The sequence below is a fragment of the Lichenostomus cassidix genome, chromosome 2, assembly GCF_008360975.1.
Source record: "Lichenostomus cassidix isolate B80296 chromosome 2, HeHo_3.0, whole genome shotgun sequence".
Classification (NCBI taxonomy): Eukaryota; Metazoa; Chordata; class Aves; order Passeriformes; family Meliphagidae; genus Lichenostomus; species Lichenostomus cassidix.
This window is the reverse complement of record NC_139482.1, coordinates 42411603-42699960: the sequence shown is the minus strand read 5'-3', so window position 1 is coordinate 42699960 and position 288358 is coordinate 42411603. Positions and strand designations below refer to the sequence as shown.

General features: G+C 39.9%; 6 protein-coding genes across 13 annotated transcripts; 3 read left to right on the top strand and 3 right to left on the bottom strand.

The window, feature by feature from the left end:
- Nucleotides 1–17486: 17486 nt before the first annotated feature.
- On the top strand, nt 17487–39795 carry PIK3R4 (phosphoinositide-3-kinase regulatory subunit 4). Of its 2 annotated transcripts, XM_085051247.1 has the most exons (20): nt 17487–17643; nt 17804–18583; nt 19831–19964; nt 20140–20722; nt 22090–22224; nt 24125–24346; nt 25720–25893; nt 27050–27195; nt 28314–28517; nt 29306–29507; nt 31063–31262; nt 32200–32410; nt 32759–32924; nt 33377–33541; nt 34630–34841; nt 35113–35244; nt 36464–36564; nt 37602–37690; nt 38124–38232; nt 39182–39795. In XM_085051247.1, exons 2-20 carry the CDS (start codon nt 17854–17856, stop codon nt 39350–39352), a joined length of 4086 nt encoding a protein of 1361 aa, XP_084907373.1. In that variant the 5' UTR covers nt 17487–17643; nt 17804–17853; the 3' UTR covers nt 39353–39795. The 2 variants fall into 2 exon arrangements, with proteins under 2 accessions (XP_084907373.1, XP_084907372.1); XM_085051246.1 differs by having other exon boundaries at nt 17489–18583.
- A 30320-nt stretch (nt 39796–70115) lies between these two features.
- Nucleotides 70116–134560, bottom strand: COL6A6 (collagen type VI alpha 6 chain). The gene is made up of 32 exons (XM_085051244.1): nt 134009–134560; nt 125782–125881; nt 115178–115260; nt 111926–112005; nt 106548–106891; nt 103439–103517; nt 102712–102857; nt 102527–102619; nt 101125–101178; nt 100571–100642; nt 100063–100089; nt 97600–97644; nt 97303–97356; nt 97011–97073; nt 95809–95874; nt 94639–94692; nt 93616–93651; nt 89495–89557; nt 88667–88729; nt 87915–87977; nt 86377–86439; nt 85876–85926; nt 84027–84062; nt 83841–83903; nt 83493–83555; nt 79684–79720; nt 78524–79011; nt 76270–76360; nt 73584–74255; nt 72664–72757; nt 72189–72460; nt 70116–70463 (listed from the first exon to the last, which is right to left on the bottom strand). Exons 4-32 carry the CDS (start codon nt 111990–111992, stop codon nt 70294–70296), a joined length of 3489 nt encoding a protein of 1162 aa, XP_084907370.1. The 5' UTR covers nt 111993–112005; nt 115178–115260; nt 125782–125881; nt 134009–134560; the 3' UTR covers nt 70116–70293.
- A 269-nt stretch (nt 134561–134829) lies between these two features.
- On the top strand, nt 134830–168264 carry CAPN7 (calpain 7). 2 transcript variants are annotated; one of them, XM_085051241.1, is made up of 21 exons: nt 134830–135018; nt 139005–139113; nt 140763–140920; nt 143724–143791; nt 144875–145075; nt 145480–145566; nt 146252–146378; nt 146702–146787; nt 148471–148564; nt 150140–150286; nt 151921–152027; nt 153507–153627; nt 153885–154029; nt 155539–155638; nt 157271–157406; nt 157837–157912; nt 160187–160332; nt 161033–161095; nt 163486–163616; nt 164468–164560; nt 164641–168264. In XM_085051241.1, the coding sequence occupies exons 1-21, from the start codon at nt 134917–134919 to the stop codon at nt 164783–164785; spliced, it is 2442 nt and encodes an 813-aa protein (XP_084907367.1). In that variant the 5' UTR covers nt 134830–134916; the 3' UTR covers nt 164786–168264. The 2 variants fall into 2 exon arrangements, with proteins under 2 accessions (XP_084907367.1, XP_084907368.1); XM_085051242.1 differs by lacking the exons at nt 134830–135018; nt 139005–139113 and having other exon boundaries at nt 140786–140961.
- Nucleotides 168265–169363: 1099 nt separating this feature from the next.
- SH3BP5 (SH3 domain binding protein 5) lies at nt 169364–221402 on the bottom strand. The gene is made up of 9 exons (XM_085051243.1): nt 221231–221402; nt 219016–219078; nt 208787–208915; nt 189307–189471; nt 181110–181240; nt 177202–177244; nt 175034–175253; nt 171554–171814; nt 169364–170826 (listed from the first exon to the last, which is right to left on the bottom strand). Exons 1-9 carry the CDS (start codon nt 221309–221311, stop codon nt 170645–170647), a joined length of 1275 nt encoding a protein of 424 aa, XP_084907369.1. The 5' UTR covers nt 221312–221402; the 3' UTR covers nt 169364–170644.
- Nucleotides 221403–231413: 10011 nt separating this feature from the next.
- METTL6 (methyltransferase 6, tRNA N3-cytidine) lies at nt 231414–261928 on the bottom strand. Of its 6 annotated transcripts, XR_014849825.1 has the most exons (8): nt 261793–261928; nt 259715–260098; nt 258877–259011; nt 257505–257675; nt 255456–255597; nt 252418–252813; nt 240935–241138; nt 231414–240030 (listed from the first exon to the last, which is right to left on the bottom strand). XR_014849825.1 is itself a non-coding variant. In XM_085051235.1 (6 exons), the coding sequence occupies exons 2-6, from the start codon at nt 259994–259996 to the stop codon at nt 252665–252667; spliced, it is 879 nt and encodes a 292-aa protein (XP_084907361.1). In that variant the 5' UTR covers nt 259997–260098; nt 261793–261928; the 3' UTR covers nt 252320–252664. The 6 variants fall into 6 exon arrangements, 4 of the variants coding, with proteins under 4 accessions (XP_084907361.1, XP_084907365.1, XP_084907364.1 ...); XR_014849824.1 differs by having other exon boundaries at nt 231414–241138; XM_085051235.1 differs by lacking the exons at nt 231414–240030; nt 240935–241138 and having other exon boundaries at nt 252320–252813.
- EAF1 (ELL associated factor 1) lies at nt 261876–281270 on the top strand. Its single transcript, XM_085051240.1, has 6 exons — nt 261876–262010; nt 265089–265183; nt 268584–268720; nt 271239–271405; nt 277841–278071; nt 279617–281270. Exons 1-6 carry the CDS (start codon nt 261908–261910, stop codon nt 279661–279663), a joined length of 780 nt encoding a protein of 259 aa, XP_084907366.1. The 5' UTR covers nt 261876–261907; the 3' UTR covers nt 279664–281270.
- The last annotated feature ends 7088 nt before the right edge of the window (nt 281271–288358 follow it).

The following is a 288358-nucleotide window of genomic DNA, read 5'->3' as shown; positions in this document are numbered from 1 at the left end:
TGTCAATTAACCACCTAGGAAGCCTGCATATAGGAAACATCTGCATTTATTTTTACTGTATCAGAATTTCATTCAACAGTAAGGGGTTATTTCATTCCCTTGATGAAATGAGTGCACAGAGTGCCTATTAATGGAAATAAAATAAATGTACTGTGTGAGATAGGAGAAGATTGTGTGGATAGAAACAAGCACTTTTGGGGAAAAGGAAAGCAGCATTTGTATCTGGGGTTTTTTTGCCTAAGATAAAGTATTTGTGCATAATTTATCTGATGCATTTGCCAGGAGCTGTCTACTCATGAGATATAAATCTCAGGCAGCTGGAAATACAGGCCAAATCTCACTCAAGGGTAAGAGATTCTTTAAGTCCCAGTACCCAGTCGGTCTCATCATGGCCACTGTGATGAAATGAACATTGGTGCTCTGTAAAGTAGATTTTGTCACCACTGATTCATTGCATAGTGATGATGGAACAGTCATATATAAAATCTCTTTCTGCCCACTGCCCTAGATTCCAGATTTTAACTATTAAAGGTAACTGAGCTGCAAAATTACCGCATGTATTTTGTCCAGTGATGGTCATGTACATACAGGTCACATATAAGTGGCATAGAAATAGAAATACCGGCAACATAAGAAGTGTTTACCACATGTGTTTTCTGAAAAAAGCTTGAAAACCCAGCCTTACTTCCATTATTAGATTTAGCTGTGATCCTCTCTACCAAATGCTGAAGGGATGCTAGAAGGCAAAACAGGTATTTTACAAGAGCACAGCACATGTTACATCTTGGCTGCGAATAAAAGGCTTGACTTTCTACAGCTCCTGCACACAGCACAACAGAAACCTCCCAACCTCACAAGCTCGCCCGCACACCTCTCCTGCAAGCTCAGCAAATTGTTTGTGCAGCATACCTTGGATAAGGAGGACTCCCTGCAGCAGACCCAGCCTTTCCCTGAGGCAGGAGGAAAGCTCACTTACTGTGGCATGCAGAGTCACCACCTCCAGCACACCCCGCTGGGAGGTATTTGGTAAGCAGGATAACAAAGAGGCACGGAAAGACAGATATGCCCATGGTACCAGTTTGCCTTCTCCTCGCCATGCCACCCTGCTCCAGTCCTCTCCTCGGCAAGAGACGTCAGCTGCTGTGGGCACCTACAGCCTCTCCTGGGGCAGTGGGAAGGGAGCAGCTGGCCCAGGGCAAAGCCTTCAGCTCCTGAGATAACTGCCTGGCTGGAAAAAGCGGTTCTCACTTCACCTGCAACCCCACTGGTTGTGAGTCGGGATTTCCATGTGGAGCAGCTGAGCCATTGATATAAATTAGCAAATCACAAAAATCATCCCAGCATTAGAAGAGGGGTCTCGTTTCCAATGAAATGAGTTGCCTTCTAATTTCATACCAGATGGTGGGACAAGGTCAGATCTCATACCTTAGTCCATCTTCTCAAACTCTCTGACTAATTTAAAGCATTAACCTTCCAGTAGGCAAGAGAATGGATAGGTTGGGCAAACCAATTTCAGCATGTGTCATGAATTCCCCTGAGGGCTTTATCAGCTTTTTGTTAATGGTTGAGGAAAAGGTTGATAAAAACAGCTGTGCAGAAAGATTAAATATATTTCCCATGTTGACATTTATACTGACTCCCGAGTTCACAAACACCTCATAAAGTATTAGTTGTAAGGCAGAATGTATCAAGGCAGTTTTTAAAAACAATTAAACTGAATTTGTCAATCAGAACCTTTCATCAGAAATAAAACAGGAAGAAGCAAATGAGAATTTATAGACAAACCCCTTGCCTCAAAATTTGCTTTTACAAACATTACACACAGCTACTACAAGAAAGGTCACTGAAATAATGAAATTTGGATGAACAGGCTGCAGACAGCAGCAGTAAACATTTCTGTTTGCCCTGGTAGCTTAACACTGTAAACAGAGCAAGGAAATGCAGGGGAAGGTTTTGCATCCTCACTCTTATTGCTCAGAAGTGAATGGTGAAAGTCAGGTGCCAAGGAACAATTACTTGCGACTGACTACATATCGAAGAGTTGTAGAGCAAATGGATAAGAAGGATCTGTAGAAGTTTCCGAGTTGAGTGCTTTTCAACAGTTTTTCACCAGTGTCTCATCATATCTTAGATGGCACACTTTCCAAACAATTTAAAATCCCATAGCATTTGTGAAATATACAGCTAAATATAACCAAACAAATGAAAAAAAAATGACAATATAAAAAATGAAAGCATGAATGGTCCCATTTCAATGCACTTGTTGTTTTGTTATACAAGAAAACAATTACGACGAAACCAAGTAAGATAAATCTTCACTTAAATTTTGCCTTGTTCTTCAACTAGTGAAGGCTGAGAAACATAGACATAGACTATCACTCAGTCCTAAATTTTGTGTGTATTCTTCATTGTGCTTGTTTGCTCTGTAACCGAAGACTTTCAGGGATGGAAATTATACTGATTCCCTGTGATTCATTCATCCTGCAATTTCTTAAGAAAATGAAAATAAGAATGTTGTCAAAATGAGCTGTGAAGTTCTTGGCTGCAGGTATCTGGGTTTGAACAGAGGCTGGGGAGAGGCATGATCAGAGAAGATTCCTCCTTCTGGAATTCATTCTTCCTTCCCTTCTAACACAGTCCTGGTGCTTTGATTGAAGCATAAGTTAAAGATAGATGGTATCAGGATAGTTTTGAAATACGTTTGTTCAATCTGTGTACATGAATATGTATTAATAATAATTTAACATGCTTCAGATTAAACTAATGCAATCTTCAGATTTTTTTACTCAAAGTTTCTCTGTATGTAGGTAAGGACCAACTCTTACTCTTCCTTTTGTATAAAAAAGGAAGATAATTTTCCTCAGTTTAGCTTACATGATAAGGAATATAATCAAATAGCTATTAATTAGGATAATCAAGAGGCAAATTATTAGATGTGAAAAACCTTTTTTCAAATAATCCTCTGGAACACCCTTCAGTGCAACTCTTCAAGGCCTAACTAAAAGTTGATCTACATCCTATATAACCTTAGCTAGTGAACCTCAATTAACCAAATATCCTTCTTAAACAAACAGTTTAATGTCTCTAGATGCTGATTAATTATATTGGAAATTCCCTCAAGGTTCAAAGCACTTGGTTATCTGAAATTGTTCTTTGCCATTTTCTGCATACAGGTTATCAAGAGTATGATACAGTACAGATGTCAGCTTGTTATTTTACCTAGTAATTCCAGAAATGAGCACTAAATTGGAAGGAATACTGTAGCACAGTTATCTAACATTATAAAGTGAACAGAATTTCTATTTTCAAGACCTTGCAGCTCCTAATGATGGTTTTAAATTATTTCTTACTCCTCATGAGAAACGTCTGGCCTACAGAGTTATCATGTTAGACTTGACACCATGGGATAATTAGATGTTAAGCATAACAGCTCAAAAAGGAAAAAGCCTTCTCCCAACATTAATTCTTAAGAGGATCATTTGAAGAATTTGTATGGCAAACTGTTCCTATGCAGGGTGCACAGAAGAAGCCAGAGAAACACCAGTACTGCAGATAATTTCCATTCAGCAAGAGAGCCAAGCATGGTGGAAATCAGGACTCTGCCAAAGCCTGGACTGCAATGATCATGTGTCTCTTTTAGAGAAACACCTGTGTCAAACAGCAGTCCTCAGGGACCATGACCACTCTGTTGATTTAACTGAGAAATGTAATCTTCCATGTCCCAGCAGATGCTGGTGTGAAGCCACTTCCCTGCTTGCTTTTCTGAAAAGCAACTACAAATTCCTTCTCTTAGCTACTGCTCAGGTTTCTTTTTCTTTTTTTAAATCAGGGTTATGTTATTTGTATACAATCACTGGTATAGAAAAAGACCTTTCAACGAGAACATCTCCATGGATGCTAATTTAGCACAATTATACTTAATGACAGTGAAACTGCTTAACAGGGATATATTCATTCAGTGATACAGCAAAGAAGTATTACAAGCTCTTAAACCAGTGTGAAATGCCAAACTTCCATCACAAACAGAGATCCCAGTCATAATAAGGAAATAAATACCAAAGACAAATGAAATGCTGCGAGTAATCTTGTTATTGCTGTAGTTTCACTTTGATGGCTACTTTGTGTCATGGCAAGACTTTTCAGAAGCATTTTTGTGTCTCTTTATCAGGATAACTGTTTAATTGAGCTGGCTGTCTACCAGTTCAGAGGATCCTACTGAATTAACACTCAGATTTGTTTAGTTTGAGCTAATCAGATGTGCAGGTGTGATGTTCTGCAGGTCTTTCAGTAAGTTTATGCATTGAAGAGTACAGGTTAGAGCAATGAAGATGTGTTGCAGATATTATATGTTCCCTAGGGTACCAGACTGCTTTTCTTCCTTTTATATTTTATATAATTATTACAAAACACTGTTGGAATAAATCAATGTTTTGTTTACAGTAAATAACTATGTATTTATAAACTGTGTGTTTAGATTAAGAACACAAAAACATGAAATTAAGAAGTCCAAAATAAATAAGATAAAAGTGGCTAAATCACTATTAAAATTGCCTAGTAGCTAGGATGGCTGTTCTTTCCAGTGATCCACTACCACTCCAAATCACTCTAGAAATAAGGGCACAAACTCAGTTTCCATCTAGCCCTGCAGGTTATCTGCCAAAAAAACCAGAGGAAGATATGTCTATTGAAAGTAAGAAGAATACATTACTTCTAGAAAGGAATTAATGAATATTTAATGATAGCTTTACTTTCAGCAGCCCACGTCTAATTTCAAGACCTAAAGCCAAACTTGGTTGTTCCTGTGAAGATTGGGGTGTGCAAGAACAAGATGGTCTTCATCTTTCTTGAAACACCTACATCTGCCCCAGGGCACTCAGAACCCTAGATCTTGTACTGGAAGGTTGAGGACAGTTTCTGCTCTTACAGCCAAAGGTTAAGTGGCCATTGTGCAAGAGAACCCTGACTGTGTCATTGTCCCCTGCTTCCATGTCTACCCTCTCCATGCTCACTACAGCACCAAGAAAAAGGCATGGACGCGAACCCTCTCCTGCCAAGTTTTCTCCCCTGCCTCAGCAATGCTCTGTTTTCTCCACTGCTCCATTCAGCAGGGATCTGTGCTATGTACTCTACCATGCACACTCTTGGCCAGCCCAGGACAACAAATAACAAATAGAACACATTAGCAGTAGGGTTTTATGCAGGAAAAGAAACATCACTAGCAAAGCTTCCAATTTGTGAAGGTATATTTCAGATAACAAAAAGGATTGGGAGAAAGGAGTACACCATCTGTTTTGTGCTTCTTGAACTTTAGAATTCTTCTCTTCCTTCATTATAGATTTTTTGGTTTCCTCTTTTTGTCCATGAAACTCTTGCAGTGAGAATATGGAATTTCCTTCCTACACAGGAACATTTGGCATTTTTGGGAGTAAACATACAGGCCCAGCTCCGCATCACTAAGTGAGGCTTCTAAGGTACCACTGTCTTCATCAGATAACAGCCTGTTATTGTTGGCTACATCATAGAAATAATTTTTTGAAGCATGTCAAGGCTAGAAAGTAACCAGCTTTAGCTACAAAGACATATTTCTGTGTGTTACTGTCTTCAGGGGAGGAATAGGATTATTTTGTGGTTTAGGAGTTGTCTGTATGCTCTTTGCACCTTTTGTCTTTCTTCCCTTGTTTTGTCATGGCTTCTTTAGGACCCATGTTGAGCAAGACTGCTTCTGAGAAGAAATTTGCTCCTTGGCACATCATCTCCAGAAGCTGTAAAAATGTAACAGCACTGCTGGTAATTTCTCACTTTCTGAAGTACACAGCAAACGGTAGGCAATACTTGAGTAAAAAAGATTCCAGCTTTCCTGTAGAGGTAGGACATGGGGCAACGGTTTTAAACTGAGAGAGGGCAGATTTAGATTGCATATAAGGAAGGCATCTTTAATGATGAGGACGGCGAGGCACTGAAAAATTTCTGAGAAACTCTCACTTTCTGAGAGAAGTTGTGGATGCCTCATCATTGGAAATGCTCAAGGCCATGTTGGATGGGCTCTGAACAACCTGGTTTGATTAAAGGTGTCCTTGTCTATGGCAGAGGGTTGGACTAGATGATCTTTAAATGTCTCTTCCAACAAGACAATCACAACAAGTGATTCTTGTCACTCAAACCATATTTCAGAATACTTGAAGTGTGGAAATATCCCAAGAAGCAGAAGACCATAACTTTCCTGTCTAATACAAAATCAAGTAAATTCGCTAGTAAAATAGGAAGGCTATGTACAAAAGATCAGCCTGGAATCTTTATGTAAACTATATAGGATCTCCTGAATATTTTGTTTGCTGAGTTTCTGAACTCTGCCAAGCTGTTAATAATGTAAGGGATCTCAAATGATGAACACGGTTCATGCTGTTTGCAGAAAGAAAAAGTGATTTATTATTTACAAGAAGATCTATCAAATAAGATGTCAAATCACAGGTGGCTTTGTCCATACTGGCAGGCTGCTGAGTGTATATACATCAGTTTCATACTTCATTTTATCCTGATTCAATTCCATTCATAATTGACAACTGCATTTGCCTTTTTATATTTGCAATAAAATACCGTGCAAACAAAATTTGTGAGTATACGTGCAGCAAATCTTGTATCAACACTGACTGGCTGACAGATTTGGAATCAATTCACTGATTAGTTTGAGAATGATTAATGTGAGTGCTTAATTTAAACTACTGATTTAAAAACATTTATGGAAAGAGAATTGACAGCCTAAATAGCACTTCTAAGTGCTACAACTGTTCCTTCCATGGATTCTGCTTTTGTGAAGTGTGGGGGTAATGTTTTGCTCAGGTAAAACATGCTATAAGGTGATGATGTTCAGACGCCAAATTTTTCAGCCCTTCTTGCAATAAGAAATGATAATTGCTAACAGGTTTTCTGAAGAAAAACTGGAAGAAAATCCACTTTTTTCTTTCAACTGAAAGGAACACTAAGCAATGGCTGAATAGGGTACTAGGGTTAAATATTTCATGATACCCACACTTGGAATTTCAGCCTGTTTCATGTACTCCCAGCTAGGACATGACAAGTATAATTGAATTTTGGGTTTAGATAATAAAGCAAGTCTCTGTAGAGTACAACGGTTTCCTGGTGTAAATATTAATTCATCTAGAAGCTTTTCTCAGCACTGTCATGTCAGACCTGGTGCTTTCCTTCTCTGCATAGTTCTGTCCTATGTGGATGGGAAACCCACAGTTTAGGTCCAGCCATGGTTTTCCTGGCTGGTCTGCTGTCCTGACTGCTGTGCAGTTCTCCAGGAGCAGTGCTGAAAGGATCTGATGTAATGAACATGCCAATAGCCAGTTGTCAGGGCTGACACTGGGAAAGAGGGATTCTTGACACTAGCCCTAGTTTTGAAAGACATTATGTGAAAAAGAAGACTTAACATCAAAAAATGCTCTCTTGGATAGATTATGAAGAAACGACCCTGGAAGATCAAATAAATTCAAGTATTTCTTTTACTAGGACACAGCTGCATGCTCCCTGTTGAACAAACCAAATACATTTCCTCTTGCATCTTTGAACTCTTCCAGTTTTGGTTGTTTGCCATGAGATACTGCCTTCCAATCCTTCTAAGTCTCTTCCTTTCTCGAAGTCAAAATCACAGCAACATTTTAATAGCTAAAATAAATTACTAAACACTCTCATAACTTAATTTATGTACATATACAATCATTGTTTAGTTGATCCTTTCATCTGTTTAAATCTGCCTGGACATGGTGGAAACAGAAGATTTCAATGGGAAATGAGAAATGTGCCCAACTGCATTATAGATATTTCCCTTCTCCAGCTCCTTTTGGGAATATTTATTAGTTAAACCCAACATGTGTGTAACATTATCTATTAAGACCCAACACTACTGTTTTGCCCAGGCAGAATTCCCAGATATTTGGAAGGTACACAGTTCAGAACTGATGTTTTCCTTGGCAACATTATTTTTGTGAATTACTTTTGCAGCTTATAATAAATTCCCTTCTATTTTTTATGGGCATATGCAACATGAATAAAGTACAAATTTGTTGTTCTGCTCTGCCTATACCTGTCTAGGTAAGAAAATAAAATTGCCTCTTTTTCCTATTCACTACTTCAGGCTGCCAATAAAAATGAAAAATGAGAGTAATCACCCACCATGATTAGAAGAGATTTTCATTGTTTTATTGCAGTTAAGCAACACAAAGCTGACCTAAAGTGGTCAACACTGACATGGATTATATTCAAATTAAAAACTGATGGGAGAAATCCTCCAGACCTCATCAGTTCCTCCAAAGCAGCTCCACTTTATTTTTGAGTAAATTGAACCCTATGGAGTTGGTATGTAGAATCAGGGGGAATGGATTCTGGCCCTTTATTGCCTTCTGCCAAAGGGACAGATTAATATTATAATATTATAATTAATATTATAATATTAATACTTGACTAGTACACACACACACAATAGTGCAATTTTGTTGGACTTATTCAGAGTTCTTCAAGATCACATAAAGCACAGGTTCTTTTTCCAAGAGGACAAAAAAAGGAAAAAAGAGAGAAATTGCTCTGCAAAAACTTTTTCTTCATCTTTTGAAATAAGCTCATGGCAATCTATCTTCATTTAAACTGTAAGGGATCTGGCTTGGGTCCTGGAATAGACTCTGCTTCCTTTTAAAACAGGGAAATAGCTTCTAAATACATTGAGCTGCTTTTTAGAATTTATGAAGTAGAACACAAATCTAAGAGCTGGCAGCATTTAGTGGTAATGAGGCAATTCTTACATTAGAGAGTTCATTACAGGATCAGCTCATGTTATTTTCCAGCAGCTGGAAAACAGAATCTTTTGCAGGCTCAGAATGAAAAATCTCACTTTAAAATTATCTTGTGGATACCCTAATACACAATTAGTATAAGATGGAAGCATAGCAGAATTCATCCTGCTGCTCTAATGCAATGGGCTTTTTACTGAAGGAAGAATGGGTGTAATACTGAAGGAAGAAAAGATGTTTCCCTTGCACTGGGCTGTTGTACCAGCTGACCAGCAGCACGTGGTGGAGAGTGGGTCTTGGCTGTGCTTTGCTCCTCTGCAAATGTTTTGAGAGGATCAATGTTGCTCTTGTATGAGGCAGAACCTATCCCTGTAGTCAAAAAGCAGAAAGACAAGGAGAGTGTCTGGCTCTGTGGTGCAAAGAGGCATTTCCTTTCACAGGCACATTTCTTAATAATCTGCCACAACCCTCCAAGTGGTCTTTCCTACTGTATTTTTGTCATCAGATGGCTTAACAGCAGAAGAATGTCCCAAAAAGAGCTGGAGGTCTCTTCCAAGTCTCAGAGCTGGAGCAAATTTGCCAGCACTTAGCCATGTAATCGCAATTCTTACCCACCAACTCACTCTTACTGCTCTTTCACTACTCAGATTTTAACCAGGATGTGTTGCAATAACGCTGTTTTCTGAAATGACTGTATTGGTCAGCTAGTGGATGCTACTACAGTAAAACAACCCAGCTGTTTAGCTCCTTATTCTGCTTTCTCTTCTTTTTTTCTGGTGGTCTGCAGTGTGCACGCTGAGAGATTCTCTAAATGACCAAGGGCTGCAAACACAATCACCACAAAATAGGAAATATTTTCCCTCTAAATTGCACTCTGCTCCTCTTCAGAGTATTTTCAAAAGATGTTAAGATGATTATTTCACTTCACTTGCTATCCCCAAGTGTTCCCAAGTTTAAAAGATACTTAAATCTGTTGAGAACAACAGGACAAGAAAATATCCCACTCATCTTTTTGAAAGGCTGCAGAAGCCCAGAGAACAGCTGGAACTTAAGAGGAATCCAGTCATCCCAAGTCAACTGCAGTTCCTCACCAGTTACTGAGCTGGCTCCCACATCAGCGCTGGTGCAGAAGGGGATGATGGAGACCAAGGACAAAAACTGCTTCCCCAGTGCTCAGTTCCCCAGTCAGCTGAGGCAGCTGGCTGTCATCACTATTTCCCTCCTCCCCAGTCAGGCATTATGCAAGGCACAAACATGCCTTAGGAATGAGGCCACAGAAAACACAGTTAGGGAACTGGGAGGGGCTGGGGAAAGGATGAAGATGGACTGAAACCTATGAGGATTTTTAAAAGAAGGGCATCTATAAGAAGCTTATTTTCTTGCAGAGGCTTGCAAACCTTACATTAGCAGCCTGACTGAAGTCAACAGATAGGCAGGCTGGGCATAAACAGCAGTGTGAGTCAACACCAGCAGTTATCACAGTAGTTCTTTGTCTAGGAAAAAAAATGAATTATAGAGAACTACACAAGTTAGGTAATAAGCAGTATTTTTAAAAAACGTATGGATTGCAGTGGCAAAAGTCAAGCAAGCTTGAAAACTCTTGACTGGAGTGCTGAGAAATCACAAAGTGCAATGTTAGACTGCTGAACCAAGATAATTTTTTGCTTCAGACAGAAGATGCAAAAACAGAAAACAAAAACAACAGAAAAAACATAACACTAAAAAAAAACCCAAACCCTGGCAGAAAAAGAACCAGGTATCTCAGCTGCAAATAAGGCCAAACTGTGAGCTAGAAACAGATTGCTAAAGGAAGATACCCAAGCAAGTCAGCCAACTATTTACTTTGATTTATACCAATGCTTGGCCCAAAGCCCCAAACACTTTAAAATATACTACTAGAACAGTAAGAGCATGAGTGAAATTGCAACTTCAGCTTCAGATTAATTTTACAGCAACTTAAAATTATTGTCGACCTTTAAAGAGCAACTACTAATGGTTTGAATTTCTGAGACAAGTGAATAAGCTCTAAATGAAACATGAGAGAGAGAGACAGAGATAAAATACACTCCAATAAACCAATACCAGTAGCTTTCCTGTTAAGAGTTTTTTGTTATTGAGGCAAAGAGGCTGAAATTCTTGGCCTACAGCTCACCCAGGATCTATAGATTTGCAGCAAGTTTCTGACTGAATTTTTGCCTTTCTCTACAAGAATTCAAACTAGCTGGTAGTAGTCATTTCTGTCCTGAAATCCAATCTCTAGCTCTAAGAGACTATCATGTTGTCATGGCTCAGTGAGACCCAAAAAGAATTTCACTGTTGTTTGCAAACAGATTGATATGGCTGAAAGTCAGGGTATGCTCTTCTGTTCTGGAGAAGACATAATTTAACACTCTTGGACACAATTTTACCCTAATTGTAAGCAACTGGGAACTTTGCAGTGAAGTCAGTGGGCAGAAATCAGACCTCTTACTGCAGGCTGACAGAAAAATAATAATCTGCTACATAGGAGAATGTGATTTACCCTGCATGCTAAAAAATTATTTTTAAATAACTCTATAATATCAGGGATTCTTTGAAAATAGAGGACCAGTGGATTAAGATGCATAAATGACAGTGCACTGACATGAAAAGAGCCAAGATCATTTGGTGAACACCCTCCTACTTCTGGATGCATAAGAAATGCATTTCTTGAAGCAGTGAACAGAACAGCATGAAGGAGTAAAGCCTGAAAATGGGGAAAAAGAAGCAGGAGAAGGAAGTTCTCCAAAGATTAATCTGCTATTATATTTTTGAGACCCCTTTGTTATCATCATCTTAATTATAACTGGATTTGCCTTGCTTTTTTTTACTCTCTTGCTGTAGCCAGAACTGGCAGCAACACTGCAATCCTTGAAGTAAGTGCTGATAAAAGGAAAATCCACAGGGAAGCCCAGTGCATTGCTTTCCAGGCGCTTTGCGTGCAAGGAGTGAAGCCGTGGTTAATTACCTGCCTCCAGCCACTCCTTAAAAGCTGAAGAGCTTTTCTTTGTGTGGCTACAGTAGCCATGGCAGCTGCTCATTTATCAGTTGCCGCGCATATTAGAGCAGGCTGGGTAACAAGACTGTGTGCAAGGTGAAGATGGCATGCAATCTTCTATTAAAAAAGAGGTCAACAATCTGTTTACTGAGAGCAGGTAATGGAGGTGCCAATCAAAACCCAAAACTGTCATGCATTTCACCATTAGGGAAGAATGACTAACAACTGAATATTGAATTGATGTATGTAATTATGTTCTGATCTGTCTAACTACCCCTGGCATCTGATAATAGATTCTTCACTAAAGATGAGCCTGAGTCCATCATTCTTCTCTCAAATTTGAAAAACAAAAAATCTTAGACAATATTAGTTGTATTCAGATGAAGATTTAGAGCTAAACAGAATCTGACTGCAGCAAGACAGAGACTCTAGCAGTGAAATTCCCTGATATTTTACTGTTTCAGTGGGGAAGGGTAAGAGTGAAGAAAAAGGGCACTGTTTGATATCATAATATAAACATTACTGCTTCTGTCTCTGCCAGAAAGTTGTCACTGAAAGAAAAAGATGCAACTATTTTTAATGCTGTAAGTCCACATGAGGAGATCATGAAGAGCAATGATTCTGTTCTCAGTCCTTTCCCCTGGGGCCAAACCCAGTATCACAGTGGTTGCTCTCACACATGGGCCTGGAGGGCAATAATACTCAGTCATGGGACTGACCATAATTATTTCACTGTCCTCTCTCTGGACACCACTGGCCAGCCAGATATTCCCAGCCCTGCATCACCTCCCCAGATGTAGCAATTCCAATTCTTTTGTCAGTTGTGTGCCAGGCAGGCTTAACACCTGAGTTTTCTCAGTAGGCTTTCTCCAAAGTGTACCTGTTTCCAAAGAGCTCACTCTCACATCATTTCCCTTGCAAGGGAGGAATGACTTTTAATTTCATCCAGATTACACAGCAATTAGCACCTGCTTGCTGTTTTTTGCTGGGAAATTTTATGTTCAACCCCAGTTCTGTGCTATCTTCTGCCTCTACAATTCCAGCAAATGAGGACATGCATTTGCAACATGATACTCAGCCTTTTGTCAGCAGATGCTTTGAACAGTCTCCTCCATGTCTTGGTAAAATTACTTCCTACTGAGACAAGAACAAGTGGGGCATGGGAAACCAAAGCCCTGGAAATGGTGAGCTATAATCATTTCAGGAAAGCATTCGCTTTCCATAAAACCTGTCTATCTAAAACATGTTTCCAAAATGTGCTGGCCACTCAGTTAGACCCTCCCAAACTCTCATCAGCATACAATATAAACAGTAGAAACACACAAACCTCTCAGCTTCCAGCAGAGGCCTGCTTCCTTGGAAACACTTGGCATTTCTGAGGGCTTACAGCCAAGACCAAATCTGGATCTGGCGGAGAGCAGCTCATTTAGCACGGGGCTGGTACCTTTATTGAAGAACATGTTAAATCTGTGCCTAAGAGCACAGTTTGGGATTTGTATCCAGATTTCAAAGGAAGACTAAATAGCCACTGTGTGACTAGCACAGGTCCTTCTCGTGAGAACATTTTGCTGTGCTTTATAAACAAAGATAAAGTTTGAATGTTTTTGCAAACAGGGTCTCAAGACTTGGGCAGTTCAGGCCTGGCCAGTTAGGCCTAGGGGGAGGTTTTTGACTGACCAATCTGGGTGACCTGTGAGAAGTCTATATATATGGAAATCAAAATAATAAATTCTTTTCTTGCCTGAGAACCTGGGTTTCTACTTCTCTGCTAGCAGCTCAACAGCGACATCACTGTATTAAATAATATTAAATTAAATAAAATTAAATAATCAAATAAAATTAACCAAACAAAATAATAATAAACAAAAGAAAATAAAATATAATAAATTTAAAATTAAATTAAATTAATTCAATATATAAAGTGTTTGGCATTGGAGCTTAGGCTAAACTAAACTAAAATACAAGACAATAAAAAGCATGAAGTGTTTGGCACTAGAGCTGACTTAGTCCAATAAAAGATGACCATTAGCTGACTTGTGGCTAATACAGAAGAGCCATTTCTGAGTCTCAGGCAGAGGAATCAAATGCAGGAGAGGGGAAATTTACTCAGTCTAGTTCCTGAGATTAAAGGGTTACCCAAATTTCATTTGAAGCTCAAAACAGAGAAATATTGAATTTCTCAGTGGATTTCCATACCTCTGTAAAAGAAAAAAAGCAAAGCATTCTTCCTGCTCCATTCTCCCTGCAAGGGAGTGATTATAAGAACTATCCACAGCTTGCAGGTATGTTTAAGGCTTAGGTTTTTAAGGTATGCAATAGAACTTGCATCTACAATCTCCAGGTTTTTCTTTTCAATTCCCAAACTTAAAAGTAGCTGCAGACACAGAAGAAAACTGCACCAGTATAACCTAATAATGGGCATATGTGCTAGTGCAATTTAACTTACTGTGTGGCAGAAATACTAAACTTAGTCTGAATGAAACATTAATAGAAGATTGTGTATGAAAGTATCACACATGACTGGATGCTTCTGAGTGCATGGTGTGGGAGTGCAAGGGACTGACATCTACAACACAATGTGATAGTGACTGAAATCAATTTTGTTTAAAATAAATACCATTTTCCCCTTCCATATGGTCTCTTGCTGAGTTTCATGAAATTAATTTTGTACATGCTGCTTTGGTAGCAGGATCCTAGAGCAAGTGATTCTCATTCCAAAACAATTAGCACATGACTAGGGAACAAATCTGTCAATACATCAGTCTTGAAACTAAACTTGAGGCAGTTCTCCTGCCTTAGGTACTTTTAAAGAAAGAATTCTATAAACCATTTCTCTCACCCATTTAAGTCCCTGGGATCACTGCCATATTGCATGCAGTGAAGTCTTGCTAAATCAGCAGGACAGACTGTCACAAGATGTGATAGCACAGAATGGTGCTGCAGAATGTTTTAAAATGTACACACATACTAATCAGGGGTGATAAGGACAGATCTTGAATCCTGTTGCAAATTAGTAATTAAAAAAGCATCATTCCTAGAAAGCCAACTGACATATTAATGAGCCATTTTTAAAGCAAAAACTTGCCCAAAATGCTGGCATAGAGAATCACAAGAAATTAAAACCTTCCAAGCTCTTTTCAGTAAAACATACAAATTTGAGAATTTCAGAAGCTTTGTTCTTATTCCGAGATGCTTTAGATTGAAGATTCATTAAATCTCCTCTCTTCTTTCAAAGCAGTTTTGGTTTCACATAACACAAATATTTCCATAAGCCCTGGAATGAGTGAATAGGGATAAATTCTTCTTACTGGGAAAGAAGCATTAGAGATCCATAGGACACACCACTGAGCACAGTTTCCAGGCTATTTTCAGTCCTCATCCATGATTTAAAGGCAACTTCTGATATGACAATGCTCTTTGCTTTTCTGTTTCTAAGCTCAGCTCTACAGAAGCAGCAGAGTTCTGACATTTTCAAGAAATGATGAAAGGCAAAGCATTTGCATAGATACCCGAGGATGTTTGATTTAGAAGGGAAACAGATTTGTGAGACAAATAAAAAGATGACAACATATTCAGCAGCTTATATAATTTCTGTTAACTTCAGCATGGTCAACAGCCACCACTAAGTGTCTCTTCATACTTCTGGTATACTTCTGACTAAATGCTGACCAAAGATGCCACAGTGAAATGGTAAGTTTTCCTTTCTATTTTTGATTTGGAGGAGCATCTAAACAGTATATGACCTAGGAAGAGGAGTTGAAGAAGGAGAGCATATACATGATTCACTCTTTTTTTCCATTCTATTGCTCTGAAGCCACAAATGCACCTTCTCCATTTGTTGTGGTCAGTTTAGCTTAACTCCAATTACAGAGCATGAAAATATGCTGCTGTATCTCTCTCAGCACCTGTGCCCACTCACACTGTATGCCTGGCAGTACTGTGGAGGCTGTCACCCTGACACATGTGGCTGAAAAACTGGCTTGAAGTATGATTCTAGCCCAGCCTAACTGTGTGCACAGACAATAAACGTCTTAGCTCAGACAGCAGCTAACAGCTCAGCTCAGAGCAAAGTCTGCCTGCGGCAACTACAAAGAGTCCTGGCTAGGAAAAAGCCCTACCCTCTTTTGGAAACAGAACCTGCCTCCTATGACCAAAGGCAGAAGAGCACAGCTAAGCTGCAGGGGTTGACAAATGCAACTGAGGAAATCTTTCTCTTTTAAATCCATTTACTTTTTCCATTAGAGAGAGCAACACCTATGTAACTGTTTTGCAGACAAGTCCATAGAGATTTTCTGATTATCCTTTTAGTAACTTACAAGGCAATCAACATCCAACTTAGCCACAGACTTTTAGCAGCCACTCAGTGTTCTCCTTACACAGCCTTCTTCACCCATGTTATACCCTAAAGAGAGGGAATGAAGTTTTAGGTGATTAGGAGCAACCAGAACAGAGTATCATTACTTTACTGTTGGTTTCAAAGTCAAAAAGGGAGCACTAGAGTCACCACTCCACATCCCCTTCCCTACCCACTATGACAGGAGCTAAACAGTGCTGTTTACAGTGTTACAGCACGCAGCCAACCTGCCAAGCTTCTAGCAGAGCAGAAAATGGACTTAATTGCCTTCTCTTCTAAATTCATCTGGGCAGCACTTGATGTCTACCCTGCCTGCCATCCAGGTAAATGTCTTGTGAGTGGAAGTTATGTCCAGATCATGGGATCAAAAGGGAAAAAACAGCACGACAATTATGACCATAGAAGGAACTGTGCCTAGGCACCAAACTACTGCCTGAAGGTTCCCTACTTCTCACTCTCTTCACCTGATCCTAGCCCGAATCATAATGCTAGGCCTGGGCTAAAACTTCTGCCCTGGGACAGCCTGACTCTCCAGGTGTCCACTGCTGGTGGGAGAGTCCTGGTGGCAAGAAGCCCTCACTAGCACAACCCAAACCACTTTGAAGACTGCATGAGTAAGTGACCTCACACATGGCTGGTGGCAATCTTGTTTTAAGGAAAGTTTTGAGTATACAAGCACTGGTCTATGATCCGACTATCACATCTTTAGTAATCTGTCACAGGTAGCAAATAAAGTACATGGCAAAAGGGAAAAAGCAAAGGGAAGGATGAACAAACTCTGCCCAGGGCTCCTTCTTGCTCTCAAACACTTTCAGATTAAACCGTGAGAAAGAATGATTTTTCTTTGCCATAAAAAGCCTTTTCCTTGTATTTGCGATGTACCAAACCCCGTCAGGACAAACCTAGTCGTGAAGCCACCTGAAAATGCCTTCCCCCTACAGGCACCCAGCGCTAAGCACCAGAAGGAAGCATGGCAGCTATTCTGTTTGCTGAGAGAAGGTCCTGACTGACGCTCCTGAGGCTCGTTCCACCAGCACCCCCACCTTCCGACCCGCACTGCCTGAGCTGGCTCACACCAGGCTCACACGAGACGCTGCTCTTCCCACGGCTCTGCCCTGACATGGCTAAACAAACAGACGAAAACAACTTAAAGATGGCCCGTATCATCACTTAAACGCTACCGCCCTATCCTCTTTTCACTGCAGAAGAAGAAACCCTTCCAGGAAAGGCAGCCGGGGAAAAGAAAACAACCTATAGTTGATCAGGAGCCACGAGGGCAGGTGGCGGCGCGAGCCGGCACGGTGTCACGGCGCAGCACCACCGCGGGCTGCCGGGGACAGCCCCGTCCCGCCGGCCGGGCGCAGGATGTGAGCTCACGGCGCCGCCCCTTCCCCGCCCGCCCCGCCGTGCCGGTTCCGCCGCCCCGAGTCCCGCCTCGCTCCCTCTCGCCGCCTCCGGGGCCGGGGGTCCCGGCTCCGCCTGGGCTGGTGAGTGCTGGGGGGGACCCGCTCCCTTGGGGCCGGCCCGGGCGGCGGGGCCTGGGCGGCGGCGGCGGTCGGGCCCGCTCGGGGCGGGCAGCGCGGCCCGCGGCCCGGACAGCGGGGCGGACCCGGGGCTGCGTGACATCCGCGCCGTGTTTGTCCGCAGGCAGACGCGGGAGAGCCCCGGCGCCGTGCCCGCGGCCGGAGGAGGGAGCCATGGGGAACCAGCTGGCCGGCATCGCCCCCTCGCAGATCCTCTCGGTGGACAGCTACTTCTCGGACATCCACGACTTCGAGTACGACAAGAGTTTGGGCAGCACCCGCTTCTTCAAGGTGGCCCGAGCCAAGCACCGGGAGGGCCTGGTGGTCGTGAAGGTGTTTGCCATTCAGGATCCCACCTTACCCCTGACGAGCTACAAGCAGGAGCTGGAGGAGCTGAAGATAAGGTTACACTCGGCACAGAACTGCCTCCCCTTCCAGAAAGCCACCCTGTCCGAGAAGGCCGCCATGCTCTTCAGACAGTACGTACGGGACAACCTTTATGACCGAATTAGCACCAGGCCATTCCTGAACAACATCGAGAAAAGGTGGATCGCTTTCCAGATCCTCACTGCGGTGGACCAAGCGCACAAATCTGGAGTCCGCCATGGGGATATTAAAACAGAGAATATCATGGTGACCAGCTGGAACTGGGTTCTTCTCACTGACTTTGCCAGTTTTAAACCAACTTACCTCCCTGAAGACAATCCCGCTGACTTCAATTATTTCTTTGACACATCCCGGAGGAGAACATGTTACATCGCTCCCGAGCGCTTTGTCGATGGCAGCATGTTTGCCACGGAGCTGGAAAACATGCGGGACCCTTCGACTCCTTTGGTGGACTTGGCAAATAGCAATCAGCGAACGAGAGGGGAGTTAAAACGTGCAATGGATATCTTTTCTGCAGGTACTTGGAGCTATCAGGAGAGACCAGTATGTTTTTTCTGACTGCAATGCAGTGCAGAAATGCTTGATTGGGTTTTTTGGTTCCCTTTTTATCTTTTTACAGCAGGCTTGTAGAACAGCATATTAAAAAACTTGCTTATTTTAAGCATAAGACCCAAACCTTTTTCATTCACAGAAAAATACAGACACAGCACAGTAGGCTACAGAAGTTAAATGTATCACTGTTATCTGAGGAGGGAAATCAAAAGCTCTTCTGTTATGGCTCAACTATGCTCTGGGAAAGAGGTGGTTCTGCAAGGCACAGATCATCATCTTCTTATGGCAGAGAGGCATGTGCCTCATGGAGCCTGAGAGGAGGAACCAGTCAGTGGTCCAGTTCTGAGGGGACTGAGATGGCTTTCAGGGTAATTTGGCAATATTGGCTCTAGAAGCCCCATCTCATTTCATTTTCCCCACAGGCAGGAAGTGGGAGCAAATTCCTGTCATGGTCCCACTCACAAAAACTTGAATTTGACTGTGGGAGGCTGTCTTGAGTCTTGGCCTTGTTTTGGGCACTTTGAAAGCCACAAGTTTAGCCCTTGCTTTTTTGGTCTTTTTTCCCCTTAAAGTGATTGAAAATATGAATTTAAAGGAAATGGTTACTTCATTTTACAAGTTGCTCTAATGGCCAAACTTCCAGGACACTCCACAGATAAAGCAAACTAGTGGGAACAAACTGCAGAAGCAGGTTCTTTGAAGAGGGCTTGTCACGTACACAACACAGGGGTCTGTGTTTGGCAGTCATGTGTGAGTGAATATATGCTGTCTCCCAGCATCATATGTGGGAGCAGAAGTTGTTTCTATACCTTCTGTAACAGGGCTGCTTAATTTTGACCTACTGCCCGATGCGTGCAGACTTACCACACTTTTATTCCACATGACCGTGATGTGGCTTCCTTTTCTAGTGATGGATTTTCCAGCTGACAGGTGGCTGAAGTCTCTGCCTCCTGTTTCCTAGTTGCAGACTCCTCTGCTGTTAACATGCTTGAAATAAATTACTTGGGACATATTTCGGGGATCAAGTATAAAAGCCAGATTTTGGAGCTTGAGATGTTATCTCCTTCCTGTGAATTAATTTGGCAACTCATTTGCCTTATTTTTAATCGAGCGAAGAGTTGTTTAGGGTTTGTTCTTGTTTGCATATAGAAAACAAAGTTTCTGTTTATAATCCTCTGACATCTTTGACCCCTTTTTTTCTTTTTGTCCCAGGCTGTGTAATAGCAGAGCTCTTCACAGAAGGTGTACCCTTGTTTGATTTATCTCAGCTTTTGGCTTACAGAAATGGCCTCTTTTCCCCTGATCAAGTTCTAAACAAAATTGAAGACCGCAGTATCAGAGAACTGGTAAGGATGGACTACAGAATTAGAACCATCTGTGTGTTTTGTTTGTAGTTTATTTCACCTACTTCGGTGACAGATTGCTTATTGTTTGGGTTTGGGTTTTGGGTTTTTTTGTACTGCAAATGTCTAAACCTTTAACCTTTCTCTCCCACTCCCTCCTACTTCTGCCTTTCTCAAGGTCACTCAGATGATCCATCGAGAGCCAGATAAACGTTTAGCAGCTGAAGATTATTTGAAACAGCAACGTAACAATGCATTTCCCGAAATATTTTACACTTTCCTTCAGCCTTACATGGCCCAGTTTGCCAAGGAAACGTTTGTGTCAGCAGATGAGCGTATATTGGTCATACGTAAAGACCTGGACAACATCATTCACAATCTCTGTGGGCACGATCGCACAGAGAAGGCCGAGGGAGAGACAAAAGAGAATGGGCTGGTTATTCTAGTGTCTATGATAACTTCCTGTTTACAGACTCTCAAATACTGTGATTCGAAACTGGCTGCTTTGGAGCTGATTCTTCATTTAGCACCAAGATTAAGTGTAGAGATTCTTCTGGATCGTATTACTCCTTATCTGTTACATTTCAGCAACGACTCTGTGCCCAGGGTGAGGGCAGAATCTGTGAGGACACTAACTAAAGTTCTTGCTCTCGTCAAAGAGGTGCCACGCAATGATATTAACATTTACCCAGAATACATTCTGCCAGGCATTGCACACTTGGCCCAGGATGAAGCCACCATCGTTAGACTTGCATACGCTGGTAAGAGAGCATCCAGTTAAAACTCCAAATCTTGAGCTTTTCTGTATTTCCTTAACTGTTTCTGTCAGTAAAACTCACCAGAAGTCTCAGATGTGACTGCGGGTGAAGACACCTGTATTCACACTTCATCAGCTCTGATTGTTTACCTAAAATGTCCTGGTGAAACTGAATAAATACAAAACTAACTTAAAATACCAGTGTGTTGCTGGGCTGCAGAGTTGTTTTCCCACAAAATGAAATTTGATATTCAGGGGCTGAAATTAGATTATTTGCTGTGTAATAGACTGACTTCTACCACAACAGATGTATTCTTTATATGTTATTCAGATATATGAGTTCTGCCTGGTTCAGGAAGAAGCTTTGTAGTCATGCACATTTGCTGTTTACTATGCACCCTTATTTGCTATGACTAGCACATTTTCAGGTGTGTTGTTTTACTTTTGGGTTTTGGGTTTTTTTAGTTATATAGATTTCAGTTGGAAATGTCTCAGGTGATGCTTTTCTTTTGTTTACTAAGTAAACTGATAAAACTAGTTATTGAAGACTTTGTATACTTAATGAATAGAACCAATTGCTCACGGTCACCGTGATCAATTTAAATTTCAAATACATTGATGTATTTAAAGGTAGTCTGAGTTAACTTCTGTTACTACAGTATACTTTTGGAAGTGGTCAGACTGATGACTTTAAGAGGATTTGGTCTGGGCTGTGGACAGGCTCCATTGGCATGTTGCTGTTGTTTTGGATGACACTCAGAAAAGCTGCTTAAGTGGGACTTCTCTGCCTTGCTGTTATTGTTCCTGTGCCAGCAGTGGCCTGACCCATATAACGCAGCCTGAGTTGCTTCAGCAGCTTCCAAATGGCGCAGAACAGTGCCAAATCGTCTGGATAGATAGTGTGACAGACGTTCTAAAAGTGGATTCCAGGGTAACAAGTTGTTATTCCCTAGGATACATGTCCTGGTCTGGTGCTTTGTTGTTATTTTGTTGCAGTCTACCATGTGACAATGTTAGTTCATTCAGTCTGTTTGGCCTTTAAATTCTATCAAGTTATTTAGTAACTAAACTGAGATTAAGTGACATTTAGGGCTAGTTCTAGTAGAATTAAATTAGTCTTTGTTATGCCTAATATCATTAGGATTTTTCCACTTGTTTATATGACAAAAGTACTGTGTGATTTGATGTACTTGGTAGCTTTACTGGAGGTCAAGAGAAGTGGGTTGACCAGAGCATGCTGTGTAATTTCAGTCCTGTTTGCCCATCATGACTGATGTTGTTTGTGGCTATAACCTCACTTCAGGGGGATCATCAGACTGATGTAAGTTGGCAAAGTAAAACAACTCTTAACCAAAGTGTTCTCCTTTGCAGAAAACATAGCATTGTTGGCAGAAACAGCTCTGAGATTTCTGGAGTTAGTACAGCTGAAAAATCTGAATATGGAAAATGAGCCAAATGGTGAAGAAACGGATGAAACATCTCACCCTAGTGATAACTATGACACAGGTAATGTCACTTTCTGCCTGCTTGTAATAGCAGATCATGGGCCAAAGCTCCTAGGTATTACTGATATATCTCATTTCTCAAAGCTTAGCTTTCCTATTAAATGGGAAGAATCTTTTGCCTTGACTAGTATCCAAGTGTGTGTTACAACTTCATGCAAAGACAGGCACCTCTGTTCTGAATGTTGTGAGAGACAAAAAAGTGTATAAATGAGCATATTTTTCTTCCCCAGAGGTCTTCAAGGTGTTTGACTGCGATGGTGACTGCCTGGTTGCATATCCAGCTTCACTTCCAGCTTGTCTCATAAACAAGTCAGCTGCAAAAACATGCCTGTGTTCCAAATACTGCTTCTGTTGGAGTGGGAAGCAGCTTTAGCTTTGGAAAACCTGTCAAATTCTAGCATAGTCATAATACTGTATTTTTCAGGCATTCTTCCTTTTCTGTCCCTATGCCTCACAATTTTTGCCTGGCAAAACTAAATGTGTGGCTGCCACTTGGTAGTAACATTGCTTTAACTTTGTATTATAACTAGCGAAGAGAATGAGTTAAAATCTTAAGGATGGATTTCCTTTTTCTTTCCCTACAGAAGGACAGATGGTAATAAGTGACCTGTGTGTCATCTCCAGAGCCTTTTACTGTTGCATAAATTCCCAGAAGAATGCTGGGCAAGTCTTCCAAGCTGGGAAGAGTTTGTGGTTAAAAACTGTCATTTCTCTTCTGGGCTAAGTAGATCAATCTGTTACTAATCAGAGCTGGTAAACATCCTGCACATACTCCATTTGGGGAAAAGCCAATTATTTCTTAACTGGTTGCAGGATGATACTTTAAAATAAAACAGCAATGAACCTACTAAAACCAAATATGAAAGATCCTCTTCAGGTTCCTTCGAGGCATGGAGTGTTCAGAATTGCTGAGGAGTGAGAGAGAAAGCTCCATCATATGGGCTGTATTTCTAAGAAATGCTGTCCCTTATCCCTTGAGATAGCTTGGAGATGAAGGAAATACACAAGGAAGAAAGAAGCTTGAGTAGTTCTGGTTTTTTCACCCTTTTAGAAACCAAGCAGGAGAAATTTTAACCCAGGAGGCAGATTTTTCATGTGACTGATTGACAGTATCATGATAGAAAGCAAATTAGCTGGATTTCTGACTGCAGGCGATAATCACCCGTCAAAACTGGTGCAGCCGTAGCTGAAATTTTGTGTTATGTGTTTGAGATCCTGCCTTGTACAGTTTTCAATAATAGCCAGTGCATTAACAATCTGTTATTTCCATTTAATATAATTTTTTTTAATTGTGTCATGGAGTAGAAGCCATAGGCAAGGTCATTTTCAAAATTTTCACCACTATTGTTAGGATAACTGCAGAAATTTAATGAAATTGGAGGCACTCACTTTTTCAAGTGTTCTTATATTTTTCTCTGTATGCTTAATGAAGTGAATCTCTCTATCTAACTAATAACATACTCTTGATCTGTTGTCAGTTCAAAAATTTTGAAACTCCTAGTCAAATAAACATATCAAACCAAAATTGCCTCAAATCATTGTGCTTACTGTTGTAACATTTCTGCTGACTCACTCTGATGCTTCTTCACATGTGCATATCACCTATATACATAAAATGAGCAGAATTATCTTAGTGGAACTTGCAACAAGTTTAGAATAAATTGATCTGGGTAAAAATGCCTCACATTTCTCTGCTCTTTGGTTTTGTCATTACCTCATGCTTAGCCTGAAGTCTTTGGTAAGCCCTTGTTGGAGCTGTTGAGGTTCTGTTCTGTTGCCCATCTTACCAAGTTGGGTGTTCTTCAGGATGACCGGTCACTGTAATTCCTTTAGCAGCAGGTGGTACACATGCACACGCTGTTTCTCATCAGCCAAAATGTTCATCCTGTTGTCCCTTGCAGAGCTGCAAGCCTTGCATGAAATGGTCCAGCAGAAAGTTGTGACTTTGCTAAGTGACCCAGAGAATATTGTGAAACAAACACTGATGGAAAATGGAATAACACGTCTGTGTGTCTTTTTTGGACGTCAAAAAGCCAATGATGTTCTTCTGTCTCATATGATCACTTTCTTAAATGACAAGAATGACTGGCATCTTCGAGGAGCTTTCTTTGACAGCATTGTTGGTAAGTGTTTGGTTTCAGCCGAACAGAGTAGAAAGAAAATAATGTAAATAAATTAACAATTTCCAAGATACGGAAAACATAAGTCATATAAAAGTCCTTTCTTATCAAGATTTCTAGAATTTGTAAGAAAAGACTTTTCTGAATTATTGGGTGGAAATGTTTCTTTAGTGAGTGAAGATGAAACAATATAAATACAAATGTATACTTCTTTTAGTCCAAATATTTAATAGAAATGAGGTTGAAGCATTTAAGTCTGGGGTAGGTTAACATTAAAAAATTGGGATTTAAATGCTTTTTTTTTTCTTTGAGTCTCTGCTATAGCCACTAACTTAAATAGCTAAATTACAGCAAGTGAATACCAGGATTTCTGCAAGCTCTCTATTAGATGCATCACTTCACATGTGTTCATGGTGCCATTAACTTCAGTAGATCTGTTCGTATGATGAAAACTGTGCATTGGTATATGCTGAAGTTATAACTGAAAATGTTATTTTAGTGCCTCAAAACCTCACCTAAAAGTTCCTGTCACTTCAGAAAACTTAATAACAATTTAAAAAATCTTACCAATAATGACATCAGCTGTTACATATATCTGAAGCTCCATGTATGTTGAGAATTATTCCACATAACTTGCTGGAGTCAGTGCTGAGGATTTGTGGGTCAAGAAAACTTGAGCAGTTGCAGTACCTGAGGGCAAAAATGGTACTTCAGGTTCGTAGTGGCAAGAAAAACAATGACATTCTAGCAGAGCCAATATGGTGGGTACACATTCAGTTATGACTGGACCCACAAAATGCTGGCAAACCTTGCCAAGTGGTGATATTGATAATTTCTCAGAAATTGTTTAGAAGGAGCAATGGAGTAGCCAAAGCACAGGTCAGAGTGTCCTGGCTTCTTGCAAAAGACATAGAGAGAGATGAGAGGAAATTAAGTGTAAAAGTGAAGGCATGTAACCTGTGTTTTTAACCCCTCTCCCACTGTCTGTTCAAAACATCCACAGAAGAATTCAGATGACATTCTAAACTTATATTTTTGTTTTACTTAAAGCTTTTGCACATCTTTAAAACTGAGCTCTCTGATTCGTATTTAAGTAGGTGCAGGCGCTGCTGCCTGTGGCTGTGAGCAGCTGCCTTTCTGTAACAGTGGCACTGAGGGGATTTCTCTTACCTGTGTTATTTCTCTCTTCTTCCTCCCTTCCTTTTAGCAACTGTCTGCAAAGTCCAGTATTAAGACATGAACAAGTATATTGATTATTACCTTATTAGATTAGGAGTGATAAAGTTCTTTTATGTTTACTCTCAATTCTGATGGGAAGAGTTTTCTGGTGTTTATCAATCTGCTTTGGGTTTTTATGTGTTCTTTTTATGTTTCAGGTGTTGCTGCTTACGTTGGCTGGCAAAGCTCATCAATACTCAAACCTCTGCTTCAGCAAGGTCTCAGTGATGCTGAAGAATTTGTCATTTATAAAGCCCTCAATGCTCTTACTTGTATGTGCCAGCTGGGGCTCTTGCAAAAGCCCCATATTTATGAGTTTGCTTGTGACATCGGTAAGCTGGAATACTGGAGAATACCCTGTCTTCCTAGTAAAGAAAACAAATCTCAGTACTACATAAAGCTACACTGTCAGCTTAGCTGTCCAGAACACAAACTTGTAGTACTCTTTTAGAATCTAAACAAAATTGTGGTAAGGAACTACTGCTAGTTGAACCATGTTGGTGCTCAGAACTCTAAAATAATAATTTTGGTAGAACAAATTTGAAGCATCTTCTCTGATTTTATATAGAGCAGCAGCAAAAAAAAACTCAGTTGAAAAACTTTCTGCCTTAAGATCTTTCCTTGTTCTGCATGCCAGCCTGCTATAAAGAAAAAATTCTGGTTGCTTCTGGTAGTCCATCAGGCACATAACTTGCTAACTCTTACACATCAGCCTTTGAAGATAAGAGAATTCAGACAATCATGATCATTTCTTATCCTGTTTCTAGCACCATAAAGACCCATTCACTCAGTACACCCTTGGCTGCAGAGTTGGTCTCTCCTCCCTTATCAGGCTCTTCAATTTAATTTACATGAGCCCAAGATTTAGCAGCTATTTATGGGGAAAAAAACCCAAATGAATGATCTTTTGCGATGTAGTCTGCTTCTTCTTAATATTACAGTTTTTCAAATGCACTCAGAATTTGGGCCAGATGATCTGAGATTTTATCTCATGACTAGATACAGTGCCTTGACAACAACTTCTTAAAGCCCACATAATTGAGAGGGACTTCTGAGTCTCATAATTTTAGAATATCAGTAGTGACTCTTCAAGGAAGAGAGGGAAAGCAGGAAGGAATAAAGTATTTACTTAAAAAGAAAAAAATAAATCACTGGTGTTAGGATTCTCTGTAATTGTCTAGAATATGGTTGAGATTTATTTTTGGATTAGTCTCCACTGCAAATCTGTAGTTGACAATTAGAGATTGAAATAAACCAATAGGGAAAATATGCTTTTTGGCAAGAGCAAGGAAGTTGAGCAGCATGAGCACAGTGAAATCCATGAAATAATTTCCTCTGTATAAATGTTTTAACCTTGGTACTCTGGAGGAGAGAAGGCTCAGTGTGGGAGTAATTCGAGCTGAAGGAAATTACATCACAGGCTGCCACATGCAGGATGATCTCTCTCCTATAGAAATGATGTATTTTAACAGCCTGTTTTTCTTTCAGCACCATTCCTGTGTCACCCTAATCTTTGGATATGTTATGGTGCAGTTGGATTTATCACTGTGGTAGCACAGTATTTGAATATTGCTGATGTCTACTGCAAGCTAATGCCATACCTCCATCCTTTTATCACACAACCAATAATACAGGTAATACTTCCAATAATATTAATGGAAATATGTCTTGACTAGCCATGATTCTCAAGTTTGTCTTGGCCATGGTCCTGGCTATAAGAATATTAGATTACTTTTTTTTCAATTAGGTTATAGGCAATTATAGATTTTTGATCTCTGCTGACAGATTGATAGAATGGCCATTGCGTTCCATGTTTTAAAGACTGTTGTCTCAAATTTGTTACAAAATGCAAAACATTTTACAAAGCCTAAAATCTACAGGTATGGTTTTGGTGCAAGCCTATTCTGCCTTGTTTACAATAAACTCTTGGAATATTGTCCTAGTTTATAAGAGTCTAAAAGGCATGAAAAGTTGGCTGTGAAACAAGTGAGTTTATGTTCTATCTTTATCTTCTATGTTTATGCCTTCAACTACAAGACCAGTCTTAGGTAGTGATTACTGTGTTTGTGATATTCCTAGCACCACTCCTGTGTTTCAGTGCTTTGCCAGGGGTCAGGGCATAATGCTCAGCATGAATGAATGAAGTCATTTCATATCAGTGCATGTCCGGGCCTGACCTGCATGATGCTGGTAATATGATCATATAGGCATCTTTGCATACAACTTCAGGACCTGAAGACTGCACCTGTCAGGTGTTTAAATAGATAAGAAGTATTTGCAGTACATACATTGAGAAATGCATCCTCTGTTTAACGTCTTGTTGTAAACCTTGCAGATGGGAACTTCACTATAATAACATTTTTCCTTGTTTACACGTTCTTTAGCTGTGTTTTAGGCATTGATTGATAAAATTGTCTTGTTCACTTCCTGTGTCATTTTAGTATATAAATCTTTTCTGCTTCATCTTAGTATATAAATCTTTTCTTTGCTATGCAACACTATATTTAGCAAGCAAGTAATGGGTAACATTAAGTTAATAAAGTCCTTGTTTTGGACTCATTTTGGAGTTATTTTTCATGTAAACAGTAAGCTGTGAGAAGCACATTATAGGAAAGAGAGAAGGAGAATGGAGAAAGTGTGATATGACCAACATAGATCTTCTTTTCAAGAAAGGAGACAAGTTGAATCTAGATGATTTGTACAGTTTATATGGATATCATCATGTTGACTGGTCTGTTGTTTTGAATTGCAGGTAGACAAAGAAATAGTCCTATTAAGTGTACTTAAGGAGCCTGTCAGCCGTTCCATATTTGATTATGTCTTAAGATCAAAGGATATCACGAGTCTCTTCCGACACCTTCACTTGCGTCAAAAGAAGAGAAGTGGAGCTCTCTCTGAGTGCCCACCCCCAGAGGACCCTGCCATTGCTCAGCTGTTGAAGAAGCTTCTTTCACAAGTAATTGGTTTTTATTTGTACTTTAAAAGTCAGGCTTGAGATTCCTGGGCTCTGTACACTTCCACAAACCATGACCTTGCAGTTGCTGCTGTAAGGGACTCCTAGTCTGAGGTTCTGATCCTGCAAGCCATTAACTTCATGGATTTCAGTATATGCTTGTGGGACAAGTTGTTCAGAACTTAAGGATTTTTAAAAGATCTGCCAGATATGGGGCAAATACAACCTAAGTATTTAAAAAATGGCTGTAAATCTCAAACTTCTGATGCATCTGTGATGTGGCAGCATTACAGAGCATTGCTGGGTATTGTGCTGGATAAAGGAGTATGTATTTGTCAAAGTGCTCACTAGACATGTGGTGCCAAAAGCAAATGGATGTGGAAGGTCTTGGGGCTTGTGTGTGAAGAGGGGAACATAAAGAATCACCCACCCAAAGAAGTGAGAACTGGGAAGAGAAGGACTGTAGCTGCATTGGGGCTTTTTTCCCCTATGGCTGGTGAGCTGTAAGCATGGTCTACGTGTCAGCTAAGGAGATTGCACCAGGTAGTGATCCAGCAGTAAATTCTCTTCTGCCCTTTCACTATTCCTAGCCCCATTCCTTAGGAGGAAAGATATTCTTACACTGCAGCAGCTTACCTTATGTTTTGTATGAGCAATGAGTTGAATTCTGGGGATGTGCTCCCTCCTACCACTTCTGAGCCAGTCATTAATTTTCCTGCTTCTTAAATCTTCATGCCTTGATGCATGTTATTGTTAAAATGAGTAATATTACATTTTCTTTTCTTCTGTAGGGGATGACTGAGGAGGAAGAAGACAAACTGTTAGCATTGAAGGACTTTATGTTAAAATCTAATAAAGCTAAAGCCAATATTGTGGATCAGAGCCACCTGCATGACAGCAGTCAGAAAGGGGTGATTGACTTGTCAGCTCTGGGAATAACTGGGAGACAAGTGGATCTTGTTAAAACAAAGCAGGAGTCTGATGACAAACGTGGTTAGTATATCTTGTGATCTATGTAGATGAAGTATAGCCTTTCTCTCAGGGTGTTCTCAGTAAATCAGCCTACATGACTATCACCGTCCTCACTGAGTTTGCAATAGGAAAATTACTGCTTCTGTTTGAAATGTGAGGTGGTGGAATGTTCTCTGATCATTGAAAGATGGGATTATTTTTTCCCCCAAGAATGTTTTAAATTATTTTGACTGCATGTGCAGTTGTTCAGCTGGTGTGACAAACAGGACTCCAGTGATTCACGGCAACAGTGTAAATGTTGAAGGCTATATTTCTGCTCTCTCTGTTTGCTCTCGACAAGTGCTGAGCTCTTTAACTGTGAAAATCCTGGCTGTTTTCTTGAGGTAGCCTGGAAAAAGCTGAAAACTCTTCAGGCTGGCATTGAGAAGTTGCCAACTGTTGCTCACCAAGTACACATGTTTCAGTCTTAGGGTTCTTCAGCTTCTCATCCACTCCTGTTTTACTTTTTTCCTGCTCCTCCTTCAGCTCAAAAAAACCTCTTATGTTTCCCTGTTCAGAGTTGAAATCCATGCACTGCTAACTATTCCAGTTCTCTGAGTCCTCAAAATTCTTCTTTACCAGACAGTTTCAGCTTCCTCTTTACTCTCTTAAGCTTGTAATTCCCTCCTCTATTACATCACTGGTAGATTCTGTGTTTTTACATGTGAAAATACATCAATATCTGTAAAGCCTATGGCTATTACCATCTTATTTCCAGAATTAGGGTGTTTTGCATATAATTTTAAAGGAAAGTACAGTAGTATAGGATTTTTCTTTTACCGGCATCCTTGAATCAGGAGTCAACATGATTTAAAACTTAGTGTATATGAAGTCTATATTTGGACTAATTTGTTTCACCCAAAACTGTTACCCTCAAAGTCTTCATGCCTTTAACTTTTCTTCACTGAGTTTGTCCAACTTTAATTTGTCCAATATTTTTATTTTTCTGTCTGTATTTTACTGTTCTAAGTGACTCTAAAGGAATGCTGAAAATAAATAAATTTCCTATTTAAAGAGATAACATACTTGAATATATAGCAGATGTTTCAATTGTGATGGAAAGCTGATGGTATTTGACACTAGCAATGATTTGCATACTGTGCTGTTACAGATTTATTCTTGATGTCCCTGCTTATTGCAGGGTGGTTGGGCTAAACAGCCTTTGGAGGTCCCTTCCAACCCAAACCCTTCTATGATTCTATAAGAAAAAATTATATGGTGGAGTCTAATCCTGCAGCTTTCTAGATGTAAGCTTTCCCTCTAGTGAAATGATTTATCGCATGAGTCAGGTGTAGGATTAAGATGCAAACACACATGGCAGGTGCTTTGTTTTGTTTCCCTCATAAATGCCTGTAAGCTGACCTCAACAACATAGCAGTAGGGTTTTCTCTGTACATGAATAACAGTCTGGCATGTAAATGTTAGACTTCCATGTAGTCTTAAAATAATGACAATCCCGAGTGAATGTTGTCATGATAATGTTGGGGAGTATTTTTTTTTCTTCTCCTCTCACCTCCTCCCTCTAAACTACTTATAGCTAGAAAGCATGTAAAGCAAGATTCAAATGTAAATGAAGAATGGAAAAGCATGTTTGGGTCTCTGGAACCAACGAACATCTCCCAGCCAATATCCAAAGGACATGGGCAAACTACTGATCCTGAAGCCATCCAAGCTGTGAAACCACTTCGTTCAGAGTCCTCAGCTGGCATTTGTGCCACTTTGTCATCCTCTCCACAGGTATACCTGAAAAATACTGTTTTCCTCTTAAACTGAAATGATTCAATTGTTTTAAAGTCAAGTGGGACTATAGGGATGTGATGTTCTTATTTTGCTTTGAGGTTATTTGACACTTGCCATACTATTGCCTGGTGTCTTCTTCAGCAGAGTTGCTGACTTCAAGTTCTTATTTCTAAAATAGAAACTGAGAGAGGATTGAAGGAAATTTAGTCCCTTGAACAGAAGAGCTTCACTAACAAATAGATACTTTGCACATTGAGATGGGTCTTTGTGGATTAGACATTTATTAGATAAGCTTTTCTGGCAGGGAAGTCTTTTCCTCAAATTGCATGCCCTGATACATGTTCTGAGGAAGAGATACCATTATTTTAACTTGGCAATCAGAGCTACATTTAGACATCCTTAATGTATCTTTAATACTTAGTACTGGCTAGAGAAGGATGGACTGGGAGCTCTGCAGGCCATGGAGGCATCTCTTGACACTGAACACTGTTTTCTGTTTGGGTTCTAGTTGGAGATTAACTTCTGCTACCTTTAAATGAGTGTGTCTACTCTGAACTATGAGGGAAACACTTGACACTTTTGTTTTTAAAGCCCAATGTAAATGAATTCAAGAGCTTACCTTTAATTCTGTCAGTCTTGAGAGCAATAACTGCCTGTGTAATAATCACATTAAGAGCACATTACAGTTCCTTCTGATAGAATACAGAAAACAGGGTAGAATAAGAGAATGGTTAATCTTTTATATAAATAATAATTTTCACTATTTTTGTCTTCATGCAAGCATGAATTTTTTAATGCTAATTCATTGCTAATTGACTCAATAAAAAAGATTTTTCCATTTTTATTCAGTGTGTGTGACCCTGAAATCTTAAGATCCAGATTTATCTGTGTGTAAAATGTAAGGCATATGTTTTTAAGTGCTGATCTCTTGCAGGCATCTGATGGAGCAGTTGTCCAGCCCAGGAAACCGACGCTGCAGGCCCTGGGCAGCACAGCATCCCCATCTGCACACCAACTACGCATCACCACCTGCAAAACTGAGCTGCAGCAGCTCATCCAGCAGAAGAGAGAGCAGTGTAATGCAGAGAGACTTGCCAAACAGATGATGGAGAATGCTGAGTGGGAGAGCAAGCCCCCACCTCCAGGTACATCACAGGCCACTGAGGTTATTAGATAAAAAATTACATATATATTACATATATAATTTGAGTCAAGATATCATCCTTTCATGGAAAAAATGCAAGGGATGCAGAAAAGAGGAAATTCCTAGTTTAGGAAATGTGTTTACTATGCAGAAGACCTATAACCTATTGTCTAATTTAGAATTGAGCAAGTAAGCTTTTGCCTTTAATATTTAAAATGCCTTAACACTATTTTCAGCGCTGTCTGTGCTTTGCAGCTGTAATGACTGTATCCTGATATAGCTGTTAGTGGATGGATCTAGGGGGACTTGCATATTCCTAATTAGGTTGTGGTTTTTCTTTTCCCTGTAGGATGGCGTCCCAAAGGGTTGTTGGTAGCCCACCTTCATGAACACAAGTCTGCAGTGAATCGCATTCGGGTCTCTGATGAACACTCCATTTTTGCCACTTGCTCAAATGATGGCACAGTGAAGGTCTGGAACAGCCAAAAAATGGAAGGAAAAACCACTACAACAAGGTAGCTTTAAAATCTGTGGTATTTGGAGCTGTGGTTTTAGAGAGAAAAATAAAGTAGAGCAGGGAGCAAAATATGAATCACTTGTGGGTGTGCTGGAAATACCAATAAGGAAATATATTGGTGTTCCTCTTGGCTTGCATCTATAATATTAGATTGCTGTTTCAATTAGTTAATAAAAGAAAAAATGGAAAGGGACTGCTTTGTAGCCATAATAATTACAGGCTTTTTGATTTCATTTCTGTACATATATAAATATATTCTGGTGTTGTTGTTTAAAGCCAGTACTGACTTGGTTGCTTTCTGATCTTAGAACAACTAGGAAATACTATTTTCAGAGCTCTCTCAAGAGCCATTGGTTTTAAGTAGGTGTTTTAGAGAAGTATTTTTTTCTTAAGTGCCACCAAAAATAACCTCTTTTTTTCTCTCCTCCTATTTCTGTCTGTACTGTTTAGATCAATTTTGACATATTCTCGGATTGGAGGACATGTAAAGACACTTACATTTTGCCAAGGCTCACATTACTTGGCTATAGCTTCTGATAATGGTGCCATCCAGCTTCTTGGTATTGAAGCCTCAAAGCTTCCTAAATCTCCTAAAATTCACCCAATACAAAGCAGGTATGTACTTAGAGCAGTTAAATCTCACCACACACAGAGCTCAAGCTGTTAGTATATTCCTTAGATAGATCCTTTAATTTTCTCTAGGCTTCCTGCTGGCTGAGCCCAGGCTCTACTGGAAGGCTGTAATCTGTGTTCTTATACTGCTTCATAAAGAAGGGTTTAAAGGCAACTGTGCAGAGCTGACCATTCTTAGCTGTAGGATATTTGTACCTCTTGTGTCACTGAAGTCATTGTGAGCTTGAAACAGCCATTCTGAATAGTTCTCAATTGTTTTATTGATGTACTGGGATTGGTTAGTTCCTTTGTTACAATCTTAATACTTACAAAGTAATTTTGAAAGTTCTTTGGCAGATCATTAGATAAATGTTTGCAGATGTACAGCATGTGATTTGGCCTCAGACCTGCAATTTTTCCTCCCAGGCTCTTCATGGTGGTAGAGATATGGGTAATGGGATACTATTTAGGGGAGTCTTTAGGATTGGTTTAGCTATTCCTTACCTCCATATGAGTGGTGTTTGAGTATTTGGCACTGATGCTACAGCTTAATCTTCCAGTTTAAGTGAGAGATTTGTCCAGGCTTCAGAACATACTCACAGTACTGCAGATGGGGTCTCACAGGAGTGGAGCAGAGGGGTAGAATCACCTCCCACAACCTGCTGCCCAAACTTTTGATTCTTCTATTGTGGGTGGCTTTTTTCGGCTGTGAGCACACTTTGCTGGATCATGCTGAGCTTCTCGTCAACCAACACCCTCAAGTCTTTCTGCTCAGGGCTGTGCTCATTGTATTCTCAACCCGCCTGTATCTGTGCCTGGGACTGCCCTGACCCAGGTGCAGGACTGAGAGGCCCAGAGCACAGACCTGTGTTTATGTTTGCAAAGAGTTGCTGACAGCCTTGCAGGTCCTATCAGCAGAGATTGGAGAGAGCATAAGCATCCATTGTACTAAAATCAGAAAGTTGTTTCTGGCAGATGCCTTGAGAAGTGACATGAAGAGGAAAAAGCTGCTCAGCATAAGCTATTGCAAGGAGCCTTAAACTTGAGGGGAGTCATACCTGTTTCTAAATTAGTTTATTCTTTTAACCCAGGTCACTAGATCTGAAGGATGATGGCTGTGTGGTAGATATGCATCACTTCAATTCAGGAGCCCAGTCAGTACTGGCTTATGGTACAGTTAATGGATCTCTGGTTGGATGGGATTTGCGATCTAGCAGCAATGCCTGGACACTGAAACACGATTTGAAGTTAGGCCTCATAACTTCATTTGCTGTGGACATACACCAATGCTGGCTGTGTATTGGTAAGCCTGTATTGCATCTCTTCCCTGCCCCCCTCTTCCTTATGGTTTTCTCTTACAGTAACTATAGCTCAAGCTTTTGCTTGATCTGATTTTAGTAGCATATGTTCTTCTCAAACAAGAGGAGAAAAATACCTTCTCATCTATTTTTGGGAAGCATTTTGCCTGCTAAGTACTTGAGGCTGAAGGCCATCTCCCTAGGAACAGAGCACAAAGTTATGGGCACAAACTCGTATATTTATCCCTCTGACTAAGGACAGCTTTTTCTTACCAGGAACAAGCAATGGTACCATGGCGTGCTGGGACATGAGGTTTCAGTTACCTATCTCCAGCCACTCTCATCCTTCCAAGGCCCGAATCAGACGCCTGCTCATGCATCCTGTCTATCAGTCCTGGGTAATTGCAGGTAAAAGATGTCTTAAACTTATCTCACAATTGCCAGAGGTTGTGATTAAAGAAGCTTTTGTTTCAGCTTCTGCTTCAAGCCCTGGTAGGGAGTTGAAAAGGAAAAAAATAGCATTTAGCCCTTGTGTAAATGACAGACAGCTTTTACAATTCTCATCTGCTGAGCATTGCAACTCTCATGAGGGGCCCTCCCTGTGTGCTGTCTACCCCATCTCTTTTTAAGGACAAAATGTTGTAAAGAATAAAACTCATGACATACATTGAAGTCATGACAGACATTGAAGTTGATGGGAAATCTGCCACCACCTTTTGTAGAGCAGAGATTGAAAGTTATCTCATTTCAATTCCCTCTTGAATCTAACCCAGCTGTGTCATGGGTTAGAACTTTTGGAAATCTCCAAGATTCCTCATCTGATATGCTCACAGCTGCTGTATCCTCACTGCATGTGGCACTGTCACAGACTTTTATATGTTTGTGTCAGGAGCACATTCTGAAATGGATGGGTAGCTTAAACTAATCATAGAATAACAAAATTTATTAAGTTGCTGTAAAATGAGACTAATTTGAGACTTGCTTATTAGGTTTCACTTCCTATATTGAGTTATTAACCACCTTGGGAGATAAAACAAATTTCTTGAAAAAACATACAAATAAAGCCAGCTTCACTGTGCTTTCCAGTTTGTTTCCTCCCTGCTAAAGACAAAATGAGTGACAAAGTTCATAATTTTGGACTATTATTAAAAAGTCCTCATCTGCTAGGTTGCTGCCAGGCTTGTAAACAATCCCTTAAACAGAATTTTTTATCTGTCCACATGAGTGTGGAACTTCATTGTAGCTACTGAACTCTATAACTTTGGATTGTTTTCTTACCTGCATGTAAGTATTCTCCAAAGTCCCTAATGACTATGCTGATACAAACCATCTATGCTTCTCAAAGAAGGATGAGAAGTTATCTAGGGAGGAAAGTGAGTGTTTTATACATTTTAAAAAGGGTTGGGGGTTAAATCAGGTTTCCTTTAAACTCTTTTAAGTTAGGCATTTTTAATTACAGTGAAGCTGCTTCCAAGCAGTAAAACCAAACTGCTAAACCAAGACTAACACGATGGAGGGAGCAAACAGAGTCTCTATGTCATATCCTCTATGTGATGTCAGTAGAGCAAATAATAAGAGCCAACCAACCTGTTTTGTACTTTTTGCATGGGCTTGATCTTTCCTGCAGCTGTTCAAGGCAATAATGAAGTCTCCATGTGGGATATGGAAACTGGTGATCGACGCTTCACTCTGTGGGCCAGCAGTGCACCACCTCTTTCAGAACTGCAGGTCTGGTCTTTTTCTTTTCCAGTTTCTGTTGTGTAACCAGGGTTAGAACAACCTTAGACCCTATGCTATGCATCAGTATAGTTACCTGCCTCTATGGCTGGGCCACTTCGGCAAAAGGAACTTGCCCTGGGATTTATTTTGGCACCATAATTGTTTTACTTGTCAGAATTAAATCCCCTTTATAAAACAGCAGTATAGCCTGAATCTTCTTTGGTACCTTCCACTGTCAATGGAATGTACTTGTAACACTCACTTTTATACCCACTCGTGTTCTTAGAAAACTGGTGAGCTGGTCAAGCCTGTAAAGATTATAACAAAGCCAAAATTCATGGTGTGGCATCTTGTACTTAATTTTACTTGCTGTTCCTAGGACTATGCGTACTTCTGTAAGCATCTGGTCTTTTACACATTCTTTCTGTAATGTAATGCCACTACTACACTTAACTGCTAGTTTAAAGCATGAACTGGCTCTTCTTCAAGAGTTAATTGAGAAAGGAGCAGTCTGGAATATCATTCTTAAATCACAGATACAGAGACAAAAATATCCACAGCTGTTCCTGTAAATGTTGTACATGCGTACCTGGAATCTATGTAAACTTGAGTTTGTGCATGCTACAAAAATTGCAGGTTGACTTCATTTCAGTCATGCTCTTTTCACACAGGAAGCTCTGTGATCTAAGCTAGTTTTCTGTTGTGTATCTGTCCCTCAATGCCTTTATAGCCTAAAAATTTAAGCATCCATTTGCTTTTCAGTTGGATTTGACTGCCTGATTCTTTTAGAAATAATCTCTCTCATTTGACATCACTGAGAATGTAATTTCCAAGATGCAAAAAAAGGCATTATGGAGAGTTAAATCAATTGCATTGCAAAATTTAAGGAAACAATTTACATTAATATATTAAGATGTAGCCCATTAAAGTGACTTGGCATTTGCCAGAAAGATTTGGAAATTGGGTAGATGAATGTGGCAAGGAATGCATTCCTTTCTGAAGCTCTTGGTGATAAATTGATTTTATATATCCCTTTTTCCTGCTAGCCTTCTCCTCATAGCATACATGGAATATACTGTAGTCCAGCTTCTGGTAACCCCATATTACTGACAGCAGGCTCAGACATGAAAATAAGGTAACAAAAAACTTTCTTGTTTGTCATCCTCCCCTCCACTGCTACTGGTGTAGTAAATTTTGCCAAACGTTGCCTAAGTAATCTCTAAGAAGCCAAAACAGTAATGCTGAACACGTGTTCATTAGTAAACATCAGTGAGCTGAGGAAATTCTTCTCAGCAAAAGTACTGCAGAGCTTGGTTCTTCTCTGAAACACAATGTGTATTCTTCTGTAAAATTCTTGATGGGCTGCTTGACAAAATACAACACAGTAACTCAAGTGTGAGCTTGATATGAGTGCAGATTTTTCTGTATCACTCTCTTCCACTAAGTGTAGGAAGCAGATAGTATTTGTGTCCACTCATTTTAATCATAAAAGCAAGACCACTTTTAAGCAGCTGTTTTATGCTGATAAAATTGAACATCTCACCTTGATTTTGTTTCTTCATGTTTAGGTTTTGGGATCTAGCCTACCCTGAGAGATCATATGTTGTTGCTGGAAGTTCTAATTGCCCGTCTGTTTCCTACTACAGGAAGATAATCGAGGGCACAGAGGTGGTTCAGGTATTCTGCTTTGTTTGATAGACACCTATTCTGCTTTCCTTTTGGATGCCCCTATGGATTATATTCATTGCATGATGTCTTTGATTATAACTCCCTCACTCTTACTTTTTGTGGATGGTGTCAGCATTGCATTTTCAGGCAGTTGGGAAGAAGTTACTTTAAAAGAAAAACATCATTTGTTTTTGACAGAATCAGACTCACCAAACACTACTTACATGCAGAAGCCCGAGTCATATGTTTCTTTTGGGATATTGAAATCCAGAGTTCACTTTTGGCATTGATCAGTGTTTGGAATGTCTTTTGAGTAGGATCTTAGCAAGGCAATGTGAGATGTACTGGCACCAGGATAATACAGTAGCTGAGTGCTGCATTTTATTACATCCTTCAGAGTGACTGTTGGAACTAGCAATGTTGCTAGTTGTGAAATAGCTCAATGGTTTGTTTCGGTTCGACAAATTGAGTGCTACTTTAGTCACCTTCAAAGGTGACTAAAAAAAGTCAGTAGGGGTCTACCTAATGCACTGTGGTATTTAGTGTTTCTTCTGAAAGTTCTTAAACAGTTACATTTGTGCTATTGAACCAGTTTTTATAAAGTCCTTGGGGAGCCAAGATGTGTGTGTTCCTTTAACTTTTTTTCCTCTGTATTGGAATATCAAATCTTAGTGTCATTGAAAGAAATATCAGAAAAAAAACCCCATTGTTTCCTTAATCAAAGAGCTGTAATGTCTGTTCTGATTGATTTTGGTTGTGTTGATGAAAAGAAATGAATCAAGGAGTGATCCTGAGTTGTCAAAGGGTTTGAGGTTGTATGGTTGGGTATTTTTGATTGTTTGCTTGTTTGAAGAGGTTTTGTGGTCTTCTTACACTGACAGCCTAATATGGGTGACAGTTTCTCTTTGCTAATGCTCACTGTTCTGTAAATAGTATTTCTCACTTTGTTTTTATGCAGGAAATTCAGAACAAGCAAAAGCTGGGGCCCACTGATGAGACCCCTCGGAAGGGTCCAGAGTCTCTCCCAGTTGGACATCACGATATTATCACAGACATTGCAACTTTCCAGACAACACAAGGGTTTATAGTAACTGCATCAAGGGATGGGATTGTTAAAGTATGGAAATAAAAGTTGTACTAATATATAGTATGTAAATATTTGTAATAAAGAAATAGTGTTATTATGAAGTTTTCAAGGACTGTTTCCAGTTAATGGAATGGAATGAACTTTAAAAATTATAAAAGTGATGATAAAATCAGTTACCTGTATCCTACCACCCTGTCAGCACTTCCTAATCACTTCTTATATTAAAGCTTTTTGGTATCCAGAGCACTTCCTTGAGATACCAAGGAATCCATGAAGAAATCACTTGGCCTGGGGTTGACTATATTGTTCTTCAAGAATCTTTCAGAAAATTATTAAGAACGTCCCACATGACACATTCTAAATGTGCACAAAGCAAAGAGCTGGTGTCTAACTGCTCCTGTGTTGAATCTGAGAAACAAAATAAGAACCAGTGCGCTAATGTCCCTGTACATTCTAATAACTATAATAAAGTCAACTTGAGCTTCCCTCTTTGGTACTTGGGTTTCTTTACATCCTTGGTTCCTCTGCAGTGATTCTGTAGTCTCAGCTGCCAGAGCCCATGGGCTGTTAATTGTCATTTGAGATCAGCTTAGCCTTGTGTCAAATCCTCAACTGTCTTTTGACAGTTGTGCCCTCGATTCTCAGCTGTGCCTTGCATCCAGCTTGCTTTAAACTTGAGTCTAAGGCTGAGATCTGCTGTCCTGGGAACCTAAAGCAGCACCACTGGGATGGTGTTTCCTGTCATTCAGTATGGATGTCAAAAATAGCCAAAACATGGCTTTCAGCAGGAAGTATTTTTTTGTTATGCAATGTTCATGTGAGAGGCAGTTCTAAATGTCAGACAGAGGAAGTAAACATTCTCACCACTCTTCCATTGTCTGATCCAGTTTTTCAGAGTTCCAAATCCTTTTCAGTCTTAAGCTTTACTAACTTGTTCCTTACTGGCAGTTCCAGATTCTGCTTTTCCCCCTAAAACAAGTGATCCACCCATTCATTCCCTCTCCAGGACTGAGGTCACTGATAACAAGCAGCATTAATTTGACATGTGTTTCTTGGGTATAGCTGGAAAAAAATGGAAGCCTACTTCTCTGCAGAGTATCTGATGGGAGGAGGGAATGCTCTTAACTGTGAACGGAGTTTTCTCATGAGACAACACATGAAATAATGACTTGTTTACAAAGTCTCAGAATTCACTGGAAAAAGAGTCTGCCTGCTTTTCATTAGAGTTCATTACTTGGATAATTTAGTGTAGTAGGTAGACATTGCCTCAAGTGTAACAAGTTCAAAAGAAGAAGTGAGCTCAAGAACAGTGTGACATTTCTTTGTAGACCTTACCACTTCTGCTCCCTGTTATGCTGGAAAGTTGGGTTTTTTTTGCTTTGCATAGAGGAGCTGGTGCTGTCCCTTTATATATTGTATGAATTCAGGAATAAGGTAGGTTTTCTCAGTCCACTTGTATCACAGAGCAGCAAGGAAGAGGGTGGTAAAATGAGCTTGTTCTGCTGTTGTATCCATTTGGTGTGCAGCTCTAAACAGGTCCTTATACACCTGGTGAAGGAAATCACCTCTTTGGCTGCATTGCTTGGTTAATGGTTTTGCCCATCGACAAAACAGTTTGATGGAAGAAGCATAACAGGTTTCATTTTCAGGCATTGTAATCCACTGACACCATATGAAGCTTTATAAGACATTTTAAGTAGTATGAAACACACAGGACTCGAATGGTGTGTATAGTATTTAAAAGCATCTGCAATATAATCATAACTCCACAATGTTAAAGTAATTTCTAGTGATCATTAAAAGGTCATAAACCAGCGTAAGCAATGAACCATCATAACCCTTTAAGAATTGGTAGGAAGTTGTTAAAGGCATGACTTGCAAAAATGCAAAAAAAAAAGACCTTATAAATGTCTTGATTTGCTGCACGTTAGGACTGCAGTATTTAATGTGATATTCATGGTGGGATCTGGCTGAAATACACACCTCTTTCTTCTGTTAAGACCTTGCATGATTCACTTGAAAAAGTTTCTGGCAGCATGCTCACTGCATTGCCAATATTATGTCCACTTGAGGATCTCTGGTAGTTCAGGTTTTTATGACCTCTGAAGTGTTTATTGCTGTTGCAGAAGTCTGAGAACCAGATCAGACTGTGGACAGCCAAGGTGGAGGAGTCAACAATGAATGGCTCCTACCGGGAAGTAATTGTGTCTGATCTTGGTGACCTTGCTTATTACAATTATAATTTCTTTCACTATTTCAAATATTTGAGGTGTATCTTCTGAGTGAAAGTCCAAGGCAAACACCATATCAGTGGGAGGCACAGGGCATGCTGGCACACCCGAACTGAGAGCAGAGAGTCACAAACCACAAGGATTAATAAAAGTAGGCATTTTTCTCACAAGCTTCATACCATTTTGGTCCACAGACCTACATTAAACTGCACTGAGACCAATCCCATGGAAAAATGTTGTTGGGTCACAGTCCAGGAAGAGAGTAAGGTCTTCTCTTGTGTTGCCTATAGTCCCAAACTTTTAAAATCAGAGCTGGATAATTTGAGCTCAGGAGCACTTTTCAGATAAGGGTAAGGAAAAGACAACCATGCTGTGCTGCTGCACTGTAGACAGAGGCAAAAGGCAGGAGGAAAGAAAACAAAATTACATTCAATAATATTTATCAAAACTCTTACATCTTATAGAATACTACTCTATTAGTAACATGGATTTTTCACCTACTAACTCTCTGTTCCCTGTAACAAGGAAGGCTTCCAGGCTAAAGTGGAAATGCTGATTTACCCAGTAATTCAGGACCTGTCTTTAATTTTAATCTTTCTGAGAGTAGCAACATTGGTTCAGTCCTTGTTGTCCCTCTCAAACCTAGAGAAATAGCAGATAAAACTCAGCAGATTTCATCCATATTTCATCAAAAGCATCTGAGAGCTCAGGAGCTTGGTGTTTCACTCACAGTTCAAAACACTTTTCAAGCAGCTGGCTAAACCAGTCCCAAAGCCTGAAGTGCAAAACTGTCTTAGGAATTTTGCTCAAAGACATAGAACATTCTGACAGCAAAATAACCATGCTTAACTTAATAGAAGCAGTTCATGGCTTATTGAGGAAAGCAGCCTTGTTAGGTTATCATTGGTTTAGGAGTCTTGCCACATAGGCAAATATGTGAGCCAGAAAATTCCCATGGTCTAGATAAAGCAGAGATAGCCAGGTAAAACCTTTAAGCAGGTAAAGGGCAGTTTAACTGCAAGGGCAATGAGCTGGTGTCACCATCCTTAGGAGCAGAGTTAAATCAAAACAAAAAAACTCAGACAGGTCTGGAAAACAAAAAGACAAACCAATTGAAATGAAGCAGGATTGAAGCAGGAAATGATGTAGGGAATGGTGATCCCTGCTGATAGCATTTGACAGGTGATAGCCAGGTTTGTAATGCCATGAAATAATAGAGGGTGGCTTGCCTAGTCACAGTGCAAACACAGAACCAGGTATCCAGATGGAGTCTTGGGAAATCTGGAGAAGGTCCAGTTGTTGAACCATTGTGTGGACAGGTATCACAGACAAAACAATGGGCAACATGTTATAGAGTAAAAAATTGAGCTTTTAACAAGGAAGTAAAGGGCCAGTACTGTCACAATATTATTTTCCAAAATAGTTTTCCAGAATCACATACACTTGCAGAAAGAGACAATAACTGGCTGGGGCAATAGTGTACAGAGACAGAACTGAGATTCAGTGAGTACAGGGGAATCATTTGTAGCTCTTTCAGGAAATGTAGTCTTAAACTAAAATTATACCACGCCACTGACAGTTACAATTAGACAAGTTTTGGTGAAATATTTAAAGAAAAAACAAGGAGAGTGGAGAATGGGTGTAAAAGGACATGATATTTGCAGTGATGTTTACTCTGGGCTCATGTCAATAGAAGCTTTGTATCCTCAGATTGGGCCTGGAGCAGAGCTTGGCAAAACTCAAAAGGGAGGCTGAAACAGCAGAATTTCATCAAAAGAAGGCATACATTTTCTTACCAGAAAGGCAATTCCATCTGTGCTAGAGGAAATTACAGAGGTTGCAAAGGTGGAAAGCACAATCATGAAAGGCTCCATTTAACTGCTGTGATGATGATGACATCCTACTGCTGTGTGACATTTAAATAAGGATAATATTTTCAGATAACACATTCATAGTAGCATGTTGAAGACTATTACGAGGCAAAGGAAACCTTTCAAAAGTCATAAGTTACATTAAAATGGAAAACACAGAAAAATAAACTTTGGAAACCATACATAAAGTACAATATAGAAAGGCAAAATATATTCTCAGGAAAACAGCCTGCAAGACATAAAAACAAGTCATTAACTTCTTTCCAAATAAATCAGCAATCAGAATCTGACAGTTTCTGTGGGGCAAATAATTGAGGAAGGTGTAAAAGAAGATTTCAAAAAAATCAAGGCCATGGCAGATAATTAGATGAGTACTTTGCCCCTGAGTTCATCATAGAGGAGTTTGGGGGAAGTTCCTGTGCTGGAATCTGGTCCCTTTCCTGCACATGTACATGATGTACCATGGGATCTCTCTGCCTGAAACATCTGCCAGGCTAGTAAGAGGGGTTTCAATTAGTAGTAAATTGCCAAGAGCAGAAAGTTCTCATCTAAAAGTTGATCTGTTTCAAAGGGCATCAGGGATGAAATAGCCAAAGTGCTAACTATGGTTTGGAGCCTCTTGCTTAAAACTGCTCTAGTATTAAAAAGGTTGAAAATGGCAGAATTCACAACAGATCTTAAAGAAAAATCCTGAGAGGTTTCAAAACCAGCCTGATGTATGCCATAGGCAAACTATTATGAATTATAAACAAAAGCAGACTTGGTAAAGACATCAATAATTGTGCTTTGTTAAGGAAGAGCAAATGTTTAAGGTGGAGTCTCTTACAATTAAGCTTATCTTTGAAAAAAATTGCTAGCCATGTGAACAATATATGTCTGGCTGATTGTCTTGCTTTTCCAGAAGGCTTTTTACAATTTCTCTAATGAAAGCCCTCCAAAAATAATTAATGCTGTTATCTGATACAAAATATTCCCACCAATTAACATTATTGAATATGGTTGTTAGATTAAATACTATTTAATACTAGTTAAAACACAGTATGTGGTGTCATGAATTGATCAATTTTCTCAGTGGAATAAAGCCATCAGTAGAGATGGATGATCTGTGTTCTCATAATGTTTATCAATGACTTAAAAAAGAGAAAGGAACAGCAATATGTATGAAGTGGCTGCAGACAGTAAGTTACTTGGGGCAGTAGGAATGAAAACTGTCTGCAAAAATTTTACATAAGGATTTCATTATGGTGGATGGCTGAATGATCCCATGTAAAATTAAATTACTTGTAGATAAAAATGGTGTACATGGGAAACATAGCCCTGCCTTAACTTTGTGTTTATACTGAGCAGTCCTGTATGAGTCTTAGATATATAGTCCTATTCAGGGAAAAAACTCTTGGAGTTGGACAGTCCTAAAAAAAAAAGGTGGGGGGGGGGAACTCAGTACTTGGTATTGATCCAGAAGTTAAAACAAATGTTAGACATTATAAGGGAATGAATAGGGTAATACACCAGTGAACAAATCCATGGTGCCCTGTTACTGTGAATAATGTGTGCAGCCCTTCCCCTTAATAATGAAAATATGTATCATACAGCTATGGGAGGCAGAGAGAGGCCTATTGCGGGTAAAGAATGGTTCCCATATCAAGAACAGTTAACTAGACTCAGAGTCAGCATCTGGAAAACAGAAGCCTGAAGAAAGAGATAACAGATCTCTAAATAAGCAATGGCAGGAAACAGTGAACAGGCAATAACTGTTTGCTCATGCTTGTAATGCAAGAACTACAGAGTATCGCATAAAAGATGAGATAAACATGTACAAAAGAAGGTACTATTTAATAAAGCATGTAATTAAGAGATGAAACTCATTGTTTTGGGCTGTTGTGAGCACCAAGGTTTGCCTGTGTTCAAATAATACTTAAGTAAATGCAGAGAAAAAAAAAATCTATGAAGGGCTACTAAACACAAAACTACTATATATAAAAATGACATGTTGAAAATTAAAGTTGTGGTTTTGTAATAACTCTGGTATGAAGTTTCTTACAGGGTGGCCTGCAAAAAAAATTCTATTTGTGTGCACAAAGGTTTCTGTAAAATGGGAGAGGAAACTGTATTTTTATTTAAACAACTTCCTGAATGGAATTCAGTTTCCATTAAAAAGAAATGGTTTGATGTTAGCAAGACTGCTATTAATTACTTGATTATTCTGATATTTTAAAAATCCAGCCAGGATCACGAATCTACTTTCCTTCCAGCTTCAAAATCTCATGGGGCAGTATATCCTTGACCACTGAAAAAGCAAAGGCTTAGGTAATTTACTTGTCAAAATTAGACCAGCTGCTATAAGGCAGCAAGGTGCTATGGATTCTGGGAGGCAGAAAACTGTTAGCACTACCAGTAAAGTAAAGCTGGCAACTGCTCTGAAGGTAGAAGGAAAAGTTCTGTTTTTACCTGCGGAAATAACAGTCTAGGTTTTCTTCTTCAATAAGGAGTGGAGAAAGTAACGAGTTAAAAATCACTGGTTTTCATCTTGCACTGTAATGAGTTTGTGCTGTGCTGGTTGGATCCTCCAAGAGACTCTTCTATTCCAGCTGACACCACTTTGGCAGTCATCCTTCAGAATGCAGGGTAGGGACAGCAACTGAAATGAGGCCAGTTTTCTCACCTTGTTATATCCATAGCTCAATGATTTCTTCAAAGTGTTGGCTTCAAAGAAGATAATTACACACAAAATCATCATCTACATATATCTGTAAAAACTGGGTTTTGAACAAGTGAATCAGAGACTAAAAGAAACTGAAATAGAATATTATCACAATACATTACATTGGTATTACATAGAAGTGATTTGACAAGAAATACCAGGTATAGTCTCTTGGGAAAAGGCTACATCACAAGAGACCTAGCTAGCATAATTAAGGAGAAAGTTAATATTCTTAGATGCTCAGAAAACAAAGGGACTGTCAAAGGAAGTGGTCTTTCAAGGATTTATGTAAAGCAAGGACAAGAGTATGTCTGAAAATCACAGGGGAGACAAAGACCTGAGAATTATGCAAGCAAGATGAGTATCAGCCACAACTTGTTCTCAAATCCCAAATCAATGATGTTACTGTTGCAGATGATCAGAAGGAGAATATCACATCTTTGAAGACACCAGGGTCAGATGGACTAATTTGCAAACGAAATTGACTTCATCCATGTACACAGCATATGAAAAGGTGACATTGCAAGAAGAAAACCTCTTTTTATTATATACCTTATTAAAATAATCACCACTGAATCTGAAATGAATTGATAAATACACAAATTAACATGAGTTACAGTAAATGGTAGAATTTGCTATATCCAGGAATGGTGATGGCAAGGACAAAACCACCTTCTGTTGTTTTCAGAATGTCAAAATTTTTCATTAAAAATCGGAGCTTGGGCCTCGCACTAATCTCTTCAAACTGAGATTTTACTTTGGCAGTTCAGTGTAAATATCACATCTGCCTGTGAGATGCAGTTTAGAGGGTCCACTTCTGGCACAATTTACATTTTCTCAGTGGAATCTCTTCTTGAGCCAAAGAAGGCAGAATGCTGGGGAAAAGTTTGGAAATGAAAGTCAAGCCATAACCACCTGCTAGCAGCAGCCACCAGAATGCAGTTTATTCTTCTCTGCTTCACTCCCCTGACTATATTACTAACCAGGTTTGGACATACCCTTTGTTATTACTTCTTGCAATTTTGGGGTACATGAGCAAAGGCATCTATTTCAAGGATTTTTTAAATCCTTCTTTTTGATGTCTTCTTTGTGCATGGTTTTAAAGGAATGACTTCTCAAATTAAAATTGCAAGAGTGCCCTAGTATCTGAAAAGGAAATAAAACCAAGAAAAAAAGAATGGCAAAAGTGAAAGCAGAAATAAAGATAATGTGTAAAGTCAGAAAATTCTCCTGGATGCAAAACAAATTTTAAAAAGAATTTATTTCTAAATGCCAGCTGAGTTAACTATGCAGGGCAGAATGAAAAGGGTATTGCCAAGGGAGACAGAACACTTGAGTTTTAAAATTCATCAATCCTCATCTTGCAATAAAAATGTAGCATGCATAAATGTATAGCTTTGTATTAACCAGCACAAGCCAGAATTTTAATCTCAGACTGAGGCTGGAAAAGGCCATAATATCTTAAGCCATAAAAAGACTGAGTGAAAGAAAAAGCCCCTGGCATTCAATGACAATTTTCCATCGCACACAAGCCCAGTTCACTCCTCATACTGAAAAATAACACGTGCTTTGGAAGTCCATGTATATCAGTGTTTCATACTACAAGACAGGCTGTGCTGGAACACTTCTAGTTTTTTCTGTTTTGTTTGGAGAAAATGAGAATTTTCTGCCGTGTTATATTTTGTGAAAGTTTTCTCCAAAAAAGGAGAAAAAAGAATCAAAAAGCCAGAGTGAGTTAGTACAAACCAGCCACAGGAAATCATACAGTCATGAGTAGTGCTGGGGTTACCTTCACAGCAAGCACAAAGGACTCAGGATCCAGAACCACAGGTTTAATCATGCATGGCAGGAATGATGAAATAAATTTCTGGACCAGCTTTTATTGGACAGTTTGGTTGGAAAAGATTGCTGGAAATCTGCTTCTTGCTTCAACCCAGGTTTCATTTTCAGTTTAAAAATACAAGATCCTGTAAAATTCTTCACAATCTGATAACCTGGACTAGTTTTAAAAAGAAAGTTTTTAAAAGCAAGTTTTCCATGTGTACAATGAAAATCTGGCCATTTAGAGAAGGAAGGGTGGAGTGTACCAACCCTGTTTTTCTACAGTTCTTTTCTAGCCACTTTTCCAATGAAAATGAGGCTGATATTGTTAGAGTGGCTGTCTGTTTATCTTGCCACAGGAGGATTGTGAACACATTGGCCAATTTCAACCAAATGTGATAGAAACGTAGGGATCTCAAATTCGTGTAGTTCCTGCAGACTTTACAGAGATGACCAGGAATACAAAAGTTAGAGACAAATTTTATGGTCTATTAAGAGGAAAAGCAGGGTGTGAGCTCAGAAGCAACCTGAGCTGTCCAGGAGAAACATCATGTACACCCAGCCATGGCAATAGATGATTCTATGTATTCACTTCATTTCAGAGCTTCCTTACATTTTACAGTGCAATCATTACCAAGAAAGTCCAAGTACTTCTGTGCTAGACATGTTAAGACATGTGAAGCAAGAATCAATGGTAAACTTCATAAAGATAGGAGCAGAGAGATTAAACAACTTCAGCTGTGTCACAGAATTAAGATGTCTCCAAGCAGTTTGATGGCTTTTTGTTTGGTTTTCGGTTTTGTGAAATAGTGAAAATATATGTGAATTTCTTACTATAAATTATATTTTTTTAAAAATACTTTGACTGTGGGAGAGACAAAAAAGGGATTTGAAAGAACAAGAATTGGTAGAACTATGAATGGATTTCAATGTTTAACTATGTTGAGAAAGAGCAAGGAGAGAGAAGAGGAAAGGCTGCTGAGAATACCCTTAAAAGCAGAATCAGGACAGCTGGAATGATGGCAGAGAGCAGAGTAGGAGAGCCCCACTTCTAATCCTTTTCCTCCTTACTTGCCCAGCCTGGTCCAAGGACACAACTGTTCCAATCAGAGTATTAGCTGTTTCCCTCCGCCCCATTTCAATGAACAAATAACAAATACTTTAGAAAAGACTTCTTGAACTACAAAATGGAGAATGTGTAGTTTCCTTATTCCCCCAAACTCACCTTATAGCTTAATGAAGGAAACAGTAACCAATCCTCTATGAATATCCAGATCCAATTATTTTTTTACATTAATGATATGAAAAAGAATCTCTTCTATAAAGTTCATGTTAGTCTCCTTCTGTAAAATAAGTTCAGTAGCTTATATTTAAGAGAAGTTTAGACCAGCAAGAAACCCAATGTTATATGATATAACTAAAACAATTTTACTGGCAATTCTGATAGTTAAAATATTTTTTGTTTTGTAACACAATTCTTCCATGTCATATTGGATACATCAAAATTCCAAATTAAACAGTTTAATATGTGAAGTGGTTGGTAATTTCAATGACATCAGAATTGGTTCATCTATAAAAAGAAACTGATATTCTCTGTTGAATGTATCATAATTAGCAAGTTATGAAGAGTTATAGCACATGCTCATTTCTTGCTGTTAATTTATTAAAATAACTATCTGAGGCTTCATGAAATGTGCAACCTTTGAGCAGACAACATGTTTTTCATTTTTATGATGACTGGAAATTACATAACCAAAATGAAACCACAGTGTTTCACTCTGTTTTTCTGTATCAGAACTCCATTATGGCCCTGCCCTTCACAAGGTTTCTTGGAAGATAAAGAAAACTCTGTTTTTCCTTTCACTCTGTCCTTACATTTCCGAGATTCCTGTACTTTGGGGGTACAATTCCATGTTGTGAGGTATAAATGAGGCTGTAAATGTCAAGGGGGATATACACATGCTATCTCAGAAATATGCCAAATTTAATTTTTACTTTGAAATTCTCTTTCATCTGAAAGAAATTGTCCTACGGATGATTTTTTTGCAGAATATTTTAATAAGGAAGGATATACATACTATAGCAGAGCCATCAGGACAAATGGAAATCCTGCAATGTAGTTTAATAACAACAGCAGCAAATCAAAATGTATAACATGAAGCTCATGGCACCTTGCAAATCAATTAACACCACTAAAGAACCCAGATGGATGAACACTGTGGTAGGATGTAGCTTCTCAATAGTTTCATCTGTGCAATACAGAGGCTACATATTAACATAAAAGCTCAAGTATATTTCCAGGTTTCTGAAAGCAATGGAGACATTTTATCTCTCTGAGTCATGAGGAACAGATACTATAATTTTGAAACACAGTATATCTTTCTAGTGACCTTGGTCTTTGTAACTCTTGGAAACACTGAAGAGAAACAGACATCTCTCTGGAATGTAGTGTACTTCCAAAGTAAAATCATGAACTGCTTCTGCTTATCTTCAGGTTACTGTGTACCTTTTAAGGAGAGCACATTCCTTCTCTCCTTCCCAGGAATCTGATAAGCAAAACAAACAAAACCATTTGCTTATGAAGACAGAAATTTATTTCTTTGGCTATTTCTCCCCATCTTCTGCACCCTCTTAATTTTCAAGATACCAAATATTTTGTTGAGGGAATCTCTTCCCAATTCACATGCTTGATTGAGCTTACAGATTTAGAGTGCTCCTGTAGGAGCCTGTGATGGAAATAGATGGGAATAAAACATCCCTTATCACTATGGAGCACTGTAGTCCTGTCTTGGGGTGATGTTATGATAATCCTGTATTCCCTATCGTTTGCTTGTATGCTTAGAGATGTGGTCCTGTAGCCTAGAGAAATTTGTCTGCAATCCGAGACAAGTCCCTAACAGCAAGACATAACCCGCTTTCTCCTCTTAAAGATGCATGAGAAAAGGAAAAATGCAAACATGAAAGATATGGAACCTGGAGAATCCAGGTACTCTATGTGTAATTAATTAAATATACTCTCTCTAAATCTCCATCTGAAGGACCTTGAAATCCCTGCCTTCTGGTGTCATTTTTCTTAGTAGAACTGCTAAAAATGACTTCTCATCTACAAATTTTTAAAAGAGCCATCATCAGATCATGATTTCAGCAAACATTGCTGATGCATTCTGAAGGGACAACAGATAGCAGAAAATTGCAAGAAAAAGCCATTTCATCTATTTATGGTACTGGCAATTTTCTTCTGATAACTTAGTATCTATGGCTGGAATTCACACTTTGGGAAAGGCATGAAAACTAGAAAGAATTCAGAATAAAAGTTACAAAGAATGTTTTAACATTTGATTGCAAACCCCAAAACCCATTCCCAGGAAATGCAATTCAAGAAAAAGCTAAGAATGATTTGTAGGACTTTTTCTTGAAGAAGATCCACTCCTTTTAGTTAAGCAGCTATTGACTATTTTGATACCTACTCTGCAGTTCAGTTTTTATTCACCTAAGTCTTGGAAACAGCATGGAGCTGAGAGAAACCAAAACACAACCTTGTACTTTAAAATGTTAGCTCACAGCAGGGGAGTGGAAAAGCATCAGGCTTTTTGTCCCCCTTAGAGAGGATTCAATCAGAAAAGGGATGGAGGTTTATATGAATCATTCACTTGCAAATAGAGAAAGAGAAAAGTAATGAAAAGAACAGCTTGAAGCAGGGGCAAAACCAAAGCTGATTGATACAAATCAATAATAGTGCTATTATTAGCCATGATCCATTGTAATGTGAACTGCTGCTAGAGAAAACTCAAACCAGTGTAACTAAAAATAGAGACGGTGTTTCCAAACATAAGAAAACTGGAACAAGAATGCTCAACCAGCTGTTCTAGCTATTCTCCCTCCAAGAGCAGGCTTTCAAAATCTTTGGGTTTGCTCATTATTATCATCATTTTTTTCTTATGAAAGAATTCAAATTCTTTTCTAGGTTCATGCTGAAGCTGCTTTAACAAGTAGCTGTAAGATGGCAGTCTTACTCTGCCTGCATAACAGAGATCCTTCTATGCAGTAGTAATGGGAACCAGGAAAATGTTTGAAACTTTCTTAGTTGTGCTTCAGGGAAATAACCCCAAAGACAATGGCTTGGAGACTTCATGTTTCATAATGCTTTCATCTTTTTTTTTTTACTGATCAGAACTCTGGCTTTGCCGTCACTTTGCAGCACTTTCCAGTGTGTGTCCTAATGGGCAGTTCCCTAGTGAATGTCTGCATTGAAAGTGAGCCCTTTGCACTTTGATTCAGTTTCAGAATCAACCAATGCCTTTGGCAAAAGAAATCACAAAACTGGCTCCCACCAGTGACTGATTTGCTCAGTTTTGACTTCTCTTTTTTCCTTGTGTTTATGCCTTCATGGAAGGCATAATCTCACAACAACAACAAAAAAAGTAGCATTTTAATATTAAAATGTTATGGCACTAGGAAATTTTCAGAAGGGTACAATGACTACTTTAACGTGCCTGTAAAGGCGTATTTAAAACACAGAAATAACACAAGGGATGTCATTAATTCTGCACAACAATTTTAGACCTTTTAAAACATGGTATGATATCAATTTCTAATGTGTTTCTTATAGTCCAGTTCCACTCTTTCTCTTTGCAAATCAAGCAGAATTTTACCAATCAAACAAAAAACTTGTTGAAAATATCCTATGAGGAGAGTGCTCTGAAAGCAAATCTCATCCACTATTAACCCCCAATGTCCAAATAATTATTTAATGGACTTACACAGCTCTTTTATTCTAGAAGTGTAGTCTATTACACTTTTCCTTGGGCTCTTCCAGTGTGTAGCTGTCCTCACCTGCTCAGAAAACAGTAACAAAATTCATTAGTTTTGTGGGATTTAGAAGATTCTGGCAAAGTTTTGCCTTTTATCCAAAAGGGCAAAAAGCAGCAAATTAAATTACTTCATTGATTGTATACACTTATAACAAACACCATATGGATATAAATGCTAGGGTGGTCAGACTGTGCACTCATCAACAGGAGAACTTGAATGAAAAAATAAGGGGCCTAAATAAATTTAGATGAATGTGAAGATTATATTTACACCTCACTTACTTATTTCCTTAGTAAGGTGTTCCAACTTTTAATTCAATGTCTTTTAATATGGTCTATATACACAATTTAACACACTTTGTAAAGGATACAGACAATCACTAAACTGTTCTCATTCTCATTTGACAGACAGTTTATATTTTTACAGTAGCAAAAAAATTACGTTAGAATGAATTCTGAACTCAGTCCCATTTGCATTCTCTGTACATAAACAACCCTGATGATGGGTGTATTTCCTCTCTAGCTATATGATGAATATATGATGAATATACAACACATGATCAACAAAATATATTATCACAAATATCTGACAGGACAACTTTCAGGAGTTGCTACAACAACTCTTCAGAATAAACAAAAGTGGGATTTTTGAGTTCACTGTCATATATACAGGGAATGTAATGACCAGACTATCACCTGTCTGGGCCAGAACCCCTGTGAGGCTACCAGGTCATTTCTTAGAAGCCTTAGAAGCCTGGATCACTTTCACCCTTGCTTATGAACTTTGTCTCCAGACAACTGCTGTTTATCCTTATGGAAAGAACTGAAACAACACAACTAGTTCTGCTGTGCCCTGTCTGCCCTCACACCATTGCCTCTGCCCTAACAGACACAGCTTGAAATGAACTTCCTCACATTTTTATAAAAGAAAGACAGTAAACTCCCTATCTGCCCAGGATGTGACACAGAGAAAGCAGCAGCAGTGATCACCAGACCCTTGTGGTGATTTTGCAGGGTGAAAAAAGTTTAAAACTGTGCTGGATGCCAGAATACACAAAATTTAAACAAACTACATAATCTTTTATTGTGGCATTTTAAAGCTTTTTTAAAAATTCATTGGTTTTAGAAACAAGTCATACCTTTTTGGATGAAGACAAAAAAGTGCTTTAGGAAATAAGTAAAACCTAGTGAATATGAAAGAAGTGGCAGGTCAGATCCTGCTGGACTTGCTCTCGTGAGGAGGCCTGAGGCATATGAACAAGAACAGAGATATTCAGTGAGCTTCAGTCTCTCATCTGTTAACCTCTAAGCTGAGCATGACACTGGAGGAAAAGGAAGAGGTTTCCAGTTCAAAGAACTCATCTGCAATAGAAACCACCAGAATGGGGCTAAATAATTCAGTCTTAATGAGAAACACAGTACCCCTTTGGGGTTTTTCACCTGAGCTCCACTGCACTTAATATGGTCTTTTCATAGACTATGTGTGACTTGGAAGTCTTTCTCCCAGATAACATTATTTAATTATGCTGGTCAGAATGAAAACCTAATAGGCTAAAATAATCTTGGACATTGCTCCATGAGTTTCAATTGCATACTAGAGAAACACTACCTAATAAATTTTAAAACAAGAGTTTTTCTTTATAATATAGGGCAAAAAGGAAGAATACATCCTTCAAATTCATAAAATCCTCTCCTATGTAGCAGTATTACTATAATTTCTGCAAGGTCACATATTATTTTGGGTGAACATTAACAGAATCTAAATAAATAACTATATTTTCTTAACTATCTTCATTTTTTCTTAAAAATCTTCCATGTCCTTCTTACAATTATTTTTTCATATATTCTTTTATTCATTCTTAATCAGACGGAATAATAATTTACTCTCAACATGAAATTTATAGTTACTGTACATTCTTTCTTATATTTTTTTTTACAGAAACACACCCTCATTCCACAACATGCTCTTTAATGCCAAGATATATGTTATTATATTTGGTCTTTTTGATCCAAAATGAAATTACATTATTTCCTAGGTTTTATAATATACAAATCACATTTTCCTGTGGGGCCACTTGGCAGTATTAAATGAACCACCACAGTTATGAACTCCTAACATTTTTTTTTTACAGCATGTGACAAAAGTATAACATCCTTTCAGAAAATAACCAGCAAAATATTAAAAAATAATCCATACTTTAGTGAATTTACAGCATGTAGCAATTTATTTTAGTAGTTGAGTCTACTTAAAGTAATTCTTCAAAATGCCCTATTAAGAGCAACATGACTACTAATAATTTTGAGCTTTATTGCTTAAAATATAAGAAAAAAGTAGAAAATACCTCAGAAGATGTTTTCTATTTTCATTAGCTACTCTATGGGCACTATTGCTTCACCTCAAACTTTGCAAGAGAAACAGTTTGTTGGCTTGAGGATTTTGAAGTCATCATTGATAAGGGCCATCTACCTTAACAACATAACTAATTGAGTTTTTGCAACAATGGATGGGAGAGATTTGCAATGTGGATGATAACATCCAACTGAGTAGCCAGGCTGTCCAGCTGGACCACATCTTCCAGCTCCAAAGACTTGCAATGCTCATGCTGTTTCACAGTTTCTCTTTTGTGAAAACAGAGCACGAGCTGTGTCAGTCTCACCGCCTCACAGGGTGCCTTTTCCTGGTGTAACTTCCCTGCACTGTGCCCCTAGAGCAACATGGAAGAAACCCAGTTTTCAGTCTTCATCCATTTTCTTTAAAAAGATGACAGAGAATGAGAAATAAAATCACAAGAGGAAAGCACATCAGGTGGCAAAGTGCTTCTCACATTTCTGAGAACTCATTTTGTAAAGTGAGTCTGCATCCACTCATAGGTAAAAGTAGGTCAGACACATCTACATATGAGAAGATTGCTCTGCACCAGAACAGACAAGTAAGAGGCATTTTGCAGTTTTTCTCATGAAGCAGAAGCTCCACAGCTATTCCTTCTTCATGCAGTCCCTCAAAACAAAAAACCTCATAATAACTACTGGAATGACTTCTACTGCACTCATCTCCACAACAGCTCTCCATAACAGCTTGTTTAACAGAAGATGCATCTGTGGCTGGTCCATGACTGTAAACCATAACTATTTTGCTTACTCTAGTGCCTTGTAGAGTTCTCCTGAAAACATTCATGAATATAAATCTCATCACACATCCAGTCTCCTGTTCACTGGAGGATCTCTGGTGAGAAATATTTTGTAGTGCATTGAGTAGCTTATTATTTTTGTGAAACACTGAGAAACAGATGAGGTGGTGGTGAACAGAGTTGCAGGAGACAAGAAACACCTCAAATTATTTTGCTCTCTTGCATCTCAGACACAGAGAGTAATGCACATCAAAACCATATAACATAACACTATATGACATCCCATACTGGATACAAGCACAAAGAAAAATGGGGAGCTAGAAAAAAATCTGCCCAATGCACACTGAAGTGAAGCACAGAAGAGTAAAAATTGCTTGCTTTTATGAAAAGGTTTAACCAAGCTATTTGAAAAATAATGCTAAATTATATTAGCACTATTTACAGATTGATACGCTGCAGCAGAGAAAAAAATTGTTTTTCCAGCACCACCTAAGCACAGGACAAAAATGGAGGTAGAAATGATCATGGGTTTTGTCCAGACTCTGGTGAACTCACGTTCACCTGCACTCTGAACCTGTGGTATGCAAACCTGCTGTAGCCTGTACCCCCTTGCTGTGTGCCTGCAGAGGAAGAACCTGTACTTCTGACCTCAGAGTGAGCTTGCATCGGTCTGCCTCAGTGAGCATTGCTGTACCCTGAAGTTTCAGCACACAATATTCCCTTTTAAAACTCCTCTGTAGCACAGTGTGGGTCTACACTAATTCAAGTACTGCTGTGTGGCTCAGATACTGATTTGATGCTATTATTACTGCTTTATTAGTAAGAGAACTGTTCAGGTTTTAAAATGAATGTGACATTTCTGTAGTAAAACACATTTCATCTTGTAATTACTCCAGCCATTACATTACATATAAAAGTAGAAATTGTGTTGAAGAAAATAATCTGCAGTGTCATGAGGAAAAATGTAATTTAAAAAAATCACAGACTACAGCAGGCAGCATAACTACAGTAACAATAAGATCATTTATCTAGCACTCATGAAGGAAGGAGATTACTGACTCACCATTCCAGCCAAATTTAGTGTAGGACACGTGTTCCATTATCATTTCCTGTATGTAACTGGTACAGACACATTTGGGCATGGAACACACCAAGTACTGAGGATAGTTAGGGAAAAAAAAACCCCACAAAGCAAACCAAAGGAGAGCAGCATTGAAATCAGAATAAATAAAGAGGAGAAAGTTTTAAATTAATAGGTGTGATAAAATTATCTGGCAGCTCAGTGTGAAGCAGTGGAGGAACTGGTGGGAGTGAAGTTAAAACAGAAAAGAAGGTCAGAGAAGGGACAAGGAAGACAATCTGCAGTGCTGAAGCTGCAAGACAATTAGAATTATGAAAGGTCAGAGAAGGATAATGCAAGCTGTATATCTCAGGGACAAGTAGAAAGAAATAATAAAAAATAATAAGCACAGGAACACAGAGAATAGGGGGAAATGACAAAGGAGGAACTCATACTATTTTGGTATTGCCGGCAGTACTCTTACCAATGGGGTTAAATCAAATATCACCGAAACAAAGGATGCAAGGCTGTAAGAAGACCTGTAAACATTTATTGTAAAGAGAAATTTTTGATATATAAAAGATTTGAAGAAACTACATGAAGTTTTAAATGTTCTTTTTCAGTTCATTTTCTCCTACCTACAAATGGATGAGCAAACTGAAGCTGAAGTTCAGTAAACACCTGACTCAATGAAGGATTTAAACCCTGTGAAGTAAAAACACAACTCGAAATGTTTGGTTAAGTGGAGCCTAACTTTACATAGTCAAAGTAGTTCACAGCTTATCAGATCTCTGTTAGGTCAATTTGACAAATTAACACCAAAAGTACCATAAGTATCAGTAACATAGGAGTAAGAAGTACTCACCATCCTAGAAAACTAAAGAAAGAGAAAAAGTTTAATCGAAAAATCTTTCATCTAAAGAGTTTTTAAAACAAAAGCTGAAATCACTGTTGGAACATACACAGAATTTATTTTCCATAGTTCCACAGATTTTAAGGCCTTCAGTGACTTAAGATGCATTATTGTCTTCCACTACTATGTATGCTTGCTAAACACCTTTTAGTTTTATTGGAGAATGGAGTAAAAGGACAAGCAGGACCTGGGCCTGCTCCACACCAAACATTTTCATTGAGAGGTTTCTCTCAGGGTTTTGAAATATAAGTATACTTCTTGTTGTAGAAACTCACAGTATTTGGCACAGCCACCTCCTAAGGAATTAGGATAGATAGACTAGGAAAAATAATGCAAACTTACCTCATGGTAATTGGAACAACTGAATACCAAGACACTTAACATTTCTAATAAATTATGCTACAGTAATGTCGGTAAAATAAAGTCATCTAAACAAGCAAAAAATATTTTTGCATTCTCAGCCCTGACATCATTTTTCAAGCACCTACCTGCTAAGACTATAAATTCACAGGCATGCTGAACACAGAACCAATGTGATATTAATAAATCAGGGAAGGAAGCAAGTGACTACTCAGGTTTACAATGTGAAAACAGGATTGAATGGATATAGCCATGTTTGCAGATGTAGGTAATGAGTTCACATGGCTATGGACAAGAACAAAAGAGACATACATGAGCACATGACTACTTAGTGAGGTGGTGCATTGTGTGTTTTTGTAACATGGACTTTGCTTGAGATATGTACAGAAAATCAGGCTTGCCCATCCAGTCATTTAGTCCGTTAAAAAAAAAGAAACAGAAAAAATTTATACTAATGTTCTTTTCACCTCACTTAATTACTCAGATACATTACTAATCACAGGAGAAAAGAATCAACCAAACCCAAGGGCTAATTACATTACACAATTTTGTATATTTTATTTAATGTGTACTATGATTTGGGGATAATGAAATTCTACAGTAGAACTAAAGTTTCACCACCTGTTATCTGTTATTTTAATTATATATATTTATAGATATATACATGCACACACATGCATATACACATATATGTGTGTGTGTGTATATGTATGTGTGCATATATGTTATTTTTGTTCCATTTAGGATGAAGAAATATATGAGGCTTTGTTTGCAAGGACAGACCTCTAGTATTTACAGGAGTTTTTGAACATAACTCTTGCTATTCATTTCATCTTTAATCCTATTTTGAAGTTGTAAGAAATTCACAGTATATCATCTGTACAAAGATGTACACGGAAAATACCACCTTAGCAAGAGCTGCAGACTTCTTAGGAATGGTGACAATTAATGAGAGAAAAATTAACCCAATCTGTCTTTTATAATGTGTTGAACTGGCAAAGCTGAAAGTCAAAGAGGAAATAAATATTTCTAAAGTGAACCTCTTTCATTTGACACTAAAGATACATACTGCTGAATTCCCACAATGGTACTTCTAAAGAGTTGGTTAGAAACACGTAATTGCAAAATTTACTGTGCTACTGACAACCAAAAATTACAGTAATCATTCTCCTTTGCATTAGTTAAAAGGAGAGGCTCAAAGTAGGAATCAGGTACACTTTCTCAACGTGCACAAATCATGCACTTAGATGGTGACTTCTGAAAATTAGATTTATAGGTATATAATTAGCCACTTGCATTCTGAAGTACCTGATTTGTGCTTACATACACATGGATTCACAATCTTCTTTATTTAATAAAATTTTGAAGCTCACAGCATAACACAATCATACAATTTGCAATACATGGGCAACGCATCATTGGAAGTCATCAGAATATTGCACATATAACCCCTCCAGACCACCAGAATAGGAAGAAAATGTTTTTCTATTCCTTATTTCCCCTTAAAAATTAAAAAAAACCAAAGACAGTTTCCAGTAACATCCAAATATTTGGAGTCTAGGTCTTGCCCTGCATCCTGGAGATCCCTTGTCACTTCAACTGTCTTCCAGACCAGTTGGAATAGCCATATGAATAGTAGCATGTTACATATGTGGCATTCAAACAACGTACAGAGGCAATACAAATTTTTTATTTTCTATTGGAAATGAACAGATTTCTTTCCCTCTTCCCTTATTTGTTACATGCTTAAATTCCACTGAATTAATTGTAAATGAGAAGTAAGAAAGTCAGGTCTGACACCATTTTCACATTTTCATTTTCTGACACCATAAGAGATTAACAACCTGGATGGATAACAAAATCACCAATCAAAGCACCAATTTTCTTCTGTAAGTTCAGCTCATTTTTGTTAACTGAGTTATTCATCCAATATGTTCAAAGTCCATTTAAAAATATAGTCCTTAAAATAAAATTAGCACATGCTTCAGCAGGAAGCAGCCAGCCCTTGTCAGCCCCTGTCATAGCACAGAACATCTGAAGTTACTATTCAGCTGTGGAAAAGCTTGTGAAGAAAAAGGAGAAAAAAAACACACAAGAAGCCAGAAAAATCAGGACAAAGAAGTAAATGAATAAAAGTGATCACCACACTGCTCTTAAACCAGCTAATTTCTTCTAAAGCCTAAAAGTCAAAAAAGGCAAGTGAACTGGAAGACATACAGGAAGATAGTTAGAGATGGTCATTGCTTCTGTTTAGGGTGACTTACACAGACAGAGCATTAATAGCTTTTGCAAATGAAAGACATAACATTTAGAAACCAATACAAGTGTGCAATCAGCACACATATAGGAGGAACCTATTAAAAAAATTCATTAAAGAATATAAATGATGATGTACTTGCCGTTCTGCCTCTATATCTTTTTAGCCCATGTTCTCCTGCATGTCCCTTGTCTTCAGCTTTACCCTAGTTAGTTGGAAAAAATGCAATTAAACTGTGACAATTTCTTCTGATAAAAATGAAAGCTTCTCAAGAAATTATGACAGCATTTTCCCTCTGAAGTACAAGGATATGAAACACAAGAAATTAGTCATAGATTCGTGTAAAAAACTCAAACCAAACTTGCACAATGACCAGTCAATGATTTCTTACTTGAGAAAAGGAAAATGAGATGCAGCTGTTGCTTTACTGCAGCATCATAAGATAACAAAAAACTTGTAGCATCTTGTTTCACACAACTGAAAGTACTCCTCCTTTTAATCTGCCACAACTATCCTGTTGACTGTGGTGTATTTTCTCCAAGTAATGCTCTCTGTGGCAGAAGTGGGCTGCTTCCAAAATGTGATTTATCTACTTGTTTACTGAAGCATGCGCTGATTTCCCATGAGAACCGTGAAGAGCTGTCAGTTCCATTTATTTAACAAAACTTCTAATTGCTCCCTAATTGCTGTGTAAGTAAAAATATCGGAGAAAATATTAACAGGCAATTTCTGTACATAGAACATTGAAAATGCCAAGTGATATCAACAAGAGCAAGCCTCTGGCAGATTTTCTACATGTGTGGGGGAATGTGTATCAGTCAGAAAACTGTGAGAACATGAGGTACTCCTCACTCTTCCTTATTCCGTACACAAATGACAACTTACCAGAAAGCTTTGGGTCAGGGATCTGCCCACAATGTCCCCAAGCCATGGTGCTCAGCAGAGTGACCCTGCTTTTACTATGGAGATAGCTCTGTATCCATGGAGAGTATAGATGTTAGCAGCCTTATTAGCTGAAGCCTAAGTGTAAAACCAATTTCACAGCTCAGACTTGTTTATGCAATTTTCATGGTTTTGAGAACTGATTGAGGTTTCGTACTTCCCATTCAGCCTGAAAAATAGTTTCAATCTTTTGTCTGGCTAAATTATTCCTCTGGATTGTGAAAATCAGTCTATTAACTCTGCTTTAGAATTAGTATTAAACTACAATTATACAGAATATTTGAGAATGCAATGAAGGCTGTAGGAAGTGTGAGCAAGAACAAAAAGGTAAATACACACCTACAAGATATCCAACTGCTCTTGAAAGCAAGTCCTTACAATAGCCCCCATGCAACACCACTTGGAACAAGAGGTACACACAGAAAGGAGACTAAGGGGCAAAGGTAGAAAACCTCTCTAAGAAGGGTTTTCACTAATGAAAAAACTTAAAATTCCTAGGAACTAAAATTATGAAAATTATTAGATTAATAGCATCAATTCATGTGGGAGTCCCGTCCGTGGGTGCCGAAACCACCCCGGAGTTCGGGGAAGGGAGAGACTGCGGGAGAGGGCGGAGCCCCGAGGGAGCGCAGGTGCTGTCAGCAGGTCGGCGAAGCAAAACAGGAGATGCAGTCCAGATTGTCGGTGCTCCAAGAAGGGTTTATTAGGGTAAGGGGTGAGGGGAGTTGGAGGGGTCTCGGGGCATCGACAAAATGGCCCCGAGCCCTCTTGTACAGTAACTTTTATAGGGGTAGGGGAAAGGGAAGGAGGAGATTTGGGGAACAAATGGGGAAAGGGGGATTTCTGAGAGACAAATCATATAACCAAACAAATAACTGCTTAAATATGAACAAAGAAGAACATTCTTGAATCATAACCATATAAGGAACCAGGGGAGGGGGAGAGAAGTGGCTGTCACCTTGTCAAGCCTGGGTGCCTTCCAACTGGCCTGGAGAGCAGGGGGTCCTGGGAGTGTACCAAGCCCAGGATCCATCCCCATCTCTCTCCCAGGGGCTTGGGGCACCCAGGTGAGCCATGAACACTGCAGCAAATTCATGCTTGATAGTTTCTGCATGACAAACTCTGTGACCTTTCTTCTTGTTTTCTGTCTTAGCTTACTGTAATAAAACTGTCAAGTCCTCTGTTAATAGCTTGTTAGAGATAACTACAGCAATGTATTAGGTATAATTGCAGAATTTATCACAGCTTGAAAAAAATACTGGTGCAAGAGAAGTGCCTTACACTATCACTTTTTTTCTGCATTATTTCCAGGAAGGTGGCATTATTAGAAATCTAATATTTAATTGGTAATAATTAAGTTTTATGGATTTTTTAATTGCTTTTTTCTCTTAGCAATATATATCTCATTTTCTGGTTAAAACCATGTACTGATAAGAAATTGAAAAATTTGTGTTATAAAAACCACTCAGACTTCAATTCTTAGCTGGTTACACATTCAGTACCTTACAATTAAACAACATGCCATGCTTTCAGTATATTAATTACTGGAAGACTCTTACTCCTTGTTTTTCTGTACTTTTTCACCGTAAAAGTCAACTAGTACAAAAGAGTTCAGTCAACACACACAAACCATTAATTCTGCATTTTTTTCCCTCTTCTGAATATTAAAAATGTTTTCCTTAGGTCGTTTGTATCCTTGTTTTCATTGCAAGCCATCATGACCTGGCTGTTCACAATTGATCTGTTTCTAAATGACAACAAATCTTTGCCTTGTTAAGGCTTTTTTATGTGACCTCGCAGTAACATGCTGGTATGCATTGTATCAAAGAGGATTAATTTTATTTTACATCTTCCTCGTATGTATAAAATACTTTACTGCATTTACAGATGTGAATGAAGACTCCAGACAATCTATCTAACCAGTCTGATTTCAACAGTTAACACTGCAGACACAGAAAGAACTAGCAATCAACACAGCAAAAACAATTCAAAGACAGTGCTCCCGAAAATGTGCAGTGGTAATGTTCTTGAAATAAAATCTTGTGTATGTATACTAAAAAATCATTTTATACTGTAATCAGTGGGAAAGACTTGATGAGCACAAGGCCTGGTGGTGGAAGCTGATACAAATACATGAAAAAAGAAATTTTATGTACCTAACAATACTTACATGCAAGCTATAAATTCCCAAAACCTGCAGTTTTATCTGTGCAATATTTGGGACACATATAGTTCTGTGTGTCCTTGAACACCTCTATAAGAACAGAAAAGGTAAAAATTTTTTATCTGGAAGTGAGGTACCGAGCAGTTATTTTAGAGCACTGCACATATGTTAAAAATCACCTTCTGATAAAGACTACTATGACAATCTTGTCTGTTTATTGCCCTGTCCTAGACTGGACCCATTTACTGAATATATTGCCTGTTTTCAAAACCATTGGCTATTCATCAGTAGTTTGCTCCTTTTCAGAAAAGCAAAAAGTATTTTAAGTCCTATAATATCTCTTCTGATAGAAATTCAAACAAAAAGAAGTGCAAATAACTTTGTGGTAGAAAGTTGTGCCTTGTGCTTGAGAGTTTATTAAAGACATTTCTCACAGGGACAGTTTCATGAAATAGCCATACTATTGTTCTTAAATCCAAACCCTGACCAATAAAAGATAACTAAGTGTTACTGATATCCAAAGTCACCCGTTTCTCCTTTCTTTCCAGGAACCCCAAGAGATCTCTTAGAGACAAAATATGGTATATTATTCCATTTTTACCACTCAGTAACTTTGAGGTCAAGAAGGCAAAAGAAAGAAAATAATGTATCTCTTCTCCTCTAATTCCATCACTCCTATCTTTCTCATTGTTCCTGAAATAATGAAAATGTACATGAATTTTTTTACATAAACAAACTACTGACCAATCAGGAAAAAATAAAAAAAAAGGAAGAAAAAACCCTAAACACAGGAATTAATGCTTGCACTTAGATTTCCCATGTGTTTCCTAGGCAAAACCACAAACTGGGCACTCTAGCAGATATCTGCATCCAGCTTACAAAAAAGCAACATTGACTTAACACTCACTGACATCTCAGCAAAACTCTCAAAATCTTCAATTGCTGCAAGAGAGAACCTGAAAGAATACTGCATTCACCTATTCAGATTGTCTGGAGTAATAAACAACAACAAAATACACAAGTTTTCCCAACAAATCCTCACACCTATGAAAAGAAAAATTATGGCAAAAGTTAGAAAAATATGTAGTAAAAACACTGATGAATTATTCTAAATCACACTTAAGTAGTGTTTTCAGAATTTTTGTTTAATCTTCAAACCTCTTTTACCTGGATATCCTATGTTACCTTGTCTTCCTTTTGGTCCTGGTGGTTCTCCCTGAGCATCCTCTCTGAGGGAAGTGAAAAGAATGGTCACAGTCAGAAAGCTGAAGACCATGCATGTGTACCAGGAAGAGCCAGCTCTGTTGAAGTCCAGATGCATCCTGCTTCTCTTTTTCCAATTTAAAGGAAAGTGGAAAACACTTAACTAGTTGCCTATTAATCAAATTGTAACTATTAAAAAAAAAAGTGTTTTGAACAGTTATTAACCCTTAATAAATGGGTATGTGATTTCAGGAATGTTGGGTATCTTATGTTGATATACCACTATTTTCCATAAAAAGTTTTCATCTTTTTTTTTTTTTAAGTGATATACAGTGAAAATCTTTTTACAAAATATTGAATGGTGATTTTAGTTCCACTGATTTTAGTGGGAGCAACACTGCACTCTGAGGTTTGATTTATGTGAACTTGTTTTAGTTGAGAAGAATTCATTCCTATGAGTCCTCTGATGACATAACACTTGCTGCAACAATACATTTATTTTGCAGGATTATTAGCATACTATTTGCTAAATATATGTGTATAAAAACACATATATGTGTATTCAAGCAATTAGGAAACAATTGTCAGTGCAAATTATTGTAATGCAATATTTCTGGACATAAAGCCACTAGCTCTTTTAAAACCTCATCAAGGCTACATCCAAGCACTTAATTTTCTCATGAGCTCAGTCTCTGCTGATCTAAGGACTCTGGAAGAGTCTACTTCACTCCATTACAGATACTGGGGGTAATTTAGGCACAGCTGAGATAGGGAAGCAGGACCAGAACAGGGATAAGATAACTGTAACATGGTCTTCCATTACTAGAATATCTTTTTTTTTTTTTTTTTTGCCAGTGCTGGCAGTTCTAAAACTTCAATTTTAGTAATTATGGAGTTGGCTCTTGATGGCCCTCCAGACATGCCCTTTCTTGGGGCTGTGGCTGCTAGTACTGCCTTGCCTTGGGAGTTCTGTGACAACTCAGAAATTTCTTGTCACAGAAAGTGTAAAGATAAGACAATCTCAGAAAACTAATTAAAGAAGAGAAACTATGGTATTTCCCCCTTAGATCCTGCAAGAGAACACTTGATGTTTTCCTTCACATCTGTGTTACAGTAAACCCTTGACCTCCCTTGCTGTAGATTGCAGTTAATTGATTTTTCCTGTTCTTTTTTTCTCAGCTATTTCCACAGGTTAACAATAAATATCTGGAAAGGTGTAATACACAGCTTTGTCCTAACAAATGTTTTAATTTGAAGAACATATCAGGCAGTCCCTGGTTTTCACAATCAAATATCATATTTCTCAAATGAAACTGATATGATCTTCCATTAGAAATACTTGAGAGTAAACAATAAGATTTTTATTTTTCTTATTTATTTACTTGTTTTTTTCAATAAGTGGGAATGGGATTCGGAAGTAAACAGATTTTCCTTAATGTCTTAAAAACTGCTGACAGCTGTCCCTGGAACATGAAACACGCACTCATCCAGAAAGAAAGCAATCTGGGCAGAAATGGGTCATACAAAATGCTTCACTACACTACGTGACTCCAGGAGACAGTGGATGTACATGGCAAAGGTGACTATTTCCAGAAGGTGCATTCAGGTTTGATGTGAGTTGGACTCATGCCAGCTGCCTCCAAAAGAATTTGTATCTTTTTTCTTTGCTTCACATGAGAGACACAGCGATGCACACCTGCTAACAGGCTGTCCTGCAGAATTGTTGGAGAAGAGCACTGCTATGCAAAAAAACTTGCCCCAGAGGTTCAGAGACTGGACACTTCTCCCTTCTTTCATCTCATGAGAAGGAGCAGGTCCCAAGAGCAGAAGATGCACCATGTAGGAAAGAGCACAAAAATAGTGTGGGAAGGTAAAACAGTTAGGAAACATTGACCTTGACAAAACAAAGGTGATATTCATGAGCAGAAGGCGTCACCTAGATGAACTTGTGTCTGCAGAGAAACCTCCTTTGACTAAAGATCCCAGAGTGGTGTTACTCTGTCAAATCAGTTTCTCAGCTCATTAAAATTTTTGGATTTGTCATTGATGGACACCCTGACACAACATTAAAACCACCTTCAGTGCTTGGACAGTGCCTTCACCCACCAGGCCTGACAGAGATCTGGACTATGACTATCCAAGTATGAAATTATCAGCCTTTACAAAACTCTGTCAAAGACTGCTACCAGATTTCCACAGTAACTCAAGCTTTGCTCAGAGATTAGGCCTGGTCAAAGGGAAGAGGTGAGACAAGCAAGAATGGCTGATAAGAAATATAACATAATCCATCTACAGAATGGCAGTTTTATGTAGGGCTATAAAAAGGACACAGAGAATCTGTGTCTAGAAATAGACCAAAAATATTCTGTCTAGAAATAGACCAAAAATTTGAACATCTAGAAATTTTGTCCCTTGGAGAGAGGAGTCCATATTGGCAAGACTGGTGACTCTGTAGGGGTCCCATGCTGGAGCAGACTCTTCCCAAAGGACTGCAATCTGTGGGAGGGACCCAATTCTGGAGCAGGAAAGAGTATGCGGAGTGGCTTTGGTGGGCAACTGGCATCCAGCCACAGTCAACCCACCACCTGGCGGGGTGTAGAATGTGCTGGTGCTTGTCGGCTGGGGCAAAGTTAATTTTCTTCACAGTAGCTGGTATGGAGGTCTGTTTTGGGTTTATGATGAAAACAGTGTTGATAATTTAGGGATGTATTCATTATTGCAGAGTAGTGGTTGCACAGAGACAAGGCCTTTTCTGTTTCTAACCCCACACTGCCATCAAAAAGACTGGATAAGCTGGGAGGAGACACGGCTGTGACAGCTGACACCCACTGACCTAAGGCATATTTCATGCCACATGGTGTCATGTTCAGCATATAAGCTGGAGGAAGAACAAAGCAGGAGATGTTCAGAGTGGTGTTTAATCTTCCCAAGTAACAGTTACACATGTGGTAGCTCTGCTTTACTGGGCATGGCTGCCTGCCCATGGGAAACAGTGAATGAATTCTTTGTTTTGCTTTCCTTGCATGCATGGCTTTTGCTTTGCATATTAAACTGGTTTTGCCTCAACCCTTGATTTTTTTCCCTCGTACTTTTCTGACTCTCTTCCCCAGCTATGTGGGACTTAGTTGTCTACTGGGTTCAAAACACAACAGTCCTTTCTAGCTGCTGGGACCAGCAAAGAATGGGTTTGCCTTTGCCCGAGGTAGGAATAACCCACACAGTTTTCCTTAACATATTTTTAGTATTCACTACAGGAATTTTACCCTCTTCTAATGTAAAATTTGTAAAATTTACATTATGTAAAATGTACATTTTACAAAATTTACAAATGTAAAATGTAAGATTTTGATTGGTCAGGGCCAGTCCAACTGGTAGATTCCTCAGTGTTCACCAACCAAGTGTCCTTCATAAAATGCTAAACGCCGATGTTTGAAGGTTCCACCACCCATTGTTCTCAGTGTAGTCTTCAACAGTCCATTACATTGTTCAATCTTTCCAGAGAATCTATGAGGTGGTTTTGGAAATGAGTTTCAGTGATTCAATTCTTTCTGGAATGCTGTCTCACACTAAGATTTGCTTTTCAAGGCCCAGGATAGTGTTCTGGGCAGTGGCACAGAGCAGAGGACATGTTTTCAGCCATCTGGTGGTTGCTTCTACTGTTGTAAGCACACGGCTCTTGCTGTCACGGGTTTGGGGGAGTGTGACATAGTCAATCTGCCATGGCTCCCTATACTTATATTTCAGTCATTGTCCTTCATACCAAAGGTATTTTAACAGCCTGGCTTCCTCAATTGCTTAATTAAAATTTTACATCCATGGATAACTTGTGCAATAGTGTCTATGGCGAAGTCCACACCTCAGTCACAAGCCCACCTATCTGTTACATCTCTTCCTTGATGACATGAGGTGTCATGGGCCCACTGAGATAGAAATAATTCATGCTTACATCGCCAATCTAAGTCCACCTGAGCCACTTCAGTCTTGGCAGCTGCTGGTTATTCTGGTGTTCTTCAGTGGCCTGAGATTCTTGGGTACATGAGCATCTACATGACATATCTGTACAACCAGATTCTCCACTCAGGCAGCAATATCTTGCCACAATGCAGCAGCCCAGATGGGCTTAGCCCTGTGGTGACAGGGGTCTGCTTCCATTGCTGCAGCCAGGCCCACAGGGCATTTCCCAGCATCCAGAAATCAGTACAAAATATTGAACATTTTTCTTATTCAACCGTATCTAGAGCCAGCTAGATGGCTTTGACCTCTGCAAATTGACTCAATTCACCTTCTCCTTCAGAAGTTTCTGTGATTTGTAGTTGGGGGCTGCATACAGTGGCTTTCCATACCTGATGCCTTCCCACAGGATGGCAGGATCCATCAGTAAACAAGGCAAATTTCTTCTGGCATTTGGCCAATTTATTATATAGTGGGGCCTTTTCCGCATGTGTTACCTCCTCCTCAGGTGACATTACAAAATCTTTGCTTTCCGGCCAGTCCATGATCACTTCCAAGATTCCTGGATGACTGAGGTTTCTTATTTGAACTCATTATGTGATCAGTGTGACCCACTTACTCCATGTCACACCAGTTGCATGATGTGCAGAGGAAAGCCTCCCTTAGAACATCCAATCCAAGATGGGTAACCAGGATGCCAGGAGGAACACCTAAAAATCTGAGTCTCCTGTGCAGGTCCCTTCACTCCACTTAGTTTTATGGCAAAACTGGCTTTTAAAAGGATTTGGACTATTTTCTTCCCTTTCTCAAAAACCTTTTCTGTTGTATTGCCCCACACTATGATGTCATCAATGTACTGCAGGTGTTCAGCAGTACTTCACCCTGTTCCAGTGCATTCTGGATCAGTCCATGGCAGTAGAGCTTTGTTTCCACCCCTGAGGCAGTTGATTTCATTCCTCCAAGTGAAATCAAAGTGTGGTCTGCACTCCACAGCCAAAGGGATTGAGAAAGATGCATGAGTAGCATCATTTGTGGCACAGCACTTGGCTGCCTTTGACTGCAGCTCGTATGGAAGTTCCAGCACGCCCAGTCCAGCAGCACTGAGCAGTGGCAAGACTTCGTTCAGGCCACAACATACTGCTGTCAGCCTCCATCCTCCATTAAGCTTTCTCACTGGCAACATGGGGCTGTTAAGTGTGAGCAGGTCCTGCTGATGTTAGCATCTTGCATGCGATGTTATTTCATGAAAATCTCTGACATGCTGTTTTGTTTTATGCGGTTTATTCGGAAAGTGCACATTTTGGTATAAATGGAAGAAAGTTAATGCCTTTTAAACAATACACTGTTGGCTAACAGAAGTTTCTCAATACTCAACATGTTTGCTCAATGGAGAAGTAGCCTAAATTTTATTTTCGCAATTAAGTTACCAGATAATGACTTTATAATCAACTATTTCTTTCAACTGAAATATGGGAGCCGAGTGGTTATGCAAAGCCTCCTCTTTGAAAGCCTTTTCTACATCAACCTAATAGTCTAACTGAAGAATGAAAGTAGTTTAAGTGTCTCTGCACTAGGAAGACTCTATACACAAGAAACCACATTCTTGTGTTTCAAATCTATTTTTATTGCCTCCACAGCTTCCATACCAGAACTGATTACATATTTTCTGGTCTTTGTTGTAGTACCACTGCAAAATATAATTCTGATATTCTCTGCTATCTTGGACAAGGTAACATGCATCTGGAAAAACAAAATAAGAGACAGATTCAATGAAAGAAAGGTCCGCCCATCTCAGCATTGGAAATTCAGGGAAAAGTAACATTCAATGCAAACTGTCAGACAAAAGAAGCAGCCAGTGTTCAAGGTCTTACAAGGATTCATTAAGATTCATCTATAACCCCACAGTGCCAGCGTGGTCTGAAGACCCTCTTTTCATGATTGCTTTACCCAGAAAGAATGTCTGAAAAAGGATTTGCAGTGCCATAAATAGAAGGAGTGCTAAAAGGTGTTTAGTTTTCTCGCATAAAATTTTAATTAGAATTTCTAACATAAAACTTCTATTAAAATTATTCTAAAACTACTATACCTGGTCCATAGGAACTAGGAGAATAAACCTTTTAATAATTCCCCTCTTCTTTATTCCAACTTCTTATACCGGTAACCATCAATAAAATTTCATATATGAATATACATAGGTTGTTAAACCATCCATGGTAGTCTCTCAGAAAAATCCAAGAGTATTACCAATTCAAATTGCATAAATTAGCAAAGTAGGTGAGAGAAGCATACTTTGCAGCAATCTGGTATTCAGTAAGAACAGATCTAATCATCTTTCACCAATGTAAATTCAGAGTTACCCAAAAGAAGAAAGAAAGGCATCTATAGACTTTGGTGTTGGTACAACATTAAAGGGGAAGAACTGAGAAATAAAGAAATATACAGATACAACTACCCAACTTAAAGATTTAAAACGACATAACCTTCTCCTAATCAACTGAAAAGCAAAAATCTCAAGCAAGAGATGAGCGCAAAGTACATCTCTCAAAAGGCAATTTCTGGAACCGGGCTACATGTTTTTAGAAGTAAACTGTTGGGTCACTAATTACAACACTGGATTGGGGAAGGCACTTCTTACATCTCTCATAAGTGACTTAGATCACTCCTCACTTAAGAGCAGTGACCATAACTACTTCTTCAAAGGAAATACTTTATTTTGTTTTATTTATATAGTATAAACAGTAACATATCTTCATGTTACTGATCCTCTCTAATGATCAATGAGGCTACCACACATTTCCAGAATCATTCTTGAGTGGAGAGGGATGAAAACAAAACTGTAGAAATGAGCTGTCACACCCAAAACTATGCAGACACCTTTTCATTTATTTTCCCATAAATTCTCTGTAACTGTAGTTTAAACAATAAAAACACTCAGTAGTGTTTAAAGAACATTAGTGACAAATAACCTCACAATTACCTTTCCATACCTATATCTAATGGCAAACCTGCAATAAAAAATGAATCATTAGGAAGCAAAGCTAAAAACACAAAGAATATATATTTTGATACCTCTGCTGATGGATCCTGTTCTTCCTGCAGGAACAGACTGTAGCAGAGCTATATTTAGTTCCTCCATGTTGAGCTAAATTAGCAGCAGGAGTAACTCACTAATTACAGTGCAACTTTGGGATTTTAAAATAATCAACTATTTTAGTAAGGGGGATTAGAACTTTATATGATATTATTACAAAAAGTTATAAATCAAAACTGAAGTTATAATGACACTTGTAGCTCAGTCTTTAACTACTATATATATTTGGACTGAATACAAACATATGGTGACTAAAAGCTTTGGAAAAATGCAATTATTGGAAATTCTTCATCTTGTATAAGTATTCAACTGAGTCCTTCACAATTTAGTCTTTTCACTGAATTAAAAAGTATTTTCATATTCTAGAATCATACCATAATCATTACAGGCACCTCTAGTTTCTACTGTTCCCTCCAAGTTTTTCTTGTTCTTCTCCAGAGCTTTTCCACACTCTTGAGGCTTTTCCCTTTTAGCATCGTCCTCTGTGAAAAACTCATTCCCCTCATAATCATCTCTCATTTCTGGCATTGTGTATGCAGGTTCTTTGGCGTTCTCTTTCATACTCTTCATGACACTACTTTCATTTTTTGCCATGTCTTCTAAAACTTGACTGGAACCAGTCTCAGCCATTCCAGGAAAAGGTATCCTTCCAAGGAGAGGAAAAAAAAATTAAGCATCAATATGACCTTAAAAAATGTGGCTGGTTCATTCCATGTGAATAACATGAAAAAAATTTTTGACCCTGATCCCATTTCTATTATAGTTACTTTGAATGTAACTACTAACCCAAAGGGAGAAATCTTATGTTCAGAGGTACACACTCAAAAAGTTAAATAGGCAATTCCCAACCTTTCAGTCATAGATGCTTCCTGTTGTATATCTCCCCGATCTAAGTTTTCACACTCTTCTTGAAGTTCAGGTGAAGGATAACTGTTCATTTCCTCTGCGAGAAGGCAAAGATAACATGGGTGAGTTTTAATGTCCTCCAAATCCCACTATGGTTAACAAAAAATACTGCATGACTTTTTTTGTGAACTGGAGTTTGCATATTTCAATAATCAAATAATCAAACTATATCCACAGTGACTGACACTATGTCCAGAAAAATGGAAATTATTATACAGATCAGCTAGATGAGAACGATTTCTAAATCAATCTTTTATACTTTTGCATTGCTCTGTAATATAATACACTATCGTTCTATAGGAAATTTGACACCTCCAAGCATATTGTTCTGATGAGGATTTTAAATGTGACAATTTCCTTTTTGATATTCTCTTGTTTCCATCTAAGACAGGCTAACCTGCATGAAGGTGTCTTGAAAAGTGAGTCCTCTCTCTGCTCTGTTGAGAGGTTAAGGTCAAATGTGCTAAATATTTATCTTCTACCTGTCCCAAAGCTTAAATAGGCATAAAAAGCTCAGTAAATCTGGACTTGACAATGGTCTGAAGAGAAATGTGGGCCTAAATCGGAATATGACTGTGTTCTCTTAGCTGAAAAATGGTCTATCTTTAGTGAAATTGGAGTCCACAAAGCCATACTTTAAATAAGAACTTAAGGGAAAAAGACTACTTAAGAATAAAATGCTGTTCTATCATTACTGGCACTTTCATTAATGTCCAGCATCTGATGTAAACCAATCATGAAAGATCAGCAGCTAAGTTATGACCAGGAACTGAATGATAGTACATATATACTGACTACCTTTTTCTACACAGCATTTATCTTTCTTTCCATAACTTAAGCAAATGCCACTGTGTGATACTTACGTTGCACAAGATTTAGGAAAGCCCGGCTAAACCTCTGAGCATACATCATCTCTGGTGTGGAAACCCTGCCCAGTGTCAGTAAGTGCTGATCTGTAGGGGAGCTTGACAGCTCCATCAGCTGATTGTCACTCACATCGCTGCCAAGTGCAAGAGTGAACAAGGTGAATCCTTGGCATTTGGCTCCGAGTGAAATCTCTCTCAGCCTTTCTCTGTCCCATGTGCTTGTTTTGCTTCCGACTATTGTAAATATCACCCTGTGTTTTCTTGGTCTGGGGGCTTTAAAGAATACATTTTCAACCGTCCATTGCAGAGCAGAAGCAATGGCTGATGGCCCTTCCAGCTGGTGAATAGACTCTTGGATGTGTTCCTTCATCAAATCTTTATTGCTGTATGTGACTAGATCAAACTCCAAGGCCACTGGGGTCTGGTTTCTGTCAGGCAGGAAGCCCCTGGGAGCCTGTTGGACCACTGCCACTCTGATGCCTCCATATGATTCGTTTGGCTGTGAGGAAATGACAAACTGATCCAGCATGTTGCTCACAAAGTCTTTGGCTCTCTGAAACTCTTCACTGCTGATGCCACGAGAGCTGTCCATGATGTAAGTGATATCCATATCCATCAGAACCGGGGGAAAAAAGGGCACCTCACAGTTGGTTCTTGGATTGCATTTATCTGGAGAGGAAGAGCCAATAGGCAGTGAACCATTTAGCAATACAACAAAAGCAATGATTTATAAAAAATTCACACAGTCCTGTAGATCTGTATTAGGTTTGTATGGCCAGGGTTTGGTAGCGGGAGGGGTTTTACAGGAGTGGCTTCTATAAGAAGTTGATGGAAGCTTCCTCCATGTCCAGCAGAGCCAATACCAGCCAGCTCCAAGAGAGAAGTGCCACTGACCAAGGCCAATTAGAAATGCTGAAAAAACCCCTGTGATAACATATTCAGGAAGAAGAAGAAAAGTTATTGAGCAGGTTTAATTGTAGCCAGAGAAAAGCAGAGTGAAAATATGTGAGAGGAACAACTCTGCAGACACCAGGGTCAGTGGAGAAGGAGGGGGAGGAGCTGTTTCAGGCAGCAGAGCTGAGATTCCTCCGCAGTCCGTGTTGAAGACCATGGTGGAGCAGCTGTGCCCCTGCAGCCCATGGAGACACATGGGGATGCAGAGATTCACCTGCAGCCTGTGGATGAACCCCACACCAGATGTCTGAGAGGAGGCTGCTGGAATAGGCTCCTGGCAGGGACCTGCAAACCCGTGGAGAGAGGAGCCCATGCTGAGCAGGTTTTCTGACAAGACCCGGTGGGGGACCCACATTGGAGCAAGCTGTGCCTGAAGGACTGCTCCCCATGGAAGAGAGACCCATGCTGCAGCAGTTTGGAGAGGACTGTTGCCCATGGGATGGACTCACATTACAGCAGTTTGTGGAGAGCTGTTATTTGTGGGATGGATTCACATTGGAGAAGTTCATTAAGAACTATCTCCTATGGGAGGGACTCCACGCTCTCCCTGAGCAGTGGCAGAAACACTGTGTGATGAAATGACCATAACCCCCATTCCCAGTCTCCCTGTGCCATTGGTGGGGAGGAGGTAAAGCTGGGAAGGAGGGAGTGGTGGGGGCAAGGTGGTTGGTTTTAAGGTTTTATTTTACTTCTCATTATCCTGTTCTGATTTTTTTAGTAATAAATTCAATCAACCAACCAAAAAAACCCCAACAATTTTGGAGCTTGAAATCTTTTTCTTCCAGTGAGGAATAACAGATGAGTCTTGCTGAAGAAGGTTTTGAGATACCATGGGAAATTATTCATGCATAAGAGCAAAAAAATGCTCATAAGGTAAAATTTCACAGATAACAGTTCCCTTGAGAAATTTTCTTCTGTTGAAATCTAAACATTGTAAAGGACACAGAAACAAGCTCTATTTTTTCATCTCTGATCATTGTTCAACATTCTGAAATATTATCATTTAGCAGCTTCTCCCCCTCTCACAGTGTAGAATTTACAGCAAATGAGCCTGGTTTCCTAAAATCATATTGCTATTTTAAGTGTGTTTCTGTTAAAAAGGAAATGCTAAACACAGTAATTCATTTCACATGGTTGAGACAGAAATTAATTGAACAGCTTTTGTGGTTCTGAGATTCTAATTCTTACCATCCACTGAAGAGGAAGTTAAAATTGTAACTCCTTAGCCATGGTATTCTGCAACCATGAAAATATCTGTCACAGAGGGCAAGAAGGCCCTGTTGCAGAAGGGGTTCAACAGGCTGCAAGCAGGAATGTCAGAGACAGAAAAGCTCGCTGTAAGGAAATGAAGTTTCTCTTGGAGATGACAAGAATCAGTGACAGCACTGTCTTGTAGCCATCCTGAAATGGGAACACTCAGAGACACCTATGGGCAGCAGAGCTGGGCTGAGCTCCATGCACACATCCATGGGATTGGTGATGGTGCAAGTGTATATAAGGAATTGACTCTTAACTCATCTCTACAAACTCCTTGTAGAACCATTTATGGCAGTAGGATTCTGACCAATGCCTTTTTCATTAATATTTTTCTTTTAGATTTTAGCACAGATGTTTCTAAGATGCACCATAAAAATTCCCCAACATCACATTGCAAAATAAAAGTTATAGAATTTGGTACTGAAATGGTAAATAGATCAATACAACAGATGCAATTTGTAAAATATCTTACCAAAGCAAAGTGTGCAATATGTGATGCCCTCCAAATTTTCATCCTGTTGTCTTTCCCAAACAAATAATTGAAATCTTCTAGTGTCATCAATCTATGGTTTAAAGCAGACACAAAAGTAACATTAAGACAGGCAAAATATATTAAGACTTTTTTTTTTCTTCTTCTGACAGTGAAGGATTATCACTTTCCCTTTTCTTAACAGGGTGCTATTTTTCTACAGAGAAAAGGGCAAGACATCTCAGCTCTTTCTGGGACAAAGAGTGAAGATGATTTCTTGGGAGACAAAATTCTAGCTTTAGAAAGTTCTAGCATGAGAACAGCCTGTGTGTTTCCTGTGATCATCTGAAGAAAGATAATCTTTCACAGTAGAAGGTTTGACCACAGAAATGTCTGAGGAACTCTGAAGAAGCTCCAACATTCTACAATTTCACTGACCACCACCCAACCCATTCAAATGTGATCCAATGGAAAAGCATTCCTTTGTGGACTAAGATAAATAAAAATGGCTCTAAAATATCACACTACTACAGGAAATGAACATATATGGGTAAGCTATAATGGTGAGCAAATAATTAATTCTTTGCATTAAACTTTGGCTTTGTGTGTTATACACAACAGAATTAAATTAAAGAGTTCTATCTGTAAAGAATGTTACAGATAGAACTCTTCAAAAGAATTAAAATTGGCAATGACTGTGTGAGTTCTCTCAAAACAGAAGCTCCTAAAGCAAAGTAAAGCCACTAAGTATCTGTAGCTACAGACTGATAGGATTATAAAGATCACACCATCTCTCAACTGCAAGGGCAGAAGTCCATCTGAAAGGAAAAGGGAAGTTGTATTTATCTGGGGGGTGGTGGTGAGGTTGGTTGCCTTGCCATCATTGTAAACTTAAAGGAGTACTGGGTAGTGAATTTTTTTTCCTTTCCCCCTACTAAGCAGGTCTTTTAAACTTTTCTTCTCTGAAAACTGATTTATGTAAAGTCACCAGATGTTGTCACACACATTCAGAGTTGTAATCTGCTTATACTAAGTAAAGAAAATACTGATTCTTGCTCATGTTTATCCTGTGGAGCAACCCAGGCAATAAACTGTAAGCTTCCTTCTTATATGTCAGCAGTAATGTTTTATTCTGCTAAATTACCATTCAGCCAGAAAAATACATTAATCAACCGACAAATATGAGGCTGCATGAGAATAAATATAATATGAATAATAAAGGGCTGACTTAGATGTTGCTAGATCAGAACTTAGACTCCAAGTTTTGCACTTTTTATCGTGCACAAGTAAACATATTTCCTTTTAGAAGGACAATTTTGAGGAAATAACAGTTGGAAAGAATTTTGTTTTGAAAAAGTTAAAGTTGAGCACAAATTATATTAAAACAAATTCAAAAGACAGAGAACATAAAATCTATATTAAGAAACCTTAAATAAATTTAGAATTGCTTTCCTTTTGTACCTTGTAAAATGGACTGTTTATTTTTGTCACTGTTGAGCCACTAGCAGAGAAGAAAACCCGGATTCTCAGCATAGCATAGAAAAGAGAGCTTTATTATTTTGAATCCAACCTATATAGACTTTTCAGAGGTCACCCAGATTGGTCAGTCAGAAACCTCCCCCTAGGCCTGATTGGCCAGGCCTGAACTGTCCAAATCTCGAGATACTGTTCTAACAACACCCAAACTTTATCTTTGTTTATAAAACACAGAAGAAGTTCTCGTGGGAAAGACCTGTGCTAGCCACATATTTTTGTTTGCTATCTTTTAAATGAAGCAATATTTTAAAACAAAATTTCATCATTTTTTCCTGTACGAATGGCAATAAAGATATGAAAAGGGGCTTTGCTAATTTGATTTTCTTTTGAAAAAACTAGTGTGCTTGAAGCCTTCTACTAATTTTTCTACAAACTAGGCCACAGTTTGTTAGTTAAAGAGTTATTACATGTCACAACTTCAGAAGTATAATGGCATAGGTAAATAGGTGAAATTAACACAACTTTAGGGAAATTCTCTGATTTGCCCGAAAAGCACAAGTGATTAATAATTCATGTGCCGAAAGAGGTCAGATGGTGATCATTATGGTCAAGTGAATCACTGTTTCTTTTTTAAAATAATAACCTTTAATGTACCCATTTCTAATAAGGGATTGGACAGTTCCTGTAGAACTTACTGGCTTGAGAGCAGGATTCACTCAAATGCTAGCAGATACTCAGCAAATGGGTGACTGACTTAGTTTTCTATAGGCTGTCTACTTACAGAGAAGGCACGTCTGACATTTGGCACTTCACTGAAGGCAATAACCACTGGAGTGATATCCAAGGCACTCAACTCAAGCACAGCTGTGCTGATGGCAACTTCATCCTGCGATGGACCATTGGCAAAAAATAGAGCAACTTTTCTTGTGAGGATGCCCTGACGAACACGTTTGAAGACATTTCTTGCAACAAATCTCATGGCTGCCCCAATATTTCGTTTTCCGGTGGATCTCTCTAGTGGGATTCTCTGGATTGCTTGCAGTAGCAAGTTGCTTTTTTGGAATTCTGAAAATCGGATGAGGTAGCGCATATTGGTGTTGAAAGAAACAACAGAGACACGAGCGCCTGTCGGGCAATTGCTTTCACTGATCTTAATGGTTTTCAGCAATGATATAACAATGTTCCTCATTCTTTCAAATGCAGCTGGTGTAACATCGACAGACATATCCAAGGCAAATACCACTTCAGTTGGATAAGCTGGACATGTGTCTGTATATCAAAGCAGAAAAGTTGTGTGAGAACCTTTCTGCAACTCAAACATTGTTAATTTTTTCTTCAAATCTATAAAAGAATGGATGTGCAGAAACCAGATGGGCTTACCTGATGAGCATGCTGGAAGGAAGAGAGGAAAAGCAATTAAATTATTTTGGACTCACATGCATTAAAATAGTGACATATTCACTTGCTTTCGATAAAGAGCCTGACTCAAAGTTCAGACAATCATCAGTGCAAGACCACATTCCTTTCTTACAATAAAACACTCGAAATAGTGCCATTTTACTGGATAAGAATTAAAAAAATTGTCCTGGGCTCTGCTGAGCCTGCATGTCTGAGCAAGAACTCATTTAATCTGCAGGACACCTGATAAACAAATGCTGTCTTCTGTCAGAGAACTCCCCAAAGGGTGTTGGCACAATACCAAAGATTCATTTAATCTTTAATGAGGAAAAGAGGTATTTATTGTAGTTTTTGTAATAAACAGGAAAATGAGCAAAAAGCTTAAGTCTGCTTCATACACCTGCTGAAACCTCCTCAAAATTAATAACTACTGGTCAAACTGAACCCAGATACAAACTACCAGTTTATATTTAACTTCTTAAATTACATTTAAGAAGAGTGACTAGGTGAAATCAGAGGTAAGAGAAGATGTTCCCCACTTACGGCAGTTTTTTCGGGTAAAATTCACAAGTTCACAAGGCTGCAGGTTCAAAATATAAAAGGAATTAATGGCAAATCCCAGACAATCCCAGACTGGGAATCCTACTATTGATTTGAGCTGAAGGACATATCCCAGCTCCTAAAATAACTCTCATTACAGTAAATCCAGAATCACACAATCCAGTTCATCCTTATTTCAAATAGCATGGGGACTCCCTCCTCTTGCTGCAAGAACTAGGCACATTTTTTAGACCTTGTCTGTTGGCATTTAACAGTGTTCTGGAGTATCAAGCAATCATTCATCCATTATTTATTTTGTGTAGTAAACTGATCTAGGACATCACCAGTCAAAGGCACTTCCATAAAAGAATGGGCATTTCAATGGCAACTCACTTAGGGGAGAGGTCCATGAGGGAGGAGAGGACACACCTCCAATAATATTGCCTGCAGGGAGTCATCCATACAAGGATTGATAGAGCCTTTACTCAGAAGTGTTCATTTTACATGGGATTAGGATTCTGAATCCTGCACTTCTATTCCCAGTGAAAACAACTGTTGCTGAAGAAATGCCTTCCTTTACAAGAGGGGAAAAATTAACACTAACATGAGCTGGTGGGTAAACTGATATGAGTGATGAAACAGATAAATGAATATTAACAGTCCAACAGTCGGTAAAAGTTTGGACATGGTGTTAATCCACATGCGTAATTATTTCTCATTCCTTGGTTGCTTGCAGAATGGAAGAACCCACTGCACACTCTGACAAGTATATGGAAAGGATACAGTTTCATACCAGTGAGTTGTGCTCATTGCTGCCAGTGCTTATAAATGGAAGACTAAGACAGATAATTCCATGTAGTATACAGTTAGCTGTAAGGTGATTACTTACTTCCATTAAAATGGTGCCCATTGGTCCCTTGGCACCCTGAAACCAATTAAACACAGGTTCAAAAATCAGACCTTGATAATTTATTTCCATCTATCACAATGTAATCCAAAGAAAATGCAGGCACTCAGTGTTTCCCAACAAGCATTTTATGAATTTGAAATATGAGGAGACATCATTTCCCAGCATAGATTTCTGTGAACCTGTTCAGAGTTGCAGGCTACTTTCTCTGTCTTATTTCTCAGTCCATTTTCCTTAATGGTTTTTAAATGTTCAGTACTTGTTGCCCTTGAGAACCAGTATAATTCAGAATTGGAGTTCCTTTATAAACAGCAATTTCTGTGCTATGGTTCAGTTATTTGCACTTTACATACTTTCCAGCATCTGGAAATGTATCCAGTATGTGACATGCTTGCCCTCTCCTCTTGCATGGTACAATCTCCACAGTTCTACCTTGAAAGATCCTGTAGACCATAAACACATCATGACTGCTCAACCAATCTAGATAGCTCTGCCTATTCTGCAACCTTCTCCTTGGGAGCTCTGGTAAAATGACAGGTCTCCAAGAAACTTTTTTTCAAAACAAAAGTGCTGTGAAATCTTCATAACAGGAATTAAACACACAGAAAATAACTAATTTTCAAGGGAGCTTGAGAGTATTCATCCTACGCGCATTTCAGACGCATAATAAGACTACTGAAAATTTTCACTTACTCCCAGGGAGCTGCAGTGATATACACTGGAAGATTTTGAACTCCACATCCCAACTTTTCCTTACCCTCTTGTGGGAGGTCCAGCCTCGGTAGCAGCTGCCCTTCAGGAGGACTCTGCCTCCGATGAGTGGAACTCCTCCCAAGAGGAGGGAACCGAAGGTGGTACCGAGGTCTGAGGCCTGCCCCCTGTTCCAGAACCTTCGGTTATGTTCAGATGTTAATTGGTTATTGTTAGTTATACCCTCCCCTTAAAAAATTTTACTGGTTCTATGTTATATGTATACGCCCCTCAGTTGTATTATGATTGGTTTATGTCTAATGCTCCACCCCATTTTCCCTCCCCTCTTAAACCCGTGTCACCCCTGATCTATCGAGTGTTCTCTTCCCCCTATGTCTCACTGAGATCGACGTTACCCTTCCTAATAAAGGAGATCACAGGGGAGACCCCGTCCTGCAACTTTTCACCTTTTTCCTGTTTTCACCGCGCCATGCTAGCTGCTCACCAGGGGCCGGCTCCCCTCTGCACGAGTCATCCGCATCTGCAGAGGTGTCAGCAGGGGACAGCCGAGGCTGACCGCTAGCAGCTGCACCTTGAGCCTCAGAGCAGGCGCTCTAGGCTGAGAGCTAGGCGGACGTCCAGGCGGATGACCAAGTAGTCGAACGACTACTACACCCTCTCTCTACCATAACACTATAATTTACCAAAATTATGTATTTACTTATATCTCCAAATTACAGCCCTGTGTCCATATTTGTTCTTTTCCCGTCCAATTAAACTTCTATTCCTCCATCTGCCTGAGCTACCTTCCTGACCTCCTCTGCTGTCTTGCTGCTAGCACCATCACAGCCATTCCATGCTTTTTTCTTCTTATGCTTCCCAGCAGGTCCATGGTCTTCTTTGGTACTGTTCAGCAAGAGTTAATTGTGAATTGCCTGAGTCCTAATGAATGCTGCTTGCAGCAACTCTGTGGTAGTGACAGAGCTGTGCAGAGTTGATATATATGGATAATCAAATCACCAAGCTAGGAAGGATGGGTAAAACAAGCTTGTCTTGGCTGGCCCTGACTATTACCTGTACCTCTTCTTGCATTCCTATCTCTTCCACTTCCCACAGTTTCCACTTTCTCATTTCACAGATGCACTGCTACTGCAATAATGCCACCAGGACCATAAATCCTAAGGTCTCCTCTCATTTCTACATCTGAAGAGGAGATTTAGAACATGAAATATCTCTGCTTGGACCATGGACTGGCAAGGCTTACAGCTGCAGCTCATCAACTCACAAGATCTATCTGTAACTTTTCTGAGTAGCCAAGCAGCAGAGAAGGCAATGTACTCCAGCTGGCACTCTTAGCCATTCTTGTGCCCAGCATCATTGAATAAATTGGGACAAGTACATTCATTAACCAACACAGCGTAATGAGAAAGGAAAAAAATGTTTTCAAAGCTGCATGCATCCTGTGGGCCATGTTATACAGGTAAAGATATTGTTATCAATAATGTTTTACATTTAGACTGAAAGAATAAGCTGAAGAAAGTTTAACAAGAAAACTGTTAACAGTAGTGAATGGGGTTGCTATGGAGCTGATTTTCAGAATTGCCATAGAATAAACACAGATACATACAGGGATTTTCCTAACTGCCTAAAGGGTTAGTCCTAAATCCTATTGAAATCCACAATCCTTTCACCTGCTTAAGTAGAGAATAAAACATTTTGTTGTGTAAAATGCAGAACACAGACACTGGAAAATTATATCTAGACATCTACTTGTATATATGGATTAACAGGTGACAGCAAATTTAAGCTTTAAATAAGCGTCTGCAACTGCAAGTTCTATTTTAAACAGCTCTTTCTTTTTAAATGAAAAAAGAAATTATCTGCTTTTAAATGATCTGCTTCCAGCAGATCAATTCAGTTCTATATTTCAGTACTCCCGGCTCTTTTAGTTAGATATTTAACCAGCCTAAAGACAATACCAAATACTGTGGAAGATGTTCTGGCCAGTATTGTATTGCTTCCATTCCATTTCCAACAACAGGTGCACACACATCCACAGGCAAGACATAACTCTGTGCAACTGCCAGACTGATTAAGCACAGTTTACCATGTGAAATGCTATTAGATATTCCATTAATTGAATAGTAAGTATAAGAGTAATTAAAGGGTGATTTTTTTGAAATTATTTTTTTAAACAAATAAAAAATAAAATTACCATAGGTCCTGATGGTCCTTGGTCACCTGGATCTCCCAGGGAACCTGGTGTGCCAGCATTACCCTAAAATAGAAATACAAGTTTTATTTTTTTATAATTGCATGCACTGGTACCAAATTTCATCAGGGAAAAGAACTCTGTAATGATATTGTGAGATAGATCTTGCATTTTCATAAAGATACTCCTAAGAATTATAGCATTTCTGAAGAATTAGACCTGCACTCTCTCAAGACCACTTGCCCAAGATATGCCAATAAAAGATCAGAGTGGGAACCAATTTTAAAATACTGGCTGTAAATGTTTTACTTTTAGAACTCTTCACACATTTAGCAGACTTATTATTCTTACTCTTCTACCCCTAATTCCTTTGGGTCCTTCAGCTCCTGGAATGCCCTGATCTCCTTCTTCTCCCTGAAAATGAATGAAATCCAAAATTTATTGGAAAGGAGAAGACAGTAACACAGCTAACCTCTTCCAAATAAGAATAATGTAAAACAAGACAAAAAGAATGCAAACATGCCCATTTAATCATACCTCTGGACCAGGATATCCTATGAATCCAGATTCTCCCTATGAAAAGAAAGGACAAAGACTTCATGAGAATCTAGAACTTTGTGATCTGCTTAGTGTTTTATGTCTTTAAACCAAAAACCATTTCAAAATTATTCTCAGCTTTACAACTCATTTGAATAATAGTGGCAGCTACTGTGGTCTCAAATGCTACCATTGTAGATAAATATCTTACTCATCTAAGGAAGAGCATTTTAAGAATTTCCAACAGTTTCTAGATTTTCAAAAATGTTCCATTTCTCAATTAAGTGTTTTATCAAAACTTATTTATGCCTCCTAATAACAAGCACTGGAACTCATGTAGCAATGACGAGTAAAGTAGAACATTCAGAACTCAGTGTTTAAACGCAGTTTCAAAATTTTATACCATCCAGACTAAACAATAATACCATAATGTCGCTGTTGAGCAGCTAGCAGAGTAAGGAAGTCAGTTCTCAGTGGCAAGAAGGAAAAGGTCTTTATTGTTTTGATTTCATCATATATATAGAGTTTTCGAAAGTCACCCAGATTGGTCAGTCAAAAACCTCCCCCTAGGCCTGATTGGCCAGGTCTGCACCGTCCAAGTCTTGGGACACTGTTTTTAATAACATCCAAACCTTATCTTTATTTATAAAACACAAAAGGATTTCTCATGGGAAAGACCTGTGCTAGCCACACCATAATATTTTCTTGCCTTATTAAAAATTCATCCATTTTTTTCAGTTACTTCAGTTTCTGTTGTGTTCTTTGTTCATACTCAATATGGAATATGGAAACTCTCACAGAAAACAATCAGAAGTGTATCTTTCCTAAACATCAGAATTCATACTACTTATATATGTCCTTGTCCTCTTGCATATAAAATACGTATAACCTATGAAACTCTCCCATCAAAGGAAATTGTTAGAGCTATGAAGGTAAGAAAAGAGATTGGAAAATAAGAAGTATCAAGAACCATTTTACCAAAAAGCCATTTTAGAAAAAGGAGTTCATCTATTGGAGAGGCTCCTGGAATGCCTTTCATATCTTTTCTGTGGCTTTTCGCAATATTCTGGTTCTCCCACAAAAAGGGAGAGTGAAACAGATAGGCCTACCAGTGAGATTCACTGGGCCTTTTCTGTTTCTCAAGCAACAAGAAAGGACTAGTGTTGCAATACTGCACAAACTCTTTGAAAGGAGAACTGCAGCTGTTTCCAACATCCTAACCACTTTGCTCATGGACTGATCCACTGATGCCATGATTTTGACCTCCTCATTTCTGAATACTTTTTATTTTAGCTGGATTCTTGTATAATTTTAGAGATGTAGGCATTTCATTCTTTTTTTCAGCACTGTGAAGGGAATGATAAGAATTTCTTAGCAATCCAGAGGTTAATCCTCAGATCTTACTGTGACTGTAGAAGCACAAGGAAGAATATTTCACATTAGAACAGAGAGGATGTTTGGAGGGTATCACCCTCACCTTGGTAGTTAAGGAATCCCTCCTCTGAAAGAAGAAAAATTAAAAGAGTACGTAGTGGCTGGCCCATCAGTACTTGCCAATAACAGTGTCCAGTCAGGCAGGCTGAAGTGAGAAGAAAGCACTATGTAATCCAAGAAGTACAATCCTCCACATATATATACACACATCAGGGAAAGAGTAAGAGTGAGTGGTCCTCAAAAGAATATCCTGTGGAAAAATGTCTCACAAGCATGGTGGTAATCCTGAGCCTCTCACTGAACCTTAGAAATGTACTTGGCATGTTTTACATTTCTTTTTAATCAAATATGGATGGGCATGTTTGATTTGACACAGTAGAATGGAGACTGAGAGACTCTGACTTGAAGCACTTACCTTTGCTCCTTTGCTTCCTTCAGGACCATAGGCATCTCTGCCATCCATGCCCTGTGTATGTTAAATATGCTATGAGTTAGGTTTTAATAGAGGATTAGGTTTATAACCAATTTCATTTTGGAATAAAGATGTTCCATTACAATGAGTTTCCCAAGCTGTTAAGACTGGTGAAGTAGAACCAGCTATCAAAACACAATCTGAAAACACTAGTAAATGATGGCAAAAACGGTAGAGGGAAAACAAGGATAGCAGTCATAGTTCCTTTCCACTGTGTGCCCTACCTTTATTATACTTTCTCTCTTCTAGAGAATTTGAGGAGAAAGGTATTCACTCTAGCCCACAAGAAATCTGGTGTCCATAAGGAAACTGAGAACCAAAGGTGAAATGATTTTAATTGTATCAAATAGAGAAAAGAGAAATGGAATAGAGAAATGAAATGTACCCATTCAGAAGGATAGTCTTAAAATAACAGGGGTCCCAAATTAAGGCAGAAAGACTCACAGGAATGCCTCTCTGTCCAGGTGGTCCAACTAGGCCCTTCTCTCCAGGGTCACCAGGTTCACCCTGTTATAATTGAAACACAAAAGCCATTAGTTTGGCTCTTTCAGGAGAATTCTTCTTTCTGAAATGCAAACTTATCTGTTAAACTGAAGCATGCCTATATGTTTTATAGACTACTTGATGCTGGGAAAAAGCATTCCATTATAGACACATTTCATGGACTGTTCTTGGTGGTGGTACTGGAAAAATTTATATTAATGATAGTAGGACATATTCTGGAATTCTACCAGCCTGAAGCACCTGTTGATAGCAAATGATATTTCTCAGGCAGGCTGTCTGTATTGTGCTCTTAGTCCTCTTGCAGAGTTTTTTTTCTTCAGTTCCATTTTTGTTTTCACTTTCCAATTGAACATTCTTCTAACAAAGAATCTAATATTAAACAGCATGAAACCAGACTGAGAAAATGGAATGTATGATGGAAATTTCTATATATCTTCCCAATTTTTGTCACTGTTTTAATATATGTTTTCACACAGTGACTCTTTTCATAGCACATTGACCTTCTGATACCTCTTTGTTGCTGAATGTTACAACCCTTCAAAGAGACTGAAAGTCTTAGCTAACCGATATTATTTGTCATTTTCAGATTCAGAGATGCAACAACACCTAAACTGAGTTATTTTTAATAAATAAAATCTCACACATCAACACCCATAAATGAAAGAAAAGTAAGGGACAACATGTATTACCAGTAAGTGAACACTAATGTGAACAACCTGTTAGTATAAGCCTTTCTGTTCAACTTCATATTTATTCAGTTTTTCTCAACATGTGCATTCCTCTAAAATAGACATCATAACATACAAGGTCCCTTGAACTCGTTTGGAATCCTTAGAAAAACACAGTTAAAATAAGCAGCTATGCTTTTTTGAACTGAGAAGGTCAGATTGGATGTTAGGAAAAAGTTTTCCATCCAAGGGTGAAGTCAATGATCCAGTGCTGGTCATTGGAACAGGCTCCCCAGAAAAGTGGTCAGAGCACAAAACCTGTCAGAGTTCAAGCAGCATCTGAATGATGCTCTTTTTGGTTTAGTTTTAGTTCGTCCGGCAAGAAGTAGGGAGTTGGACTTAATGATTCTCATGGATCCCTTCCAACCTGAGATATTCTATGATTCACTGGTATTTTCAATGGATTGGACAGATTCTAGGAATCATAAAACAAGCTCAAGGGTCAGCACTGCCTTATTCCTGATCCATTTTGTGAGAATGAGCCCATTCAGAACCATTATCACAAGAGAAATTACAGCAGTGGTGATGGCAACATTAAAAATTTCTTAGGATAGCTCTGACACCTGTAAGATTACCTTGCACAAGATATCACTTATCTTGCCAAGCAATCTAAAAATATCTATAAAATGTAACATTCTACACATTTCACAGCATGGAACTAACCCCTTGTCAGTTCACGCTTCTTCGGTCAGATCCTTGAATGAATGATACTGTTAAATTGCTGCAATTAGAGGATTAAAAAATCTTTACCTTTCCTCCTCTTGCACCTAACTTTCCAACAGAGCCGGGTGAACCTGGAGTCCCCAGACTACCCTGTAATAAGAGGCATCAGTTAAAAGGTGCACAGTGAAAAAATCAAGGGCTCACTGCACTCAAGGATTCATTGCCACTTGAACTCACTACAGAATCAGTAAAAATACTAGGCTTTTGAGGACCACAGGTAAGAGTTACTGGTCAAGCTATCATTCCACTTATTTCCTTTTATCTGTAAAATTGCATAAGATTCTCAAAATGCTATCAAATGTGACATAAATGTTATTTTTTATCTACATAGATACCATAGATAGTAAATACATGCATATGTGTACAAAAATATCAAGGCACACATATAGTTGGGTATGTAAGCATGAGCATCATTACTTGGCTGAAACAGATGACCAAGGCTGACAGCATAAGACATTCCAGTCATGAGTTACAATGGTATAATTCCAGAACAAGGATCCCCCAAATCAACAGCACCACACAAGTGATAAGTTCAGCAGACAGTGCTCCACAGTTACATCATCATCATTCCCTAGCAGCTGCTATTCACCCACCTAAATTTATTTTCAAGGCTGTTATTTTATCATGAGACTGCAAATCAATTTACTTAAGTACTACACCAAAAAGTCCTCAGTTTCTACTTTTTATAAACTTTTTGAAAACTCTTTATTAAAACAATTTCAACACTGGGAATGAAAAGCCATAATGCATACAGCTGGAATATATTACTTAATGCTAACCAGAGGGCCTGGCATGCCTTGTGGTCCTGGAGGTCCTCTGATCCCTTGTGGTCCTCTTGGGCCCTGATACAAAGAACCATTGAAACAAAAAGTCAGTTCAATGTTACCAACCTTTCAATGACAATCAGATTGCTGCAATGACCAGAATCCTAGTGCCTGTTTTACAATCTTTATCTTACAGGTGAAACTTCTGGCTGTTTGGTTGTAAGGATTTGCCTGTGTGAAGCAGCTGAGATAGTCACTGCCTGCCAGCCTGATTGAGACTCACTGGGGTGTCTAAGATACCAAGGGAGCCATAAGCAACCTACTACCAACCAGGCGTGCTTTCTCCATCCAAAAATGTAAAGTTAAAAGCATCTTTAGAGCACCTAAGAGCATCTTTAAACTAGAAGCTACTGTAAGAAATCTACCATTATAATTCTCTTCAAAATTACTCCACCTAGCAAATTTTTTAAACACAAAGCTTTTCTCATTGGTTTTGTCAATGCAATAGATTTTATGTATTTATTGCTACCAATTTCTAATGAATTCATTTCGAAGATATCTGCTTAATAATGTCATTAAAGTTGGTGATGTACTGGCTAAATTACTTATTTTTGTGACTCATGTTCCTGTTTTAAATTCACTAGAAGTTGCACCCATGCACCTTGCCACATTTAATTCCTCAGGATTACAGAAAATATTTACCTCCTCAAGGAGGATTCTTACTCATAAATATTCATTAGTTGAAGTCAACAAAGCTTTCCAAAATACAAACAAAAGATCAAGGCTGACAATTTATTTTGTCCATAACTAACACAAACCCCACTCTGAAGTACTATTAGTTACCTGTGTGCCTGGAAGGCCAGTTTCACCTGAGTAACCTGTTTGCCCCAGATCTCCTTGTTCACCCTGCCAGAACAAAACCCAAGAAAACAACAGACCCAGACAAATTAGTATTTGTCATTTTACATCAAAAGATAATAATTTCATATCTGTACAGAGTATCAGTTGATAGAATATTTTTCAATGCTCTCAAACAGCTTTCAAACAGCTTCAAATTTCTGTTGAAGAAAACTCAAATAAAAAGCAGAAAAGCAGCTTTTCTTTGTTTTTTTAAGGGGCATGATGAATATAAAACCTGCAGCAGAGGAGGTCCATTTTATTTTGCTGAATAAATTTCACACTATGTCTCAGCAATATTTGTTCATTACCCTTGTACACTGCTAAGACCAGAAGTCATAAATGCAGGCCACAAGAGCAGATCCTCTTTCCCCTTATCCATGGAGAATGGCTCTGAAGGGGAATCATGATTTCACAACCATGCTAGAATTATACCCCTTTTTACTCCCCATCTTTCACTCTGGTTATTTAGTGAGGCAAATCAAATCTGCTTTGATGATGGAAAAAACTTTTCCAGCTCCCATCTCCACAAAGCTGAGGATGAGTCAGTTTAGCTGACATCCATAAGAAATACTCACTGTCTTCTGGATTGAGTAAAATGGTGGCAATTAGCACCAAGAAACTCCAGGCCTTGCAGACCCCCTTTCACTGGAGAAATCATAAACATATGTCTGAATATTCTTGGGAAAGAGATGGTTCTGGAAAGAATCTTCTAAGGAAAAATGAATTTAAAAGGCTGAACTTTCATTCTTCACCATGTGAATAAAACAAAACATAACAACAGAAAAAAAGCGCCAAAATCTAAAAAGAAAGTTAATTTATAGCCAGAGTAAGAACACTGCAAAATGGAACATCAGTTAGTATATGTTATTGCCAGATGTAAAAAAATAAAGTAGAAATGGATTTCCACAAAAATCATTTTTACTATAGTGAAAATGGATAAATTTCTTAGGCACATTCTACTAGAAGCCAAAACCAATATAAAGGTTTCAGCTACTTAAATTTACTTTGAATCAAAACCCAGAAAAGTGGTTGTCCTTTCTTCTCCCCTCCTTCTTCCTTTCTCTCTTGCCTTCCTTTAATTTATTCTCCTTTCCCTCTTCACTATTTTGCTTTGTTTCCAGCATAAAGACTGCTGTGTTGTTCTTGTCTGTGAGAAAGACCTCTGGGATTCCACACCACACCTTCTGTTCCTTCTGCCTGCTGACTACTTCTGACTGATCGGAATGGCTAGCTGTGCTTCTTTATGTTCTTTTAACTATTTGAAAACGTTAGCCTCCTTTTATTACAAAAAGGTGCAGACAATTGGAACTAGAATTCCTGGGAAGAGACCTTAGGATATGGTGAACAGGGTGGTCATGCTGCCTGCAAGGGAAGTTAATGACTTTGTTGCTGAGGGTGTTATTTCAGTGCCTTTTATTAACAGCTAAACCCAGCACAAGTCTTTAGGTGTTAGGTGGGTGAATTCTGGCTCACCGTCTCTAATTTGATTATTTGCCCCTGAATACGTCACCATCAATATCAATCCTATCTATCTGAAAGAGAGGTTCTTCTTTAGTCCATTTCAGCACAAAATCTTCCTTTTCCAGAGGTAATGGCCATTTCATAAGTCCTTACAAAGCAGGATTTTAGGGTCCACAAAGGGCCCTTGAAGACCCCACAAACATCAGGACTAAATAGTTCGCTTCCCGGCCCAGGGACACCAGGAAAGCTTCACAGTGAAGCTCTCATAACTTCTGCTGATAGACCTATGCCCTTTGCCAGCTTTGTAACATCCTGCCATGCAAGTGATCCCAGTGGGAAGACACAACACCCAAAATCTCACCCAAGGATGGATGCCACTGCCATATTGCACGGTTTACTGTTCCATCTTGCTTCTCCAGGGGATGTGGAAGATAGAAGTGTGTAATTCCCTTTGCCATTCACTTTTTACGCCTTTTCAGTGAAGGATATTTACAATATCTGCATTTGATCACTGATTGGTATTTACTTTTCAATGCTTACTGACCCAGACAAATGGTCTTTTATTAGGCTTTTAGAAGTCAAAGCTGATTATCAATTACTTGAATGAAAACAGTTTAAAAGTTCTCTGTTGCTGTGAGTTTCATTCATTTCTCTTATTTCCTGCCATTTTACAAAAGGGTGGCCTCATCACTGGCTGAGGGGGCTTCCATGAAGATGAAGAGAGTTGTCTCAACTAAGGTTCAATTAGTTGAAAAGGTTCAACTAATTCTATACTCTGTGAATTTACTAAGCAAGTTGAATATTCTTATTTTCTAACCACACCAGAGTTCTTGTGCTTGTTAGTACAAACAAGATTTGGTATAGATCCATTTCCACTGACTTCTGTTTCAGTCCTGTTAAAATATCCCATATCTCATAGCTTACTTGGATTATTTCTTTTTGTTGGTACATGACAGAATAATGCAAATATCATCAGAGTTCAGCTGTAATCCAAGGGGGAAAAGAAAAAAAAAGCACAAAGTTTCATAATAACCTAAGAAATTGATTTCTGAGTGATCAAGCAAGGACTGGAATAATGAAGAGGCAGGCTTGATGAATATCCTTCAATATTTTAACCTAAAATGTCTTCATAAACTCTATAAATAATTTCTGAGATACAAATAGGAAAGAACTATAAAATGCTCTTACTCTTTCAAGTTATACTGATCCCTTGCAATAGCCAAAGCAGATAGTATCAAAATCTTTCAGTCTATTCCTATCTGCAGTACCTCAGTGAAAATTCTGGATTCTCAAAGTGAAATCCAAACTGGGGATACTACCCCCTCCCAGTAGTATTTTTCCTTTGCTGAAATTGATGTTTTATATTGCATCACTGCGGTTATTCTTGCTATTATTTATTAACATTTTACATTTGGCCTAATCAAAATGCTGGTTTGCACATTTATTCAGAAACTACAACTCTTCCCCTTTCCCATAATCCAACAGAGGACAGGACTTCAAGACACTCCATCCTGCTGGTACTGACAGTGTTGTACACAAAATTGCAATGTTTCCTTGGGTTTTTAAGCACTAAGATAAAGGGCATATACCGTGACATATACCATGACATATACCATCTTCTTTATTTGTGTTAGCAGCTTGGTAGAGAGATTGAGTCAAATGTGAACCACTTGTGTGAAGTAAGGTTTTCTAGAACGATCATATAACCTATATTTGAGAATACCTAGAATCTAATTTTACTTGCACTAACCCATCCTTGAATATAGCTGCTTTTGGACTTGTTTTCATAACTGTATTTTGTAGTTCACACTCTGGCACAAACAAGCTTTCTTTTCCAAGAACATTATCTGAATTATCATATAAGAGAATTGCAGTGATGTCTTTACTAAGTACATCTCAGGAAACTTTTCTTTCATTGTGACTCTACGGGGTATAAATCTAAGAAAACCAGGGCTACCACCCAACAATGAGAGAGAGATTGTCAACTCTCAGTGACACGAGAGATTTTTCCACCAGAGGATCTTCTTGGAATGATCAGTCAGCATGCAGTGGGTTTGACGTATTCTCTACATCCTATCTTCCTTTAGATATTGACTTGGGAAATTATTTTCAAAATCTTGATTGTGTTATATGCTTTGAGCCAATTTTCAGATCTGCAGTTAACACTGTTATGTTTATTTTTAGCAAAGCATCCTGTAAAACTTGCCCAAATTTTATCTGTGCTGCATGTGTGCATCATGCATATCTCTGTGTGCGTGCAGCAAAGGAGGAATAAACTGTCAGACTTTGCAGCCTGACTACTCATTCCTGTTAGCTTTAGTGACAGTCATTGTTCTAACTACTTTTCCATACTTGCCCTTATAATAAAAGTAACTGTCTTTTTATTTTGATGAAAACTCTTTTCCAGTTCCAAATTCTTCAATTCTTCAAGGGCCTCTGCTATATCCACCTGAGATTCAAAGGCTGCCTCGGCTTGAAATAGACTTTTGATTGTTAAACAGTTGTGTTTCGGCTCACAATGAAGTTTTTCCCTTAAGAGGAGCAAACACTCAGGCTGGCCATGCAGCTGCATATAAATAGGTAGAGCAGTGTCAGCCACTCACCTTTATACCTGGAGGGCCTCTTCGACCTGCTACACCCTAGGAAGGAGAAGAATGAGAAATTACATCCAAAACACTGAGCAATATGTGAAACAGCAGCTTATCATAAAACACATTATATATACGACAAAATCAAATACAGCTTAAAGAAAGCAGAGATAATTTCCACAGAAACATTTAAGGTAAAAAATGAGAAAAGTGTGGATTTGGGACAGAAATTCTTACACAAGTAAGCCTTTCCAAAAAGAAAAAAGGTTTTAGACCCTTAATGAGTGCAGAGGGAAGACATTTCAACAAAATTCTGGATAACATCTTCCCAGTCAGCTGCCCTTTGGCTAAAATAAAGAGAACAAAAGCCGTCTTCTCTCCGTGTGAGCCCAGAGGTTTGTAACACGTCCTGCTGCACACTGCTCAGCAGCTCTAGTGAATGTTACTGCTGAACCTCATATCACCGGAGGCCTTCTGGATGTTTTTGCAGCCTGACTGAGGAGTGATCGTGCCAGACTTTGGCATTAGGCACCATTCTGACAGACTAGAAGAGATGCCTTCACAATTTCCAGTCTCCAGTGAACTAAAAAAGAGCAGCTCAGCTGCCAGTGAGCTCATCTATATGCTTGAACAGACACAGAAAACTTGTAGTCATGGGCAAAAAGTAGAGACAGATTTATCTACTGTGGAACCATTGAGCAATTACAGCTCATTGAAAAAGAAATTGAGTTTAAAGCTTGTGACATCACATGAATCAGAGCTGAAATTAATAGGAAAGCAAATTCCTGATTTTAAACAAAAGAAAACACACACACACACCCGTGTATATGTATATATATATATATATATATATATAAGCTACTCAATTTGAAGTCAAATACATTTCACTATGAAAAGTCTGGAAGATTTTTGTTCCCTCTCCTTGCAGGAGTTTGAAGGGTGGGATAACAGGAAGAAGACAAAAATAGGTTTTCTCAGTGGAAACCACACTGTATCTATTATCAGTTATTTCCACCCCATATTGATTACTATCCTTACATTGAGGCCGACATCACCCTGCTCTCCTTGGAGTCCATGGGGGCCTGGGTCTCCCTGCAAAACAAAGTAATGATCCAACCTCTTTAAACACTCCTTCCTTTTTCTTTTACATGCACATTCTTCTTTACACATTCCTTCTTTGTTTCTTCTTCTAAGTATTTTCATTGCAATCAGTTGTGTCATACTAAAGTTGATTCTTGCTTTCTGCAAATCATTTATATTCAAAAATTATAAACCAGACAGATCACATCTGCTTTGGATTTCCAGTTACTAAAAGCCAATACTAAATCAAGGCTTCTGTGAAATCATTTCTGTTGACTTCAGCCTTTCAGCTGGACTACTTAAGATGAGACTTGCTTCCAAAGCATCATCAAAACCCAATTATTCTCCAAAAAGTAACCTTCAGAATTTTTCTGCTGCTTTCACTACACTCTACACAGACATACACATATGCATACAACCCTACTTGTTCGGAGAGAATCAAACTTCTAAAATAGCGGATTTTTCTCACAGTCTTGCCACCCTCTTAAGCTTTCATTCAGCATCATTTATATACTACTGTCCAACTCATTAGCATCATTTATATACTACTGTCCAACTCATTATCAGCCTTGCTTATTCTTTCCAAAGTGTAATGGTAACACAAGCCATGCTTTTCTGTTATGCTTCTCTTCCTGCAGTTTTGCTCAAATACCTGTTAAAAACTCAAACATCACTATATAAGCACATATCCCAGCTCCTATATTCTATTTATAGATCAAAAGGGAGTTCACCCACCACCCTGAGGCAATAGCAGTTCCATAACAAAATGAGTACGGCCTGTTGATAGCCTGTGCATTTTTCCCAGCATGATTTTTAACAGTATCCTTGCAACTCACTACTGGAAGCCTTTTAGGTTTCTGATGTAAATTTGCAGTAGAATACTATATTTATACTAAATCCATATTTTCCCTTGGCTCAATATTATGAGGGCATTTCCATTGTCTTTGTAAACATTTTTTAACTTTTTTTTTCCTTTTTTAACTGTATCAAGCAGTTCCTAAAGTTTTTTGTGTTGTAGACAAACATTAAAGGCAAAAAGCAAACAAAAACCTCCTCAGTCACTGGGCAGCCAATAGCAATTAGCAATTATATAAATCCGCTCTCCACGAAGTAGAACTACTTGCTTACCTGCAGTGCTGGGTTTCCCTTTTCACCCTTAGGACCAGTAACGTTATTGTTAGCCCCTGGATCTCCCTGAAAAAGACCAATGGAAAGCCCAGCGTTTTGAATGACCACACCTTTATTACTTTGACTGCAGAGGCAGGATACAGAAATAGAACGAATTAGATTTGTAATAGCAGACAACAAGAAATAAAAAGGCTATTCTAAATGAAGATGCTTGTAAGAACACTATATAGGAAAGTCTGCAAAATCCACAAAGTTCTTTTCCATAAACATTAAAGGCAAAATTATTAATGGGCAACAAATTAAACTGAAAACGTGAAAATGTTCTGGTTGATTTGATATAGTTAATTGAGTCAAGATAATAACTCATGAGTTTCAGATGGGGAGTTACACTAGAATGGAGTTCCATTTAGCCACTTAGTGCTAGATCAGGTGAAACCCTGATCTCCCAAAGAGGCAAATTACCATGACACTTGAACAGTTTTTTTTCAATATAAGCATTAAAGAGAGGAGTCAGCACAATATATGACTCTTTGGAACAAAGTCTTTGAAATATATGTGAAAAGACAAAGTTGTGATATAAGAATTGTGGTGTCTGCACTGGAATTTTAGTCCTCAGCGAGTGCATTTATGTAGATCTCTAGAGCATTCAAGTTAAAAATGTGAACATGAATAAGTAACTTGCCTTTGCATCATTATAAATTGCTAACCAAGAGTCAGTGCACAGGGTTTTCAAGTGATCTAAAATTCCTCTGTAGGGCAGAAACCAACAGGGAAGACTGCCCTACTCTACCTGATCTTTTCACCAGACCACCTGGTCTAGTGGGAGGTGTCGCCGCCCATGGCAGGGGTCTGGAACTAGCTGATATTTAAGGTCCCTTTCAGACCAAACCTTTCTATGATTCTATGATAAGTAGTTCCAAAAGGAGTCATATTGCCTGTGGTAAAAACAAACTATCAAACCAAAAATTCAAGAAACAAGCAGGAGACCTGAGGTTTAAACACCTGTTTCCAAGCAACATATCAAAACACACCAGTCCACCTACATCTAAAGAGTTCAGGACTCCTAGAATATGCCATTCTTCTTGCAGGGGACTGTATTATCTGGGACTGAAAAATTCAAATCATACATATTTCAGAGATCTTCATCATAAAATCCAGGTGCAAATCAGTGCAACATAACAAATATAAAGGAATACACTTACATGATCTCCTCTTAGACCAGATTCTCCTTGTTCACCTGGTTCTCCTCTGGGGCCTTTTCTACCCTAAATTCATATAAAGAGCACAAACAATTCAGGTACAAGTATAAATACTATCTGTGTCAGAGGAAGGCCAGATCTTTTGAAGTCAGTGGAGTTGCATTGCTTTAAAGCAGGCATGACAGCATATTAGAGAACAGGTAGCTATTAAAAAAACCTCAGGCATTACAGACAGCATTACACTTTGGAATGATGTTTCCATAAAATCTAAACATTGTTGTAAAGGATACTTCACCCATTTTCCTCTGCTGCCTTTTTCTCCAGAAGGTCCAGGAAATCCACGTTCTCCCTGCACTCGGAAAGCAGAAAGAAGAAAAAATTAACAGTTGTTCTTTCTGATAAATGGTGTTCTCAAGTTTTGTCTGGCAGAATCCGGCTTCAATCAGATATGCAATTCTAAACACACAACCAATGAATTTCTGTTCAGCATTAAAGCCTATTCAAGGCACAAAATCTATACCTTTGAACCCTAAGATTCTTTAATAGCATGGAGGTGTCTTTAATAGCACTGCACATTTAAAGTAAGGATTACCTGCTCTCCAGCAGTGCCATCAAATCCAATCTCACCATGTTCACCCTGTATCAATTAGGAAAACCAAAAAAGCCTATTAGCATTAGTCCATTTGTTTCTTTGAGCAAAGAAAGAAGTGTTCACCCTGCACTGGAAACTTGAATAAGATCTGTGATTTTTAATGGTTAGCAAGAATAATAAAGAATAATAACTATAAATTTGAATTAATAATTCACATTTTAAATTAATAAAGAATGTCTAAAACAACTAATTGTTAAGGGCACTTAATAAGAAAAATGGTTATCTAAATTATAGATTTCCATCAGGATTTAAATTCTGCATTTCCTCATTTTAGCTTTCAAATCTTTTCCCAACTGCAGCACCTTCAAAATCCAAGTCTATTGCAAAACATAACTACTAGTATTTTATCTATCATGCTGATAACATTGTAATTCTGATTTCAACCATCCTAGGAGTTTGTATTGTGCTCTTTTTCTTTTTTACATAGTTTTATAACATGAACAGTGGATTGAAAAACCAGAAAGAATAACAATGATTAAAAAATAATTACAGAAGACTGATCTTGGACTTTAGGATTTTTTAAGAAACTTCATAACTCATTCAGCAATGTGATACTTGCTACATAAATATCAGTCACCTTCCCTTTCAAATTCACATGACTTTTCCCTTAGCCTGCAAAAATGATTCACCATATTGCAAACATTTATGGAAGTCATTTTCCCACAAAACACTCATCCCAGCCTTAAGGAGTTTGCAAAGTTAACTTGTGTGAGACATCTAAATAAAGTTGTAAGTGTGAGCATCTTGTTTCATTTATGTATGCTCCATAATGTTACAAACCCAGCCAATTAACACACTCAATTTTTAAAGGATATTTTGAAACTTCTTCCATCTTTCTTCACTAGGATAAAAATGAAGGAATGAACTGTGGTGTTTTAATTTTTACTAAGAAATTAAATTAGCAGAGACAACTACCTGGAAGCTGAAATTATATTCAACAAACACTGAAAATGGCAGAAGAACAAGTTAAAGCCACCAAGAGTCTCACTCTAATACAGACCACAGATAAAACTGTTTTGTGGCTTTTGATCCTAAATTTACTTTGCAAAACCACCTTGTTAAAATTTCTGACGAAGAATTTCTTTCATTTAAAACAGTTCTGTGTCTACTACAAGAAAAAATAGCTGGCTGTACATTTTTATTAGATTAATAAAAAAATAGCCAGCTGTACATTTTGATTAGATTAATAAGTCACAAACAAGAATTCCTTGAATAAGCATTCCAGAAAAATTTTGAGCACTAAATAAGTAATCACGACTTATATTGAAATGTTATTTTTTTCCATCAGTCACTTCCTACCTCAGGAAACCTGAGCCAAACTTCATACTATTAAATATTCAGTATTGCCTTTTCTCCAAATAGCTATAGTAAAATGCCTCATAGACTTCAATAATTTCAATAAATTGCCTCAACCTTACTAAGTTAGGACAATTGAATCACATTTTTTATGTGCTGAAAGTTTCATATTTTTAATTAAAATAAAATTTGTGGGTATAATGACACAACATAATGAAGATATTCACATATTCACTGGATTTCAGTGGGGCTTGTGCACTTGGTAAGTCCTACTGCACTATTTAACTTTGACAAATTGAAACCATCAGCAAGTACTCTCCCTCTTCTATAATCAGATATTTTTGATATTTAAAAGAGGACAAATTACTTCAGAGAGCAGAGCAGAAAATGGAAAAGAGAAGAGAAACATGTGAGAAGACTAAAGCATTAATACAGAGCGGTACTTTAAATAGAGCTGTGGTATCAGAAACACTCTCTGAACTTTCTCCCAGCTGTCCAGTCATGGAGGCAAACATCTTCTGATTCTTTGAGGGTCATAAATCTTTTTTACAAGTAGTTTTGTATCAAAGCATTCAATACAATTTAATTTCATTTTAATCACTGTAGCTTGGAAACTAGTACCATTATAGATCATTGGTTTCCATTTTATTAACAAGAAATTATAAGAACAGCTTGAAGAGAAGTTTAGATATTGAAAATTTGTCAATAACAATCTAGTGAAAATGCTGTCCAAACCCGCAATAAATATTACAGACTTTTTTCCCTCTGCTTCTCTTCCCAACAATTAGAATGAGATTCAGCTGACCAGAATTACTACTTTAACAGATTATCAAATTAGTTAGTAAATACTTTTCCCATCAGTTAGACTAAATCAACTATAACTGCAATCATATAAAAATACAATTATGACTGCTGATTTTGATTAATGTGATAGGTATGTTAAATCCATCCTTATAGAACAATAGCAAAAGTACAGTAGTAAATGCTGTGAAGTTTTCATACTATTTTCCTTCCTTGTTTATAATTTCATTTTACAGGGTAACGTGAACTTAAAAGGAAGCCAAACACTGTTCTCAAAGAAAATTGATCACACATGAAAACACATACCTGACTTCCTCTATAGCCTCTGGCCCCCTAAAGTTGAAAATAAACAGATGAAAAAAAAATTGATGAAATTTGGTAAAAGTATTTTTATTGAGCTTAAAAATCAGGGCACAATGGCTTGCTATGCAGAGGTATGCTGGACTCAGTACTGGTAGTCCCTACTGTAAAACCCTCTATGGCCACATATGGGATTTACTCCTTTCCTCTGGGAAGGCAGTACAGTCCTCTTCTTCATTCCCATTCCATAAAGTTTTATAGCTTTAACAAAGGAGTTGGTGGTGAAAAATTCATCATCAAGCTGCTTAGTCAGCAAAATACTGAGCTATTCAACCATGCTTGGGTTACACAAAATACCTCCCAAAATAAGATAGCAAACATGATCTGCCATTCTTACAGCTGGATCTTGCTGTCCATCCATGCTTCAGAAAGACAGCACAGGGATTTGTTCCCAATACAGAAAACAGGTTTGTGGGAAATAAAATCAGGAAATATTTCAAAGTTACATACTTACCTTATGGCCTCTGATACCTGGACATCCCCTGTCTCCTTGAATCCCACTGAAACCAGCTGGGCCTCTCTCCCCCTAAGAAACAAAAGGAAATGTTCAGTCTCAACCATACAATAATGATTACCAGTTAATTCATCACATAAGACTAAAGACAGAATGGTGTCACCATTCACTGCACTAAGGACACAAATTCAAGTCAACTGGAAATTTTCAGATGAGCCATAAGAGAATATCAATTACTCACTTGAGTTGCACCAGGTTCTTTGTTCTCACTATCATGCCATGTTTATACTGCATTACCAGTTTCCAACTGAAATGTCTGTACTTGAAGGTGGGTTGTTTTTTCTACTGAATAACTAATCCACTTTTGGTGAGCTGCTTTTTTAACTGTGTAACTATCTATGGTGAGGTGCAGAGGCACAGAGAAACAGATCTGTGTATTTACCTGTTCCTTTAACACACTTTGGGTTAAAATTGATGGGTACTCAGTGAATAAGTGCAGACAGGCTCAGGAACTAAATAACGTCATCATAGCAGGAAGATAAATGTTTACTTACAATGCCACCTTCCTCACCAGGGTGACCAGGAGACCCTCTGTTACCTGTACTTCCCTGAAGAAGGAGAGTTTAAAAGATAAGTAACACTGTTCTCCAAGCACACTGAGTTCATCTCTATCAGATTATTCTGCACATAGAGATAGAAAACTTTTCCTGAAAATTAGATCTGGTTATGCTGAGGAGGGCAGGCTCCCTGCATTCACACAGACACTCTGTACAGTCCTATGTATTTGACATGGCTGTGAAAAAACCCCCAAACACAAACCCAAGAAAATAACAATGGTTAATATAAAATTTCAGTTTGTTATTTCAGGAAACTCTCTGTTGGCTTAACAAAGCTCATTGGGATACTTGGTCAAATTAAACATCTCTAATTCTTTGGAAAAGGAAGCATTACACAGTAATGAAATTCTAAGGTGAAATGAAAAATACAGAGAGCTGGAAACTGGTTAGGACAAAGTTATTGCAATGCCTTGCAAACACATAGGAACGTTTCAACTTTGTATTGGAAGTCATGTAAATATCATACCCTTACGACAAAAACTTGAGCAGAGAGAAACTGGAACAAAGGGAATTTCTAGTTGCAAAACAACTATGCTTACATTCTGAACACTGGCTAAGCAGCTTTACCTAGCCTTTTAGTAAAACAGAAATGTACAAGAAAATCAACAAGAGTAATGGAATAAATCAGTAAATTGGTTTATGAAGAAGTATTAGAAGACTATACTTTTGTTAAGGGATAACCAAAACTTCATTTAACTGCAACCACATAACTGAAGAGTGTTAACTAGAGGTATCATTTACCTCACATGCTACTGGAATAAGTAGAAATAATGGAAGGAATAGTAGTCAAATGGAGACTACATATATTAAAAACTTTAATAATGAATTCTACTAGCATGCTGTAGAAGTAGTGATATCTGTAATATTCAAAAAGGCTTAAAACAATTTAAAAACTTAAAAGAAGTAATCCTCTTGGCTCAAAACCAGACTTATACAAGAGGATATTTGGAACAACCATTCACAAAAGGATGAAGCACATACCTAAATGTGAAAATGGATTATGTTTTACACTCAGCTTGTCAGTTGGAAGTTTCCCATTTCTGATAGATAATAAGCCTCTTGATTAATCAGACAATTTTTTTAAACCTTCTCCATTTTCTGCTGAATAGGTGCAGGAAAGTGCTTAATGATTTTTATATGTATGAATAATTTCCATTACAAAAACACTTTTGCATGAGAGCATGCAGCAGAGAAAGGATCACATTTCATGTTTTTCCTTCATCTGTCCCAATATTAAATGCCATGGGGACATGCATGCATGCTCTGAAATACTACAAAAACCAGAAACACTTTGAAAAATAAAGCAAATCTTATGTAATGTCTATCTTAGATCTCCTACCTTACTTCCAGGGTTTCCCCGGACACCATGATCACCATTTTCTCCAAGACACTTGCAAATAATCTTACAGCATTTTCTTTCTGCAACAGTATCCTGAAAAATTACAAGAAACATTTTATTTACACATATTAATAATAAAACAAGGACTGATTGCCCCCCCCTTTATTTATATCAGAAGGACTTACAAGGTTTCTCTGCAAGATGTTCGCAATATCTGCAAACCCAACACTCAGAGGTTCGTTGTATCCAAACCCTCTGCCAAACTCTATTTCCCAAAATTCAGTCAAGTTCTGTGTATTCTCCAGGCCAACTAATAGAAGTGCATCAAGACCTTCAACATAAGCACAGATTTAAATTAGTGGATACCTAAAACATACCATTTCACAATATAAACTTGAATAACAGCAATTCACTAAAAGGCTTACATTTCATGACTTCAACATAGTCTGTTAAAAGAAATCAAGCTATTCAGAAAAATATGTAAGAGAAAAATCCAGGACAGTAATTTTCCAATTGAATTCTCTCCCCAGTTGTCAGACCAGCCTACCACTCAGTGCCCAAACACAAGTTTAAACATGCTTTTTCCTAGAGAAGTCAGAGTTGTATCTAACCTCTTGTGCTGTTCTCATCAGTGAGAAGGTTCTATCCTGAATTGCTCCACAGCTGTTGGTGCTGGACTCAAGAAACTAGAACCTCTGCACCCCTAGGCATATTTCTGGCATCATCTGCCGAATAGTGACAAGTCATCATGAACACTATTTCACATGGAGAAGTCCTGCTCCCAGGGACGCCTGGACAATGCCACATGAGCATGGAGAGGCAGTGTTACGTGGAAAAGTTGAAATGGGGGAGCTGAACACCAGCCCTTTGGCAGTAGGAGGTTGGAGCATCAACACTGTACTGTAATAATACCTTTAAAGCGAAGTGAGTCTGCTGCTTCCTTGAGGTCCTCCAGTGAATCATCCAGCCCATCTGAAAATACTAACAGAACCTGTCGAGAAAGGGAGTAATGCCAAGTCAATTGCAAAGGGACTGAAAGTTCAGTCTTTGTCAAAAGGACAGTTCCCATTGAGAAATGGCTATGAGATGGTCAAAGTGCACTACACTGTGGTAGATCTGAAATGTATGCTGGAAAATGGTAGAGAGGAACAAGCAGAACAGAACACAAAAGCCTCTCTTCCCTGAGAGCGCTTCCATTTGAGGGATTTTTCTTGCTGAACATAGCATGGCTATTGTACTATATCTGTCATCTTCTTAGCATGCGAAGTAGAAGAAAAATTCTTTCATAACTTATCCACTGAAAAACTTTCCCTGGTGTCTGAAGAGTTCTCTCATATGTGAATGTGGAGAAGAATTTAGAGTGAACAAATTTTCCCGTTTCTGCAAGAGCAGCTCCCTGCTGGCTGTCAACTGAGCCACACCAGGAAGTGCATCCTCTTTGGGTCTAATCCTCCGCCCATGCAGATATTTATGTCCTTTTGCCCTTTCCACACAGGCAGTACATCACCCTGCTCCATTCTCTGCCCTATGTTTCCTTCTCAAGACATAAGGTTTAGCTCACCTCAGGATGCTTATTATTTATTGGCTATATTTCCACCTTTTCAGGCCAAAGAGCTGCAGTTAAGTCTCTTACACGATGGAGGAAAGCACAATTTCTTAAAGTTCCCTTTCAAGTTACCAGTCTCTTCCCATTTCTCTCCTCCAATTCCCTCTTCATACCAATAGAACACTTCTCAGGTCCCACTCACTGAGTGGATTAGTTTGCCCAGAAAGAAGCGGCACAAGTAAACTGTCCTATCCCTAATGGTTATGACTTAAAATCTTCCTAAGCTCTCTCACCAACAAGTGGACAAACACAGCTAGAGCTTCTTCCCTCCCACCCTTCATATTTAACATTCCCTTTGCAAGGCACAGCTTTGAACAATGCAAATCCTGTTACTTCAGTTAAGTTTTTCCACAGGTGACAATAGCAAATGAAGTGATTACCACACCAAACATCCCAATTCTGCACTAAAGCTGCTAGGAGACAAGACTTTAAATTAGAGCTAACTGGTAAGTTCCCAAACATACAATATGGAAGCACTGGTACAAATTCTACACTGGCTCATGCACCATTTTATACATTGGAGAGCTGAACCATGAATGGGAAAACACATCGCAGATTGTTAGATACAACACTGTAGGCCTGGGTTTGATTGTTTTTTTCTATGATGTTTATTTCAAAAACATAGGGAACAGGGAATGTGGGGTTTTAGAAGGGGCATTAAATGTAAATATATGTAAAGATACATTATGTTTGCAAAGCACTTGTTTATATCAACCTCTTGTTGGAACATGTCCAAGTCATGGTTTGTCAAAAATGCTGGAACTTTTTTGCTGCTAAGCAAACAAATAACAAAGAAAAGAAGAAATTCAAACAACAGAGAATCACGGTCCCTGATGAGGTTTATAACTAATAATCTCTACAGCATAAGCATGTTATTGCCCAGCAAGATTAAATTGTGATTTCATGTGCATTCTGAAGTCTTGTATTTTCAGTTTGCACATAAACAGTATCAGAGAGGAATATTAATCCACTGGTAAAGTGCTGATATATGCAGCATATTTATTTATAGTAATAATGCCTAAGCAGAAAGAAGCCTTGCTTGACAATGATCTCCAGAATTGGCAATTAGGAGGAAAAAAGCACTGCTTTTACTTTTATGTCAAACAAGTTCTTTCTCTGAGACTCAGAAGAAGCAAAATCTTATGTGGTCATGTTCCATGTTTAGACATTTTAAGAAAGCTTTGGGAAAAAACCCCTATCAAATATGCACCAAATGAAAACTTAAATTGGTAAGTCATACACACCTGTGCAAATGCTGTGAAAAATAGAATGCCAACTTTCGTCTGAAAGCAGGAGAATTCATAATATGGCTTCCTCACTCCATGTCAGATTAAAATTGGTGTTTTATAAAAGTGAAAATTAAGTTGGAAGAGGAAACCCCTTATGTATTTTGCAAGAACTAACCAGTCCTTCCTTTGTAGGAAGGTCTTCCTGCTTGGAGACTGTAGTAAGTGCTAATATTCAAACAGCTACTACTGGACATGCTCAGTGCTTTACAGAGTCAGTGCCTTATTAAGAATAAATTATCAAGGCATTGACCCTGAAACACTCCAATGAGATCTGAATTTCTTGAACCCAAGTTGAAAGAATACCCATTCATTTCAGAAGAGATTAGATGAAGCTTTATGCTTCTCCCTTCACCTCACTCCAAGATGGATGAAATAATCGCAGCATATAGGCAGATTTTCCTGATCATCAGTTATCTGTATGTAGAACTCAGCTTTGTTATTTATTTGACAAGTTAATGACATAAATAAATTTCTGTAAACAAATTTCTCAAACAAAATTTCTGTAAAAAAATTTCTCTTTTTCAGTGACTTCTGCTTTGAGCTGTCACTGTTCTGGACAAAGATACAGAATCAGGAATAACAGAGCAGTTTGTTTCAGGAATAAGAGCTCCTGAATGTTAACTACTTTCCACTACCCAATGTAGAATCATTCCATGGTAGATGTAAGAAGGTTTTCTGTATGAATACTTATCATCAAAAGTATTAAATCAAATGTTTTGGGTATCATTTCACTACAGGAGTGCCTAGGGAATTGGAATTGATATAACAGATTATATCAGGTCACTGAAAAAACAGGAGGTTCTATATAAACCTAAGAAAACACAAGGATGACTGAGCACTGGCACAGATTGCCTGGGTACATTAAGGAGTCTCCATTCTTAGAGATACACAGAAGCCATCTGGACATGGCCCTGGATGGCCTGCTCTAGCTGACCCTCCTTGAGCAGAGGGATTGAGCAAGGTGACTTCCTGGGATTCTTTCTAATCTCTGTCATTCTGTGATTCTGTTTGTTAGTGTCATCTATTACTGAGCTGCATTTTGTCTTCCTGGAGTACTCAGCATCAGAGTCTGTAAACACCAAACTGCCTAATTTTTCTAAGATATACGTTCATAGCATTAAGTTACCTTAACTTTAGCAGACGTCACATTAAAGAAGTTCTCCTCAAGTGCCTGCAAAAAGTCTGCATTCATGTAGGTGTCCACAGTGGTCTGTGCATCTAAGAATTTCTGGACGATCTCTTCATTATACTCTTCAAAACCAGAGTCAAAGATTAATTGTTTGGTCTGTGACAATACTTGGAACTTGAACCCAATGTTGACTGGAGCATTACAGCTGGTACTTGGCAGCGATTTCATCTGGAGTAGAAGTCTGGGGAGGAATGCTTGCAATCTCTGTTTCAGAAGCATTGTGGGTGCTGGCTGCATATGCCTTGAAATATCAATTGCTATTGAAAGATCTATGTTGCATCCTGAAAAAAAAGTATAAGAAACAGGAAACTATAAACATACACTCTTTGAGATCTTGTTTTTTGTCAGAATAATGGGAGTGGAACAAAATTCAACATGGTAGATTTAAAACCCGAAGTAAGAATCAGTGAGATAAGTTTTCCGTAAACATAAAATACCATCTGCCCACAGGTTTCAGTGTGGCCATGTGAACTTGCAGACACTAAGAACTAAATTAGTGGATATCTGCACATATCCAAATTGCAACCCACATCACTGTTTTCCAGCTGCCTAGTGTCTAATCTTGAAAATGTCTCCATGAGCTTTTCTACCAACTGAGAACGTGGAACACTAACTCCAATTGCAAAGGGAAGCTTGACAACTGACTGTGCCTTGTCAGTTTGTCATAAGACTAGGTGATACATACAAATATAGGATAATAGGCCAAAGAAACAAATATGAGAGGAGGAGTCAGTATTGCCTACATGAAATGTCTTAGCCGTTGTGAAAAACAGCTGCTGTAAGGTGATGGCTACTTCACTTATGGAATTGCTTGCATGGCTCCTTATTAAAAAAACCAATAGTGTGACATGGTTAATTCTTCCCCCTCCCCAATCATCTTGCCCTCATTAAACAGCTAAACTACATGATTTTTTAATTCTCTACCCTGATTATGCATTTCTCAATTTTATTCTGTGCTCCTAGATGCATTATTATTCATTGTTGTACCTCTACAAGGAAGTCATATTTTAGCTGTGAATTGCATTTGGCTAAAATGCAATTCTAGTGTGAAACAGCACTCTACGTAATTTTCACTCGTTGGCTCTGAAACACTTAGCAATCACAAGATTGTTTTCTGTGTTTGCTAGTTTGGGCTTGTTCCCATAATTCCACATAAGTTTTCTGAGTTTTCCCTCTCTCATGAAATAGATAGATGTGTTCAGTTCTTCAACCACATACTTCTAGAAAGAATTGCATCTCAGAGGCACCATCACTACATTTCATTATTTTTACTTGCGGTACAAACTGCCCCCTAGAGTGTAGGATATGCTGGAAAGCAGCATGAATATAAAAGGTCACATTGAATGAGATTTTATGTCTAAAAAATCTGACATTCAGTCCTCAGAGCAACATTAAAAATCTATGTCACATATCTTTTTAGCTCGCCAAAAAAGAATCAGTTAAATATATCTATACATGCATATGTGTCTACACACACCCGTGAACACAAAACCTAATGGATATTTCTTCCAGTATGTGTTCTTGTGCAGCCCACACAGAGTCTGTTTTCACAATTACATTCTTCTACGACCTGGATCTTTTTAGTCATATAGTTTGGATGCAGTGTGAAGGGTAAGCATGAACTCAGATCTTAAAACATTCTCTGTCAAGTCTTCAGTGTACCAGCAATAATGACAAAACAGCAATAAACAGTTCACTTTTTGTGCTACTGTGTTGTGCATGGGAATGTGTAAAACAGCTACTGGTAGGTATTCTATAGCCTGTTGATAATCTCTATTTATTTGTAGAAGTAAACACCTCTGTGTTGCCAAAATCTTTTTCTCACCATTTGTTTTCCTACAAACATTCACATTGTTAAACTGTCCTATACTGGTGCTGCAAAGGGTTTTTTTTTTCCTCTTGTCAACATGTTGTCCCTGAAATGCATTTTTTTAACTGAAAAATCTGGCACTTTAAGAGAAGGTGACTGGAGGAAAGGGAATTAATAGATTTATTACAGGAAAGAAGGTCAGTGAATAGATAAAAACGGATGACAGGACAAGATAAAACAGGCTTCACAGAAAGTTGATCTTCAGTATATGAGAAAATTTTATGCAGAACTTAGCAATAAATACACGCATCTCTGAGATGAAACTCAATATGTTTTCCTTAACTTCTCTCTCTCTAAACAAGTGTGCCTGCATATATATTAAGTTTACTGCTATATTTCCCATTAAATCTCCCTGTTCTCTGCCATGAAACACCAGGAGGTGCTACTGCGTCAGCGATGCAGTGCTCCATGCCACTGCACTCCACTTCCACAGCAACCCTCTCTCGCTGCTTGCAGGAGCCAGGGAATGCTTTTTCACCTGGGAATCTGCTCAGCTCTTGACAGGAAAAAGAGTGGGTGGGAGTGCAGAGTTCATACTGAATCAGGCCCAGCTGTTCTCCTCTCTGCAAACCACCTGAGCAGATATAATTCACACAGAGTTGCTTCTGCCTCTGGGAAGAAAGGCTCAGCTCTTCATTTTGGTCCCCAATACCCTGGCAAACCCCAACAGTTTTGGGGTGTTCAAGATCTCACTAGCCTAGAATGCATGAGAGGCTCATCTGTTGTTACAAAAAGCCTTAGACAAGCAGTGTGGTCATCTCATTGTTCCTTTCTCTCAGTAAGTTTCTGGTCACAAAGGGAATGCAACCTGGAGAACTGGGTTGGATCAGTTTCATGGCATAACAAAGAGAATATATCCAACACATGTAAAATATCACCTCTATGTGAACACAACACATGGGAAGACAACAAGGAGCTTTGAAGGACAGTCACAGTCCCTGTAACGATGAGCACAGAGAGAAGTGCTCCAGAACTGTCTCTTCCTGCCATCCCTAATCGATGCCATGCACTTATACCACAGTCAGAATAACAAGAGGAAGGTTTTTGATTTGTCATTCACTCCATTTTTCTTTTTTCAACTAAACAAACACATCTACAGTATTAGCTAACTACATAGCTGGCATGAATATGAAATGTTGAAGAGAACTGTGTATGTTGTGTACTTCAGTCTTCCCACATGACAAGGCGACTGACAATGCAGCACCAAGTCAGAATAAACTCAGACACAAAACCAGCATGTGGCATCTGATAAAAGTTGCTATATTAACCAAAATCAAAACTGAACCTTTATTTTCCTTGGGGTTGGTAGCCCCTGAGGTTGTGGTGCATCCAAGCCAGTCTTACCATCCAAAAGATGTAGTAAGAGATATCACTTTCTGTTTCTCATCTAGGAAAAGCTTTTGGGTAGCACCTCAGAATTACTGTGGATTTGCTGTTCACATCTTGCCAATACCTTCCACATATCCAAGGATGGATTTACTCACACCCTCTCTGCACAGTGCCTCTGAGAGACTTCAGTTCTGTTGACAGACAATGGCTCCTGACAGTCCCACTGAAGCAGTATGGTCTGTTGGAGATGCCAAAATTATGTTTCTAGGGTTTCTTTTTCAAATATCACTGAATTGTCTGTTTCCCTCTTCTTATCAAGATACCTGCTGGGAGTATCTGCTCTGGTTCCTTTCATTTACTGAGGAGATATCAATATGAAGGCTCGATGTGAAGCACTGTCTTACCTCAGAAGATATCTACCATATCCAAGAGTGTAGTTGCTCTTTACTGAAGCAAAATATGAGTTGTGAGTTGCAAACTGAGTGATGTTCTTTGGTCAAACACTTCCACTGCTGTCCAGCTAGCTCAGGTACTTTTATTAGGGACTGCATTAGAAAGCCATGTGGATATTTAACATTAAAGGCCCAACAAAAGGTTTATTCCTTACCCTAACCAAGAAGATGTTTGGATTAACAGACTTGATTGACATTTTTTTTTATGGTTTCCAGTGCATGAAGGTTTTCCAGTGTGAACTCTCCCTGCATCACCAGCTATTAAAAACAGCTCTCAAAGGGGATTTTATCATCCCTATGTCAACTTCAAAGACATGGATCCCATTGCTCCTCAAAGCCATTGCTGCATCCTCTATCCTGTCAGCAGAGCACCCACTGAGAAAGGCTCTGGACAAACCTCTTTTTGGCTATCAGCACTTGACATAGTGATTCTCTAGCATAAACTGGAGGCTCTGCCCTGTTTTGATGCCTCCTTCTTTGTAATGCAATTTCTGTATCTTCCATAAGGAATCATTCTTGTTTTAAAATGGGTTCAACAAGAATTCAATGTATGTCACATCACTGTGCTGAATCACACCAGCACAGATTTTGTCTTGCCATTGACCATTGTGCATGATCTTGAAGTTCTTTGTCCTTATACTCCAGGATGCATCTACCAGGAAAACGATGCCTGTCACAGAAACTTTCCTGCAGACTGAAGAAATGTGCTGTAACTTTCCTCTTTCCCTAAAGGTTGTGTTGTGCAATCTAATAGAAAAGTAGTTTTGAATCCTAATTTCAGAATCCAAGACCTGTTGGCCTTTTGCATAAAAACCTTTCCATCTATCCTGTTAAATTTTCATCACCCACTAGCTCCTTCTTTTCCCCTGTTTATCCTACAGAGGGTCAGAAGATACATCCTTCTGCAACACCATTTGTAGGAAAAGGAGAGATGCTGAAAACCACAACACAATTTTCATTCATAGTCTGCTCAGAACTTATCTGTAGTAAATGCATATTAAGCACTTCTGTCTGTGAAACACAACCATAGGAATGTGTTAGCCTGCTCTCAAGACAGCAAAGGAAAAATTAGTAGTGCACTTTGAGCTCCATTCTGCAAGCATACATTACTAATTAATATTTAATTTCTGAGGGCAAAAAAAATTAGTTCACACCAACTCAAAGAGTACTAAGCACATTTCTTTGCAGTAAGTATTAAACTCATGTGTTCCCACAAATTCCAGAGGCACTGAAGCAGTTATTTTTTCTACAAATCGATAGTCATGCAGAAAATATCCTGCAACTGGGCAGAACAAGTCTCAAACACACATTCCAGAAGACCTGACTACCAAAATGGACCTGCTAAATACTGTGATTTACCTTGCTTTTGGAAGTCTTACAATTGTAAGAGCTTTATGTGGTTTTTGCAAATATGAAAGTTCAGCATGCATGAACAACCCCAAAATTTAATGAGCTGTTGGATTTAATTTTGCATTTTTTAAGGAAAACTCTCCTATTGTAATTATAAATATAAGTTTCATAAAAACATACCACATTATCCCTAATTATAATTCCTAGTTAGAAAAGAATTTTCATCAATTCTTCATCTCTCTCTGACATGGGGTATAAATATAAAAAAAAAGATTTTGCTATCAACTTGAAGAGTCATTTCTTTGGTATATTACCAGTGTCCTCCTGTGCTTCTGTGGAGAAGATGAAAATGTAGAGAAGAAGTGGCTTCCAGGCATCCATTTTGAAAATCTTCCTAGGGGGAAAAAAATCAAAACCAAAGACATAAGAAATACAGAGCATAATTCCCTAAAAAAGAGGTTTAAAACTGTGGAGGAACTGGGTAAGTGCATTTTATTAACAACATGGAGGCTTTCTAGCTGTATGCAATTTAAAGTAGCACTTTAAATTCGTATTTTTTCCCTCAGCTTTTAACATACAGGCTTTGAACACAGAGCTGCAAGAGTTAGACACTGATGTACAGCACATAACCAAAATGAACTGTTCAGTGCTTTGCTCTCACAATCATGCTTTGTTCTGATTCACACAGCTATATTTACCACGATCTAAAATTCAACTAAAAGCGAGCTATTCACAGTGTAAGATTAATGGGAGTTATACCTTTAAGATTCCCTTCTAGCCTTGAAATTTTCCACCCACACATGGATTTAAAATAAAAGTTTGATGGTAGTATCTGTATATTATACACATAGATAAGAACAAGCATTCATTTACAAATGAAATATGCCATTGGGCCAGTTATAAAGACACTTGTCATAGAAAAATGGAATGAAGTATAAAAAATTCCCAAAAGCCAAAACTCAATGCTGTGGAAAATGGGCATGAAAAGCTCTCAGATAGTACAAAATTAAGGCATGTTGAGTTTAAGCACACTAAACAAATAAGAACAAACCAATTTTGAATAATTTTTCATTCTTGGACAAAAGTCCACTTGATGCTGCTTTTAACAACTCATTACACTGTTTATTCTGTATCTTGGGTCTGCAAAGACAACTTAGTAGAAAGGCTACAGATGGTCTAACATTATAGCACCAGGTTCAGTTCCAGGTTCTTAGGGTAACAGTATGTAATGTCACCCTAGTTCTCATAAATAACAAAAGGCAATGAATAGAAATTATCTGATTGAATCTATATTCTAACCTCAGGCAAGTGCAAAACTTCATTTCCAAGTATCACCACACCAAGTTGCACTGAAGCTCTTGAAGAGTTCTTTGGAACCTTTGAGGGACAAAAGCACCACATTTCCTATATTTCAAGACATTAATCAGATATGGCCACTTTTCACTTTTATTAGAACTGCAGTAACACTGAAATTCCAGATGCAACTGAGATCCCTATGCAGCCAAAGAGTTTCCAGGTATTATGTCATCCTCAACAAGAACAGAAAGCAATGCTGGGGTTGGTGCATTGAGGGAACATCCTTCATGCCTCTACATATTACAATTTTCTTTAATAAGCATTACTAACATTAAGGAAACAGTTTTGCAACCATCTTACATGCCATCTTCACAATTAAATTTTGGCTTGCATTTAATTAATTTTTCTATATATATTCCTGAGAGTTAATGCATCTCTTAAGAGTTCCCTTGATAACTTTGACAGAGATTTAATCCTGTTATCTGTTTTCACTACTACACCTCATTATAAGAGACTCTTTTTTAAGTGTTAATAAGCTAAACCTTTATACTGAGAGACAATTAAATATTTCAATGCTACCCCCAAAAAATAATAGTGACTACTAATTTTCATTACTGTTACACAATTCCTGCTTTGATAGCACAGTTATTATGCCAAAGCAGAATTAACATATTGAAGTCTCTCCTTTAATAAATTGTACAGAGATCTGTAGACCCAGCTAGACATATACATATTCAAGGGCAGATAAGTAAATTGCCGCCAGTATTTCCAAAGCCTCTAATTAGTGTTTTGCTCTAGAAACTTCCATGATTATGACTATGTGAGAAACTCAAGAGCACCAGTAGCAGCAAGCTTTGAAGGTATATGTGGCTGCCCACAGTCAGGTAAGTTAAATACAGTTGGTAATTTAGCAAGTGGCTAGACTTTCCTCAATTATGTAAATATTCAGATTTCATACCAAAATCTACCTCTTACTGTTATAATATACAAAATAATCTGTGACTGTTTAACTATGCAACTATTTCCATGCCTCCTAACAACCTTGGTCTCTGTTTGCCTCCTTTGGCTTTAGCCCCATGACTCCAGAATGTTCCCTAAAAATATTCCCTGTTCATCAGGTCAGTTATTACCCCAGACCTAAAAATCTCTCCCACTCTTCTTAAACATTGAGTGCAGATAGGAACCTATTTACCACTTGCTTTGGTTTTCCATTAATTAGTCCCTGCTGACATCAGATAGCTTCTTTAAATACACAGAAACACTGCAATTTAGAAACATGTGCAGACTAATTTTCCTAGTTGTACTACTTATTTTGCCTTATCTTCACATACAAAATTCTAATCATGCATTACGAGCTGTATAGATGTATGTGCTTTAGGCCTTCTATGTGTATTCTTCATTACTTACTAATGCAAAATGAGAAGTAATTGAATGGAAAATTCACGTCATACAGCTCATAGATAATATGGATCAAAACCTAAATATACTCACTCAGAAACATGCAGTGCTACAGAGCATAACACTAGCAATATCTTAATTCTAAAATTTATTGGAAAGTAAAATAGTATATAAAAGGTTCTAGCATAAGGTACTTATGTATGCATATCTGCAGTTGCTTTTATATATATATATATATAAGCACAACCTATGCAAGATGCTAAGGCAGCAATGCTCAAAAATTTAACACATCTTTCCACTACAATTCTATTTTAGGAGACAACAGATTGAAAATTATTAAAAGTCCTTAGAAAACAGTATGAAATTATACATATTTTACAGTTATTTTACTGCCAGCATATTTCCTTATTTCTTCCTAGAGATCGACCAGTATATATACAAATCTCAAAGGAAGAAAAAGATTAACGGTACTCCTGAATCCTTTAAATGCTTCATAAAGATTACTTATCGCTATATTTTGTTTTTCATTTTTAACCAACTAATGTCCCAGTCTTATCTTTAGCTGCTTCAATGTTTTAAGCAGGTACAAAAGTAGTTCTTTAGGTTTTTTCTGCCAGAGCAAAATGCACCATCAAATGATAGTACGCTTTTTAAGCACACTGTCAAAAGCATGGAGATCTTGATGCAGCATCCCTTTTTCACCTATGATTTATGTCCACCTTGCATACAGGATCTCCCAGCACATCTGATTTGGTGACATCTTCCCTTTCATGTTGGTATATTCGAACAAAAGGAACACAGTCTTTCTTGTATCACCTTAAAATACCATCCCTACCACTGCAAATAAATGTAATCACGCAATTTTCTCCTACCTACTGAAGTACTCCAGTTAGATTACTTCCACTTCTACATGTTGATTTCATTCCTTCTGAAGTCTTTGAAAGAAGATCAAGTTCTGGAATAAAGCAGACAGAAAGTTTCAGATTATATGCCCCAGTTAGTTATTCCTTTCCCACACCACCCCCTTTTCTCATACTAAAGCAAATTTAAAGCTTGTTTTTCAAATGTGGAATTTCCTGGTTTCACCAAACAGTAAAACAGAAGTCCATCCCAACCTCCCACCTTACCACTCTCCTCATACATCCACATATTGAACTTCAAACACTGAGAAAGCAAAGTACCAGAAGAAAGACTAATGTTGCTGTAAAAATAATGCAAAATACTTTCTAGGTGTCAGCACTTTATGTAAAGGAAAAAATATTTTTGTTAGTTATGTCCTCTCTACAGGCACATATTTTCTCCTACAAGCACATTATCTTTTTGTTAGCACTGAAATGTCCCAGGAAGAAACTTTTTGCCTTACTCATTGCTGGTTTCCCAGAGAAAATGGTGTTTCCTAATGATTCCAGGTATAATCACAGAGCCAGGCATTGATTCAAGCAAGAAGACCCTGGGTGACTTACCTGACTTAGCAAGTCAGAGTGATCAACATGAGGTTCAATCTGTTTCAAGGAGTGGTTTTGTTTAGAAGGGCATGCAGACACAGCTGGAAAGGATGTGGCCACCAAGATAGGAACACCCCCACAGGCAGACGTAAGCACATACAAGCACACAACCAGCCCGTGAGGAGTCTGCACCCAGTCTTACAAGGAAAAACTGACTGACACTAAAAATCAGTTTCATTTACTGCTAAAATCAGTCTGTCTGTGAACATAAGGGATGGATGTTTACTTGCTGCCTTCACTTTAAAGAATAAAGAGACACAATGATTTTCCATTTCAGTATTTGGTGCACCTTTTATAAGCATGTTGCCTATTTTTCCATTTCTGAGTAAAGCTTAGTAATTAGCACACTATGAACTTGTAAGTAAACATTCATTAGCATTCATACATCTATCTTCCTGATGGCTTGAACAGCACAAATTGCAATAAGTACACATTAACAAAATTTGATAAATGAACCCTGGTATCCTGGCAGCCTCATACAATTCCTAACCTACTATGAAATTAAAAATAAAATTATAGTTTCTCTCTTCAGTACAGAAGATCCCTCAAACACAAAGCTTCTGTCAGAGAGCCCAACTATTTATGACATCTCCATATCTGAAGTAACCATAACCTTTTCGTGTCTCCAGAAGTCAAATGTGTTGAATGTATGTGTTGAATATGTATATTCCCTCAGGATCAGGACAATTCCCTCAGACGTTGTCAGCAGTCTTTAAAAAATTTTCTCTATTTTACACACCTTCCCTTAGCTCAGCATGACCAGCCTGCAACTCCATTAAGGCATGGTAGCAAGATAAGCAGAGCTGTCCTTGCTGCCTGCTAGTTGTCAGAAGTAAAAATTCTGTAAGACTCAGACGACAAATTTTCTGACATTGCTCTGTTGCCTGCCCCATCTCCCAGTACTTGGCTTTAGGGAAATCTTCAATGAAAAGTCTGGGTTTTTCCCTCAGAAAGCTATTTTTTAATACAGAATAAAATAAAACAAATGGCTGAAAACCCTATTAGGTGAAAATTAAATCCAACCAGAATACTTACATCTACCTAATACCACAGCTAGCTATTCTGAGAGCCTGACAAGCTTTCACTTCTTCACTTTGCATACTCTGTAAATAGCTGTTTACTAATCACACCCTAATTTAAATTGCTATAGTGAGATGAAGTCAATTAAAGCTTGCTTCTAAGTGTATGAATTCAAAAAGACTATCCCATGTTGTGATTAAAATATGAACATTACTATGCACATTACTATGGCTTTAGACTTTACTCCTGGTTTAGTTTCCTCAAGAAATAAGTCAAGATGAAGGTTACAGTTCACTTTTCATCACAGATGGGGGAAAGAATTTTAAAACCAAACCCTGTAAATCGAGCTGAGAAACTGATGAGTCTCTTAATCTTGTTCAATGAGCTTTTACTAGCAATGATTCACTTTCAAACTCCTAAACACTCTTTTCTTTGGCCTTAATAAATGAAGAGCAGAAGGGGACCTTATATGACAATTTGGGACTGTAATCAACAAGCTGTATATATGTATTTCACAGCAAAGTGAATTTGCCTCCTACTAAGGCATTTGTTAAAAGAGACTTAAGGAGGTCAAAAGAGCCCCTGCATATGGAGGAGTAGTTTTCCCACATCAGAAAGTTCTTATGGAGCTAGAGATGCATGTGTTATTGCTCCTCTCTCTCTTTCCTATCAGTCCTGGCTTTAGACTTACTTTGCATAAGGCATGTAGCATCGTGTCAGTATCAAAGAAATATCATGGCAGTGCCACAGATCAAGTTTGTTTACGTACAGAACAGAGTATAAAAGTGACCAATAAAAAGCATTAAAGCAGGAAACCAAAACCATTTGACAGACCTTGTAAAATGGGCCAGATAAACCTGGAGGATGATACAAGTAATTTGTCATATCCTTGCCAGTCTCTTTGACTGGAAAGCAGACAAGTGTGAACAGCATAAAGGCTAAACCTTATCCATATGTGCTTCACTGACTCATTTAGTAAAGGATATTAAGTGAACTAAACACAAACATTTCATTCATAAAAGCAGCTTCTCAAAGCCAAAAGTTCTTAAGAAAACCAGCAGATGTGACTCTCCTACTTCCAGGAATATTGACTGGGAAACCATCCTACACACAGGAGTAAGTACTCAAATTCATCTGGAACAAATTATTTTTGTAAAAAGTCTTGTTTTAGAATAAAAATAGCATAAGTCACCTCATGTTGAACTATTGCAAAGTGGGGAATTTAAAATTGAGGACAACAGTTTGCATGCAGCGTTACACAAGTTTGATCCAGCAATTATTCACTAACATATGCTAGACACACCTTTGAGATCAGACTCTAAGAATAGGAACTTACTGGTGGTGGCAAGATGCAGATCCTTGCTTTATAAAAACATAATGTTAGAAAAATATTATCTTTCAACAGTCAATAGAAGTAAAACTTCTACCAACATACTTGCTTAAAAAAACCCCACCTAATTATCCTCTCATTTCTAGTGCTGAAAATCATGTATTTTTACCAGAATCTATCACTTTTGATGGCAGGAAAACACGAAGCTAGGAAGAATCAAGAGTTTTGCTTGTGAATATCTTCACAAGACTACAGTATCACCCATAATTAGTTCAAGGCTCATCTTGTCTTGTCAAATGAAACATCTTTGTAATATGAACAAAGCAAGGAGACATACGCATTTCTGAAGCATCCTAATATTATCACTAGGCGCATATTTTACTTTGTATCATTTGGAATAAATTTTGTTTATCCAAAGGCTCTTTTCTTATTCAGTGACACGAAGGAGATTTGTTTGACTGAATTATACTCTATTTGGATCTGAATGTGTGGAAGAATTATGTAAATTATTGTATGCAGGCAAATTAGAACTGAGTAACTTCATGGCAATCATCTTTACAACTGCAGCTGTTGTGAAACCAATGAAAATTAAACAGCATGTTTTATATATTGCCACAACGTGAAAAGAATCCATAATAAATTCTGGAAAGTGTGGAAATCTCATGCTTTCTCAGGTGTCTGCATACCTATGCAGATAAATTAGAAAATGCTTTTTGTGACACTCACTATGCATTACAGTCACAATGCACTAGATAAAATGTAAGTTAATGCATATGCAAACATTCATTAATAATCCTCAGAAATAGTGTCTCACTGTAGCTGATCTTGAAAAACAGTTTTGTGAGGAGCTAAGAAACTTTAAAATGTAGCTTTATACTGAACCAAAATGCCAAAAATCCCAATTTTACCTTGAAGGTAAATTAATTTGAATTTGACTTGGCACCCCTCAAGTGCTGCATTCTCTCAACAATCAGTGTTCTCTGATTTTTTTAAAATGCTGTAATAGCAAGCTTTTAAACAATGAAATGAGCTACATCACACTTGCAAAATGAGAATTTGTCATATGTGATTAGTCAGTATTACATAGGACTATCTTGGCAGATTAAAAAATATCAAATGAATCTCCAGACTATGAATGAAGGTGTTGGGTTCTCTTCCTTCAAAGCCTTGTCCCTGATGTTCCAATCCAGCAAGAACTGTGCACATAATGTCCTTCACTACATCTTTTTTTATATTGACAAAACACACTGAAATCTACTTCACGCACACTGAATAACCTAGGTAGAAAAATTATTTTGAGATAATATACAATTGATAAGAGCCATAGAATTTGGCATCTACAGCATCATCTACAAAAAGAGTCCTCTGTTTCCCTCAGACCACACAAAAGAAAACAACTATAACATCAATGTTTTTTCCCTGAGCGCTACTAACATTTCCTGGACAATGTTTCAGTTCAAGACTACCATATGCCTCTAATTATTTACTGATTAGAATTCTTGCATGAGCCATTATGTTTCTACATTCTAATTTTGCTTTGAAAGGCTGTAGGTTCAGTTCAGATGTAAAAGGGCTTATAAACAAATAACTTTTACTTTGTCTACTGTCAAGAAAGCTAAAAAGAAGTAGAATCTTGCACACTGTCCTGCACAACAGTGACATACAGATAATTTAACTGCAGCTCAGTTCCTTTTTTAAAACGTGCTTATTACTTCCAAATACTGCAAGCAGAGCTCCTGGGATCCTCTTAAAGCTGAAAAGAGGGTCAAAATACCACCTGGTTGCACTGGCCTCAACAGATAGTAAATATGCCTTCAGTGAAAGAGAGACAGCAGCAACGATGTAAACAAATTTATCTGGAGTCCTTGGAGGTAAGAAAAAAGTGCTTGTTCATGCTACAGAAAGGTTTGAGATGTCTCAAACTTAAATGGGAAAAAAATGCTGAAAGCTCAATTTCCCACATCGGAGATGTTTGGTTTTCTGCTCCCTTCAGAATGGAGTCTCACCCATCTTTTTACCTTTATGGAAGCAGTTAAGATGCAAGAAGTAGAGCGACTTAACCTCATGGACACCTCCATGCAAGATGAACTATCATCTTTGTTATTGTTCGCTTGCACTTGCAGAGCCTCACACCTATTGTGCTACAGCACCTGGGAAGAGGGGAACAGAAGGCAAGGACGCCTACAAAAAGTGGGATTCGTTCACATTTGAGTTCCTTAGCTGGTCTTGGAACTGATCTTCTCCTAAGGCAGGCATTTTCCCAGTCCCTGCCTTTGGACTCTGTGAAATGGGCGACACGACTGGAGCTCTTGCTGGTGAAGACCAAAGCAAAAAAATGTTGTTGAGTATCTCAGTCTTCTTGTACATGTCAGTCATAGACAAGTCCCCCATTTCCCACCGATCAGGGAGGGTGTTCCCCTTGAGAGAACGTGTTCCCCTTTCTCTTCCTTTGTTGTCCTGTGTACCTGAAGAAAACCTGTTTGTTATTTTTTATTTCCCTAGCCAGATTCAGCTCCAGATGTGCCTTGGCTTTCCTGATTCCCTCCCTGCACCATGACTTTTTCTCTCCAGTATTTAATTTTATTTTCTATTTGCTTTAACCTACAGCTGTGTCATCTTTTTTTTTTTTTCTTCCCCAGGAAACATCTTCTATGTATCATGCAGTCTCAAAACCCACACATTTTTTGTTCTGTTTTATAGCAATCAGGTGTCTCAGGAAAGGCAGGCAGCAACTTTGCTTTTTTTATCAATTGATTTCCTATTCAACATATCCCTTGGGATACAAATCAGCAAAGCACCACCAACTTCAATCGCACAGTTTACAGTAGATAAGGATCTGGTATACAGATGGGGCTTTCATTCCAACCTCTCCAGTAATCTCTTTCCGTAGAAGGAAAAGGAAAAGCTGTTGCACTTTAGACTGCCTGGCACTGACAATGACTAGCTATCATAAGAGTGACTCTACAGGTCACACTACTTCAAGGTATGAGAGAGATGATTTCGTTTATTTCCAGTGAAAGAAAGATTCATTAGGAAAGTCTATCCCTTATGAACACAGTAACTGAGAAAGGTGTAAAAGCTAAAAGAAGGACGAGCTAATAATGCCACTGTAAGCAAGGCTAATGCTGGAACAGAGATCATATGAGTAACAACTCCTGCAAATCTATCCCTGCTCCAATTACAAGGAGCTCTACACAGTATGGACCACATGACACCAACTAATGGTGCAATTGCACCGTTTGGGGTGTTTTTAAAGATGCAGTGGCTTTAATTCTATTTTATTGTACCTTTTATAGAAGAACAGATTTTTCAATATTTCAATTTCAGGCATCAAATACTGTAATGTTTTGCTAGTCTCTCCTGCATTTAGGGGGTAGGGAGCCCACTGGTCAGAATATGCGATGGGCACTGCTGAATGTTTGCCTGATCTATCATTCAAACTAAACCTACTTGTAGAACACCTGAAAAGGTTTCTGGATCATCCTGACCCTGTGGCACATTCACATGATGACAGTACACAGATAGTGCCTTAATCCTGTACAGATAAAAAATCCTCACTCCCTATGAAGGTGAGAACTCTTCATAAAAACACATTTTAAAAACCTGATATTTTTAACCTCTTACAAATATCTCGGGCTCAGTTTTCAACCCTGCAGTGACATCTCATGGCTCCATGGTAGTTCCAGAAGCGAACACATGCTGTTAAAGAACAGACAAAACTGAGGAAAACAAATATCTACGTGCAGAAAACCGGGTAGTTGGCATTGCAATGGGGTGATCTAACCCCATTAGTTGATAATGCCAAACTCATTTATCCTCATAAATAAAGGTAATACAAAATGCTGCCTGTTGCAGGGTACTCATGTCTGTTTGCACACAGGCTTGCACTCCATGTCAAGGATGCCAGTTTTAAATAAAAGGACAGAATGGATGGGGAGAATGAAATTACGAGAAACTAGGCAGGGGTTAGTGGAGTTAAGGAACAGGGTCAGAGGAACAGCAGTAGCTGCTGGAAAAATTGATTCCTATCCTTCCTAAAACAGACAAGCTACCATGCCAACAGATCGATGCCTCAGGTGGCCATCTCATTCAAGCAAAAAAAAAAAAATTATAGTCTCTTAGTTTAAGAAGCCTGGAGCCATTGCACGAATATCACTACAGGGAGCTTCATACCTGCATTGCAGAAGCCAGCAAGAGGTAAATTAATACCATGTATTAATAAAGTTGAAATTTTCTTACAAAGAAAAGCTATTAAAATGCTCAGTCAAAACTAGGTCCGAGGACTAAACCCCTTCCAATCTACAATCTAACCAATCACTGCATCTGTATACCTTTTCAAAATTTAAGGCAAGATCAGTCTTTATTCCTTAATAAACACAGAGCACGATATCATTTTCCAGGTCAAAAGAAAACTACTATATAATTTATTTTATTATAACCAATAGCAAAGATGTTAACTAGGTCTCTTGTTTTGGTGGGGTTTTTTGGGTTTTTTTTGCTTTGCTAGGAACATTACGGTACTTCATAGATGGAAGCAAACTGGGGACATGGAGGGAAAGCAGTAGGTAGGCTTACCTCATTGTAGCTGAGGGTAGTTTTTGAGCACAAAACACTTTTTGGGTGATTATTTGTAAAGGGATCAAACTCAGGCTTATGGTGAAATCCCTGCTGTCCCAGCATACCACCCTTGCATCATTAATTTTTTACTCCAGTGCCTTACATTTTCATCATGTCTTCAGAGTCCTGATCTGAATGCATGTGCACTGTTTAGAAGAACACAAGGTGAGCTCTAACTAGGCTCTACTTCCATTTGATTAATTTTGTGTCCTACTACAGATATTGAAAAGTCTGAGTATTTCAAAACAGGAAATGCAAAAAGTAAAACCTCTAAAGCTTTAATACTGAGAAGAAGTAGTATAAACTTTAGGCTATACCTTCTGTATGATTTCTACCCTCCTGTTTTTTGACACAGGTCATTACTGAAGTCAAACCTTGCTGTGGCAATTTTGGTATTTAGCAACAATTATTGAGATTTCAACCAGGGGACAGAGGATTATGAAAAAATCCTCAAAGACACACCCACCTTCTACGGAAATATGTTTTCCTCCTCTGGCAATCACCAGTTTTCATAAAAATAAAGGAAATTAGAACATCTGGTGAAGCTAAGTCTGCTATGTTCCTAAGAATGGAGGATTTATTGAGCTCTAATATAAACTGGAATACTTGCTGCTTGACTGGTACATAAAGATGAGATGAAATCAGGTTAATCAAATATGCACGATGGGCACACCTTACTACTTTTCTTGGTTTCCCTTTATTGCTTCATAACACATATCACTCTCACCTAAACATTTTGTTTGGTTTTTACTTCTGTTCCTGTGACATATTGTTTGGTTTTGAAGATTTTGATCTGTTGAAGAGCCTAACTTCATTGCAGGGTGTCACATGAGACATGGAAAGAAGCAGCAATGTTTGCATTTGACTGGACAACTCAGACCCTTCAAGCCCATGTGTTCCTTTTCCTGCTCTTTTTTCTCTCATATGATCAAATTCCCATGTCTCCACTGAAGTAAAGTAACAGTGATTTCAGAGATCAGCAATAATCTGCAGATTCATCCAAGCACAAAGAAGGGTAAAAAGGATAAATTAAAGGCATGGAAAGTATAAAGTGACTATTCAGACTAGTGGGAAAAAATAGACAACAGAGTAAAGATGTGATTGGTGTTTATAAAGCCTTGAGCAACTTGGAGACAATGGCTCTTCAACAAAAGGACAGGATATCAACTGAAGCTAGATGCTGGCAGATTTACAACAAGCAAAATGAAGACTCATGTATTGGGTGCTTAAGTTGTGGAATGCTTCACAGCAGGGTATTGGGGTTGCTAAGACTTAGATAAGCACAAAGAGTCAATTAATTGAAAGTAAATAAATCAGAGGTCATTAAAAATCCACCTTTTAGCTCTAAATGTCTCTGATCCTAGAGCATTACTACATTTCTGCTGTGTTTTTTTACTCTTCTCTCACACAGACTTCCAGGGAGGGTAAAAGAATAATTTGAAAAAATGTTGATACACCAAGGATCTGAAAAATTTATCATCATACAGAACACAAGGATTCCTCTTAGGACTCAAAAATTGTTGCAGAGAGCCTGAAGTCAAGCTCTAACAACAGGTCCACTTTAAAAAAAGCATATGCACATGTCACTTGTAAAACACAGCAGAAAGACAATTTCCTGCAAGAAACACTGGGGATTTTTGCCTGAAACAGTTATAACTTCCAGGCTGCTCCAGGTCCAGTTCTAAACTGCTTCTTTGTTTCTAGGCAGCAAAACAGTCAATACTGTTGGAGGTCCCAGTTCTGTTTTCCAGACCATTTTCAGCGCCAACTTCCTTGGCTGCACTACTTTAAAAATAAACAAAGCACAGGAATTGTCTTAGTTCTGAGAGACATTTTCATATCATCATTCTGTTCACTTGTCTGATGCAGACACGATTTCATTGAAAACCAAACAAATATCTTATTGTCTTTTAACTTTATAGCATTCAATGTATAAGCAAAAACATAATAAAAATGAGACAGTCACATGCAAAGCACGTGGCAAGGTTATAGGATATGACAGTCAGATTGGAAGTGACATTTCCAGGTCATGGTTTTCTGTCCTTGATTCCTTCTGATTGGACTCCCCCATTTCATTTTGGTAGTTCAGAGCAGACATCCTGTAAAAACGAAGATTATAAAACCTACTACATACTAGACTTTATTCAGTGTTATTTTATCACACATTTATATACTGCATAATGGTCCCACAGGACTAAATGGAGACTCTGGTTACTTGCAGAATGAAAAAATAATAGTTGGCTTTTTGTTTAAAAAAAATTACTAGATATTTTTGGCATGCTTTTTTTATTAATTGCTGAAGAGTTATGGTTAGGTTAAGGGATTAAAATGTAATGTACCTATAATTTCTCTTGCTCCAGCTGTACAAACACTTATGCACATGAACAACTTAATCCTAGTGAAATTTGCAAGGGTAAAGTAAAAGTTTATGATATGCAATAACTGAATGAGGTCCACCCTTACATACACATTAGTGTCCTCAGGACCTCAAGGTTGTTATTTTTTTCTGCTGCATTCCCATGCAATATAAATGGTATTGTTTTAGCACTTATCATGGAATCTGCCTGCTGCCTACTTACTGCTTACAATAATGTGTCTGGCGTCCTTCAAAAATACAAACTCAAACAAATCATGTCATTTGACGATTGATGAAATCATGTCATTTGACTTAAAAATGGAAAAAATCTGTAGCAAAAACAGGCTTGACTGAGCACAAGCATATTTATGCACTCAGGGAAGGACTGGGGCAAGCTGAAAATGTACACTTGGTATCTACTCCAAATGCTATCAAATTAGCTTTCTCTGTCAATTCATGAGGAAAAACTTTCTCAGAAAAGTGACAATTACCAAGTTGGGTCAAAACCTCCTTGGAGCAATGGCACTCCATTCTCACATTACAATTATTCTGAGCAGTTTTTCCTTCATACACATTTCCCCATTCCTTCATACACACTTGTTCTTTTCACCTAGATTTTATAGCTTAATGACATGAAAATGTTTTTACCACAAAGCTATCTCCAAAATTCAGTAGGATGTCATTAGTACTGTAATGAAGTTTGTTCATGAAGGAAAAGGTACTTCAAGCACCCATTATCTTGCTTGCCCTGGAAGTCAATTATAAAAATTAATCCTACAAGAATGCACTTTAATGGAGAAATATTATTTTAATTAAAGCAACATTTTAGTTTTTAATTAGTGTAAGCACATCAAGCAAAATAATCAGAATGCTTACAGACCAACTTTATTATTAGTATTGGCAGGGGGATAAGCCACCCAGCCCTGTATCAAACCATCTTACTTGTAATCCACAGAAACCATTTCTGTGATCCCAAGGATTTCCCAAAAACATCAGCCTCCCCACAGTCCACGGAGCAGACCTTTTTAACCAAGTCCAACTGATGTAAATGTTCTTCAAACTATCCCCATAGCTGGCCATTTCCATACTTAGATGAAAGTTGAAATTTAACCCATTTTGATGTATCTATATTTATTAGAAGTGTTAAACTTGATAACAAATCAGAGAGAGCAATCAGAACCTGAGTACAATGTGAGATTTGGCAGGGGGAAAGAAGGTAGTCAAGAGAGACCAATCATGCACTTGAAAGACACAGTCTCAAGAGCATGATATGCAAACAAAATTACTGTTTGGGAAGCTTAAGTGCAAACTCAATGAACAGTGGCCCCACATATATTACCTCCTAAAAGACAATAGGCACAAAGCAGTTTTACCTTCTCATTGATCTCACTATTTAGTATTGCTTTCATACAGTACTTGGCACAGTGCAGCTGATACACATCAAGTTCAGAACCTTAGTTTTGCTGGCAAAATGGCAAAAATATATTCTTACATGAACCTCCTTCCAACAGGAGAAGGCAACACTCTTAGTACCCAAACCTTCATGAGAGCAGCAGCCACAGGAACATACCACCTGTCCATGAAGGACAACACACAGGAGGTGTCAGTGGTTTCTGACCTGTGTCCCTTTGATCACCAACAAGGATCTTCAACAAGGGTCTTTCCTGTCAGATTCAGTGATATCAGCTGAGGCAGCAGAGATTATTTCCTTCTGCAGCTGTGGATTTAATTTAGCCCACAAAATGCACTCCAGACTACACCTTCTGCATACAGCAGAGGGTAACCCTAGAAAGGGAACTTGAAATCCATGTATCCTCTGTATGGGTCTTGTTACTCTCCAACAGGTTTTCAGTTGTGCCTTATGTATGTAAGTAATATCAACCAGTAACTAATCCAGTCCAACTGACAGCCTTAGTTTTACCAAGTTGTCTGATAAGAAATCTGAGAGGGAAAAATTCTCCTTATTTGTAATAATCTCCTATTTCCCTTCAAGCTGATCCCTGTATGAGTAAAGAACAGGGTTTTGATAGTGGTGGTGGGGTCACAGAAGTGGCCTCAGTGAAAAGAGGTATGGGGCTGCCCTGTCTCAAACGCATCTGACCCAGCAACAGACCCACTGCAGGTTAAAGCTGAGCCAGCCAACCCACAAACCAAGGTTTCCCACACCCCTCTGAAAATCATTTTAAGAAAGGGCAGAAAAAGCTAAGACTGAGAGGACCAGTGTATGGTACCAAAAGAGCAACAGAGTCAGAGTAGGAGGCACTCCATGCTGCAGCAGGTACAACCCCAAAGGGACTGAAACCCAGGCTGGAGCAGATACACTCCCGACGGGACTTCAATCAGTAGAGGACCCTCAACAGAGCACAGTGAACAAGTAAACATAAGGAGCAGCAGAAGAATAAAGAAACAAGGACAAGCAAAGAGAAGCTGTTACACAGTGACCCCTAACTCCTTCATCATACATTACCCTCTCTTAAAGCACTACATGTAACTTGCACCAGTAACAAGAGGGGAGGAGAGGTGTCTGGAGTGAAGTTAAGCCTGGAAAAGGGGGAAGAAAAGTGTTTTCATGAAATGTTTACATGTTCATTATATTTGTTTCCCAGAGCCCAAACCACTAAATGTTTATGTTAATGGGCAACAAATTAATTTTGATTCCCCAGCTGAAGTCTGTTTTGTCAACAACAGTAGCTGGTGAATTATTTCCTTGTCTTTATTTTGACTCATGAGTTTTCTCACTCCTGTTCTTCTGTTTTCTCTGTTCCTCCCTCAGCCCTGTCCTGATGTGGGGGTAGAAGTGTGAGAGCTTGGCTGCCAGTTGAAGCCAACCCATCACAATGAGGAATGTGTCCAGAGTTTTAAATTTTTAATTACCTGGGAGTACAAATTTGACAGCATAACAAACTGTTTCAGTAAAGAACTTGCTTGATTAAATTCAAGTTTCTTGCAAATAACATTATTCATGCTAATTAAAATGCCTTCATCAGAACCGAAAAAAATAAATAGCACCAAAAGAACAGTATAAAAAAATAAGCCTCTTGTCCAATGCATAGAGTCTGAATTTTAATTTTTCTTCAAAAACAAAATAAAAAATCAGCCAATACGAACCCTTTAGGCGTTGCTTCTGGTAAAAATTTGCTATTGTGTAAAGTATACTGTTTTCTTCACAGAAATGTTTTTCAGCAGATGACAGAGATACATTTGAGCTTCCATTTTACAATTTTTCTGTCCTTGAAATTGAGAAAATTAACTAGGGCTATGTTAAACATTTTGATATATTGTTATCAAGATACAGTTCTCTCTTTTCTTCCCCCTTTCTATAGTAAGGATCACAGTCTCTTTCGCCATGACTGTTTGTTTCTAAACAGATGCCACAAATTACAGCCTAGAAAGCTGAGAACCAGTGTTTTAAAAATGTAAGGAGGAACACTTTGCTTTTAGAAAATCGCATTAATTTTTCCAGGAAACTAACTAAGACATTTTAGAAGACGGCAATAATCTCTGCTGAAACTGTGTTACTTACTAAAAAAAAATCTACAGAATCTATAGTAACATGATTTTATATTTCAGACTGCTATTTCTCTACTACTTAGGGGGCAGGGGACCCAAAATTTTTGACCAGTCTACATACTGGATGTTTGACTGCAAACCCCAAATCTAAATCTCTGTGACTGAGTAAAGAAAACTGCAAAACCAAAATTAACTCAAGCAACTTCAACCACACTTGTAGCTAAATCAGAGCCAAACTAAAAATGTGTTTTTTCAATCTCTGTTCCTTTACCCACACAAAAAATTCTAGCTTCAATCTAACCATAGATGGACACCTAGTGGTATAATATAATTGATTCTTTTCTTTAAATAGTTTCATAAATCCAAAGCTCTATGAAGGGCTTCTATAGAAGGGATGTCTAGCATATTAAAAATTAAAATACCATATACAAACTTAAAGGCTTTATTTTCAGCTGTGCTTTCCCTGCTGTCTTATTTTCATAAAAGTACCATCAGCAGCAATCAGAGGTCTGGGCTCATATTCAGAAGCCTTCAATCAAAGAAAATTTAATGTTGTGGCATGTACAAGGTTTGGAAAGCAACTTGTAAAAGGAGAGCAATAGGGAAAGGATAGTCTCTTATGTCATATGAGAGTAAAAATTGGGAAGGCAGTTCAATAGAGGGCCACTTAAAGTTCCCCACATAGTGCTCTTCTTTAACAAGTAGAGGGAAAGTAATCATTGTAAAATATATGGGATACTGGTTCTTAAAATGGTGAAGGGAAAGGCCCCTATGGAACCTGAACACAGCATATCCAACTCCTGTTTCTGAACAAAGTGGTCACCTAATGTAAAAACTCAGAAGTTACCTACAAATGGCCAGAAATAATAATAAGAGGTATACCAGTGTTGCATTAGAGTTTGAAATTTGGAAGAAAATATTCTCCCTTGCATTTCAGCTAGTCCTCAGAGATCAGAGGGGCTGGGTGCAGCTAGGCTGAATTTCTGATTATAAGCCATTTGGCACTGTAAGTCTAGTCACATTCAGTAAGAACTTTCACAATTGCAGATTCATGACTGGTTTATTGAAACAACAGAAATAAATGCACTTACTGCAGTAGTGATAAATATGTCAAGGCTAGCTAGCGATTAATTAAAATAAATTAACAATACAAGCTGAAGTAACAAATTCAGCTTTTCACTAAGCTTAACTTTACTGTTAATTACCTTGGTTTCACTGGGGTATGCTCTGACACAATCAGAATCACAAATCTTACCAAAAAAGGCTTACCTGTTTTGGGGAGGAGAGAGGAGCAAGCCCATCAACTTGTCCATGAACTGGGGTCAAATTGTCATCCTCTACATGGAGGATTCCAAATATTAATATTATATTTTTGGGTAAATGGATATGGGACTGTAGTCAAATATAATTTGTCAAATGTTCTTACTATCATAGGTGGGGGGGCAGCCCCTTTCTCATTTTCATGTTGATGGGGGTATTTTTTCACATGTAAAGGAAAGATAATTAGGGATTTGGTTACCTTTGGTCAAGCTGAGCTATAGGACTTACAGATGAACCAAAAGCAGAATAGAACTTTGACACTTCAGTAACTTCCACCCCCAAAAAGTCAGAGCAGCAGGAAAGGCTGTCTGACCTCTGCTTGATAGTCTACTCCCATCAGCACGTTAAAACCGCATATCATTATCTCCTCAAAGGACCAGATTCTTATTTCTAACAAGGCCTATTACACCCAGGTAAGGGGGATTCACATCCCAGGGTCAACACTCCTGTACAGAGGTGTGAATGTTCTTCTGTGCTTTACTGAGAGAACATTGAGCTGCGAGGCCTTCGCTTCACCCCACACATTGAGTTGTTAAGCCTTGTTCTAGCCAGGTGCAAGATAAGCAACCATCTCAGCTCATGCTGGCTCAACCAGCCTCAACAATTCTCCACAGCAAGCCTGACAATTTTCCACAGACAGTAATACAAATAGTCTGGTTTGTCAAAGTCTACTAGAGAAAGTTCTGTAAGCATCTCTCCTGTGTACATAGTAAACAGCCTGTGAAATTAAATGCTGTTAAATCACAGGGGAGAAAACACCATATTAGGTGCCTAATGGCAGATGCTAAACCATCTATCCTTTCTCAGAAAAGCTGAGTCATTCTGGAGAGCACTCAGAACTTCAGTCAGTGGTAAGCAGTGGTTAAAATTGCAAATAAAGTGTTAGGAATTATTGTGAAACAAAAGAAAACAATGCACAAGGATACAAAATTAATAAGACAACTATAATACTATACAGCATTCTGGTCACTCCATGTCAAAGGAAACATTGTGAGATTCAAAAGAAATTAAATGTATGACAAAAGAAATAATGGTAAAAAGAGATAGTAAAGAACACAAATTTATGGGCAAAATAAAAACTGTGAGTGATAGGATCATAATTTTTATAAATAGGAGAGAAAGGGTAAAAAATTACACTGAGAAACTGCATGAAAGTTAGTTTATTGGTTTGGGCTTTGTTTTTTTTATGGAATGTTATACAACAAATGTAAACATTCCCACAAAATATTTTGAATGCCAAAATCAAAATGTGCTAAAGCAACAATTAGACTAATTAACTGAAAATAAGCCCAGCAAGTAGCATCAGAGGCAATAATGTGAGTTCAACCCACAGGCTATGGGAAGCTGAGACAAAACATTATTTTGACTTTGCCCTATTCTTTTACTCTTTCAACAAGCATCAACTACACTCCAGTCAGAGGAATAAAGGACTAGACTAACTCCTGACTCTGTACTGCCTCCATAGAGTGAAAGCAACTATGGAGGAATTCACAGACCAGATCATATCACAGTTTTATATCTCTGGAGTTTTTAATGTCGGGAGGTGGGGGGAAGCATTAAAAACATTATGAAGCATTAACAAGCTTTGGCTGTACTCAAATATAAACAGGTATGGCAATTAGCAAAATTTAGGTAAGAAGTATGGCCAATGTGCAAATGTCTAGCCCTATGGCATATATTTGAAAAGACAAGGAGAATAAGAGGCAGAGAAGAAAGGATAAAAATCAGAATGCAGGAAGGGGGGCTGGGAGACAGCAAATTACAGTATTATGGGAGACAAAAGGAAAAGAGGGATGAAAACATCTTCAGAGGAAGGACAAATCAGAATGAACTGATTCTGTCTCATTAGCAGTAAAGAACTATGACACAGAAACAGAGACCTGAATTTCTTCTTCTGATACTGCCTCTGCAAAATGGCATAAGCTGGAGGGAATAATATTAAGGCAACATATAGAGCTATGATCTTCTCAGAGAATATTGACTGCAAAAGGCAGGCAGGAAGGAAAGAAAGCAAGCATTAGATGAGGTTAGGAAGGAAGGCACATAAGGTAAGTACAAGGTGGGAAGTAAGGGATACTCAGAGCAAATACCACCAAAGGTAAGAAAAAACTGAGGCAGAGGAGGACCTGGACATGGAATTGGGATTTGTGACAGTGGAAAAAGGGATATAACAATCTTAGTGAAAGTCATTTTCTGCACAGCATCCTAGGAGACAAGAGTTAACCATACAAAGATTTAAATGTCTGGGATACATCAACATCAATTGAAAGAAATAATTCTCCCTCGGCTATTAAGGAAATGGGCCAATTTTAACATCTGGCTCCAAAAGTAAAACGCCACTGCAATCAAAAGGCAAAATCTGATATGTATGAAGTCCTAGCTGCAGTCAAGGCCTCACTAACTTACTGTACTTTTTGTACATTTAAAAGCCTTTTGTAGAATTTTACAGAGGATTAGTAAGAAACATAAACACATGAGCCATTTATTATCTGAAGAGGGTCAATCACAGTGACTATTAAATAGTGAAAAAATAATTCCTCTAAGTGACATTTTTGAATCCTGATTAGCTAGAAGAGATCTTAGTTTATGTTACAGAATAAACAGTTTTGGCATGTAGATTTAAGTAAGGAACAGCATTATCTGCAGTTCTGCCCGGTTCAGTCTCCCTTTCATCATGCATGTCACTCTGAATACTTCAGAGTTGCACTTGATCCATAAATGGTTTAGTCTGAAGCCATGGTACACAAATTCATTTTAGGCTATACAAGTTATGCCACTGTGTCTCAACATCAAACTGAAGCAGCCCTGGACTGAAATTCCTTCTTCATTTTCCTGGTATCATTAGGGAAATAAGGAACAAATACAGCTTTATTCAGAAAAACATTTTAGTGTAATGTGGATCTTTCCTGTGCACAGATAAAAAACAGAAAACATAATTTGAAAGAAAAAGAAAACTCAAAACAACTATCCTTATAAGGAGCAGAGTCAAAAAGTAAAGTCATGAAGAATACAAGAACTTCCCCCTACATAGCAGATCACAAAAACCAAGTTGCTTTTTGCACAAAATATTACTGTATTTTCTATAAATGCAGTCAGTAAAGCTCAAAAGGAATAAGGAAGAGAAGAAGATGGAATGGGAACACTTAGCTCTGTACTTAAGAAAATTATAGGGAAAATAATAGATTTTAGTATTTCAGTACCTAGTACTCCTGCATATATGCGCTCCCCTTACTAAATCCATAATCAGAAAACATGAGTATGAGACATACTGAAAAGACATACTCATAAAGGAGAGCTGCAGAATAATTTGCCAGACAGTATTTTTATAGCTCATGAAAACAATGCCTTGCAACAAGCTGTATTTTCAGGCAGAAATAAAATCCCATAGAATCACAGAATTGCTCAGGTTAGAAAGAACCTTGTCCAACCTTCTGTGGGAAGACCATAGATGAGATTAGCACCCTGTCTATACCCTCTTGAAAACCTCCAACAATGTCTCCAGGGAGGCTGTTCCAATGGACAGTTGATCCTTCTATAAAAACTTCCTTTCTTTTGCCAACATAAAATCTCTCAGTGCAACATGTTCCCATTGCCCCTTGTCATGTGGCTTCTTGAGGAGGGACCTCACTCCTCAAGAATTCCACCCCTCAGATTTCCCCTAACTTCCTCTTATGGTAGACAAAAAAAGGAAAATCCTGAACATCCTAGCAAAGCGATCTGGGTTACAAAACTGCTAGCCTGACTGTTTTGTTTGTTTTAACGAGGATCAGTACAATACACTCGGGTTTTTGTTTGCTTTCCACCCTACACCTGTATGGCAAACAGGTGCACACTGAAAACACTCTCCTTTAAAGGCTAGAAAACCCAGCCTCAAGGGGCTTAACCATGACCACCTCTATCAAAAGTGAGAAATGAAAAAAGAAACAACCCATTCTGTTTTAAAACGCTGCAGAGGCACCCCTGGGCTGCACCTGCTCCCTTCACCCGTGACTGACAATCATGGCAGAGAATGGATGGAAGAGAATCCAGGGAAGTGATTCTTCACCTGTATTTGGCACTGATGAGGCCACACCTTGAGTGCTGCGTCCAGTTCTGGGCCCCTCAGCTCAAGAAGGACATTGAGGCGCTGGAGTGACCCCAGGGAAGGGCAGTAGAGCTGGTGAGGGGCCTGGAGCACAAGTCTTGTGAGAAGCGGCTGAGGGAGCTGAGGGTGTTTAGCCTGAAAAAGAGAAGGCTCAGGGGAGACCTTATCCCTCTCTGCAACTCCCTGAAAGGAGGTCGAAGTCCGGTGGGGGTCTGTCAGTGACAGCACAAGAGAATGCAGTCTTAAGCTGTGCCAGGAGATGTTCAGGTTGGACATCAGCAGGAATTTCGAAGGAACGATGAGACTTTGGAATGGGCTGCCTAGGGAAGTGGTGGAGTCACCGCCCCTGGAGGTGACTAAGGAAACACTGGGCGTGGCATTTAGTGTCACGGTCTGGGTGACACGGTGGTGTTCGGTCATGGGTTGGATTCGATGATCTCACAGGTCTTTTCCAACCTAATTAATTCCGTGATTCTGTCATTCTGTGATTCTATAATCGCCACCCTGCGCGCGCTCACCCCTCAGGCGCCTCAGGCATGCGCGCGCCATCCCCTCCCCGCCCCCGCGGCCCCGCGCGCCCGAGCACGCGCAGTGCGGCCCCGAGTGAGGCGGCAGCGGTCAGGGCGCGTGGGCGTGAGCGTGCGGTGGGCGTGGCCAAGCAAGGCGGGCCGGCCGCTCTCAGGGGTGGGCGTGGCCAGACGCGCGGCGGGGCGGGCAGGGGGCGTGGCCAGACATGGGGGCGCGGCCGACGGGCGCGGCGGGGTCAGGGAGGCGGGGGAAGCGGCCGGGCGGGCGCGGGGTTGCCGGCGGAGGCGGGGACAGGGTGGGCTTCGGCGGGAGCTGTCGCTGGCACCGGGAGGGCGCCAGCCATGGACGCCACCACGCTGGAGCTGGACGCCGTGAAGTTCGCGCAGCTGGCGGTGCAGAGGGACCAGAGCGGGCGCTACCAGGAAGCGGTGTTCTACTACAAGGTACGGCGGGGGCGCGCCGGTTCCCTCGGGCTGTCGGTGTCCCCTTCCGCTCGCCGCGGGCCGCATTACGCTCCAGACCTGCCGGAGGGTTCGCGCTCCCCCATTTGCCCCCGGAGGGCCGGAGAGGGGTGTTCGGCACCCCGCGGCCCGGCACGGCCCTGCCGGCGGAGAGAGACGCTCCGGGTCAGCGCGGCCGCCCCCGCCCTCCCGCGGCGGGTGTGCCCCGGAGCCGCGCTGCTCGGCCCGGGGAAGGCGAGGCGGTGCCCGCCCAGAGGAGAGCGGAAGGCCGTGGGTGCTCGTCGAAAGTTTGTCAGTCTCTGAAGGAGCCGCGTCCTTCAGGGCGGGTTGCGAAATGCCTTTTCCCCGCGTCCTGTTTTTAGGTGGGAGCGAGCGCTGCCCGTGCGCTGATGTTTACCGACAGGCTTAGGGGTAGTACTGCAGGTGCTCTGCTTGAAAAATGGGAAAGGGCGCTTCTTCCAGCTGCTGGAGACAGAGCGCCTTCAGCGCTTCGGGGAAGATTCATCGAAACCTAAAAACATCTCTGCCCCACTGGTTCTACACTGTCATTCCTGGCCTCCCCCCAAGCCATGGCAGGCCAGAAAGACTGATCAGTTTTATGCTGGAGATGTAAGCGCTGGGCATTTTGGAGAACCACAAGTGGGCATACTGCCACTCCTGGGTATGCAGCTGGGAGCAGCTCTGTTGTACAGTCATCAAGTAAATAGAGAAGTCCGTGGTAAAATACAAGATGCTCAGCAGTAAGACAGCTTCAGGTCACAAGCTATCAATGACAGGTTTTTAACCTCATGAGAATATTTTTTCCACTATTTTTAACCTCATGAGAATATTTTTTCCACTAAGGACCAGATTTTATTGTTTCAGTACAGTTTCGGGTTGACATAGCTAAGGGTATAATGAGGTTGATTCAGTGTCTTGCTTGATTTCTCTAGGCTTACTACTGGTATGTAGTAGTTTTTGTGCAACCAGCAGGCATTTTTTGCCTGCGTAAATTGTCGCATTTTGTTCTTTTATGTATGGCAAAATTACGTTAAAGTTCCATATTACATTGACTTCTTACCTGCGAGAAGGCATCACTTTGAAGCTTCTGTTTATCCTTATCATAGTAATCATTCCACAAATTCCATTATCCTGACAAAGTCATTCTCTTTCATTAACTTGTTAAAGGATCTGTAGTTGGTTTCTTATTTCATGAGTACAAGGTACCTGTGAAGTGTTTAAAAAGCATAGTGTTAATATCATGGTGGCCTATGCATGTAAGTGTGAAAGAATAGGAAGAAGAATTTTCTTGTTTTTTTTTTAAACCTGGTTGTTAATTTCATATGGGCTAAATTTGTGTATGTAAACCATACACATGCAAAAGTTATAGTTACCCATAATGACACTGATAAGCTCTGCCTTCAGCAGTAGCAGTGTGTGTGCATGGTCTGATAACCGTGTGCAGTACTACTTTAGTATATTTCTCTGTCTGGAAGAAATTATTCAGTGCTATCCAGAATGAAAACATGTTTTTGTGCAAATAGTCACTCTTGTATGCTTTTGATCAGTGTATGGAAAAATTTTTTTCATGTACTCCATACAGGTGATCTTCTTGGTAAGTGATAAAATGCATCCCTGGCAGTCTTGGTGCAGTCGAAGCTACGCATGACAAGAGTGTAACCTAGATATCTTTGGCTTTCCGGATGTTGCCTGAAGAATCACTGCCATATTAGATTAAACAAAATAGTTATAAAATCTCCTTTATTTTTTGGGGGATACTTTATGCCTTTTTATTTCTTTTTTTTTTTGCACAATGCAAGTAAGCTCTGGCCTGTCACCAGCTTTCTTATCAACTGCTCTAAGCAGTTCAGAGCCCACTGGTGCAATTACTAAGCACATGGAAATCTTGGGTACTGAATTGGCTTCTGTGGGAACTTGACCTTAAGGATGAAACATGGAAAATGCTGCAGTTGTTGCCCATAGAAACAAAACAGACCTGTGTGAATGGAATTCCTATGGCTAGCAAGTGCTCTTTGTTTCCTGCTGCTGTGTAACTTTGATAGATCCCTAGAGGAGTGCTGCATGTGAACCAGCTTAGGGCAGCTTGCTAATTAACGGTGCTCTGCAGAAATGTCAGGATCATATTTGGACACCCGATGACTTCAGCAAAACTGCTGAAGGCTGTTGCTAAGTTTGGCTGTTGACCAGCTGTTGACAGCTTGCAGAGTGATGATCAGTAGTTAGCAGTGTGACTGTGGTACACTACTCATGGCAAAGAACAGCAGAGACATTGGAGAAATCAAAAATACTAACTCTGAATTGCACATCCACCTGGTCACTGGAAACAGCTGGCATGCAAGCTCCACTGGCACTCAGTCAACAGTCCTTTGCAGGTTTGATCTATAAAAGACTGTTTTCTTTATATTTTCATCTTAAAACCAGGCAAAACAGTTGTGCTTGAAATCACAGAAGAAACATCAACTATACCTTGGTTTTGCAGCACTGGTTTGGAAAACTGCATTTGTTCTTTGTATCATATGTAGGCAGCATGCCTTTGTGATACAGCACCTGTTTTGTCAGTCTGTACTTGCAATATGTAACAGACAAATACATCCATCTTTTGAGCAGGTAGCTGTACTTTTTTCCCCCTGCAAAAAACAGTCGTGTGCCAGACCTTAATGGTAGTTAATTGCTACATATAAATGGTATTTTGTTTGCATTTCTGTGGCTGTGGATGTTTTATGGGATGCAATACGGAGATGGATGATGACAGGGAGAGTGCAGTAGATGGTTCTGTGATGCTTCTCAGTGAAAATTATCCTGATAACAAATACAGGCTGTATCAGGATCAGTTTTAAGCTTGGGCAAGCTAGGCAGATGGGTATGGGAGCAAACTGCTAAGCTTGACAAAATTAATGGCCATAAAGCACACGAGGGACACCTGGCAGTGGATCTGGGCTTGCCCTGTGCAGGGCAGCCTCTCTGAGCACCATCTCTGTGAAGGCAGCTCTCTGGTTACTATTCTGCTTTCTTCATTCCCAGCCTGCCTGCTATATGACCACCTTCTCTCCTCTGCTGCTGCTGGGAAGGCGAGCACTGCCACTAAAATGCGGGGTTTTCCTGTGCCAATAATGACAAAAAGGGGTTTCTGTCCTCGTTTTTGTGGGGTGACAAATGTTGATTCTCCATATGGTTCTGAGACTCTGTCAGCTGTGGCTATTTATTGTAACCCTGCCAAACCTGACATGTTTTTCATAAATTCAGTGAAGGGATAGACAGCTTATGCAACTGAAGGCGTTTTTTTCTTAATAAATTTGTACAGCATGGAAAAAGCCTTCATGTGGGTAATGTACTGTGCTTCTGAGCCAGCGGCCTACACTCCCTCCTGGAAGGAGACTTGCATCTAGTATTTTGTGTACATACAAACATTTAAAAAAATAAATTTGAGAAGGCTGGAAACCTCATATTTGTAGACTTTCCAGATTTGATAGCTTTATGTGAGTAATAATAATTTTAAAAATACTTTCTAAACAAAAATTCTTAGTGTTTGATTTTGAAAAGCTTTTATGTTTACTTTCTTTATTATCAGATTAAATGGAAATAACTTGAATAGCTACTCTTTTTTTTTTTTCTAACCTTAAATCTTCAGCTTTAAAACCAACTGATTTCAGTGCATGCTTGAAAAGTTTTACTTAAAATCTTCTAATTTTATACATTACTATGTCAACAGGCTTAAGGTCTGGCTTTACAGAAATTCTGAATGTTTTTACAATAGTATACGTTGTCTCAGATGTGAGAAATTAAACATGATCTGGCTTATAACTTGGAAGTTTTTCTTTTGAGCAGAATTTCCCTGCAGCCACTGAGTCTTTTTGCAGACATAAAGGCTTGCTTTCATGTAAACCATGGCTGCTGTAAGCCCTCTGTTTATGGTAAGTAATTTTCTAGGCAGCAAACATTAACTTTGTCTCCAATTCTTCTCCCTGTAGGAAGCTGCACAAGCCTTGATTTATGCTGGGATGGCTGGGTCCAACTTGGAAAATATTCAAGAAAAAATAAATGAGTACTTGGAGAGAGTTCAAGCTCTCCATTCAGCAGGTGGGTAAGGAGCTTTCTAATTAAACCTCTGCTTAAATTAATTGAGTGGAAAGTTGTTAGCTGCTGTGAAATACATATCAATGGTGTTTGCTCTGTTTTTATTATTCTAATTTTCTTGTCCTTTGTGAGGAACCACAAATACAATGAGCACATCAGTGCTTTGAATTCTGATACATCATAAATTAAGTAGAGGCTGACATCCTAAGGACTTTGGTGTGGGTATTCTTTGCTTTTAAATATTCTGGGGAACCACATCTGCAGAGCAAACGTGAGAAAGTAATTAAATATGCAACTAAAATGGTTCAGGAACAAATCAAAACTGGCATCTAAGCCTCAGCTGCATGATGGGCTTGAAACAAGTGAGTTCTAGTATTTATGTAGAATCACTAACTTAGGGAGGGCAAAGGAGCTCTTGCTCTCATAAGAGTTCCCTTGTTTGATCAGTTTCACTTGTTCCTGCTTAGACCAAATTCTCAAATTTTTGCATACCTGCAATTCTCAGAGTCATAGAATCACTTGGCCAAAAAGGGACCTCAGCCAGCCTGTAGACCTGTGGCCTGCTCAAGGCAGGGTAGACATTGCTGTTTGGACCAGCTTGCTTGGGTTCAGACAAGTCCTAAAAACACCTAAGGATAGAAATTTCTTGCTGCCTCTGGGCCCCCAGGGTACAATTATATTTCTAGTGATTATTTTTTAATATATATCTAGTTGTAGTCCACCCATTTTAATTCATAACTGATTTTCATTTCCTTTCTTCACACTACAATGAAGAGCCTGAGTTCATTTCCTTGACAAGCTCGCAACTGATGTTGTGTTGCTATTGAATTCCCCCTAAACCATCTTTCCTCCTGGCTGGACAAGCCATGCTCCCTCAGCTTCTTCTCAAAAGGCCAAGCCCTTCACCCTCAACTTCATTAGGGACACAAGATTAGATGCAATATTCCAGAGTCTGCTGAGTGCTCAGTAGGACCCAATAATTGCTTCCCCCATCTCCTGCCTGAGCTCCTGCAGACACAGCCCAGGGTGCTGGTAGCCTTCATTGCAGCCAGGGGCCTGCTGGCTCAGGCTCATCTCACTGTCCCTCAGGCTCTTGTGCACAGAGCTGTACCCTGCCAGGTGTGAGTCTGTCCCTGGCACAGGACATAGCATTTATCCTGGTTGAATATCCTGAAGTTCCTGTCTTGTCATTGGCTTAGCTTGTCTGTGTCCCTTTGAGCAGCAGCTGTGTGCCTGAGTGAATTGATTTGGTGGGGTCTGCAGTCTGTATTCTCCTTCAGGTCATTAATAAAGATATTAAATGAGATAGACACCTAAGGGATTTTTATATTGTCATAGGTGATGTGTTTTCACAAATGATGTGGTATTTTACATAATTAAACATCCTTGTTCTCAGTGTAGTAAGGAAGAGATTTTACTTACATTATTTCATATCTGAAATATCCTGAGAGCTAACCTCTGCTTCAGGGAAGTGTGATGCTGTTTTCTTGTCCTTGCATAGATGTTTTTACCAAAGTTTAGGAAGATTTTGTTTCCGGACAGAAAACAGTTATTACCCACCTGACTAAAGCTGCTAGTGTTTCAGTACCATGTTAAGGATGTTTTCACATGTCTGCTGCTGTAGAAAGCTAAATACTTTCTTTCTCATTTAGTTCAGTCACAGAAAACAGACCCTCTGAAGTCAAAACAACAGTTGGACTTGGAGCGTGCTCACTTCCTAGTTACACAGGCTTTTGATGAAGATGATAAAGGCAATGCAGAAGAAGCTATAGAGTTGTACACAGAAGCGGTGGAACTCTGTTTGAAAACAGTATGTTAAGCTACAGGTTAACTTGGTGGAATTATGTGATGGTAAGAAATTCTTCCACTCTCACAAATGACTGACCCTTAAAGGCTGGCTTGAAAATGGAGTACCTGTATTTGTAAAAACTACCTTTTAATTTTTTTTTGTTTGTTTCACTGGTTTTTTTTAGTGTTTCTTCCAGTCTTTGTTATGTTGCTATACACACTGTAAATTTATAGGGATTTGTGATTTATGTGGGCATTTGCTAAAATGGATTATACTAAAAACTAGAAATATTCCGGAACCCTTTTCATGTTGATTTTTGCCCTGAAGCAAATGCCACACAAACAGAAATTAAAAGCTGTTAAAACTGAAGATGACTTGCTACTGTGTCAGCTGTATTACTTTCTGACTACATTAAAGGAAGTCATTTAAGGGAAATTTTTGTGTGTAACATTTTCTGAAGATGTAACAGTCTACTGATGTCAAAACTATTAAAAACACTACTTGATTACTCAAGTGTTCAACACAAAAACTGTTCTGAGTGAATTCAATTCACACTGAAATTAATAAGGATGAATTGGCCATTACATAAACAATGAAGACTATAATTACAGGTACTGCTTTTCTCCCTTAAGTCCAGTCGCCTTAACTAACTCATTACAAGAAGAGCTCACCATCATAATGTAACTCCACCAAGTCTGTTTTTCTTTTTCTCTTCTTTTAAATGTTATATTGTAAAAATATGTGTGGGTTGTTGAGAGTGTTACGTTACTGTTGCTACATGCTAGAGTAAATCCTTTCCTGTGAATTACATTAACAGGTTTTACCTAGGCTAAAAACCCTTGGTGATACAGTGTAACTAGATCAAGAGTTAGTAGAAACTGCTCTAGTTTTTCCACTTGAGCTGTTGGAGCAGAACGTTTTCAGTGTATTACGTAACATTTACTGCAGCGGCATGCTGCTTTTCCTTTGCTGCCTTCCTCCTTCTATTGTGTCAGTACATGCAAATATTACTGAAGTTAGTCTGAAAATATCTTATATTAACAACTGCATTTATTGGGTATTTCATTAGTTTCTTTTAATCTTGAAGTTTCTTTTAATCTTGACTAGCATATTCTTTTGTTGACATGATGGTAAGCTTTGTCCCTTGGGGTGATCCAAAAGTACCTTCTTCCCAGGATGAAAGGAGATTGAAGGAACTCTGCTATCTTGAGGCTGTACTTCTGTCTTTCTCCTCAGTGTATTCAGGTGGAGACATTTGTTTCTTCCTTACCCTTGAAGAACTCAGAAAGCAGCTATTACTCCTCTTCTGTTGCTGATTCTTAGATGAGTGTGTTGGTGTTCCATCTCCCCTGCTTACCTTCATACATCTTTAAAAGTCTTTTTCAACCAGGAACTCCAGAGTGTAATTTATGTGCAAATTAAATGAGTTGCTTATAGAGGGTGTTTCTAGTTTTGTTTCTTGGGGTGAAAGTAGCTTGCTTTTTGTATCCTCAGTTGGCCTATCTGACCTGGGATAATCAGTCAAGGCACAGAGCTAGAACCTGAAACCTGCTTGTGGGTGTCACAGGAGAAGCCACACCTCATGTTGTGCCTCTTGCAGATTATTTAGCTGCAGAAGCCATGCTTCATCTGTAAGGAAGACAAATGTATAAACTGTCATAGATGACTTCCCAAATGGGAACAGAAGTTAGCACTCTTGATATCTGCTATGTTGCCCTGTCATAGGACAACATTTTATGCCTTTGATTGCAAGTTAAAAATGTTTTTGCACCTCTATCTTGTTTGCTTGTATTTTATGAAAGTAAGTATTTAAAATTTTAACTTTTTCCTAAGTTACTATGATTATTTTAACACATTTGGGGAAAATAATTGGGAGTGTTGCGGTTTTGGAGGATGTTGCAGCAGACTTTACCCTAGAGCTTCTCTACCCGGCCCAGTTCAGCGCCTCAGTGCTCCAAACCCTCTGTCCCAGGGCTGGACACTGCGCTCTCACCGGCCGGGGAGCCATAAGGCTAACTCTGGTTCGTCTGCTTCCACAACCGGCGGTGATAAAGGAGGCGAGGAGGGTCTATGCGTTGTGTCTATGGAAGATGTTTATTCGCATGGTGCAGCAGAGGCCAACGACCTCCCCGAGGCAGAGATGCCTCGAGGGCGAAGGCCTCACATGCTCAGCCACATGTGGAGCATAGACACGCGTGGAGCATAGACGGCAAGATGGCGGAGGGTAAGGGGTTTTATAGGGAAACAGAGAGGGGCAGGGACAGCACACAGGCCCAGTGACCTCTGCAAACACAAACAAACCAAAAAACCAACCACCACAGTACAGGAACCAATAGGGAAAACTGGGGGCGTGGCTAGGACTATGTGGAGTAGGGAAGGCAGGACAATAGGTGACAAGTACAGTCGTTAAGAAAGGGGTGTGGGGAACTTGCAGCCATTATCCCAATAGGACAGATCCAAGCTCAATAGTATATGTAACATTTAGGTTTGTCTTCTTTCTGCCCGTAGTGTTTTAATACAAATAGTTCTTCTGGCAATTTTGTTTGTGTATGCAGTGTTTTCCATGCTGAAGAAATTTAAACATAACTTTCATTCTATGAACAGCACTAGAACAGCAAAATGATATTTACTTCCTTAATATGGTTATTTTTATGTTGAGTTAAAAAAAAAAAAAGAAACAGCAAAGCAAAATACTTGCTCATTTCAAAAGGAGAATTGGAAGAAATAGCTGGTTATTCTTTGCTGTAATATAGAAGTATGACAACTGAGCTTATTAAACGTGTTGGTGGTCTTTGGATGTGTAGACTTTTCTTTTGTACTTTAGGCTACTGAAACTTCAGAAGCAGGCCTCCAGTCCAAACTGAAACAGCTGGCTCGACAAGCACTAGATAGGTGAGTACTGCTAACGTTAGTAAACATGCTTGCTGTCAGGTCTAAGTACAGCCTCTGAACTGGATTCTCACTCTAACATGTCTGTGTGGATTCTGTGTAGACTAAGCTCCTGTAGAGTTCACCTTGGAGCTAGTTGCCAGCTGCTTCACTGCTGAATGTAGCAGCTGTTGTGCCAACCCTCTGGGAATCTTGGGACATGCAGAATTAAGAAAGGACTGTGTGCTTGTTACAACAAATGCACTATTTGGAGTTATAATCCAGAGTGGTATAATTACTGGCCTCTATAAAGAGCTGAATTCAGGCTAGCATCAAGGTATCAGTGTCCCTTCATAAAGAAGACAGCTTGGAAACTGGGAAATGCATATCTTGGTGGTAGCAATCCTATTACATGGTATCTGTGTAGTGAAATACCTGTCTGAAACATATTACACAAGTATAAGTTCAATGTACCTCTTAAAATCAGCTCTATGATGGTGAATCACAGGCTATGTTGGGCTAAGTTTCACTATAAGGTGGGTTTTAGCACTTCTTAGTCTGTGTTCAGAACAAAAAGCCCCAATATTTTGCATATGTGTGACTATCCAGCAGCTTGATGCAGCAGTAACAAAATATGGCTCCTGTATACACAGTGTTCAAGCAGTTGAAATGCTGGATTGTGAGAATGCCCATGGTTTTTTACTACTATTGTACCTGGTAGACAAAGTAAATCTGGAAGGTATGAGAGGATGCAAATTGGTTTTCTCTCTGTCTCAGTGATCTTGTTCTGAGATTCCACATAATGAACACTTACACAAATTCTCCTATTAGCATAATTTAGAGGCAATAAAAACCTAATGAGTCCTGCTAAAAGTAGCTTATATGTGTTGGAAATGCTATATTTTAATTGATTCAAGAACAGAAAACTAAAGAAGTACCAGAATCGTAAATTGATTTTTGTTTTTTAGAAAAGTACTGTTGTTCAACTTGGGTACTTGCTCATTCCATTTATCTTATGTGGGAACATGAACCAAGAAAAATCAATAATTGAACTGTAATTGTTTTTTTCTCTGTTGTAAAGAAAAGGCTTTTTTTAATTTGCTTTAGAGCAGAAGCGCTGAAGGAATCTATGTCAAAGTCGTCTCAGAAAGAGAAGTCAACTGCGGCTAAACCAAATCAGCCAGTCAGAACATTCTTTCCATTGGGACCTGATTTTTCTTTAAATGATAAACCACAGACAATCAGAGCAGTACAAGCTAGTGAATCTCAAGGTCAGAGATACACTGCAGAAGAGATTGAAGTACTCAGGTAAGTTGAAGATTTTCCAAAATGAGTTCATGAAATGTCTCGCTCTGAGAAGCCAAAGTGCAAAGTTGTTTTTACAGATTATACAGCTGCTACTTCACTGGAAATCGAGGGAGCATAATACTTTATAAAACTCTGCCTTCTGTTACATCCAGTTCATTTTACTTTGATTATTATTATAGATGAAATAAGCTACAAATAATTCATAAAACCATTAGCCTAAATTGTGACTTTTGAAAACTATCGAATATAAAATTTTCAAGAGCTAGTTGTCTTGTTTTCAGAAGCTCTGTGTCTTACTAGTTTTTTTTAAAACTTATTTTATTGTTGCCTTCTGCAAGTCAGTCTTTGGAAGATGATTGATGGGTTTGTATCTCTTTTTTGTTTGTCTTTCTTATAACTTGCAGGAAGACTTCAAAGATTAATGGCATTGAATATGTACCTTTCATGAGTGTTGATCTGAGGGAACGTTTTGCCTTCCCTATGCCTTTTTCGTAAGTATGCTTCAATTACTGGGCTTCATTTTTGTTTTTATTCTCAAAACTTTTCCATATTTGATATTTCTGTATTTTCTTTTTCAGAGTTTAGAATTGTTTACATAGGGTTTTAAGCATAATTCAGGCAGAGAGATTTAAATACTACCACTTTCTTCTTCCACTCTGAACTTAAAATTTTATTGTAAGCTGATCCTGCTCTGTAGTGCTTTTGCAGTTGTGTCTTCAAGCCTACAAGGACAATATTATATTTGGCTTTTTGGATTATTGGTCTGGGCTGGAAACTTGAGTCTGTTTTCTGATGCTGCTCCATGCTAATGAGTTTAGCTCTGTTGCCTGGTAAAATGCAGGTGATAGCTGTTTCCTCTGTAAAAGGCTGTTCCAAGGAAGAGTGATATATAACAGCTAGACCTTTATTCATGATTGATAGTAATAAGTTAAGATTACACAGCCATAATAGACAAAGACATTTGGGGTTGGTTGAATTTCTTTTTAAATTTTTGCCTTTTTCTCCCTAAAAATCACAGACTTAGTAACAGTGTTCCTTGAAATTGTTTTACAGCTTTGTAATTGTTCTATGCATGTTTTGCAGCATCTATCAGATATGTTTAAGGATGAACATGCCATGAGAAGCTTTTCTAAACTGCTATTGATTTATTTCTACTTTTATCTCTCTTAAATCTAGCGATAAGTGTGGAAAGCTACCATTATCCCCCAAACAGAAAGCAATGTTTGCCAAATGGGTGAGACCAGATGACATAACAAATAACCCTACTATGATCTATACTGTATCAAGTTTCAGCATAAAGCAGGTAAACTGTTCCTAAAGAGAAATGTGTGCTGCTAGGAGTTTGTCATGGGGTACCTTGTTGTTCAAAAAGGAATCCCCAAATGTGAGAGTGCTTTCTCCAGCTCTCATGAGATTAGATAAATACTAAGAATTTTGCTCCATAGGAGCCTCATGTTGAGGAAGCATGCATTTTCTGCCTCTTAATAGTAGCTTTGCTTATTTTGTTTTAAATCATTCTGTTTTGAAGGGAATTACTGACTGTTTTCCTTCCCTCCACACACCGTATTCATCTCTCAGTATCTGAGTTATTAGTAAATATCCTCACTGGTTTTCTTTTCTTTATAGACAATAGTTTCAGATTGTTCTTTTGTGGCATCACTAGCTATCAGTGCAGCCTATGAAAGAAGATACAACAAAAAATTGATCACAAGGTAAGTAGCTGTTGCTTTCTAAGATCTTTTCAGACTTAACACTGCCAAGCTTTTGCAGTATGTTCTGTGACAGTTGTAAAAAACAGCATTTGTTTCACCTTCATCTCCCTGGGACTCATGTGGTTTCAGCACTTCTAAGATGGAAGCTAACTTCATATTGAAACAAAGAGTTTTAAATCTAGGAGCAAAAAGCTGTTAGATTAACATTGCTAATAACAATTTTGAGTTAAAATTTGGAACAGATCAAGAATTTATTCACCATAGATGTGTTCAAAGAAACAGCAATTTTCAAGCATTGATATATACTTTAACATCCAAGATTTTTAACAGACACTCTCAAAAGTCTACACAATTTATTGCATCATGGTGTAGGTGTTTGGTTTCTTTTATTAGTACCAGCACATCTCATCTATCTTTGTTTAATTGATAACCCAAGTTTTATCTACCTAAACAGTGCTTTATTAGATTTGCTGTCATGGTTAGTCAATTACAATTGATTCAGTTTTCTGGGTTGCACAAGCCTATGAAGTGGCTCCCTTAGTGCACCTGCAGTGTATTAATCCGGTTTTCTGGGGTGTATAGGCCTTTGACTTCCTAACTTGCTCAAGGTATCTTTTTCTTATTCTCTGACATCTAACTCATCCCTAGTTGTATGATAACTGTTAAAAAATTCTTTATTGAATTTTGTTCTTCAACTGTTGATGAAGTTCTCTAAGGGGTGTGGGTCCATGGAGTTCCTTTCTGCAGCTGCTGTGAGATAATTTCTCAGGGTTTTCTACTGACACTCAACCAGCACAGATCTAAATCAAAACCAGCTAAAATCACAGTCAAACATTCCTTAACTAATTAAACATAGTTCCTTACAAAATTTTTTTAAAATCACAAAACTCCTGGCTAACTAAGATATAACTCAGCGTCAATATACATAGGTATACAGACACTGGAGTTTAACTTCAGAGGTGCTTTGAGGAGTAATAAATAGTTTGGAAGTTTTTTTTATTTGTTTGGGATTTTTTAAATATAAATTTTACTTATAATGCTCTGTAGTTCCATTTTTCTCCCTTGTTAATTGCTGTGCCACAGGTGGTCCATTTTGCAACTTGTTGTAGAATTAATGTTAACATCACTAGCTCAGCTCCACACACTTAGCATCCCATGATAGATTTGCCATTGGTTTTCTGGACTTTGCTGGGAGGCTCTTGCCAGATCAGTGTGTGAGTGTTCTTGGATTGTTTTGTTTTAACCTTTTCTTGTTAGAACTGAAATTGTATTATTTTCAAGAGCAGAGAGTTCTGCACTGGCTTCTCCTTTAAAAGTTTGACTTGTCATTCAGACAAATACTGTATTTATATTATAAATATGTAAATATTGTTTGTTTAATAGTAAGATAAATTTGCCTTGCTCCTGTTTGAGAAACAATTAGGTTACTTATGTTCTTTTTGCTAATATATCAAGTAGAAAGCTGCAGCAAGAGCAGGGAGTATACAATAAAACCTATTTAAACGTGATTATCTTTACTAAATTTGAGTTGCTCTTCATTAAAAATTACATATTTCTTTTCAGTGTGAATTCCAGAAACAGACTGTTAATTTCACTTTTATTGTTATAAGTGTATGAACAGCCAAGTAATTTACATAATAATTTCCTTTTTTTTTTTTTGTTTTGTTTTTTTTCTGTTAACAGTATTATTTACCCTCAGAACAAGAAAGGAGAACCAGAATATAATCCATGTGGTAAATACATGGTGAAGCTTCATATCAATGGTGTTCCTAGAAAGGTAAGTATTTTTGGGGAGCCTTCGTACTGTTACTGCATAAGTTGTGTGTTTTAAAGGCTTGAACTTCTTCACTGTGAAGTGTTTGCATAGCAAAAGCTTTAGGCAGGTGTTTTTGGAAAGTAGTTTTTAATGGTTAAACCTTCCTGATATTCATTTTTGGTTTTGAAATATGCAACCACATACTTCTTTTGTCTGTACTTCTGTACTTCTGTGACATTCATAGAAACAGCCTTACAATAAATTAACACAAAAAATGCCATATATTAACAGAATTGTGAAAACCAAACAGGAACAAAACAATATATCCCCTATGTATGAATTAGATGTGCACTTTTCCACTCAATGTTAGAATTAAAAAATACAGAGGGGGATATCAGGAGGAGGACAGAAATGGAATGATTATAAAGGAATAACTTGACTGATAATTCAAGCAAGGCTTTTCTTGACTACAAATCTGTAGTAAAAAGAGGAAATGCCTGAAGATAAAACTTTGCAAACTCATAAAATACTTCATTTTCTTTTATGTGCAATAAATAAGAATGTAAAATAATGTATTTCTTCATATAATACTTAACTGTAGCACAGATAATAGTGACTGATGAATGTTTATGAGAGTTCAGAAGTTGAGTGGTCATATTCATGGGGTGAGGCAGTAGGGGGAAACGCTTCTAAGACTCTCAATTGTTAAGATATAACCTCTGGGTCAGGAAGTCCTTGAGCTGTAAAATTACAGAATCTGAATATTTTGGGAAACTATCATTTTTGTCTGCCTTGCTTTTAATATTCTTTCCAAAGTATCTCCTAATGGCTGCCTTTTGTTAGGATGAATGGCCATTTGCTCTCCTATGAAAAGGTCTATTCATTCCTTCACAGACAGGCTTTGACCAGAAAATGTGCTGTGTTGGTAGCATGTATTTGTAATGGACTGGTGCCAACAGGAAACTGAAACATCTCTTCAGGGTAACTGTTTCAGACCACTGCAAATATGCAGTAAGAATCTGTAATAATTATGAATATATACTACCTAATTTAAAGAAAAAATGTTTATACTGTCACAGCTGCTGCTGTGAGTTGTTTTTCCTTTTTAGAGAGAAGAAACTTAAATCTGGAACTAGAGGCTATGAAAGTGATACATCACAATTTGTTTCCTTATAGATAAATAAATATTTATTTCTCTGTTGGCTGCCAAGCATTGTCCATGCTCTGATTCCTAATTAGATGAGGAATATTGTTAGGTTTTTCTTTACACTTTGTGCTTGTAATTGCACAGAACCTTTCTGCAAGTGCCTTTTGCAATAGGTAGTACATATTTCATAAGAGTGCGCTGTCACTATCAGTAGAGGCAGCTGCTCACACATCACCCAGTTAGACCAGTGCAAATAAGAGCTGGTACAGATTTTCTTGTTCACTTGGACAAGCCACTGCAGGATTAATAGAGGTGTCCATATCTGAGAATAATGGTCAGGTCTGGCTGTGTCTGAGAAGCTCTGTCCTAAAGAGAGTTTTGTTTTATTTTCTAATTACTTTTAAAATACTTTATTAGTTTTATGATGATTTTTCATTCATTTCCTACAGGTAATCATAGATGACCAGTTACCTGTTGATCATAGTGGGGAACTTCTCTGCTCTTATTCCAATAATAAGAATGAATTATGGGTGTCACTAATAGAAAAGGCTTACATGAAGGTTATGGGAGGATATGATTTTCCTGGATCAAATTCTGTAAGTATGAGATTATTTCTAAGAGAAAAAATTCCACTTAGGTAAAAATGGGTAAAATAATTTTCTTAGTGAGCAGCTTGGGGAGAAAAGTATTGGGTTTGACATTTTCTTAAATTTTTTTCTGTTTCTTTTTTTCACAAATGTCCTTAGCTGTACTTAATGAAATTATTCCATCAAAACAGAGTGAAAAAGACAGCTTGATGGTCAGAGTTACTCTTAGTTCTCAGGCTTCAGTATTGATGCTTGTGGATGGGAAGTGTTTATATAGAGTCTAGATGAAAATGTTGGGTGAAGTCATCGTTGCCCGTATCAATACTGCTGATTTTGGTTTCTAATTCTTTCAATAAATAGGGCAGTTCTCCCTCATTAGGTAATGGAGTCAGCTAGGAAAGGAACAATCTAGTCATTTAGGTCTATATGGAGGGAGCAAGTACTTTGATCTGTGCAAGTTTGTTTATCAGATTGTTCCACTCATCTACATAAATATGCATTGGGTTTCTATAATGTGGTTACTAAAGAAGCAGTCATCATACTGCAGCTAAACTGGCATGCAAGTTATTCTTTAAAGAGGGACAGTTTGCTGAAATGAGTAGCCCACATAATTTGTAACTCAGGAAACCTTTCTGATTTTAACTTGATATTACTAAAATTCTAAAGATTTTTTTCAATTATTTCATGGTGATAGTTGTTGTCTTGAAAATCATATTCTTGGTGGGTATACTTGGTAATCATCACCTCTTGAAAAATGGTTGTGGAGACAAATGTGACTTTGTGTTCAGGATAAATGTAGCACACATTTTTATGTGTGTCAGTGTCAGGCTGCTTTCTTTTGAAGGACAGAAGCTGGTAAGAATAACTGTTTTATTCCTGTTGTCATCCTTTAACTTGCTATCTGGAAAAACAGCTTGAGTGGTGACATTTAATCTCCACCCCTCCTGCCCCCTCCACTTTCCACTGTATTCCAGCTCCCTTCTGTAATCAGGGTTACTTACAATCAGGCTGTCTTGTACTTGTAATTCCTCAAGTTCCCACTCCCCAGTGCTGGTTATTGACACTTCAAGCATTTACAGTCTCTGCTTTTGCTTTGAGGAGTACAAAGCAAAAGAATATTAAATAAGCAATATTTCTAGGAGTTGGGAGATTAAAGCATCTTTTTATGGAAATACATGTCAGTGTCAGCTTTACCAAAAAGAATAAAAACCCCAAACCCTGATGCTTTAGAAATCAAACATAAATTATTTAAAATGCATATATAATAGCAAGGTTCCAAATAGTGCTTCTGAGATGTGCTTCAAATGTCTGTAAATCAATGAAATAAATAGAACACATCACACAATTGAGCATGACTGGTGATTCTAATATTCTAATATGCTTCCATTGCTCTGGAATTCCAGTTTATTTCATCAGTTCATTTTTGAGCTTTTTTTTTTTTTAAGCTACTTGGAAATTTTGTCCTTATCTAATCAAAGAAGTTTTTGTTTGCTAGTCCTAATCTTGACTCTTTTATGCCTAGAGCTGTATTGTAACTTATGTATTCTTGATTTCTTTCAAGATGTTTTGTAAGTTGTGTATAGACATCATATGTTTGTATATGGATTATCTGTTCTGATTTCTTTTGAATACTTGCATTTCAGAATATTGATCTCCATGCACTGACTGGCTGGATACCTGAAAGAATTGCTATGCACTCTGACAATCAAGCCTTCAATAAAGACAGCACTTTCAGAATGCTTTATCAGAGGTAGATGTTTGTTCTTTCCTAAGTAATTAAAATGCTTGCTGTGTAGTAGCTTTGTTACCACTGTAAAAGCAGCACGGTCACCACAGATACTTCAACAGTGTTTTGGTACTGTTACAAATTGTGCTTTATAAAACCTCCATGCGCTTTCTGGAAGAAGAAAAATTGAGATAGTGATGGCTTGGATCAAACAGAAGATTAAAATATTCAGGAATTCTGTGTGAGAGAATTCTTCTCTATGTATGAATTTAAAAAAAATAACCATTCCCTTGATAAAGAAAATGGAATATAGAGTCAGAGAAGAGCAGTTTGGAACCAATATCCCAGTTAAGTGTTTAAAAAGTAGAAGGATATGTGTTCTGTGTTTACACAAAGTTCCCCAGGACTATATTATATCTGCTGTCCTTAGCAAGCAGAAATAATTCAGTATTTCTAATCATATCACAAGGAGGAGCAGCAAAAGTCTATCAAAGCTGCAATACTGGTCTTCAGACCTACTGTAACAATTGGATTTGATGGTCTTAAAGGTCCAAAGTAAATGATTCTATTACTTTGCTTATTGTGAGAGATACCTGGCATTTCTAAATTACAGCTGTATCTCAAATACTTTGATTTCTTCCAAAATGTTTTTGTGCAGCCAGTGCCTTATGCATTTCAGTGTACTAGAAGGGAGTTATTCTGGTGACTGAAACATCTGCATCCATGGTGAAAGAGCATGACTCTTTCTGCAGTGTTTTTGCGATTGCTTAGGAGCTCTCAGAGCTGTCAACCATTTTTCAGATACTCTGGTGTTATAATTTAAAGGTGTGACTGAAGTTAGTGTGGGATCTAGCCACTGCAGCATCACTGTTGTTCACCTGTGCTAAACTGAAAATGTATTGATCCATAGTCTAGTGATCCTGTAATCTGCCTAGGGACACTGGGTATGTACTTTGATTTTTAGCATAGGCTGGAAACATGTTGTTGTGTTTTCAGAACAGTAATTGTTCCAAAATTATCAGTTGCTATTCAGAACACTAAAGGTGTTTATACTTGAGTATAAACACCTGCAAAAGTATAGAAGCATGAACTTATAGTTCTTCAGAATCCTGGGGGTGTGACAGGACTTGATTAATTTGCAATACGTAGTCATTGATTAAGTGTTGATGAAACCACATTTATGCTCAGCTGAAGATCTGTGATGAGTATCTTTAAACATGACACAGGCTGAGTTTCAGGCTGATAAATGCTTTAAAATATGAAATTATATTCAAATAAAAATTTTAATTTAAAGCCTATAGTTAATTCTGAAAGAAAAGTAGTTCCACTTTCTCAAGTTTTTCTCAGGATTTCTGTTGACAAAAACTCCATTTATCCCAGTTTTTATAAAGCAGGGTCATGCTAATAGACAGTGGACAAACATGCTTTTGAACTGTCTGGCAAATGTCAGATTGCAACTTGCAGGATTTTAATTTAGCTATTTTTTCACCTCTTTTTGAACAGATTTCACAAGGGAGATGTCCTTATCACAACAGCAACAGGGGTGATGTCTGAAGAGGAAGGAGAAAAGTGGGGTTTAGTTCCAACCCATGCATATGCAGTCTTGGATATAAGAGAATATAAGGTATCAAGTGAAACTTAAGGTGTTTTCAAACTCCTGTTTGAAACCTACATGTGTTTCTAGGTTTACCCCAGATGGGTAGCTACTGAGGTTTTTTGCTCTAATGACTAATATAGTTTATTTTGTCTTGGACTCCAGTGGGAAATTTCAAAAAACTTAATGATTCTGTATTTTCTTGATCCATATAAAAGCTACCTTCAATATGTAAAAATTACCTTGACAAGGTGAATTGACAATTTTACTTTTTGGGGTTTTTTTAGGGACTTCGATTTCTTCAGCTAAAAAATCCCTGGAGCCACTTACGTTGGAAGGGACGATACAGTGAAAATGACACAAGAAACTGGACCCCAGATTTACAAAAATACTTGAACTTTGATCCCAGAACAGCTCAGAAAATAGACAATGGTAATAAGGTTTAAAAAGTCACTATATTTTCATGTAGTATAGGTCTTTGTGGTGTATCCGTGTAGGAAGGTGGAAAGGAATGCTCAAGCACAAGGAGAGTAAAACAAATACTAGAAACTAAATTTAGGAAACAAAAGTTTAGGGAGTATTTGTGTATTTAAATCTGTCATTTCAGGTTTGTCTGGGGTTTAAGTAATCTGGACTGTTAAATATATCTCAAATTCATTGACAACAAAGTGCCTCCTTGGTTAAGTGTGCTATCTCATTATGTGGGTACGTGGGAGTTCAGTGCAAAAAGAATGTTCCGACAATAAGCTGTGTGATGCTGCTTTTTAATATGTGAATGGGCTTTTTGTGGTTTTTTTTTCCTCTCCAGCATTTTCAAATATGTATCAACGTGCTTACTGTAATCAGTATTTAACTCAGTCTTTCTGCTGCAGCAACTGCATTTTACTTTCAGAAAGATATTTCTTTTTCCTGTGTCCTAGTTGCTGTCTGCAAATGTCTCTGAGGGAGCCCTTTTTTTTTAGTGACACTCTGCTCTTACAACACTGTGCCTCCAAATCCATTAGATTATAGCATATGTTGATAAGCCTCGTGCAAATGCTTGATGAAAACCTTTGATTCAAACATAAAAATAGCAGCCCTGGATTTGTGACAATTGTGAGAGAGTAGCTTGTTATTTATTTATGAATTCATTTAGTAAGTAATTTGTAGCATCTAGTAGTTAAAATTTTATATAAAATCACATTAGTTATTTTAGTGGTGTTATCCCTTCTAATTGGATTTACACTCTGGTCTTCTTCGTTTTGTGTAGTTATGACTGCTCTTTAGTGCTGCAAGATCTGCAGCTGCCTATGTCAGAGACATGATTTATACGGCTGCTACCATTTTAAATGTTCCTTCCACTAGGAGTCTGTTGGCCTGCAGGCACTGTTGTTGGCTGGAGTTGCAATTAAGGGAGCTATGGAGAATTAGAATAAATGCATGAGAATGTTGTAAATTCTCATGGAGCAAATCTAGAGTGCAAAAACAAGCAACATAGGTGTTAGATGAAGTATCTTAGAATATTCAAACATCCATGTTGATTGTGCTGGATGACTACTGAAGTAGGTTGTTGAATTGCGGGAACCTGCTTAAGTATGTATTTTATTTTTTTGCTTTTAGAAACCTAGGAAAGGGGAAATCCGGTCAGAATCGCCTAATAATGTGTCTTTCAAAATAGCAGATTTTCTCATACCTTGTGCTTAGTGCTTGAGAAGGAAAAGCATTCTGACAGCTTCAGAAAGTCCCTCATAATAAGCGGAGACTAACTTCTTTTTTCTTGCTTTAACTCGGTTTGGGGGAGAAGTTTAAATTTAGCAATTTAGGCAATGCAGACATTACTTACTACATTTTGAAGAAATGTTGGCTTGTATAAGCTGTATCATTTGCCTAAAATGAGACATTTGAAAAACAAGTAAAATCAAGATACCTGGTAAGAAAACAATAACAGCATTTCCTTTTCAGGCATTTTCTGGATTTCCTGGGAGGATCTGTGCCAGTACTATGATGTTATTTATTTGAGTTGGAACCCAAGTCTTTTTAAAGAATCTACATGTATTCACAGGTTGGTCCAAAAGATAAAATTTTTGTTTCAAAATCTCAGTAAGTGTTCTGATGTGATGTTTCCTTCCTTCCATCTTCCAAGTTACAGCTAGGCACTTCCATTCCAGGAATTCCAGCCCTTTTCTTTCGAGCCTGACTTTCCACTTTCTAATTCTCGGCCCAGGCTTTGTTTTTGTCTACTTCTGTAACATCATTGGAGCACACTGACCCTTGTGAGGTTGCTGTGGAACTAAGGCTGTGTAACCAGATTCTGACCTCAGTCCCACATCTCCCTATCAGAATAAAAATCAGATTTTTGTGCAGTCCATCTCTAAGCAGTGACCAGACAGTGCTTAAGTGACCTAGTTGTTATTTGGGATTCATTTTTCTGGCCACTTGCAAGTCAGCTGTGCAGCGTGTGTTGTCTTTACAGGCTGTGTTCACTGACATCAGGCTAGTTTAACCAGTTCTGGGTCTTAGCAGTTGTAGTTATGATAAGTAATCTTCCCTGCTGGCTGATTTGTTTTCTGAATGTGATACCTGTCTGTTACTAAATATTCATTACATTCAGGTGTTTTGTCTCCCAGTTTGAGGATGTGTGTGTATCTGTGTCTCAGTTTTGGAAAACAAGGGTGTCTGTACTTTTCCATGCCACTAGACTGCACTTTGTCACTGCTTCCACACCGTCTCTGGGTGTGTTAGCTCTGCACAAGCTCCTTCATCCACAGAGGAACTGCTGAGTTTATCTCTAAAGGCTCCTTCCATTTTGTGCTCCGATTATTTCTAAAATACACTGTGGTGATGTAGCAAGATGACATAATGTGTATGCCAATATCAGAGCTGACCTGCTGGTCTGTCTGTCCTTACATTATTAGTGATTGTCATCCCTCTGGGTGGGGAAATGCCTTAGCTCAGTAGCAGTTGCCATAAAAAGCAGAGCAACAATGGTGATAATTTGAAGCATTGTTCATGCAACCTTACACCCATGCTGTTCAGTTTTACAAGTGTGAGAGGGACAAGGAGACTGAGGAATAGCTGTATATGCTTCTGTTTCCAGTGTGCCACACTTTGTGTTCAGGCATCAGCACTTTGTTTTTCACACTATTTTTTTTGTCTAGACACTTCCTGAGGCAGCAGGCAGATTCTGCTGTAGGGAACCTCAAAGATCTTTAACACTTCCTGCGGGGCATCTTTCCAAGCATGAAATAGGGCGAATTTTAAAATAAAAATTGCCTCAGAAAAAAAAAAATGGAGGAAAAAATTCAGTGAGCTTTTGAAACTACCATGATGGATGGATGGATAGATGGAGATAGATAGATTTCTACAGTTACAAAAGTGTAGGTCTTTGTCATTTAATATTGGCATGTGCAATCATGACTATGGTTGTGTAGCCCAGGTTCATTGAATGGTTTATCTTTTTCTGGTTGCAGTCATCAGCCAGGCTGTTTGTATTTAGCATTTTTTATTATCACACATTCTAAGATAATGCTTCTGATGTGACTGTTATGTAACCATAATAGATTCCAGTAGAAAATTTGGCTTTTGCAACTTGTTACTCGTAACATCTCATCTGTGTATGTGCAGGATTAGGAGTTTGTTTCAAAGCACAGATTAGTTTCTTACTGATCTAATAACGTGTCTGTATCACTTTCAGTACGTGGGATGCAAAGCAGGGTCCAGTGAAGGACGCCTACAGCCTGGCCAACAACCCTCAGTACAAGCTGGAGGTGCAGTGTCCACAGGGTGGTGCTGCTGTCTGGGTCCTGCTCAGCAGGCACATCACTGACAAGGTGCTTGTTCTGCACTGTGAGCTCTGCCACAGCTTCTGTAAATCTTTCTGTATGGCTTTCTCTTATCAGTATATTACTGCCTATGTTCATGCCTGTGTACATGTAGAATTTTCAAATTCAGCAGGTACATGTACCTGCAGTTGAAATAGACCCAGAGTAAAATTTGAGCTGAGTGATTCTATTCCACTGTAAAGGTTCTGAAGTAACTTTGAATCCTGGGGCCTGAATAACTTAAAATAGTGGCTGTTTGTTTATTTCAAACGTTTTAAAAATAATTCTGTTTGGTATCCCAATAAATGCAAATACCAGATCATACCATGTAGTGATCAGAAGGGATGGTAGAATGTGTACTTGACTCTGATTAAGCATGCATTATGTTTCACAAGAACTGCACCTCTGATTTGTGTTTGTTTGTGGGGTTGTTTTATAGGATGACTTCGCACACAATCGGGAATTCATTACAATGGTTGTATACAAGACTGATGGCAAGAAAGTTTACTATCCAGGTTAGTGTACCTTAATTGTCAAGAAGCTTATGTTATAAATAAATGAATAATTACTAAGAATTCTATGGAGAGGAAATGCATGTTTTGCTTTAAAACTAGATGCCTCTAGACTAAGAGGTCAGACTTCTGAAATAGTTTTTTTGCTCTGTTTGATCCCACTTAAAGTCTACACTCAAGGAACAGGCCATTCTACACATGCTGTAAGCACTTTTAAGAGGTCTACATAGTCCTGCTGGCACTTATTTTGATGCAACATTTTCTTTATTTTTTCTGTTTATTTTTCAGTACCAGTAGTTAATGCTTAGAGGGAGCAGATGCTGTGCTTTAGTTTCTCTGACATCATAATTATTTCCTACATTTGGGAAATTATTTAAAGGTCTACAGTTTCCACAAGATGAAAATAATCAGGGTTAATTGTCCCATTAACTTGGCTTAGTAAAGTATCTAGGCAACCTTATGAAATACAGGTAAACACATGAGCATATTTCCAGGTATCAGGTATGGAATGTATAAGATATTTGAATTTTATCAAAATATAACTCTTGATCATTATATGTCAGATTCTGTCCTCCTTGAGGAGAAGGGGTTTGGCTTTTGGAGGTTTGCTGTGGCTGTGAAGTAGCCAGGTATGCTTTATTGCTTTATTTCAAGACAGAGAGCAGATCTGAGATACAGGCTGTAAAGGTAATGCCCAGGTTGAATGGATAGACTGAAAGTTCAAGGTAGCACTAAGAAGATCATATTTTTATTTGTTCTTTCCGTCAAGTTAGAGACCACTAAAAATAGTCCTTGGAATAATTCAGTGAACATGCATCCTAAAACAAGTGGGATTTGGCCTGTTACTTTTTACAAACAGGAACCTCTTTAGAACCAGGTCTGCATTCAGGTAGCTGCTCATGCAACAACTCCCTTAGTAGCTTTTAGAGCTTTTTTCACCAAAGAGTGGAATTTGTGGGACTTTTTTCTATTGGAATGGCTTCTAAGCATTGCATTGTTCACATCTGATCTTGTTCAGTGAACTCTGCTGACCAATTCCCCTAGAATCCAAGCTTCCCCTAGAACCCAGGTCTTTCTGTGGAAAGATCTGTTGACACCTGACCAAATCATCATCTGTTTTTGCAAGAGCTTCTCTGTAAGGAGAAGCAGATGCTCAAGACTTGCTTCTGGTGTTGCAGGTAGTTGCAGCACTGCTTATTTTACATGTGTCTCACTGAAAACATTCTTAAGTGGGCAAACCAAACACATTTGTATAGTAGAGGGAATTGCTCAGTTGTGCTTGGAAGAGACAGTCTAGCAAGACCAGTAGCAAAAACTGAATGATTTATATGTTTTGTTTTGCTACACAAACTCTTTTAAAAACTTTTAATCTCACGAGCTCAAACTTGTTTAAAACCTTTTTCCATGGAAATAGATTGGTCAAGCTGCAGTATTATTTTTAACCATCTGTTAAAATGAGATGAGAACAAAGCAGTTTAATCCTTTGGCAGCATGGCCGAGATTTCCCATTCCTAAGCTTCTTATTGTTTTATATTAATCCTTTCCCCTCTCCCATGTTGCTTTGTGGAAGAAAATATAAGGACCTGATCCTGGCCTATTGAAGTAATTGGCTAGACTTGGTCCTGCTTCACTGAAATTAAAAGAACCCTGGAAAGAACCAGTTAGAGGCCAAATAACACATTATACTGTCTAATTGTAAAAGCAAACATTTGGGATCTTTCTAAGTGCCACATATGCGTTGGTATTGGGATGCAACTACATCTGTGTAATGATCACAGGGATTTGAAGAGAGAGGGAGAAAAAGTGTGTGTGATTTAGTTAAAGGAATTAACATGTTTTGAAGTATTGTTTATGAGGTGGCCAAAGATTTTGGCAGCTGGCATTCTGGAACTGTCCAGCCAATGGAGAAAGAACAGACACTTCAGAGATTTTTCAAAGGGTGCTTTAACATTCATTATCTTTCTCTTGAAATTTCAGCATAATTACAGTAGGTCTTCTTTGAGTAGTGACATTGGTGTGAGATGGATAAGCAATTCTTGTAAGTCTTGGGATTTAAGCTGTACTTTCTTTAAGTAAAGAATTTGTGTCTTGTCATGTGTGATGAACCTCTCCTGAAAACAGTAGTTGCTGTTAAGACTGTCTGTCCTTTTTATGGGTAGATCTTGAGGCTCTCTTCTGTTCTGAGCACTCAGGTCTCTCCAGTCCAATCTTAGTAGAAGTTTACCAAGCTGGCGGATTTTTTGATCGGGAAAAAGTGTTCATCCTTTTCTTTTTCAGCTGATCCTCCTCCATATATTGATGGTATTCGGATCAACAGTCCTCATTATCTGACCAAGATAAAGCTGACCTCTCCAGGTTCCCATACATTCACCTTAGTGGTGTCCCAGTATGAGAAACAAAACACCATCCATTACACCATCAGGGTATGTGCTGTTGTTTCATCATCAATGTAAGCAATTAAATAAAGCATCCTTTGTTTTTAAATTTGATTTAAAGGCTTACTGTTGAACCAGTATTTCCATTTTGTGGAGGGAGGCTATGAATGGTGGAGCAGAACCACTGGATGAAGTGTTCGATAATGTTCTCCATTTGTATTTAGGTGTGGATTTACAAATCAAATTTTAGTAAAGAAATCAGCTGAAAAATACTCTGATTTCTTAGAATAAAAATATGTCTCTGTACAGGCAGATCATTGGCTCTCTGTGTATCCAAAATAAACCTTGTTATTTTAGATCCTGGTTAAAATGTAAAGGTTTTTTTGCCTTCTCTAGGTCTTGACTTAGGATTTGGATTTTTCTCTAACTGCTGAGTCACATAATGATCAATGCTAAATGTTTTTTTTCACTGAAAAAAAGAGTAAAATGCAAATTGTTTCCACTTTGCTTTTTTTGTTGGTGTTTGGTTTGGTTTTTTTTAAGAAAAAATAAGTAGAACTAAGTCTTAGTCAGAGCAGTATTCTGAATTTTGAGTTTGGCACAGGGTCATCTTATGGGTTCTATAGGCATGTAGTGAACAAGTATCTAAAAATGCTGTGTAGGCAATTCTGCTTTTTCTTAACTTGTCATTATTTCATCTGAAAGGTGCAATATGAATGTGTGACTTTCTGCTTCTTTTACAACACAGGTGTATTCCTTGTGCAAGTTCACCTTTTCCAAGATTCCTACACCTTACACCATTTCCAAACGGGTAAAGAAACATTTTCTTTTATGGATCACTGGTTTGGCTTTTCCTTTGAGATGTACAAGTTTTTAAAATATATTTTAAATATATTTTGACACTACTGCCCCAGCTCCACCAGAGTGTGTTGTTGCAGCTGTGCCATTGCAGAGCTGCTGCAAAGCCTTTATAGAACAGACTGGCCTTTGGAACAGCAACCCATACCCTAGTAAGTCATTACTCTGCAGAAATCAGTTTGTGCTTGTAATGAAGCAGAGTGAAAACTCCCCAGAAACATTGCTCATTTCCCCTTGGGAGAATGGCATGATTTTCTTGGAAAAACTCTTGGCATGATGGGACAAAATCAGCTATGCCAAACCAAAGGCACCAGTAGCAAGACTATGACAAACAAACTTAGGATGGCAACATCAAAACGCATTACTGTTCCTAAATTTTGCAAAGACACCTCAAGGGTCTCTAACCATTGGAAGAAGTACTCCCTTTGCCAAACAGGATCAAGGAACTATATCCATTGTACATTTCCTGTAGAAATGCTCCCTGAGAGTACAGGAACCAGGGCAAGAGTGAAAAACTTGACTGAAATCAATTCAGAAGCTCAGGCAGTTTGGGGTCCAGCTGCTGTTCATATTTCAGCTGTCAACATGAGCTGCAGTTACACCTTCAGCTGAAGTATAAATATAGCCAAGAGCTCACAGGATAAAGTAACTTGCATGTATTTTCATGTTTTAGCAGTTTTATCCTCAGGAAAGAATAAGCCAGCATCTGTTAACTTTAGCTCTGTACCTACCATGCATACCCTGGGGAATCCTATTATCATCAGAAATCTTCTGTCCAAACAGTAACTTGTTCAGTAAGAGAGAAACAAGGGAGTTTGAGCCACAGTGGAATAGTCCATTTTCTAGGACACTCGTGCCTGAAGCCAAGGATTGCATTACTTTGTGTGGTCAGGGGGACATTCTGGCTTGCAGCTTGGCTCTCAAGTTCAGACAGTGTTCCATACCAGCTGTTATTTCTGGAACAGTCCCTTGAAGCCTGTTCTAGAGAATGGTGAGTGAATAAAGAGATTCCTGGGAACAGCAAGATGATTTGTTCAGTTCAAGAAACCATTGTCCTATATAACTACTAAAAACTGGGCTTACTGTGAGGTAGTGCTTTAAGAGGTCAAAAACACATTAAAGGTGAAAAGCCTGTTTAAAGAAGGACATCTGTTTTATGTTGTAATACCTTTGAAAAGAGAATTAAGGATGTAGAAAAATCCTGTTAATTATTTGAAGATGTCTGTCTAGTATTCCAAAAAGAAAGCATATTCTGTCTATCCAAGGCTAGTTCTGTCTGTAGGATTGAATACAAGAAGTCAGTTGCTTGTATTTAATGCCTATTTGGTGTTTGCTTAGCAGTCATCACATTCAAAAGAAGCAGAGAACTAATTCACAATTTACCAGTAAAAACAAGTTCTGTTAGATATCATATACTGGAGTCAAGTAGTCACCTCTGGAACTCACCAAGCCCTAGTGTGATTCCTGGAATTAAGTGTAACAGAGGTGGAAAAGGGATAGAAAATTTAACAGCACACAGCAGTTTTAGGTTCCTGGATAGCATGGCAGCATGGTAGGGGGAGGAATTCCCCTTGCTTCCATACTTATCCTGTTTAAAGGTTTTGGGCACTGAGTAAAGAAGTTAAATCACAAGGGAAAATGCTGCCCCTTGCTGCTGTGACAGAAATGGGAGGGAAGTAACAGGAGAGATGGATCTCAGCTATAAATCTGTGTGAATGCCTGGCATGTCTTACAAGTCTAACCTTTCAGTTTAATGACTAGCAAGAGGAACTTGGAAACAGATGGCCTGCTTCTCAAAGTCTGAGCAGCATTTTTCCTCTTGTGTGTCTTTGTCCTTGCAGAATCTGTCCTTATGGTTATCTTGTCACTGCAGTGCTGTTTCTCAGAGTGCACAGAGGTTTTGGACAGGGCTGGAGGCAGAGATCTTTAAAAGCAAAGGGTGCAGCACTATTAGTGTTGTACTGCCTGTATCACTGCTGTTTCTCATTTAACCCAACAGAGGAGTCTGAGGAAAAAAAATAACCTGCATAATCTAGTAGGAGTGGGATAGATGGGAATGTGGGTCTTTTGTTAGTTGCAGTTTGTCATAGTCAGAAACAGTCACTCGTTGCTGATTTAATGTAAGCTGGAAGAATACAGTGCATGTCTAAAGGATGTAAGGGTTTGACTGAGATGGGTGGGGGAGTGCAGTGAGACTTGCTGAATGATTAACACCATCTTTCATTTCACTTTAAAAATTAGGAGAGGTCACTGAAGTCAGTATCCTCTAAAGTGAGAGGACCTGTGTATATATAAGCAATACAAATCCTCAGGATTTTTTTCTGTACTTTTGACTTCTTTTAGGTTAATGGACAGTGGAAAGGTCACAGTGCTGGAGGGTGTGGAAACTTCAGAGACACCTACAAAAATAACCCCATTTATCAATTCCAGCTAGACAAGAATGGACCATTGCTAATTGAACTACGGGGGCCAAGGTTTGTAGAAAATAATTGTGCATCAATACAGTGAAGGCATTACATGCCAAAGATAAAGCTTTGTGAGTATCCCTTGAGGAGGGTGGGAAGCTCATGGAAAATCCAGAAGGCAAGGTGTGGGAGTTGACTCAGATTTAGTACTATTTATGTTTCTATCTTTACCATCAGTGGTGTTTTAAACCTACACATTAACTACTGAGGAAAATCCTTGACCTACAAGGAAAACAGGAGCCTTCCTTTCTCTTTAGTTTTCTATCTCTCCTCCCCTCTTTGAGGAAACTCCTTCTCTCCTTCCAGGATCTCTCATGAAATGAAGATGAAGGCAGAGGTGTGACTGTATGGTTCCATGAATTGAGCAGTTTTTTTGTGTGCATTTTTTTCTGCACTTGCACATCGTATTTGGGTAGCTTGAATGACAGGGGCAGTGGTGCTTGTCACATGCATTAACAGGAGCAGACAAAGTGTCCCAAGTTATATTGCAACATGAGAAATTCTGCTAAGATCACTGACACTGAGTCCTCTAATAGCAATCAGATCTCACCCCAGGATCTCTGCCATGTGGCACAGGAGTGTGTCACAAGCTCAACTACTTGAATTCTGCTTAGGTTAAGAGACAAGCTTCTGGCAGGCATTTTCCCTATAGTCTAGTTCTAAACATGAATTGAGTTCTGTCTTCCTTCAAATTTTTCATTCATGTCACGGTAAATTTGACTTAACATTTCTGTCACAAATGTGACAAAACTTTGAGATGTCTTTCAGTTATCCTGTATAGTTTTTAATAACTCTACAGTTATTTTGTGGTAATCCTGATGACCCAAATAGCTAAACTAAGTTTGTCATGTCACTTGCAGACAATACAGCGTTGGTTTTGAACTCATCACTATCTCAACAGTGGGAGATCCTGGTTCCTATGGCTTTCAGAAAAAAAGCAGTGGTGACTACAGGTAACACTTAATGAAGTCTGTATAGTGGTTTGAAACATACTTTGGATCCCACTTCTAACAGGTAGTGTTCTTTATCATAGGTGTGGATTTTGCTACTTGGAGGTGGAGAACACATTTGCTGGAGTTTACAACATTATCCCCACCACATTCCTGCCTCAACAAGAGGGCCCTTTTTTCTTAGATTTTAACAGTACTACTCCTCTTAAGGTGTCACAGCTGCAGTGAGGAGACAGAACTGTGCAGTGCTGTTTAAAGAGATGGTTTTGATCTGTCCAACAGCCTGAGAACAGGTGAAGAACCCTTACCACACATGCACAAAAGAAAATTACATCCTGAGTTAAAAGCATGGAATCACGGATTGCCAGTTAATTGTGGCAGGCAGTTAGCTGTGGGTTTGCTGCTATGGTCCAGGAGTGAGCCCTGTTCAACAGGCTTGGGAATAGGCTGAAATGCATATAATCAAGTGAACCAGCAGAACTCAATTTATTGCAGTTTTTCCACACTTTGAATCAAAGTCTAGTGAGTTACAAGAAGAACTAACATTGAAATTCCCTCCTCCCAACATACAGGGTACATGGGTTAAAGATTCTATTCTTAAAAGTAAACATGTAAGAAAAAGATATTCTTGTGTATTCTGCTTATTCAGTCTCAGGACCAAATAGCTTTTATTACATATTTGTGCTGCTATCTTCAATGTTTTCAGCACTGAACTGGTTCTCACATCTAAATGTAAATGTACTACTGCTGAGCTAGTAGTATGCTGTGTGTCATCTCGTGTAGAATGTGTAAATAGGAGTAAAGGAAAAGAAAGTTTCCAGCTTTAGCTGTTTCTGAAAGCAGAGCAATGGCTTTGCTCATGTTACATGTACTTTGAGAGCTGTTACTTCATACCTGTATGACTTTAGTACATAATACAGCACGAGGTTCTGTGGCTTCCTTGCTGCCAGACCTCAGTTGATCCTGATGAGCAGGAAGGACATGAGGTTATCCAGCAGTAGTGTCCAGGCAGTGCAGCACAGCTTTCCTCAAGCAGCTATGGAAGGTTTTCATCTAAAGATCCCCTGTAAGTGTCACTGTATCTACTGAGCGTAGTCTCAGTTGCTGGTGCAAGGAGATGGAGAACTGCCCACCATCAGCAACCCAGCAAAGAAATGTTTTATTTTCATCACTTTTGTAAGTCTGCATCCTGTAGGGAAGGATCATTTAAACCTCTCCCCCAATACACCACAGCTGCAAGAAGTTCACTTGCTGATCCATTATACAAGAAATCTTTGAAAAAATACTTTTTTCCTTGTTAGTTGACGCCAGTGAATCCATTGAGCACTTGGCCAGTGTCATCAGTAGAAGGAGGGTCAGAGTTCATAAGAAAAGAGTGGAGGTGGGATTAATGCAGAACAAGTGGGCTTTTTTAGAAACCTCCTATATGTGCTCTTCCTCTAGCTCTGTATACATTGTAGCTGAAGAGGATTCAAGATGGTAAGTTTTTACTTAATACCAACTGCCTTGCAAATTCTGAAACTGATTCAATGTTGTCATTTTTACAAAATTTATAATATTTGACAGTTGGGGGAGAGGCTATTTTTAAAACAGCTATGGGAATTTTGCTGCCATTCACACTGGTTTGGCAGTTTTCCAAGCAAAAAGGTAGCATTTAAATCGTGCTTTAGAGCACAGGTGTCACTTGGCCATTGTGAAACTGAGCACACATTCTACAGGAGCACCAGAAATATCTGTGGGCTAAAATTATTCCCACAGAAGTCTGCTATTAGTCCTCTCCAGAAAGTACAAGAACCTTTTGTTTCATTTCCTTCATCAGACAGCTGCTTAACAAGTGTCTAACACTGAAAGGGCAGTGATAGCTCATGCCTTTGAAAACACATCCCTGCCTGGCTGCAGTTCTCTGAGACCATCTGGGCTAGGGAATTAGTGACAGGATTGTCACAGAGTGACTTACCTTCTTTTGCAGGAAAGTTTCTTATGATTATTGCAATAAATCAGTAGAGGGAACAGCATGGGCACAAGCTGAGAAAAAAACAGATTAGGTTCTTTATGATGATACTTGGCTTTTGGAGTATGTGCCAAGGACTGCTTCATCCCTACAAAATGAAAATTTCATTCAACTCCGTTTTTCCCTACAGATTTCTGCTTTTAGCTGAGGCTAAACCAGAATAGCAGTGGAGTCCTCCATGTATCTTATCATCTCTGAAGTTGGAGGTAGTGAGGAAGTCTCAGCTGAGTATCTTTTTGGCAGTACAAAATGCAGATGCCAGAAGTGCCAGCTTTCAGCACCGAGTTCTTGCACATTCTTTGCTGTTTGAGATCAAGCTGGTAGACTTGCCTACAGGAAAATCTGTTGTTGTTCTTCAGTAGTTAGTTTCTACTCGGCAGGAAGGAGTTTTTCTTTCTTTTTTCCCCGTGAGCACAAGTTAGTGCCAAAGCTTATGCTGCATGAAAAAAGCATAAGGCTCAGCTTCCTTACCATGCTGAACTTGAACTGAACTGAACTGAAAGTAAGAAATGTACTCACTTTCCTAATGCCAGGTGAAGGCATTAAGGACAAAGGATCCTGTCCCCACCAGGATACACCAATATTTCTTGCACATAGGGAACAGTCGATGGATTTGGCTCATCTCCATTAATGCCCAGGATTTAGGCTTAGTGTTAGTCTTATATATATAAAATAAATTCTATTCAAATACTTCACCTGCATAGGCATGCAAGAATGCCACCTAGAATGCCATCACTGTGCATCTCCCTTCAGATACAGGACAGAACACTCAGGTGGAATATTTAGACGTACCACAAAATATCCATATAAATTGTAGTCTGCAGATTCTGGTTATGGCAAATAACTTTTAGGACAAAGTTTTCTTGCCCTTTTTCCTAAAGAAGAAATATTGATGTAAGCATTTATTAATTGCTTTAATATTTTCTGTCAAATACATACTTTTATATTTTTTCCACAAATAAATTTGCAAAAACTACTGTAAAGTGAACTGATCCTTAGATTTTATCACAACCTCAGGCCCTTAAGTTAAGCTTTACTTTCCCCTGTACTGTTTAGCATTTTTTGAGCCATATGACAGAAAACATAGTTTGTTCTGTTTGTTTCATTAGGAAGACATAGGTTAGCCCTTGGTTAATCCAATCCCTCCATTCTCAAAGATTCAGTGAGATGTAGTGCCATGGATGAATGGTATCAACAGCTTCTATCCCAACTGCCCCAGACTGTGAGTCTGAGTTCAGTTCTAATCTCCTGCTGCAAGCTTCATGTAACTATTTTGTACAGTAATTATGCACTTAACCACACAATCTCTGCAGCCTTTGAACAGCCACTGACTTCATTCTAAGTTTGTGTACATATAGTAGAGGTTTTCATCGCTTTGTCTAAAAGGACACTGAAATTGTTTGATATTACCAAAGAGAAGTAGAACTCGTAGGTTAACATTGGCTTTATACATTCTCACATCAGGGCACCTGAAGCAATCATGTATACTTTGATACACCAGAGGCTTATTTTTATACCCATGAAGGCAGCTACCATCATGTTACACTTCAGAATCCATAAAGAGCTCCAACAGAAAAGTAACTGGAGAACGTTTGTTCATTTGCTTGTACTCCACAGCAATGTATGTTCATTTAAGTCTGTCATATTTATAATTATGGCTTTTATGAAGCTTAAAATAAAATGAGTTTTCCATTAACTTATTAGACACACAGTTGTGCCTGTTTGCTTGCACATTTAAAGGGTGATTTACCTACCAGGTCTGGGGGTCACCAAAGGAGGAAGGCTGCACTATGATCTTTCAACAACTTTTGGAGAAGGATAGTATAAAAGTAAGGGTAGAGGGAGTTCCACACCCTTTCAAACTTCCAGGTCAATGGTTTTACTGTGCTGGGAGCTGAACCCAATCAGGACATATGCAAGGCAGCACACCCACAAAATTAATTCATTGTGCCCAAGTGTGGGAAGTTTGGGTTTCCAGTCAGAAATGTCAAGATGAGAAGACATTGGATAGCAAGAGAGGTTAAAAACAAAAAAAAAGAAGAAAAAAAGAAAAAAATCACCACCAAAACAACCATCCACAGAACCCAGGCAAAATGTAACAGGTGTTGTCTGGGAGGTCTGCACAAGTGAGATTCAATCACAAAGACCTCTGCTACTTTTTCTAACGAAATGCAGCACAGACAATAGCTCAGCTATGAAAGTTTAAGTAAAAACATTTAATACAATGTGGCACTTCTGTACTGCTTTTCATATTGAATACTGTCTTATCCCAGCTTTTCCCCAAGTAAGGGTCACATCAGAAGTTGGAACCACAGATTTCTTTCCTAAGCATTTTCTGGGCCTGGGAACTGCTGGCAGTGAAAGATTTCAGCCTTAAGGTCTTCAGAAGATGTAAACATATAAATGTATAATGCATTTACAGCTTAACAGCTATAAATGTGATAAATCTATTTTCTCATGAAAACAGGATTCTTTGCCTCCAATTCTGCACCACTTTACAGCCAATTTCAGCAGCATTAGCATTCATCCCTCCTCCTGCACACTAAGGGGGTTTGGAGAACCTGACTAAAGCTCTGGTCTTGTGCACAGTTCAGAATAAAAAGTGAATCACATATGCAGGGATTCAGGAAGCTGGCATGAGGCAGCAGTTGCCCACATACCCCAATGGATTCTAACACCAGTGTGATGCCAGCCTACAGTCTTCAGCTGCAAGTGGGTATTTGGAGACTAAACTTGCTGTGGGAGAGGATTTGGTTCTAGCACTTGAGATAAACTTCACTTGCACAGACTCAAAATGTGGAAAACAAAAATGTTTACTGTAGTGTGAAGAATTTTACATTAACTTTGAGAATAGATACACAAGCTGTGGCAGGGATGAAATACAACAGGACTGCAAAAACATAGAATAGAAAATACTTTGGGCAATACTAAAATGCCCATCAAATTAACAATATAAACTGACATTTTAGATAAAATGGTGCTTTCAGAAATGCTTAGTCACCAAAACTGAAGAGTCCTAGGATTTTTACTACCACTTATTAGCATAATTATCAGACACTACTACTGCCTAACAGCTGCTGGCAAAACATGCCCCGTGCCCTTTCTAGTTTTATTGAACACTTTGTCTAGGGCATACTAAAATCCCAAGTCCCTTTAACAGTTATAAACCCCCACACAGTACAACCTACAGAGAAGCTTAAGAACACATTGTCAATCTACACTGGCAATTCCTTTTCTTCATGCATATTTCAAGGGCAAACCCCTTATCATAATCGTCCTGAAAACATCTATGACTCCCATTTTTGAGGGAAAGAAAACCAAAACAAAAACCACTTAAAGTGCTGAAAAATAATACTTCACTGCTCAGGGGAGCAGAAGGGCAAGGGGCCAATCAACTCTTTTTGGTCACTGGAATCACCTGCAGAGTCCAAGGCAGACTCAGGAGGGTGTCTAGAAAGGGCCTCCCACTGCTAGGCATTGCCATCCCCTTTCTGTCATCCATCTGTTTTATAGGCTTTTAGAGCCATGACTCATTTTATCCTTTCTGTGAGCACCAAAGGAAGAGTGAAGGCTTTCAGACCCCACACATGCAACAGTTTTCCTGTATACAAAATATTTCTACAGTCTCAGCATAATACAGACAAATACAGATGTTTAAAGATTATGCCACTTGTACTCAAGAGATCAGTTGTATCTAAAGAGCATTTCATTCTACAAAACCAAAGCCAAACTGCTCTCTGCAAATGTCTGGCTTGAATTTCAGACCCCCGACTGGCATGAATTTACACGGGAACATTACTAGTTATTGCTTCAGCCAGGCTGCTACAAAACAATTTACAAAGTCTGTGAAATTTGAGCACAGCTTAAACATTTGATAACTCGTCCGGCCTACAAAGGATTTACTGAATAAAAACTTCAGCCCTCCACATCAATTAAACTTCTTAGTGCATTTTTAAATTCTCAGAGCAAACGCTTAAGATTTGGCATATATTATTGGCACAACGTTCTTCAAACACTTAGAAGTTCATGTATAAATATTTAGACTCCCATTAATCAGGACAGGGCACGAGAAGGACTCAGCCAATCTGGGCAGCTTTCCTGCCTGCACATATTCCCTCTTTGATTTTCATGCACTGAAGGGAGAGCTGCTTCATTCGGTTATCCAGAGCCAGCCCTTCAGTGGAGCTGCTCCTGGTGCTGCTCCTGTTCTTGTTCACTCTGTCGCTTGTCTTGTTCTCAGCCCCTTCTGCCCTATCCCCTGCAAAGAAAGGATTAAACTGGATGTTAAACCCGGATTTCATTCTGCAAGTTAAGCTTCAAGCAGGTGCCTCTGCAGTTTCCTTTGCCAAAGCACGCAGAAATTACAGGAGCACGTGTAAGATGCTTCAACAAAACCAAGTTGGCCTTCCAAGCCGTGCTCGTCTAGTGCACTGCATCAGCAAATTGGTGAGAACAGCCTTAGGATGGAGCAGACAAGGGCAGTGGTAATCCTCCAGTCTGAATTAGTCAGCCAGGGCTGGCAGAGCCTGCAAGAAGCTCCTTCTGGCATGTTATTTTTTTATGAGGTTTTTGGGGTTTTTTTCCCCTGGAAAGCAAGATATTCAGCAAGCAGGACAGTAATTTAAATAAATAAACTCAGATGTTCCTCCACATTAATGTACAACCCAAATCCCACTGATCACTTACTGCATTTTTCATTATTATGAAAAATTGTTATTATTTTCATTATTTTGTTATTTGAGAAATCTCAAGTCCCTGCACTGAAGCAGAACTGAGGAACATTCCTAGCCAGGAGAACAATAATTAATACATTATAGACATTGTTGTTAACTTTGAGACACAGGGCCTTCCAGAACTGCCTTCCCCAAAGAAGCGGCCAGCAGGTCAGAGCATTCCCTGGCATACACCTAGGGGAGCTGGGAAGGTTTTCCTGCTCCCTTTATCAAGCTGAAAAACTGGCCCAGGGCGAATCCAGCTGTGCATACCTCTTTCAGCTTCACACTCTGGGGAGGATGCCCCACTGCATTCACTCCGGGGGCCCAGGACAGGGAAGATCATCCCAAACTCAGACAGGGAGACAGGGCTGGGCAGATCCAGGCTTCCAGGTCGTGTCGCAGGAGGAAACTGAGTGGGCACCTCACAGGGACTCGTAGGACCAGAGCTGAAGCTGGACACAGACTGAGTTTCTGAATCTTCTTCAGACACGAAGCTGCTGCCATTATCATCCTCAAACACTTCTGAAGCCACTGCAATATTCAAAAAATATTCCAGTCAGTAATTCAACCCCCCTCCTGTACCTTCCCAGGCAAAGGTAGTTTTTCAGGTTTGCATCTTCCATATGCAGACACAATGCTAACCCATGGGCTGCACCCTCTGGTTTTCTGCCCCCTGTGCAAAGCCTTAGCCTGGCTCTGAGGAGCAGCACACCTGCCAGCCAGGCCATGCAAGGCCAGCTCTGCAGTACCTGCTCCTCATGCCAAGAAGCTCTCAGATTTTTACTGGCTCTGCTGGCCTTGTTCACTCATGGTCTTCAGTAGCTAACTTAGGTTAGAGCCTCATTCCCTGTGTCTGCCTCCCCCAGCACTATCTTGATCCCAGCACAGCCTTCTGGTTATTTAAGGCACTAATTAGAAAGACACAGGTCCCATGGCAGATTCCATTCAGATTATGCTCACAGTTTAGCAGTTAAAATCCAGCAAGAGCTCCCAAGATTACTTTTTGAATGAGGATCACCAAGCAACACCAAATTAAAAAAAAAAAAAAGACACAGATATTCTTTTCCCTGCTTGTGTTTGCTCAGATATGAATTCTAATTAAAGCAAACCGGCTCCAAACTGTCTGTCTAGATTAAGCTGCAGGGTCCTTATGAACAACCAGAGGAGAAACCCATTAAAAAGGCTCCATTTTGTGCAACACAAGGGTGTAGATTTTGCTGAAATTCCACACAGTTCAGAGGCTCATTGGAGGATGGGAGAACCAAAGACTTCTGCACATAAGCAGTCACACTGGGATCAGAAGGTTCTCTATATCACACAAGTGTGTGCTGGGATCACTCTGGCCTGAAGAAGTCCCAGACACAGCAAGACATCCACAGTGACCTGAGCTTATCTCCAATTCCACCCCCTTGTGATTCCTGCCATTGTTAGTGAGGCTCAGGATCACCTTGGAAGAGCAGCAGGATCAAAGCAGCAGCTTTAACAAAATGGCTCAAAGGAGAAGCTTCAAAGAAATTCTTGTGTCACCTGGGCAGCCTGGGGCTCGCAGGCACCATTTGGACACAAAGGTGCCAACAGGGGCAGCTACTGACATTGTCACTGCAGAGATGTTCAGCCTCTTCCTGCTGGACTTGCGGATTGCAGAACTGCACTTACGCATTGCAAAATTGACCCAAAAGGCTTCAAACATAAAATGGCTAACAACATTATCCACCTTCCTGAGCCTCCTTCAGGGAACTTCATGCTCAGAGGCAGCTTTTCTTGTGGCTTGGGTTTTGTTGTTTTGTTTTTAATGAAGTCAAATCTAAAGCTGCAGAAGGGCCTTTCTTCTCACTTGCTGAGTTTCATCAATATATGGTGAGCCGTACAGATAACTTTGCAGGGGGTAAAAGCAATAAAAGGTTTGGCAAAAAAGATGTTTCCAATTAGAGTCCTCTACTTGGCAAGAAGCACTGACATCAGCCAGTCTACAAGCAGCACAGCTTAAACTGTAGCTTCCTTTTCACCACCTAAATTCGCCGTAATGCACACAAGCATCTGCAAGGGCCAAGAAACTTGCTGATGATGAGGTGTTTTATCCAACTCCAGCACACAGAAATCAAGATACAAAAGGACCTTGCTGGAAACCTCCCCACATGCTACAACGTGAGCTTAATCCAGGCTATTGTAGCTATTAAGTGTGGCAGGCTGCTAGTCCTGCCCTGTCGTAATGCAGTTCTGTGCTGGCACCAGACACAAGCTGATGTCCCCCCATGTCAAACTGTGCAATTCAAAGAGAGAGATGAGCCCATGCTGCTGGTCCTTGTCTGCAGCCTCAGCAGTGGCCAGGGGAGCCAGCAATTAATACTAATTAGTATTGACTTTCCTGGCTCTTTCTACCCTTAAATTCCTGGCCCCTGAACTCCCTCAGCACAAGACACCTTTAACTCAGTCATACCTAAGGCTTTCAGGAGGCCTTCTGCATGAGGAGGAGGACTTGCAGGTATCCAAAAGAGGCAATTCCTGCCTAGCTCAGACAGGGTCAACCACAGGAATTCAGGGTGGCAGAAGATAAGCAGCCATACCAAAACCTGGCTGCATCAGCTGGCCCAGACACAGCAATCACTTGCTGCTGCAACTCAGGTCTCAGCTGCACAGCAGTGTGCAAGAGAGCTCCGACACGTCGTGCAAAAGCTCCTGCCATTGCAGAGGATGGAGGCCAGCCAGGGCTGCCTCCCAGCTCCCAGGCATGGACAAGGCTCTACCAGGGACCTACAAGGCCTCAGTGCCAGTACAGACTGGTGTCTATTGGGAAATTGCATTTTCTGCCTTTGGGCACCAGGGTTGTGCAATCATGAACTCCTGCAATCCTGACCTAACCTTTTCCCTGCAGAAACAAAAGCTGAAATAGAAATTAAACTGAAATTTGGGTGACTGGGCAGCAAAAAAAAAAAAAAAAAGACTTTCTACATCAAGAAGAGGGAAAAGTGTCCAGCAAGGAGGCAAAAGTAGGCCACATGCAATGTCCACTTTCACCCAGAGCCAGGACAAATGCAAACTCGTCATACAACAGACTTTGCAACACAAAGTCCCCATGTGCCACCAGAAAGCAGAGGCTACCTGGCTTGCTCGGAGGTTGTTGCTATCACCCGTCTCTCCTACAGAGCCCCTCAGCACACTGCACCAGCATATTGCTGCTTCCTCACTTCCCTTGTTCACAGCACACATGCTCTGCTGAAATCACATCTTGGCAAAAGACTCTGCAGAGTGAAGGAGCTTATCCTTACACACTTCAGTGTGAGCATCACACCTTTCTGTTCTACTGCAGCCACCACTTTAGTTCCCTCTGCCACAGGCTGAGCACTGGAAGGCAAGCATTTGATCCAAAAGGTCTGTTCCCAGACTGGCTGAATGATCTGAGACAGCCTGCGACCATGTCAAGTGAGTCACTGCCAGCTGCACCACTGGCTTAAAATGAGATACATGCTTTGAGGTGTGTTCATTTTGCTCCTTACATACAGCACTGTACAAAAAACTACAGGGATGTTAAGGGAATGGCTGATGCACTCTAACTTATTACCCTTCCCCTTGAAAATTGGCTATTAAAGAATGTAATCAACTCCTGCAGTAACAAGAAGCATCACAACTTACCCACAGTCCCACAACAGCCAGCAAATTTCAAAACTGCAGAACACCCAGGGCAGCCCTAGCATCAGCATTTCTTAGGATGCCCATGGGATATTCCCAAGCACAGCAGTGCTCTGTACTCACTGGAGACAGTGTCCGACTCCGGTTTGCTCACTGACAGGTCTTCCACAGAGGTATTGCTCCCTTCGGCACCCACGCCACATCCTCGCGGCCCCATGGCAGTGGACCTTCTCCTCTCATGAATCTCATCTGAGATCATCTCCAGATTTTTCAAGGCAGTCTTATACTCTCCCTTTGCCAGGGCCAGTTTGGCCTGCAGGTCATCCACTGTTTTCTTCAGTTGCTAACAAGGGAGACAGGTATTAGATGAAACTATGTATTTCAGTATGAACAATGCACAGCACACAGCTCCCTGTTATGTGCCCAGGTGCCTTGGCTCTGCACAGGCAAGCACAAACCAGGGCTGGTATTCAGGGGATGGGAGAGTTCAGAATTCAGAAGCATGCTGGCACAAGCAGTGGCACTCCTGAAGGAGAAAACAGCAAGGCAAATCAAGGAAGCCAAGGGCTGGAGCTGACTCTGGAGTGTGGTTTTGGGCCCTGGCTAAGCACAGAGCAGAGGCCCTGTTAACATGTTAACATGCAGGATCTCTTGTTAACAGGAATGCACTCTCAACTACATCACTGCTTAGCCCAGAGCCACCCCTAAGCTTTGCTGGCAGCCCCTGCCTGCAGGGCACAGCAGGACTGGGGGTCACCTCTGAGGGGGGCTAAGCCTCACTCTCTGCTGAGCACCAAACCTGACACCTCTCCTCACTAGACCTGCACAGCAGAAAGCAGCAAACCTCAAACCCTGACAGCTGTAATACAGCAGCTCCTGTGTCCTCAGGCACAAACACCACCCTACAGCAAGGGCTAAAGCATTGTACATCCCATTTCCCAAAGGGGAAACACAGCTTGTGTGTCTGTGGCTGTCTCAATGCTGTTTTACATTGTGCATTTAAAGCAATCTGTGCTGTCTTTTTTCATGGAGTTTACACAATCACCTTGCTTCAGGAGGGCACTGGGCAGCTGCCATGGAGAAGCAACAGGGCCACAAACAGTGGGCTGTTGCCCATGGAAAAAAAGGAACTTCTCAAAAGATGCTTCTAGGCAGAAGGGATTATTGGGCTGGCACCCAGCCCAGGGCAGGCAAGGGCTCAGCCTGATGCAGCAGCAGCTGCAGGGAGGCAAGGCATAGGAGCAGAGGGCACCTGAGCCTGGATCCTGGCAAGGAAAAAGGTGCACACCAGAGTCTCTGAGGCTTACAAAATGCTGTTGAATCTCAGGCAGCCCGGGGGAGGGCTCAAAACTGTTGTGGGATGTGCCTTGCACCCCAAAGCAAGGAATAGGAATTCTTTTCTAGCTAGACTCCTACTGATCCAGCACCCACTGGAGCCTTCCTGCACCCACAGTGCAGGAAGGCCAACAGCAATGCACTGCCTTCAAACCCTGTGCACATCCCACACAGCAACAGCACTGTTGGCCACTACCCTGCAACTCTGCAGAACCAGGATCCCAGTTTTGGGGGCCACATGCAGCAAAAACCACTCAAGTAGAAAGAGAGTGATTCTTGCATTTGAATGTGTAGGGCTACTCTGCAGTCCCATGCCTGGCAGCCCCAAGACTGGCTGTAATAGCAGGGATTACCATCCCATGCACAACTGCCATGCCCACCCCAGGGCCACTGTGCCCTGCAAGGCATGTGCTATGCCCAAGCCCTGGCCAGGCATTGCTGCACCACACAATGCAGTGCAGAGATGCCAAGAAGCCCTGGAAGCCTATCCAGCCAAATCCCAAATCCCTCTTATGTCAAACCCCAAATCAGAAATTCACATCTGTGTGATGTTTGAGCTCTGCAAGCAAGTTGCTTATTCTGTTAATTGATCCAACCAGTGAAGATAAAAGAGCACCCCAAGCACAGCTCAACAGTCTGAAGCATAAAGCATAGGGGAAGAAAAAAATGAAACCCACAACAAACAAATAAACCCCAGACACATTAAACTACAAGAAGCAAAGATAGTCAAACTGTATTCTTTTGGTTCTGACAGAGTTCAAACGCTCTTATTTCACATGAGGAAACAAAGACTCTCTTAGTCTTTTATCTTTAAAATGTGCTTAGCAAATTGCTCAAGAGGTTTTGAATTGGTTTTGTATAGAAACACAACATAGCTGTTGAAGCACTTTAGATATAATTTCAGTATTTACTGTAAGCAGTAAAGAGTTTCAGATGGATCTGAATTACATACGTACCTCTAGTTGGACATAGTACTTTGCCTTGAGTTCAAAATAAGGTCTGTGGAAAAACAAAGAACAGTTGTTTACAATCACTGGGACTGAATGCACTGCACTGGCGTGGGAGTTGCTCTCTTTGTAGCATTAATACAGCTATTTTGTGTATCACTGCAATCCCAAGAGACCACTCTCCAGATGATGGAACACCTACACGTGCTCTCAGTGTCTCTCTCTTACTCTAATGTATCTATTTCTCATGGGTCTTTCAACCTAAATACAAATCGCAGAGCTCCGGTTTTTGGAGTTGACAGCATAATTCCTCCAGGCCTAGATTCTGCAAGATATTTAAATGTAACATCCAGCTTCAGGCATAGGCATCCTCTCTGTACCCATCTGATTTCTGAGCCCACAGCACATGTAAATTCCCCACAGCAGGTGAACCTTCTCCGTGTTCAAGTGTGGAGGGGCAATTATTGGGTTTTTCAGTGAAGGAGAGAGGGTGAAGAGAGGTCAGAGCACCACATACGAGGGGACACAGCAGTTCCCAACAGTGGCCCACCAGGCACTTCCCTAAACTTGCTTATAAGGTTACAAGAGGTAATACAAGGGGTATAAGAGATGCAGTACAAAGCCTAGAAACCACATTCCAGCCTCAAAGTTTTGAAGCCCACAAGCCAACATCATCTGATACAACACTGAGCAGCATTAAAAAAAAAAAAAAAAGGGGGTGGGGGGAAAAGCCCTGATATTTCAGCAGGGCTCACTGCCCTCCCACCCACTCAGAAGCTCTCCTGGAAAGTAAAGGAGTGATAAACAATCAGATATGGTTTTATATGAAATAGAATTTGAACTACCCTTGTGTTTCTGCCCTGACAGCAAGGCTCTTCTGAGCCATACGTCCTACTGCAGCTGTATTTTGGACTGTTCACTAGAACTCAGGAGTGTGAAGCTGTGGCTTTCTGATCCTATATTCTTTGAAGGGTTGAATTCCCTACACAGTCACACTGAAATAAGTTTTGTTTCCATTAGAGTATGTTATTTCCAGCTCCGATATTTTAAGCACTCTCCCACCATCACTAGGAGTGCACAGCCAAGTCTTGATGTTCCCAGTGACACCAATCCATCCAAAATGCACCTCTGCCTTCCCTCACTGCGACATAACCCTGCCAAAGGGTACACAGATGCACCTGCCAAGCAAGATAAAATACTGCAGCTGAGAATTTGGATCCAACAGATAAAGGTCTCCTACAGCCATACCCCAAAGCAATGGCAGCACACAGACACTGAGAGAACGGTGTTGCAGGGAAACATGCAGCACAGGGAAAGCAGTGGAACCCACTCACCTCAAATAACCTGATTCTCAACCTTCCTTACCCTGGTGCCAGTTGAGAGAGAACAACCAGGCTTCAGTCCTAATCTCCCACCAGCTTCCTGGGGAAAAGTTCCCTCTCTAGCAGGTAGCAAAAAGCACATGTGTTTGCATGGTGTGAAAAAACCAACACCTATATGCATGCGTGTGTGTACAGACAATCACATGCACATATGAGCAGGAATGTTTACTTGCAACAGATAAGAAAAACACCACCTCAGCCACAGATAGGAGACCAAGAGCCTGCTCACTCCTGGCTCACACACAGCTGGACACCTGATGCCAGCTGGAACCAGGGCACTGGCAGGGGAGTGACTCCCATATCCCCGGGTCACTTCATTCCCTCATCTCCATGGCCCTGTAACCATCGAGGGCTGCTCTGTAACTCTGCAGGGTGGGAGAATCACTCACTGATGCCATCAGGGTCCTACATCAGCAGCTGTCTGAGTCCAGGGCACTGCACAAAGTGCTGTTCAAGATGACAGCAAGAGTGAAAGGCACTTTGCCTGAGTCAACAGAGCAGAAAGTGACTTCTAAAACCAGCTAACACAGGTGAGTTCATTATCTAACAGCTCAGAGGCACTGAGCCAGAAGATCTGGTGACTGTTAAGAACATGCAGCCATATGCACATCCATAGCTTACAAGCAAGTAAGCACCCAGAAACAAAATTAAAAGCAAAACCAAAACAAAACTATCCAATAATCCTTTGGGCATCAACTTGACATGGCAAATCCTCCAAAGGACTATCCTCCAGCATGCCTCAGTCTTGCTTTCAAAATAGTAATGCTTTAAGCATCTTAATCCTAACCGAAACAAGGAGCAAATGTAAATCATTTTCTGCCTGAAAGAGAGCAACTCATTTAGCATGTCTATCCACGAGTTTAAAGAGAAGATGAACAAAAGGCCAGAAAAGCCTAAGTGTTACAGCCAGTGCTCCCACACCTCCCAAGGAGCAGGATGGTGGTGTTAAATCCTTCCTGAAAAGCAGCTGGAGGCCAGCTACACCCTACAATACAAACAGCCACAAATTCAGTGGCCTCATTTCCCAGTTTCTGTAGCCACTTGACAGCACTGATGTTTTCAGCTCAATTGAAATTTTCTTTTATATGAAAATTGCAATGCTGGGAGACAACTGACCTTTCCAACATCCCTATGTAGCATGACTTCAAAGACATCCACGACTGTTTGTGCCACCAGGCATCTTGCACTTCAGTACTAGGTTAGAAGTGGCATTTCTGTTCATCCTTTATTAAAGGATCGCCAGCACACCCTACCTAGATGGTTTATGCTGTAGTCAGCCCTGCTGTGAAACAAAGGAATATGCTGGGATCCTTCCACAGAAATGAAAACCAGCTTGGCCTGAGGAAATGACACAAGACACCCCTCTGAGGGTAGTTCCAGCAAGGAAATGAAAACTCAGAGCTTCATCACACAAGAGGTAGCAGGGACACCCGGCTCCACACCATCATTATAAAAAGCTATGTAGGACCCAACTGACAACTTAATCATGGTCTTTATTTTAAATCTTATTGCAAGGAAGGAACTGCTAGCAGCCAAAACTGTTCTCAGATATTGCCCTCATCCAAAGGAATCTGTCATTTAGTGATCTGATGATGGTTTTCACAGTCCCTGTGCAGTGCTAGACAAACAGCATGGAGCTCGTTCTAGGAAGTCACACCACTACACTGTTTCAGCAAACATGCTTGAATCTTGCTTGAGAAGTGCTAATCGTTTCTTGAATTGAGCAAACACCAATCAAAATAGATTTTTAGTTGACCGATTTCACCAAAAAGTCATTTTTAGATGGAGGGGATTAAAAGCTAAATACAGCAAGCAGATTGTTCAGACAAGCCACAGTCTGGAAATATTTTTAAAAAATTACTGTGAAACATAAAGAGGATTAAGAATTGGTTGTAAATAGGGCCAAAATTTTAAACAGGTCCTGAGCAAAAAGCTGTTTCACTTTCATGCAACAGAGCCAAACTGCACAGCAAATGCAGACACAATTATTAGTGACATCAGCTGCTTAGCTGTGCCCTCTGAAGGGTGCTTCCTTCCCCAGGACCAACTCTCACACAACTTTGCCATGGCAGAGTAAACAAGTCTCATGTACAGCACGTTACACTGGTGAAGACCTTTCAGCTGTCACTTGCTTTGTTGCTCTCCTAACTAAAAATAAGAATTAAACTGTGAACGAGGCTAAGCTGTGAAACATCTACACACAGAGCTGTGCAGCTCTGCAGACAGCACCTGTGTGGATCCCACTAGCCTGTTCCTCAAAGCACACACCACCAAGGAGTTTGGTGCACTAGAATAAGACCAAGATGCTGCTCATAGAAGGTTTCTTATCCCACCAGTCTATCAAGTCAGGTGTTTCAAATGACACACAGAAGGACATCAAGGACAAATACCAGTACTAATTGTGCTATGAGGCAGCTACACACAGAGAGCAACCCAAAGAGCAATACACTTTCACAAGTTCGAAAAACCCCATAGAATAGGTATTTCCCCCACACAACTTTCACCACTAAACTCATCTCCAAATGTAAAACATACTTTGATTTATTGATGGCTCTTTTCAGCTTCTTCTCCAGTTGTTTCATCCTTCCCATGGCAGCATTGTATTTGGCTGCAGTCTCCTTGTGAACCAACTCACTTCTTGTTTTGGTCTGTTCTGCCTCCATGACCTTGAAGAGAGATAAAAAACAGGTTGAGCAGCAAGACACAATGATCCATTTCTTATCACTTCAATTAACAGCAACTTCATAATCTCTCCAATCAGCTCACGTCAGGAAAGTGAGGGTGGAGAATAAAATTACTTTCAATGAACCTACATTAAAGTCTTTCCCAAAAAGAGCAGCAATATGTCAGGTCTTCAAACACTGTAAAATATGACAGAGGTGTTACAGCTTTTCACATAATCTCTCTTATAGGAAGTTCAGAAGAGCCTCAGATTTTGGGATCATCCATTTTTTAACCCAGTTAGATATTCACAAGTGGAGCAACAATAGCAGAAGTCACCCAGTTACATTTAACAGTGATGTTTCTGTTTCTTCCTGCTTCTCTCCCAGGAACCTGCCTTTCCCAGCAGAGAGCTGGCAGGTTGCTCAGCTCCCGGCTGCAGCCCCATCACTCTGGAAAGGGCTGAACACCAACCACAGCAGAGGGAGGACTCAAATACAGTTCAGCCTGAATCACCAATCACTAGAAAACTCTGTGTCCGAGATGGCTCTTCTCTTAAAACAGCTGACATGCCTGAACTCACAGTTTCAACACTGAAAATGCAAAGCCCTGAGCTGACACCCCTACGATGCAGATAAGGGAAGCCATGCTGATGACCAGCCCACTATCCTCACATATATCTAGAACACAAGTCTGATAAGGAGTGGCTGAGGAAGCTGGGGTTGTTTAGCCCGGAGAAAGGAGGCTCAGGGAGACCTTATTGCTCCCTAAAGCTACCTGGAAGGAGGCTGTGGCCAAGTGGGGTTGGCCTCTTCTCCCAGGTAACAAGCTAGAGGAAAGAGGAAACGGCTTCAAGTTGCTCCAGGGGAGGTTTAGATTGGATATTAGGAAAAATTTCTTCACTGAAAGGGTTGTCAAGCATTGGAACAAGAATAGTAAATGTCTTTCCATTAGCTGCACAGTTGGTATGCCATAGCCATGCTTTGCCAGTAATTCTATCCAGGGTATTTTTATTGCCCAAATTTGGGATGTCAGAGGTGTCAGTCAGAAAATGTGTTTTATTTAGTGCACTAGCAGTCAAGATCCAGACAGGAAGGTGACTGATTTGTTAAAAAAAGAAATTTGTTAAAAAAAAAAATGGTGACACCTCTTTGTTGCTCTGGCAATGAGGGGAAAGCAGGCAATTTTTTAAGCTTCCTTTCCTGCAGCTATAAAGGTATTAATACAAAAAATGGCAAGACTTGGTTTTCTGCAGTACTGGATTTTGAAATGCCTCAGCTGTGATACCAACTACTCTGCAAGTTCAAGCAGATTTGCTCCAACTGGCTCCTACCACCAGACTATGCATCTGAGAGCTCAGATGCAGAGAAAGAGAGAATATTCAAGATATCTTGATTTTAAATAACCTTACCCACAAAACTCTAATTTTTTCAAAAACTGTTCTAGCCCTCCTAGCCCTCAGGCTGAATTGAACAGGGAAAAGAAATGGTCAACTCTGACTTGCTTGGAGTACTGATCCTCTCCGGAAAACCTGTCATGTTGTCCTTTCTGATGCCTAAATTAAAGTGTGAAACTGCCAAAATTGAACTGCATCAGCATCAACTCGTAGCTCTTGCTGCCACAACTGGAGGCCACTTTTTGCTCATCTGCACACACCACTCATTACTAAAGAAAGGAATTGCTCCAGAACTTTAAACTATGAGAAATAAAGATTTTCAAAGGATCTTTTGATCAGATATAAAATAATATACTCAACTTCAATAACCTGCAACTTTTTTATATATATGAGGCATCCATTTTCAAGGAAAGGGAAAAAGGAAAAAAAAAAAATCTATCAGGCTCATAACATACTCTCTCCTGCATCCTGAAAAACAAACTGCAGCCTCTTATCTCAAACAACTGTTTTAAACCCAGTTGGTGCCACGACTTTCCCTAGTGAAACATGTCAGACAGGGCTGGTTTTAACATGGAAGTATCCTAAATTAAAATGCAGTCTCCAAAGACTGCACAGAAGGTGGTTCATCTTCTTTCTAGCATGGCAAGGAAATTGCAATTTAAAAATGCCGTAAGCTACAAAATAATGGAGTGACTGGAATTTGCCAATGCTCAGTAACATGTCAGTCCCTCACATCCATTCTTGGGGCAAAATTAGCATAAACTTTGATATCTGGAATAAATCACATGATAAGTACCATTAATACCAGGGTCGTAAAGCAGGCTAGATGTCCAGTATCATGTTGATTTTTCAGATCTTTCATATCAAACATCATGGAAATGCTGAACCCTGCAGAACTGGGATTTGAGGATGGCAGATTGCAAACACCTCAAAATATCTGACAAAATACAGAATTTGCTGCCAGCCATATGTATAACCATGTTCATTATCTTTTCCATAAAGAAAGGGGGGAAAAGGCTACATAATTCATCCTTTTGAGAAATCAGAGATGTATTTCTCCCGCTCCCCTCACGCCCTTGTTTTCCTTCGGGTATTCTGTCACCATGCTTCCATTACCCACACAAGTCTGCAGAGACAGCCTGTCCCCTTCCCCTGGGACAGCAGCTCAAGGTGCACACCCCCAGGCTGAGGATAATACCTAGCAGATTGTACAGCACCTCTGCAGAGCCTCATCACCTGCCAAGATGCATTTAAGCACTTAATTCAAACAGGAAGAAAACACAGAGATCATCCACCCCTCCACAAAAGCCAAACACCCTTTAAATGGAGAAGCTGTCTGTCAGGGTTGGGGGACAGAAACAAACTGCAAACAATGCTGCCACCTCTACAGCTGGGAAGTTCAATGTAACACCAGCTAGGGAAACTCCTCACCTCCTTAAGAAGGCTTAGAAAAAGACAGATAGGCTTGTGTAGGAAAGAAGTACTTTTCATTAGAGGTAATAATACACTTGGTGAAAAACTGCAGTGTCATATGGACTTGTAAACAAGCTCTTGGTCACAGTTACCAAATAAGCTGTTTTGTCTAACACAAGTGTTTCTGCCACCCACCTTGCCTTGTAGATGCTCTTAAGTCATCACAGATGCAACAGCATCACTTAGAAAAAGGCAGAAAAAGAAGTGAGGATAACGTATCTTCAAATGAAAGCTGCTCAAGACACATCTCACCTCCTCACATTGTACCTGCCATTCAGCTCACCCTTGGGGTGAAGAGATTACATACTCTTGGACAAAAACACCCAGAACAAATGAACTTCTGGGATACCCACAGCATTGCTGGACATTCCTCTAGTCCTTGCCCATCCCTAACTACTGGATCACCTCCGCTAGGCAGAACTCACTCTCCCAGGTAGCACTGGCTATAAGATACAATTAATGGAAAACAAACCAAGCAAAAGCCCCCAGCACAGGCACTGATCAATTTCTCTTCTTCCCGACCCTCTATTTCCTACCCAGTTGTCTGGAAAAGGAAGGTCAGTGTAAAGCATATGTTTCCTGTCAATAAGACCATACCAGTAGCTTTGTTCCACCCAAAGTATTTCCAGAATCTGAAGTGAAAAATGGACTCCAGGCAAAATTTCAGTAATAATAACAGATGCAAAAGAAAAATGGTATCAGTGGAGTTGAGCAAAGCTGACCATTTAAGTCAGAGACTTACTCTGGAGGACTGTTTCTTTCATAAAAGATTAAGTTGACTGTTCTTCTAGGGGAAGAATTAAGAATAAAAGAGGAAAGAGACAATGCAATATCAGTAAACCAGGAGGAGAGAATCAACAATACGAGGGGTAACAAAAACTCACAGCATTTCCAGGATAAAGACAGAGAGATTAGGACAAAGAAGGATGTGGTATTTTTGTTGTTTCTTTCTTCTCCCCCTTTTTTCTCTAAGTTTTTCTAGCTGCAGGAAGTACCTCTCCTCTCTGTATCACAAAAGCACCCACACATTTTACACTGACAGATGGTACTTTACGGTGTAATATCAAAGGGAGCTTTACAAGCCAAATTAATCCAAGAGGGAGCATGCCTCCTCCCTCTTTACTCTCCCCTCATCCATTCCTTTTTAACATGTCTCATGATCAAGAGCCAAAACACTTCTTCTCCCTGCCAGAATTTATGAACTGAACATATCTGAGGAAAGACTGTAAAAGCAGAACCTTTTTAAGACTGCAGATTGCATCAGCAATTAGAAATTAGCAATTTCTCTTGAAATTCATGAAGGATCTTCCTTTCTGCTACAGTTTGTCTCAAACTAGAAGGAACATGTGTCACTACTTTCCTTTTGTACATCTTCACGAATTATTTTCAATAGGAGCATAAATGTGAAGATCTTTTTCCTCCATCCCTCCAAAATTCAATATTCTTTGGTCCTTTCCCAGGACCTCCTTTCATAGCCCTGCTCTCTGCACCCCAAACTGCAGCATTACAATTCAAGGTACTAACAGACTGGCACCCACTAGTAAAAACATCATATCAGAATTTTAAAGACACACTGCAGTTACCAAAATCCTGGTAAGCCAATGGCTAAGAGTGAACAGTACTTTTCTTCCCCAGGCAGATTAAGAGCTCATCAAGCCTGTCTGCATTTCCATTATAACCAACAGAGAATTTATCTTACAATGAACTTGCCCCTCTGGCCACATGGATTGCTCTCCAGATACTACTTATTGATCAGATTTCCTTTCATTATAATGGAACTTCGGGCAAGTAATTGTGATACAAAGTCAGGTTCTAGACACATGACACTGATAAGCTAAATTTCAATCTAAGTGTCATTACACTTCTCAGATCTGTGGAAAAATGGACATTTAGGAAATAAAGACAGGACTTTACCCCAAACTACACATCATGCTGAGAGTAGAAATGGGCAAAGAGGCTGCCTGACTTGCAGGATTGCACCACAGTCCAGTGCTTTGCTGTTGTGAACACACAGCTCAAGCACAGATATTTGAAGGGATTAGTTGCATCTTCACAGGCAGGTAGGCAGGAAGCCAGCTGCTATTTATGCTCCCAGCTTCCTTTGGAAACATAGCTCAAGCTGCAAGGTACAAAAAAACTTCTAAGTGACAGCCTATTCCCCCTGTACCTGTTCATGCTGGTTCTGCCTGCTCCAGGAATAGAAAGACTTTCCACACATTATGCTTCCAGCTCAACCAGGAGAAAAAAAAACTTCAGTAACTCTCCCATTTCACACAGTTGAATTATATGATTTTCTACATCAGTGGCTCTGAAAGTCTTGCTTACAGAAGCCCAATAGATCGTCACATCAAAAACAGTGTTAATAGCTTTTCAGACTATCAAGACATCAAAAAGCAATTACAAAATGCAACCCTTATCTCTATTTCCTCCAGTGAGGGTCTGGAAACAGTGTTTCCTGCTTGGTACTCTGAAACCCAAGTCTTTGTCTATATCCATTAGGTCAAGTGCAAAAGTAACCTGGCAGCATTTCCACACACAGATGTATAAGAAATCAGTTTCTCATTTGTTCTCTTGCCTACCCTTTTTCTTCATACTTTCTGTTTATTGTGTTTGTCAGCTACCAAGCTGCTACAGGGCTCAGGTTTGGTTCCAAGTTTCAGATTAATTCAGTTAAGCCTGCTGCCTGTGCCTTAGAACAGAAAAAAAAAAAAAAAACACTTTACTCTTACCTGACATTTCTATCAGTAGAGAAACAAAAGAATTAGTAGTCACTTCTAACATTTGGCTCAGAGATGCTTCTCTGCACTTGAGTCCTTGCTGTACAAGGCCCAGTGCAAGATTATTCTCTGCCCAGTACAACTGTCATCCACAAATACATGCAAAAAACTCTATAAAATCCAAATAACTAGAGTGCAAAATCTTTCTCTAAAAGCAATTGTATATGTGCAAGTAGAAGACGTCCATTCTTAATCCTCAGCCCTTACCCTAAGAAACATTTTTTCCATTAGTGATTTCTAATGTAATTAATAGCTAATGATCTGAGTTTTCGACAACACTCTGGAAGTCAAGGAGAACTTTTGTACTAGAAGATCTCATCCTCTAACTTGTTTTCATCCACAGCTTGGTAGGGAATGTCAACATTTTCTGCTCCCTGAGATTCCAATTATTCCTTTTGCCTCACTCAACACTAAGCACTTCATTAATTGCGTGCATTGAAGCCAAGCAAAGTTTTCACTTCAGTTTTAGAGAAGACATAAAACCCAGTCAAGCACTCCAAACCAATGCTGGGTCTGTTCAGTCAGGACTTCCAACATCATTTTCACCCTTCTTGGCGCTGGCCTTAGCCTTAAGATCTCCACCACAGCCAATGAAAATCCCAAGATAAACTCCCATGTAACTCTTTCAAAACCTTTTGCACCCTGGAAAGGTGCAGATGGGTGCTTTCTGGGAACTGAGCTTACCCGGCCTATTTAAAGCACCAGGAATTGCTGGGTAACAAATTTTCCCTTCGCCGTGTCCTCAGCTGCTCTGTACAGCCCAGTCAGAGACAAGGAGATTTTACAGCTGCACTAAGTACACCAAAGTTCCCTATTTACTGTTCAGCTGTAACAAATCAGAGGATTGAATCAGTCCCCCAACAAGCAGGTATCCTGCATCAGTGAGGCTACCTATCAACACCACCAGCATGACTCCAGCAAGCACTGCCAGCAGCCATCTGCTGCTCTGAATCACTGGGTTTGCTCATCTCAGGTGCACACCTCTCACAGACTGTCAGGGAATGATCAAGGGTTGAAGAAGGACATAAGGATGCCTTTGAAATAGCAAAGGAAAAGAAGAATTCATTTGTACTCTTAAATTGCCATTGTTTCTTTCCTCAACCACCCCAACAAAAGTTTTTGTCAAGCCAGCTAGAGAGAGGTAGGTGGCAGATGAGAGTGCTGTCACTGTCCACCAAAATTCAGCAGTTTAGCAGTCAGGAGCTCTAAACAACTCCTTCGATGCTTCCAGTTTTCTCATCTCTCAATTCTGAGAATCAAAAATTATGTATTTCTGGACTTTGTTCATATTGAGTAGGGATTACAGCTAGGGAAAATGACAGCTGGCACACACACACTGCAAAGGTGGAGCTCCCTCATAAACAGAGGTCATCAGATCTAGAAATACCAAATGACAACAGGGACAATAACACAAACAGTATCCTGGAGTTCATTTTCTCTTTAATATATACCAGGTTTTCTATCTCTCCTTTACACACAGCCAGCATCCTTTCTGTTCCCTGTTTCTTATTCAGGCAGCTGGATTTTAAAATTCACTCTGAAATAGAGGCTTTCTTATAACTGAGAAGCTTCTGCAACAGAAGAGAGCTGTTGCATTGAGGATTGCAAGACAATACAAGCATTGTATGGCATGTTAGCATGTTTGGAATAGCAAGTTCAGCTTCACTAGCATATTAAGGAAATGACAGAACAAAGGTTTTTAACTTCGATTTTTGGTTCTTTTATGTTAAAAAACCATTCTGCTTTTTTTTTTTAACAGGAAAAAGAGACATGATAAATGACAGGAAAATTCTTCTTGACATCTGCTAGAAAGAATCTTTGTTAGGTGATACCTCTCTTCTGTAGGTTTAAAAATACTTTACAAAGGAGGTAGGACCTTGTCTAAATCCGAACTAAATCAGGATAAAGCAGCAGGCAAGCTTAAAATGTAACACACAGTTTTGAGTAATTCCACATTCAAACGTGCATTTCTGAAGCAAAGTGCCATGTTCAACTTATTCCCCACACTAAGAACAGGTTATACTAAAATTGGAACATGTCCCTGTTTTTCTAGGGTAAGCACTCCCATAACACATGTATTCAGGAATAGGCATCCCCATACAACTGTTCTGGCACAACTCCAAATGCAGATATGCCTTAAGACATTGCTTATCCCTGTAATATAGATGGTAATCACTTCTTTTATTTTCTGTAGAGAGCCACTCCACTACTATAGCACCACCAGACAGAGAACTAAAGCTGTCCCAGAAGCAGCCCAAGGCCCAGATCATTTAACCTTAGGCTTCATAATTTTTCACAGTTTCATTTCCCACATGTCGTCTATCTGGACCAAAAGAAAAATCTGGCCTTTCAGAAACTGAGCCTCATCCACCACAGGAGAACACAAAGTATGGAAAAGGCAGATGCTGAAGCAAGTTTGTATTACCCTCTGAGTGGCGTGGTTGAGCATCTCTTGCCAGGCAGAGTCAAACTGACGCTTGTCATCTTCCAGTAGCCTCTGCTCAGCAAGCGAAATGGTCTCTTTTGCAGCACGCAGCACTTCAGTGGCCCTCTGGAAGTCCTGAGTCGCCCTCTGAGCCTCCAGCTGTGCCTAAAGAAAAAAAAAAAAAAAAAAAAAAGTTGGGTTCAGAAACAAAGGAACCCTCACAGTCCCATTTAGAAGATCCCTGACACTAATCCCAAGAGTTTAAAAGCACCACGCCAGCGTCACTGTTTCCCAAGTTTTCACTTGAAGTGACACATATTTCTCAGTGGAGTAAATCCTGCTAAGACAGCAGTTTCCACCCAAAGAGATCATTTGTCAAGAAGCGTCTCATGGTGTTTGTGGTCAAAAAACTCTCAGCTGATGGCCTACAAATAAGCACCTGGCTGAGAGATCATACCTAATGATGTAGGTAATCATGAGAAACAAACCAAAAGAAAATGCAATAGCAAACATGTGGCATGTCAAGAATACATTGAGAATGGCACTCCCTGAGCTTAGTCAGGGTGTATTTTTATCTGATACACCATTAATCACACTGAGGAAATGTTTTGGAATTATTACCTTGCTATAAAGCATAAGCAAGTTCTCTGAGACAGTGGCCGCTAATTCTTTGGACCTTTTTTTACCTTGCTGTTGGTGGTACAAAACTGGTGCAGTAAATCCCCTTACATAGACACAAGAATAACCAAGATAATTTTTTTAAAAATCAATACCTGAATTTTTCTACATTATATATTTCATAGATTTCCATTAAAAGAGTATTTTTGAGCCGCTTTGCTTGGAAATGCAATCCTTCCAGTGTAAGCTTCACATTCAACTAATTGAACATCCAGCACTGTGAAGACAGTTTTCATTTACACTTCAATGATATTTCAAAAATAAACTGGAATTACCCAATCTGTACCTATGAGAAATGTCTTTGACCAGACGTGACTGACAGAACAAAATAATGAAAAAAACTTTACATATGATGATACACTTAGAAGGAGTCTGAAAATGAGACAGGGGAAAGAAGTCTGACATACAGAATACTAAACTGAGGAAGATAAAGTCTTAAAAATAAAGGAAGAAGTTTTAGTGTGAAGAAATTGTGGTCATTTAGGAAGTGGCTAAAAATCCCTGATACAAAGTAAGTGGAACAATGGTGCATTCCTCCAGCAAACAGCTGGCTACACCTCCTCAACACCAGCTGCTTCAAATACCTTCACACTTGACACACCACAGTTATTTGTAAAAGTAATGGAAAAAACCCTTCCCACCCTGCCCTGTGGCAGGGGAGATGGACTCCTAACTTCAAGACAAGTCTCAAAAGGAAATAAAGAACACTATGTTTCCTTCACCATGTTCTGAAATAGCAACAAGCTCTTCTTACTTCCTTCCCTCTCTCACACAGAGGTACTTCACCCCAAGGTGACCATGCAAAAATAGGAGTTATGTGTCAGAGATCCTTGAGTTACTAGCTAGAGAGGGAAATCAAAGTCATCACAATCAGAGCAGTAATTTCCTTTCAACCAAGGTCCCTGATGCATTTCCTTCTGAAGTGGCTGGTAATGTTTTCCACAGAGAAGCTCATCTAACTATGCCCTTTGCTGCTTTCAGGCAGCTTACACCACATCACCCTGCCTACAGCCTTTGTGAAGAGCCAGAGCACCAAAGTGTTAATTTCCATGCAGAACTGCACATTCCAAGGCAGCACAGATCTTTGGGCCAAGGTTAGTGGATGTACAGCATCCTGGTGTAAGTTCAATGCCAATATGATCCCTTTTCCTCTCTAAGAAAAACCCTCACACATTACATCTCCTCATCATCCCAGTCACCAGCTGCCTATTTCAAATGTGTTAATACATTTAAAAAATTCAGAATAAGCCTGACTATAGAATATTTTTATTTAGCCACTAACTAACCTAAACCATGACACCCAGCAAGCACAAGAAAGCCATCTGAGGATCTTTAAACAAGGCTCAACCTGGGCTTCCAACAAAGGATGCAGCAAAAAGCCTGAATCTTAGCCCCCAAAATATCTACTCAATTTTCAAAAAAATTCACAACTTTTTTTTCCCCCTCAGTAACTTCGACCTATGCTAGTAAAGAAATCAAAAACAAATAAAGGCCAAAAGTTTCCCATAAAAATAGCCTGAGATAGGATTTTAGGAAGTGAAATAAAATGCAAGACTCCAACAAGAGCCTGCACCAGATACTGCAGGACAGTGCTGAGGATGTTTGGAGAAAGAGCAAGACCGATTTTCATGGAAGACTCTACGAGAGGGAGCCAGGTCCCAGTAACTTCCAGCAATTAGGCTGTGAAGGCAGCTTCAGCTCCTTGGCTGCTTTGCTGCATGAGCAGGCCTGCCCATGCAAGACACAACTTACAAACACACAAAAACAGACTGGAAACCCATTCCTAGCACAGCCAGAACCTCACCAGCAAGTAACTGCTTTCGAAACTCCAGTAAAACCAGATCCTGGGGGCAATGCGAGTGCAGAAGTACAGTTTTCTCACCGTAACTGCATCAGCACTTGAAAGTTTCTGTTGGCACAGATACCTAGGTCTGGGATCAAGACATCTAAGCCAGCTAAAAGCCTGCAGAGCTTTAGGAGCTGAGATACTTATCCCCACGAAAAACAACATTTAATGGTAGCTTGCAGTACTAGTAACTCTTCTGATGAAGGCCTTAATGGACAATTGACTCCAAAACAGGAAAATTGTCTTTATGATAAAAAAAAACAGAAGCCAAATTTACAATTCAGTTAGATTTCTGCTTGCACCTAGGCCTGCAGGACGTGGAGAGCTGGAGCTGTTAACAGGCAGTGCCACAACTCTGGGCCCATAATCCATTCAGCTCCATGTCCTGTAACTGTGTGGGCAAATGGAAAACTGAAAGAAAACCATACTTAAATACTCCCTCCCAGCTGCATTTGTTGACTACTGCTCCGCAAAGGCAATTTGGAAACACTGTTTTGTTTTTAAGCAACATAGTTAGTCCAAGTAGCAATTTAGCTTCAACAGTTAGTTGAAGTCAGTCTACAGCCTTTTATTTTAAGCAATTTACTGAAAGCCTGAGAAAGAAAAAAGCCAAATGCTACGGTAAAGAATGATACATTCATCATTAGAAAAACACCAACAGGTTTGTGGCTTTGCCAATGTGAAAAACAATACTCAAACACTTTTTCGTGTGCTAGTACAGTTACTCAGTAATTAGCCTTCCTTTAAAACTCCCTCCAGCATGTAGAAGTTGTTCTGCACCATCACCAACAGGTTGCTCTCGGTCCCAAGCCCACAGGTTACTCCATTTGATGGAAAAGAGAGTAGCCATGTGTCACTGTTGAGCCGCTAGCAGAGAAAAGGACCCGGATTCTCAGCGTGGCAAGAAAAGAGAGCTCTATTATGTTGATTCCAACTTATATAGACTTTTCAGAGGTCACCCAGATTGGTCAGTCAGAAACCTCCCCCTAGGCCTGATTGGCCAGGCCTGAACTGCCCAAATCTCGAGACACTGTTCTAACAACATGCCAACTTTATCTTTGTTTATAAAACACAGGAGAAAGTTCTCATGGGAAGGACCTGTGCTAGCCACAGCCATGTTCTTCATGTGCTTTTTAAAGCACAGAGAACATCAGGAGCTCACCCCTCCATCCAGCTCCCTTACATTGCACATAAACTTTATCACTTTAGACAGTAGCTGTTTCTCTCAAAACCAAAATTCGAATGAATGGCTGAAAACTAAGTTATTTTTCTTTCATCAAAAACCTGTGTTCGAGTTGAGAGAGGTTTAGCCCTGGGGTAGAAGGAGAGAAAATGTACTAGGGCTGAGGACAAAAATCTCTGAGGGAGGTTGGAGACAAGTGGGATGTCAACTTTCTGCCTGTCACCCTTATTGCTGCTGCTTGATGGAGTCTACCCAATATAGAAGTCAGGATCTCTTTCAATACGGTCAAAAGAGCCAGTACAGTGAAAGCCCTTTTCAAAAATAAGAAAGTTCTGACACCTTGGGAGCTGGGGAACCTGTGCCCCAGCTCCCACTGCCACAGTGACACTGCTCATTGTGGCTCATGATCAGTGCTTTCTGCCAGGAAACTCAGCTGAATGCCTTCACCACTGCAGACCCTTCCCCTATTTGCGAAAGATAAAACAGGTCTCCTTAAGAAACACAATTAAGCAGCCACAGAGATTGAAGCTAAGGAGAATCCCACTGTCACAGCACATCTGTCACACACCATCTGCATGGAGCATCACTTCTTTCTGCCACTCTGTTCCTCCTCTGCAGTTCAGTCCTCAACAAGTAACCAGCAACAAGCATGTCTCTCACAACAATAAATCCCTCCCTACAACCAGCAGCATGTCCAGAAACCCTGCTCTGCCCACTCAGCCCCCTCCTCATGGCCAGGAGCTTCCTTTACACAGCTATCCACCTTGTGCTGTTCTGCACATGTGAGCTCCTCTGACCAGACCATCTGCCTCCCTGATCTCCCTGGCTCTAACAGGCACAGCCCTGAACTTCCCAGGCAGCTCCCAAAGTCTCAGAAGTGACATGCAGTAGCAGCATTCACAGAAGCAAATGGTGCACTGTGGTATAAAACACGTCAGCTTGGAAAATAAATTATGTAAAATTAAAGGGGTACTGACAGGGTTCATAACTGCAAGCTATTAATATAGTGCTGAAAGGTGCTCAGTCCTGACAAATCCCTTTTGGGGAATAAAAGCTGCACCCTCATGGGCAGTCCTCTGCCTAGCCTACACAGAGCCTTGCACAGAAGGGTACCATGCACAACAGCCACATTATGTTGTCAGCTAGGAATTAAAAAAGTGCTAGGCCATGGCAAGCTAACAGAAGAAAATAAAACCAGACACTTTGTAAAATGTAGTCCTCCTGGAACCAGAAGCAGCATACAGACATCTGCTTGTCCACTTTCAGAGCAGAAAATTGTGTACTCTTTAATTATGAAACAAAATTTTCTGATTAGTCCACATAGCTTCTATTTACCCAAGCCCTCTTTGTATCCAGAGCCCTCACCCAGTTGCTATCAGAGGGTTTTTCCCCACATACCCATATATAGCTTGAACTTATGACATATATCCATTTCATCTCATCTCTGATTTTTGTTTTTGTTTCTGCACAGTATCACTGACACTGAAACATGGTACAACACAGCTATAACATTCCTGGGAGGTTAGCCAACATCTAATGCACCCTGGTAGACACTGCTCAGCCTCTGACACGTGACCACACCTGCCCACAGCTAACAGCCGAGCCAGACTGCCCCAAATAGATACAGAGGGTTTATTTTCTGGAGACAAGCCTATGCAGAATGTATCCCCTTGGCCAGCTTCCTTCACCAGAAGACCAGACCACAAGTGGTGATAATTAATGCAAAGGGCATCACTAGCACAACCAGAAAATTTCCCATTAGAAATTTCAGTCAGGAAAATTATTTATTTTCAAAATTGGGTTCTCATTGATCCAGGCGAATCTATCTCATCCTGCGCTGCCAAGGCTTTGCAATCCACTTTATTTCAGCATCCCTGCATTATTGCCACTGAAAGGCATGAACAACCTCTGTTTATGAAATCACTATAAGCCAGAGTGTGAAGGTAACACACAGCTGCTGCTCAGTACAAGGCACCACACACCATGTGCTGGCCCAAGGCCTTTGCTCTAGAAAGCACTTGTTTGTTACTGTAAAACCACAGTCTCTACCACTGATTAATATTTAAGACAATAGTTTAATTGCTACCAGCAAACATGTACTTGCTTACTAGCAAATACGTAATGTTTAACTGTATTCCAGTCACACTCTTGAGAAGAAAGCAAGTTTCAGATGTTTTCTTTCTGGCCCCCTCTCCTTTTATCAACATCCCACGTTAATTTGCTGTGCAAAGTACAACAGGGAACATGTTTTGAAATGGGAACTTTACTCCATCAATCACCCACCAGAGCTGTTGTAGCACTGCCTGTCTTCAGGGATCCCTCTGATTACAGGGACTGCATCAGGGCATTCTGCAAAAGCTTCTGGCAGGGATGGGAACAGCAGAATCACCACTCATTGAGCACAGCATCCCTGACTTACCCGCCACTGCAGCAGATTCAGTGATTCAGGAGCCTACAAGGTGAATGCAGTTGAGAGCTCACTGCACCATTCACAGTACACAGCCTTAGAGTGCTGCTATTTTGGTTTCAGTTTTCCCCAACCTGTTTTAATGCAGCTGGCAGGCAATAACAAGAGCAGCAGCCCAGACGCCAACACAAAGGCCCATTAATGCTCAGCATTCTAAAAAACAATCTTGATACTGGCCCAACTCCATCCATGGCAAATCTATGACACTAAGTCAGAGGAGGTGACTGACAATGCAGAACCCCAACCCAGATGAACCTTGTGAAACTTGACTGGGCCAAGAGAAACTTAACAACAAGGAGACCTGTGGAGTCCTGCACTTGGGGTGGAATAATCCCACGGTCAGCCCTGTCAAAAAGGACCTGCACATTACAACTCGTGTCAGGCTGAAAAAGCTGGAAAGGTGCAGTCTCACTGGCAGTAACGCAAACCATGTCCTGGGCTAAACTAAGACAGGCCATGGCTGCCCAATCCCACGGAGAGGTTACATACAGAGGTTTCAAATCCCCATCTCCAGAGGTCTTCAAGCCTTGGCAAAGCCATGGCTGATGCAATCCAGCAATGTGACAGTTCTGCTTTGAGCAGAAATTTGGGATCTGATGACCTCCAAAGGTCCCGTACAACTAATATTTTTCTTAGTCTCTCACAACCTGAAGAACATTGTTGCAAAAACTTTGCAGTGATGCCGAATGTTCTCCTAGATACTCAGACACATTTGTTTTACTGAATAAACAGGCTAGTGGTGCAACTGGAGGGTAAGGGTTCTGTTTGCTTTTTTAAGGACCATGACCTTCCTTTCCTCTCTACCTATAGCCTCAAAACTCTGAGCCAAACCAGAACAGCGAAGCAGCAAAAAACCAAAAAAACAAAAAAACAAAAAAAAACAAAAAAAACCCCAAAAAACCCCACCAAAAACCCAGAAACTCCATCTTGATATACTTTTATAAACAACTTCTAAAATCCAGTGCTGTGGGCGTGACCTTATTTTGACAGATCTACAAGGTCTGAGCTATATAATCTCCGATGACTGTTTGTATTACTGACAAAAAATACATTCTCTCAAGAGTCTGAAATACCCCTGTATTCTTTATGCAGTTTATTACAAAGCTATACAATGGAGCATGGGTTAGAATTTGTTTTTTCAACAGCAGATTTGAAGATTTTTAACTGGATGGAGAAGGCAAAGGGGAGGAAAAGGTGAAAACAAGCCTTGCTAGAGTTTTGTGAAGCACAAACCATTTCCGCCCTGCTGCATAACTAATGAAATGCCTATGAAACACTATAACCACATGTGCCTTAGCCTCTGCTTTTGATTGGGTGTCTTATTCTTGTGCTGGGCTTTTTGGTTCCCTACATGCATCCACCCCTTCTCTTCTAACAGCCAAACTGCTGTAGAACTGACCTGACTCCTGATTCTGTGTTACATTCCTGTAGTTATAAAAAGGCGCAGGAAATAAGAGCAGACCTACAAGGCATGTTTCAAGAGACACCTAGCTCTGTGCTAAAGTTAGATGGTATGTGTAACTCCTTCAAGACAGGATCACGAGTGTGTTTGAAGACCCAGAAGGTTCAGGGCACAACCAACAGCTCATTCATCAGCTGATTCTGTTACCAGCATACAGACAGCTGGACTCCTCAAAGATAGAATCCCACCTCCCTTCTTTGGGAGCTGTGGAAGGAAATGAGAAAGAAAATATCTGAACACACAGTTTCCTTAAACACTAACAGCAAGTTAAGACCAGTCCTGGACTGGACTGAACGATCAGCTACCAGCACTTCTCTGTTCTCTGGTGGCTCCCATCTGGGTTGCAACTGGGATCTTGTGAAACAAGAGCAAGGATATACCCTCTGAGCAGATCATTGCCACTGTGCAGTCATTTGAAACCTACTGATCTCCTCACTGGTTTTAATTGATGCAGCTCCTTGCCTTACAGGAATAGGGAGGTGATGCTCACTTGAACAGAGATTGTATGGGAGACACTACCCCAAGCCTCATGCCCCTCCTTTGTTTTTCATGCAGTTGTTGAGAGATGCTGGTGTGCTTGGAGTTACTCACACTAATTAACAAGTCTGTAGCACCAGAACATGACAAATCATTCAGTCTAATACCATCCAAGCACAGCCTTCTTGGGCATTTACTGCCAGCTGCTTGTTAGTTGTGCAATTGTTTGTGGCCAAAATTATTAAGCCGCTGCCTTCTGGAAGAGGGGATGATAGAATATGTCCAGGTTTTGATCTCCAAGGTAGAATATCTGATTAAGAGAGAAAAACACCATGATAATCCTCCCCGCTCTGTGCACCTGCATTCTGAGAGCTCAGGCAGTGAGTCAGCAAGCCTAGGGCTTACAGCTGGTTTCTAGGTTTACAGAGGCTCTACATGCTCATCTGCACCTGGCAGCAGTCTGCTTTGCTGGAATTCAATATAGAAGCAAGGTACAACTCCCACAAATACACCCTGCAAGAGGTACACCACCTGCTTTAGTGGCTTTTGCTAATTATCCAAGATAATCAACATTCAGCACTTACAGATGCAACAGGTATGTTCAGGAGAAACACTGGATCATTGTCTCATGTAATTGCCACCAAAGCAGCAAATGTTTTTAAGTGGAAGTTTCCAGAGTGTCGGCAAAGGATTGGCAGTCTGGTTCTGAAAGCACATCTTTTGCATGCATACTGGCATAAGCAAAGACAAGGGAACTGGGCAGGAGTTTCACCTGGCTGATGGGCTGTTCTGGACAGGTTCTCCCAGTTCCCAGAAAGCCTCACACCCATGAGCAACTGCCTGCCCTCAATACCAGGAACACGCTTTGGAAGAAAGTTCCAGGCTGACCTTGTACACCTTTGCATGCTCACAGCTACTTTTGAGACATTTTCCTAAGGGACATGTCAAAGATAACTATTGACCCTTCAAAATTTTTCCTAGTCAAATTGCACAGCTCCCTAGCACACGTGAATAACAGGTTTGCTTCACTGAAAGGAAATAGTTGCAGGCGGTGCCCTGGACAAATGAAGGGCTAAATCCATTCCTCGAAGGAAAAGCCTAGATAGCAGCAGGAATAGGATATATGTCAATTCCCTTCACAGAAATAAAATCCTCCTTTGAAAGTAACCCATTAGAACCCTTTACCAAATTAAAATAACCTGCCCAGACAAACAAAACAACAACAACAAAACAATAAACAAACAACCAACAGAAGCAGACACAACTAAAAGAGGTGGACATTTCTTCCTCACCCTGGCAGCAAAATTTCTTGTTTAATAGTACAACTTCCTGTTTGCTGCAACTATTTCTTACAGAAACTAAGTCACAGCAGAGCCATTCCCACACACTAATTTCCTAATTCAGAAATTAGACTCTTCAGATAATCTCTTTCAGTAAGAACAGACAAAAGCTCCAAGATGCATACTGTTTTGCTAGAAGTCATAATGAAATACACTCAGAAGGCAGTAACCAACATCCACATCATATCTGTTTTGGCAGCAGATCCTAGCAGGAGCATTTATCACTCCAAAATAAACTCCCACCTATTTAGACCACTGTACACAATAAAGACTTGTTTGGCTTAATAAATTCCCCAAAGTTGCAAGACTTGTACTGCCTTCAGCAGTCATCCCCGAGAAATTATCACACAAAATAGGTACATAGGATATCACCCTGACCTCGAGTCACCCAGGCTCAAATGCCAGCTACTATTTTTAACAGATTATCCCATCTGTGGTTTACAATCTCTTGAAATAGCCTTTACTACAGGCCAGAAAAAAAAAAAAAAAACAGGAGGGGAAACGGTGAGAGAGAACAAAGCAAAGCAACCTTTCCTTTAAATTGTTTTTTCCTGTGGATTTGTGTTTTGGCAATAGGTATGCAAGTACTACAGCCATGCAAAGGAATGCACAACCTAATCTCTCAGGTTTTTCCAAATTAAAGAGGAAGCAAAATGATGTTACTCAAATCTTCAGACAACAGCAGAAGAAAAAGGGAATTCTGTCCTATTTTCACTTCCCAGCACCCTTTGAGAGCTGCTTCAATCTTCTTGCCAGTTTCAGCATCTCTTATTGCATCTGTGGCTAAGCATAATACCAGATCATCTATATTACTTCCTTCTGCCTAAATCAGCTGACATCTATCAAAAAACCCCAGATTTTTCTGCACCAGCCTTCTCTTTGTTACTCCAAAGAACTGAGGGTATTTCCACACCAACTTAACCCAGTACTCCATTACTTCAGACCTACTTGCACAATAATTTTAGTACTTCACAACAAAAAAAAAAAAAAAAAAACAAAACCTTGAAGGTAGGAAAAATAATTAGGTGATTGGATTGCCAACAATTAATGGAGAGGAGGTTGAACAGCTATCTTGCTTTGAACTACTGCCATCCACAATGGCTGAGAACTGATGGAGGTTTTGTAGGTTTGGAGAAAGTGGGAAACAGAGACACTAAAAGAGAGAGCAATATTTTTCATCTCTTCTAGAAAACTCTTCAAAACACTTAGATTAAACAGTATTTTGTTCTACTTCTGTAAAGAAAAGCAGAAGAGGGAAGAACCCCTAATTTACAGTGCACAGATAACAAATTTACATGATGGGGCCCTGCAAGGCACATCAACGAACAATAAAACGACCAATTACAGTTTTTGTATCAATAGCTTATACCAACTAATCATCCATCAACAGAATAATGCTCACATAAAACAGAAATGTAGAGTAATGTATAAATACCAATGCAGAATAACTAGACCCATTCACTAAGGCACAGAGGCTCAGAGAGATACAGGGAATTAGCTTTTAGAGGGCACAAGGCATGGGTATTTCAACAAGAAAGTTAAAAGTTCTTGCTATCCAAAGGCACCAAAACATTGTACTTGTTACAGATGCCATTTCATCTACAGGAAATATAAGCAACAGAACACTGAATTTGAATCAGGTAAGGATTTTTTTCAATTCATCTGTGAAGTAGCAGTTGTCAGTGTTCCCAAACATGGGACAGATTTGCGTCCATCCTGGATTAAGAGGGTAAAAGCCTGACAGTCACACTGACCTACTGTCCTGCATTAGCAAGGTTGATGGGAAGACAAACACATTAAGGAGCTTTGCTTCACAGATCAGATCTTTGGCATAACTTTCCCAGTCCAACCAGGCAACATCTGTTATCTTCTCGGCAGTTTAAGGACAGCCAGTTTGACATGCTCCAGTACCACACTGCTCAACCAGGTGACATAGGCAGAACCCAAAAGTCACATTGAGTCAGTCTTTAAGTAAATAAATAATCTTAATAAATCAGCCAGGCAAAACCTTGCTTGCTGACCCAGGTAAGTGACCCTGAGTTTCCTGCTTCCTAGGCTCTGTTGCTACTTTGGCCTGAAGGAAAATGCAACAGAACCATGGTTCAAGACTTAAAATACAGTTTTCAAGTTTTAAGCGTTCAGGTGGAACAAACAGAACACACCAAGCACAAGCTCTGTGCAGCAGCAGTGAGACACTGAGCCCTGATTGTAGGGTAGTGACTCCTACACGCTGCTCATGGGGTTTCAGATGCAACTGTGCAAATATGACAAGAGAGCACAAGAGGCAGTCCATCAGACTTTGAGCATGGCAAAACATTTGCTTGACTGATGCCAAAGTACATCCCGCTTTAGAAAAAGTTTACAAAATTCAGTGCGTTCCCTGGTGAAAGTCCAGGAAGTGACTCCACACCCTCAAAAATAAAATTACAGATTCCCTTGCTTGCCTTATGTCCTCTTCAGCCCCACACCCAGCCATGCATCATGTGGGAAGGGAGATTAATATACTGAGAATGCCCTTTGGGATCACAGCAGTGGGAACTCCACATTTCACCAGAGGACTGACGTCACATCTACATGGTTTCCCTAAGATTTAATGATGTGTTTTGTAATAAAAAAAGGAAAACGTTGGTGGGAAGAAGGGGTTCAAACCTAGTTCAAGCCCATAGGGAGCAAAAAGGTCACACAAAACTTCATAGGCAAACAGGTACAACACACAGCCTCAGTGTTTCATACTTTCAGGCACCAATTCTTGCACAGCTCGCCTATGTTTCAATTCCTTACCATTTCCCCACATCACTGAGCTTCCCAATTGCTTATGCAGCAACTTGCAAGTCTCTTTTCCCTTCAGAGCACACCAGTCATCTCATCCCAGGCAAGGCTTGTGCTGCCTCCCTCCCTCCCTTCCCGTGCCTGGCCTGATGCAGCACTAACCAAGGCCATCACATCAGCTTCCATCCCATAGACAGGTTGCTCAACCACCAAGGAAAGTCCCAGTTCAGGAAGAGAGCTGCTCCCTTGCCTGGCCACCCCACCAGTCCAAGTAATCTAAATATCACAGCCATTTCCATATGGTTGATTTACAGACTCAGGGAGTGAGTCGCTTCCCACATAATTCACCCCACCTTCCTAACACAGACATCATTCCCTCCCATCTCCCACTGCTAAGAGACTTCCAGAGACTCATCAGGGAGCTGCAAAACAGCATTCTCAGTTAAAAGGGCAAACAATCAGCACAGGCAGAGCACAAACAACACAACCTACACTGCCAGCCTAGACTGGTTATTGCAAAAGGCTGAAGCAGCAACCTCCATACAAAATACAAATAATATAAAATGTGAAAAAAAAGTTCCAGTGATCAGATAACGGTAATGGTTTTAAACTTCAAGGGGAGAGATTTAGATAACGTGTTAGAAAGAAATTATTTACTCAGAGGGTAGTGAGGCACTGGAAGAGGTTGCCCAGAGCAGTTATGGATGCTCCATCCCTGGAAGTGCTCAAGGCCAGGTTGGCTTGGGCATTGAGGAACCTGGTCTACCAGTAGGTGTCCCTGCCCACGGCAGGAGGTTTGGAACTAGTTGATCTTTAAGGTCCCTTCCAACCCAAACCATTTCATGATTGTGTGATTAGCTAACAATAATAACAGCACAGAACTATAGCCACAGAAAACAGTCAGGTGCTCTGGGTCTTTGGATTTTTCAAAACAGTTGGGAGAATTTGTAGAAGGTTTGTCAAAGTTTATTTTCAAGTTTCTGTATTCCTTCCTTTGAAAATGTGAATCCACATGATAGTTATTTGGTTTATGAACAGTTAACAAGAAATACTCCTTCAGCCAGGAAAGGTCAGCTGGTTGTTCCACTGTAACTGTGCCAATAATATTTCTTTTTACTAGCTCCATGGCAAGTTTCCAAACAGGAATGCAAGTCTGTCACAGTTCTGCTGACATTTAATTTTTGCTTCTCAAGTTCCTTCTCCCTCCACCTTTTTTTTTTTACCAAGATAAGCTTACCAGATTAGACAAATCAGTCTTAACTCCTTGTTGTCTTAAACATGAGCATCAGGACTTCAGCTCATAAAAGTAGGATGGGGAAGGAGATTCCTTATAGCACGGGAAGTCAATATACTGATGGATAACACATCTTGTGTCTAGGAACAAGAGGGAAAGACCTGAGTATCTACCACTGTTGGAACAGGACCAAGGAGCTGTCATCCACACTCAGTGTTGCCCTCCTTTCCAAAGCAAAAGCAGCTGGTGCTCTGATCCTATTAAGTCTCATTCACTGAGAGAATTTGGATAGGAAACTTGGGTGCTGCAGGAATTGACACTGGCAAGACCACAGTTTCCAGTTCCTAATTAATTTTAATGATGATTGGCAGTTTTGAACCTCCAAGCTATAAGAACTTCAAAAGCTTTTGTATCCTGAGCAAAGGAAGTTACCATCTGTAACTTGCCACACTTTCAGACATCTCAAGCTGCACACTTAGAAGCTGAGACGCAATGGCCACTTCAGAAAGTTTTGTTCATTTACTGGCACTGCAGTCTGGATCTCTACAAAGAAGGGCATCAGTCTCATCTGCTGAGGAAGACTCTTCCAGCTAGGTAGGTGTGCTCTCATCTGCTTATACCCCTCCCACCTTCAACACCAAGCGGCTCAGTTCCTCCTCAGTTCCTGTTCTGCAAGATTATAGCAACAATTTTACATCCTGATTCACTTTGAATATAAAATTCATTGAATCACATCAAAATTCACATTTGAGAGAGGAAACTTCTCAGTGGTAACTGGGGTCCCCTAAGTTTTGTGAAGACAAGCAGAATGGAAGCACAGGAGCTGAATATCTGAAAGTTCATCCCTAATAATTCTTACCCTCTCAGCTGGTTTCTTCACACAGATGTGGCAATCCAGTATAAAATATCACATGAGAGAAAGATCATTAGTGAGGTGAGAGAAAGGAGCTCTACTACATAAAAAGTTGCAGTGAACAGGATGGGACAGCTGACCCTGCTGAACACAGTCCACTTGTCTATCAACTGAACTTCCTCTCAGATATGCCTGGACATCAACAGGGAAGAACCACTGTACACAGATTCCTGAGGGTTTTTCCAAGCCTTTTCAGATAAAAGAGTGCTGCTTAAGTATGCCAACAACATGAAAAGAAGATTTCGTTGTAAAATCTAGGAAGACTGACCCAAGAGGAAGAAGAACATGCACATCCTTCAACATATTGCTGTATGAACACATGGTTCAGGTTGTTCCCTTAGTGAGACACACACGCTGATATGCCTAGCATAGATCTTTCACCTATTTTTGCCTGAAGCAAATTTTCAGATACTTTTTTGTAAAAGTTAAATGAAGCAGGGAGGCAGAGGTGCAAAGGGAATACCACAAAGCAAAACCATATCCCTACCATATAGGTTCAGTACAAAAGCTGAGCGAAGCATCCTCACCTACTCCCAATCTGAGCCAATAAAACGTAACCCCTCACCCTGCCACAAAACCAAACCAAACCAAACCAAACAAGCCCACCACCAAACAAAAAACAACCAAACAAAAAAGAACCAAAATAAACCCAAAACAAGCTAAATCTCAGTTAAAAGCAATACCCCCAGGGCTTTTAGTCAGGTTAGGGTCACTACAAATGCGTGGATTGTTTTATTTTTGGGGGTGGGAACACATTTTTATCAGATTCTTTTTCCAGCAGAAACAAAGCAGAGAGGCAAGTCTGTTCAATTTATCTATGGGTTCACAAGTGATGATGTACGGATAACTGTGTTTTAATGGCACCTCTCACCCAGTGACCCCAAAGTGCTTTTACTTCCCTTAATAAACTCAGCTTCTCAGCAGCTTGACAGCTTCATTTTACATGGGAACTGAGAGAGTGATGAAGTCATTCATCTGTGCCATGCAGTGGCACAAGATCAGCTCCTGCCAGCCCAGTGATTTATGTATTAGACCACACTTGCTCTTGCACAGCACCCTGTCCCAGAGCATGCTCTCACCAGGGAGGTAACACGCTTCCCAGCTCTGTCACTTCTCATACAGTATTGTCAGCACTACTGCGTAGGCACTTTCCATCCCCAGCCCTGCAAAATGTTAAGTCAACAGTGACTAAAGACACTCCTTCCCTCACAGAGGCTCAAGACTTCTGTTTACATTATTAATGTTTCCTGGCAACTTCAACTTCTCCATTACCTTTGGGCAAGAAAAGTCTAATTCTTCAACTAGTGAACCATGGAAGCAGACTACTAGTGCAAAAAAAAAAAAAAAAATAAAATCAACCCCCCCCAAAAAAACCCAAAAAAAAAAAAAAAAAACCACCACAAACTACCACCCACATCAAAGAGACACAGGAAGTTTGATTTTCTGAACACTTGGAACATGGACCACCTTCTGGATGATAGGAATTTCATAATGCTGCAATATGGTCACTGCTTGTGTACATGCACAGTTCTCTGCTATGTGCCAAGGCTATTCCATTGAACATGGGCATTATGGCTTAAGTTAAAGAACAACATGAAAAGACAATATGCCAAACACAAAAATGTTCTCGCAGCACAAATACTTCAAAATTTGATTAAATGACAAACTGGAATCAAAATGCTCCAAACAGTAAGGTGTGTCTGCAATCAACACAAAAGGCCCACTGCTGTACCAAATGAGGAATCACAACAAACAGCTCTGTCTTGGCAGAAGTCTGGCAGACACGAAATCTGCTTGAGCAAGAATATTAGCTCAAACTCACTTGAGTCTCAGCAAAAGCCAAATATTACTGCTTTGGTACCAACAGACAACATCCTGATTCCCTGTGCCACCATTTCAGAGGTAAAAGTATTCAAATTGTAACTAAGGGACCATTGTTCCGGTAAATCAAAGTTCCACCCTGAGATAGGCCAAGCCGAGGCTCTCTTGGCAAACATTACACAAACAAGATGCTATAGGACTCTTGCACAGGGGAGTTGATGTGTTTAGAATCCCCTATCTTCTGCCAACACAGGATTGCACAAGATGGGGATAAGTGTGAGTAGACAAAAGAGCTCAAGATCCTGAAGCTTCTCCAGTGCCATACTTCAGTTGGTGATTTGTTTTTTGATGACCCCACATCACTACCCTCTTAATGGGTTTTATCTTAATAGATAAAAAACACGTATTTCCAAAAGAGACTCATGCTGGTGCCAAGTAAAAGCAAGTGTCTCGATGTGACTTAATACAGCTTGCATGAGGCAACTCACCCTGCAGCTGACATCTTAAACACAAGTAACTCTGAACAACTCCTGCATTTCTGCCAAACTAAACGTCACTAATTATGCAATTCTTTATTTCCAAAAGGCTTAAAATTCATAGGTCATATTTTTGCTTCCCTTTGGTGGGAACAACAAACAGGAATTACCACTTCCCTTTCTTTTACAAGTAGAGTCATGCATTTTTCCCTTATTGTTTAATCAAAGCTGTTTCAGCCCCCAAGAACCTTGTGCCTACATTTTTGGAGGCAGCCTAATGGCTCTAAAATAACTGTAAAGATTGGAAAAGAAAGACAATTCTTCATAGGCTAGATGTTATTATAAATTTAAATGGAAAAAATAACAAGCTGTTCCCATGATTTCTCTACAGTTTTGCAAATCAAAGTAAAAAGAGAGATGTAACCGTATTAATATTCTGGTGCATTCTTCCTATTTCATACTACTCACCCCTTCTCCCTGCTTTATTATAGTAGATTTGCTCCCAGTTAAGTGGAACTTCTCTAGATCAAATTAAAACTAGAAAAACACTTTAGGCAGATGCTTTACTGATGACTGGCACCAATCTTTCCAATCTCCTAGTTTCCAGATAGAGTCACTGTCTTTCAATGCTTGCATTCCTCTTGGCCCTCACATTTTTCATTTTAAGATGTTATTAGACAAAGAGCCAAGGGGACACCAGAGACCATCTTCTATTTCTGTCTACGGAGCAGATACAAAGCAGGAACTCTGTTTCATTACCAGATTCATAACACAAAATGAAAAAAAAAGTTAAATGAGTGGTTAGAAAGGGAATCCCTGCTTTAAAATAAAATGTTATCCAGGAATCAAAGGGCATCTGAGTGTGTAGCAAATAAACAGATCTGAGATAAATAGCATTTAAACCTAGCCAGGGACAGAACGGATTGGGAGAAAAATACGGTTCTCTCTAACAAGTCCACTAGCAGAACAGTGTTCTTACTAATCCAAGGACCTTCAGGGGCTTGGGTTTTTTAGTGGTCTAGCAAAGCACCTTTGAACCAGAGTGACTGAATGGATTCCAGGGGTAGCAGAGACATAGCAATACAAAATTCCATTTCCAGAACATTGTCTGCTGCCAGCTTCAGGACAGAGGGCAAAATTCACTGCACTGAGTGTGTGATGTTACAAACCTCAAAGTCAATTCATCTTTTGATGGGGTTTTTTGTACTGCAAAGTATGTGCTTCTACCATTGACTTTTCCAAGTGTAACTCTTGAAGTCCTATGCACACTGTGCCTTACACAGCTATTTATAGTAATAGAAGTGTAAGATCATGCTCAAGGCAGGGTTGCAGGAAATTTTCTTTTCAAATTGAAAATATCAGTTTACACAATTACTAATTTCTCTAGCTCACCACTAGTTTATCTCTAGCACACACCAGAGTCCCCATGAGCAAGGACTGGTTTCAAAGCAGTGACAGATGAGAGGTAGATACCCTGCTTGCTGTGCTTTGAAGCAGAGTTTACCTATTTGCTTCTAGTCTGCAGAATTAAGCCTAATAGCCCCTACACCTCATCCCCACTGCCTGAGACAACAGCTCCAAAACAATGCTATGCAATTTAAAGTATCAGCATAGTCACATATTATCTTGTACGCCACATCCCATCAATCCAGTTCCTGTTTCATCAGCTTTCAAGGGAATGAAGCTGGTGTTCATGCCTCCCTGTCCTGTGCATTCTTCTGAGGATGCATTCTCTTCTCTCCCATTCTCTTACCCTGAGAGTTTACTCTCTGCCTCCTGGCACACACTTACTCTACTTTCCTCATCTCTCTACCTATTTTTACAAACCAAATCCTTCTGCAATTTTCATGTATTTCACACATGCTACCCCACCTCTCACTCTCCCCTTGAACACAATCATACCCCAGCTACCCAGCCACAGGTGCCACCACACACATCCTTCCAGCCAAGCACAGAAGTAGCAGCTCTAGGCAGTTCTTCCTGACTCTTCCTGCCTCAAAAGGAAACAGAAATAGCAACCAGGAACAGGCTCCCCTTGGGGAAAAGCCAAAAAAGCCTTAGACACTAGCAAACCCCACTACAGACACCCAGCAGAAGCACTGCCTAACACACCACACTCAACTCTCAGCAGCTTTTTCCCTAAAATGAGATGCTGCCTGACACATCACAAGCTTTCTGGCTTTCTCTTCATCCAGCAGGTCCCTTACTTCCACACCTCATCCTTCCCCAAACTACACAGGCCTATAAATAGCCAGGTAGTAGTTGGGGCATAGGAAGTAAGGTCCTGATGACAGAGAAAGCAGCGCTCAGTTTGTCTCCAAACCAAAACACTTTAGAGTCACATTTAGCACATTCCTGCTTCATCACAATCTAATCAGCCCCAACCCCTGCAGGTTTCCCCAAGCCTGCCCCACTCCAGCCTCTTTCCCTGCAGCTTCCATTGCAGCCATTTAGCTGCTAGAGCATTTTGCTTTAAGAAAAATTAGATACACAAAGTGTACACTGTATTTTCAAATAAGTACAACTACTGATAGGAATGAGCAAGGCTCTGAAAGGCCATTTATAACAAGAGACAAGAACTAGTCTTTTGCTATTGTGTCTGCTGTAGCTGTTCTGGGTTTGAAGAGCATGTGCAGCTGTGGCTGTGAAGAAAATCATTTTGCCATTGATTCCCATAGCTGACATGCAACTGAAGACACAAACCAGTGTCAGCCAAGTGCATATGCTTAGGATGTTATTAATAGCAAGAAAGAAACTCAATCAGTGTGTGCCCTCCAACTACCACCACAAGTTTATAAGGCAGAAAGTTCTTACCTGCCTGGCCACCCTCCGAGCTTCCCAGTATGGTTTAGAGTCTTCTACAGCTTTTCCAATCTTCTTTACCAGCTCATCCAGTTTTACTGTTGCTTCGACCAGCACAGAGCGGAACTTCTGGCGTGCATCCTTCAAAATGTTGCAGAAAGGAAAGAAAGGACAAAGGCAGATTAGAGCTTTAAAAATTATTCTTACCTGTTTGTTACTACCTTCAGGTTCCTATTTAGATTCACACATGAGCTGGTACATTCAGAATAGTTGCTGGCATTTGGATTAAGCCAGAATTCTTCAGCAGAGGAACCCAGAGCCAAATCCTAAAGCTGGCATCCTGGACACCAAATCTTTGTCTTTCAGAGACAGCTTTTATATAAAGCCTACAACAGCCTGTTCTAGATATTACCTCTGGCAGGGTTTCCCAAGGAGGAATCATTTGTAAATTGCTCACTCAGTGAGGAAGCAAACAACAGTGTAACAAGTTCTGAGAGGGACTTTAATGGCAAAGACCTCTCATGTAGACAGTGCTAGAATGCGGCTAGCAGTCAGGCCAAATCTCCACAGCAGGCTGGCAAATTAGCTGGAATTGGCATAGAAAGCCCATCTTTTCAGCTATGGGTTCTATCAATGGAGAAGTGCACCTACATTCTATTTCATTGTCAATATTTTCTATATTTAAAAAAAGCAAATTCTAGCTAGTTCCAAATGGGATGAGTTGCTCTCCTTACATGATTAGCTAAAGCAATTAAAATATTTTCTCTGCTCCACTAAAATTTCCACACATGTAAGCAAAGTAATTCTGATTTCATTCTCAGAATCCAGCACAGCCTCTAAATATATGAAATTATTGCAGATTGATGCAAATTCAGGCTGGGACCCAGCCCAGGATTTAAGGAGATGAAGAGGAAGGGCCATGTGAGCTCTCAACAAGGCTTGTAACTCTAATTAGAGAGCAGCATTTATGCAGACTGCTGGAGTGACATGTTGATAATCAGGAAGCAGCTGGCTTGAAGAAGTGCCCTAATTCAGGAGGGTTTTGTCATTATTGTTGAGGATTTCTAGAATGCAAAACTGCTTATTCATTGGAAGATTTAAAATACATTGGAAGCTGCCACTATGCTCTCAGTAGCGGAAAAAAATGCAACAATACTTCAGTTTTTACAGAAAAAGCAACATACTTCTGTAAAAGCTTCTTTGCTTCCTTTTTAGTGTTATGTAAAACCTGAACCAGCATCAGCATTATTTTAGTCCTGTGCAAATTGCTTTGGATTCTTAAGGTATTCCAATTTATTCTAAGGAATAATTCAAATGGGTAACAAGGTCAAAAATGGAGAATTAAATGGACATGAACTTATTATTTCATTAACTCAAATCCAGTCAATAATCTCATTTCTCAGTGAAAGCCTGAAATGTATCATTTAAACAATATGTATTGAGTCAATGATTTTCTCAGTGAGAAGAATTTGAATATTTCCAGTTAAATTACTGGACGGTAACGGTTCACTGAAATGGTTCACTGCTCAAAATGAGTTTCACAAGTAACTGAAATAAGACTCCAAGTATGATGACTATATTGCAAGAAAAATATTAACTACTGAAGTATATTTAACAAAGAAAAAAATTCTTTGCAGGTGCAGGAACAGAATTAAAAGCTCATTTCTAATTGAATAAGCCTGAAGATCTCTTTTCACTTTCTTTGTGAAAGCTGCATATAAGGATATTAGTAATGCAAAGCAAATAGCTGAAGTAAAAAAAGCCCTATGCAGTGATTCATCAAAAAGTTTGGTTCCCATGTTCGTAAGATAAGCACTTAAAACAAAGAAATCATCACTACAAATCTGTGCTTAAAGACCTACCCCAAATTTATTCAAGTAATAATTACATACAGTCTTATCCAATAGGAAACAGATGACTAGTCTCCACTTGGAGTTTAAAAAAACAAAACAAAAACCAAAAGATACCAAGGACAAAGCAGTCAAATTATCAGCAACTTCTGTACCCATTCATCTCCCTCTAACTCTGATGAAGCAGATACAAATTACTGAACTGTAAGTGCTCCTCTAACAGGTGCCTGAAGCACAGGTCTTGCAAATGGTGAAACACACATTTGCCCATGAGCACAGCCCCACTCCACACAGTAGTTAAACAGAATCTGCAGCTACAGCTGAAATACACAATGGTGTGAACTTCCAGTACATAATTTTCCTCCAAAGATGACTGGTTCCTCCTTTGAGGTTTTATTTAGGTCTGACCACTCTCGTTCTTGCAGTGAAGAACAATAACGAAAACCGAAACACCCCAGAACTTTATAACTGTATTGTCCATCACATGGCCTAAAATAAGTGACATTTATTGTCAGGCTCCTGACTGTCAGGAGCACAAGCCTACAGGCTCCAACACCTCCTGCATGACAGAACAAGCAGATGCTCATTCTCTGCTGGGAGCAGTCCCTCTACCAAAGGTTTCCAACCACCCCCTTCAGATCCAGCAACAGGATGCCGAGGTCTCTGAGAAGGTGTGATGCCAAACCCATGCCCTCTGCTGCACTACACACACCACTTTTTCTCTCCACCAGCCAAAACTACTTGACAAAAGCAAACAATCCAACATGGTATATCTACACTGTGCGTGCTCCTGTGGCAACCCAGTGCCTCCACACCACCCATCCTCCCCAACCCAAACTGATTCAGCTCTCCTGACCATGTCTCTGATCTGGGAGCTATGGCAACACCTCCTGTGGGCAGGGTCACAGCTGCCTCCTGCAAACCGGTTCAGTGTGTGGGCCCTGCCACATGCTGGCAGAGCGTCTGCAAAAGACATCACCCTTGGGACAGTGCAAAACTCCCCTGACAGGTAATCCTGGGGATGTCTGAGTAAGAACTACAGGTGCAGCAGCTATTTTTACTCCTTATGTGAAACTGGGGAGGTCAGAAGCACCAAAGCAATTGCACCGGTAGGACTGGGCTTGGTGCACTTACTCCTGACATGAAATGAGAAGCACATCTGTGATTCATGGGAAGAATGGGCCTATGGTCAAGGCAGTAACTTGGGAACTGATTTAATTTCCTGCTTTATGTCCAGCTTCCCATGTTACTGTCAGTGAGACACTTTGACCCACATATGAAGTGGTTCAAAGCCATAAATGCTCTTAATGGTGTTTCCTGTAAGGACATTCTCATCAAAAACTTAGAGGTTCAGAACAGCACATCACTGCAGTTCATCTGTGGTCCCCAGCACAGGGTAAGTCCTACCTCTGTGTTAGGAAGACAACCCCAATACTTTCAACCTACATATCAAATCTTCTGGTGTGGCTCGCCCCTCCATACAAGTGTTAGTATTAAATCACCAAACTTTTGCTTCATTTCGCCCTTTGTCTAGCACACATGGATAACAGAGAAAGGAAAATATGTCAATTACTGCAACTTAATGTGAGCAAAACCAAGACAGCACAGCATATGCCATGGAAATTCTCTAGCTTCTAACAGTCATCAATCTCTGGTTTCTGTATTTCAGTTTCTTGAAAGATAATTCATTCCAGCAGAAATGTTATTCATTAATAACAGCAAGTATGCAGCCTTAGATACTATGTGAGTCACCCTCACCATTTCTGGGTGGGTTTTTAGGTTTTGTGTTTTGTTTTTGTTTATTAAAAACACATTTTGTTTTTCTCATCACTGCATTGAATACATACACAGACTATAACAGAAGCAAGATAACTGACATGACACATCTTAAACACCCTGACATTTTTAAAGCATGTCTTCATCATGTTTTCCCCTCTACTAATTTCTAATCTACTGTGATCATTTTTAAGAACATCTGCTGCTGATTTTTGTATTTGAAATACAAAGGTGACATTGAAAATGTTAGCCAGTCAGCTTTCAATGTTTTTGCCCTCCTACTTGCTCAAATGAGATGATGATAAACCTTTTCCAAGCTGGACAGAAGCCAATTAAATCACTTTATCCTCAATGTGTAGTGTCGCAAGGTAAAAAAAAAAAAGAAAAGGTAGCAGTAGAAGCTTCTCACTTAAATTACAGACTTAGTAAGTAGACTCTCACTAGCAAGGTGTTTGTCATAGACACACTAGCAGGCATAACACTTAGTGCACCACGTGAACAGCTGCAGTTTACGTCTCAACATCTTGTTCTATGGCTGTGAGAGCTCCACGCTCATCAACTTTCTTCCTGGAAATCCTTAACATTTTTCTTTCAAAACAGATTTCACTAGCACTGTCTTAGGGAGCATACCAGACCCCTACCCCATATGCTGCAGTAGCTCATTATTAAAAGCAGACTTTGTTTCCAGTGACTTGCTGTTGGGCAACTATTCGATACTGCACCAAAAGAGGGACCACATAAGGACAGGTGATCCATACAGCAGCATTTTGATGATCCACTCTCAAATGTGGGGAAAAAACTAAAATACAATTTTCAGCCTTTACTGCACCTGTCAGAGAAAAAAGCATGCTGGTTTTCTTTTCTCATGAATGATGGTGATGAGCTGGTGTTAGATGTCAGATGACAGGCAAATAACTATTTCTGCCCATCAAATGAAATACATCTTTTCAAACAATTTTATTTTTAAAATGAGCTTAACATACCAACCATGTCTGAAACACCTTAGTACCAAGCACATCTAAATTTCATTTACAAAGGCTGTCCCACGACTGTTCTGGCAGTCTGGTGTGCACAACCTCTGACAAGTCATTAAGCCAACATGGGAGGTGCATGCTGGATGCAGGATGGAATTGCTGACTGAGAGACAGGCTTCATCTATTGCCAAGAAGCTGACAGTATCCATGCCCATCTTTTCTGCTACAAAGACCTACCAGCTGCAAAAGCTCATCTCCAAGCAAAACCAGCATCAGTATTGTACATACACACCAGGCAGATGCATAAGCTGTGCTCAAATCTACCCTCAAGCATCAAAACAGTTAAAGACACTTTTAACATCTATTTGGTACCTGAACAGTTCAAGTAAGCCAGAGTGGCAACCAAATGTTAAAAACAAAGTGCAGGAAAGGGGATAAGTTGTATCTCAGTTTAAAAGCACAGGGAAAAGTCTTTTTGTTTTTTAGGCAGCTACTAATTTGCCATCTAAGAACAATAAAAAAAATCAGTACCTGAAGGTTGCTCTAACCTTCTGCTTGCAGACAGTTATAAACTGAGACTAATAATATTTTTTACTACAAATATTTTTAGTTCTCTTCGAAGAAGAGAGAAGAAAGAAGGCAGGGGAGGGCACTGGGTGCTCCTTCCAAAACAAGATTTGTCCACCTAATCTCTCCTCTCTGAGGCTAGAAACCCACATCTGTTTCAAGAACGTGAACCAAGTAAAGCCCTTTGACTCCTTTGGATGACAAAATCTTTCCAGAGCCATAGCAGAGGAAGAAGCCTTTCCTTACTCATCCTTGGATGAAAGCAGAAGGCAAAACAACAAGCAATTTACACACAGGAACCATTTCCTATGGAAGCAAGTAGATCATAAAGAGATGTGGAAAGATTTGTCCTGATAGTGCTGGACAAATCCATCAGGCATGTACATCCTCCTCCAAAAGCCAGGAGGAACACCAGCCAGTGAGCTGCTTTGCCCTTATCTCTGCATTCTTTTGTGGACACTGGAAAATACTGCACAGGGATACTGATAAGGTGGCGGATGTTCCTACAGATAGATGTTTCCTCCAGCCAAGCAGGCATGCTCAGAATGAGATTCCACCCACTGACAGGTCATTTTTCTGAAACCTGAAAGATGGAGTATTTTTCTTTTTAATCTACTTAATTTTTTTACATGTGACAGAGTCAACAGCTCGAGTCCTTTTCCTAAAACCAAGTATTTTAGTGAAGAAGTAAGAAGCAATTCTAAATAACTGGTGAATATCTGCCTGCCAACGAGAAGCAGGGAAGCAGTGAATGAATTTCTTGTTTTGCTTTGCTTGTGAGTGCACCTTTTGCTTTACTTAACTGTTTCCATCTCAACAGACAGGTCTTCCCATTTTACTCTTCTGGTTCTCCCTCCCATCCCGTTGGCAGGGAGGGAGCAAGGGGCTGTGTCATGCTTAGCAGGCAGCTGGGGTTAAACCATGGCAAAAAGTCCTTCCCCTTCTGAGAGGGGTTCAAACGCTGACAAAGCTCTCAAGGGAAAGAGCACCACAGCTAATAAACTCCTTTCCTTATATCCAACAACAACCCAGGGTAACCTTTATGATAAATCCAGGGCTAAAAGTAACAAAGTCTTGTAGATCAGGCAAACATACAAGAAGGATTCTAAGCAGGCCCTCTAACAGCAAGCATGGCTGAAAGCAGCACTGTTCAGCTCTAATTTTCCTGTGAAGTATCTCCTGTGAACAAACACTGGCAAGCTTGTAGCTCCAGCAACACAAAAACTCTCTCTAACAAAAACCACATTTGGGATAGCTGGGATTCCAGTGGTAATTTTAATGGTATGTGCTGCATTTCCCCTCCCCGCAATCCTGCCAGAGGGTCCCTTGGTGAATTTATTACATCTGAGTTGTACTTCCAGAGCCAGTCCAAGCCATATACGAGTTGGCTGGACAGGCGAGTCGTGCACATTTGTTAAGTGCATTCACAGCTCCTGATGTGAGTTCAGATGGAGGTGCATTTCCAATAAACAGGAAAAAAGGTCTTGCGTTTGGCTAAAACACACTTGTATCTCCCCTGCAAGATGTTTTCCCCAGCTCTTCACAGACACTTCAAACATAAACAGGGACATTAGCGAAGCCAAGTGTTAAATCCCTCAGAGAACCCTTATCATCCTTCTGCTGTGTCAGTAATGCTCAGTGTTGCACTTAGTATGAGCAGCATTATGGATTTTAAATCAAGTCTAATCAAAGATTCATTAACAGGCAATACATTAACGCAACATATAACTACCAGCCACTCAGTGCCCTTCAGCAGCTCTGTGAGTCCTGAACAGCCTGCAAGCGTCAGCAGGTCAGGATATTTCTTCAGGGTTTAATAGGATAGGTCAAAAGAGCAAAAAATGAGTAATTCTTCCAAGTAAAAGAATAGATGTAGCTAACTTCAAAGCATCTGTTCAAGTCATGCCATGCATGTATATCCAGTGCTCTCACAGGCAGTATGGGTGCAGAACTTATTTTAAAGATTAAAAAAGGCAAGCTGCTCAACTTAAAAACAGATCATATGGCAGTTTCAGTGCAGAAAGAAACGAAACGGCAGGCTGATCAACTTTAAACAGAATTCCACATTTTATCACCTCTGTAAGCAGCAGATGCCAATATTTCCTACACTGTTCAAACATGGACATTCCTGTGGCTGCACCAAGGGAGAGAAGTCTCAAAATCCTCTACTCAATTCAGCCCCGTAACATTTCCCATCGGGCAAAGAAGCATTATTACTTCCATTCTGCAGATGCACATCTGAGGCACAGCAAAAACAGAAGCATGGGTTTAGAAGAATTTAACAGCCTTTTTTTCCAGCTAATGGGAACTGGACACAGGCAGCAGTCTCACTGAGAGTAACTCACACAAAGCTACATACAGGAAGTTCAGAACAGTCTTGCAGAACTTAAATGCCACAAGGTTACCCTTCCTGCTTATCACAAAGTACATCAAGTCACAAAAATATGGGTGTCTTTATGAACTTCCTTCAAAGAAATATACCTTCTTCTCTAACAGTCCCATTGCTTTTACAGATTATTCTGGGGGAAAAAATCAATACTGGGAATGTATGGACCACAAAGTAATGCTACAGGAAGCTGGTAGTCAGCACCTTGTGCTGTAAATAATGTAATGATACATCTATGTCCACATTAGAGATATTGAAAAGATGATACTAGCAAAACAGGACAAATATAACTCCATTGTCTGGTTAAAAAACACCCACATACATCTTTCTTCCAATGAAATACAGCAGGGACACTGCAAACTAGGAAGGGGTAGCAAGAGGGACCCAAAGCAGCTAATAAGAGCCAAAAGAGCAAATCTTCAAAGGGACACTCAGCATGGTTCTCCCAGAAGCCCACATTTTCAGTGGCATTCATGGATTTTGGAAGTCTTTGAAGCAGAATGATCCCAATTCCAAGCTCCTCCTTCCAACTTCTGGATTTATCCTACAAGGCTGCTTGGCAAAGCTTTCTTTTCTTGTTCACAGTACGAATGAAGAGATTTTCTTCTAACCACAAGAATTGAGTGTTATGGGGGGGTTTTTATTCCTTTCCCCTAGAAAGGTTTTAAGTCCATTAAAAATGCATTTATCAACACATATATAAATTAAGCCTTGCTTACATCATCCAGCTGCATTTGTCCTCAATATTTAAGCAGATCAAATGTAATGAAAATCTTCACGGATTAAAATTATGCAGCTCATGATACCACAAACTGGCATCCATCCAGTAAGATTTTTGGATGAAAAGTGAAGAGGAAACATTCAAGAAAGCATAGTCTTGGTGGAATTTCACCTTAATTCCATCAGACTGCATACAGACAGATCTGCAGTAAACACTTAATGGCACAATGCAGAGAATGATTAAATGATTTCTACCTATCTAACACCTGGTACTTGTTAGGCTAAGCAAGCAATAATGTAAAACCAAGCTAATGTGGAAATTCTTCTCTTTTATTTACAATTACATTTCCAGGAGCCTTTCAGCCTCTACAGCTCAGCACATGTCACACGCACAGTAGCTACAAATCTGCAGGCTCGACAAACACTTGAACACATGAATAATTTTAATCAAGCAGCAAAATCCCATCCTAAACTCACTGAGACTGATTTCATGAGTATGCCATTGCATTATTATCACTATTCCATCTGCTTCATAATATGTCCTCAGTGCAAGGTTATGACAAAATTAATGAAATCCAGGCAACTATCCATAGCATCATCTTTCAATTTCAGTATCTCAGCATGAATTGAGGAAACTGAGAAGATACATATAATGATCCTTTTTTTCAATATATCTATATAAAAAGTCCTGAAGTCCATTTAATTGGTACCATTGCAGACTAGAATACTGATTTTTACAGTTCACTCATAAAATTTAAATCAAGCTAGTGACACCAAACAGTTTTCATAGCAGAAATATAGTTTAATTTTGCATAGCAAATAGCTCCCCATTTAACTAAGTTTATTTACCAATAAATCCGTGATCTACGTGCAATGCGATGCAAACAAGTGAGGAGAAGGAAAAAGATACAAGACAAGGCTACTTTGTTTCCCAAGATCAAAACCCTGTTTTCTCTTCAGTGCACTCAGTGGGTACTCCAGTATTTTAAAGTTCTACCAAAAACCACCCATGCTTGAGGTACCCATCTTGTGAAAAGACACACACACAAGGAAAAAAAATTTAAAATAAACAAACAAACAAACCAGACTTTGACATTTTGAAGGTACACACAGAAATCTACAGATGTACTTTTGTAATATGTTCATCACTGCAATCTCAGCATGTTTTGATACAGCATTCAAAACTTTGTAATGATATCAAAATTATTTAGGACGTAAAGTCATATTTTATGCCAGTTTTTCTTTAGCAGCATATTCATCTTACACTTCCACTGGCTTTATCTTCTTTGTTTTGCAAACAAAAGAAAATTTAGACACGCAAATAGGCCAGCTTGTTTTGCTTCACTATTATCAATAATGTTGAGCCTTCCAGAATAACTACCAAGTAGATGATGCTCAAATTTGGGGATTTAGAAGCAATTTCTTCAGAACTTGGTATCAGATTTTTAAGTATCCACGAAAACCTCTGTGTATAACCAGGAAGTCTTTTATTCCAACTTTCCTTCATCACCTTCCTTGTTCAGGAAGTGATGACAAAAAAGGCAAAGATAACAAGCTAAAAAAACCCCAAACAGCCACCAAAGAAAAGATCCTGGCAGAGAGCTGTATGGCAAAAACCTCTTAACCAAATAAACTTTCCCTGTCTATAATCAACAAACACAAAACAGTGACTTGTAAAAATAAAACTTGTCTAAGCTTAGTTTCAAAACCTAAAAATAAGGGTTGGCAGTGGTGGTGTGTGAGGTTCTCCACACTGGCGTTTTACACTGTCAGCATACCTCTACCTTCTCCCTTTCTCTTTCAGCTGTTAGGTTAATTCATACCTTTAAAAAAAACATTACCAGACTCTTGCTGCAAAATTACCATTCAGGATGCACAAATTCAGGAGGCAACCTACTCAAAAACACTGTCTTGCTGTTCACAAAATCCAACATGCACAATAGGAAAATGCAAGGATAAATTCTGTACCTCCAGCTCCGTCTCTCTGCGATTGATATCATCTGTAGATTGATTCAGTTTTTCTAGCTCCCCCTAGAAAGAAAGTCAGATGCATAGTAAGCAGTCAGAGAAAAAAACATGTCTGAGAAGGCTCACTCAGCATCCCCACTGAAAGCTCACAAGGGCTGTGGCTTATGCATTTAGTGAAAAGAAGAAACCTTGAGATGTTTAGCTTAACTTTGCCACAGGTCTTCTACTTTGCTACTTGGAAGAAAAAAATCAGAGAAGCTCTATAGTTTTATGTTACAGCAACACATTTCCTGTTCTGGCTACTTCTTCACTATTACAAATAAACACAAGGCAGAGTAAGCTCTGTCTTGTTCATCAATGTAGTCAGTATCAGTGAGGTACTAGGGAGACAGACACACCCACCCCAAAAGATTAGCATAAAGTTAACACTATCACAGGAGACACGCAGTGAAAGGACAGAACCGATAAGAAACACGTCTTGCCGCACAAGAGGCATTTTATTTCGGAAAACCATTTCATAACACAGCCAGTCAATGGGACATACAATTATGTTTACATCGTTTGCCTTCCTGCCAACAGTTTGATCCCTTAACAGCAAAAACAAAGGTGTTAAATCCCTAGAATAAATATGTAGTAGAGGCGGTGTTGGCATGAATGAAGTTACTGTAAAAATAAAGCCCATTCTTAATGACTTTCTTACCACAAAAAGCAACCCTCAGGAGGAGATTCGACAGCTTTATCTGAGCAACATGTTCCTTCATGCGAGATTATAAGATTTTTAACGGGAGTGTTCCTCAATTTAAATGTTATTTAATTGTCAACCAGTGTAACAGAATACGCCTTGAAATGTTTTGCTGTACAAACTGAACGTTGTAAATTGATTGTCACTCGAGCAGTTTCCCACTAGACTACAAGAATGACTCTGGTTACAACCAGAAAGGAATTAATTACAACAGTTTAGCTCTCTTATCCTCAGTGGTCAGGTTTCATTTCCCACTCCTAGGATTTGGAAAATACCTATTTGCATATCCATGTTGTCTGAAACAAACATCCAAAAATTACCTAATTGTCTCTTACTGTAAGGCTAAAAACCTCATGGCTCTCACAGAAGCAGACATAGCAGCCTGTTTTTCAAACCAAATAGAAAACTTAACAAAAACAATTGTTTTGCCAACAATTCACAAATCATGTATGTGGAAACATGTTGCAAGCTGAAGAACCTAAGGCCAAAATTAGATCAATAGGCACCAACCGAGCCCAGACTCTTAAAATCAGGGCAGTACCAGGCTAGCTTTTGGCTGAGGGCCTCGCTCTGTGTAACCATGTCTTGAGAATTTTGCAATAGCTCTGCTCAGCCCTGGAAAAAGAAATGCTCACGATGGAGAAAAGAATGACAATTACAGCAAGCAGGGACCTATGCCAAGGATCCTCTCGGCAATGTACACACATGTTATATTCATTCATGACAAACAGTCCCAGCAATGCTGGAGGCAAAAGCCATAAATCTGCAGAGACCTAAAAATACATTTCATTTCAGGGACCACAGCGTGCTTGAAGTTTGTACCAGGCTGTTGGTCAGGATGTGATTTTGGGGAGAAAAGCTTTGTTTAGAAACCATGCAAGAATAAAAAGCATTGCAGAAGGCATTCGCAGAAAAGAAGCACCACATTCCATTAAAGCTCCTTTTTAACAGGAATAAAAAAATCACGACAGAAATAATAAACTAAAATTTTAAAATCTGTTTTCCCGCATTTATGAATGTGTGAGCACCAGCCCCGTTGCACGAGCAAGGTCACGCTGTCATGGTCAATACTAAAAAGCGGATGGGGGGTTTCAGCAGCAGGAGGAGAAGGAGGGACGCCCGACAGAGCCCGGCGCGGAGCGATGCCCGGGGTAACAAAGGGCTGGGGCAACCCGGGGCTGCTTCCCCCCATTGCCGACGGCAGAAACACCCGCGGCTGCTCCGCACCGCCGCCTGGCACGGGGAAAAATATTTGAAAAAATAAAAAATAAAAAATAAAACATAAAACATGAAATATATATATATATGCGTGTGTATATATGTGTGTGTGCACGTATGTGTATATATATACATGTATGCACAGACGCAGCAAAAACCAATCAAATCAAAGGCAACCATTACAACATACAGCCATAACACTCATACTGAAATGAACCTAAAAAACGCAGCCGCCCCTCGGAGGATAGCCCTCACCTGGATGCGGGGGTCCACTTCCTCATCCTCGGGGCGCGGTGGCTCCTCGCTGCTGCGGCCCCGCCGGCCGCCGGGCTCCATGGCGGCGACTCCCGCCGCTGCTGCTGCTGCTGCTGCCGCCGGCGCCTCCCGCCCCGCCGCTCCAGCTCCAGCTCCAGCTCCAGCTCCAGCTCCGGCTCCGACTCCACCAGCCCCGCCTCCGGGGAACCCCTCCCTCCCTCCCTCCCTCCGCACAGCGCCCCCCGGCTCTTTGTGCCTTCGCGCCGCCAGCAGGAAAGCAGCGCCAAATTTCGGGGGTTCCTTTTTCTTTTTTTTTCTTTTCCTTTTTTTTTCCTTTTCTTTTTTTTAAACCCTCCCTCACGCCCCGTTTTTCTGGCGTGCTAATTCCTGCGTCTTGCCGTGCTCGGTTCCCCCCGCAACGGCACTGCGTGAAACCAGCATGAGTTCCAGGTGCAGGGAAACCTGCTAAGGACACCTTGCTGGCTTTTTAAAATTTTTTCTTCTTCTTCTTTTTTTCTTTCCTCTTATTTAAGCTCTGCTGGAGGCTGACATGCCTACGGAGAGAAAAAAAAATAAAAGAAAAGCAGAGAGGGAGAAGAGAAAAATACTAAAGGCACTTCCAACAACCTTGAAAATTCAAATGAAACCCAGATTTCTATTGTGTGGCAGCTAAGCGGGCAACTATTGTACCTACTGCATGTAGCAGAAAAAGACATATTGAAGATACATCCTTTTGTTGTCAGTAAAAGGGAACTTCTTACAAGAAGTATGTTCATGCATGGCCCATGTCTAGCAGAGCTCTTCAGATTAGGGTCTCCCTAATCACAGGGGTGGATAACAAGTAATTCTGAACAGATGAATATAACTCCACCTTAAAAGTATAACTATTCATCTAACCCCATTTTTGTTAGAAAATTCTTCAAAAGATAATAAAAAAGTGGAAGTTTAGATGTGGTGAAGAAAGACGCTTCCTTTTTTAGACAGAAGGTAGAAAACATATCTCTTTATGAGATAAGAAGATAAAAATTAATATTGCTAAGGTAACTAAAGTAAAAAAGGAGGGAAAAGAAAAGCAGTCAAGCTCTTCCAAATGCTACAAGGCAATCGGGGAAAAAAAAGATGGGAAGAGAGTGACATAAACATTTGAAAATAGTATAAACATGCAAAGTGACATCAACAAACTAAAATAATCAAGGAACAGAGGAGGTGTTGCAAAAACGCAGATGGGTTGTTCACAACATCTTCACTTCTCACAGGAGAAGAAATCACGTAAAGGGGGAAAAAGAAAAATAAAAACAAACCAAAAACCAAATCTGCCAAAGCCAAGTATTTACTCTTACTGCGGTCCATTGAAGGAATCCAGTGTGTATACACAGCCAGAGGTTCCCAGGGCTTTGGCATCTCTCATCCCTGGTGTGCTGTGGCTCATGCCAAGACTGTAGCGGTCAAATGTCCAACATTCCCATCATCCTAAAAGAGCATAGAAAACAAAGCTGCACAGGGAAGAGTTAATGTAGGCAGTCCTGCTGTTATCACTTTCATTTCTAAAAACAAGGCTGTGTGAAAGATCTACTGCAGCTATGCCATGTTTCTCCTAAACCTACACAGGCTGACCCATGGCAATGCCACAAAAAGCACTGCCCACTGCCTGGGCTACAGAAGTGCTCCTGCACAGACATGCTCTCCCAAAGGGATTTGTGATCTTTGCACAAAGGACCCTGTTCTTCCATTACCACTATGACAGCCCATGGGATTGTTGCAGCTCAAGAAACCTCCAGCCAAATTCATCAATCTGCTACCATCAAGGCAGAGCAAGCTGTGTCTCTCCTGAGTAGTACAGTGGATTTAGAAAGTTGGGAGAGCTGCCTGCAGAGCTTATGCACTGAAAGAGATGGTGTGGATACACAAGCCCCTGTTCCCACAGATCTGAAATCTCTCACAGAGCCCTGAGGCTACTGAGGCCTCAAACCAATATATCAAACCTATACATTGAGAAGATCTACATATAATAAAATCACTGAAGAATGCACATCTGTCATTACTGCAGACATTACTCAAGCATTAACAGAAAAGTGGCCTGAAGGAAATGATTTGACATAACAGGGAAAGGGAGACTATTCAATACACAAAAAGATCAATAAAAGACTCCAGGCTATTATTTACATGCTCATTTTCTTCTCTTCCCCATGGAATAGTTTTTGCTGAAACCGCTGTTCCACACAAAGGGCAGCAGAACCCGAAAAATACCCATGGAACAAACCTGCGTATCACATGGGCTGGCCTCACACATGAGCACACTCTCCACAGGTTTGTTGGTGACACCGAGCTGTGTGGTGTGATTGACAGGCTGGAGGCAAGGGCTGTCATCTAGAGGGACCTTGGCAGGTGTGAGAGGTGGGCCTGTGCCAAGCTCTTGAAATCTAACAAGGTCAAGTGCAAGGTGCTGCACCTGGGTCAGGGCAATCCCAAGCACAAATACAAGCTGGGTGGAGAACGTACTGAGAGCAGCCCTGAGGAAAAGGACTTGAGAGTGTTGGTTGACAAGAAGCTCAACATGACACAGGAATGTGTGCTTGCAGCCTAGAAAGACAACCACATCCTGGGCTGCATCAAAAGAAACACGAACAGCAGGTCAAGAGAAGAGATTCTTCCCCTCTAGTCCACTCTGGTGAAAACCCAGCTGGTGTGCTGCATCCAGCTCTGGGGCCTCAACAGAAGGATGTCAGCCTGGTGGAGACAGTCACGAGGAGGGCCACAAAGATGGTCAGAGGGGTGGAACACCTTCTCTCCTACGAAGACAGGCTGAGAGAGTTCCAGTTGTTCAGCCTTGGGAAGAGAAGGCTCCAGAGAGACCTTAGAGCACCTTCAAGTACCTAAAGGGAGCTACAAGAGGGACTTTTCACAAGAATATTTAAGAATAGGACAAGGGGTAATGGCTTCAAACTGAAACTAAACTATGGTTAGATTAGATATAAGGATGAAATTCTTTACTGTGAGGGTGGTGAGGTACTGGAACAGGTTGCCCAGAGAAGTTATGGATGCCTCATCCCTGGAAGGGCTCAAGGCCAGGGTGGATGGGGCAATCTGGTCTAATGGAATACGTTCTTGCCCATGGCAGGAGGATGGAGATAGATGATCTTTCAGGTCCCTTCCAGCCCAAACCATTCTATGATTCTGTGCTTTGCTTAGGTCAATACTGTGCAAGAAGTGAACTGCAGTAGATGGATGGCATTTGGGTATTACTTTTGCCAAATCATGAGTGATCTCATCCCAGCAAATCCCTCCTACACACTCTGTTAAAGGCCAGACTCCTCCCCAAGAAAGCCAGTCATGCTGACCTTTTCGCTTCCCCCACAGGCCCTATGCGCGCCAAGGCGTCTGAGTAAAGCTCACACAAGGCCCGATCGAGACAGTCTGTACTTTCTCCTGTATCAATATTTCAAAACCCTGGTCCCAAGTATTCAATATTTGAACAAAGCACTCTGAAGTTAAGGCAGGAAGAAACAGCTTTCTCTTTCACTAATGGGATTCCAGAGTAGCCACAGCAGAGAAATAGCCCAGACCTGTCAGGCTGGGCTGCAACTTAACATTAACTATGCTGAAGATGGTACAGCTCAACTAAAAAGCACAGGGAGAGGTTCTGGTGCAGGGAAAGGCACGATCCAAATTGCTTCAGCAACCAGTTTAAGTGCACCAGGCAACACCTGTGTCTTGTGACATGACAGCAGGCATTTGAGGTACAAACCTTATCATTAACATCACTGGAGCACAGAAATCCTTAAGCAAGGGTGATGTTCTGGCCAAGAGCGCTGCTGCAGTTGGGCTTTTGGGGCAAGTTGATACATAACCTCATTACATGGCCCCATAGAAATGCTCAAGCAAGGGAAAGATTTGGCAAGGGAAAGACTGAAATATCTGTACTTTGAGGGAGGAATACCGAGAAGAATTCTCTTCCTCATTCTGGAAGATGGTTTATAGATTAGTTATTACATTTCTGAATAGCCATGGGGGAACTAGAAGTTGCGTTTTAAATAAAATCAGCTGGGAAGAAGTATGCATCAGTGAAGAATCACCTGAGGAAACATCCTAATGACTATAGTTAATTTACAGATAAAATTCAAAGGGAACGGATAGTGTAATTCTACACATATTTGATAATAGTAGATTCTGAAAGGATTTTAAGGAAGGGTTGAGTTTTTTCCAAATCTCATCTTACATTCAAATTTCTGCTCAAACTTTCTCTCAAAGCTTGCTTTGAGCCAAGGGCCTGAAATACAAATCAAAAGTTGCATTTCCTTCCTCATAAACATGTATCTTCTCTTTTTGAACACCGATAGCAAACTGAGCAAAGCTCAGGACTAATAAATGCGCATTTGATTACTGAAGACACATTTCAGCTCATGGAAATGTTCAAGGAGAAAACAGCCTAAGACAGAGCCTTGCTTGCAGAATCCTGCCCCTCTCCTCAAGTGGACTAGAGAAACAGTTCTGCTCTGAAAAATTCTTCTGCTTCCATTGATGATGATACTAGAGGCTAACTTCCAATTGGCTTCAAATATTGAAGTGCCATTGCAATTTGATTTTAAATAATTTACCAACAAACAAACACAGAAGTATAAACAGTCCAATTCTAAGGAGAAACAAACACAGTCCCCAACATACATTTATGAGCATAATAGCCACTATGTAGCTTCTTAACTGAATTAACCCTGAAGACCAGTTTACTACACTGATTTTTGCAATGTTACACTAGAAATTAGTTTAGCTCAGGGAAGGTCTCATTTAAACACAAAGCCACCATCTCTATCTTCCAAGCTGCAGCAAAGACATTGCTCTGTCAACACTCAAATCCTGTATGTTTTGCTGGTTTTCAGAAGTATACTGCACATGCTGGAAACACTGTAACCATTAAGTGGGATCTCATCCACAGTCATGGTACATTTGAAGATCTGGGCCTCCATAATTTAATCTTTTATAAGAAGCTAAGCACAAAATATTTTTTTGTGCATTTATGGAAGATTTTAAACTTCTTGGTTGCGTATGTAGGGTATTAAACACTTGCAATGTGGACAGAATCAAAACTTCCCCTGGCTTATTTCTCAAGCAAATTTTCATGCTTCCATACTCACAATGGTTGTGGCATGTTTGTGCTCTGCATTTTAGAAAGCGCTAAAAATCAATTATCTCTCCTATACCAGTTTGTAAGATGGTATCGCCTTATGAACTTGCACACAAAGACACACTAATGGAGCTAGAGCATCTGTGGTACAAAAACTTGCATATTTCCCCACCTACAAAGAATGTATTTAAAGAAAAGGCTACATTCCAAAATACCCTTTGATTTCACTTCTCTTTAACAAGCACTATTTAAAATTAAAAATAACCTCCAGGCTTCACAGGGCTACAAAGAAAGGAGGCTCATTTAAAGAGGTACAATCTATTTTCAAGCCACACTAATCTTAATATCTTCCATAAAAACGAAATACAAAGATTATTAGCAAAATTACCTACTGGCCCATTTTCTATTGCATATACATTTATGTCCCATCATCCCATGAGCTGCTTTTCTTATTATTTTGAAGCCTGAAATTGATGATGCTTCATACAGAGAGTGTGAGTGCAACATAGTTGTTTATATACACATATAGACACTCACATGCACTATGCTATATATATGTGTGTACAAAATGCATGACTAACAGCTTGATGGATTTCCCTGCTTGTTGTCATTTCATTGGGAAAGAACCCACATCATCACAGGAAATTTTCTCCTCCTCCAAGCTGCCTTTTGGCAAAGCTGGTGGTGGTGGAATTTCCACTGGAAAAAACCATCAGTGCAATGACACTACATTTGCTGCAGTGCTGCTGCTCCTCTGGCCAAAATGCAGAGTGTGGTGCTTTTGCAGATTTAGAAAATACCAGAGTAACATAAGGATCTTCATCAGATCTGCTGCTGAATGATAAGGAAGATCCCTTTTACAGTGCTTGATACTTGAACTGGGAAAAACCCTATACTGCACCCTTTTAAGTTGAATATATTTACCCTGGTTCCCAGTCCTGCTCTCTGCTTTCCTTGATAAGCAGTCTCACACCAGTCTCAATGGCAGCAGGATCAAATGCAAAGGTGTTAGTCTGTACTCAAAATGAGGCCTTGGACAAGAGGTATTGCCTCGTGAGAGCCAAAATGAGATGCAAGTGCCATTCTCCTCTACCCAGCCTGACAATTCACTAATGTTTTGCAGCAGCGTGGATACATCATTGCTATTCAGTACAAAAACACCCACCCTCATCTTTTATTCTTTATAATTAGACATCTATGCAAACCACATGTAAAGCATTTATTTAAAGAACCACCTCTAACTCTCAAATAACATCAGCCACGTGCAAGAATACATCGCATTTTTTCAGTAGTTTGCTTAATGTTCAGACTGGTTCCATTTTTGTGGCTATTTAACTGTATCAGTAAATTTCTCACTGGTAAATTTAAAGGAATAAATTCCTTCACTGGTCTCTTGCCACCAGCCCACGCTGCTCACGATGCACCAAATGCAACACTGACAGATGAAGGCAGGAATCCCTATGAAAATGTAATGACAAACAAGAAACTCCAGGTAGTGAAGTTCCTGTGGGTCTGGTTCAGGGTATTCATGTGTTTGGTGCACCTTCTGTGACAGAGAGCCCTGAAGGGTTGCTCAAAGCCGGCAATTGCCACAACCCTTCCCTCACACAGCACAGCTGCTCTACACACTTGGCACATTCCAGCTCACCAGGAAAGGATCTCCGTGTGCCTCCTGGTCACAGGCAATGCTCCTGACAGATGCTGACAGTGACACCCACTCCCTGCAGTGAGTCATCTCCTTCAGAGCAAAGGTACCTGCTGTGTGCAGGCTGGGGCACAGCTCTGTGCAGAGGCAACCAGGTGACTGCTGAAGGCTCTCCAACCACAGACTTTGCTTCTTACTAATCTTGTGATCAGGCAGGAAATTCACCCATACCCTATTTTAAACTGCTGAACACACAACAACATTAAAACTCTGAGCTTGTCAGGGATCTCAGAGCATTCCTTCAAGCATCATCTATCCAGGGAAGCATTCCTCTTTGGTTTCCAGCACAAACCCCATTGTTTATAAATGCCAGTTGATTAACAGAGGGAAACAATGTAGACATTTCAAGCAAAAACATGGCCCAGAGGATGAGGGAAACAGATACCTATTCAAAACAAGCTTCCATACAGGGCTGAGTAGACCAGGTAGCTACAGAAAGACATGGGACCTCTTTATCATCATGAGCAGCTCAAGTGCAAAGAGAGAAGGCAGAATCATGGTCTATATCTAGAGAAACAAAAGACGGGGATGGGCCACCAAAGGGAAACTCCTGCCTCTAAGTTGTGAAGGCAGACTGGCAGACAAGAGGGTGACAGCTGGGAAGGCCAGAGATGGGGACAGGCACTTCCACAGCCAAGTCTCATTAGCAAGATATTAAGAAAGGTCTTTGCACGATCTATTTGCTTCCTAACCACATTTGACTGCCTATAAGCAATGACAGGAGAAATAGGCAATGATTTTTATACCCTCCTCTTTAGTTTCCTTTCCAGGCTGGTTATAGCCTAATATACCTTGTGCCAGAAAATATGAGCTTATGAAATATCTAGATACAGAAAAAATTGTCAGTTTAAAAAATTTTATTTGGATGTCTGCAAGATCCTAACTGTCCACACTTCCAGTGTGTCCTTCCATTCATACAAGAAATTCAAACCTTTAAAATACTTGACTTTAAAATATCTGTCTTAGATTTGTACAAGTGAAATGCTTCCTGTGTACATAGCCCCTTTTTTCCCTCTCCCAGCATTAACAGCTAGATTTCTGCCCTGGCAGAATCATACTTTTCAGTGCTTCCTGTTACATTAAAAATGGAATGATTGAGCACATTGTGTGTAGGAGTGAAGCAGATTCTGTTTTAGCACACAACTTCATTTGTCAGGAGAAGAAGTAGTGATTAACTGTGATCCCTCTCCTGCCTTCTCCCATGCCATAACCTGCAGAAGCATGCTGCTGCTGCAGAACCAAATGCCTGCATTTCCATTTTGGTACCCAAGAGCAGCCCAGAGCAGCACCAAGGCTGTGAAACCAAAGTCAGTCACACAGGGCAGGTTTGGAAGCCTCCCTGCCACAACCATGCTGCAGCAGTATCTGACCAAATGCCTCACATCTCCAAGAGCTTAATAAAAACTTTGGATTGCAGTGCAGATCTCACCTCTGCTCCCCGCTCTTCAACTCAGTCGTCTCTACTTCTCCCTGACCATCCCACCTCAGCCTTTTTCTTCCCCAGTCTCAATATCCTCCCTTTCTTGCTACCATTGCAAATATTGTTTAACCCATTGTTTCCCTCCTTACCTAATTTGTCTTAACCTTCATTTTTCCCCCTTCTTTCATGTATAAACTGTTACACAGCAGTTGCCATTATTCAACACCACCAATGTTCAACACCACTATTTGTCAAAATGATGCATCTTCATCATTTCACCTCCCACTCTGGGGTTGGGTTTGCTCATCTGTTGCAGAGACTGAAAAATTTTTGCAGTACCATTTGGAGTATGTTGATCTTCCCCAGACCAGAGAAGTCTCTTTTGCCACAGCAAACATGTTTAACCCTAGCTGCAATTCTTCTCCACTAAAATCTCTCCAATATGAGGGCAGTTTTGCAGTCCCAATGAACAAGCAGTCATAGGGACAGAAGTGAAGAATTTTGTTTTGGAAGTCCCTGCATATCCCCCAGAGTCAGAAAAAAAATTTTAGATTTTTGAGATGTCCTCTAGACCTGCAGAGTGTGGTTTACTTTGTGCAGGTTATTGGATTAAAAAACTGCTCCCTTTTGTCTAAATCTTTCAAGGACCATATCAGAACAACACTTTTCCAGCTGAAATTGCAGGTATATTTCCTAGGTGTAACAGCCATTACATGTCTCAGGAGCAAGTTCTACAACAGCAGGAAAAGATTAGAGAGCACACTTCAGTCCTTTGGAAAATCCTGCTCAAAAGGATCATGTTGAGCCTGACAGACTGTCCTTTATTAACATGCAGATGAACACAAATCACTCCACACTGGGGACTGTGTTCCTCTGATCTAAAATGTGACCCCTGAGCCTCCTTTTCAGCTCCTTGGCCTTTCCTCCTATTTCCTCCCATCCTTTTATTTCCTACCTTCCCACAGGGTGACTCCTTTCAAGGGAGCTGTCCACACCAGAAGCCACACATACACCCCTGCACCCACACTTCTGTTGAGCCACCAAGGCACAAACAAATCACCTGTGATGCAAAGTATCCAAATTCCCTGGAAATGGTAGTAGGTATGCTGAATACTTGGGGGAGATTCTGGGTAGGACAATGAGATTTTATATGTCCAAAATACGATTTTATATGTCAAAAAAAAAAGAGGGTACCTTCATTTCTCTAAGTTGTTCACATTACTTTTCGTGAAAAAGGTGTTCAGGTCTAGAAAATGAAAGGCTGCCTTTCCTAGGTGATTTTCTGCCAGGACCATTTCAGCAAATGGACTTAGGAATCAGCATGAAGGAAAGTAGTTGAAGGGACTTGCGTTTGATGGGTGTGTGAGAATCATCCGGCCCTTGTTTGGAGAAGGATACACATATTGCAAAATAAGCTGAGAAGATGTTTGGCATACCAGTCTCTCAACAGCCTACCAGAAAGAAGAGGGATCTGCCTCCTTGGTCACAAGAAGTGTTTTGGTGTGCTCAGCACCCTGGGGACCCAGAAGGCGTCTGTCAGATTTCCCAAGCAAATTGGGAAAACTGTCAATAATGCAAATGAAATGCTGACGCACAAGGACAGAAGCTGCTCAGACTCAGTCTGGCATCCACACTGCTCCCCAGTCCCAGGAAACAGGAGTGGGAAGGCACCCCAGTGTAACAGCAGGGGCAGAATCAGTACCCCCACTGCCATTACACAGTGCCAGGGATGAGCAGTGGGATACCAGCACAGGTATCCTTCTCTAAACAGCAGGAGATGAAACTGATTTTCAGGTGCAGGCATTCTGCAGACAGAGCAAAAGGAACAAAGCAGATGTCAGGCAGTCTGCAGTACAGCTCTCCTCTTGCAGGCACCCCTTTGGAGCAGTAATTCCTTCAAGGGGGGAAGGGGAGAAAAAAACAGCCACCCAGCAGAGTGTTAATCTTCACAGATGGAGCAGCTTTAACGCTGTCTAATCCTCCAGAGAGAGGAAAGAGCACTTCCTTTGTGCCAAGGATATCAAAACGGTTGAAGATGGCAATCTCCACTGACATTAACTTTATTAAAGGAGGGGTATTTCCATGAGATCTGAGACCGCTTGGTCAAGAGACAGCTGGAGATACACTGCATGTAAACATCTACTTGTAACAATGGAAAATAGCAGGCATTCGGGAACTCCTGGGAAAATATACAGGCACAGAGCATGCACGCAAACTGGAGATTGCATATCACAGCCACACACATCAATTATATAGCTATCAAACAATTGCATAGCAGCAGCAATGTGAGCAGCTAGTTACTGCCTTTTACTCTTCTTAAATTTGGCTCCTGTATTATTTTGCTGCAGCTATATAATCAACTTGTACTCTGAAGCGGGAAGTGGTGCCCCTGGGTTGTCATAACAAAAATACCAAACCTTCTTGAGCCACTTCCTTGGCAGAGAACGATTTTTACATGTAAATTAGATGCAGAAGTGAAAGAAAGGATAAGCATTCTCAGTAAATTTTTGAGTATCAGGAGCCAGCACTTAATTAAACCTTAGTTTAAATAACAGTAGTATTTACATTCTACTAATAGATGCTTTCTTGCATCTAAAAATCAAACAACTGTCACTTCACAATGGCATTGCATATAAAGCTAGTTCCTAAACACTTTAGGTAATGCACAGTTCAAACATCTCTTTGGATTCACATTGGTATGTCAGTACATCTCACCCAGCCTGCTTGTAAAAAAGGGAAAATTAAAGCTCTGGATCTAGGAGCTGAAATATAAAGCTCTGCTATTGTAAGAGAAGCAGAAAATACCCATGCATTCATTTCCCCTTCCTGGAGAACAGTTCAATTATCATCATGTCCCCAAGCAGATTTTGCACTGAATCACTGTGACATCTGCTAGGGAAATGAACACAAATCTATATCTGCATGCAGCAAATACATTGGCATGGTTGAAATGGGGGAAAGGGAAATAAGTGTCACTTTTCACACAAACTAGAAAATGACAGCTTGTCACATCCGTGAGTAAATACTAGCAGAAGTGAGAGGAAGCAAGATGCTTCTTCACCTTTTCCCCCCCACCATAGCATTACAAAGATACAGATTAAGGACAAAATGGTGGCTTCTTCTTCACTGCCTGCAGTAACAGCATCTGGACACATTTCAGCATCTGGGAACACTAACAATAATGGATCGTATCTGCCACTTGCACAGGTTAGGAGAACTCCCCTGAGTTCCAGGGAACTCTCTTTCCTAGTTGAAGGGCCAGTCCAACATGCCAGGGCTGGCAGAAGCTGGAAGAGCTTCAAAGAATGAGGGTGCAGAGCAACCTCCTTAAGGTCACTTATGGTAAAGAAGACTCGCCCATTGCCTTGTCAGCAGCAGGGACAATTTTATACAGAAACAGACACAGAAACAAGGGGCTTAGTCTGGCATACATGCAAAAATCATGATGTAATGTAGTACAACCCTCTTTGTACAGACAAATGAACAAACAAACAACAAAACCTAGAAGAAGGATAAAGTTAGCTTGAATTCCCCTGTATTTCCCCAAGGACAGGAGTATGTCCACGGACAACTGCTTCCAAGCCCCCCACATGTTATAGCTTGTCTGTCTGAGCCCATGGGCACCTTTCCCACCTCCTTTCAGTCCAGCACACAAGGCAACACCAGTTGCATCACACAGCAAGGCACAAAGTTGACTCTCAAGTGCAGGATGGAGGAAAGGCCATGATATGAAGTTACTGAGAAAAAGCCACCTTTCAGCAAGAGGTCCCTTGACTCCAAAATCTAGCTGCACCATAACACTGTGACCTCTCCTCCACTGCAGTCACACACAAGGCTGGAGATGAAGGCAGCATGGCAGAGCACACCTGAGACTCAAATACCTAAGTCTCATGAAGAATGTGCAAGATGGATCTGAGATTACACCCATAGAGGAAACAGCATCATTATAAGCTCCTTGTAAGCTAAGGATGTCTTTTACACAGGGGTAAAGTAACTGCAGCTGTTTTAGAAGGAAACAGTCTCTCTACCAAAAATACAGAAATGGGTACAAAACCTCTGCATTTCACACCTTCACCTGTAAGAAAATGCATTGCATTAGCATTTAACAGTATCTCACTGCTGGAGCAGAGCAGAGCACCCTTTCATCAATTATGGCTTGTTTTCTGGTGCACCTTCCCCACACCCAAAAGCCTATGTTCAAATATCTCCGTTCAGATATTCTCTGGTTCAAATGGCAAGATTAACATGACTGTAAAAAGGGTATCATTACAGTTTCTTTTTAAAGAGATGTACAACCTTCCGCCCACTCTTTCTTGTGCTTTTGCAGTGAGAATTTTTTCCTAATTGGTATCCAAGTGTGCGGAGTCAAATCTCTCTTCAAAAAAGAGTGCTGCTTTTTATCCAGATGAAAACAGATACTACAGACTTCACTTACAGGCTCTGATTTTAGAAATTACTGTAATCAGACTTTGATAGAACCACTCTGATAACAGATGTGTGGCTAATGTCTTTCCTAATGTAATGATAATTCAACTACAAAGTAAATAAATAGCTTAAAATAAAAAAACTTTAGGAATTTGGACAGTGGTGATAAATGCCAACTTCAGATCTCAGAAGTCTCCTCTGAAATGTTGTTAGTTCATATCATCTTATTTCTCCGCAATCCTGATCTTTAAAACTTACGATAAAGAAAATTTTCAAATTTGGACTCTTGATCTGAATTTGCGTTCACATGTAAGAAATAAACTTCAAGCTTTCAGGAGTTATGTATTTACAGTCTGGTCTCACAATAAAGAACACTGATTCTTCTAGTCAGTAGAAAAATAGAAACAGTTTCTCTAGAAAGCTGTATTACATAGTTTACAATTAGGAACTGCCTGGAAAAAAAAATGTAGAAAAGAAAGACTAGAGAGTTTTTTTAAGCTATGTAAAGGAAGGTTATTATTAGAACTGCCAGGATTCTTTACATTGGCATAATGCAGTAAGAACACTGAAATACTTCTCTACTAAATTATGGTTCTCAGCCAGGCACTTTAAATTGCTATTTTCACAAATCCACGTGGTCTAACTGAAGGGAAGTTGGCTAGAGCCTTGCCACTGCCTGCTTCAAAACAGAGGTGGGAACAAGTGTATGATCTGCCAGGTACCTCCTCCTGTGCTTGCCACAGCCTGACCCACAGCCAGGCTGCTGCTGCTGCCACCCCTGCCCCAAGCACTGCAATGGAGGATTGCAGTATGAACAGGTACAGAAAGCAAAGGAACACCTGTATGCCCTGAAGGGGAAAAATAAACGCAAGCAAGATAGAAAACTTCAGGTTTAAAACCGCACTTCTTCCAAAAGATGAATTAAAATGGTCTCACAGCTATCTTACACACAGACTGATGAGCAATAAAAAAAATCTTTGAGAAGTTCAAAAGACACTTTCTTTTATCTGCCACACATTTTGCTTTTGAGTCTCCAGTTCTGTGGGGTTTCTCAGAAGAGCAGACCTCTCTTCTAAGTGTTTCTAACATACCTACTGACTTAGATTCCTATCCCGCAAATCCTAACAGTCATTACATGCATGCATTCTTGTCTGCAGTATCCAAAATGGATTTCATATTTATTATATATTATATATAGGACACCTTTAAAAATTACATGTACATGAAACATAACAGAGTTTTGTAAAATATTTCTGTCACAATACAAAAAGTCCATCCGTTTTTAAATCAAGAAATCCTAGATAAGTTTTCTTCATCAACTGCAGGTAATCTGGTACATTTCTCACATCTTCTTCTCTAAGAACTGTAAGTAGGAGAAGAGAAAGAATTGAATTCTGCAGCTTCTGCATAATATAACCAAATATCCTCCTCCTGTCAAATCAACCTCCTCCTCCCAAAATGGCTTAAAGTAGATTTACAGTAGACCCTCTTTTTGGGAGTCGTACCATCACACCATTGTTTCAAGTCTTTAACTCAGAGGACTGGGAACTGAGGTTGTATTTCTGGCAATGGCAATGAGAACTGAGTCTGTAATACAACAGCCAGAACCAGGACTCCAAGGAAAGAAAAAGATAACAGTGGAAGTGGGCTGCATATTGGGAAGACAGCATAGAGAGCTGACATTGCACACGAAGTCTTATTTCCACACTCTTTGCTTACTTTCACTTCTACTGGTGTCCAAATTGAGTTTTTGTCTTTCTTCTACTGCATGTGTTCCCTACTTCAAAGCCAGCTGAACAACTTTTCTTTTGCAGGAACTTGAGGAATTAGAAGCAAGACAATGAAAGCTTTCTTGAGAGCTAAAGCAAAGACTTGCCAAGTGAGCAGTCCTTGTTTATACTGATTAAGAGTTTGAGCCTCATGCTCATGATGGGATGTTATATCAAGAGCCTTGAGCCAGATAGAGATGCTTGGGAAAAAATGAGAAGAAGGGAGTCACCTCTGTCTGCCTGAAGCTCTCAGCCCAGTCTCACATGCAGGATATGCTCTGCCTGAGAGCACAGAGAATGGAGCTAAAAGCAAGCAAACACCACCAAGAAACTCCAGCCTCAAGGAAAATCAGACCCGATCTTCCTCTCGTCTTATTTTCATGTCCTAAATAGACTGCGAGAGTGGCCAAAATACCTTCAGAGCAGCTTAACTCAGCATTTTCTTCTTTGTCCATGCCTTTGCAGCCATTTAGCCCTAGCTAGTCTCAGTATCTAAGCTCAGTGATACAAATCCACTCGTGAGCCTATCCATCACTCTCCACTGCTTAATCCTCGCCTGCCTCAAGAAACTGAGAATGGGATCTGCAATTTAAGTTTCTTCAAATGGATTTTCTGTATGTAAGACACTATCATGCATTTTCTAGCCAGCTTTAAGTTGTAAATCCCACTGTCCAGGTCATGTTTAGGAACAAAACAATTATTTGGAGCACAGATAGCAGGAGTACTTCGGTTATCTCGCATCACTGTTGACTTTTGTCTGTGTTCATGCCATAGGATCCTCAACCAAATCAACTCTCTAGGCAATGATTTACTCTACCTGTGTTTCTCTGGTGGTTAAAGATTCCACAATTTTTGGTTTTTGGAACCAAAGCAGAAGCCCACCAGCTTCTGTGCTTTTTCTCATACATGTTGCAGACAGTAATCCTAACATAATTCTCCTCTCCTCAAATCTCTCACTTCTCTTCAGCTGGGCTGCTCTTCCTCTCACACCTACTTTCTGAAGGGAACATGATCCAAAATTGGGAAATAAGCACTGAGACTGGCTCTACAGAGCACAGGTGCTTTTTTTACACAAATGTCTACAAGCACCAATTGGCTAAAAGAAATCAGAACATTAGCTTGCAGTGAATGAGGTTTCCTCTCTTTCTGTGCAGCCTCACAAACCAGGCTGCATTATATGTCGGCTCACAGACCAATTAACACAATTTAGGATCTTTTTTAGACTAAGAACTTGCTGACATGGGAACAAACGGCTGAAGGGAAGAGGCTGGATGACATACTGTGCTGAGCTGTATGCGAAGAGTGATGTGAAACTGTTTGAACTCACTCGTCAGTATAACAAGGAGATAGAGGAGGCTCTTATTGCTCATAAAGGAAAAATAGTCTGAATTGTCTACATTTTTGTGAGGGCTTAACAGAAAAAGGAGAAAAAAAAAAGATGTTGAAAAAGGGCATAATAAAGTGCAATTAAGTCCATGTTGTGTGTAGAACAATTTCCTTCAACACACTCTCATCACAAATGAGGCATAGCAGGAACCAAGACCAATGGAGGAAGCAGAGCTTCTTCCACAGCATTTACCAGCAACTTATCTTTTATAAATGATAAATAACAATAGGGGTGACTAAATCCTGGTAGTTTCAGCCCAAATTTGGATTTTGCTGTTCTAAGTACCACATAAACACACACGAAGTCAAACCTGCCCTCAAACATTTGCAGCCTAAAGACAATAAACTGGAGGAGGAAGGAAATGTTTATCACGGACAGATAACAAGTGTTACTTACATGGCAGCTTGCATCACTGAGGTAAGAAAGAAGCCAGGCAAGTCAATTTACTTAAGGATAGGAGGATTATGGAGAAGGACATTATGGAAAATGGGGAAAAGGGCTGGATAGGAGGTGACTTGTTGATGGGCTCAATTTCCTGGTTCAGAAATCACCCTGAGCCAAGTAGGCACAGAGATCTGCCTTGTGCAGTCTGCCAGTTGCAACTACGCACCCCTGGGCAATGTGGGGCTCTGCAGAGGATCCTCCCAAAAAGTACAGCACTGCTTCCTTCCCAACCATGCACTGCCAGTGCTCCTCACATCCACACAGTGCACAGGCCTGACCCCTCAGAGCTTGCATCGGTTAGTAAAATATCAATCTCACTACTGTCTCTGGGAGAAGAAGACCCAGGCAGTGACCCAGGCTGCCAAAGCAGTGCTCTGTAGAATGATTTGCTCCTCATACAATTTACTGCCCTTTGCGTTTTCCAGTGAAATTCCTCAGGAGCCAAGAAATCCCAAATGGCATTTAAGGCTATCAGGATGAGTATACTTCATAACACAGCCACGAGGGAGTACCCATGGAGACCCATCCTGCAGGTCCAAGTCCCACAGCTTATCTGAGAAAGCAGTGTTCCAGGAATGCACAAGGTTTAAATGCATGCATGCACTCTTTTTAAGCTTTCAGAATTGTCTTGGTGCACTAAGCTTAAAAAATGTATGACATCTTCAAGCATTTTTCTTCCAGTTCAAGGAAAAATGCTCCCCTTCTAAATGCTTATTAAATTTCTTTGGGTTCATATACGAAGTGTATAATTCTGGGTTTCTGCCTTCCCTCAGAACAATGAGCAAATGGGTGTCTATTCTGTTAGCTCCACTATTGATTTTGTGATTCATAGTGTAATCAATTTGCCTGTCTCTCCCCAGACTTCTGCTTCAGGGCAAGGAGAGCTATACTAACGGTATGGGACAGTGGGACTATGTCTGTTTGGTGCTGTATTACAAATACTGCTGATCTGTGAATATACACTCTCAAATGATTTTTTTCTGGCCTCCTCCCTCTCTAATAGCATACACACCTGAGGAGGTCAGCAAATAGGTAAATCCCAGATTCCCATAGCAATTACTATCCTCCTCACTCCTGCACCCAGCAAACTAATAGTGCCTACTCAGAACTTACCAAGATTGTCAATTCGCATCCCTTACCATCATAATTTAGGCTTTAACTGCTTCTCTTCAGCCATATCAGCACTGTTCTTATGTTGATATTCCCATATTTGTGGGTCTTATCAGTTTGTGACCCACTGGCTAACTCTTTGCTAACACAACTATTTGGTTTAGGGGAGATTTTGCTTCAGCTGAAGCAGTATCCACTTTTCCATTCTTCCTGAAGCTCACTGTCTTCCAGTCCAACGTATACTCATTGCATTCCACTAGCAAATAATACAACTCGTGGGTGGTTTTGCATCCTTCTTTCAAATGCTGCATTGTCTTGGCTAACAATGTTTGCCCAAAGCTCTGCATCAGCACATTTGGAGTTTCGGCATGCCCTTCTGCATTACTTGTAGCCTATAGATTTCATTTTCTAGTGCCTCCACCATACTGGACAGTTGTTCATCCTTCTTAAATTTCATAAACCAGCCTGGGTGTTTCTCTCTGCCTTGCAAATTACAATTGACTAATGTAACTGATCATTTTTGTATTATCTAGTAATAAAGTTCTCTGATGGCTTTGTCTTCAGATCACACTCAGTGCATGGCAATTCAATGGGGACTATGTTAATTTCCCTGATGGAAAAAGCTGGTGTCTCAGTTTGCCTTTTCAATTTGTATTCACATATTAAAAACAGAACAAGAAAATGCACTCTTCACCTCTTTGGTCACAAGTCAAAAGTCTGAGACATATCAACTGATTCAGAATGGGAAGAAAAAAGTCTCATGACTGTCTTCATCTTTTGTTGGTACCCCCTGTCTGCATAAAAGGGTTTTTCAGCTGGCTCTGCTTTTCCAGAGCAATGTCAGCTTTGGTGCCATTTTTAGCTGTGACATTTTCCCCACTCAGAATATTTTCTTAGTCCATTATACCCCATGTGCCATCTGCCACACAATAGTCACACAGTGCCAAGAAGCCTGGTCACAGTCTGCTTTATTCAGTGGAGGAGTCCTAATTGTTTAGCCTGGCACAATGTGAGCCTCCACATAGCACAGCATCCCATTCCAACTGCCTGTGCCACAGTTTCTCCAGGGTTCAACACTCCAGCACAGCCTGGGAGGCAGCTGTGACCACCAATTAGCTCCAACACAGAACAGTCATGCTTCCATTCACCTGCTGTGAAGACAGGAGGAAGCGACCACGCTGTAGGCCTCATGCCCTTTGTTTCCAGTTTCACGCTGAGAACATGGCAGAAAGGAACAGGCTGTGAGACTGGGAGCCAAGGAAAGCACTGCACATCCTGGATGCAAATTGTCCGAGTGATTCTACCGTCCTGCCTTGTGCTAAAGAATGCTGGAGGGCTGGGGAACAGCAACGCCAGGGTTATGGTGTTGTCTATAGCTTTGTATTGCATGCAGCCTCAGTAATATGCCAGGATCCTCTAACCTGTTGAACAAAGGGCAGATGCCAGTTTTAGTATCCTTCTTGCAGGCTGTACAGGTGCTGGCTCTGAACACCTTGTTGCCAGCACTACAGAATGCAAACATCTAGTCTCATCCTTCCCCCCGTGAGCTGGCTGTGGCTTCTCAGATCCACGGACAGTGACACACATCAACCTGCCAAGACAAACACCACAGTCCAGAGTAACACTCAACATCCCTGCCCCACCTCTGTTTCAGTGTCTAGCGAAAAGAGATGCTAAGGCTGAATGCAACCCTGACAAAACTAGGGAAATCTCAGCATCACAGCTGTGACACACCATCAGCCTGTGTTAACCAAGGAGGGAAGACTTCTTGTCCTGCCCAAAAATATCATTTCATCTGCACTGCTGATGTCTCTGGGTCTGCTGCTCTCTCACCTTGTACAGACAAATTAATGTTTGATATGACAATGACACATTTTCTTTGTGATCACTGGGTATTTAGAGAGGAAGTGGTAGGCCAGCTGCTACTTCTACATGGTGAAAATCAGGACAAGTTTGGTGGAAAGGGAAGGAAGAATAACATAATGGACCAGTAGCCAGTACTGCAGTATTTATACTCACTTGTAACCCCTACTGCAGATGCCCATCAAAGTAACCTTTTCTAGAAATGCCTCAAGGCCCGAATGGGATGCTGTGGCCCCTCAATGAAAGTCAGTAGAAACTGATGGCACAACTCAGCATTTTGTAAGATCAGGCCCTTGATAACAAGCAAGATAGCTCTGAGCAAGAAAGCCCATGAGACACATTAGTTGATGGGCAGAGTGCCTGGAGTGGGGCCCAGAAAGAATTGTGCCTGAAGAGGCTGACTGTGGGAAGTAGGTCCTCAGCAACACTTCTGAGCTGAACACACCTGCTAGTCCTACTCACCACTGTCTTGGGAAGTAGGAAAAAGCAGCTCTCAGTCTGTCCCATTTCTGCCTATCATCCAGCTGCTGGGAAGGAACCATTTGGATACAGCCTCTGCAGTTTGCTTGGTGATAGGTTTCATTCACAGAAGCCTTTCCATGAAGTCACTTATTTTGAGGTTGGCAAAGCCCACTCACTTGTGCAAAAAACAAGGATGAGCCAGTTCTAAATAAAGAAAAGAGAAGGTGTAAAAAAAGCAAGGAGAGGAGCTATGTTCTTACAAATCTCTTTTTCCATTGGCAGCTAATCAGCATTTACACTAATTCAAATATTTAATATCCAAAAGAATTACTGCTGCATAAAATGCAGTTGAGGCAATTTTAACACACAGCTTATTAACAGTAATGGATTATACCAAACCCACCATGCTTAAAGTGAGATATAAAGCCAGCAATATGTAAATGTAATTTTATTCTATTCTTCCTCTTTCCTTTGAAATAAGAAGGGTTTGCCAGAGACAAAATGGGGATTACTAAAGTAGAAGACACTGTAAAATGGCAAACTAAACTACAGCTGACTTCACACAGTAATTAATGAGAGAGATACTGCCTCTCTGGTCATGTGCATCTTATGCATCTCTGCTTGAATGGCTGCTCAACCGGAGAGCAGCTTCTCTATAAAACAAAAGAACTGGGAAGAAAATCAGAGCAGTTAATACAAACAGAAATTTGTCTAATATTTTTGTGGAATTAAAGAAATATTGTATTAAGGCACTGCATTTTGAAATTTGTATAAGGCACTGCAATTTTTAAGTTACCAATTTAGTGGGATGAAACAGAAACAAACATCAAGATGTCAATGCAACAAATTATTGCCTCACAGGTACAGACAATTTGAATCCTAGCTGCCATTAACAGTAATAGTATTTCACCTTACTCTCTCTCACATTGTGCTAAGAACATTCCCCCTAAACAACAAGTATCTCTGAAATGCAACTATACTTTCTTTTAAAAAAAGCTTTTTTCTTTCTTTGATATCCCAGTGAGTGCTATTTAAGTAGACAAAAAGATGACTGCGTAGAAGAAAACACTCTCAGTTGTCTGGTCTATAGTTAATCAATATCAGCTCTTCCTACCACCCTGTTAAAGATTTAGACAATTCAGTGCTGGGAATAAAGGGAAGCACTGGTTAGTGGCTAGTGCCACCTTGTGAACAAAATCCCAAACACCCTTCCTTCACCCTTTTTACCAAATTGTACTTATGCAGCAAAGTAGAGCTTTAGAAAATAAAATAAAACAAAATCCAACTTTTGCATGAGTAAGTAACTTCATGGAAGATCTCCATATTTAGGGATATAACATGAGACTAAGCCTTCAACCAGGCCAGACAAGAGCTTGAAAAAGTAGAGACAGTCTAGAAAGAAGACAAATATTTTACAGTACAGATGATGGTAATAGAAGCTATTCCTTTTTCACTACATTTCAAACAACATGAACACAGGGATAACCAACTCTCCAACCTCCCTATGGACTCCACAAAAGTGGGATTTGCAGTGCTCTGACCAGGAACAGATAGGCAAGACAGGAGAGAACAGGCAAAGAGCAGCACTGACGCTTTTTGCAACATACTAACAATTTTTATTACAATGTCTGCTAGCAGCACCATGCAACTGTAACTGAAACTCTTCCACTAAAAGTAAAATTATTTTGTATCACTTAAGGCACTGCTACATACTTTTCTCCTCCTTGCCCATCTCTCCTACACCCCCACTCCCTCTCATGGATTTTGAGTACCTACTTCACCTGGCTTTTGATCAGGTTTGCCTGTACCGGTGGCTCCTCTTTTCCCAACATCAAGGAGAGGGATGCATTAGATCTCCCACCCTATACTGCAAGGCCCTTTGCCATCTTAGAGGTGCAACCAGCTCTCAAGGAAGTCAGATGACATACTCCCCTCAACATAGACAGAAGGAGCCTTTTACCATGCCCATTTCTAATTTGTGAAAGTACTTCCAGTTCTGTCCATCTATTCCAATCCTTTCCTTTTCAAGGTTGAATTGTGGTTAACTCTTCATCTCCTAGACTTTAAAGGTTTGATGTTTAGAGTAGCAGGAAAATAAGAATTAGAATTCACATCAAATGTAGCTCCTGGTTTCTTATGAACCATTTCTTGTGGGGGACTTAAACTTACCAGGTGTCTGCTGGAAATACAACACAGCAGCTAGGAAACAGTTTAGGAGGTTCATGGAGCATTTGGAAGACAACTTCCTGGCACAGCTGGTGAGGGACCCAACTAGGGAAGGCACTGGACCTGTTGTTTGTGAACAGAGGAGCAGTGAGTGATATGATGGTTGGAGGCCATCTCAGGCACAGTGATGACTCTAAATGATAGTTTTTCATTCTCAGATAAGGATGGGGACCAGCAGAATGACTAATTTGGATTTCCAGAGGGCAGACTTTGGCCTGTTTAGGAGACTGGTTGATAGAGTCCCTTGGGAAGAAGTCCTGAAGGGCAAAGGAGTCCAGGAAGGTTGGACATGCTTCAAGAAGGAAATCATAAAGTTGCAGGTGCAGGCTGTCCCCACATGCCTAAAGAAAAGCTGGTGGGGAAGAAGAGCAGCCTGGCTGGACAGAGAGCTTTGGCTGGGTTTCAAGGGGAAAAAAGAGGGTTTATGACCTTTGGAGGAAGGGGCAAGCCTCTCAGACAGGCTACAAGGATATCCTGAGGTTATACAAGGAGAAAATTAGAAGAGTCAAAGCCCAAGGAAAACTTAGTCTGGTTACTACTGTAAAAGACAATCAAAATGTTCCTACAAGTACACTGGCAACAAAAGGAGAGCTAAAGAGAATCTCCAATCTTAACTGGTGCAGGAGGAAACAGTGACAAAGGATAAGGAAAAAGCTGAGGTACTTAATGCTGCTTTGCTTCAGTCTTTTAACACTGACACTAGTTGGTCTCCAGGTTCCCACTGAAGTGGAAGACAGGGACAGGGAGCAGAACGAAGACCCCTAAATCCACAGGCAAATTGTCAGTGACCTACCACAGCTGTGTGGCCAGCAGGACTAGACAAGTCATCATCCCCCTGTACTTGGCACGGGTGAGCATGTCCAAAGTAGGGCAACAAAGCTGGTGAAGGGTCTGGAGCACAAGTTTTATGAGGAGCAGCTGGGGGAGCTGGGGCTGTTTAGCCTGGAGAAAAGAAGGCTCAGGGGAGACCTTTTCACTCTGCAACTGCCTGAAAGCAGGCTGTAGCCAGGTGGGGATCAGTCTCTTCTCCCAAGTAACAAATGATAAGACAAAAAGAATTAGCCTCAAGTTGCACCAGGGGACATTTAGATTGGATATGAGGAAAAAATGTCTTCACCAAAAGTGTTGTCAAGCACTGGACCAGACTGCTCAGTAAAGCAGTGGAGTCACCATGCCTAGTAGTATTTAGGAGACTTGTAGACATGGTGCTTAAGGACACGGTTTAGTGGTAGACTTGGCAGTGCTGGGTTAACAGTTGGACTCAATGATCTTAAGGGTTTTTTTCAACCTAAATAATTAAATGACTCTTCGATTTTTTTACTCCAAGATCCTTCCCTTTTCCCTATGTGGCAGAAAGTGAGAACAAAGGCTTTCAGTCACTCCGGAAGCCAACAGCAGGGCTAGGAATGGTACTCTCGTCATTTAAATTGCACTGACAAGTCATCCAGGAACCACGTTTTCCTTCATCAGCGCTAGTATCTCTCATTAATAAAGGATCTGCTCTGCATCAAGATGGCTTGCTAGTTAGATACTGAAACAAGATATGGGAAATCATTTCTTCAGTCCCATTTTCACATTAATTTAAATTTGAAGTAGGGAAGATATCAATCTCTGTGTCTTACCACAAGGGGGATGTCCCTTCTTCCTCTTCTTACCCATCTTGTATAACTGAATGGTTACAATTTTTAGGACAGGGATTCTCTTACTCTCTGTGTCCATAGCACGTAGAAAAATGCTGTACCATTCAAGGCTTCCCAGACATCAGCACAACAAGCGTGTAGTGAACATTTTTAAAGGGGTTTCTTCAATAGAATGCTCCTCAGAAGATGACGTGTTAAGCTTGGTATTTGGTTTCCATTCACCGTGGTCTCTGAGACTCTTCTGTAGTACTATACCATCTACAATTTCAGCAATTTGTATTTCTTTACACATCCTGCAATATTCAGCTCATGCACCATAAAATCAATAGCAATAAAAAATTACACAAAGTAAGGATATATGATATTAAAGGCTCCAGGAATTGTCAAATCAAACCACAAAAGAAAATTTCTCAAACTTAGCTTGTATTTATGCCTCATACTTTACTCATATTTCTGAATATAATCAGCAGTACCATATTCACAACTCTCTACAAGGCTACACAAAACAACAACCATATCATCACAGTAACAGAAAGTTACACTACTGCTACCTATGCTGCAAAACCACTTGAATGACCCTGGACAAAGTCTGGCATTGCACATCTTTAGCTTTGTTTGGTATTTAAATATGAATAATGTCACTGTTGCAGCTACAGTTTTAGCTGCATGCTGTTTGAACATGCCAGGTTTTTAAAAATCCTTTAAATCCTCTTTTTAAATTCTTGAAAGATGCTTTTTTTTAAAAAAAAAAAGGGTATTCATTTTTGGATTTTTATTACAGTACTACAAAATGCTGCCTGACACTGATTTTTCTGCCAAATAGGCTGGCCTGGCACATGAACAAACTGTGTTGCTGCTAGCATTGACAAAACAGTCTTGCTCCTTCATCAGTCACTCACAGAAGCTTTTTTGTTTACAGAAGTACTAATACCTCTTAAGATCTGTTCTAACTGCAAAATCCTTCTGTCTCACTGATCTGCTGTTGGAGACTGAATTAGGCAAAGGTCTCCTATAAAAAAACTCCATAGAAATGAGGTATAAACTGTGCATTATGAAATCAAGGTTAAAGCTCTCAGATGCTAAGCTTATCCCCTCTTCAGTGGGCTTTTGAGAACACCATTGCACTACTTTAGGAGATGCATGTAGTGTCTGTTTGTGGTATTTTCTTTTCTTTTAAGGTTTATGGATTTTGGAACTTGGAAAGTAGCTTGGAAAGAAACCCTTAAGCCAAGTCAGGTTAGTATTTTGTATAGAATAAAGTCTGCAAGAAGAAGATTTTTCAGTATTTCTAAAATATATTCTGGCTCTGTATTAGCTTGTTTGTTTCAGTTTATTTTGAGGTGGGTTCTTGTCACTTCTGAGTTTTATTTCTAACAGGCTTTTTCTTGGCCATTGTTTCCCAGCCAAGTACAGATCAAGAATATACAGACAGTTGCTGAACTTAATTTATTAGCTGCTTGCAAAATCTAAACTAAAACCTGAAGCTGGCAAGTTTAGCAGATCCAAAGCTAGCAAAAGCCTTTAGTGGCATACACTGTCTGGAGCAAAGAGGGCATGCTACTGTATCAGGTGGCAAGTCCAGAACATCTGCAAATTCAGCTTTCAGTGACTCAGATTCATCTGGTCAAGAGGTCACAAACATGACGTTCCCTGAGGCCAGGTCCTAAAGGACACAACTATGCACCCTTGAAAGCTCAATGTGAAATCTGTGATTAGAGACTTCACCCAGATGGTCACAGCAAGTTTATGAAGTTGTATAGGATTTCAGATCTTTCTGAAGGTAGTTCAGAAAAAAATTGTGGCAACAGTTTTGAGGCTTCTTCAAAGTATTTTCATGTTCCTATGAAATTTGGTTTGCAAATAAAACAAATGGAAGAGAACATTTCTTAGTTTTGTGCTGAAAACAAGCCTCTTTTTCTCTCCCCTCATCTTCCTCCATCCTGCTTTTGAACACTCTGGTTTTAGCAAATTAGCAACAGGTCTGTTACATTTTAACTGAAAAGGCTTCTTTTAGATGACAAAAATTCCAATTAAACATCCTATTTTACACAAAAATTGGAAGCCAAAATTGGGAAAAAAGACAACCAAAAAGAGCACATAAATATCCTTGAATTTCAGATGCACAACAATCCCATATGTATGAAGATATTATCCCATTGACCAGCAGCTTCTCTGTTGTACCAAGTTTACTACAGAAGTCCAAGGGTCCAGAGAAATGGCCTGAGGAAAAATACTGAGTGGAGCCTAGACGGTAGGCAGGCTTGTCTACTTGTACCTTGCCTACTTTCTGACTTTTCCCTGCAACTACCCTCAGTTATTCCTGTTCTAAGGTGTCTGGATGCTACAGGCATCAGAAACCAGAGCTGGAGTCGATTGATGCCACCTAACTTAAGGCAACACAGCACCCCAAGGTGGGAACTCTGAAAAAGCACTGAAGTGACAGTGAGCTATAAAGCTTTTTACAAGTCAAACGAGGAAAACAGAGCTGGATTTATATTTTCAGTCACACAGCTGTCTTTCTAAATATTTCACTTCATATCTTTTACAAGCATGCAAGTGAAACCTGTGTCGCTGGCACAGACATTCAAACATAAGCAAATTTTCCAAGGATGAGACCTAAACTTTGCTGGGAAAGAGGGTAAATGGTCCCAAACAGAATCATTTAAGTAGAAATACACAAAATCACTATTCACTTGGAAGAATCATGTAGTCTTTTTTTCTGGTGCTCTTGTCTTCCCTGATTTCACAGCACCCTGCTGCAAACACAATGAATGGTGCACATCAGCCTGGGAAGTGGGAATGAAAAAGGTTCTCTAATGGAACATCTTACCTGGCTAATAGCTTCTATCTTTGCAAGCAATGCCTCTGTGTGCCTCCCCACAGTGCAGGCTCACCATCTGCCTTTGTTCCAATAAATGAACTCACATTACAAACACAGAGCACAAACATACTCATATCCTGAGCCTACTGCACCCAAGGGTCAGATGTTTTTGCAGTATGTATAACTAGCAAATGTTTGCTCCCAAATGTTTGAAACGGCTCACAATCTTTTCTAATAACAATCATAGGCAGTGAAAAATTCACCACAGCTTCCATAATATGGAAGGTAAAACTTCTTTAAAAAAATACTTATTTATTTTTACTAATTATATCTCAGCAATATCTTTCCAGTATAAAATCCTGCTTCCCACAGAGTCTTGCGTATATTACTAATATCACACACAATCAGATACTACCTTTCTCCCTCCCTGGAACATCAGCCTAATTTTGGAACCTGCAGGCTTTCATTTCCAAAATTTCACTTTTTAGATTAACAGCTTATTTAATCATGTGTCATCCCTGGTCTGTGAAACTCATGAATTTTTTTCCCAGCAACTTAAACGTAATCTTACTGTTTTGCCTTCACACACTGATGCTCAACACTGTTATCCTCTTCAAATATATATATATGTGTGTGCATATGTGTGTATGTACATATATATACATAGTGTGTGTGTGTATATATATATATATATATAGTGTGTATACATATATATATATATCTTTCAGACAACTCTTCCATAAAACACTTAAACACTTCCTAATTGGTAATTTGTATCTCTCAGCATATTCAGATGTATAAACTGCACAACAGATCAAGCAAAAAAAATTATATCTGATGAGCATATAAATGACCTTTCAGATTTCATATACCAGTCTTCTCCCATATATGAGACCAAGACTGTATGTTTTACAGTTGACTGCTGATGTTTACAGGTCCTGGAGTGTCAGATCTCACTTTTATAGCACTTGGTTTCATAGAAGTGATGTACAATCAACCATGGCTCTAGTATTGTAATAATTATTTAAATATTCTGCCTTTGGAACCCAAGGAACCTTCAGGTACCTGAAAGATGCACCTGAAATAGCTTTTTAGCTATCAAATGAAACATGCTATCAAATGAAACCTGCTCTGACACTATCACTTTAAAGGTCAAATGTTTTTTCTCAGTAGTGCATATTTGTAAGGAAAGAAAGTTCATCCATCCATACAGCATGGACACAATACCTGTGTGGATTTCTGTCTAGTTTTAGCCTGTTGTCAAAGACATTGTATAATATCAACCAAATTGGACAGAAACTGTCCTTTGACAGAAAGGATATGTAATGTTAGATGACTTAAAGACTTCATACTTCTGTAAATTTGATGAAAATAGACGACAGATCTTACCTTACCCATGCCCTCACTGAAGCACTGCTTGTTAACATCATTCCTTAATATATGCTTTCCAATTCCAGTAGAATTCACAGAATCTCACACTGAAAAGTGGCATTTAGCATTCCCTGACTTCAGGAAGAGCCTCAATCCAAGTTCATACTTCATTAAACATCAGAGGATGTAAGTGCAGGGCACCAAATCATTAAGAAAAAAAAAAGAGGTTTTCTTAGCCCCATTACTTCAACAATTATTTGCTTCTATCCTAAATATTGCTCAGACCAGGGTGTTGGCATAAAGGAACTTACTACTTATGCTTGCCAAATAGAGCAGCTAGCTCAACTTAAGGGAAACACAGAGTAGCTCTTCTACAGACAACTGAGTCATCCCAGCAGCCTCCACTGATTGCAGATAACAAATCAAAGAACAATCAGGACATTTATTACAATCACAACATAGTAGGCTGTTTGTGCAAGGTGAGCATGATTCAGTGCATGTATGCTCTTTTCAAGTCACTTTAACATCATTATCCCTGATTACTGTATCTCCCTAAGGACAGTTCTACACAGAATGGTTTCGGATGGAAAGAACCTTAAAGATCATCTAATTCCAAACCACCTGCCATGGACAGGGACAACTTCCACTAAACTAGGTTGCTCAGAGCCACATCCAGCCTTGCCTTGAACACTGCCAGGGACAAGGCATACACAGCTCCTCTGGGCAACCTGTTCTGGTGCTTCACCACGCTCACAGTAATGCATTCCTTCCATATATCTAACCTAAACTTCCCCTCTTTCAGTCTGAACCCAAAACTCCTTGTCCTATTACTGCACTTCCTTCAAGTAAGGATACAAGGTACAGGTATCCTTGGAACATGCTGCTGGTGAGCTTACTTGAGCTTGGCAAGGCTGAAGAGTTGGGGGGAGTAGATCCACTTTACTCAGCACTACAGCAACCACATGCACCCCATCAGTTACTGTGTCTCACATGATGAGGCAAGGATTTCTTAAAGCTGAGTCAGCTTCCTCAAACTTTACCACAGTTAGAAAAAAATTGCCATGACTTGAAGTTCACAGAAGCAGAGTCATAGAAACCAAATAAACATTTCTGACCATTCATACTTCATTCAAAGTAACATCTGCTTTATGAGAACTATATTAGAAGATCTTTCTGGCAGGGGCATTAATGCATGCTACTTCATTTTCTGGGGCATTAATGCATGCTACTTTATTTTCCAGGTCTGACTGGAAATGACAGTGAATGAGATATAATAAAAAAGTTAAAAATACTGCTCTGCATTTAACATGCTGCTACACAAAAAAGCGTACACAGAAATACATGGAAACACCGAAGCTACAGCCATCCACAAAAACACGTATTATTTTTCTGGCAATAGCTAGTTCAGTGTAAAAATGAACTCATTGGATGTCTGCAGTTAGGTCTATTGGGCTGACTCAAGTCTTCTGATTCATATTTCTGATTCTTGCCTATACCTCATTTCTTCTTTGGGATGAACAGTTCATTGCACTTGCCTTTGCATATGATGACAAGCATACAGCACCGTGATAAGGCACCACACAAGGCATTTCTTCAGTCTCATTTATGTGCTGTACACTCCAAAAGGACCAAACCTCCAGTCTGAAAGGCACTTGGACTTATAGGCCTCAAACCCCACTAAATAGCAACAGAGCTCAGACTATATGTAGTCATTGCAAAACTGCTCTGGTAAAGATGAACATGTGCTGATGAAAGCCACCAAATGAAGATCACTCAGATTGGAATAGTGCTATCACTGTTATGCCCCTTTATAGCACAGTTTTCATTTACTATAAATGTTACTAGATATTTATTACTAGCATGGCAGAAAGAGCTAATGGGTTGCACAGCAGGGGTCAGCAATGTATAAATCTCTGGGGTAATACTCTCCATAAAAAAGGAGATGACATGCAATAACCCTCCTCAAAGAGCCATTAGGAGAATTGTGTGATTTAAGCTTTTTTTCCCCTGAGGCCAAAGATTTGTGATACAATAAATTCAGCCATGGGGCTCATAGTATCAGACAAAAAAAGACCTGTGGTGTCCTGATGCAAAGCAATGATCTGTTGCAAATTTATTTCTAACCATATCAACTGAATAAGACCTTTGGCAGCACCAATTTGTTAAAAATATTTTTGACAGGTTAACTTTGTAACATTAAGCGTTGGGCTGAAAAATCTTTACTTCTTTCTTTCCATGCACATGCACCAAGTGCTAAGAGCCTGGAAAAAAAATTATCACATCTTATGTCTACTTTGTTATAAACAGAGGCAAAAGGTGACCGCTGGTCCACATCAGATGTGTATGACTGGGTCATCTAGCAACACACAAGTCCAGTAGAATGAGAGCCTGAGTCAATCAATCACATATATACAGCCAGAGATGAAATCTCTACTCAGAACAGGGCCATCCTCAAAGTCACAGGATGCTCAAGGCCTTATCCAGTCTTATTCCAAGTATACCCAAGAATGTCGGTTCCACAACTTCTCTGGGCCCTGCCCCAGTATTTGACCTCCCATTAGTATTTCACTGGAATTTCCCTTGTTGCAATATGTGTACATTATACAAGATCAGCACCGGCCATTGCACAAGTCACCGGATACTTCTGGGCTTCCTCTGCTGCAGAGCAGCTGTTCAAAACGCAGGTTAAACATCCAGGCATGATTTTGAAATTACATCATCCAAGAACACAGTAAAGGTCCTGCAGTGCAAAGTGCTGTAAGGAAAGGATGAAGCTCCTTCAAGCTGTTAAGCTGGTGACAGCCAAAGAGCCACAGCAACAGTACTGTGGCTTTTAGTGGTAGGAAGAGCAAAGACCAATGCAACTTTCCTGAGAGTGATAGAAAATAATTAAGACGTCTGCTCAGAAAAGAAGCAGCTGACTACACCTCATATCAAAGAAAGTACTCCTGACTTGCTGATTTCAGTTCCAAATAGGAAACTGTCTTGCAATACTTCAAATATTTCTGCACATGAAATGAAGAACATCTGAAGTTAATTAGGGATAAAGACAACTGGATTCACTAACATGCTCCCTCAAGCATGAAATCAGATAGATTAGGATCTTATTTAGAATATAAACATTTGTTTACACATCTTAATGCTGAGCATATTAAAAAGATATCATTATTAAAATACTAAAGAGCTTAAGCTTTACTGCTCACCGAGTCTGTTTCATTCCTGTATCTGAGAAATTATGCTCAAAAATCCGACAAGTACTGAAAATAAACAAAATATTCTAACTTTAACAAGCCTCAAAAGTCACAAGTGACAGGAAACACACGATACTTATTCTAAAATAGTTTTTAATAAAAAATGGAAGTAGAAGTTATGATAATACCTAACTAAAACTAGCGCTTAAAATTGAGCATGTTTATGTACTTTACCTGGTCCTCCAACAATGTTGCACAGGTTTTATTTTAGAAGCAGGAATATAGATGCTCAACAGGTTGCCTGCATCACTAAACCATCCTAAAACTGAATTAAAAATACCATTCATATTTTGTATCCTAGGATGAAAACCAACAAGAGGTATTGGATGCAGTCATTTTTGTTTCACCAGAAAGATAAGCACACAGCTTATGTGCTAGCTTCCATTTCAAACAAGCAATGCTGTTGCTAATCAGCAAGAACTTATGTCTTACTGAAAGGCTTTTGAAATTTGCTTTGAAGAAAAACTCTCGGAACACGCAAGTCTTCTTTCCTATTCACAGTTTCTCGCTGCACATATTCATTGACCACTTGCTCATATCCCTCAGCCTTGAAAAGCTGAGATAAGAACTCTGAAAGAGAATTAAAAAAAAAAAAAAAGGTTAAATACTATGTTTAAGCTATTTTTAAAATAGCAGACAGCATTTATATAAACATATGTTGTTATGTGTTACAGCATGAAAATCACACAGGCCTTCAGATTTCAAGCTGTTCTCTGTGGGCAGACTGCTGAATAAAAATCAATAAAGATCTCCTTTAGAAACACCAACCTAAGCAAAACAGCTTGCAAAACTGGGATTTGAGCTAGTTACTCAGCTGAGTTTCCAAAAATTGCCACATCTCTTATTTTTCTTAAGCCTTGTCATTCTCATTATGACTGACACTAGTGCATCTTCGCTTTGTGCAGCTGACCTTCACTAGCTGAATACATCACTTATCACAAATACTTCAAAGGTAATCCAGCTGTGTAGATGCAACTCTGCTCATGGAAGAATAACACCCTATGTTACATGCAATTTCTCAACAGAAAAACTGACAAAATGGCACAGGGGATATGGTGGCACCAAGCCTCCACTAAGGTGAACCAAAAGTATTTTTCATAAACAAAAAAATTGTAATCAAAGCAGATCTCCCTTAACGAAGGCTGAAGTACCTCACAAACAGGGTGACCTATGCAGCAGGATGGTCTGCTCATGCTATTGACTTGTAATATTAATTAAAAATCATAATTTTTCCTTTCCTGCACCTCAATTCACTTACTCAGGCAGCAATTTCACAGCAAATTTAAGCTGTTCAAAACTTGTTTTACTTGATAAAAAACAAAGACATTACATTTTTCACTGCTCAGGGGGATTAACTTGATGCAACACTGATCATGAGGGTTCAGTAAGCACCACAAGAGATGGTGTGTTGAGGAAGATGACACCCACTTTGGAGGCACTGCAGGCTTCCATCAACCCAATCCCACCATGGCTGTAAACATTGTGCGTTCATGTAAAATGGGAGACCAACACCAATGAAATATAAATAAACAGCACTTAATTGTGGACCTATTCAAATCTCGTTGTAAGGAAGTTGTACATATTTCATAACACAAAACTACAACCACACACTGCTCCACAAATTTAGTATTACTTCAAACAGTAGAAGAATGGATTTTTTTTCCATGGAAGAAGTTTTGTGTCGTTATCTGAGGCCAGACATGTTATAAATAAATATCATTCAAATCACCCCATGCAGCAATTACTTGACACACCAATGTAGTGCTAAAGAAATTAAAATTAGAAAGGGGGTGCAACCTCTGTGGAAATGATGGGAGTCATGTCTCCAGTAACAAAAGAATTCTCAAGCATTAAGCAATGTTTATATGAAAATCTGTGAAATGAATGAGATTGTAATGATTAAAAACGGGAGTAGAGGTGATCCATGAGACAGTCTCAGACCAGCCCAAGGAAAAACAATTGCTGACACGAGCAAAATAAAATAAATTCTCTATTTTCTCCTTCCTTCCTCTTCCTCATCCCTACCTCAATTCTTCTGCCAAGGGAAACATGCCCACTAGCAAGGAACTTCTCATTCAGATACTATTCTAAAACACAATAAAAATGGGATTTAAAATTCCACAGCTAGGTCAGTCTCTTATTTGTCCCCTTTAGCATCCATTCTCTTTGTAAGAGCTAATTGTTTAAACAGAACTAAAAATCACTCAATAAATAACAGTTCTAGAAATGCTTCAATGAAGCTGTAGCACAGCCTGCATTATCTTAAATTTCATCATTGTCCTATGAAGAATAGGGGGAGCTCAGACAAGATTAATGGGTTTTATATATCAGAAGCAATTAGGTAATATGTTATGGCATAAAATATGAATAACATTTACTTGGCTCCAAATTGGTCACCTCAGTGGCTGTATTTTGCTTTAGACTAAGAACAAAGAGCCCCACAGAAATAAATGCACAGCTCTTATTACACAATGCTCTACAAGTGATAGGGGGGAATAATGAGTTTAGTATGAGGAATTGGGAGTTAGAAGCTATAGCCAAGCGATAATCCCGACTCATTGTGAGAGGCTAAGCAAATTCTTTCATGTGTCTGTGCTTCAAATTCTCCACCAGTAAACTGCAATGATTATCTTTCCTCCTAAACCATTATGAGCACTGAACAAAAACTAAATACTGTATCACACAGAAATGTTTTTTACATCATCTTTACTAAAGAACAATCCCCAGAAGACAGAGCGACCACAGCTAGCTAGTGCTATCCCAGCAAGACTTGTGCACAAGCTCCTATGTGCTGCAGTCACAGTTCTGCTTTTAGAAGTCAATAGACCTCATCCTGCACACCAGAAATAGCCTTGCACAAAGAATGATGCCAAAAGAACTGCTTAGCTGTTTCATGAAGATGATCAATTCTCTTATTGAACATTGGTCTTCTCCCCTTAGGTAACAAATCTGAATGAAATTCAGCTAATTCAGAAACTGCCACTCTTGGAGCATTATAGCACATACAACAAGCCTGTAAACAAGAAAGTGCTCCACAAAGTTCTGCCAGTCTAAATACCTTCTTCTTCTCAAAAAGAATGGTAAATGAAATGAACCACAATTTAACAGTTCATCCACATAAAAATAAACTTCCACGAGCATGTTGGCAGTTCCCTGGAGCAAGTTTAAACAGAAGATTCACAGAAAAGAAAGCACTCTACAGTATATCTTACCTTCAGTAAAAAAATACGATCTTGTCCCATCTTGTCTAACATAAAAGTTTTCCCCAAGTTTGCTGCCAGATTTAAACCTGAGCATTGCATGATCATATAGGCCATAGTCTCGGAACAGGACACACTTGCCTGGTTTTAATACCTGTCATGTAATACACACATGCTTTAGTACGCTAAATGGATTTAGTCATGTATAGATATATTTATTTGTGTACACATACAGATATATACATATTACAACAACAATATAACATACTCAGTACAGCAGTGAGATAGATATCTCAATCTACATCTACATGTAGATAGAGATGTAGATGTAAATATAATAATAGATGTAGATAATAGATGTAAATATAGGTACAGATACAATTCATTGCTGTGCAGCAAAAGAGTTGCATAAAAACTGGGTCAACTCCTAAAAATGTTTCCCCATGAACAAAAGACTACAAACAGTTTTAGAACAGCTGTTTAGGTGCTAATCAGCTAAATAAGCAACACTCTTCAAATACAGAGGAAAGAAGAAAACACACAGTTTAACAAAAAGTCCTATCAGGGCATTTTTTCTCTTGGGTAGTATATCGTTTAGTACCTGTTTTTGCTTAATGGTTAACAATAAAATTTAGAATATTGTGACACTTCTTTTTTCACAGAAGAAAGGAAAATATTACAGTATGTTGAGAAATAAATAAGAAACCATCTTAGGAAAATGCATCATGGAATTTTTAATTGCTTTTTGGTAAAGAAAGCAAGCCATAAAGAGTTTAAAATTTATAAATACATGGTCACTGCATGTGCTGATTTTAGACATCTGATGCATGTAACTTTTCTACATCATCAAATACCAGCTGTACTTGTTAGAGGAGAAAAAGAGTACTTGCCAACTTGAGCAGAAACCTACAAGTGACTTGAATGATCCAGGCATCTCCACAAAGAAAACAATAATTAGCCCTTTCATAACTCATAGCTAAGAGCCAATCCTGATTTTGGAAAACAGCTGGAGATATACAAACAAACCCCTAATACTCCCTTTTCAAACTACTTATAAAAAATCTAATGATATCAAAAAATACAAGACCCCAAATACACACATATGCATCAGTAAAAAATACGTTGACTGTTTCCCTCTGCAGTCAATATATGACATCTCAGGAAAATTCAGAACAATCACAGTTTGTATTGTTTAAACCACTCTTTGGATGGACCTGTCCTAGTCCATCAACTAACAAAGACAGCTCAGGGAGATGAGACTCTCTAGATTAATGTTGACTTCTGAACACTCAACTTTCAAATCACCACAGGTCAAGTGCGTTTAATAATAGCAGCAACATCCTAACTGCAAGTCACTGTATCTCTGGAAGTTAATTTGGCTCACTATCATTCACACCTAATGAAAACAGACATCTCTGTAATATATAAATATATAAAAATTATTCATAGCATACAACCCGAGTCACAGCTTTAAAATCATAGAATCATAGAGTGGCCTGGTATGGAAGGGACTTGAAAGATCACCTGGTTCCAACCCCCTGCCACAGGTGGGGACATCTTCCACCAGACTAGATCAGGTTGCTCAAAGTCTCATCCATCCTGGCCTTGAACACTTCCAGGAGTAGGGTATCCACAACTTCTCTGGGCAACCTGTTCCAGCACCTCACTAAAGAATTTCTTCCTACTATCTAATCTAAACCCATTCTCTTTCAGATTGAATCCATTCCCCCTTTCCTTGTCACTACACGCCCTTGTAAAATCTCTCTCTATCTTTCTTATAGGCCTCCTTCAGATACATGAGGGTCACCTTTTATTTACCTTTTTGTTATGCTGGTGGCATTAATTAGGGCTCAATCCAAACAATCTCACAATACCAGGAGGAAAAATAGGACATTGTAAAACATTTCAGTCCCGCATACTTGGTGAAATAACTAAATACATCCATGGAATATAATATGAAAAATCACCATTGCAAGAGAGCAATTTTCTCAATAACAAAATGTACTTTTGAGCCAAAAAGAAAGGAAGTGCTCTAAAGGCTGCAAAATCAGCTGGTTTTACCTTGTATATGTTCCTCAGGACAAGATGCATTTTGTCAGGATGAATGGCAGAAAGCACAAATATAAGTGTGACAACATCCACAGAATCTGCTGGTATATTGTCTAGAAGATCATCTTTGGTAAGATCACACTGGAACACTTTACATCTTTCAGTACTATATAAGGCATTTTTCTAGGGAAAGTAAAAGAGCAAGCTTTCACTGAAAATCAGCAGCATTTGTTGCTACAATAGAGTAAAAATCTTGTGAAATTATTCAGTAGAGAGACAAAATACATGGTGGCAAAAGAATATTAACTTCCAACAGACAACTAATGCAATCAGAAATTCTTTGCTGCATACTACAATAGTGAATGCTCTACAACTGGTATAATAGTTCTCATGAATTTGAGAAGGAATGTGCATTAAGACAATCCAGAAAACATACAATTTCTGTTTTACCCCTGCTTCTACTCTTTAAAAAATACATAAACACTATTAAAAGAAATTATGTATTACAGGATGATGAAAGCAACGCTCTTGAGCTACAGGTAGACTGCAAACAGTTGGGGCTCCTGTCACCTAATCTGCAGCTGGGCTGCTCTAGCCCACAGTTTTGTTGTGTAAAAGAAAACCTGGTCTGTGCAAGAAAAACATTCAGCAAGAGCTGTGGAGGAAGATGCCATTAAGTCATCCAAAACCCAGGGTACACACTCAGTCCGATTGCATCTTGGGGTGCAGCCACATCATCCCAGGGAGTTGCTGTCCTCTTCTGTTTGCCACATGTATTTCTTCCCATCTTTCCCATGACAAATGCTGTATGTGTCTTGTGGTTCTTGGTACCAATGCTTTCAATTAACAGATATATAGAAATTTACCTCTGATAGCAAATTTAATAAAGCAGCCTTTTAAAGCTCAGAGCCCCCACTGGCCCTGCTGCAAGGCTCAGCTTTGGACTGCAGTACCCACAACTCTAAGTGTAAACATTCTCCTAATCAGGTTACTAATTTCTTTGACAATAACTTTCCTAGCCTTGTTTTCAAGGTTCTCTTTGGGACTCCCTCTATTAAGGGCAAACTTACATCACAAACAAATTCTGCTTGCACTGCACAGTCAGTAGAGCCACAGTAGTGCTCCCAAAAAACAGTGTCTCCATATATCTTTCAAGTAGTATACCATAATGCTCTAATTTGACACTGAAAAGCCAAGTCTTGAGCAACGATTTGGCTTCTTACATAGGATCTCCACTGAAATGCATCAGTCTCTGTTTTTTTGGCAAAACATATTCTACCCTTCTTACAAAAAGGAAGCTAAGAGCAGTCTGTTATTACAGTCATTTGTAATTTTAGAAGCCTCTAAAAAACACTCTAAAAGAAGTTTCAAATATCACACCAACCTTCACATACTCAACAGCTCTAGGAGAGAAATCACACGCATATGCAAAAATATTCAGATCTTCTTCTAAGAGTGGAAACAAGCAGTTCCCAACCCCGCAGCCTGCTTCCAGAATGGTCAGTTTCTGATCTGCAAACTGGGGAGGAAGCAATACAAGAAGATAAAACACACTATTTTTGTTTTCCCCATCATATGAGCAAAGACACTGTTCAACCAGCATTTTAAAAGCTATAATCAATTTTAATTACCATTGTTCAAAAAACCAAAGTAGACAGCCACTGGATAATCTGACACTAAAACTCAGACATCTTGATTTCTGCAAAATTAGAAATAATTTTAGAACATATTAATATTTCTTCAGTCATCTACCCCTTAAGTAATCAACAGAGTTGTGCCATTTCTGTCTTGTCTTTCATACAGTTATAAGGAACAACAGATGCATCTGGCTATTCCTCTTAACAACATTTGGCAATTACCCTGCTATTCAGGATGTTTTTCTTTAAAGCAGTGTACTGAAGTGCACCAGCTTGCACACAGAGAGACAAGCTGTCTACTTAGGACACAACAACCAAATATTCCAGACTTCATTCTTGGCATCCAGGATGCTATGAACAGCATCTCCTTCCAGTATGGGCCAATTATAAACTGAAATTGAACTGATGCATCTGATTCTGACGAGTTACCTTTGATATTAAAAGAAATTACACAGGAGACTGCAAAGTTAACATAGGACAGCTCTCACCGAAATGGTTTTGTTGCAAGTATTATTAACTCCCTTGTAAACAACGGATTGGAAACAATCAACCCCATCTTTTACAGCAAAAGTGTATAGATCTCACCTCACGACATGCCTTTAACTCTTGAAACTCTCTGGTTGTCCAATGTCTGTCTTTGAAGAAGTTGGTGCTGTTTCTTTTGTAAAAGAGATCCCAGTTCTTCTGTGCCTCTTTCTCCAGTTTTAGTTGTTTGAACTCAGACACCAAAACCTGATCTTTTGCCAGTCTCTCGGCCTCCTCCAGGCTAAGGACTCGTGCACTGTGGCCTTTTTTTTGGAAAGCACCATCTTCAGTAGGTGTTGTTACTATATTTAAGCAATTGGCTGATGCCTTTTCTTGGAACATCCTAGATTCTTTCACACAAACATGAACGCCAAAGACCAACAGGTGATTTATTTTCTTTAGTGTATGGTTTCATTGCTTAACTTAGGTAAAATAAGCAAGGATCTAGAAGCAGAATTAAAAATGAGAAATAATTACAGTATGTACTTACTACAATTTTTCAATTTTAGTGATCTGTTCTATCTGATGGACTGACATGTAACCAAATTTCTCTCAACTTCAGAAAACCTTCATCAAAACTAAGAACTGTACACAACACCACACTGATGTCAACGAAGATATTTCAGAGTCTCCTGGTCTTCCCTCTGAATCCTTGAAAGCTACCCAACAACAAAAAGATGGTGCAGCTCTAATTTTATTTTCACTAAGAGAGATTCGAGAAGGAAAGCAAGGACTTTGTGTCTCCTTAACCTCAGTTAGAACACTGCAGGAAAAAAGGCAACTGAAAAAACAGATGACATTTAAAAGTCTCATTAAAATTGATGAAACAAAATGTATTCATGTCAGCGTTTCTCCTCCTGCTCTCAACTCTGTGAGAAAACACTAGTGAAAACATCAGCATTTATAACACCATGTCACCTGAAGAAGAGAACAAAACCAGTACTGTGGCCAAAATGCCCAGAGCAGGGCTGTGCCAGCATTCCTTCCACTGCCTCCTCCTGAGGATTCACACTGGTTTTAACAACCACAGGTGGGTTTACTTTCAGAAGTTAACAAAAACAGAGCAACAAAAAGAGCTTCACACAGGCTGGGAAGGCACCCAAATATTTTCTCAGACGTTAAACTGGTTCTGCCATCTGTCTTGTCACAAATATGCAGATCCTGGATGATGGCACATGCGAATTAAATCCTGCATGGCCCAGTAATTCCCAGGGAAGCCCAGGCAACAAACACATGCCACTCGTGTATATCAGTGCCCAGAACCAGACACTGATGTCATTTTACCAAAAAGGAAATCAGAAAAACACAACAATACACACCCTAAAGCAAAAACAAAAGTAGTATTTCACTACTCAGTATGAGCAGTATTTCATGTATTTTATCTTATCTTATGATAAAATACATTCTATGGAACATCTAATGGATAAAATGCACGTTATATATTCTATACATGATGCTATCATGATATACACGTCATGATACAAACCCAAACATAAAATATGGAAGTGTGAATGAAAAACAGAACCGTCAGGATTTTGTCCAGTATCAGACACATCCCCTTTTCCTCCAAAAACAAAAGAGCTTATAAAGAGGCTCCTTTGAAAAGAAGTTTCTCCAAGAAGAGCGAGCATATCCTCAAAACAAACAAAAGGCTTAACCAGCAAAATTTCTGCTATATTTCATCTACACACCTATCTTCTAGACACCCTGCAATATTTCTTCATAGAAGGAACTAGGGAAACAAGCGAACCCAAGGCAGTCCTTTGGCACATCCGCTGTGCTGGGAAGGCAGCGCGGTGACAAACTCAGTTGCGACAGCCCGTGCTCAGGCTAAAGAGCCTTTCAAAGGTGTTTAATCCACAGCTAAGACCACTGACATGTAACACCTCTGTGTGATGCCCCGGTCCCCCCACAGGGACACCGGCCTGCCTCCAGCAGCTCCTGCCCCAGCGCGGTCGGGGTTTGCCTACCCCGGCAGGGCAGCAAAGCCCCTCCTGCCCTGCCGTGCCGTGCCGTGCCCTGCCCTGCCGTGCCGAGGGCGGGGAGCGCCGGGCTCCCCCCTCCCCGGGACCCTCCCCGGGACAGCACCCCGGGACAGCACCCCGGCCCGGCCCGCGCCCCCGCCTCGCCCGCCGTACCCGCCGCCAGCCCCGGAGAGGCTTCCCGGAAGGGAAAGTCAAGAATTTCCGGGAGGACGCCGGGCGGCAGCGCACGGAGCAGAAGGAAGGGACCGGCCGGGCCGGGAGCTGGGCCATGAACGGCTCGGCGAACTCGTTGCTGGACAAGGAGGAGCACCCGCTGCAGCTGGGCGAGAGCTTCGAGCGGCGGCCCAAGGCCTCCTTCCACACCATCCGCTGTGAGCGCCTCCCCCGCGGCCGCCCCTTCCTCCCCGCTCTCCTCCCGCTCCCCGCGTCCCGTCCCGGCTGCGCTTCTCCTCCTGCTCTCCTCGCTCTTTCGCCTCTCCATCGCGGGGCTTCGTCCCCACTCTGCGCCTTTCTTCCCCGTTTTCCTCCTGCCCCCTCATCGCCCGTCTCCCCCTTCTCTCCCATCCCCTTCAGCTCTCTTCTGTCCCCTTTCGCTGCTGCCCCTTCAGCACCCGTCTGCCCCTTTCCTCCTCCCTCAGCGCCCGTCTTTCCTCCCCTCGAGTGTTTTCCTCCCACAGAGGGTCCAGCCCGGGAAGAAGGGGAAGGTGGCTGCTGGCAGGGAGGAGGTTGGAGCGAGGCAGGCCAAGGCGGGGGAACAGCTTTAGAAAGTTTCTCATTAATGGTTTGGAAGCATAAAGGGATCCTCTCCGTACGGGGGTGGCTTTTCCATTTTGTGTTATTCTCTCTGTGGCAGTTAACTGCAGCCCAGGTCCCGCCGCAGGCCCGGCCTGGAGAGGCGGCCGGAGCTCCCGGAGTTTGCTTTGTAGCTGGTATTTTCCTGATGAAGCGATGTGTAGCCCGGCAGAGCTGTCCCTGGCTGTCCCGACTCCAGCCAGCTGTAATACATCACTATCCCAGAAAAGCGAGCAGAAAGGACTCGGACACATGCAGTAATGCCTAATAAGTGCAAGATAAATCCTGAGGCAGGGTCTCGAGCAGTTATGAATAATTGAGAGAAAATTTTATTTTATTCTTTAAGACATCATCCATTATTCCAACTGCTCTATTTAGCCTTAGGTGCAATTAATTCCATATTAGAATATTGTTTTGAAGAGGAGCTCACTGTATCCGTGGACTTGAATTCTGTGGGCAGGAAATCCGAGCAAAACTAGTCTAGATTTTCTTACTAAAATGGCTGGTAAGCCATCAACAGTAAATGTAAAGAACATTAAGCCTATAATTCAGTAATTTTCTGTGAAGGTGGGGAAGTAGGATATTTTGATTTATGGTGCACAAATCTAGGCTAAGTCTCATGGCCCATATTCATTACACCACAAGTTGTAGTTTCAGTGATATTGGTCACCTGAGTGCCTGATCCTGTGTGAATTAAACCCAAGCCATATCCAGGTAGAAATATACTGGATTTCTAGAATGGAAAGTGCTTCAATAACCAATTTCCTAAGGGATTGCAAAGCTAAAGCTCTTTAGACTACGACTGGAAGAATGCAGTTTTATTTCGAAAGATCTTTCCATATGCTCTATTCTCCATCTGTGACTTTCAAATGAGATTTCTTCATTGCCTGGTTATAATTTTTTTTCCCTAACTGTTGTTCTGGAATTGTTTATCTGGGATCCAAACATTATATTATTCCCATAATCCTCTTCACACAAACTAAGAGAGGATTTTCTAGGCTAAATTTGTTTCAACCTTCTTAAAATACTTCATTCCTTTATGTAATGTTTTGGAAATACTTTACTGAGAAACTGGATTATCCTTGGAAAACACATCTTAAAAACTTTTGATTTTTGGAAGAAGAGCTGTGGGTATATTTGGAGGGAAGTATATGCTACATGAGGATTAATCCTACATGAGGATTAACCAAGCACATGCATCTAGTAAGGTAACAAAATGAAAACAATTTGTTGAGTGTTTGTGTAAAGTAACTATATTGTTATACCTAAGAAAGAAGTCTGATAATGATATTCCTTTTAAGTTAGTGACTGTGCTGTTGAAACTCTTGATCCCATTTTGGCAAAGACACTAACTCTTGTACAGCTGGTTTGTTTTATTTAGCAAGCTTGCACATAAAGTAGGTGGGAAACAATAGCTAGAAACAGATTGGTCAGATGAAAATGAAGGCTATGATTTGATGGGGCAGTTAAGGCATGAGGATTAAATAGTGTGTCTGAGTCGGCTTGTTGTGCTGTCAAAGTAAAACTCAATTAAACATTAACATCCTCTTAATGAGAATTTATTACAAGCCAGGGTTTGGGGTTTTCTTGCCCACAAATGTGAAAAACACAAATGTGTTTTTCATAGTGGAATTATATTTTAAATTTGTTCTGAGGTAATAATTTCATAATTAATGCTGTAATTAAAAGCCTTGATCATGAATATAATTGCACTTCTTCAGATCCAGGGATGCTAAAACTGAATGCAGGCTTCTTTTAAAAACAAACAAACAAAACAAACTAGCCTATTAAATCTGTGTGATTTAATTTCACTTCGTCTAAATCCTCTCTCAAGATATTAGAGGTTCTGTTGGGTTTTTTTCTGGGCTTTTTATGGCTCACCAGCACAACAGAATAATGAGGGGAAAATACTTTTAACTTAAAATGTTCTCAGTTCAAGTGAATACATTAAATAGAAGTGCTTGATTGGAAGACAAAGCATTCTATACAACAGAGCAAAAATACCTGAAACGAGTGTTAGTTTAAAGCCATTACAGTGCCTCCCCTTATTGATGCTTTATGTTCACAGAGGCTTTGGACCAGCATGGAGACTGCTGAAGTAAGATCAGCACCTCTTTCTTTCCTCATAAGTGATACCTGAGATCTCCTCCACCCATGTGGAGATTATAGCACTATTGTGGAGGCAAGATTGCTGTTAAAGAGCCTGAAATATCAGTAAGACTAAATGAGTTGGTGTCATTAAATTAGTGTTTGTCACAGAGAGAGTCCTCAGGTTTGGAATTGGCAAGAGATGCACGGAGCCCAGGGTCCTGGCAGCTGATACTCTCTTGAGTTGATTGGTACAGTTTTACACTTGTCTGCAAAACCAGGTGCCACTCAAAGCCTGGGGTTTGGAGAAGTCTGCTTTAGGTGTTCAAACACGAGATCCAGAACATTATTTCCATTTTAAAAAGGGAGCTCAGAATACAGTACCATCACATGACTGGGTTGCTACGTATAGACACAGTGTACTGGTGTCTTATTCCCCCCTGCTGTAAGCACTAGTGTGTATTTTAGCATTCCCTGTAATCACAGTAAATGTATGATGGCTCTTTGCAGGGCAGGATAATGCCTCTGGAGACTCTAACAAATGTAATCACAATTGTTTTCCTCTTCAGATGATTTTAAGCCAGCATCGATTGATACGTCTTGTGAGGGGGACCTCCAAGTGGGTAAAGGAGATGATGTTACCATCACTTTGCCACATATTCCAGTAAGTCTGTTATATATATGCTCTTGTTTACTCTCCAACAAATTTGCAGTGTTGTTACAGTCTCATGTAAATGCTATTTTCATTTCTGACTTTATTAATACTGTGGGTTCAATATTTAAGCAGTCATACTGGTAGTGTTTCCTTGGGAAAGGACTACACAGTTGGATCTTTGTGAAGGACTATATTTGTAAGGTTTGTTCTCTACTTTTGATTCCTTCCTTCCTACTCTTCCTTCAACAACAAGGAGACTTTTACTATCAGATGAAGATGTACCTGATTCCCATCCATTCTAAGTGCTATGGCTTGCTGAAGAAAGGCAGTGTAACTTGGGCTTTAGTTAAGGTTGGATGTTCAGAACCCACAGGTAGACCTGTAAGCATATTCCTGCCCTTATTCAAACATGTACAGGTAGGGCATAGAGGGTTCCCTTCCTTTAGCTTTATCAGTGGAAGCAAGGGGAGCAGTGCTGGTGAGTGGCCATGAAGTGGTTTCCCATCCACTTCCTTCCATAATGATGCCATAAAAATCTACTGTGTGACGGTGATGGTCAAACAGCAATAAAACAAGTGATCAATCTGTTTATAGGTGCAGCTGTTTTGTAATTGAAGATTCAGTGGTTTCCTTACCAAAACAAAAGAAAGTGCTCATGTGCTGGAACTGGATTTGTTTATTAGCTGAAGTTAATGCTATGTGTTAAGGCAGTAAACCAGAAATCACAGACATCAATGGGTTTGGTGGCTGCAGGGGGGCACCAGTCAGTTTGGAAGCCATGTGTCAGATCCTTTTGGTATTGTTTTAATTGGTATGCCCATGGTTTTAATTGGTAGGTGATGGTACTGTGATAATTCTCACTGAATGAAGCTGTAGCCTGCTTCATGCTGCTCCTGTTCTTTATATGGCTTTGGTCACCTTCAGTGCTGCACGAGGTCACATACTGGGTTTTGTCTATAGAAATGATGAGCATGGTGCTATTGGAGACAGGTAACAACACAATTAACAGCAGCATTCATGTTGGATTAGTTGGAAACAGTGTTGCTCATTCATCTTTAGTGTTGAGCAGCATCACTTGTAGTGTTCCTTTCCAAATGTCTGTAGTGAGGAGCTAAATTTCTTTCCCTTCCCCTCGGTATGAACTGCTTTGAGCTTAGAGTATGCTCCAAAGGCTGAGGCCACTCTGTGTATGTTGTTCCAAGGCAGTGCTGCCTGTGCTCTGGACAGTGAGCTGAAAAACACTCAGCATACTGGAAAAGAGTGAGAGGTTTTGAGATCGTTTCATCCTGACAGGTTTTACTGAATTTCTTGGATCCCGCTTTGCTTCCCAGTTGTCCAACAACAGGATAGGATTCAAATTCTGAGTTGAGGTTTTCCTTTTGAAAAGAAAATTCTGAGTTGAGGTTTTCCTTTTTCCTAACCCCTGAGAATATCTCTGATAATTTGTTCGGTGGAGATATTTTGGTGTCCCTTGCAGCTTGGATAAATTGAAGTACTATTTCTACATATGGATTTAGTGACTTTAATACTTGATAAACAGTCTGGATTGGGGAAGTGAAAATTTCTGTTTGTTAGAGTACTACAGAAGAAGATTACAAAAGATTATAGAATATTATGAGTTGGAAGGGTCCCCACAAGGATGATCAAAGTCCAGCTCGTGGCCCTACACAGAGCAATTCCAAGGATCACACCATGTGCCTGAGAGCATTGTCCAAGTTCTTCTTGAACTCTGTCAGGCAAAAAACCCTCACACGTGAAAACAATTTGATTAAATGTTATTTGTTTCACCGACCTCCTTCTTCTGTCCTATAATCAGCAAAATCTGTAAGACACTGCTATATAGGCACTAACATAAGCCCTAAAGATTTAGTTTTAAGTAGAAGAGTGAGACTTAATTTGCTTAAGCACTTACATTTCTGCTTATTGTTTAGCCAAAATCACAGTCTTTGCTGCATTAGGAGGCTTCTGGGTAGCAGAATGGTAGCCAACAAACTTTGATCAATTTTCATTACATTTGTGCATTATAACATTTCCTGGCTTAGTTGTCAACAGCAAGCAGGATTTGACTTTCAGCTTTCTTTTTACTCTCTTAAATGTTGCTTTCCTCTCTTAAATGTAGGAAAGATAAAAATGTAACATGCCTTTGAAGACTAGACTTTCTTGAGACATCCTTTCTGAATTGTGTTTCTAAATCTCTCTTACAATGTCTTTGTTGGGGGCTCAGATTTTTCACACTTGCTGCTCAGAACCCATTTTAAATTCAAATATATTCTATCTATTAGCAACATGGAAAAGAGGCATTGCTTTCAGAGTAGTTAAAATATGATTGTTTGTTTTTGCTACTCAGAATAAAATGTAGGAGAGTGCAGGTTTTTTTACTTTCCTCCCTGATTTTGGTCACTTTCCTACATACAGTATATGCAAAGGTGCATATGAATAAACTTTTTTCTTTAATCTTTTGTACAGTATCTATGTATTACTGAGAAGTCTGAGAATGTTTCATAGCTGAGAACATAACCCCCTGAGTAACACCTTTTTTACATGGCCAGGTGTGTATCCAGGCTGTTACATGCCGATAGACCATGGATTCAGCTGGCTGTAACCCCAAAACCAGGTCTATGAACCAGCCTGTGCATGGATGCAGTACAACTGAGCATAATCTCAGTATTACCAGTTAGCCAGTGTGCACCACCACATGAGGTTGTTGCCTTTATTGTTTCTCAGTCTAAGCCTTTAGACTTCTAAAGCTCTATGCAGCGTTGTGTGGACTTGGGGACTTTCTGGAAGGCATCAGAATACCCTGTTTGCCTTTGAGAAGATATTTCAGTATAATTGCATGGGCATATGCATGCTAATCTGACTTTGAAGAAGGCAGCTGTTCTTACATAGTTTGTGACAGTTGCTTGTAATCCACTGTGAAAATACTGCCATATATATTTATGTAAAATATACGGAGTTTAAATTATTTTTCAATTGACCACATATTTCCTTGGGCAGTAGTTCTGCTATACAAATAATTAGAACTTTATTTCTTATCCAAACCCATGATTTCCAGAGCAGAAACATCAAGAAGATTTCTGATACTTGTCAGGGACAGCTATGCAAATTTAGTTATGCTGCCATTTTGGGAATGAGAGCTGTAAATAAAGGCAACCGTGGAGAAGATGTTTTGTCACTGCCGAGACACTTAAAATGATGAAAGGCATAATATTGCTGTGAGGAAATGTCTGATCTACTGCACATTTTCTCTGTATTTTTCTCTTCATGAGTGAATGTTTTCTGTAGGAACTAAACATTAAGTGCTTAGCCTCTTTTTCAGAGCAATACATATATTCTTTTCTCTTAGTATTCATAAATATTTGGGCAGGGTAATATAACCAAACAAATATGTGCTCTTTCTTTGTACCAGGGTTCAACTCCACCAATGACTGTCTTTAAAGGAAATAAAAGGCCATATCAGAAGGACTGTGTACTTATTATCAATCATGACACTGGGGAATATGTGCTGGAAAAACTTAGTAGCAGCATTCAAGTCAAGAAAACAAGGTAAAGCTGGGGACAGGGTTCTTGAAAGGATTAATACTTGCTGAAGTTTCTTACTAAGACTGGGTTTCGAAACAGAACTCTCTTGTTTTGTAGTGATGTTTAATTACTAAGCCTTAGCTTTACGTGGCCAATTATCATGCCTAAAAATGCAAATAGTAATGTGAATCCAAGAGTAAAGAATTTGTAAATCCTCCACTGCTGAATGACATAATTACAGTTTGCAGTGAAACACCTGTGCTGATTTGAGGCTTTAGAAGCTGGCTGAAGGATGGGATGTGTTTCAGGAATCTCTGGTTAGCCAAAAAAACACATAAAAATATTAGACTGTCAGAAGGGTTATTGGACTTTCTAGGTTTGTTCCTTACAGCTTCCTCTGGGAGTCATGATGTTTCAGTAACACAATCTTAGGGAACAAGAAACACTCATTCCCATATTGGATAAGCAATATATTAAGTGCAACACAAGTACAAAGCCTCCAGCTGGTGAAGGGGTGGGCAGAATTGTAGAAATAATGGTTATGGTGTTTTGCCTAGAAGAACTGATGAAGCCAGAAATCCTTTCTGACCCAATACTCTTACTTTGCTGCACAAATGCTACAAAGTATGCAGCTGGAATATTTTTGCGGTATTACTGCTCTTCAAGTACCTGAAGTGTCTGGATCGTGTTCTTTCAGCATCACTGGATCACAGGTTATTTGAGATCTAAAGAGAAAGCAGTCATTCAAATGTCTTGTGAAGAAGAAACTCTTAAATAATAAAAACCCCACTTTATTGCAGTATAGAACCCTTAGCTGCTAAAACTAATAGAAATGTGGGTTGCAGCTCATCAATAGTTGGCTGGATGTTTGCCAAGGACACCTTGAGTTCAAGGTAAATGGACTGTAACACTCCTCTGAGTCAGTGATGTGAAAACTCATCCATGTAGCATTCATCTTGTCCAGAAGAGACAAGTATATCAGAGATGAGATTTGAATTCCCAATTTCAGTTCTGCTGGACTTTGTCTGGGTGAAGCTTAAGTCAGAAGGAGGCAAATAAGTGCAGGAGTTTTGGGTCTGGTGTGGCAAAAAATATTTCAGTTTTTCTCAGGCAGAGGGAGGGTAGTGAAAAATTGGGGGAATCCCTGTTTTGATGAATGACTTTGCAAAGTCATTAATTTTCCAGATCAGAAGTGCCTTTTTTTTTTCCATGTCTACTCTGATCTTTAATGACCTGTTGACACTCTGTGGGATGTGGTTTTTAGTGTTAACACCTTGATGACATTCACAGGGGAGTAAATGAATTTACTCTACATAAAACCATCTGTAGTTCCAAGAGTATAATTAATACCAGAAATCTTTGGATTTTACCTTCCACTTGATACAGTGAGTATATTCCCAAGTCCTCACTTCTGTTGCAAATAGAATGTGCAAGCTGCAGGAATGTGGTATCCAACAGCTGCATCTCATTGATGAATGAAGAGGGTGTTCTGTGTGAGGCTGATTCTGGAGTTCACTGAGGCACAGAGATGCTCAAGTAAATCCTCAGTGTACCAGCTCCAGTACCACAGGTGGTTTGGGTGAATTCCCAGGAAGTTCGACCTGGGCTAGTTTAACTTACCTCTCAGTGGGATTAGTTCCCAGGAACAAAGTGTAACACTGTTGAGCTGGGACCATCCTAGAACAGAAACTGAGCTCAAATATCCACAAGCTGTTTCTGTACATAAAGCCATAACCCCAAAGGCTTTGGTGTTATGCAATAGATACACCACACCCTTTAACCTTACTTTGGTGTACCGTAAAGAAACCTATTTTGGGGTTGTGGATGGTTTTTTATTTTTCTGGGGTTTTTTTCTGCCAAGGATATTGACTATCTTACAATCTCAATCACATCAGAAGTTTACTAAAAGGAAGAAGTACCTGGTTTGAATTGAACAGTTAGGCATAGTGTTATTCTGGGGACTATTTTCCACTAAGGAAAAACAGGTTTTTTTGTTTAGTAAAAAATAGCTGTTTGGAAGGGCTAACAGCAAATAGATAAAAACCAGGAATTAAATGCTTGTATGCTGTATTTAGCAGTAAGAATGATTAGTCGAGTTGACCTCTAAGAGAGTTCAGTTTGAGATAATTTAATTGCAAGTGAGAAAATTGTTTCTTTTGCTGTGATTGTTTTAAGCAGGATTTTGTTTTGAATGGATTTGTAGTTACTTTAAATTACTATGATTGATTATTCTTTTTTTAAAATACAAGTACTAATTGCTAAATTAAAGCCTTCATTGTTGTTCGAGTAGAGAATTTGGCATCACTGGAACCACATCTGGATTTGAAAATACATTTTGTAAGGGTGTTGCAGTGTAGTTGCATATGTTTCTTTGTTATTGACAGTAAGTGTTGCCTACAGAAAGCTGTAACACTCTCCATCTTTGTAAAACAAGTAGGGATCTGTACAAAAGGAAGTCACAGATGATGCATTATCACAAGGATATTGAAAAAGCTGGACATAGTTGCACACTACTGCTGAATGTGTCTGGTTGTTTCTTCAGAGCAGAGGGCAGCAGTAAGATCCAAGCCCGAATAGAGCAACAGTCTGCCCGAGCATCTCAGCCTCCTTCACAGTTCAGAGCCCCAACCAAGCCAGCAGTTGGACCTAAAACTTCTCCTTTGAAGGATAATCCTTCACCTGAGCCTCAGCTGGACGATATTAAGAGAGGTAAAGAAGGGTTTGTAGTTTCTAAAATTTTGGTTGGTTTTGTCTTTCTTCTCTAGAATAAAAACTATGACTGTGCAATTTCTAAAAACAGTCAGGGATTTAAAAATGGTACTTGACAGCTGTTTTGTCTTCTTTATTTCTTGTTTCTTTATTCATCTTAGTGAATTATTTATTCTCTTCTACTAGAATAGATATTTATACTGCAGCCTTCTCTGAAATGAGAAAACTTCCTCTTTCTGGATAATTTTCTGTCTTCCAAACTATTTCTCTGTCCTGAAAAGAAGAAAAGAAGTAAGAGTGAATTCAGAAACCTGTAGCTCAGCACTGCACCAATTGCACAGATGTTTTAGGCAACCACAACAGCAATGACAAAGCCTGATTGTCCATGGTCTTGTTACACAGTCAAGTCACTTGGAGAAAGTTACCCTGCACTGAGTAAGGTTGGTGGGATGGAAGGGCTAGGTTGCTGTGTTCCCAGTACAAGACAAGCTTGCATATTGCCAAGCAGTGCTAGTAGGGAAGGAATGAGAGAGTGGGCCCTGCAGCTTACCCTTTTCCACAACCACTCCTTTGCACTTTTGACACATCTGCCATATCGTTGCTAAACTTTTATTTTAAAAGTACTTCAGAGGAATGATTGGCTCAACTCACTCTTCTGCTCAAGAAGTGCTTTGTCTTAGTGTTCTGCCATGGGCAGGATGCACTTTCTTTGCCCATGCCCTTCTTTTCCTGCTGATGTGATCCCTGGTTTTGCTGTGGATAATACAGTCAGAATAAGGAAGACTAAATTTTTGTTTGGTTCTTCTCTGGCACCAGACACAATTATCTTATTTTAAGCTTGTTCCTTCTGTCTGCTTTCTTTTTTTTCTGGTTTCCTTTCTCTTTTTTTTCCATCCCATATAGCTATTTTTGTCTGTAGACTTAGCCTATGTTAATTGCCCAGATGATGTTAATTACTCAGCAGGGCATTTTTGCAGTTCATGGCAGTCACTGGGTGACATTTTTGCTGCTAAGCTGTGTGTTTGCATAGGTGCTGACTGGTCTCACTTTACTGCAGCAGCAGTGTTTTCAATACTTGGATGCTGGTCAGCAGCCAGAATCACAGTCTGAGAGATTCTGTTAGCTACAGTTCCCTTAGCTACATTGTTATTTTTATTTTCTGTGTAATAGGTAAGGAAAAAGATAATAGGTGATATGTCAATTTTTTTAATTGAATCAGTTGTGGATTTTAAATGTCTTTTCCTGTAGGGTGTAATAAGTTACTCAAGCTTTGGGGCACTCTTTTGTATACATACAGCAATTTGTAAAGGTCGTGTTATGGTAAAATAATCACATTTGTCTGAGGTGGCATCTATTGTAAAAGACCATTTTCTAGTGCTCTAAAGTATAAGTCACATTGTTCAGAGCTGTCCTAATATTTTTTTGCCACCTGATCATCTTTTATATTAAAATACCTCCAAATAAATAACCTGTAGAGTTTTGTTTCCAAAATCAAGGGTTAGAGCACCTGACTTGTACTAATAAAAGGACTTCAATTTGGTGCTTTATAAGGAGAGTTGTTCAAGACCACAGAAGAGCCAAAGGCCTGGGCAGGGGTGTTTTTTGCTTACAGTCTATAACTTTTTCCAGCATTGATGGTCTAGAGTATCAGCATTGCTAAACCATTTATATCATAAGAACCTGTTTGAGAATGATGAAACTATAATGGCACCATTCTACCATGAAATGTAGCCAATGACCTGTAAAAGCTGTAAGGTAGTCTGCAGTCCTGTTATCTTCCCTTAATGTCTAGTTTTGTGAACTCAGACTTGAAACTTCGGAAGAGCCTGTGTTCTTTCCATTCAAGTGGTGGCTTTCATTTTGGTTGAAATGCTTCCTCTGTACGAAAGAAAGATAAACAGAAAGCTGAAGTTCTGTGGGTTTTGTTTAATGAACACAGCACAAAACTTAAAATTCCCAAAGGAGGTGCTTGAAAGGATGTCTGGCGCTTTGACACTCCCTTGTTTCCAGTATGCCCTACTTAAGGGTGTGGTAAGACACACAGCCCTCCTGATGTTTCACATCAGTTTTCAAGTAACCTCAGTGCAGGTTTCTGCTTCCCCTGGTACCCTAAGCTGTGCATTTCCACTGCTCCCCTTACAGATGAGCTGGAAATGAACTTTCAGGTAGGTCAGTTCTCTGTCCTATTGCACAGCTGTCCAAACAACAGTGTCTGAGGACAGAATCAGAGCATCTGGGAGTTGAACCAGTCCTTTCCTTCATGCACAGAGGCTTTTGGGAGGCTGTGTCTAGCGTTCTTTGCACCACTGACATATTTTCCCTTGCAAGCTTCTATAACTGTCCTCCTGCCTGAAGGGAGCACAGGAGAGAGTAGCAGCTTGTTCTTTTGAACACTCAGCTGCATCTGGTAATGTCTCATTAAGCTGTGGACATTTGCACACATATATCACTATACAGCCATTTATTTGCACAAAATAATTGACATTTATCAGACACATTTGACCACAGAAATGTGGTCAAATGCAGAAATGTTTTCAGCACCATTGACATAATTACAGCATGCAACATACTGATATATGTCAATAATATTGGCGTAATTACAACATTTGGGGAAAAAAACCCACAGAAGCGTATTTCAGATCTGAAGACTCAGGGCTTAAAAATCTGAGCAGATTTTATTTACCTGAAATGCAGCCATGGTGTGTGAGGATTATGCCATAGCACTGTGTTTGTCTTTCAAGGACACCTCAATCAAATTTTCTGCACATCCGTATAAAATACTGCCTCTTCTAGCTGCTATCTCCCCATGCTCAAAGTGCCAGTATCAAGTTGATTTCTTCACCTTGCATTCTATTATTAACAGTAAGTTCTGCTATAGGCATTCAAACTTAATCCTCCCTAAAGTTGAATGACTCTTTTCTGGAAGTCCTTGGTATTCTTGCAGCCTAAGGTTAGGGCTTTAGCTAAAAATTCTGTATAACCTATTGGAATTGAGAGAAGAAGTAGGAACTGTTAAACACTATTATAGTATTTGATACTGAATATGTACAGAAGACAGCCTGTTGAGAAAGGCGGTTCTGTTTGGATAATGATTTGTGACCTTGAATTTTTTTTTTACTCTAAAACCTGCATTGCCTGCCAGTGTAAACCAGCCATTTTGTCTTCTTGAAAGAAATCTTACAGCTATAACATGAAATGTAGAGAAGTTAAGGTTCCCATAGCGGTGTCAGCCTTTTCAGATGATGTAGACTCAATTAAGGCAAGTGTTCAAAACTGCACTGTGTGGAAAGCTTATTTAAAAGTAACTGCTGCACATCCTGACTCTTGTCATCTTTTAAACTGTAAAGGTGCATCGACATGAGGTGTTTGATCTTATGGTGCAAAAAGATCTAGGAAAGGTCAAACTCTTTCGTTGTTCAACTTTAAATATGTGTACGCATAGACACACACAACGATTTTAATTGGAAGCACCACAAGGAAATGTTTAACCTACATCTTCAGTACATGTAACTGCACTAAGCATAGCAGTCAAATGGGAAAACGCAAAATTGAGCTATTGTAAAGCATCCGCGTTTTTCCTGTAAGGCTTTGATGTCGTCATTGGCTTAGTCACTGTCCTTGACACTGTGAGACAAGAGTGTTTTGAACAGAATTCCTTAGTGATCCTGCTGAATTTCCCTTGACAGACTTCTAGCAGTGCAGCAGCCACCGTAACATTAGTGAAAACAATTGCTTTTTTCTCGTCTGCTTAGGTAAGATGTTTAGAATTCTGAGCTCAAGGAACAAGAGACAACAGAGATCTGAGAGGAAGCTGTCAGCCTGTGAGGCAAACACTGACTAGAAGATAGGCTCTGACCAAGTTTCTACCAGTGACCACTGTCACTAATAACAGCCTTAACTTCCCACTCCTTGAAGCTCATGATACTGGTTCTGTTTTGCTTTGTCTTACCTCTATTCAGCATAGTGGGCTTTAGCACTTCTTCTAAGGCATTCTGTTGTTCTCTCCTCATAACCATACCTCTTCTGTGGACTCTTAATTTTCTGCTTCCCTAGGAGAAGCCTCCCACTCTTTATTCTAACGCTGATTTCCAATTCTGTTTAAAACTGGCCAGGCTAGTCTACCTTTCCCATTGGTCTGACAGCATCACTTCCTTCAGTTATCTCCTCACCTACTGTATCAAGTCCACAGTTCTTGTTTAGTTTTTTTTTTTTTTTTACCCCTAGTTTGCTGGAGTGTGTTTTTGTTTTACCTTTTCTCTCTCACCACCACTGCCTTAGGTCACTTCACCTTCTTCACTGTCTTTTGCATGTGGGCTCTGTGTTCTCAGTCAATGTGCCAACATTCCTCCATTTCAGCCATAGACTCCAGCTCCGTAAGCATACATGTGTAATTCTCAGGCACTTAGCCTGTATTAGACTTGTCTATTGTATCTTTTTGCAGTATAGACTGTGATAGGTGATTTTGCTTGCTGCAATCCAGGATATTCTAGCCATGTAATCATCATCACTATAATTTGCAACTAACAACTCCATCACTAGAAGAATGTATAAATTTTACATCATTAAGTTGAGGGGGGAAGGTTTAAACCTGAGCATTTTAAAGATTCCTGGTTATTTTTCCTTTAGTTTTCCCCTAATAATTTCTCAGCCTTAAACACAAGGAACATTTACAATTTGAAATCCTCTATATGGGTAGGCTGTGAACAGTGATTCACAAGTGTTCATTTGTTTGTGTGTCAGACTCCAGACCTGAAATGGATTTTTAAAGCTTGCAAGACTGTGTTGGGAGGGAGTGAGGGAGAAAGACATTACAGTACAAAGTAGTATCTTCTGTTGGCCTGTTGAGTCAATATATGGTTCTGTTGAATCATATTTTCTTTCTCTCTCTTCCAATGGTCTCTTATGCTATGTCTTCAAGCTGAAAGAGTAGGTTTTACCTGGCTTACAAGTAAAGTACAGAGAGCACAGATGGTCTAGGCAGGGATCTAGATTTAGGAAGTAAGTTGGAGAAACAACATCGCTCTCCTTAAATACCCAGCTGGAGTATAACTATAGCACTTGAAATTGAGCTCTGAACTTCAAAATTGAAAAATACTGACTTTAAATCTGGCAAAAGAAAACAATTTCTCAAACTAATACATGCTGAATGAGAGGAATTCTCTCCAGCAAATATTGTGAAGGCTGAAAACTTAGCTGTTACTCTATAGTATTAGGCAGCCCAAGGAAAATGAGTCTTATTAAAAAAAAAACTCTTGACACATCTGATGTAATACAAATTCCTCCCAGCATCAGTTCTCCATTTTTTAGGTAGAGGTGATAATACCTCATCTCTCCCTTCTTTCATTCTTGTCTCTTTAGTCTGTGAGTTCTCCAGGGCAAGCACTGAGTTCTAACCCTTTGGGTGTAGAACTGCTAGCAGAACAAAAACCTAAATTTTGAGGGTTTCACATCGCATGTTTAACATACATGTGGATATTGTTCTCTCATGGAAACCTGCCAAGATGAACTGAGTCATTAGATACTCAGCCTTGTGGGTGGATACAAAAGAGCTGTCCTCTACTAGTGTTTAGGCCACTTATAATTATGGCAAATTTAACAATATTGTATAATTTGGGGTGACGCACCTTAATAGCTCTTTAGTAACCAGTCATTCAGCCAGCACGAGCTGTTCCTGATGAGGCTGTTGTGGTGCTGTCATGGTGTTCCAGTGTTTCTTTGCACTGGAAACCCTAAAGTGGGCACTTTCTTGACTTGAATAACTTTCCAGTTTCAAAGTAGTTTCTTTCTTTTCCTGGGTACTTGTAAGCTCTATAGCAGGTTATGGTATTTTTACCACTCCCCAGCATGTGAAAATTCTCAGCTATTCTCATCTATCCTACTGCAAAGTTATTTGATGTCATCCATCTGCTTCTGAAGTTTGTTTAAAATGGTCTGTGTGACTGTGCTGCAGCAGTTTCATACATGATCTGAAGTCAAGGCAGTTTCTGTTGTCATCATTTGCCTATGTCCATGTACCCACCCATGCACACACCATTTTTTGTTTTCCAAAAGCCTAAATGTCACCAGCACCTAAAAATTCAGATTTGGATTTCCTCGATCAGCTAATGTACTTAATTTGTATGTAAAACATATAGCCTGTCAAAAATAATGAAGCAGGAAGTGCTTTCAGGAGTGTGAAGTATATAAAGAATAATAGTGGAAGTGAAGGTTTTATGATACAAACCTATGCTGTTGCTGTTTTTAAATTTAGCTACAGCAATAAGTAAAAAAGTTTTCAGAATTTTTTGGTTTCCCTTCCTGTCTCTCTCTTTCATGTGAGATATTTTGGTGTGATAAATTATACTTGACAAAACTATTGCATTTGCACATTCTTTCCCAAAATTCCATGGGGCCCTGTTTATGGTATCAACCAGTTGAATTCTTTTTTTATTTCAGAGCTGAGAGCAGAGGTTGAAATTATTGAGCAGATGAGCAGCAGCAGTGGAAGCAGCTCATCGGATTCAGAAAGCTCATCTGGGAGTGAAGATGAAAGCTCCAGCAGTGAGGGGGAAGAGGCAGCACATGTTTCCCCTTCCCAGCCACCACACCAGCAGTATAACAACAGGAATGCTGTTGCTAATGGCACCAGCAGGCCACAAGGAAGCAATCAGCTCATGAACACGCTCCGTAAGTAAATGCTTGTGTCTTACCTCTGGTGAAAGCTGATTAAGACCACTCATTTACTGAGCATGTTAGGCTAACTTCTTGAAGTGCCTTTTGCCAAATAGTAACCACAGGGAGTTGCACTTGCTGAAATACATGGCAGATTTTATGAATAGGGGGCTGAGGTGTGGAAAAGGTGTCTGAAGGTGTGGAGAGCCTGAGGGCATCAGTGCTGTGGCCCCCATTGGCCCTGTTGGGCCTTGATTCAGGCCTCCAGGTAGCCACTGGTGTGGGAGGACCTGGTGCACTGAAGGATGGGAACTATTTTCATGTGAATACACAGATTAGATAGAAATAGGGGGGTTGACAGGTGTGTCAGTTAAAGGTCTGGAAAGAACTCTGAACAAAGCAAGGCTGTTCTGGGTTCATAAATACAGTGTCTGTGGTCTTCACTGTTGTGTTGTCAGCATATTTATTGTGTTGGTCTCAGCTGTATTTTCAGAAATACCACATTTTGAAGGGAAATTTAAAGTAAAATTACGTTAAAATACTACAGAGCAATAGTGTTTGCAAGCCTTGAATCAGTACAAGCTCACTGCACCCTTGAAAAAGTGTAAGAGACATTTTTAAAGCATAGTTCTATCCCATGAGACTCTCTGGGGACATGGTGTGCATCTGTGTTGCTCTTTCCTTATGCTAGATCAGGGATATTCTTACTCAGTGGAGTTAAAATACTGCATTTGCAATTTCCATAAATTGTTCTTAATTCCTCCTGAGGCATATTTGCACACATCCCTTGGCACCCATACATAGGGAACTGGTGGAATCTGACTACAGATATGTGTAGGGTTTCCAGCTTTGGGAGAAAGCTGGAGGAGCTAGGTTCAATTATCAGAACACAAGCATGATTCTTTCCCCTTTTTGTCCCCTTCACCATACCAAATCAAAAGTGCTGTGCCAAACTGGATCTAAGACAGTAGGTTTGATCCATATCCTGGCCTTTCATCTGTTTTCTCTTTGCAGTTTGGAGGGGAGCCTTCACTGTCACAGCATGTGTCAGCTTAGTTCAGCCTTGTGTTGTGATGGCTTTAACAGTCCTTTTGGTTTATTGATATGTGGAGGCCTTGGGTAGCCTTGGCTACCCAAATGGTCTTAAACAAAAAAAAAAAAAAAATTGTTTTAAGAGGGTAAAGAAAGCCAAGGAATTCCCCAATGCCTTGTCCCAGAGCCATATATGGGAGCTTGGGTGGGTGTAGGCTGTGGAATGCTTTCTGCAGCTGCTAGCTTGGAGAGTGCTGTTGTCCCACCAGGGAGCACCTTTGGTGGCTCTGGAGACAAGGATGCTTGGTTTGGCCTGGATCCAGCCATGTATTGCCCCGTGCTGCTCTTGATGTTCTTGGGCATGGCGAGCAGTTTCATTAAATCACAGATGATGTTTACATTCATTTCATGTGTTGTTCTTATTTAAATCTTCCAGTGTAAATGTGACTGTTCTTTGGTTTGATTGCCATAAAATGTGAATTAACGCCTACTCACTTGTTGTGTTTTGTTCGGTTTTGTTTTCCATAGGAAATGACTTGCAGTTGAGTGAGTCTGGGAGTGACAGTGATGACTAGAGGCTGAGCTTTTGCAGTTTCTGTTACATATACATGAAGAACTAATTTACCTTGAAGTGATCCTATTGCTTATGAAGAGGAGCTGGCACAGAGATAGTTCCATGTGTGGAATTTTAATAGAAGAAATGCGTAGCCCTACAAAATAGCAGATGTTGAGGGCTCTTTTACTGTGTGAATTAAGTGTATATATTGTGTATATTCTTATTCTGTTAAAGCTTTGAATAGATATGTACAGTGGGTAAGCCAATGTATGTTCCTGTCCACCATCTGTAAGTTTAATGTGTAACTGTATGAGGTCATCTAAAAATTTCTTGTTTGTAGGAGATGTTCAGTGCATCATGACTTTGTCAGGGGACTTTTGTATATAGGGTGAGCATGTGCTGACAATGAGTTTCAAAAAACATGCAGGAACTAGTGTTTGCACTGAAGTGGGACTGCCATAAATTGAGTTTCAATACTAAGTTGATTCCTTTGGTTTGGGACTTTTCTAATGCCTTTTTATTGCTATTTATGGTTTAATAGACTGACTTTTAAGTAGTTGGAAAATAGGAACGACAAAACCATGTTCATCACAAACCTTGCTGCACCAGTGCCTTATAAGCAGATTTTTTAAATAGTGCTTCAATTCCTGCCACCTTCCCTGTCAGGAGCAATACTGAAACCTCCTCAGATTGCTTCTGCAGATGAGAGCTGTATGTCACATACAGCCTGCTGTATTCTGAGGGCAGTGACTAGCAGGATAAAGGATATACATCAGTCACCTAAACTCATCCAAGTAAGAATCAGATCGGCATTTTCTTTAGCAACAAAGTGTCTCATTTAACTCAGACATTCAGACCTAGTCTTCAGAAATACTAAGAAGCCCAACTACTAGTGACATTGCAACACCACAAATGCAAAATATTTGTCTTACTGAAGTTCTAAGACAGGAGCCCTCTTTGCAGTTTCCTAGAGAATGCAAAAAGAAGAGGTGACTAAACAAGTAGCTGTGAAACAGCAGAAGTCTCTCTTCCACCACAGTTGTCAAGGTAGACTTTAGTCCATATTGTTCATTGGACGAAACCTCTTTGTTCTTGGCAGGAGTACACAGAACATGAAATATTTGCCTAGGGTGAAATTCACCCCTGTTTAAAGGGGGTTTAAAGGGTGCTTAGTTAGATTATCATTAACTTTTTTGCTCACATGGAAAATAAGTGCCATAGGCAGCCTCTTAGAGCTTGAACACCAGGGTGACTTTTTAAAATCAAAATTCCGCTGACATAGGACAAGTTGCACTGTAGTTGTGGTGTAATCCAGGGGAATGGGAAGCTGAATCAGATGCCTCTCCATTTTCAGGTGTCTGCTTTGCACTGCTCTCATCTGTTAGTTTGTGTTTTAACTCCTGTTTGTTTATTGAGCTCTGTCCTTTTTTTTAACATGTTGAAGAGCAAGGGGACATTTGAAGGGAGATTTTATTAAATTGTTTATTTTTTTGCATTAGATACATATTTAGGCATATTTTTGCATTGTACATACATTTAAAAATACTTGGTTTTTTTAAAGTGTTTTGTGATGTGGGTATGTATTTTAATGGACAATTATGAAATATACCTGATGAAAAGCCACAATTGCTCTCTTTCTTTTTTTTTTTCTTTTTTTTTTCTCTTTCTTTTTTCCTGTTCCTCCTCTGACAGTAAAAATGGTCTGTTTTAACAAGCTTATATCAATTTGGGATTTCACACTTTGGTACAGCAGGTCTGCATGGAATGGTTTGGAGTCTAATAAATGTTAATGCTGCTCCTGACTCTTCCCCAGCTAAACATCTGAATAAGTAGGGAGACTTTTTTCTGATGCCACTTCCCCATTGCTGGAGTGAATTCCTGAGTTCTGTTGACATTTGCACTCAAATGGAAAAGCAGCAGTACAGCATTTTCATTGCTTACCATCCACTGCCTGCTCATGTACTCTAAAATCCAGGACATGTCATAGGGAGTTTATGAATTATGTGTAAATAAAAGATAAGAAACTTCAGAGGGTAAGATAGCACCAGGCTACATTGATTTGAATCGCCGCTTTAATTGCAGATTAGATCAGCGAGTGGGAAAGCTTCATTCAGATAATCAATTTCTACTCTGTTTTTGTACTCTAGGTCACATTTTCCTGCTCAACCCTCCCTGACAGATTTTTTTCCCCCTCTCTTTGTTGGTAACCATATTAACATATTTTCACACAACTTCACCACTTGTAAACTCCCTTTGGCTGTGCTTTGCATCCCCCTCAGATGCATCATACCAAGGGTGGCCTGTTGTTCATGAGCTGCTTATGTGCCCTTTTTCACGCCCAAGTGAGTAACCCTAGCCCACTCTAGGGTGTGAGCCAGCCAGTCCCTGTGAGTGTGTGACCAGCCCCTCCCTCCCTGCCATTGTCCCAAGCAGCTCCTGGCATCTCCTGCCTTAGGAGCTCGCCGGGATCTCCACCCTTCCCACAGTTCTCAGGTATGAGGAATGTATTCTGTGAAGTTGAACCATGCAGCAGGCAACTTGTAAGATGAGAAAAGTTGGCTGGCACCAGCAGCATCAATATTTTGAGTTTTTCTGAATACACGTGTTTTAAAGCCACTGCCAGCCTGACATTTTCATTGAGGCCCTTGAAATTTCATGTTTCATGTATTGAGAGATACTAGATGTTGTCTATCTGTTCCTATTAGATGGCTGTTCATTGGTTCATAATTTGCAGCAAGTTTCATTTGGATGGAAAATTGAATCCAAGCAGTCATTTAGAATTCTCTTAATTAGTTGGCAATATATTTAACATTCTGGAAAAATAAGTTGACTAAAATGTTTTGATTAAGCGTGTAAATTAAAATATTCCTGATTATTCCTGGTAGGTTCTAATCCTGCAGAATATTAGCACTAGCACATCTTATCACCATACAGTAATCTTTCTACATAAAGCATGAATGTCTTTTATATGCCAGTTAGTTTAAATGTGAATTAACAGTGCATGTTGAATGCAATTATGAGAATAAACTGAAACTAAGGATTTCTTTACATTCATGGAGAGCTGCCTGCTGGTCATGGCAGGGTGAGCAGTTCAAGGCAGCTTTGGTTTCTGATGGGTTGTTCTGTACAGTGACTTCATCCATTTCAGTATTTTGGCTTTCCTTAAACTTTACCAACAAACATGGCCTGCTTATGACTAGGATTCCCATAACTAGAATTGCTATACAAGTAATAAACAATAATGATTTAATTTGATTCAAGTAGATTTTCATAATTTCAAATATTGTTACAATTTTTTTTTAATAAAAAGGCTTTTTTGGTTTGCAAAGGGACAAATTCAGTCATCTGCTGGTCCATGTGGGATGTCTTAAAATACAATTGCAGCAATGCCCAAGCTCATGTTTCAGATTTTAGTCATGTGCAGAAAAACTTCCACCCATCTCTGCCCTTGTTCCAGCCCCAAGGGCTGACCAGCCCTGCCAGCAGGCACGGCTTGAGTCACTCCAGCTGAACCACAGGAACAGCCACCTCCGGGCAAAAGGTGTCCCTGTCCCCTGATGAGAGTCACATGCCTAAGAGCGTGAGGCACTGCCCTTTCCTGTTCCACCAAAGCGTCCCTCTCCTCTCACAAGTCTTGGCTGAGCTGATTTTGTGGAAAAGGCAGACTGATGGAAAAGGGTTTTTCTTCAGCATTTCTTGGAATAGCTCTGCATTTGACTGTGGGTAGCACATCTATTTTGAAGATGCTCTGCCTAAGTTGATTTGCACAGTTGCCTCTATTATAGACTAGCTATAGGCCTGTTTATAGACATGTATAGAAACTATTTGCTGTGCCAAGCTTTACAGTCTTTTTTCTCCTTCAAAGTCCATTTACTTGAGTTGTCCAAAAACAAAAAAAAGTTCAACAATCCATGCAGGTCTACTTTTTTTTTTTTTTTCATTTGGAAACTAAGAGAAACATAGCCTGGAAATGCACGTGATGGAGAACACGTATTCTCAGTAATTGTCTATGCTCCGTTATTCAGTGTGCTAGCTGCTGAATCAGATCCTGTGGAAAACACAGCTGCCCAGGAATGGGCATCTTATGGGATGAAGCCTTCTGATGGTAACTGTGGATTCAGCTGCTGATGATGAATGACAACATCTTGGGTCTGTCTGGTTATTTACAGTTTGTTATACTCACACAAATACGTGTACTATCAAAAGGAAAAGAGTATTGCTGATGCTTGCCTTACAAACAAAAGCTGCCATGTTGGGAACAGACAAGTGAACTAAAAGTAGTTGATTGTACACCCAAACCCTGTTCTGAGAAGATAAGATGATTAACAAAACTAATCATCAGTTAGGCAATAGCTACCTCTGGTTTATGTGAGAAGGGTGTGTATACAAATTGAAAAGTCTCAGTTTAGCTATTGCTTCCTATTCCCACTGCTTACACTCCCTTGCTTTCTTTTGTAATTCCATTACTGCTAATATAATTATGCCTTCTGCTGCCAAAGTCCTGCAGGAATTTGCAGGAAAGGGGGTAGGTGTTGAAATGTTACAAATGCATTGACTGTATTCACCCATACTCTAAAGTTACTGTAAATGACAAAGACCTTTTGAATGGACCCATCTTCCTCCCCCTCCCTGTCTTTGCCTTTATTTGGACTAAACAATCTTCCTTTGGACAAGAGAAAGGAAGAGCAAGATGACAGAGGGTGAAAGACCTCATCTGATGCTGCATATGTTGAGGATGCTGTCACAGAGCTACGGCCTGAGCTAGCTTGACTTGATCTCACATTGTTGTAAATGAAACACAAAATTCATTGCTACCACCATCCTGTGCCTGGGAGGAGTGGAGGTTGGAGAAAAAGTAGGTTGAAAATACCTTGCTAAAGGGATTTTCACAAGAGTTTTGATGAGATGATTGGCCTTGCTAAGTTTCATTTAGCTCTGTAAGTGAGTTGTGTGCCCTGTGTAGTGGGGGTACCCACACTTCCCTAATTTTTTGGGCAGATGCTGGTGGAAGCAGGGACTGGGGTGAGGCTTAAATGTTTTTTTCTTCTGTGTGCTGCTGGATTTAGTTCAACTGCATGTTTTTTAAATGACACAGATAACTAAATGAGACAACTGATGGGGTACCTCAGAAGGAATTATATTAATCTCACTTGAAATCCCACAGAACCTGTAGGTTCTGGTACCTCTGACTGTGATTTTAATTCTCATGAACTGTTGTAAAAACAGGGCTTTGTGAAGGGCAGAGTGTAAAAATGCACTAAATATCATGTTGAAGGTTTTCCATTAAAATTTTGACCCGTGTTTCTTCCCAGGCCAGCTAGCTTTGTACTAGGATGTTGTGTGAAAACCTTTGAGGCACACCTGTATGGAGTCAGGTCTGAAGGAAAATATGCCTTGCTGTTGCAAGTAAGATATAATAGTCCACTCCTTTGCCACCCCAGTCAGCCCATAAATTCTGCCATCACCCCTCTGTAACTTGGGAGTTGGCTTTTTCCTCCACAGCTCTGACACTTCCTTAACATTTTCCTACTTCCAGACATTAAACACCACTAACAAGCTTGAACAAGCACCTGCTCAGGACAACAGCTACCAAATACTTCAATGAGCAGCATGGGTTTTATTCCAGTGCTTCAAACAATTCTCAAGATTGTGATAATCTGCAAGGAACACAGAGCCTGTGATATGAGCCCTGGCTACTCATCACACATAACAATGATGACAAAAAACAGTTGTAATGTATGGGACATGTACCAAAACGGTCAATTACACCAGAGCCACAGACTGTGCCGTGTTTGCCTTAGGAAGCTGAATGGGAGGAGATGTTTGGGAGTGGTTTGCACAGAGGAGATGACAGCAGGGCCATTGATGGGACTGAGGTGGAGGGGACACAAAGGTGAGAGAACATACAGCGATGGCAGCTGCAGTGTTCTGTCAGCTGTCACACCATAGCCTCACAGCAGCCCAGCACAATCGAAACGAGAGGTCACCTGTGTGGTGGAGAAGCTTTGAATGCCCTGAGAGGTACTGGTAGCTGTCACCCTCTCCTTCACGATGTAAGAAGTGTTATATTTAGGTATGCAGTCATTGTGTAATTAGGGAAAAGAGAGAATCATTTGGGTCTGGACAGTGGAGAGCAATGGCAGAAGGGAAGGGCTGGGGCCACTCAGCAGCTGCAGGCTGTGGTGGTTTCCTGCTCTTTTCAAAGTGGAGCCAGTGGGTCTTAAGGGACATAACCAGTTCCCACTGGGGGTAAAGATACTAATTGAGCCAGACCCCAAGAAGTGACATCCAAAGCCAACTCTGTTAGAACCCTGTCTTACTCCAAATTAATTTTTCAGGTTTATGCAAGACACTAAGATGCTTTACCTTAGAAACAGAGCCAGATTTTTCTTTCATACTGCTGAGGCTGGACTCAACATCATAAACAAGATGGTATAAACTAGAAAATAAAGCCCCTGATTAACCATTAGCCAGTCAAAATACCAGGCTTGGTGGTTAATTAATCCAGCCAGTGAACTCACTTTCCAAATGCCATCAAGAGATTTTAAGATGCAGTAAATACACTGCAGCTGTGTCTGTGCTAGCAAGTAGTACAGCCTGGGAGCAGATCCATAATGCAGGAGAGTGCTGAGATTGCAATGTGCACACTGTCCGCCTTTCATCTGAGAGGAAGCCACCTCTTGTGCCCTCTTCATGATGCAAACCACATCAGGGTAAGTAGGCATGATTTGGGCATTCACTTGGAAAGTGCTTTCCTGACCTGGGTTAACTACTAATGTGTAGGCACATTGCATGAACTGGCCCCATTCCAGCTTCTCTGCAAAATACTGGGATAAGAAACACATTAAGAAATATTGCTTAATCCCAGAAGCATAACATTAGGCATTATGGAGACATTCTTAGTGTGGAATTAATACATGAATCATAGTGAATAATAATAACACAGGATCAAATACCTGAGACAACCATTAAAAAAAAAATCTTTTTCCACAGGAGAAACTCATATTTTCAGAAGCTTTAAGGCATGAACAGTATTCCTAATTAACACACACAAATCCCCATCTTATGTGGTGCCAAGTGACTATACCAAATTAAAAGGAAGGCTGTCAGCAGCAGAGCTAGGACCAGGCTCCAAACTTTCCCGTCTAATCCTATCAGCAGCCTCAAGCCCATGACATCAGCACAGGGCTTGCCTGTGCAGGAAGGTATCCCAAGAGACTGAGGCTAGGATGCAGTCTAATTTCCAGCTTTTAACTGCAGATCAATGATCAATGCTGTTTACTTTTAGAAACTGAAGCTAACCTTGGGAAGGAGAGCTTTCTTTGCCATGGAATGTTGACCTGGCCAATGCCACTGCTGTCACTGCCTGCACTTGGTTTTTTATTACCCTTCCCCTTGAGCAAGTGACTGTGTCAGAAATAAGGGATGCTTCCAACACCAGTGTGGACTTACAGAGCAATTGCAGCAGAAGTTAGAGCGAGGTCTGGGCCAGTGCTGTGCTTGGGAAAAGACCTTCAGGGTATGATGTGCCAGATACTGCCCTATCTGTGTCAGTTCACACCAGTATCTTTTTTCCCACGTAGACAATAGAGTCAATTTTCCTCTGCTTCTCCCCTCCTTTAGAAGGAAAGTAAATCACTGCAGCTAAAATCAGAAGTCCTCGTAAAAACCTGCTTGTGCCCAGAAAGCTAAGTATCAGAGCTTGCCTAAAGCTTAGGAAGAAGTGGCATCTTTTTCAATAAATTTACATCTCTAAATAGATGATAAGTGTTGAATCAATTTCCATATGTTTAAAATAGCAGAGCATTAAGGATTCTGGCATTTCAAGCAACCAACTAATTTGGGACTATTATGAGAATATCTTTTATATTAGTGGAGCAATTCATCTGAAAATCAGGGACAGTCTGCAGCTCTGTGCCCTCTCCATATCATAAAGGATCACAAATTGACAAAAAATCCTGTTTGTTTGCATGAAGAGATTATGGTGCCTTATGACATTCAGATCTTTGCAAAGTCACCTATCAGCTCTTAATAAGCCAGTTCATAATGTCTCCCCCACCTGGCTTGCCTGGCCACACAGGCTGCTCATGGATGCACAGATCCAGTGATAAACAGGAGTGTTGGCAGATACTTCCTGGTGAAAAAGGCAGAAACTGTTATGTACCAACTTCTGTGTCCAAAAAATATGCAAAGGCAGAAGCTATCTATCCAGTGCTCTGCTCCCAGTTTCTCCCATCCCTGTATCCAGTCTGGGCTCACTAAGCCTCATCTCTGGCCATGTTGGCTGGCTGCTTGTTGAGCCTCAGCTGACCAGCCCTACACAAAGTTCCCAACTCTTCATTCCTATCATTGTGTCTGAAACATACGGTTTCCAAAAGGATACTGAATGCTAAATGTGTATGCAGCCTGAGCTTCAGAAAGCTTCAAGGAAAATCAACTTTCAAAATCAGCTAGTGTTGGTTTTACCTGCAAGTGGTAGGATGAGGGCTTTGTCCCAGGCTTTGCGGGTCAGAATAAAGGGAAGATGGATGAAAAGCTTCAGGTGAAGGGATCCACAGTTAATCCAGCCCCATGTCACGCTCAGCTTGCTGAGTCATCATATATTTCCATCATAGTTCAGTACACTGTTCACAAAGGTAATGTGCCATTGCTCTATTAAGTGCATGGCACTATCAGGCCAGTGGAGACACTGTGCTGTTCCTGCACAGCACCCA

Coding starts and splice junctions, on each gene's coding strand:
- PIK3R4 (XM_085051247.1), top strand. CDS start 17,854: ATGGGGAACCAGCTGGCCGGCATCGCCCCCTCGCAGATCCTCTCGGTG. Junction 25,894..27,049: donor TGAGTTTGCTTGTGACATCG/GTAAGCTGGAAT, acceptor TTTTTCTTTCAG/CACCATTCCTGTGTCACCCT. Junction 38,233..39,181: donor AGGGCACAGAGGTGGTTCAG/GTATTCTGCTTT, acceptor GTTTTTATGCAG/GAAATTCAGAACAAGCAAAA.
- COL6A6 (XM_085051244.1), bottom strand. CDS start 111,992: ATGGATGCCTGGAAGCCACTTCTTCTCTACATTTTCATCTTCTCCACA. Junction 106,892..111,925: donor AGAAGCACAGGAGGACACTG/GTAATATACCAA, acceptor CTTTTTTTTCAG/GATGCAACATAGATCTTTCA. Junction 83,904..84,026: donor TAGGATATCCTGGTCCAGAG/GTATGATTAAAT, acceptor ATTCATTTTCAG/GGAGAAGAAGGAGATCAGGG.
- CAPN7 (XM_085051241.1), top strand. CDS start 134,917: ATGGACGCCACCACGCTGGAGCTGGACGCCGTGAAGTTCGCGCAGCTG. Junction 143,792..144,874: donor GCTCGACAAGCACTAGATAG/GTGAGTACTGCT, acceptor AATTTGCTTTAG/AGCAGAAGCGCTGAAGGAAT. Junction 157,407..157,836: donor GCAGGCACATCACTGACAAG/GTGCTTGTTCTG, acceptor GTTGTTTTATAG/GATGACTTCGCACACAATCG.
- SH3BP5 (XM_085051243.1), bottom strand. CDS start 221,311: ATGGAGCCCGGCGGCCGGCGGGGCCGCAGCAGCGAGGAGCCACCGCGC. Junction 181,241..189,306: donor TCAACCACGCCACTCAGAGG/GTAATACAAACT, acceptor TCTCTCTTCAAG/GTCATGGAGGCAGAACAGAC. Junction 171,815..175,033: donor GGAGTCGGACACTGTCTCCA/GTGAGTACAGAG, acceptor TGAATATTGCAG/TGGCTTCAGAAGTGTTTGAG.
- METTL6 (XM_085051235.1), bottom strand. CDS start 259,996: ATGTTCCAAGAAAAGGCATCAGCCAATTGCTTAAATATAGTAACAACA. Junction 257,676..258,876: donor GAGCTGTTGAGTATGTGAAG/GTTGGTGTGATA, acceptor TACTTTCCCTAG/AAAAATGCCTTATATAGTAC. Junction 255,598..257,504: donor TCCTGAGGAACATATACAAG/GTAAAACCAGCT, acceptor ATTACATGACAG/GTATTAAAACCAGGCAAGTG.
- EAF1 (XM_085051240.1), top strand. CDS start 261,908: ATGAACGGCTCGGCGAACTCGTTGCTGGACAAGGAGGAGCACCCGCTG. Junction 265,184..268,583: donor TCACTTTGCCACATATTCCA/GTAAGTCTGTTA, acceptor TCTTTGTACCAG/GGTTCAACTCCACCAATGAC. Junction 278,072..279,616: donor TCAGCTCATGAACACGCTCC/GTAAGTAAATGC, acceptor TGTTTTCCATAG/GAAATGACTTGCAGTTGAGT.